This window comes from Strix aluco, chromosome 6 (assembly GCF_031877795.1).
Source record: "Strix aluco isolate bStrAlu1 chromosome 6, bStrAlu1.hap1, whole genome shotgun sequence".
NCBI classification, from domain to species: Eukaryota; Metazoa; Chordata; class Aves; order Strigiformes; family Strigidae; genus Strix; species Strix aluco.
The window spans coordinates 6,776,161-7,064,518 of record NC_133936.1 but is presented as its reverse complement, the minus strand read 5'-3'; the positions used below and the strand labels follow the sequence as shown (position 1 = coordinate 7,064,518).

General features: G+C 39.1%; 2 protein-coding genes across 2 annotated transcripts; both read right to left on the bottom strand.

Annotated features, from left to right (window-relative positions):
- Window positions 1-17,128: 17,128 nt before the first annotated feature.
- On the bottom strand, window positions 17,129-18,347 carry LOC141924913 (basic helix-loop-helix transcription factor scleraxis-like). The gene is made up of 2 exons (XM_074828227.1): window positions 17,931-18,347; window positions 17,129-17,290 (listed from the first exon to the last, which is right to left on the bottom strand). The coding sequence occupies exons 1-2, from the start codon at window positions 18,345-18,347 to the stop codon at window positions 17,240-17,242; spliced, it is 468 nt and encodes a 155-aa protein (XP_074684328.1). The 3' UTR covers window positions 17,129-17,239.
- Window positions 18,348-99,395: 81,048 nt separating this feature from the next.
- Window positions 99,396-287,596, bottom strand: LOC141925065 (von Willebrand factor D and EGF domain-containing protein-like). The gene is made up of 29 exons (XM_074828546.1): window positions 287,197-287,596; window positions 247,072-247,256; window positions 236,446-236,674; window positions 233,643-233,875; window positions 225,619-225,708; window positions 224,216-224,351; window positions 220,176-220,393; window positions 217,303-217,376; window positions 210,115-210,385; window positions 206,950-207,128; window positions 202,620-203,563; window positions 185,575-185,711; window positions 184,321-184,482; window positions 179,735-179,839; window positions 176,956-177,070; window positions 172,371-172,621; window positions 170,999-171,218; window positions 164,584-164,721; window positions 161,969-162,121; window positions 160,378-160,542; window positions 144,745-145,635; window positions 136,531-136,626; window positions 135,672-135,767; window positions 132,649-132,744; window positions 130,988-131,083; window positions 116,203-116,298; window positions 114,980-115,075; window positions 107,895-107,992; window positions 99,396-99,629 (listed from the first exon to the last, which is right to left on the bottom strand). Exons 1-29 carry the CDS (start codon window positions 287,291-287,293, stop codon window positions 99,615-99,617), a joined length of 5,682 nt encoding a protein of 1,893 aa, XP_074684647.1. The 5' UTR covers window positions 287,294-287,596; the 3' UTR covers window positions 99,396-99,614.
- Between the last annotated feature and the right edge of the window lie 762 nt (window positions 287,597-288,358).

The following is a 288,358-nucleotide window of genomic DNA, read 5'->3' as shown; positions in this document are numbered from 1 at the left end:
ACACCTCAAGGGAAAAATAGAAGGTAGAAATGTAAGTATTAAATGTTCTAAGACTTGATACAGCTAGTCTTTTAAGCTATAAAATATGATGCAATAAGTACCAAGGGCTTTTTCCTTGAACCTTTCCTATACTTTAGTGTTGCATATTTTAGAGTTATTTTAGTGGCACAGAGTTTGACTGCAGTAAATAATTTCAGAGTTATCATTGTCATCATTTAGCAGTTCCTGAAATGTAAATGCCATGCTTACTGTAGTACTAAAAAAGGACTTTTCATTGTATATTTTCTATTTGCATTCATTTTTAATATCTGGGACAAAGTGCGGGAAACTCTTTCAGGGTAAATGTGGGTCCAGTGCAGAGAAATCTCACAATATCATTAACATTTTTCTAGTTAAATCTTTAAAAAAGCTTATAGTGAGACAAAGTCTTCACTGGGACCTTGTGCTATATCAATATGAACTTCAATCACAGCCTCTCTGTTTGCCAAGCTTCACTGGTATTGATAGACTGGAATGCGTGACCAGAGCTTAAATATTCTAAAAACAGGCTTTTGCTGTAGTTTTAAAGATATATTGTTTGACAGATTAAGAGTCAACCACTTGAAATGCCAATATTTACGTATGAATTCTCTTCATACTTTAAGATGCATTTTGGATTACCTGAAAACATAAGTACTGCTGAAGTGTGCAGGTGTCATCCAAAACAATTCAATTAAAAAAACTGCATAGTTCAAAGTACTGCGTAAGTATACAGGAACTTATCTTTTAAAACAGAGAGAGGTGTATTGTGAACATTAATGAATAGAAGTTGTTTCATGTGCCTAAATATTGGGCTAGTAGTATGTGTGTTTTCTGTGTTTGTTTTTCTTTTTTTTTTTTTTTTTAAATACATGTATTTTATAGCACATCTGAAGATTTGTTCCTGCTGTTCTGTCAAGCATCATTCCAGTTCACTCTGTGACTTCCCCCTCCCTCTCTTTCCAAACGTGCAAAACCCATTCAGACTCTATTTTTATGGTGCTTAGTTTCAATAGAAACAGATAATTGTGGTAATAATTTAATGAAAATCTGATTATCCCTTTTAAATACAATATAAAAATGCACTGTTATGCCTGCTATTTAGAATAGCCAGGCTAATTTTGGAACGCTCTTGCACTTTGTGTAGTTGGTGTATTTTTGAAGCGGTGCAGCATGCTACTTTGTTGTGTACTCATGCTTTTGTTTTGCTGTTCCTCTTACATAAAAATCAACAAGCTTTAACAGGAGTAACCATCTATGCAAATGGAACAAAAGAGCACATGGACTCCCTTCCTTAAACATTCATACATCTTTTGGGTAATGCAGAAATTGTTTTGAGCAAAAACTGTACGTGGTGTGTGTTATGCTGAAGAGGTTTGCCATATTTTCTCTTTCCCTAGTAATTTATATAAATTCAGGTTGCATAAAAGAAGAGGTAAACACTGGGCAAATATCTGCATTGAATTCCAACCTGGATTATGAATAATGATTTTGAAGTCTTAGAACTCATCTTACGATATATGCATTTCAAAAGGGCTCGTTCCTAGCTTGCTTTATTTAGCATCCTTGCAAATAGTTTTTTATTATTGATTTTTGTTGTTGTCTTTTCCTACAAGATTTACTAGATGTACTGGAGGTGTCCTTTATACAATTTCATTTTCTTTTATTGGTTCCCTTAGGACATCATTATCCTTTGAATAAGCACAGAAAACTGTGTTCTCCTTCTCCTGTTTGGATTTCTTCCATACTCTTTATTTCTATTTGAACAACAAAATTGGTCAGGGAATTCAGAATTAAGACTCCATTTCACATTCTCTTCCTTGCCCCGAACTGTGTTGCAACTAATATTGTCCTCAGGGTATTTAATAAAATGAGACAGGAATGCATCCTGACAAATCAGTAGGGCCACGTGTAAGGGGCTAGAATGAACAAGATCACGGATTATGTGACAATGTTCTCAAACTCAAAAGAGCTGATATGAAAAAATTTGCAGTCAGAATTACTCTATGAGGAGGAAGTATATGTCAGAATTAGAATATGATATCCACAAAGTAGGAGAAAACTCTTTTGAAGTTTATTCTTTTTGTGGATCTCTTCTCCTTTTCTGCCTCGTCTATCTTTCTATATAGTCTGACTTCTACTTTCCATTTATTAAGAAACCCCCTTTAAAATGAAGTTATAATCCTGTGGTGCAAACAATTTCACTTCAGTCATGGCAAAGAGAACAAAAGTAAGTCTTTTCTCAGCTTGTTTATCCCAAAGGGATGTATGGTTTCTGCTATGGTTTCAGGAAAAAGAGATACTTAAATGGCATGCTTTCTACTGACCCTAAGATTTTAAGGAATTAAAAAAAAAAAAAAAAAGAATGAGAGCACAAAAATCTTTAAATTAAAAAGGAGCAAGAAGAATTTTTCATCCTCATTTTATTTGTTCTCTAAAGCTTTGACTGCTGGAAAGTGGGGGAAAAACCGTCCAAATTTCAACTGGAGTAGGAATGAAAGAGAAGTGTCGGGCCTTTCAAAAACACCTCAAAAGCAAGCTGAAAGGCATCCTCTTAGTGCAGGATGTAAGCGATAAGTTCTGCCTTAATTGCAAGGGTACAAAAACTCAGAAAACTTCAGAGCTGCTTGAAGCTGATGCATCACATAAAAGCAGAGTCAGACTGTGCTGTGCAAAGGGTCTTTGGTTTTCATTTTATTGGTTTTTAATGTAAACCAGATTTACTTAGATTTAATTGTATGCTGCTAGTCCTGGTTTAATCCATGAACTCTTCACTCTACTAGTAGCACCACAGAAAGATTTAAGTGAGAAGCACTTTTACTAAAACTATTACTGTTCCTCTGCTTTGGTATCATGTCAAACCCTTAATGTTTATTGCTTTATTATGCATTTGTGTTTGAATGAGCTGCTTAGTGAGGCTCCATCTGCTCAGCTCTGGTAGAGTCCAGGAGGATGCGAAGGATTCAGTTACAGTGTTTGAAGAGTAGTAGATTACTCCAGTGCCATGGCCAATGCTCCCTTCCCTCACTTCATAGCTCTGCAGATTAACTGGCATTAGTGCAAGCATTCACAGCTGCACATGGAATATTACAGAAAACTTGATGGCTCTGTGTTTGCCTTGCATATGCTCATTTGCCTACAAATAGGTGTAGAGTCTTGTTCTGGTTTTCTTTTTTTTCCTTTTCTATTTTTCTCTCCTGAGAAAGTGTGTAAGTGTGGCAAAAGCTATTTTGGTCAGTGTGCAGGACCGTTATTTTTGTTTCAATTTGTTTGCATTAAATAAAATCCTTAAAGTGTGTTCTAAAGACACATATTATAGAGGTCAGACTACTGAATTTGTAATTCCCAAGTTATTCCATCCAACCTTTTAAAACAAACACAGTGTATTTTCTCTTTTCAAGCCTGAATTTGTTAGATTGATCAGACAAATCATGCTATCAGACTTTCTTTATTAATGGAGACTATTGGACATATTCAATTTGAGACCATCAAACTTTACTTTTACTTTGGATTCAGTAACATCTGTTCCTCAACCTCGTTGCAGTTGTCTGTCTCACCTCTACTGAAACCTTGAGAGTAGTCATCTCGGTGAGTATTGAGAGACTAACTTGTGTGTCTCAATCTGGAAGCCTAAACTGTTTTATATGATTTAGAGACAGGAACTAATAGACAAACTGAATGTCATTTTTAGAATTTTTAGTTACAGGTGAAGTAGCTTTAATGTATACCTGACCACAGTTTATTCCATCCCTGTTGCTTGTTTCCCTGTTCTCTTACATATTGCTGAAGAATATTTCTGTTCAAAATTTTGCTGCAGATTCTCATTCTGTGTGGTTTTTGATAGTTTTCACCTTTTTCTCTTGGATCTTGAGATCACATCCTGAAAAAGAAGCAGCTTTCTTTACTGAATGGTCTTTTTTTGTTTTTATTCCCTGTAGCCTCTGCATATTTATAACACCATTCTGGGGTGTCTTAGCTCAGTGTGAAACTCTTTTTTACTATCTTTTAATCTTTACTTGAAACACAAGTGCCAAGTATATTTAAAAACCTTCTAAACCTAGAAGATGTTTTTGGCCCAGTAATAGCTAGTATTTTCAAAAGGTTAAGCTGCATGGAAAATGTGACAAGATGTATGTATAAAATTAGTGATGGATCCAGACTGTATAAATTCAGGTTTTTCTTGTACATTTTAAATATACCGCATCTTGCAATTTTGAATCAGTCTTCTATGTTGGCATCTACGACTGGCATAGATGACAGGCAGCTGTCGAGTCCAGATCTTGTTTGTGATTCTGCAACCTTTACAGAAATGTCATGGCTGGGTATGGTGTTTAGTTGTATTAACACTGATGTTAAATTTCAAAGAACCCTTCTTCCACTGAAAGGAGGCATGAAAAATATCTCAAAATAAAGTTGGTTTTACCACTTTGGATCAGATCCAGCCATAACTGGTGCTGTGATATCTGCCTGAGTGTTCAGCCAGTCTGAAACATTTACTCAGTGTTGTGACCTGCATTACACAAACCCTGCAATATCGGGGTGTCCTGGTTGCTACCAACCCAACGATCCTCTACGTGCTCCTTTTCTTCTGTCAGTTTAATTCAGTTCTTCCTTGGTGAGGAGGAACACAGTCCTCTTCCCTCCCTCTGTGCTCCTGAAGGAGAGGGCCATCACGCTGCCCACGAGTGGGGAATCGCTGCCCTTGCACGGTCTGTAGGCTTGGTCTGAAGGCACTGCAGGTAGGCAAGTGCTGGCTTTAAGGGAGGAAGAGGAATTCCAGCAAGTTACCTGATTTCATCCTTTGGCTGACTTGGCTTTGTCTGATAACATAAGGAGAGACAGCAAAGCGTAGTTTTGCACCACGCTGGGACACAATCCAATTGTGGATGGGTTCTGCGTACTGCTGCAGGGAGCTAGTGAATTGTTGTGCTATTGCTAGTTATATTATTTTGCTTGAGGATGTGCTCAGATTCTGTCTCAACAATAATTAAATTTGATTTGTAGGGGATGACTGAATGTGTGGAAAGACAGATAAAATAATCAAGGACACAATTATTCACAAAATCAATAGAAATTCTAATAATCTTATAAAGTACCACTTCATTTCTTTCATAAAACTGCTGGGTTGTTCATATTTTTCTCATGTACGGGTCAATTCAATTTTAGGTAATTAAATACACTTTTTCACTCTTATTGGCCTTCGAAGGCTACTGATACATCACCAATTTATATAAACTACACTTGCACAGTCTATTTTTAACTTTCCATACTTGAACAAAGTGTTTGGCTATTGACCTTTGCAGGGTCACACCTGTGTATATTACTGAGTAATAGCCAATTTGTTGTTCTAATCTGTTACGTGCTCTGCATGTTTGATCAGACCTACAGGCCAAATAATTTAAGCTAATTTTATTTAAAGATATAGAATTATCCTTGCTGGAAGATTAGGGAGGTTTGTGAGAAATTTTTTCTATGACTCACAAGTGCTTGACAATCTATAAAGTATCACTATTCTAATCTTTTGGGGCTTTTTTAACACTAAACTTTATTTCAGAATGGTAACACCTCCATATATATGAAAATCTGAACCAGAGAAGCTCTCAAGTTAAAAATATTAAACCTCTATAGTTTCACTGTAGCAGAACAGATTAAAATTTATCTTTATGCATGTGCTAATGACACCTAATTATCAGATACCTGCTGATATTATCTTTATTCACTGAAAGTGAATGTCTAAATGGATTATATAATATATAAATATTTTCAGGTCATCTATTCATCTGTGAATTAATTTCTTTCCACAGGTCTACTTGCCAGATGGAAACAGGCACAAAAATAAAAGCATATAATGTGATTTCTGCATTTTAATTATATATCCAATTATAAAATGCAGACTTATACAAAGACAAACATATACAAACATATGTAGATTTTTTAACGAGTTATTAAGGACCAACTTATTTAATGAAATGTTGGGGTATGAAGATGAGCAGACCGCATAGTCCAACTAAGGCAATAGACTGTAGTACTGCTGTTACTGTCAGTCACAAGTTTAAAATACTCCTGATCATAAGCCTTTCTGTCAGCAACCTTGAATTAAATTCCACAGAGCTCCTAATTAACACAGAAATGTACAGTAACCTCATGAAGTTGGAGGTTTGTTACTGTACAAGGGACTTGCTAAATCTTGCATTAATTTCCTTTAGAGATGAACACCTAAAGTAATAGCTGCAAGTTAGTGTCTATATTATTATTATTCACAGTATATTGCATGCATTAAAATTACTTATTTTGCCAGTGTAAAAACCATAACAAACAAAACAAGCCCCAACAGAACTGGATGCTTTTTTTTTTTTTCTAGATTACTAACAAGTATCCAAGAGCCATCTGCAGAGGGCTCAGGTACCTCAGAATATTGAATGCTTCAATTTCCTCTCTGTTACTACATCACAGTGCTGAAGGCCACTTCAGTGCCTATTTGTCATGCTTGTAAGCACCTGAAATCTGATTTTTCTTACTCACCATGCAGCATACGCAAACACCAGTATAGAGAGATCCATAATGGGATTCTAAAGTTTAGTGAACATGACACTTAATCACTGCCTTGAAATTTGTTCTAGCTATACTTTCATATACAATCAGAACAAGGACTACTGGTTTAATTTTCCAAGGTGACACAGAGTTATTAGAAATTGAAACCCATCCTTAAATGTTGAGGCAAACTGAGCTGGAGGCTTCATTTCTGCCTAAAATGGGAACACAATGGAGTACCAATCCTGAAAGAAATTAGGACTTGGACATTATCTGATGTAATATTCCAATTCTGCATAGCATATTGACTTGTCCAGCATTCACAAGAAAGCTCAAGCCATGTACCATATGTCATCAAGTAGCCTCACAGAAGGGTTTTTTGTTATTTTTTCCCCGATCAACACTGAGCTCTCCCTTTTTCTTCCAGGCCTGTATGTCGCTCAGCTGCTTTGCTGACATTTGGTTGTGGAACAGCAGTTGTGCGTTCAGGGACCCTCTCAGTGGAGATGGCAGAATATGGTGTTTTGGGCTAAATTACTGAAACATGTATTTCAATTCTATGTCTTTGGACTGTAAAAAGGAACAAACATACTGAGCAGAGCATCTTGTTTCCCAACTTCTCCTCTCTGTGACCTGTCTGCATGGCTTGTCCTGTTCAGCAGGGCCAGAGTATACTTCTGTCAGTACCTTTATGGGAGTAAGCTGGTAGCAACCACATAGAGGTCACACTCGTTCATCACTTCTTAGTTGATGTTCATCCCCATAAAATACATTAGTTTGATCATTTTCTCAATTTGGAATACACAAAGATGGTCTCTTGTGTTCCCGCTCATTTCAATGCAGGTCAGTTTTAGTGCAGTTTGGGTAACCGTTGGTCTAGAAGTACATAGGCAGAAGTGTGTTAGGGTGTATGCAAATGTTAAACATTTGTATGCATTGCCATTTTTAATCAGCATCTGAATACTAGCAATTTTTTTCCATAAAACCTTAATTTCATTTTCAAAGACCCAAGTCTTGCTGAAATTCAAATGAATTTGGGTATTAACTGTACAGCAATTCCTGACTGTCTGGTTTTAGAACCTACTTCTCCAACTGCATGTCTTTTCCTGTGGCAGAGTAAGTGGCTAGCAGAGCTGGCAAAAGTAACCGGATCTTTAACCATCACAACAGTCTACTGTGTCCTTCGAAACTGCTATTGATCTAGTTTAAGCTATTGTATCAGTCCAGGAACAGCCATACCTCCAAGATTTAATCTGTTTCTGCTGGTACAGACATTAACTTTCAGCAGATGGAGGTTGTGGGCAACATATTCCAAATCACTGGTGCAGGAATTGCCCAACCTTGTCTTTTAACAGCCTTCATTTCCTGCATTACTTAGACTCTTAATCTTTCTTTTTTCGTGTTTTTTTTGTTTGTTTGTTTGGGGTTTTTTTTATTTTTTAAATTTTTTTTTATTTTTGGCAACTGTTAAACTACTTATGAAAGAGAACCAGATCTGGAGGGTAATGGAGTGAAATTATTAGCCTTTTAGAATCAGATGATAATTAAACCAACATGAGAAGATCACTAACTATAAATAATGCCAGTGAAAATAAGTTTGCTAATTCTTATTTACATTATGGCTACTTTTGGAGCCCTTTATACTCCTTGAGGCCATAAGATCTTTAAAGTCCATAATGGAAATGAGAATGGGCCTTTTAAATAGATTTAATTAAACAGTTTAACCAGCTTAATTAAAACATTTCAAGAGTGGTGGTGTTTTCCTAACAGTAGTGATTTGTTCAGTCATTTTTCTCATGTATTTCCCCTCCTGGGGAAAGCTGGCCCATATGAGTATGAGTGAACACACCAAGATGGCAGTGAGAAATTGTTTCTGCACAGAAGAGGATCTGCTCATTTGTAATCTGTTAGTGACAGTTGAAATGTGCCAATCAATGGATTGTCTCATGTAATGAAGTACACTGCAATGTTCCAGCATTTGCTGGAATGTAAAGGCACACCATAACATGCAGTTTATTTCTGCTTCATCTCATTACAGATGCTAAAATAAGCAACAACATGTTTTATGTAGCAGAAAAGTAGTCTTTGATTTTATCCCGACTCTAGCTGGATTCAGATATATTTTGTGCAGTGCAGGAATATTGTGGATTGCTTCTCTTTGGGTCTGTCTTGCTGGTCACTGCTGGTGCTTCAGTGGTCCTGACCTACACTTGGCTAGTCCAGGGTTGGTGCTTAGCACCTCGTCCGTACAGATACTGAGCGTTCCAGAGACTGCCTCTTACATCAGCCAGAAACTCTCGCTTATGCTGTTATCTTTCACAGCACCTGTTATTAAAGCCTGTCTTTTCCACTCAGATTTTCTTTGAGCAGTGTGGCAAATAAAAATAATCAGTTGCAGTGGTAACAAAACAGCACAGAGTAGGACCTTACTACACTGCAGCCTGACTGCTGTTTACCATGTATATATGTTGAATCATTTTGTTATACCTCTTATCATGATGCTAAAATTTCTACTGTACATTTCTGATATGCTAATTACTGCATATCCATGTATTTAGCATATACTCAGGCTCCAATCTCTATCAGCACCACATATTCTTTAAAAGTTACCCTTGAAAATTTCGGGCTCTCATAACTTGTTTTTATACTACTGCCGGTGTCTTCGGTAGACCTTTATTAGTTAGTAAGATACAGATATACCGTGTCACTGTTACCTAGTCTGGCATTCATAATCTCAAGTCTCTCTCCATCATTTCATTTGCACAGACACGGTGGTTAAGACTAAGTATTTCTCTACATATAGCATTCTTTTAAGTTACAAGTTTTAACAGATTTTCCACTCAGCCAGACATTTCAGAAAGAACTTGGGGAAGTTCTAATAATTGTAGAAAATATGCATCCTGTGTGAGGTTTACTTTCCTCGCAAAGGCTTGTCATGTTTGTGATATGCGACACCTCAAAAATAATTTTCTGCTTGTCATTCTCCATCATTTGTGTGGTGGATTATTCTTATCCATGTGCAGTACTACATAAATTTCTATATTCAAATGCATCTTTATAAGAACACTTCTATTTTTCTTTCTGAGTTCATCTCTAATTCTAATCCTACCCTCCAAAGCTATCACCTGTAAATTTAAATATTAACCCATCATCCGAAAAAAATCATTAAAACCTTTTTACTAATTCAGGCCCAGAATAGACCTGAGAGTCCTTCTGATAGAAATAGACCCCTGCCTCTGACTGTTTCTATTTTTGGAAATCCCCTTTGTAAGCATGTTCAGTTCGTCCTTTCTGCAGGAATCTTTTTCGCTCTCCTGTTGATATGCATATCTGGATGCCCCTCATTTTCATCCTGAGTAATAGAACCTGGCACTGCCCAGATGTATAGATTTTTTCCTGTGAAGTCATTGCATTTTTCAAGTTTTTCTTATTAGTCTGTTTTACAATCTTCCTTTCCAGAGAACCATAAGCTCATCATTTCATAGAATCATAGGAAAAAATAGCTTGAAAAGGACCTCTTGAGTTATTCAATACATCTTCCATTTTCAAAGCAAGGCTGACTTCAAAGTTAGACCAGACTGCTCAGGGCTTTGCCTGCAAGTTCTGAAACTCTCCAAGGAGGAGGCTTCCACAGCCTCCCTGGACAACCTGTTCCAGTGCTTAACCATGCTTGCAGTGAGGAGCATTTTTCCTTAAGTCAAAAAAAAAAAAAAAAAATTACCTTATTGCAACTTGTGATTATTGCTGTTTGTCCTTTCATCATGTGCCTCTTGGAAAAGCCTGGCTCCGCCTTTCCCTTTAGCTGTTGCAAGACTGCTGTTAGATTTCCACCTAGCTTGCTTTCTCATCTCCATTTTAACCACCCCTTTCCCCATAGTCTGTCCTAGGTGTCATGTATCCCAGCCCTCTTATTATCCTAGCAGCTCTCTGCAGTGATTATTGTTGCTAAAGTCACATCTTACCTTTGATTCTAATCTAAAGGATTAATTTGATTGAAAATATAAAGTGAGATGATTCTCCCACCCCTTATTTTTTACTGTTTGGTAAAGATGTTATCCTCCTCTCATTTTGCATTTTTTCTCCTGATATAGGGTTGGTATTTTAGATAAAAATGAGCTCTGAGAGTTTCTGTTTTCTCTATTTATTTGTTTGGAGACTTCATTACATTTTGTTGCTTTTCATACCAAAGATGTTATTCCTCCAGGAAAACTTAGCTTCATGACACCCTTTCAGGATAGAGCACAGCTGTCTGATCTTATCTGGGCCTGACAGATGCCTACCCTTTCTGCCAAGCTCAATTCTCTTCTTGAAAGAATTACTTTTTTCTGTAATCTTTGCATTTTAAAATGATCTGCATACATATGCTTGGAAAGTAGGGTTTATTTTAATAATGTGAATAAAAGACAATCAGATGCTAGAGAGAGATGCCATAACAAGTACAATTACTTTTATCACTTACTTATTTCATCACCCATTTCAGTGTAATTGTCTTATTTATATTGGCTTTTCCTTTGGAAGAACCCATAGCAATTTCCAAATGTTTAATTAAAACCTCATGCTACTGTGATGTGAACGTAGTAAATGAATGAGAGAAGATAAGGCCTTTCTAAAGCAACTGGTATCTTAAGTGTTTTGTTGCATGAACATTTTATCTAGCACCAAAGCATGGGACACTTTCTTTGGTGCATCATAGTTCACTTGTATCGGGATGTCAAATCCTTGCAAGAGCTAGATTTCTTTTGGGTTTTTTGGGGGGTGGGTTGTTTGTTTGTTTTGTTGTTGTTGTTTTAACATAAATTATTTACCTCATCTGGCTTCACAGAGGGTCCAGAAAAGGTTCCAGTGACCCAATGACACAGCTGAGGGCTCAGAAAACAGAAACTGGAGGAAGGGCTGCCTGAAATTGGCCATCTGCTGGGAAAATGCATGCATACATCCATCCTGATTTTCAATTAGGCATAATTTAGGTACCTAACTGTAGCACGCCAATTCATGAGGACCCTTCCTAGTTGGCTAAATGATGATAAATATCTAAATATTCATTAAACCAATAACAAAACCCCCTTTAGTTGCCCGGCTCATGCCCAGTCGCACCATAGTTCTTGCAGATCTGAGATACCTACCTCTCACCAGAGGCTGCTTGGCACCAAATATGGCACCAAATAGACACCAAATATGCCTTGTACACACTCCTGGCAGGAGAATGAGGGAGGGTTACAATGATTAGAGCATTTAAGTGTTGACCTGGACTTGAACCGGGATTTCTCTTGGCACCACGGAGAATATCCTCCTCGGTGGGCTACTGGTTACTCTTCTCTCTCAATGCCCTCTCTTTCTCCTTCCTCTCCTGAGGGAGCCTCTATTCATTACTGCACAGCTTCAAAAGTAGGATGGATCTTCAAGGTTTCTGAAACTCTGTATTGTAATAGCTAAAGGATTTCATTTGAAAGAAGACACTGGGCTGCATGGCTATGTATTTATAGCCAAATTTTGAAAAAGTTGTTGAAGAAATATGTTCAGAGCAGCCAGTTCAGTTCTTCTCACTATTAAGTAATGTTTTTTGGTTTGTTTTTTGTTGTTTTTTTTTTTTTCTTAGCTTTCATAAAACTGTACGGTATTTTTTTATCCCAGTAATACTTTTCTCTTCCTCTCCCATAATCCCCACGTTGATTCTTCAGAAACACTTTTCTTCAACCTTCAAAGGATTCCTGGTATAATATATCCCCCAGATCTTTTGCCTTGGCAGCATGCTGTCTATTTTAGCTAATTTTATACAAACTCTTTCTCTTAGCCTTGTATTATCCGCTAGCTCTTCCTATCAATCATTACTACTCTCTTTTGAAAAGTGGTATTTAGGCAGCCGTTTCAGGTTTTCTATTTTTTTGTGAGATTCTCTCAACATAGTGTCTAGTGTCTCACAGCGCAACAGGCCAAAACAGAGAAAACAGCTTTTTTGGTGGGAGGAAGTTGAACATCTAGTTTGGAAGAATCTAGTAACCAATGGCATCAGAGATTTTTGTGTCTCATATTTTCAGTGGACTCTAATTTATGGGTAACCTTTTATGGCTTCTGTGAAATGGCTCATACAGTCTCATATGGAGTATATATAAGGGGGGAGTGTGTGACAATATAAGATTAAGTATGATGATTAAAGATTTATTATTTACTATTTGCCTTTCAGAAAGGGCCACAGAAGTTTGTGGCAGCCTTAGTGAAAAACATTTTGATGACAGAAGGTTTTTTTCAAAGGGTAAATTTGGCAGATTTTTAATGTAGTCACTTGACTGAGCAGATTTTCCTCTTGCAGTGATGTCCTATTTGCTGCCTTAGGTACCATGAATCCTTCTGGTCATAAACACGTAACACCCAAAGAAAATTGCTTATGAGGAAACATGGCACTGACTGCTCATACTATGGGCTCTTTCACTTATCTGCTGCCTTGTTTAGCCTGATGCTGGAAACTGCTGAACTTCCATTGGTGAATCAACCACTTCTCTTCTCCCATTCTCCTTCCTCCATCCTTTGCTCCCCCCAACTCCCCCTGTGTTTGGCACTTACGATGTTGTGCAGGCCCTGAGCAGAGGAACCCCCTTGTTCATTTTTCCAAGCTTTCTATCCATTTTCCTTCTCTGCTGCCAATGCACACCAAGCAGCCTGGGATAGATGCGTAGCTTGCCAACCAAGCCCTACAATTTCATGAATGTACCTAGGATGCATCTTTAGTGCCGTATTAGAAATCTGAAGCTCGATGTGTTGAGCTTTGGTAGTGGGAGTAGATGCGGGGGGGATAAGTGGCTTCTGCATTGGCTGGATAGCTCAACCTTAAGTATGATAAGTAGATACTTAGTATGACTTTCTCAGTGCTAAAGAGAGGGAAACCTTACAGGATCAGAATGGTGCCTCCAAAACATAACTGGTCCATGGTTAATAGTTTAAAAGCTCCTGGTCTTATGCAGCGATTCTGGCAGCCCTGTAGTATGTATGTACATATGTACGTACACATAGGCTGCTGAAATCTTGTATAGATAGCTTTGAAAAAGGTAAAGAAAAAGATTAAATATTTCTATCTTAACTGACATGGCTATAGAAAAGATCTACCACCTTAGCGTTCACAGTTTATTGTTTAAATTAGTAACAAAAATACTGTTGATTTTAGCAAATACAAGCACACTTATCAAACAAATACAGATTTTTGTAAAGAAGCAGATTTTCCAAGAAGGTATTAGAAAGGAAATTTCCATTTTGTAGAGCAGAACTGAAAATACTAGCTAACATATGAAAGTACTCTGACTTACAGTATGATTCATAAATAGCCAAGAACTATGTTCAAATACTTCTTTAAAATTAACCAGTAAAATCAAACAACATAATTTATTCATTTTGCTTGATGCTGTTTTTATATTGTGATGTAGCAGGCTAAGTACAATGATTTATACAAAGTACTATGCTTGGAACACTTTAACAATCATTTAATAGGATCTAAGATCAAATGGTGTATATCTCACCATTTTTGCTTTATTCATGCATCACGTAAATTGAATAGCCAAGTGTTTACAGAAAACAAAGATGGGATTGGCATTAGGCATGCCTCTGTTCATACATACAGAACAGAATTCACTTACAAATATGCCAAAAAACCAATGTCTTCAGCAGAACAAGAGGGTGCTTGACATCTCTGGAAAAACTCACATCATTCCAATGCCTGACCATCGAGTAAGGTACTTGCTCTTAGAGACCCTCAAAATTTTGGTTTATAAATATGCATTTGTGCATGCCATGAACAATGCCTCTCCATGAAATGATTAAAAAAATATAACTGATAAGACACACAAACTCATACAGTAAAACTTCAATAAAATACCTAATGATGACTGAGCTCTTTATACGTGAAATCTGAGCACTCAATTTATCTGCGTCTCTAGAAAATAAATTCTTTTTCCCTAGGTGTATAGAAAACCCATTACACAGTAACAGCTCAATCCTGTATCTTTTTTTGCTCCTGGGGATAGAGAAGTTTTACATGATAAATAAACTTCAGCAGAGGTAAGGATCTGTCCTCACTTGTCCCCATTTAAATACACCGTGTTACATATATATATATATATATATATAAAAATGCAGGCTTGGGGTCTGTTCCTCAGAGAAATCATTGTCGTAATTGTTTTGGATAGATATTATCTGTCCATACCATGAATATTTGGGCCACAGTGCTCTGGGGCCCAATTTCTGCCATGATCAGTCAGTGTTACTGAAATTCCAGTATTATTTAGTAATTGAAACCCTGAGCATTATACCAAAATCTTCAAGCCCAGCTGAATTCAACAGTTTATCCTGAGTAAAGAGAGATGAATCTAATGCTACACTGAGCCACATTAAACTGGAGAGATGGCCAAGTTGTACCAGCCTGCTCCTGCTTTTGTCATTGAGAAGCATTCACTATAAACATTACACAAACCAGGGAGATAAAACCCCATTTAAAGTGAGAACACCTTTAGGATTGTGCAAATTATTCATGAGAGTTTCAAGTCATGAGCTTCCAGCTAATATTATAGTGCAAAAGTGGACCTCACTTTCTTATACTCATTTCCTTTAATAACTAAGTATAGAGATACCCTATTAAATCTAAATATGCTGCATCTGTCAAGAACTATGCTTAAAACTTTTAAAACTGCAATAAAATCACAACATTTTGAAGACCTGAAATAATTAATTTTACTGTATTTCTTATGAGTTGCAAAATTCAGAGCATACTCAAGCAAATTTTTCTAAAATTGTTTGAAACTGCATTATTTTTTGCCATTTTATGGTATTGTACTGAATGATACAGATAAATGAGTAGATCAGTATTAATTGTCTATAAAGTAGGTCAGATGCTTTGGTTTAATGTGTTCATAAGAATGTAGAGTTTAACTGTAAGATCAGCTTTAATTATAAAGTAAATAACTTTTTAAAAGACAAACTTTTTCAAATTAATTTAAAAAAAAGCTAGGAAGACATGTCTGCATGTATATATCTATACCCACACACATGTGCCGACACAGTACAAAAATTAAAAAGCATTTTGTTAAAGCTGTAAAGAGTTCCAGCTTCATGAATCAATGCCAAAGCAAAAGAAAGATCCTAATCTGGCAGCAATTTAAAGTTCCCTATTAAAAAAAAAATTAATGATAGAAACCTTCTGAAAAGAAAAAACTCTTCTCAATACAGGAAAATACAGCCTGTAGCTTTTAATAAGTGAATAGACTGACATGATGTGGAATCACTAGAACTTTGCTTTAGTATTTTTCTTGATTATCATTTAACAGAGAAGTTTATTGCAGATTCTGTAGGTACAACAGATTCTTCCTCATGGTGATAAAGGAAAGGTGGTCAGGGAGGGGAGAAAGAAAATTAAAAATGTGAAGTTGCATGAGATGTTGTTCATGCTAAGTTCTTCATAATAAATGCCAGAATTTGCTTCACACTTATTTAGGGGAAGAAGAGGAATATTCTATACAGAAAGTGAGCAATGCAGTGCTGCTTCTTCAGTCCTCACATTTGGCTAAAGCATCAAGGCTGGCCAGGAGAACTGAACAGATGGCATCAGGGCAGGAAAAAAGAGACAAGGAGTCTTTGCAGCACTTCTAGAGTGGTACAGTTACCAAGCTTTCAAAGAATACAGAGTGCCTCCTAAAGTAACAAGATTAATCAAGGCCTAATTAAATATAAGTAACTATAAAACACATTGTAAAATTCAATTATCTATATATTTTTTTTAAATCCACCACTACTGGGGTTTAAGATTTTAGCCTGCTGCTTCACTAATGTCCAAAACTGAAAATATAACATGCATATTTGCTTTTTAGACTTACTTCTAAAAAAAAATAACATACAGGTTAATAAATGGAGGGGAGATAAATGACATCAGTGATGTACAGGCACAATTTAGGAATGACCTGGGTGATGGGTAAATGTAGAGAGCCCTTGGGAAACCCTCCCTACCCCGTGCTTGCCAGACAGCTTTAGGAATATCCCATGCTATTTAAAGGACTGGCACGACTCGCGCCGTTAATAAGAAAAGAGCATCGCTTACGCAGCACTTCTCCACTTTCCTCTCCTGTCCTGGCTATGTCCCGTGTCCATGTGCCGTTCTGCCTGTGCGCACAGCGAACGGTGCTGCTTTCACTGGAAGTTTTCCGACTTTCTGTGAACACCTTAAAATAATCTTCCAGCATCGTTCAAACCTCTCGAGCATGTCAGCTGTCGGTATCAGCCCCCCACCCCAAGAATTAGGGTGCAGCTGGAGGGGTGGGCGGCAGCACTGCGTGCAGCCCAGGCTGGGCTGAAGGCGTACAGCACGATGTGTTCATGACAGCTTCCCCTGACAGGAGACACTGTGCGTTTGGAAGTTCAAGTTTCATCATGTGACACAGGTTTAGGAGACATCAGGATCAGGGCTTGGCTGCTGAGGTTTAACGTTTCTCGCACTAAAATAGCTGCCGCACCAGGTGCAACTGTCTCAGCAGCATTCAGTTTCAGTTGCAAAAGACCCTGAATAAACCTGTCACAATGTGAAACAAAACGCCTTGGCTTAAAAAGTAACTCTTTTAGGACTGTGTTATTTAAATGTAAACATAGAGCGTGAGTGCAGCGAGGTTACCCAGAGCAGTTGTACAACCAGGGCAAGATTGGAGCGAGATTCTCAGCCGGTTCAGTGTCCGCTTAAGGCCGGACCAGAGCGCGGCTTCTCTCCTTCTTGGTGCTGTACGAGGGACAAAAACCACAGGTTAGCATTACCGAAAATCGTACCCAAGGACACCCTCCAAAGCAAATGAGAGTTTAGAAAGCCGACAGCAGTTTATTGCGGCGCTGGGTGTGTGTGGGATTCCTCCTCCTAACACGCACACTGAGGAAAAAAGCACGCTCCTTATATACATTAAAAAACTGAATCTTTATATAATTCCTGAGAAATACCTGCTTATTTCCAGGGAATCTAACGCATATGTTAAAACACCTGCTTATTTCCAGGGAATCTAAGACATATGTTAAATACCTGCTTATTTCCAGGGAATCCAACGCGTATGTTGAATACCTGCCTCTTTCCAGGACACCTAACGCGCACCCTGTGAGGCTGCCTCCGTGCATGCAGACTTGTCTTGGGGAAGGGTCGCTCTTCGGCACGTAGACTGGCTTATCTTGTCAGTAGGGACTGAGGGGCCCGCTCTGTACAACTCACTAACCTGTTGAAGTTTTTGGTACCCTCAGAGGTACCAAGGCCGCCCTGAGCCCTCGGCTGGACCGATCCCAAGCCCGCGGTGGAGCCCGACTCCCCCCCTCCCGCTCCGCCCGCCCTGGTGCCGGTGCCCGCAGGCAGGGAGGGATGTCGGGGCGCCGGCCCTTACCCGCTGCCGCTGGTCGCTGAGGCAGAAGGTGCAGATGGGCCTCGGCGCGGCGGCGGCGGGCGGCGGGCAGGGCGGCGGGCAGGCGGACGGGCAGGGCTGGGCGGCGGGCGCGGCCTCGGGCTGCCGCCGCTGCAGCAGCAGCACGTTGGCCAGGTGCGAGATGTAGCTGGCGGCCAGGCGCAGCGTCTCCACCTTGGAGAGCCGGCGGTCGGCCGGCCGGGTGGGGATGAGCCGGCGGAGGGCGCCGAAGGCCGTGTTGACGCTGTGGGTCCTGTCCCGTTCGCGGGCGTTGGCCGCCGCCCGCCGCCCCCCGCCTCCGCCGCCGCTTCCCCGCGCCCGCCGCCGCCGCCCGCCGCCCGCGCCCGCCGCCCGCGGCTGCCCCGCCGCCGCCGCCGCTCCCCCCCCGCCGGCCTTCATGGCGCCTGCCGCCGCCCCGCTGCCCCATGACTTTTATGCCCCCTGCTCGCCGCGGCCGCCGCGGCCCCGTGTCCCCGGCGGCGAGCGGGCCGTGCTTGGCGCGGCTGCTGCTTTTAGCCGGGGGCCGCCGCCGCCACCTGTCACCGCCGCCGCCGTGAGGGGCCCCGGGCTCGACCCGGCACCGGCTCCCGCGGACACCCCCCACCCCCCCCCACACACACGCACATCGCCTCCCCGCTGCCGGGGGCCCACGGGGCGGCGGGGCACGGCCGCCGGGCCGGTTCGTGCGGACCCCGGGGCTGAGGGGGAGCCTCGGGGGGCGGGAGGCCCCCACGGGCACGGATTTCCCACGGCTGTCCGTGCGAACAACTCCTGCACAAACTCCTGCAATTTTTACCAGTTCTGCTCTCTCATGCGCTGTTCCAGCTGTGGGTACATATATACATATATATGTGTGTATATCTATGTATATACATATATATGTGTGTGTGGAGATATCTGTTAGCTGGCTAATAGCAGAAGCACGGGGGTGGATTTCAGCACATTCCCCAGCAAGCACTAGACACTCATACAAATCCAATTTCTTATTCCGTTCAGAACGCGTGCCTACCTCAACCATTTACTTATTAAAAGGTCATCATAAGCACTAGTTGATTACACCTCTTTTCTCCATAAAAATTTGACAGCTTGTCTGTGCTCAGAAACTCATGAAAGGTCACGCTGCAGGTTTTCTCAAATGAATCATCTCTACCTGATCAAGCAGCCTTGACTGACTGTTTTTTTTACATCCCCAGAAGCTTATTTGTGGTGGTGGTGGTGTCTAAATATTAATCCTTCTTCCCAAATCAGGGCTGGATTAGCAGAGTCGTATCTCTCTAATCACGGGTGCACACTTAGGATAGACAGCTGCCTTGACATATTTGGCTGGGAGTCCTGCCCTCTCAAAATACAGCCCGTACCAACAGGCAGGGCCACATCCATGCGCTATGTTCATCTGCTGGAATGGCGAAGTGCTGATTTACGTTCATTGCACTTTCCCTTTGGGCAGAGGTTGTAGGCAAAAATGGACAAGCAGCTCAGTTTGTCAACCAGTTGCAACTGTACCATACCTCAGCATATGAATGAGCAAAACATCTTTAATGTGATTTTTATTTATGTTACTTGGGAGAGAGAGGGGAAAGGTTTATGATTTCGCATCGGACAATGTTTCTAAGATTTTTGTGGCTTCTGTAACGAAACGTTGATGCAATCACCTTAGCGGCAGGTTGAAGCTCTCTGATAGCAAAGGCTGCAGAGATACGAGGCTGGCCGGGCGGGTGTGTGCCATGCCACTGATCCAAAGAAGTTCCTTTGGGGTGCAGAGCAGGATGTGGCCCTTCATCATCAGGTGCTGGGGAAAGCCGTGTTCGAAATCATGCAAGTGATAGTTTTCCCTAGAGTATGTGAATATAACTGTATCCTACTTCCATAGTGTTAAAAACTCTTTCTTCTGTCTGCTTAACCTTTTGAAAAGCAAATGATCTAAAAAGTTCTGGAGTTGACTTTCAATACTTAGAAGTGCTGCTTTTAGTTTCCTGGGAAATGAAGCTCCCAGGTAAACTTGCACTGTCTTCCATGCGGGTTTCTCCCATTTAGTCACATACAATATTTCTAGAGTGAAATTCTAGCTCAGTTGAATTCAATGACAAAACTCCCATCGACTTTAATAGAGGCAGGATTTCACCCTTGATACGTTCTGCTAGCTGAGCAGTGTAGATAATTGATTGTTTGTCAGACTCAGTCATTTGCTTACCAGTGTTTTCCTGTCCTTAGCATTTCAGTTTCTCTATTTTATTACTGGAAGTAAAACAAAACAAAACCAAGCAGCCTCAACAAAAAGAACTGTGAGACAAAACTACTACTAGTATTATCAGAATCAGAATTTATGGTTTATTGATAAACTAGAAAAATGAGAAAAGGAATAAGCGATACTCAGGAAGAAAATGATGCTGTGTCTGCAGAGAAAAACAAAACAATTTTCACTGACATTACAGCAATAGCTAATTCAGGGGTTAAGGACAAAGAGGTGGCCGAATGATTCTTGTTCTGTTTCCAAGGCAGTTTGAAAAAGTAGAGCAAGAAATGTTTTTTGGTTTGGTGTTTTGTTTTTTTTTTTTTTTTTTTTTTTTTTTTTTCCAGATAAGGAGACCTGTAAAAAGGCCAAAATGCTGCTGACTTTAATTACTAGGTTATTGATTGGGATAACATTTATGCAAGTGCTAAGGGGAGCATATTCCTCAAGAAAGGTGCAGTAATACAGTATTGCTGTTATTTTACAATTTGCTGAATTGCTAATAACAAGCAAGAATGGGGCTGCATGAATGTAAAACAGAAGAGTGGGCAGTATTTTATGTGTAGTGAGAAGATTTTGCCTGAAATTTGCCTTCGTGCTACATGGAGAAAGATATCTGATCTCCATTGTAAGGAAGCATTCAGCAACATTCAAAAGACTGGAAATATGAAGTATCTGACCGATACAGTTGCAGCCTAGTGGCTGATATTTCTTTAATTTGCCTTTATCTTTTGAAGAACAGTGTTAATGGGAAGTACATAAAAGAAAGGATTTGGAAGAAGACAATTTGGAAAAGCTATACCTATGAAGAGAACAAGTTAATTAGAGTATAACAAAGGAAACAAATCTAAATTACTGGCTCAGAATGTCTGTGGTCACAGCCAAGAAGCCTTCCACATGTATTTCCACTAAATAGAAAGTTGTGGTGGGTTGACCCTGGCTGGATGCTGAATGCCCACCAAAGCTGCTCTATCACACCCCATCACACCCGTCAACTAGACAGGGGAGAGAAAAAAATATAACAAAAGGCTCATGGGTTGAGATAAGGACAGGGAGATCACTCAGCAATTACCATCATGGGCAAAACAGAATCAACTTGAGGAAAATTAATTTCATTTATTACCAATCAAATCAAAGTAGGATAATGAGAAATAAAACCAAATCTTAAATCACCTTCCTCCCCAACCCCTCCCTTCTTCCCAGGCTCAGCTTCACTCCCCATTTCTCTTCCCCCTCCCCACCAGCAGCGCAGGGGGACGGGGAATGGGGGTTGTGGTCAGTTCATCACCCGCTGTCTCTGCCGCTCCTTCCTCCTCAGGGGCAGGACTCCTCACACTCTTCCCCCGCTCCAGCGCGGGCTTCCCACGGGGTCACAGCCTCCTTTGGGCACATCCCCCTGCTCCGGCGTGGGGTCCTCCCCGGGCTGCAGGTGGGTCTCTGCTCCCCCGTGGGCCTCCCTGGGTGCGGGGCACAGCTGCAGGGGAATCTCTGCTCCGGGCCTGGAGCACCTCCTGCCCCTCCTGCTTCACTGCCCCTGGGCTCTGCACAGTTGTTGCTCTCACAGATTCTCACTCCTCTCTCCAGCTGCAGTTGCTGTTGTGCAGCAGCTTTTCCCCTTCTTAAACCCGTTATCCCAGAGGCGCTACCACCGTCGCTGATGGGCTCGGCCTTGGCCAGCGGCGGGTCCCTCTTGGAGCCGGCTGGCCTTGGCTCCACCGCACATGGGGGAGCTTCTAGCAGCTTCTCACAGAAGCCATCCCTGTAGTCCCCCACTACCAAAACCTTGCCACGTAAACCCAATACAAAAGTATAACCAAAAATTGTTTTACTTTAAAAAAAAAAGACTTTTAGAGACAAAAATGCCTTTAAAAAAACGTACTTGAACATTTATGGCATCATTCTTTCCCTGCAGGTCATGCTGACTTCAGTTAGATTCTCTTGTTTATTCAGGAGAAGAAATACAGCATAATCCTATAAGGAAAACATTTTTTTTTTGCATAACAGTGTTCATATTTTTCTGCCTCACACCATGGCACTCGTCGCATCACATGCTGTGTTTTGAAGCACTATGCTCTTTCTTGTTGTCTTCTCCATCAAAGTCATTAAACGTACATATATATATTTATTTCCTTTGACAATATTGCTCGCACGTATGAGAAGGTATGTATGTGTTGTAGGCAAAACAATACAGATCTGTAGTACGGATTTCTGTGCCACTGACTGTGCACTAAAACCTACTGGTTTGTGTTTTGGCTTTGGCAAATACTGCCACGGTAAGCATTCAAAACACGGGTCAGCCATCTGTGGGCGGGGATACTTCAAGTGGCTACTGGGCTCCCGTCCTCATAGGGGAGGAACATTGACCAACCCTGAATTTTGGTGTTGTTTTGGGTGCATGTGTGAGCTGTTCTCCCTTGTGAAGAGGCACCAGGCCATGCAAGCTGTGCAAGCGTGTCTGGAGTAATCCACAACGCTCCTGTTTGCGTGTACGTATGTTAATAACCAGGATACTTCTTACCTGATAAAGCAGGTCCATGATATATCTCAGTCACGTTTGTCAGATTCAGGGGAGAGTCCAGAGGGGTCTAATACAGAGAAACAAATAAACACGTTGATGGCTGGAAATGTCCACATGGCTGGAAATAATACATTTGATAAAATGTTATTCATTATGTGTCTGGCTGTGACTTTGTCTGGCTGTGACAACTACTTCTGTCCTTCACAACAAACCTGGATGATGGAGTTGTCATTTTTATTGCTGTTCTTAATAAATGTGACTGCCATAAAATACACATTGATCGAAGAATCTTTTAAATGGCATTTTACCCTATACAGGTTCTGTAAGAGAATGATTTTAAGCAGAGAAGATTGAGGAGTAGTCAAAATATGGAATGGTATGAGAGAATTTTTTGGAGAAGGAGCACTTGCATAGAGCGTGTTAAATGAAGAAAGGTTAAACATGGGGTGGATTTAAGGCTTCATGTGTTTAAGCCATGTCGGGTGAGATGGTGAACCTTCCAGATTTTAATAAATATCCTCCACACATTTTGAACTAGCAGTCTGCTACCGCAGTGTGATTTCCCAGGTAGGGGTGGAGCAGGACCAGCTCTGCCCTGGACTGCTGGTAGTTGATTAATGTGGGATCTAACAAGTCCCTTCTTGATATTCTACCCAGCCAGATTTAGCGTGACACTTATCTCTTCACTTGCAATCTCTTCACTTACAATCTCCGTTCTTCATCTGAATTGATCTGTGCCATGATTCTCTGGTGTGTTAATGAGTTTTCTGTATGGTGAAGTGCTAGAGGCCTTGTTAAACTCCAGAGACATCCCGCCTACCGCACATTATTTATACACCCACTCTGTTATTCTTGACAAAAAGAAGCTGAGTTGTTTATCTTGAGTTTTTGTCAAAAAAATTGTCTTACAGTAATTTTCTCTGCTCTGGCTACCCACGGAGGCAAATTCAAATATATTATTCACCTGTTATTTCAAAACCATTTAAACTTGCCAAATCTAAGCGGTGTTTTACACAATTCTGCTGATACTCTCAAAGTTGTTGTTAACTGCCTCAGACGTAATTTTTGACCGTGGTTGCATTCAGCAGAATGATGACAAAGCATATTCCTTTCTCTGTTGAATTGAAATAATGTAAGGACAGTATACCTGCCCTCAAAACCAAAATATTTTGTAAGCAGTATTTGTGCAGGTTTTTTTTGTTCATTAAAGCTGAATTCAGGTGGAGGTCTCCCTGCCTGCTTCCTTATTTCAGTGCATATTAAGTCCATCCTAACTGAGCTTGATTGGTGGTTGGGAAGATGTTGTCTACAACATTCAGTTGTGGTGTGTGGTTTGGGGGCTGAGATCCTTTGCCAATTCAATTGGAAATACACATGTTGGTGAGAATCCAGACCTTTGATGAAAGCTGTGGTTGCTCGTATCTCTTTCCGTAGCCAGCTGGCTGGCTAGGAGGGGCTCTTCCACTGTCCTGTACTTTGCCATGTGAATCCACGCCTCAAACATACGCTGCTGAAATGTGCTCTGTTTGGGTTTATAGAGAAAAGGGACTTGAAGCACCATCCACCAAACTGTTGTGGACTCTTCAAACTTTTCTTATGACAAAGTACCAACAGCTCGTGCTCTTTCTGTCCACTTCCAGATGCTCTCAGCATGACGGTCAGTCTGTGTAATGTCTTACTACCCCACATTCCATGTTTTTGCCTTTTCAGAGGCTGATGGTTTACTAGGTCTTTTTTCAGAATGTCTTATGATCCAGTCTTACCAGCTTGGATCACGGGTGAAGAATCTTGTTTTTCTAGCTTCCCTGGAGTTTTCTAGGTCACTGAGAAGTATAAAAGTAGAATATTTATTATTAAAAAAGCATAGAATTGTCATACAGACCAGTATTTGTTTGTTTGTTTTTAATAAAGGTGGAATGCTACTGTTGAAATGCAACTGAATTTTAGTCATAAAAGATACTCGGCTGCTGTAATAATAAACATGAACACGAGATGTAGAATCGTCCACTTGTGTGGAACAACTATTGCAAACACTTCAAAATCCTTATTGCTGTTTGATTTGTTCCATCTTCCAGTTCCCATGATTGCTAGATTTTCCAAAGAAAGCTTTTTTTCCCATACTTTTAGTTTTACAATATCCTTTTATGAAGAGCACTATATTGCACAAGATTTTGTAGATACTTTAAAGGATGTACTTTCAACAGTTTCTTTCAAGTGCTCAGAGCTGACAAATACAGAGATATCCAAAAACCTGTGTAAGAAATATAATTGACTGTATAATTACTGGAGCTTCTTCAATATAACCGCAACTGAAGTTGTTTGTATGGTTTCTTTCCCTCCTCTTAGCTTCTTGAGTGTCCTCCTATGAACATACTAAAATTCTGACATTCTTTAGATACTTCACTTTATTCTCCTTAGCACTTCAATTGAACACTTACGCTTCTGTTAACGAAGACATCTGTGATCATGATTCCATAGTTCAAATTAGATTAGAGGACAGATTCATTTTCAGTCACTCCGGTTCAAGTCAGAACTGACTTCATTGTCACCAGTCGAGTTAATCTGTCTCTGCACCAGTGTAGCTGATGGCGTGATCAGAATGCTAATCAACTGCTGAACTGTAGGCAAAACTTTAAGGTTACTTCATAATTGCTTAGTGTTACAATAGCAGAATACAAGTGTTGGTCCTCGCTGGTTAGCAATCCCTTTGGTTCCAAACTGACAAGGAAGCCAGTTTTAAGCTGCTGTTGGAAATATTACACTGATATTACAGGGGGGTGTGAAGGTAAATTCCTTTATATTCTCAGTTTTGTTAAGAGAAGTTGAAGTAGAATATATATGTGTGTGTGTATAAAACTTATATAAAACTATTTCAGTTTCAAATATGTGTTGTAAAGAAGACAGCCAACTTTCCAATGCCGTGTAGAGAAATAGGTGTACTGGAACCACCTTTCCCAGAGCAGCCTGGCAGATGTGTGAGCTGCTAATGCATAGTTGCGTGCCCAGGCATGGCCACAGCTGACCAGCAGTGTCACACAGTGCCAGCGTTGCCTGGTACCCATCTCCTCTGCTCCAGCACAAGAAAAGTCAGTGGATATGCTGGATCTGTTTTGTGAAATGGCTTCTGTTTATCGGGTGCTCTCTGGATAACACAGAGGCACCCTTACGCAAAAATGTTGTATAAGATTCAGAACTAAAATTTTGAGACCTGCTTAAATCCAGTTCAGCATTTGCAAAAAGCCTGAAAGATTTAAAAGAGATTTAAACAGGTATTAGCAGGCTACACCAGTGAAGAGATGGATGCATAGGCTGTTTGTAACATCTGGCAAGACACTGTATTCATCTGATCTTCAGCTGGAGAGGACCTCTGTGGGGTTATTTCAGTTTGAGCAAATTAAATCAGCCCTTAGATATCTCTGAGGTGTTTTAGGATCTCCTTTGATCCCAGTAGCAGAGTATGGGAAAGGCAGTTTAGGATAAAATCATCTCATCCCTGACCTTTTACTCACATTTGAGGCAGTAGGGCTAGATAGTACTTTTATCTTTCTTTAGATAAGGATGTGAAAAGTCTTCTGAAAAGTTCCTTTAGTCAATTACTAATTAAACCTAAAAGGGAAGGCAGATAATACCACAAATTGGAAAAAATAAAACAAAACCCAAACAGTGATCTACTTAAAATAGAATTTTCTCTAAAAAACATGTCCTTTAATTGAAAAGAGTGTTTTGGAAGCCTAAATCCACAGCTGTTAGTTGATATGTCCGTTCAGTGGTTCTTCAGAGCTGGAATAATACAGTTTAATAAATAATAGGTGAATTACGGCAAAGAGTCCGAAAGCTTAAAAGGGTATTCTGTAGTGCCAAACAAACGTGGAATGATGCCAGTATTATGCTTTTGGTATGAATTTTTAGCTCTATCAATGTAGATAGGATCATGTAAAATAAGTTTGTCTAAGCTATTTAGATTAGAGGGCTGTGCAGACTATAACAACCTCATGTATACTGCACGTATAAGAAAGAATTCTATTTTTTGTGGTTTTATACCTACAGGATTTTTTCTTGATTCTGTTATATGGTAAGTATTTTACATATCTTACGGATTGCACACCAAAGATCAAGCTCAGACACAGAAAACCCTCTACAAAGATTGACCTTTCTTCAGGTGCCTATGGGGATATCACTTGGAAAAGATAAGTCACTCTCATTAAGATTCCTGCTGACAGTTGGCAAACCAGGTGGTCCTGCATAACACAAGTGCAGGGTCTCATATCCTGAGTCTTTAAAGATTGTGCAGGTATAAAGAGTGGCTTACCGGTGCTCTGAATTAAACCAGACTGTTGTTTTAGTTGAAACAAGTGCTGTGTACCTTGTGTTTTCTGAATATGCCCTGCTTTCCCCCTGAAATATGCCCAATTTACTGCCTGTCTTACAGCACATTTTGGAGCCTTGTAGATCTCTTCTTTCATGCTTCTCTTTCTTTTAAAATAACTAGAGCTTCCAAGCTGCCTTGTGGGGTTCCAATAGGCTGGAACAGCCCACTGCCAGCCCACTGTCTAAACCAGTGCTCTGCCCTCACAGTGGATGCTGCTGGATCTTTCTTAGAGATATACAACCTCTCCATAATAAACTGCCGATTAGCATCATAGCTTTTTCTTTCTCACTTTAGACGGTTGCTAACCGCTCTCTGTCCAAGACTTCTGCTTCACTTTGGGCCAGCACACACTGTCACGGTGTTCCAAACACTGCTCTAGAGCTACCGGCTTGTGTGCAACCTCAGCTTTCATGGAAAAAGTGAAAATGCAGATAATATTGTAATGAAGAAAACTTGAAATGCTGAATTGAGCATACATGATGGAGAGCTGTCTGAATTGACAAGCACTGAAAGCATACCTCCGTTACGTGTAAAGTAAGCTCTTCATCTTTATTAAAAAGCTATCTAGTCTAGTGATTAAAGTTTTGCTAAAGTCCTTGATGATTGGAGATTTTAAAAATTTTTAGTCCTTTTGAAATGAATGATAATTAAATTCATTTTATCACTTTTGCCAATTCTATCTAAACCTCCACTGAGTCATTTCTGTTACATTGATGAGAGAGAAAACAGTAGGCCAACATCTGTGTGTATATGGGTACAGTACATGTTATTTCATAGTGTGTCTACTGTCAGTTTTCTTTTTTCCAGTTGTACTTGCCTGTTCTTTCTGACATTTTGCTCTCTGTAGTAACCCACTGCCAAATCATATAAAACAACATTTCCTTTTATTTTAATAATATCACCAGAACCTTGTAAAGAGGAATTCTGTTCTTGTTTCTGGCATTAAGTGTGTGTCATTAAAGAAACTGCGGTTTGACATATCCAGTAACTGTACTGAAAATGATTTCTTACAGGAAATAATGCCTTGCTGTTGAAATCATTAAAATGAAATTCTTGACTTGTCTTGGGATCTTTGAAGGTATGGAGAGTCAGACTTGCATAGTTCTTTGCCTGTTAGGCACATCTGCATGCTGACCTGCCTTCTAGGCAGACCTGAATAAGTTGCCTGCCTGAAAGGTGCTGTACAAAGGCTCATAACTCACTTTCCAGGCAGACAAGAACAGGTACCTGTCTAGGAGACATCCCCTTGTTGATGACCTGCCTCCAAGGCAGATCTGTCTAGTTATCTTTTCCATCTTTAAAGCAGCTCCATACAGAGTTGTGTCCTTAGCAGACTGAACTGCTGCCTGCCTGGGAGGTACTTGGGTTGATAAGTTTCCTTCTAGACAATCCTAAGCAATTATTTACCCAAAACATCATCTTTCTGAAAGGGACATTTAGAATGTGAATTTGTAAATGATGGTTTTAGTTCTGACTGATCACTGTGTCTGATATTCACTGTTAACCTCACATGTATAACAAATATAACAAACATCCCTCTCCCACATTTAGAAAAATAAAGAAGCCTGTCAAAAAATTCTGCTAATATAGCACAGAGCTTGCCCATGCTTATGCTCACTCCTGTGGCAGTAATCTAGCTGCCAAACTTGCTGAAGGGAAGGAAGGGAGTGGAGAGACTTTTTTTTAATTCAGAATTGCTATTCTGTGTTGAAGGACTAAAGGGAAGATGGACACTGTATGTTTCAGTGTTCAGCCTTAAAAACTGTGTATGATCATTATGAGTCAGGGAACCACTTCTCAGTCACTTATATGATATTGTAAGTGCCACATGCTCATTTTTAATCAAAGAAATGCTTTATTTTACTTGAACAAATACCCCACTTACTAGTTAATAGTAAAATACAGTTTAGTTCCTTTTCCTTTCCTAGAGAAATTCAGATTGCAGGTCAGATATTAGACTTGAGAAAAAAGTGGCGTATATGTCCTCAAGGCCATACACCTGCAGCAGTAAAGCCACCTGATAAGGGATAGATCAGATATTAAGTATTTTTATCTTTGGGGCAACTTTGTTGTGTAATTATATTGATGTAATTCTGCAGTAGCTTGGTTGCAGTCAGTGTATAGTCACTCTGGCAGACATGGAACAAGCCCAGAATTAGGCTCTTATTTTAGCTCTGCTTGTGTTTTGTAGATGAAGCAAGAGTCTTCCTTCAGTCTTGCATACAGTATGACAAATCCCATGTGTTTGGAAAACATTATATTAAGGCAGGAAGTGCAGCAGTTAACAGTAGGTTTTGCAGTACCTATCGGTCCTACTCTGTTTCTTCCTGTAGTCTGAACTAGTTCAGTAGTGGACCAATATCTCCTGTCACGGATAATTTCTCCCTCTTTCAGTCACCCTAAATCTTTTAGCTGGGGCACTATGTATGAAGAGCACTTAAGAGTGGTGCACTTTGTCTGAGCAAAGGCATGCCCACCTCTGCCAGAATGCAGGAGCACTTTGTCATAGGACAGACATCCGTCCAGCATGAGCTGTTCCCAACTTGTGTCTGGTCCTGTATGCATTTGCACTTCCATCACACTCCTTCGTGCATGGACGGTGTGATATCTGCTGGAGAATTCTGCATGTGGGGTAGGGACTAAGCAGGATTTTCCACAGCTCCTTACAGGCACTCTGGTGCCTCTGGATGATAAAAAAAAATTATTAAAGAAGACAATCTTGTACTTGGAATGGAAAGTGGTGAAATTTGTATTAGTTCTTTAGTTCAGATCTAAGCTAGTTTCATAGTCTGGAAAGGCATTTTCTCTCTCTTCTGTTCAAATTAATTTCATCCATTGGGTATAAAGAATAGAAGTTAGGAGCCTGAAGTTATGCTGTGCTATCCAGAAATACAGGTATGATCCCCTTTATTTTTTTCCTCATCTTTCTTCCCCTCAACCTCTTTCACCCCATCCTTATTCCAGCATATTTCAACTAATGATTATGGTTGAAGAAATTGAAATCTGCTCATGGGTATTTCTCAAGCAGACTAAGTTTGTCAGCTAAATTATTCATTGTGAATTAGCTCCTTGGAGGCAAGGACTATACTTAGTGTGATGATGACCGGACCGGACCTCTGGGTACTGCTGCAACAGTCAGACGTAACGTTGACAACATTCACAGTTTTAAATGGGCACAAATGACAAGTGGATTTCTCCAGCACACATTAACTGTGTGGAGCTAAAAAGCGCGACCTGCTCAGGAGAGGAGAGTTGGCTGCTGAGAGGGGGCAAATGCCCAGTTACAAATCAACAGTTGCAAGTGGTAAAATGTGGTGAAACTGTGTGTAACATTTTGGGAGATTTATTAAAAGAGTACCGTCGTGGGAAATAGCTGTGTCCAACCACTTCCCAAGCATGTTATTAATCAGGGTTAATTTGTTTTTCGTAAACCAGACTGAGATTCTTGCAAGTCACCAGATGGCTTGGTGCTATGTGTCACTAACTGGGGCAGATTCTGATCTGCAGAACTAAAACCATGCTTATTTGAATCCATGTTTTACTTTCTGCAAGACCTGGAAACGTTTCTAATAAAATGATGTGCTGTTACATATGTATCAGTTGATAATATATGGAAAGTTATTAGTCCAAATATGCTTAAATCATTTTTTGAGAAGTGATTGGAACAGTGCATTTTAAAAACCAAAGTATATCGAAGAAAATGTACTAACCTCATGTTTTCATCAAAGGCTTTGCGAAGGTTCTGTTTTTATTGGTGTAGTGTCCTTTTCTAATCTCAGCATTGTGGAGCTTACCAAATATGTTGCAGAAAAATCCTGTGATGCTCATCCATGTGTATTTTGAGAAACAGCAGGCACTAAAGAGAAGACTTTAATGGGTCTGGATGGAAGAAAATAGTTACTGAAATCCAGTGACTGTGTTAGAGAACCGAATCTGCAGTAGACGTAGGCAAAACCCCTCCAAACCTCTGAACTCTCCAACCTTTAGTGAATTCGATAAACAGTAACAGAGATCTGAGTTCACCATAATTTTTAGTTTGAGTTTCGTGACGCTGAAGTCCCTGCCAAGCTTTTGCTAATCCTGTCTAGGTTCTTCATCTCTACCCCACATAACAAAATATATCCTCACACAGTGTGCCGTGGTCTCCTATATACAGTAAGAATGATGAGTGCAATTACCAGCTGGGAGCGAGGTGGAAAAACCTCAGCTTTTCCTCATTTCATAACCGTTCACTGGATCGAATCAGACACTTAGGGCATTTTAGAAACTCATGCCAGTTTCTTATGCACAGTGTTTTTTACACCTTGTTCAAGGTTACTTTGTGGGGTGTGAACACCCATTCTGGTGCACTGGGTATAGAGTAAATTGCCTGGAAGTGCTATTTTAGACATGAATGGAGAATATTTACTTCCATCCTTTACTCAGGCCAGACTTTTTCACAGGCATTATGGCTTTAGAGTGAGCTATGACCTGTTTTTCATTTTCTCCTGGCTGTTTCTCTCAAAGGATGGGTCTATCTCTGTTCTCCTTTCCAAATGAAACCCCACTGCTCATCCTGTTTTTAAATCAAATCAGCATTCCACCCCATCTCCTTTTTACCACCTGAGATATAATAATTTAAATGCTTTGGGAAGGAAAACCAGCCACAAAATTTAGTGACAGAGAGAAATGCGTTAGAGTAAGCATTAGTTCTACAAAATGCAGAACTCCTGAAGTCTGTTTTCCTATGATTTTGTGCCTGTTTTGGAACTCAGTTATGACTGAGCTCTGATTCATGCCGCAGCTTTTTTCTTGATGGGGTTGCAAAGTACATCATCACTGTCTAAGTGTTTGTATTGATAAACTGTGTTAGTGAACACAGGGCTTTCTACCTGCTACCTCTCTGTCAGGCTTGGTTAAACTAGCCGAAAGATTAAAAAGTTACGGAGTGGACTGCTGGACTCATGCACGCGAGCAGGATGCTTGCATACATTTGCTTCCCTGAAAATTCCTGCAAAAAGCCTGACACATCTCATCCTCACTGAACCGTACAATTTAAGTAGGCCTTGTCTCTCCCTGGCATCACTTTAAAACTAGAGGTAAGCTCACTGTACCTTCTCTCCATTGGTCTGGCTGACATCAGTCATCAGTCTGTCTTTTATCCACATAGCCTTTGTCTGTCCTGGGGCCTTGAAACTGCTCCCAGCTGGTTTCTGCATCTTCAGCAGGTAGTTGGTTTTGGACTTGAGGCAGCCTGCTCTTTGCTGCATCTTTTCTTTAAGAGTGAATGCATCGAGGTACGACGCATGGGTCCATTCTTCTGTCTCTGTGCCTGTTAGCTTTTGTTGGATTTAAGCCCACAGCTCACAAAAACCCCACAGCACAATAGCAGGCAAACAAACCAAGACATATTTTTCTGCAAAATAATTAAAGCCTTCCCCACTTTTAACACAGCACGTAAGGAACCTATTTTCCACTTACATGCACTGAGTGCATCTCTCACAATTACAACATCTCCAAATTACGGGTTCCCTCCTCTTGGTGCACGTCCAGGAGTGCACCTTGCCCAAAGGCAAGATGGTTGCTTTTGCTCACTCTGAGTTTACTTGTAGATTGGAGAGCACGAGAAAAAATGTGCTACCGGCATGGCCAGCAGCTAAATGTCAAAATTTGGCTCTAAGACAATACTACTTAAACTATTTCTCTAAGTAAGCGCTCCTTACACAAGGAGGGATTGAAGGATCAGACTCATAGCGTTGTAAAATCACTCTCTTAGGAATTTTCAGAACTGCCTAGAACATTTTGAATCTAATTCTCCAAACCCTCAGGCAGCTTCGAATATCTCAGCTCTAATATATTGAAATAACAGACACTGATAAAAAAAAAAAAAAAAAGAGAGAGGGCAATACTCTTATATCTAGACAATTCCCGGCAGGGTTGACAGAATAACTGCGGGCTGTGCTGCAGACTTTTGTCAGCACTTTGGTGTTGATCAGGGTTGGACAGAGGGGTGACTCAGTGGGCACCCTTGTGCCCACAGAAGCCCAGCATCTACGCATCTGCCACAAAAAAAGTGCTTTACTGTTTTAATGCATTTTTTTGGTGGCAGGTGTTACTGCTACATCAGCAGACAGATCTGTTTTCCCTGTCAAAACTGTCTCAGTGCTGGGACTGGTTTCTTTAGTGGGCTGCTGAGGTGCAAATCTCCCAGAATAGAGGCAGCCTTGGAGGCGATGTAACTCAGAATTTCCCCCTGATCTCTGCGTTAGATGTATTTTTAAAGGTCTTTTATCTTGCTTGGTCAGACATATTTCCTTAGGAAAATTCTTATCATTTCCAAAGATACAGCGACTTGCTTTTTTAACACGTGGCTGTGTGCACAGAAATGTGATGTTTGTCGGCGGTGGAGTTCCTGGGGCAGCAGGGCGAGGTGGTGGAGGCTGGAGTGGATTTCATCCCCGAGCACCAGCCTGGCTGCACGGCCTCCCAGCTTACAGTCCACGAGATGGCAGTGCGTTCCTGCTCTTAAAAACAGCTTTAACTTTATTTTAACCTTGTTCTAAGTTAAGTATTTCATCAGAAGAATTTCTTCTGAACAAAGATTGTATTTTCCCTCAAAAAAAACGAACAGGGAAGATTGTTTTTATTGTCTTTTTAAAAATATAGGAGCTGTAAAAAAGCTGGAGTAAACTTCAGGGTTTAAAGTGGCAACTTTAAGGGATCTTTTTCTTATTGCGTCACCCAGTTCACCACCTCAGGTTTCCCCCCAGCTGAAAATCTTGCAGTTGTGCAAAGGGACTGCTGCAGAAATTTCATGCAAGCATCAGAAGCTGTTCACCTGATTATATGCCAAATTCTCATTTTTGGAATTATGATGAGTTGTTTCTTTTTTTGAAGAAATGTTTTTCACCTAACATATTTTCCCGTTTCTTTCTTTCTTTCTTTTTTTTTTTTTTTAATGCTGAAATCTCCAAGGGGTACAGTCAAACCACTGATTGAGAACAAGGAGGTGGGGTGGCGGCAGGATACAAGAGTGAATTTTTGTCTTGTGCTATCAGCTGAAGAACACCTTGGAATGTTTGCAATTAGATTATTTCATAAATATTGTATTACAAGACTATAAACACTAAAAAACCACTTTGTAAATAATTGTTTGTAAGAATAGTGATTTTCATTCCTTCAGCTGAGTCTCTCAGGATAATACAGGAATAAATTTAGCATAAGTAGGATAAACTACCTATGCCATCAGTTTTCTGCAGTAGTTAATATTACATTTAAACTGATAATGATGGAAATGATTTTTGAATAGCTTGCTATTTGAGGTATTTGTAATTTTTAAAATTACATTTTAATGTAATCTCTGCTGCCTTTTATGAGCTTATGTTATGCATGTTGTTATAACAAGAAAAATGAAAGAGGAGAAGAAACTCCTTGAAAACAGTTCCTATAAGGTCAACAGGTAGGTAAAATCTTAATTTACATTACAGACATTGCTTGGGACTCAGAAGGGAATAAATACATAAAGACAGCCTGTGCCAGGCCTTACAGTACACCATAGTACTGTCGAGAGCTGTGAAAGCTGCAACTCCTGCCCTTTTAGTCATTGGTGGTGTAGTTCTGTACACAACCGAGTAGGAAATGCTTCTTTATTTCCAAAATGAATTCCAGTCAGAGGTAGGCTAAAAGCACCATTCATTTAGATTAAAGATCCTGAAACTATCATGTTTGCAACCATTTGTCACAGTTTAAGTAGCAGTGCATAAATGTCGTGCTGTTGGTATACAATTTAATCTCTGCTGACAACAGCTCCATTTCTAAAGTTTCCTCAGCATCTTTTTTTAATGGTTTACATTTCTTATAAACAACCTCTGCTGCTTATGCAGAAGTGGGACGACTCTGCAGGTGACCAGGGCTGAAAATCCTCCACATGGAGAAAAACTGGTAAAGCATCAAGGGCAGTGTATGTGGGAGCACCGGTCAAATGGTGTTTACATCTGATGGCATGTGCATCTAGCTAAATGTGTGGGTTTCCATTCTGCAGGAACATTTGATGGTTTTTATTGTTTCAGATCAGAACAGATTGGGTAGGTTTTGTTTTGGCGACTCTTCTGGTGTCCACCTCGTCCTTGCTCCATTTCCTGTTATTTCCACTGTCCAGACCAGGGGAAAAATAGTTCATATGACAAGAGCTTGTTTTTTTCTCCATATTTGGAATTATTCTGTTAAAAAATATGAGCAATGATTACAATTTTATCAAACACAAATACTTAACTTCTAGTGGATGTCACACTTACTGTACTGTTGGCAGAATGTTTATAGCTGTAGGCTTTTACTTGCATTAAAGCATTGGCCCAGAGAGAAGAGGTTATAAATCCTAGTGTCTCTTTCCAGTGATAATGTCCTTTATAGACCTCCTTGCTTTGTCTTCTGATTCTATCTGTGCTTGAAACTATGCCCAGCCTCGAGCAGGTGGAGGAAAAAATGGTGAATTATGTGCTGTTAAGAAACTTTGCTGAGCTGTTTCATTGCAACTAGCAGGAGTTTTATGGAAATTTATCTCAAACAGAGAAAATAAAGGTGTTGCTACATGGAAGACTACACTGATAGTCAGAAACATAAGTTGCAGAAGCCTCATTGCTTCATACTACCAAACAGAAATGAAAAAAGATGTTTACAGTCTAAGTGCATTTTTCCTAATGCAAAGTGAGAAGAGGGTACATCTGAGTTCAGGATATCCTGAAGGAACCAGAGGTCTGTTTTAGAGGGGTACTTTTGATACAGCTGAACGTGACTCCTGAAGACCAGGGTTAATGTGCTTCTTACAAAGTTGCTGATGAGAATGCATATCATATCAGTACTTCAGAAAAACTCTCCAGTCAGTGCTGCCAGGCTTTTGTAGTTCTCATCCACAGCTTTTAAAATGCTTGCAGTTGTTCTTGGTAGAAAAAGAGCAGATATGTTTGAGTAACCGTTATACCCACAGAAGAAAAGTTTCAAGCGTATGGAAACAGAATCGGTCCCAGCTGACACATTAAAGTTGTGTCAGTGCTAAAAAACATTATAGCCTCCTGAGTCTGCGGGAGAAGTGCCATCTCTTGAGCAAAGATCAGTTTATCTGGAAGATGCTGTGAATAAGTAGTGGCATCAGATTCACGTAAAGGAACAGAACTGACAAATTACAGGTTGAGACTGGTGTTTGGTGGTAGGAACTAGGAACCAGGCAGCAAGAAAGAGCAAAGAGATCAGGGGTTATTATATGCAAATACCTTATCCAAAATGCTCTGAACTTTAATTTCCAGGAGCAAATATTATATGAAAATCTTGATAATGGAAAGCCGGTGCTAAATCTGAATTGAGCTTGCAGCCTTCTAAAATACACTTCAGGGAAGATAGCTGTCCGTCTTGTCGGATTATAAGAAGTCTGCACTTCACACTGGTGCTCTGCACCCTTTCTGGCTCATCTGACTATTCAGTTTACTTTGCAGCACTGGTTTTCACAGTATTGTGATGCTTTTACTGCACTGTCTCTGCCACATGACTAGAAATGTTGGACCATCTCAACACCTGTTGCATAAATGGTGTTTCTCTGTTTCACCTTCTCCATTTTCATCATGGATCTTCTTTCCCTGGCACCAAAGTAAGTCCTCTTTGACCTTTGCCTTTGTGCAGCTGACAGCCATGCTGGCCCATTTCCCCACCCTAGCCTTCTGGGCAAGCTCTCACCACCTCCTCCTTGGCTCCACCAGTGCTGGGACCAGTCCTCTTCCACCTCACACAATGTCCAAACATGTCTTGTTTGCCTTTCTGATCCCCTTTGCCAGTCAACCGTCCTTCCCCATGCCTGAGCAGGGCTAACACTCTCCTTCACAGGTTATTTCATGTGGAGGAGAAGTCATTGAGAGAAGAGACAGATCCTGGTGGCAGGAATGTATAATGGACCATTTTTTGTCCAAAGGGAACTTCTGGACCAAATACGTTGAGAACCCCTGTTCTCTACTTTCTCATACAATGCTGACACAGTAACCCTATCTTAGCTCTATCTTCCTCCCCTGATCTTCTTTAACCACTGCCAGGTTGTAGTCACAGTGATTTTACCTGGTATTTCAACTGGCAGGCTTTTTTCCCAGTTATTTTTTCCTCCTGTTAATGAAATCAAGATCCTAGAATCCTCTCTTTGTAAAGAGTTTGGGAGCAAGTGAGAAGAGCTGGAATTTTGAACACACAGTAAACACATTGTGAATTTCAAGCAAATCTTATTTTCCCTTCAAAAACTTACCCTTTTTTAAATTTGAAACTTTTATTTCTTCAAGGTCACTTAAGATTTAATTTACCAATATGATATATGCAAAGAGTTAATTTAATAATCTAATATGACATTTTTTAAAATTGCCTAACAAATATATTGTAAGTATGATCACATCTCTCTGAAATGAAAATCAAGACCACTCAATGTCCTTTTGTCAAACTGATTGTATCTAATTAAAAAAGAAAGAAATCCCAATGATGCAGCTTTTCTTCCCATTAACATGCACTGCACAGGTTACTAACTAATTTAATACAGAATGTTGTCTTGCATTGCTCCATCCCTGATGAAACTGCTCTGTTTAGATGAAGTTAAGGGAAATTCTGAGTTAGAAAAAGAAACAGCAATCCCCACCCTAATACAAAATGATGTATAATTTGACCATTTATTTCCTTTCCTTGATATGTGTATCCAACTATGGAAGCAGATGTACCAGCCCTTGGCCTCATACCACTGTTAGCTTGACACTCTGATTTCTTGGTAAATAGATAAACATGCCTATAAGATTAAGTGACAAATTCACATCAGCACCCAAAGCTCTTTGATCAATACCACTAATCCATTAAAGATTACAACAAAGAATTATGTTTCTGTCCTTTCATTCTGGTATTAAATGTGAACTGAGAAATAACGGACTAAAATCTTTCTAAAATTAAATGAAAAAAGAAAATTACCCTTTGCACATTTTAAAGATAAAGAACCCTCATTAGTGCATGTGCTAGCCTGGACAGACTGCCTTTGAAAGCAATTTAAGTATAACAAAGTAATTTTCAAATTAAAAATGGGAGCGGCAGGTGTATAAAATGAAAATGTAACAGGGGCAGCCACACAGCCAGATCCAAAATCCCATCTATCTCCTGAATCTGACAACAGTTAATTTGGCCAAATGGCAACTGCACCTGAAGGAGAGGGGGCAACAGCTGAATTAAAGCCAAGGCAAATGCCTGTTGAGAACTTAGCATAGGATTCAAAGTCCATTGAAGTCGGTGGGAATTTTTCTATTGACTTCAATTGCCCAAATCTGGTCTTCATTGCTTTGAATAAATGAGCGTTTATGATTCAGCGTATCCTCTTTCCCAGTGGAAAGAGCCCCTGTGAGAAGCTTCATCAGAGCGACTGAATTACAAGCTGACAGGACTTTGCTGTAATTTATTTAAAGATATTTACATGCATGAGAGTATACTTGGAGAGTCAGGTTCTGTGGTGATGAAATTGGAAAGGATGCTTACTAACATAATGCTAAGGTGACCCGAGTAAGTGTCCCCTACTATCTGTGACCTGTTAAATAGTTTTGAAAACACACCTGAGTATTGAAAGAGGTTAGCTTATTGCTTTTGATTCACTTGCCTCTGATTTCCTTTTATGTTCTCGTTTCTATTTTCCCACTCTCCTCTGCCATAGTCTTTTGCTTGTTATAATTGAAAACTGGTAACAGAAATGTAACTTTCTATAAACATTCTCCATGTAATAACATTTAAAAATGTAGTACTCGATGAGCCTTTGAGCTGACTACTGGGGTTGTTAGATCAAGGTCATAATGAGTTGATACGTTTGCTTACTACAATATATAGGAGCCTAACGGCAGCTGCAATCATTTACTTTCACTCCCTGGCTATTTGAGAGTTATTTGGTTGGTTACATGAGGTGTCAACAATAATGCAGACGGGGATGAAACCTGGGGAAATTAACATAAATAGTGTCAATGTGCTGTCTTCTGATGTAGTGCCAGTTTCTTTAGAATTTCGTTTTATGGCTATCAATATTTTTTTCTGATCGTCACTACTGCAACATGATTCCAACACTGAAAATTAATTTCATCTAAATGTACTGCCCTGTTCAATCGGTGATGGAGGGTTCATCCAGTCACTCCCTCCTCCCCACTTTCCCCCACCTACTATGCTATCTGCTGTTTACAGCTTGTTCTCTGGACTTTCACACCCCCATCTTTGAGAAAGATGGAAAAATGCCATGGTATTTCATTTAGTCTGTGCTAACTCCACTCTCTTGGGTTGTGAGAAAGTGAAAATTACTTTGTAAGAGAAGACTTGGCTAACATAGGAGAAAATATCACTAAATGCTGAATCTGAAAATCAAAGTGTAGACAAGGTGTTCAAAACTATTAAAGTCATTTCTTTGATGATCTTTAGGCATGTTGCTTAATGACCAGTAGCTCTTCAACACTGCTGTGTGTCTTGGGTTTTACTTGCTTTCTTTTTTCACCTCTGTTGAACATTTACAATTCAGTTGCAGGTTTCTGTGGTAGAGAGAATGGCACTTTTATAGGGTTCCTATGGGAAGTTACAGTAGGGCGAACACCACAGGGGAAGGATAAGATTGATGTCGTCTCTTAAAAGATACATTTTAATCTAGTTTCTAAGAGGAATTGTGTATCCTGAAGGGAGAGAGAGAAGAAGGGAGCTCAGGATGGGTAATAAAGTTCATAGCTTCCAGCCATGGGGGCAGGAGGGATGGAAATAGCCCTGGTCTGAATGCAGGAGCTGTACAGTTACCAGGATTTTCTTGTGTCCCAGGCATGCATTCAAGGTCTTCTCTCTCTGCCCAGCACTTCCATTCCTCTATCTCTGAACTATTTTGCATGATTATAGTGTCTGTCTGGCTCTTTGGAGTGAGTTCCATCATGTGAAGTGAAATATGTGAGAGGGAGATAGGGGAACAGCGAAGAAGAAAAACCAGGCAAGAAATGTAAAATAAGGGGCTAAAAAAAGGGCACTCCAGAAATACTTGAACAGAGTGGTGGTATTTATATCTGCGAGTTGCAGCTGCAGAGTCCTAATAGTAGCAGCAGGGCTGACTTGCTAAGAAAGAGTAGGAGGAGCTCAGGAGACACTGATCTGGTAGAAGATTAGGCTGTTGTGACCTGGTGGAGAGAGGAATAGGTAGCTGCCACAGGCTGCTAGAGGTTGATTGAGAACCCAGGGCTGGGGCAGCTGTAACGAGGTACCCGGCAGAGCGGTGGACATCAAGGTTAAATCACATCTACCTGGAGGCTGAAGGTGATGCCAAGCAGTAACGGTATATGCCTTGGTCTCTGCTACTTTTAGTCCATTTGTCTGAGTGCTGTATGCCTTTTGACAAAATAAATCATACTTTGTTTTGAAGAATTTGTTTTCTGCATCACAGACTTTTAGTAATGCCTCTTGTCCTCCACAAGAAAAACTCTGTTGGAGTCAAGTCTGGCAGGCTGCAGCAGCAATTATAAGCCAGGGGGATATGATTTAGAGACCCATATCAGAGGGGTCCTGGGATCCTATGTCAAACAGAAACAGCTTCAGGCAGGTGGCTAAGAGAGATGTGGTCAAGGGACTGTCTGAGAATCTGAGAAGGGGCAGGTTCCTGCTACTACAAACAGAAATTTCCTCCCTCCTGTTGATACCTAGCAGAACAGGGAGGATTCATCTGTCTTATCGTTAGTCTGTATTATGCACAAACTGCTAAAACAGGCAGCCCCAGAAAGATGACTTTGGCACCTAAAATGGGATGTAGGGAGAACTGGAAGTCTGTCTTCCAGAAATTCAATACTCAGATATCTATCTGTAACCCTGCAAGATGTCTAAATCCATCTGGATTCTGTGCTTTGAATGGCAGCTGCTGTGTATTCTTCAGCTGGACATACTCTGCAGACTTTGTGCATGGTAGGAGATGCTCAGACAAACATTACCCACCAAGGGAACATCATGCCTTTCTACAGATTTTTCATCCTGAAAGATGGATTCTGTATTTTTTACTCTTCATTTCTAGAAGGAGTGGCAACAGTTCTGATTAGTGCTGAGAGAGAATGATACTTAGACCACTGTTTGCTGATAGAATAGAGATAACCAAGAAAATGGAGATGGTAGATACCTATATCATATGTTGTTGCCTTTCATATGTTTTTTGCCTATGTGAGCAGGTGACTTTAACATTATGAGGTTGAGCATTTTTCTTGCCTGCATTGACTCATTACAAGGGCAGTCATTATGTTCCCTCCAGACAGATTTGCTTCTATATCAATTTAGCACACCTTTAATTACAACCAGGAACCCTTTAAATTTCATCTGTGGTGTAGGGGATTTTCTACATTCTAGTCTGAATTCCACCCAGTAACATTAAATTAGTCTAATTTCCATACAACTGACCTTGTCCAAACCTATATTGATATTAAAAAAAACCAAAAAACCAAAAAAAACCCCCTCAGGTACAAAGTCAATCAAGTCAAGCACTTAGAAGTTCCAGGATCAAAGTCACCTGTGAAACTTTAAATCACCCCTTTCCTAGTTCCAGATGACCCTTGCTTTGTTCAGCATACAGAGTTCCTACTGAATAAGTAGTGGGTCAGTATTTGTTCTAGTCATTGTTCTTCAGTTATTCACTAAGTGCTACTGAAAGCTTGCATCAACAAATTAAAAAAATTAGTCTCCTAGTTCTTTTGTGTGGCGCTTTCAGTGTTGTATTTTACTGATTTGTAATTGTTTGTGAATTAATTAGCATGACACCCCTGCAAGGTGAGGCAGTGTTGGCCCCTGCGTGAATATGAACTAGGGCAGAGTTAAAAGTGAGTGCTAATATTGTAAATCTAGTTTGAAATTACTAGTATCTAGTTTTGCAAAGTAATGCATCTTCTGTAGCATGTTACGTGTTCAAATTGCATTTTCTGTTGATCTCAGTTACAGATGTGAGTGTTCAGCTTGTCTGCAAATCAAACCCCAGGTGTCTACACTTGAATTTATGACCTTATCTTCTGAATGGGGTGGAACTCTTGTATTTAAAAATTAATACAATCATGTACAGAGAAGTTGTATCAGAAGCTGTATGTCTAAGGGACCTAAACTAAACTTCTAAGTGCAGTTCTCACTTCACCATTTTTATTTTTGGAGAACTTGATTTTTACATCCCTAACAATTTCTTTTGACATAGTTTCTTGTAATGGCATTCTTAAAGGTATTTATTGCTCTCTGTGTGTGTGTGTGTACAGTATATACAAAAAGTATATATTAAAAATTTTGTGTATACATACATATACAACACATCTATATACAATTCCTCTCCTCTGCATCCCAGCTCAGTTTAGTTTTGACCTTTTTCCCCTTGGACAGGGTGGAAACACTAACTGTGGAGAAGAGGTAAACTGACTGCTTTCCATCCAACTGCGCGATGCTCGTTGACACGAGTATTGGTCTTCTCAAAGGAATAGCTGCATGGAAGAACACACCGAGTTCTTACTGCATTGGGACAGCTCAGGGTTTGCTCAAGAGTGGTCAAGACACTCTGTGAATCAGACACATGCAAAGTCCACTCAAACTGAAGGAGCTGTGAGGACATAAGGCACAGAGCTGAGAAATTAGCTATGAAATTCTAGTGGGTTTCTAACTGAGCAAATATTTTGAGATACTGAAAATGTGGCTGGATTTGAATAGTTTAATATGATGAAAACAGGATTTTCCTTCTGTGCAACTTGTCCCTCTGCTAAAAATTCAAGTCTGCTTCTGAGCATGAAAGTACTAGATAAGACTGTCCCAAATGTTAACAGGCACAAAGCATATTTTCACCAGACCTTGTTCCAAAACAATGGCTCAGCTGCTTTATTCAAGACAAAAAAAAAAATCAACAAACATCCAAAATTAAATCTCCCATTTGGAAAATTTCAGTTGTTACACTGAGAGAGATTAATTTGCAAGGAAAAACTGGACCTTGAATAGAAAATTCTAAATATGCTTAACTACAGGCATTGGTAATTACGAAGTCAACATAAAGACCATCCTCTGGGTCAGACACAAATTTTTTAAGTCGTATTCAAATATTCCAGCAACATGCAAAAGTTGCAAGTGTGCAGATTTTCTCCTACTTTTTTCAGCAAATAAAAGACTTCCAGTTATCTGTCCTGTAAGCTTCTTGAATTTAGCTTGGACTAAAGCTTCTCAGCACAGCAGTGAATTGTGCCAGAAGACAGCCTGGAGTTCTTACTGGTGTGCTGGACTTCCCACACCGTGCTCATAATTCTGCTGGCCTCAGACTGCTTAGGCCACTATTTTCAACCTTAGCTTCTCCAAATGTTTACTAAACATGGATGTGTTGAAGCGTGACCTTTTCCTTGCCTTTTTTCTCTGATCTCACACAACTGTTCCCCAGTCACCCAAAATCTGTTTCCTTTATATGTAGTACTTAAGGGGATTTGCTTTCACGGCATACCAACATCTCTAGAGAAAAATATAAATTAACATTATTTAATTAATTAATTTGGTTTACATTCCCCTCCTGTGTCACTCTTTATGGGTTTCTTCCCTTTTAATTGGGTATGTGGTATAAAGGGCTAATTTTGTAAAGTCTTGCATTTCCCAGTTCTCTTTTATTTCAGGGAGTGTATAACTCTTTGCAGGACCTTCACTCATGTCTGGATTCAGCCATTAGATTACTGAATGTTCTTCAAAAGATAACTGTGAAAATCTCATTACTTCAAACTCTTTTGAATGAAGCAATAGGAAATATACCACATGAAGCAATCGTGCGTTATTATTTAAATGGCCTAAGATAAATCCTCTTTTTCTTTAATAGCATCTTTGACCTCCCTTCTTCCTGTAGTCAAGCCACAAAGAAATCACATTTTGTAGCATACATTTGTACATGGTGCTGTCATTTGGTTATTTCTTTTCCAAGTGAAAACCACTTTCCTCTTCTTTTTTCCCCCTACCTTCTAAAAGAAAATTGAGCTTCTAGGAATTTAATGTGCAAACTTCACTGTTACATCCTGCAAAATGGAGATTACTTAATGGAACCGGAAAAGAAAGATTTTTTTTTTTATTATTATTATGATCAAACTTAAGCAATTTTAGATAGTCATTTATGGTCTAGTGAATGCAGGGAACTGAATCCAGAGTGAATGCCAGAAGCGACAATTACAGTTCCTTTTTTCCTAATTGAATTCTTTGATGATAGATTCAAATTCAGAAGCCCAAGTACTCAGTCTCCAAAATTCAGATACTTGGAACAATCAAATGATGAGCTTATATAAATATTACAAGTATATTTACGATGTTCATGCGAACTGAATAGTGTGACATGCTATACAGTTGAATTCCTTCCTTTAGAAAAATAAGGAAACAGTAGAGCTGAGATTTTTAATTTTATTCTCTTTTTTTCACCCTCAAATTGGTGAATGGTAAACATTTTCCTCTTAGAGGAAAGAATGGCAAATTTCTATAATTTTGGTGGATTTTTGAAAAATTATGTGTGAACGAAAAATTTCCCACTATGTAGGAAAATTTTTATGCAAGCTTACCCATACTGGATGTTTCCACCTTCACTAGGTACAAAATAATTAGTTCATAGAAAAATTCAGTGGGAAAATTTTTTTAAAACTAGATGATTGGTGCTTGGCAACAAACAGAAAATACAACTTCAGTAAGTCATGGAAAGCTACTGTATGCGTTGCAGAGATTAAAGGGAATACTGGTATGTGTATAGCATAACTGAATGGTGTTTTTCAGCTGATTTGTAATGGAAGACTGCAGTGTGTAAACACCGAAGTCTGATATAAATGCGGCCTGTGTTACCAGTATAAAGAACACTTCGACTCGATGATGCCAACCAACCTGCCTGCTGTACTAGATACAGGAACACAGGGTATCTGAAACAAAGCTGAGGAAACAGCCTAGAGAGACTGCATTTGCTTGCTAGTTTTAATTAGCCATTCTCCTCTCTCTGTTCTCATGCAGGATTTTCATCCTTCAAATACATTTTAAAAATTCATAATGTTTACTGCTTGTTCACATTGCAGGCCATTTGATTTTTTTATCATACATTTTTATAGTCTTGCTGGAAAAAAATGATATTCTGTCTTAGATCCCTTATTGCCTTGGTCTTTCTTAGTCCAAGTTGCTTGGTCATTTGTTATACATGTCATAGGAGGTCACATATCCTTTGTAGCATTTTTCTTCTCTACTTCCTTTAGAATTTCTTTATGCCTGAAAGAGTTTGCTGTTTTATTTCTTCTTAAAGAATATCAGCCTTATTTCTCTACTAAATCACTAGGCTACTCAATTCAGTGAATAACTTGTTTTCCCTGTGTTATGCCATCTCTATTTCTATGCATTTGTTGTATAAAAATGTGGCAGTTCAGATTTGTCAATATGAAAAAATAAGGATTCTTCTGCTAAAATTCCTATAAAAAGAGAAATTGTACATATCTTGACAATTCCCTTTCACATTTAAAAACCCATCTGTATATTCTTAATGAAATCATGCTAGAATTTGTGCTTTTAGCATATATTTCCTGGAGCCAAAGGGGTTAATGTACACGTAGAATTTTCTCTAATCTGTTTTTTTTGAGGTTCCACATTAGTTGTTGTTGCTCATCAACTTATACCTGACTTGTTTCATGTCCCTAAAGGTATACTGATAGTTAATTAATGACAGTTAAAATTTCCTATCCACTTTGCTTGAATTTCTGGGCAGATCGTGTTACACCTTCGTGCATTGTGTGTGTGTGCCCGCATGTGCATGATGCGTGTCTTCATAGTTTCGTGAAAGATGATCTTTGTGTTCCTGAGCATTTCTTTCTATTACATTATTTTGAGGCATGGCAAATCTTTTGTTCCTTCAGTTCTTAAGAACCACTGTTGTAGCACAGTGATAATACAGACTGAGGCTGAGGCTGAGCCTGCTCTGTGCTGGATGCTGTATAAGCTTATACCATGAGTCAGTCATTTTAGATTGCAAATTCTTTGAGATTAAAAAGTCAGATGTAGAAGAGGCTGTATTTAATGGAATATTATCATCTTCTTTTTATGAATGAGAGGGACTGAAGCATTCAGACAAGTGACTGACTTGCCCAAGGTCAGAAAGGAAAGCGGAGCTGCTGCCTCATCTCCCTAGCTGCTGTTTCAGTGACCTAAATGCACACTCATCCTTCATGTGAGTTCTCAAGTGTGGCTCTTTGGTGCTTCAGGCACTTTTTCTAAATAAGAATTTTGTGGAATCTCCCCCCCCCCCCCCCCGTTTGTTTTGGAGAAGCAAATAGATAGTAAAATTAAAGAAGATGCAATGAAAATGATTCTCCATAAAATGAGAGTGTGGCAGAAGCAGATGGAAATATAAAAACATTCTGGCTTTGATTTCATTATGATCTATAACCTCTTCTTTTAAGAGTTTTAGAAGAGTATGAAACTGAAGCACAGAATAAAGGATATCAAATTCTGCAGTTAGAAAGGACTGAAGTTTTAGCTAATTTCAGAAGAAATACTTTATAGGGGTAGACTTAGTTTAGCAGAAGAAGAATATCTGAGTATATATTTTCAAAAGGGACTTCCACTTCCCAAATTTTCTTTTTTCCTAATCACATGATACTCATGAGTTGGGCAAAGCAGGCCCTTTTCTGGTCTAACATTTCCATGTTGATGGACAGTGTGAATAGAAATTTGACAGTCAGTGCCCTTGGTCTTCCAGCCTGTCTTCTTTTCTATCTCTCTTCCCCCACACATTTTCCTTTTTTTAATCATTATTTTGCATATTATAAAAGAGCGGTCTGGTAGAATTTTAAGGTTTCAGATTACAGTCTGCTATTACAGGTTATTTGGCTGAGGAATGCAACGAACGTGTTTACATGAGTAGTAATGCTTTTTCAGTACAAATGTAAGGAATTATCCTTACAACTGAGCTATTAGTAAATTAATCATCAAATAGTCTATTAACTAATTAATTATATTTATTTTTCCAGATTATTTTTATTAATTTCCAGTACACAAGATCATATTGGGAAACATCAGTCCCTACTTGTGGAAAGCCAGAGTAAGATCCAGCTGGCATAATTACACTACAGATGATATATTCCTGTAGTTGTAACATGTGAAGCATGGACACTTCCTAACAAAGTTTCTTAATTGTTCCTGAAGGTTTATTAAATCTGGCAATTTTATATGTTTGTGGGGTGGTGTCTGAAAAGGAGGTGCTAGCATTGTTATGACATAAAAATTGCAGAAGAGCAAATAGTGTATGTAGAGGGGATAATGGTGATTCCTTGGGTTTCGCTGGTGGCTGGGACTGACAAGAACAACGGTAGCCTTGCTGATGGCCTCCTGTTGAGTTGTTCCTGTTACAGCTCTGAGTGCTGAGAAAAGGAGGTCTGCACTGATTTCCAGATGACTTGTTGAGTCTTGAGCCAGTAAAGCACACCATTGCTTGCATTAGGTCTCCTAATCATGAGCAAAACTACAGCAACCTGTGAACTACTCCATGTGATGAGGCCCTTTGCTCACAACCGATGCAGCAGGGGTCCATGGGTTACTCTGTGGTATTGGGGTGAGTGTGATTATCCTATGGGTGCCCTTTTTTAGCCTTTCCATGCTCTAGCTTCATTTAGGATTCCTTGTTACTAAGAAATCTGTGTGCAAACTGTTTCTTTTAATGTTTGATTATTTTTTTCCCCTGTCCCAATTAGTTTGTAAATTGAAGTCTCTTGTTACTGCTAATGTGCTTACTTAATATTTTTAATTTCTCTTATCATTTCTCCATATTTTGCGGGAATCAGGCAGTTTACAGTAATTCATATTAGCAACATGATCTACTTATTCACCTGAAAAATTCAGCCTTAAAATAATTTACCTCTCTAAAAGTTATTTAAGTGCTTGATTCTGATGCAGTTACATTCAATAAACAGCTATTTATGCGAATTCAGTTAGCCTTACAGTGCAGACATTCAATTAATAGCAAGATTGATATGTGGAAAATTCACTTGTATAACCTTTAGATTTCAAAATTCTTTACAGAGCATTGTAACATATTTCCTTTCTATAGATGGGAAAGAGAGGATTGCAGGACTGAGGTGACTTACTGTTTAAATCAACCTGCTAGCCACTGGCAGAACTGGGAGTGGGCATATACCGAGCCTTGCCAAGCCCCATCTGCTGCTCTGGTAGTGACAGCAAGCTAACTTCAGCTGAAATCTTAGCTCAAATAATCACTTCTGTAATGCTAGGAGTACTCCAGATGATGATGTGTAAGGAATATAATACATACATAATGTAGTGTTATATGTATAATGAGTATTTAAGAGATCAAATTACTCATGCATATGTTATGAAATGATATATATCACATGGGTTATAATTAAAGATATTTTTTGAAAATAGGATATGAGGATATTTATGCTTTAATAATTTATTAACTTTTTTTTTTGAGGGTCTAGACACATGTTTTGTAGGAAAAATACTCGTAAGAGTTTTTTATCTCAAAACTCTTGGCAGAGTCAGGGGACTTCACTATCTTGTGGAGCTAGTTTAGGTGTCAGAGAAACAGTGTCAAACTGCAATTTCCACTAAATTATAGCGAAACCATAAGTGCAGTAGAAATGAAATTAGAACTGGGTGAGAAAATATGGTTTCATCATAAATCAAGTGATATTTCAGGTGAAACAAAAAATAAATGTACAGGCAGAATATTGCAATTGAGTCATGTTCCAAAAATATTAAAAAGCTTCAAAGTGAATAATTGTTTCCTCTTGTGAGTTCCTTTCCAGTATTAAGAGAACATGTGTAATATTGATGTATCGCACCAGTCATCTGGAATGCTCCTTACTGCTGGAGTAAACAGAGTCACTTTAATATTTTTGATGGTTTCTCTACATTGTAAGAAGCATCATGGGAGCTTATTAAGTTCATTAGAATACTGAAGAAATGTTAACAGCAGTTCTAAGTGCTTCTTTCCTCCAAAACAAGTTTTGTTATTTTGAGAGGAAAAATATAGGCAGAGAGCACTGGAAAGAGACTCATGCTAGATGAAATGAGGAGAAAAAAAAAGTAGCCACTGTTGCTGTTTACAGTTGTGGAATCTTTTCAGAAGCTCCTGAGTTTAGGGAGTCTGTGTGTTTTCACTCTCAAAGCTTCATTTTTTTCACATCATATGAAGAAATATCTAGCAAGAGATAAAACACTAAAATAAAGTTCCGGTAACAAGATGCAGCTTTCAAATATCTCAGCAGAGAAAACGTTGGGATGTCTGGGGCATCTGTTGATCTGACAAGTTGTATTATATACAAACAAAATATATACCTTAAAGAACTGTGTATATCTCCTCCACAAAGAATACTGTCTGAAGTTGATGCTTCTTGTCTTCAGACAATGGTAATGTAAGAGTCATACTGGTGCAGAGCACCATTTTATTTTATTCAGCAGTTGGGATCTGAGATGAAAGCCTGATCATGTGGATGCACAAGAAAGCCTTCAGATAAGAGAAAGGACCTCCTGGAATCAGCCTGAATGTGAGAAGCCAGGGTAAGGTTTGAGTCAAAGATGATGCACATGTGATGAGCATGTGAGGATACTGTATCTGTATTGGAAGTAAGGATCCTCTGGGACTGAATCAAAAACTTCTTAGCCTTTTGCTGACTGCTTGGCATGTAGAGGATGCCAGAGAGAGGGCACCTAGATAGACCTATCTAAGCTGAGAAGCAGTTCTGTGAAACATTAGCCTGAAGGTGATTATGGAGTTTGTGTTTTTGATGGCATTATCCAAATAGTGAGCTAGGCGCAAAAATGGTGACAGTGGATGCACCTCTTTGGAACCACCTAGGAAGCTGGAAGAGGGATAGAAAGGCTCATTTAAAAAGTGAAGAAGGAGAAGGAATGACATTCGGGAGGTGACAGTGTCACAGGGGAATCAACGAAGGATCAGTGTAATACACTGAATATAGAGTAATAGCAATAGTAGAATACTCTGGCAGGAGCAGTAAAGGAAGAGACCACAGTCAGCGTGAGACAGAGGTTGATGAGTTCATGAAGAAGCTTATGCATCATGGTTACCTGCAAGAGCAGAGGGTAGGTTTTGACCCTCTGATATTTTCTTTAGTTCATCCTCAATTTCTGAGCTGGTGTTGTGGCTCTTAAAGAAGCTGCGGAACCCAGAAGTGGCCTGAGGCTCAGAGCCCTCCCAACCACACATTTTGTCTTTGATCATCCAGGATTTTCACTCCTTGTGAGGGGTTTCCAAGTAGCTAATTGCATTGGCTTTTTTTTTTTTTTTTTTTTTTTAAATTTCTTTTGGTTCTTTGATTTGGGGTTTTTTTTGGCATTGTGCCTCTTGCGACGAGATATGAAGCAGACTAGAAGATCTTTCCTGTTGTGCCTAACTAGAAAGGAAATTTTTCTCATCTAGTCATCCCTTATGTAAGTGCTTTGAATCCTTGTTGGAATGATGTATTCCCAAATGGTGTTAGTACTAATGTGGATACTGAATTCTGAACAGATTTTTATGACATATATATCAGAGTTTTGAAGATCACTATGGAAAGTGTTTCTACCAACTGCAATTTGATGAAAAGCATACAATGCTCAAAATAGCTGTTGATTTCAGATGCTGTTGCACTTACAGGTATTAGAAAAAATCGAACAGGTAGAGCAAAATGTTTTCTTTTTTTCATGTGTATATGCTAGTTCCACTGTGACATTTAAATAGCAGTGATTGTCCCTCAAAAGAAATAGTTTTCAGAATTAAAAAAACATAATCCTTTGGAAACCTCTAATATAACAATTGACTTTGGCTGACTGTAGAAGAATTTTTGGAGCAGTTATGACAGTAGGTTTACAAGTCTCTGTGATGCAGAATTAAAACTCTATTGATAGTCAGAGGCTTTTATTTTTTTGTCTGCAAAATGGCAGAGAACAAATTGAAAGATGCCTTCACAGTAAGACATTTTGTTCTTTGATTTCAGCTTTGATTCTCTTCAAACATGCAGCATTAGCACCTTCATTTAGATGTTCTCAGTATGAACAGAAAATAGATTAATTCGGAGGGGTCCCATAAAAGAAAATAGTGCCAGGTAGGAGAGGGATGGTTTCATTATTTATTCTCAGTTTGGCTTCCTGAACACTGAAATATTAGTGTTCTTGAAAGACAAGTTTTTCTAGTGGAAATTAGTGTAAAAATGACACAGCACAGTAATTACTAATGGAACATAGTTTTGGGATGCATTAGTGGAATAAGTTTGTTTGTAAAAGGCAGTAAGTTTTCTGTGTGGATTTGTTCTTTATTGTCTCCATGACTCAGTTTTCTTATCTGTAAAATGGGGATCCCATACATTAGCTGTTTTTTGGGATTCTTGCATACTGTGCTATAAAAATGCAAATTTTTATACTTTTTTCAGTTATGGGTTTAAAATTCCTTAAAGCAGACATAAAGATAACCATTTTAATTTCCCTTTCACTTTTAATTCAAAGCAAAATAGTCATTCAAAAGATGGTGGTATATGAGGTCAGTTAAGTTCCCTTTATAGTCTACATAATTCATTTCTAGAATAGCTGAGTCAACCATTTATAATAGTCCTTAAAGTTCTTAGTAATAAACCAGCAAACCAGTCTTTAGAAAGGTCAAGAAGACCAAAACATGATCTTTCTCTGAGTAGCAGCTGCTCTTGATAAATCTCTTTTCATTTGTAATATATTGTTTGCACTTGGTGTGCCTCTACAATTCCAAGGCTTCTCATGTGCTCAGAATAAGCTGGGTTTTTTCTTACGTTTAGACTACCAAGTGCCAATGTTCTATTCAAGTAATAAAGGAATTGGGACAATTTGGTTTGATCATGCAAATCACATGAATATCTGCAAAACAAGTAAACTGTCACCACTAGATCTGTCTGTAATGATAAAGAAGTGCTAGACTATCACTTACCTCTGGTTACTGTATGTGGGATACTGGGCTTGACAGCCCAGCAGCCCAGCATAGCACCTGTAATGTTCCACTAGCAAAGCTGACCTACACTGTCAGTTGCCATGTGCAGATTTAAGAAAACATAGCAGAATTCATATGGTGCCATAGTACTATACTGCACAGAATAGTGCCATGGAGCTCTTGTTTATGTCATACATTTTTATTTGATTTTATATTTACCTAACACACTGACAGTACATAACAAATAACAGCAAAGTAATACCTGTGGAGATATTATTTTTTATTAGTATAAATAAATACGTTCAATCAGGCATAATAGTTTCATTTATTTGAGAAACTAAGATTTATTACTTTATTTTTTTGTCATTTAAGTAAATAAATAATATTCTGTGTGGCTCGTAATCTTCTATGAAACACTTCTTTATTTTATTTCGTTCTAGCAATTCATAAATGCATTAAATAAAATTCCATATTTAAATAACATGAAAATGGTGACACAAATTAAAGTCACACCAGCGTGAAAAAAGTACAGCCTGCCAAGATAAATTTGAATGTCCTAATTTTGATTATTTATGTTGCAATCTAAATGCTGAACATATTTTTGTAATGAGCATGTTTGTCAATTTCCAATGGGATTTAAATTTTTTAAAATACAAAGTTACTGGGAAAAGAAAATATACTATAGTTTTCTTACTCCTCTGCTGACACAAACAGCTACACAAACTCGAAAACTGCATTATTTGATCAGAACACATTTAAGCAATGAAACACAATGGGTGGTGTTGTTATGGTAAGATAATCACCCCCCGAGGTGGACTGAGACACAGTATGGCTGATTACCTCTAATCCTGTTGGGATGTAATTATTTCATGGTAACAATATTCTTGGAACTTTCTTATTGCTGTTATCAAATTTCTTTTAGCTTTATAGCTAAACACATTAAACAATGACTTTGTCAACTCTGAGGTCCGTTGAGATTAACCTGTCTTTTCATGATGTTTAATTGGCAGTTGAAATATTTTTTCAAGTCTGGTTTCAATTTCCTTGTAAGATTCCTGCAGAATTGCAAGTAGAACAGTAGAACATTCTGATCCATCTGAATGAAGCTGTGAAACACAAAGAGTTTTGTAAAATGTGTTAAAATTAGACAAGCAGTCTGGCTGGCTAGCAGGCCTTCCAAGAAAATTAAGAATAGGTCTGGGCTGAACTCACATCAGGTCTACAGGACTCCTATTTTCAGTACAGGATAAGATATATGGATGAGTCTCAACTATGGAAGCTTACCAGGAAGGGCAGCCTGGAGGCCCTAGGAAGGCCTTGTTGATAGGTTCAAGAGAAAATGCAGCTCCACGCAGGCTAGTTTATCCTGCTCTTAGGTGGATTTTGCAGTCTGTACTGAGCTTCTTGCTACCGGAGTAGCCAGCAAGGGTTTACAAGACAGCTAGATGAAAGCTAGATTGCGTGCCTTGGCTGCAAGGTAGACATGCCATCCAGCTCCTGTTTGTATAAACAGTTGCTAGGTGTTCAAACATATAGAGTTGCCTGATCAAAGTCTGAGGTGTTCAAGCTTTTCCACTTTCCTTCAGATCTATACCCCAGGTCAGCATGCTGACATACAGAGAGAAAGTGCAGGAGGATGGGACACATTGCAGTCTGAATGCTGACCATCCACTTCTGAGTGTTTATTTTTTCTGGCTCGTGAAGGCAGTTCTGATCTCTTCAGCCAAACTGGTCACCTGAAGGAAAGCCGCTCAAATAGCAGGTACTTACAGACTAGTTCCCTAACTTTTAACAGGGAGAAGTGACACAGAGTAGAAATTCAGAGTAAAACTTCCATTTCTCTTGCTGTCTTCAGTCTTCATCTATCATCATATCAAGATATTAATTCAAGGAATATTTGATGTTATATCTGATTCATGTTGTCAGAGAGTATACTTAGACCACAGGGCAGACATTTCACAGTTGTGCTCTCTTGCTTGAAGACTTGTAAGAGCATGCCATGACTCTCCTCCAGCAGGTGTGCCTGGCTGTCCTGCCCAGGGAGATCAAGACACAGGGAGAGGAGATCTCTAACCCCGGTGCTGGACTGAAAAAGTGGGTTAAGGAGCTGGAAGCATTCCCAGTCTTACGTCTCAGCCTAAGATGCTACAGTTCTGAAGTCTTTCTTGGTAGTTTGTAAAACTGAAAAATGGATCTAGGAGTTAAAATGGATTGCGCTGAATTTTGCATTTTGGTGTAAGAGAGGGAGAAGAGAAAGAAATTTGTCAGTGGATAAAGGCGTGTTGTTAAGTCATCACATTTTGAAACTATTGAGCCCTTCCTGGAGATGAAGAATTATTCTGCTGAATCCTCTGAGCCCTATTAACTTGAGCAAGGATAAAGAGTTGAAAAGTCCCTTTGGGGCAGAAGAGATTATAGAATGGAACAGAAAGATCCCGAAGCAAAAAACCCTAGAAACAGTTATGAGGGAAAGGCTTAGAGTAAGATTCATGCCTTTTTGTTACATAAATTTATGAAAGAAAGACTCCAGGAAACTGAAAAAAGTTGGACCAGTTTATATACTGTGTCCAAAGCAGAGTAGGATCTTTTTACAACATGATAGCAAAAATTCAGATCGTTTATTTTTATTTATAATTGGTCTATATGACAGTGTTGGCTTTTAAGGATGACATTATAAAGAAAGGAGGAAAGGATGAGCAAGATGTAATGTTTTCTGGACCTCTGCCCATTCTACGAATCACATTCTCCTCCAGGCTTTCTCAGCAGAACATCTTTGTTTTCTACTGAATGGTGTACTCAAAGATGAGTTGCATTCATTTATTTTCTAAAGTAGGGCTTGTTTGCACTCTATTTGGAATAGATTTCTGTCTTATTATACTAATGCACGTTCAGTCCTAATGTAATAATCTGATCTGGATTACTAAATGCTAACAGAGATGTTATCTATCAGGGATGGGTTTATCTCAGTGAAGGCGATGATTTCCACAGGGAATAAGCAAGATTTCAGAGTATGTATGTGAATAATAAATTAAAGATACAGGTAGCACATTTTAGTAATGAGGAGGTAAAATGATAATTGAGTGGCTCAAAACTGCTGTGATTTAAAGTAGATTTTGATAGAGATTTGCAAGCTACATGACCATTATGCAAGTTAACAGTGTTGAACTAAGAGGACAGAGTACTTTTAAAATTATTTTTGCAAGAGAGGAGGTGTCAGTTTAAATGACTTCAACCCAAGTTCCATCTGGTACAGTTACATTCTGCCTGCCTGAATTCCCTTTGGAGTTTAACTGTAAATTTTTTTTTTTTTTTTTTTTTTTTAATTCTTACAGGCAACTTTTACATAAAATCATTGAATTTCTGATCTGAGTCATTGCAGATGGTTCTTAGAGAATATTCTAGCCTTGATAAAAGCAATTTTCATGACAAAATCAATTATGAGTTATTCAAAGGAACATGCACCAAGTCCAAAATCACAACTCTTGATGGTAACAATAGGACTTTTGCAGATTAAAATGTTGACCTTTTGTTTTGTGTCAGTAAGATAGCAGGTCTCCTATGACCAAATTTAGGAGTTCACCTTTGATTTGTGAAAGTTTTTTTTGGTATATGAGACCTTGATCTAATATGTGAGTTTGCTGAGCTACTGAAGGAAGAGACTGATCAGCTTTAAATGCTGCAACAGCAAACATTTGAGTAATAAATATATAGTAGTTAATAGGAATATTCCTATTAGGAGTTTAAGTTACAGTAAGTACATTTTTGCAACAACGATAATAAAAGAGAACGAATGATCAGTTATTGTGGACATAATGTGATGTGGTGTGTCTGCTGCCTGCCTTGAAGTGAGAGAATTTGTTTGCCTGAAATGTAAGTTTGTACTTCTAATGGAGGAGATGGCTTGTGATCCTGACAAATAGGTGACCGTGTTTCCAAGCACCAAAGTGATTGAGGAGTTCTTGGATCCACAGATGTCATCCATATAAAAAGCAGGTCCTATGGAAGTGGGGGAAGGAATGAAATCAAGGAGAAAAATAAATCAGGAAGGGAAAAAAGGAAATGTGACTACTAAAAATGTATTCGTTTCAGAAGCAGAAGAATCTGAAGGCTGCATTCATAGCTGAAAATGTCAAATTGCTCCAGGGTTTAGAAAGGAGGATGAGCATTCTGCAGGCTGCAGAAAGTAAGCACATAAATGATGTGCAAGGAACCAGGTGAAGGACAAACAAACAACAAGGCAGCAGAACATACTCTCGGTAGGGATTTGGCCTATTGGAAATTGCACTTCACCAAACACAATTACAGGGATTTGGGAAACCCCTATCTGTCCTGATAATTTTCTCAAAATTCCTTTCTGTCCCTTCAGTAAGAAAGGCAGAAGAAACCACTGTGGGTCAATGTTGCTTAACAGGGCCTGCTACCTTTTTTGGTAGTGCTTTATAGCAGATTTTGTACCAGTTTTCCTAGTTAAATTTGCACGTGTGTTTTGATGTGACACATCAAGCAAACAAGCTTGCTTATGAGGACAAATTGCAATAACACATAAACATTTTTCAGATGTGCTGCAACCCTAGTTTCAGTGTGGGAAAGTTTTAGTGATAGGGCAGCTTCTTGTCCTCCTTTGTAGTAAGTAGGGAACATCTTGACTCTTGGAAGAACTCAGAGAAATCCAGCCCTCCTACTGTCTTTCTTGATCATGAACAGCAGGGACATAGGTCTCAGGAGAATATTCACAAGCTCTCTGAATTTTTAAAAGTTGAATGAAGGTTGCAGTTCTTTCAAGTTAAGAGGAAAAAAATTATGAATCGCCAAAATCAAAATCTCTTTTCTTCAGAAGTTATGAATGCACACATTAAATGCACAAGATAGAGTTACTCTTTCCTTGGGTTTCTAGCACCAGAGGCTGGGATTTTGCTGGAGACTCTGATGATTGCTTTGTAGGTCAATACCTCAGTTGGCCTAAGTGAAAAGCAAAGGCTTTTATTTTCTGTTATTTATGATGGAGATACCCAACTGAAACCTTGGTCTAAGTAGTCCAAAACTCTTTTCATTTTAATTCAAAAAATGCAATTTTCTTTACAAAATGGTCAAACTCTAATGTCTGAATGATTTAATATAGATTGTTAATAAGTGTTTTCTTAGGACTAAATAATCCCTGAGCTATTCAGAGTATTATTCTTAATGCAGGAAGACAGAGTGCCTGCTTTGGAGAGTTTATTACCTTTGAGCAAGAGTGTCACTATGGTTTAAATTGTATCAGGGGCTGGAGGAATCCCTATTCAAACCCTGCTTTTACAGCCTTCCTATTAAACTTATGTCTTAGAGTTTCTTCTTAAAAATAAAAATAATTGTCTGTTCTACAAGTGAGTTAAGCAGATGCATATTTATGAAGTACACTGGTGGGACAGGTGCCCTGAAGACCAGAGTGTGGGTTTTTGTGGCAGAAGTAATGGAGATGCCTGGCAAGGATGTTGCGTGATACCTGCAGGAAAGTGATGGCTTGGTGGCTCCTGGGCAGCCTGGTGCATGAGCGGAGCAAGGAGGTGAGCTGGCAGGAGCTGCTGGACTTGACATTACTTGGCTGCCCTCGGATGTAGCAGCAGAGTGAGCCTCCTTGTAGGCTAGCCAGCAGTGGAGTAATAGGTCCCTTGGAGAATTCTTGTCATCTCCTGTCTGTAATACATTACCATTTATTTTTTTCTCACCTTTGGCATCCTGGTCTGTATGGCTGGCATGTTGTGGTTCTCATCCTATGAAAATTTTAGTGCTCTCAGAGAGCAGACTACTCTTATTTTGAAAGTATGAGCTGGAGATAAAGAGTGAGTTAGAACAGCACAATTTTACCCGTGCCTTGCATACTTTTTCACCAAGTTATTGTAATTTTATTAGCTAACCTTCAATTATCTGATGAATACAACTTCTGTGTGTGCAGTACCTCACATTCAGAAAGAACCTGATCTTTCCAAGCTGGGCCTTTGAATCTATATCTTGATGAGCAGACCTCAAATCTTTAACCATCTTGTTGATGTCTAAATAGGCTACTACTAATGATGGATGAAAAGCATATGGACTATGTGCCCCACAGAAAGAGGGGTATCCTGCTGGCCTTAACATCAGCTGCTGTAGAGCCTCCAAGGTGGAGGGCAATATACATGCTCATATCAAAGTGTTCTGCTGCATAGATAGATAGTCAAGGCAAGGATAATTAAGAGTTAGGTAACTGAAATATAAGTCCCAAATGCCCCTTCTTAATTTTACAGTAGTTTTACAGAGGACCCCTACTGAACTACAAGCTGTTTAGTTGGGTTGGTGATTGGCTTTAGTTAATTAATAAATTAGACACGGACTCATTATTTACCTCTTCTTACTCTTAATCTCTTTCTCTCTCTTCAAAGTAAGAATCTCCCAAACCAAAGTGAGAGTGTGATCTTTAACACGTGCTCCTTTTCCAATCTCTAATGCCCTTTAATTCTTTTCAAGGTAATTTTTACTCTTGTAGCTCATCTGACTCATCACCGTCTTTTCCCCTTTATATCTTTGTCTGTGCTATTATCATATTTCATTTTCTATTCTTTCATTCCTTTTTTTTTTTTTCCCCTTGAGCTTCTGACATCTTTTCCCCAATTCCTTCCTTAGCTGTTTCTCATAAGACAGGCAGTCAGGACCCTTAGTAGCTGTATTACGCCAGGCTTGCGCTGTGCCCTGCTGCGGCATCACAGGCTGTAGTGCAGATCAATAGACCATGCAGAGGATGCTCTGTAGTCTCCCCCACACCCTGTCCTTGGACTGAGTTGATATTTAAGAAACTAATCTCACAGCACAAAACAAATTATTGTTTTCATTAGCCCAGGAAGATCTCAGCAGTGAGACGTACTTTATATCAGATATGAACAGAGTACCGGATCCTTAGGTGGAGTAAAACAAAATGCTGCTCTGACTGGAAGGGAGATGCACTGATTCACCGCAGCAGAAGATGTGGACCTCTATGGTCTATATTCAGTTTTGGCTGTTAACTTTCCAGGCACCTAGCAATGCCAGTGTTTTATTGCTTAAAGAGAGAACACTAGCAACAAATATATAAAAAAAAAAAAAACAAAAAAACCAAAACAAAAAAACCCCAAATGGTACCACCACACTGAAAATTAAGTGTATAAAGCCAGTATAAGGAAAAGGAGTAGCAGAGCAAAAGTGATGCAAAAAGATTGTCAGTGATATACCAGTGAAAAGGGGGACTGAGTCAAGAAATGCACATCTGTACCCCAAACAGTAATTGTAAAAGCATTTTTGATCCCTAACATTAGTTACATCAAATTGCTACATTCCTGTAGCCCATATGAGAGACAAAAAATATTTTATTTCTGTTCCATTTTGGGTTGGGTAGAAATGTAAACTGGAAAGCTAGACCTGCTTTACTTTCTTTAGAGATTGAACTGAGTGCTTTTTTCTGTCAGGCACTGTCCAGTTCTGTCTAAATGGAGGAAAGAAATAAAATCTCTTTTCATTTATGCGTAATGTTCTTAGCTGAATTCCTTGTATTTTTTCCCTGTGGAACTGTAATGTTTCTTCTTCTGCTACTGCTATTTGCTAATGATTTCTTCATGAGGAAAATGTGATGGAGCAGTTGGTTAGGCTGTCTTTGTAGATTAACTATCTGCAGGTAGACTTCTGGATTGTACTGACTGCATCTCACTTTTTTTCTTTTTATTAATTTGAATGACTTTCTCCTAGAGATGGAACAGTTGCGAAGATATTGAGGGTACTGAAATCCTCAATAATTAGGAAACACCCGTTTTGAACTGGTTTTTATGGGTGTGTCAGTATGGGTTCTGGCAAGGGAGCAACAGGCACCATTTATACCCGTGTATTTTGGTATGCTGGTTTATCCTGGTGGAGAAGCTGGAGAGGGTAGAGCATACTAAGGGTCTTCAGCCCCTGGAGTTGCCATTTACTTATTTTAGAGTACTATTGTGATCAAAACAGTACAAACTGTCTGTCGGAAAGTCAGGATTCATGGATGTTTTTGAATTTTCTCAAGTAAAGGGACTTGTGCCCCGAATATCTGGGATGATTCTAAAAATGTCTTCTTTGAACAAATGCTCTGAGAACACAGGCCATTGCGGGTATGGTGTCTGACAATATGTATTTTGTTGCCTTTTACAATAATGATAACTGAAAATGTCACTGCCATTACATAGTACATTTTGTGCTGTTTGTTTAATGCCCTTAAGCACCCTGTCCTGCTAAACAAAACTGCAAATTACCGGACCTGGGTAATCTTCCCTCAGTGGTTTGATATTTGTGTTTTTAATTGTCAAACCAATTACCAGGGTTTTCTGCTAGAGATGCTAATATTGTTTTTTGCTTAGCCAGGGGATAAAATGCTAACCATCTTCTAGGAAATTGTATTTTGAAATATGGGAATCTAAAAATACATGTTTAAAACTCAGGGGAAAATATAAAAATATATTTTTTTTATTTGGGAACTATTGTGTACTTTAATCAGAATTAATATTGTCATTAATTTCTGGAAATCTCAGCTTGCAGAGATTGCAAATTGGTAGTAGAATATTGTGAAGAAACTTGTAAAAGCTTTGATAAATGGAACAGCCTGTGTTGAAAATCATTCTTGAGTATAATTTTATAAATAGGGTCAATGTAGGTTTGCATAGTGTCAGTGATGTGATCTCTTTTGTGCTCTTTTAGCACACTTTCCCTCATGCTTAAACTCTGATTCTCAAGGCCATGTGCTGTTTTAAAGAGTCAGTGTAAATGTGAGCATTTATACTGATTGCAAAAAGTGCATCTGATCACAAATCTAACCTCTTCAAATGACTGGAAGTATGGGGCGTGGAAGGACAGTAGTTTGGGGAATGTGAGCCAATTCTTTAAATCAGAGCTACCTGGTGGTTTTGTTTTTTTTTTTTTTTTTTTTACCCCCCATGAGGTTTAAATGACTTCAGAGGTGAGAAACCTCTGGGAAATTTTACTGTGTTGTCTCGTGTCTGAAAAGGAAAACTACATTCTTCCTGCATTAATGTGCTAATATTCTGTTAAAGTATACAGAAACATTTTCTTTATCAGGCAGTGTTTCCTACTGGTATATACAGAGGGGAAGTAATGGGCTGGGCTCCCTTGGAATAAACTCTTTAGTGTGAATTAATTGCCTCATGTATTCTGACCAGAGAATAAAAAATGATGATCATAGTGAGAAGCAGCATTATAATGGAGCCTAGCCATGATTTGGACAGTTAGGGTTTTTAGGTGGTGAGCCACAACACTCCCTGGTACAGACACATGCACTGAGATTGTACTCACATTGTTCACTTTCAACTTTTAAATAGCATGACCTCGTCATAAAATAAATCCTTTTTAATGATTGCTACTTGCACATCCTTTGGGAACAGTTTGTGGCTGTGACTATGTAAGTACCCATCTCAGATGGAATAGATTTCTTATCTCAGAAATGTAGCATATATATATACATATATATTCACTGGGGAATATATTCACCTGCACCAAACTGTTTTGCAAAACTAGATTTTGTCCTACTTGCTCAGCACACACATTTTTTGTTTGAGTGCTTTTTCAGACACACAGAGAAGTTCCATGTAGCTTTAATAGAGAGTCTGTTTTGTACGTACTTGCATGTATATACGCAGAGGAGTGTATCTATATGCATTGTGTATATATATAGGTTTGTGTGTATTTGTAAACTCAGTATTGTTTATAAATAATTAATAGATGCTGACTAGATACTTTACTCAAGTATTTTAAATTGACAGCGTGATTGTAGGTTTATTGATAAATCACTGTGTTTTCCTATTGATAGCTCTCTCCTGAGCTGCTTAATTTGCAATGTCCTTTATTAGCTCTTTGCCAGCCAAAGTCTCTGCAGAGGCACCAAATGAACATGGTATGGGCGACCCCCAGGCCATTCTCCCAGCGCCACTTGGTTAGGGACCTGCTGTGGGTATCCAACATCCCCACCCTGGCAGGCTGCTCCACTGCGAGCAGTGCAATCAGTTAAAGCAGGGGACATTTGATTCTAAGATTCTTCTCTTTGTACCCTGGCTTTTCTGAGAAAGGGAGGAATGATTGTCTCCGAGTAGGAGATAAATTGTGTTGGTTTGGTGGTTTATCTTCTTTACAACACACAAGTGTAGATTTTATTTTTTTCTTATCTTTACATCTCTTCTTCAAAAACTGGATTTTTCTCAAGCCACAGCTATCATAGTTACAATTATATGAAAATTTTCATCCCTCATTTGTTTGCTTCTTTTTTTAGTAAGTGTAATTTCTTCAAAATATTTTTTTTTTTAATTGGAAAAATCGAAAGACAGGGTTCTGTTTCAGTTTTATTTGGATCAGTTTCATATTAACTCACCACATGGGAGAGGGAGAAGATCAAGTAGTTCGTAGAAAGGTTCTGGGACGAAGTGTGGAGGAACTGTGCACATGCTGGCATGGAGGCCCATGCAAGTAAAAATAGACATCAGAACAGATGAAAATTTAACACTAAGTGATCCCAAATATTGAGATGACAGAGCTTTGCCCACCTTTGCAGTGTTAAAGGTAGGATGTCATGATTTTTCATGCCCTTGTGGTGAAATGTAATTAGAGAATGATACAATGTAGATGGAGAATGTATGGTTGAACATTATTTTTAGTCTCATAGGAGTGTAGATGTTTAAGAACAGCTTGCAAACTGATTAGTTTTAAATCCCTTAGTGTGAAAAGTTTCTGTATTAAAAAAGAAACCCTCCAGGTGGAAAAGATATTGCTGAAGAAATCCACCAGGAATGGAGTGCTGCTTCTGCACAGGAATACTTTTGTGGTCAGACCTGTTTTGAATACTGTCCTGCAAAAGTATTCTGAAGTGTTGGAAACTATGTAACAAAACTTTTCATATTTTTTATTTGAATTTTAAAATTTATTTATTTTTTTTTTAATAGTGTGTCCTACTAAGTGAACCTTCTGAAGTTCAGTGCATACATTACCTGAACTGAACAACAAGCTTAAGCCTGTCAGTGGCAACAAGAGGAAGATTGCTTGCTTTCCCCAGCACTCCAGCTGTACTATATTTCTGGAAAGGCAGTGGTCCAAATTAATCCATGATGGAAGTCTGCTGTCATTGGTGAAGCTGCAGCAGGAATGAGTTTAGCTCAGTGTGTCAGAAAGCATCACACTCTAAATCCCGTGTGCCTTTGACATAAAAAACGGTATCATGTTCTCTGCCTGCAGGACCCCAGCCCCTGCTGTGCTGCAGTTATCCTCAAGTTTCTTGCTCAGTCAGTAGCAAGTGTTTGGCAAAACCAGTTTACTGTCCAGTCCTGCGTTGTCACCTCTGCTTTCAAGTACCAAGAGTCCAGTACTAGGCCTCTGGGGACAACCCTGCTGGCTTTCCCAGCAGTTTTTTTGTTTAGGACATGCATGACTGAAAGAAATGTCACTGTGGCTGTTACTGTGCTTGCCACTTTCTCTTCTGCTGTATAGGAGATACTAATTTGCATGCAGTAGTGGCATGGGTAAAATTGTTTTTCTCGCCTTCATCCCCACATACATATTTTGACCTTTTCTTACTTTCAAAACACTAAGCAAGTATTTAACTAGAAGCTTTTTTTCATTATTTCTGACATGAAAGGATTTGTTCAGTTGGGGTCCCTAAAACTGGCACTCTGGAATCTGAGAGGACCAACAGTCAAAAGCCTTCATCTTTACTCTTTTCTCCTTGCTTCTTCTTTTTCTTCTTTTTTTTTTTTTTAAACCTTCTTCTTTTTCTGTTCTCTCTGAATCCAAATAACATGTTTTTTCCAACTAATGTTTTGCTTCTGGTTGTGTTACACAATGTGTCAGGTCATCCTAGTCCATGAGAAAACAATAAATTATTTAACTATAGGTTACTAGGGAAAGTTTTTTTAGTAGAACCTTTCCTGTGGCGATAACTGCCCGAGTGAAGACTATTTTAAGTGATGAACTCTGTCCTTACATTTACCTTTGCAGATGACCTAGAATTTTATGTATTATCGTTTAAGAATAGGACTCTGGTAAAACAGAAAACCTTCCAGAGACTCAAATATTTCTTAAAATTATATTTTTTTCTTAATTTCTATGACTGTGTTCCTCTTTATGAGCAATCTTCCTCAAGATTCTTCACCTTTCCCACATCACAGCACCTTCTAGTAAACTTTATCCCTCTGGATGTTCACTGACCAATGGCAATATCTGTTACATGATTCTTGCTCTCATGTTTTCACTTGCATGGATCAACAGGACATGGTAAGAAATCCTTGCTCCTCCATTCAAAGCTCTTTTTCACATATTAGAAACAGTTTTAAAGTCTGTCCAACATTTTTCTCTCTATTGTTTATGAAAAATCATGTCAAATTTTCATGAAGTGTGAATGTACAGCTGTACCTGTAAGCTCTAGTGAGGATTAAGATGCAATAGTGAGAGGTGGAATGTACTTGTGCTGTATATAATCTTTTCCCCCAGAAATTCCCACAGTTTTGGCTTTTTTGGTGTGTCTACTACTCATCTTAATCCTAATGGTGCATGTGATAATAATAGCATGATCTTTATGACTTTTCTCCATTTTCATTATTATCAGGTGTCATGAACTTGAAATTTATTCAACCACTTACATAAATGTAGCAAAAAAGGATTTTACCTACTTTTTATTCCATTTTCCTTGTTCCTCAGCTGGAGGAAAGCCAACTCATGTTGCTAGGGTCCCTCAGCTTTATGTATATCAAAGGAGGTAGTTTAAATCTCATTATATATTTTGTTTCTTTACCTAATAATAAAATGCCAAAAAGACCTCAGCAAAAATATATGATTCTGAAACACCATATGACTTGAAATGTTGTACAGGAGCCAGGACAGACACCTGACCTGCAGCTTCATCATATACCATTAAGATTAAAGAAGCTCATGCCTTAATACACTTACATAAAATATAAACTTGTTTAAAGGCCACCATAAAACCTAAGTGTGTGTTCAACTTCATCTCTGGGAGAAATGTTTCAATGACAAACTTGCATACAGTTTTTGAATAACTACTCAAAAATAGAGCAGAAATACATTGTTTCGACTGCACAGGGAGGCTGGGGCTTCCAGCAGAGAGCCACTGGTCTCGCAATGGCAGACCTGGGCTCTGCGTAACCCAGGCCCCAAGCTAAACCCCAATGGATGGAATTGTAAATCAGCCCAGGGACAAGTTCAGCACATGTTAATTAGACAAAAAGCCAATTTATTGATGCGATGAACTTTATCTTGCCTGGGTTACCTGTCTCTAGATAATCCTCTTTGCTGAATAGTCATCTCTAGAGCAATTTAACCACAACCCTGTTCCCATTACTCACTGTCTTGAGGATCTTGGTGCACAGAGAGGGAAAGGATGGCTTGGATGTGTTGCTGCCTCATGTCCTCCAGCCATGCCAAAGACAGAGAACAAATATGGAGCATGTTTGTTCAAGGGATGCAGAAATAAAGTAAGAACAAAGAGAAAAACTACATTTCTACCTGTCTGTAAGTCACTTTGAATTATGTAAAATGTTCCTGATAATTAAACCATACCTGTATTTACAAATTTCATCAGAGACATAAGGTAAATATATCCACAGGCATAAATAGCTGAAAAACTAGCTTTTCTCCCACATAATGTACTTCCAATTATACTTTTGACAAAATACTTGGAGACAGTAATTCATATATAATGTCCTGCAGTATTTAACTATCAGATATGTCCTGACTAGGAATTCAGAAGGCATTAAAAATCGTTAGAGAAATAGCTGGGTGAATGTAAGTGATCTTTTTTTGCCATGAATGTCATCTTGAATTTGCAAAAGAATTCACTTTGACAATACTTCCCCTTCTTAGAGTTTTATATCCTGCAAACATTTGAGCAACTGAGTTTTAGTATTATGAACAACAACAGAAAATAAGCCTGAGTGTTTAAATCAGCATAGATACATTTTAGATAAGATATGACAGCTTGCATGGAAACAAGGTTTACAGACTCCATTGCCAGCACTCTACCACAGACATTAAAATGAGCAAGATATGGATCTTGCCACATACATTGCAATTTGGGCTTAAAAGAAAATAAGTATTCAGGAATAAATTCAAACTTGTGGTTGATGGATCTCATACAAGATCTGAGCTTTGCAGGACATCTTGGGTACATGCAAGTGTAATTCTTAGAGCACGTCCCAAATACACCTGATTCCCTGCAACAATATTGTAGTGTTTCAGAGCAGGTTTTGGGGATGCTGCTTCTCAATAACGGGGAGCTTCAGTTAATAGGTGAAAAGTTCATGGAACTTTGTGTCACAGCATGATGCAAGCTTGCAGTCACTTCGGCTGTTCTAGTGCTTGGCAACCAAATTTTTGTTCCTGTTTACAAAGATCTGAATGGCTCTAGGTCTGATTTGACTTATTCTTGCTAAGGGGCCTCATTGTCCTGGTTTTGTCTGGGAGAGAGTTAATTTTCTTCCTAGTAGCTGGTATAGTGTCGTGTTTTGGATTTAGGATGAGAAAAATCATAGAATCATAGAACAGTTTGGGTTGGAAGGGACCTTAAAGTTCATCTAGTCCCAACTCCGTGCCATGTGCAGGGACACCTTCCACTAGCCCAGGTTGCTCAAAGCCCCGTCCAACCTGGCCTTGAACCCTTCCAGGGAGGGGTCAGCCACAGCTTCTCTGGGCAACCTGTGCCAGTGTCTCACCACCCTCACAGGGAAGAATTTCTTCCTTACATCTAATCTAAATCTACCTTCTTTCAGTTTAAAACCACTACCCCTTGTCCTATGCTTATACCCCCTGATGCAGAGTCCCTCCCCAGCTTTCCTGTAGCCCCCTTTAAGTACTGTGAGGCTGCTATAAGGTCTCCCCGGAGCCTTCTCTTCTCCAGCCCCAACTCTCTCAGCCTGTCCTCACAGGGGAGGTGCTCCAGCCCCCTGAGCATCTTCGTGGCCTCCTCTGGACCCACTTGATCAGGTCCATATCCTTCTGATGTTGGGGACCCCAGAGCTGGACACAGCACTGCAGGGCGTGTCTCATGAGAGTGGAGTAGAGGGGGAGAATCCCCTCCCTCGCCCTGCTGGCCACACTTCTCTTGATGCAGCCCAGGACACAGTTGGCTTTCTGGGCTGTGAGTGTACATTGCTGGCTTATAGCCAGTTTTTCATCCACTAATACCCCCAAGTCCTTCTCCTTGGGGCTGCTCTCAATCCACTCATCTCCCAGCCTGTATTTGTGCTTGGGATTGCCCCGACCCATGGGCAGGACCTTGCCCTTGGCCTTGTTGAACTCCATGAGGTTTGCACGGTCCCACCTCTCCAGCCTGTCCAGGTCCCTCTGGATGGCACATCCCTTCCCTCCAGCGTGTCGACTGCACCACACAGCTCGGTGTCATCAGCAAACTGTCTGAGGGTGCACTCGATCCCACTGTCCATGTCGCCAACAAAGATGTTAAACAGCACCATTCCCAACACTGACCCCTGAGGAATGCCACCTGTCACTGCTCTTCACTTGAACATTGAGTTGTTGACCGCAACTCTTTGAGTGTGACCATCCTGCCAATTCTGTATCCTCCAAGTGGTCCATCCATCAAATCCGTGTCTGTCCAATTTAGAGACAAGGATGTCATGCAGGACAGTGTCACATGCTTTGTATAAGTCCAGGTAGATGATATCAGTTGCTCTTCCATTACCCATCACTGCTGTAACCCCGTCATAGAAGGCCACCAGATTTGCCAGGCAGGATTTGCTCTTAGTGAAGCCATGTTGGCTGTCACCAATCACCTTGTTATTTCCATGTGCCCCAGCACAGTTTCCAGGAGGATCTGCTCCATGATCTTGCCAGGCACAGAGGTGAGACTGATTGGGCTGTAGTTCCCCAGGTCTTCCTCTTTTCACTTTTTAAAAATGGGGGTTATGTTTCCCCTTTTGCAATCAATGGGAACTTCACTGGACTGCCACGACTTCTCAAATACGATGGATAGTGGCTGAGCCACTTCATGTGCCAGTTCCCTCAGGACCTGCAGATCCCTCTCATCATGTCCCATGGACTTGTGCACCTTCAGGTTCCTTAGATGGTCTCGACCCTGATCTTCCCCTACAGTGGGTGGTTCTTCATTCTCCCAGTCCCTGCCTTGGACTTCTGTGACTTGGGCAGTGTGGCTGGAGCACTTGTTGGTGAAGACTGAGGCAAACATGTCATTGAGTACCTCAGTCTTCTCCATATTCCAGGTAACCAGGTCTCTTGTTTCCTTCCAGAGAGGGCCCACATTTTGCCTAGTCTTCTTTTTCTCACAGATATACCTATAGAAGCTTTTCTTGTTGCCCTTGAGGTCCCTGGCCAGATTTAATCCTATCAGGGCTTTGCTTCTCCTAACCTGATGGTTTGTTGATAACACACTGATGTGGTGTTGTTGCTGAGCAGTGCTCAAACTATGTCAAGGACTTTTCAGCTTCTCATGCTGCCCTGCCAGTGAGGAGGCTGAGGGTGCACAAGGTGTTGGGAGGAGGCACAGCCGGGATAGCTGACCCCAACTGGCCACAGGGGTATCCCAGACCATGTGGCATCATGCTCAGTGTATAAACTGGGGGGAAAGCAGGCCAGGGGCTGCTACTTAGGAACAGACTGGGTGGTGGGTGGTGCACAGTTCGTTTTCATTTACATCACTTGTTTTTCTTGAGTTTTAAGTCTCTCTTTGTTATTTTCCTTTTCCTTACTACTACTACTACTTATTATTATTATTAATTATTTTATTTCAATTATTAAACTGTTCTTATCTCAACCCATTAGTTTTCTTACTTTTACCCTTCTGATTCTTTCCCCCATCTCACTGGTAGGGGGAGTGAGTGAGTAGTTGTGGGGTGCTTAGTTGCTGTCTGGGGTTAAACCACGACACTCACCTAATTCTCTGGTTATGCTTTGTAATAATTTACCACCTGTCTTTGTGGGCTAAACTGCTGTTTCTGTTTGTAGAAGGCAATTTTCAGAATAAATAAGTAGTTTCCAGTAGTTTCCATTTTATCGTAATGATATCTTGACTTCAGGAGATAATTATTGCACTGCCTGCTATATGTGAAAATAGCATGAATTCCAATAGATATATCTCATATCTTCCCTGTCTGGAGTTCAGATACTTTAAATTCCCTTATTTGAACCAAACGAAAAATGTGCAGGCCAGAGAAAGTGCATAGGGAAACCAGAAAAAAACCCTAAAATTCTGCTCGAGTGATGCAATAAAAATATAGGACCGTTTGCTTCTCCAAAATGTGAGTCACCAGAACCTGTGTTCTTGTTTTGTAGTTCCACAGATCTCCTCTCCACATTGTCAGTGGTCTCAGATATATGTGCTTCTGTCTTTCCAGTTAAGAGCTTAACCTTCTACATTTGCAGAGTATGAGATTTCTAAGGAAGGCAATACTGTCCCAGAAAGCTTTTATTAATATGTAGTTGTGGTAACAGATCTCTGAGAAAACAGCATGTGTTGCATCTTCTTCTATGTTGCACAATATTGTGATGTAGAAAAAGGATAATGTCAGTAAGAAAGAGGTTTTTATCTAGATAGAAAAAGGTCATTTTCTTGCAAGGTAGTATTAGAAAGCTACATGCCTACAACTGTCAGCTCACTCATTAGTATTCAATGGAATTGTAGTAATAAAAATGGAATGTAAAGATGGACTTTGAAAGAAAAATTGAAATTGTTTGGAAAAAACCTCTGACTGCAGCGAGATAATCCCCTAAAAAACCTCTACTGTAAATTTAGAACAATAAAAATTTGGATAAAAATAGATGGAAAATTAAACTAATGTGAGATTTCTTAAAGTGATTTGGCTTAAAGTAGAAATTAGTGGAAGAAATTATGCAAGATGTGACCCAGAGCCAGCAGAGATGCAATTTTTTCCCCGGTGGAGTTCAACATTTTGCTCCTGATCTGGTCTACTCTGCCCAAATGAATCAATGACTGTCCTGAGTGAATTGTTCTTCCTGATTATCGAAAAAGGATGTTCTGTCTGGACATAACTGCTCGAGTCTGGTAGGTTTTTTGCCTTCCTTGCAGAAGCTTAGAAGTTTGATCTTAGGTTAAACATGATTTGAATTTATTGCAATGGATGGATACACTACAAGTAGATTAAATAGGTCAATACTTACACTGAACCTGAGTACAGGCCATGGAGGTCTCATGCTGGTTTTAAAACAGAGAATGATATAAATTTCACAGGTTATGACACCCCTTTTTATCACCTGCTCTACAGCTCTTGTCTTAAGGGCCAGCAACCTGAAGTGAGCATGTGATGAATAGCTGGTGAAGGATAGGCAGAGGAAGAACTGAAATTCATCTTCCCTGCCATAATGCAGACAGATGGTTTCATACAGGGTCCATCTAATTGCCTGATCATAATGATCCCTTCTGGAGAGAGTGTACAATCTATATTTGAAGTGTTCCTACAGCTCTGTTAAAGATGTGTCTGTGCCTGATGTTTCTGTGTCTCTGTAGCATTCAAACTGCAAAGTGTGTTTCCAGAGGACTTATTCAGACAATACCAGTAAGTCTAAGTGCAGCTGAGAACCTCAAACAGCAGCAACAAACTGTATGGGTGGGAGAAGAAGTATGAAGGTTACAATAACAATGTGGTAAGCTATTCAGGATGATTTGGCACCGATGGCTCGTTGTGTTATATGCACCACAGCCAATAAGTCATATGAACATAACCAATTATACCCTAAGTAATTTAGGCCTGACAAAGGACAGTGGTTGTTCATGCGGTTTAAAGTTTCTAATGAGCTTTTTGTACATCACTATTCTTGGAAAACTCCCAAAACAGTCTTGTCAAAGTGAAAATGGTATTTTATCTTTGAAATTAGGGTTAGAGACTTTCATTGCCCTGAATATTCAGCACTTTTCACATCCCAGTTCTGCTCATTGATCATGCATGTAAAACATTAGTGGCATCCTGAGTACTGAATTAAATTCAGTCTTTGCCATTTGCAATTCTACTCACTTTGGAGGTCACCGAATGTGGTAAGGCTGGCTTTTAATTTTAAGAGCCGTGTAAACACCTCCCTAGACTCCTGCTACCTATCAGCCCAGAGAACAGTGTTGTACGTCTGCTAGGAATGAAGTCCAGTCCACAGCAAATTAGCTGGCTTTGAAAAAAACCTCCATGAATCCTTTGAACCTGATGCACCAGTTTGATTAGCAATAGGAAACTGCAATATAAACTATCCACATGGCTGCCACAATGGCCAAAGAAAGAAGAATAGCAGGGCTTTCAGTGTCCTGATTGTTTACTTTCCTATCTTTCTTGCTTCCAGATTTACCTCACCAGTGTTTTGCTTCCCTTTCAACCCCAGTTCTTCTTGCCTTTATTGTGGTGAGGTAAACCAGCACAAGAAGCATTTCCTGGAGATGTCGATCTTTTAGACATAGAACATTGTACTAAATTCAATTACAATTGTTATAAACATCAATTGCTATTAATGTGTAGTTATATACACATCTGAAGTATTGGGTGACATATAGCATTGCAAGATAATAAAAGACTTGATTAAAAGCTAAGACATTGAAATCTGTGAGGTTAAATATAGGTACACATATCCTATGCTGTGCATACCTTTGCCTAAAGACATATGTCTTCCTTGTTATTTTTGGTTGTTTCTTTGCATCTTTATGGGAGAAAGTGACAAAGACAACCAAACCTTCACAAAGTTTCTTAGAGATTAAGTAAAGGTAATAAATTGCCTATACTTTCATGTTTATGTGATACTGTGCTTCCTTTGAACTGTCTCAATCTGTTCTGGTGCCAACCACAAAAATCCTCTTTTCTGAGGAAAACCTTCCATTGAAGCTGAATGGGATGCCTTAAAATTAATTTGAGATCTTTCCTGGGAAAAAAACTGTAGGCCCAGCATTCAAAAAAATTATTTAGATGACTCAGCTATGTAAGTACTGGAGTTTCAAATCATGTCAATATTCATCCTGTTCACAACAGAGTAAAGCATAATTACAGGTAAAAGGTCTGAAAAACAAAAGTTCATAGGCATATGGCAATATGCATAGACAATACACCCTATAGCGTACCAAATGTGTGTTTAATTGACAGCACATGGTAATATGCGTAGAGTGACATATTTCTTAGAGGGTTTTAGCTTCCTCAGAATATTTTAGAATATCTTTATTTTACTACCATTATATTTTACAGAAATATTATTTTTCCTTCTTCATAGACAAAATAAAAAATTAAGCTCCTTGTTGCTTGAACCCCAAATCCCACAGCAGGTTAAAGATACGCTTCATTTTAATCATGCTTAAATCTTACTGAGGTCAAAGAGGGATTCTCAAGTGCTTAAAACTAAGCACGAATTAAGTGCTTTGCTGGAGTGAGTCAGAATGAACAGCACTTTGCTGGATCAAGGTGTTATGCATTCACGGTGGGATTAGTTGTCTGATTACAAGTAGCTTTTTGTGTTTTAAGTGTTTATTAAGTTAGAATCCAGGGAAAATGTTGCAGAAGCTCTCCAAAAAGCTTTGAACAGTCTTCTCTAAAGATATATTTTTTTCTTGTTTTAATTTTTAAAGCATCTTAATGATTATGCATTCTTTCCATGTACATTCTTATTGTTGCTCTTTGCCCTTTGTGTGTGTTTATTGTTGCTTTTCTCCCTTTATGCATACTAGAAAGTTAAATAGTAAACCAGGATAAACAAGCAGGTATTATGTGATAATTGAACTCTTAATGTCAGTGTTATGATGCAAGTAATACAACTCAAGGTCTCTTATCCTTCAGTAGCTAGACAGTAATTGCCTGATGATAATCATGATAACTACACTCCCTGGAGTTACTTTACTGCTGTTGAGAAATATCTTCTGGATCTCTTACATGAGCATGATGAAAACCCCCACATTCAATTATTCTACTGAAAGTTGAATGATTATGATGCATGTTCTCTGACATGGTGATTTACACAAACGGAAGTTTTATTCTGCAAGGAAAGATATTTTAAAGTAGAAATAATTAAATCCAATGTGGAAACTTCATTCATTCCTGAATGCAGGGTCTTCTTGTTTGCAGAGCAAGCATTTTATTACCTGTAAATTACCTACATTACATTCCTCAGCAAGTGGGGATGTAGCAATAGTTGATTATATTAAGAGGTTGTTTTTTAAAAATATGGTTGCAAGGAGTAATCAGTTCAGGTTTGGCATGAGGTGTGAATGAAGATTATGTCCTGTTAATTGTTTTGGCAAGTTTGTCATTCTTGTATGAATGATGATGCCTTGTCACCCAGTACAGCTATGGCCAGTCTACAGCTCACTCACACAGCTCAAGGAGGACTTCATTTGGTCATGACTGTTTTGCTAACAACACAATCATTTAGATCACCTAAACCAGGGACAGTAATTGGTGGGTTTTGAATATTAGTTTACTATGAAAAATAATCTTTTCACAATGGGTATCACAGTGGAATGTGGATAATAAGTTTTGGTTTCTTATGCAAATTATCAGAAACATTTAAATCCTGGAAATGGGAAGAAATATGATGGTATTTTTTTATTGCTTCCTTGGGAGATGAGGAGTACTGAAATACAGACCATGGAAGGTCTAGGTAATGCTGTGTTTTCCAGGAGACTGAGACTCTTTTGTGGCTTTTGCACGGCTATAACTGTAATATATGGGGTGAACTTTTGGGATGATGTGCTGGATGCAGTGATGGCAGTGGTAGAATAGCTGATGACTTCAGGGGGGCAGGATTTCACTTGTCCTCCTTTGATAACAACATAAAAACTGCTGGACTGAAGTGGACCACTGTCTCCAACAATTTCCAGTAACAGATGCTTAGTAAAAGAAATAGGACTGTAAGGTAAAGATACTCTTGGCCTATTCATTCAGCCCAGATGAATGGTTACATTTCCGCCATGCCTGACAGCCCTGATTAATATGCCTGATACCTTTCAAAATCAATTTATTCTTTTGGTTTCCACAAAATTCTTTGGCCATGAGCTCCACGATTAAAATGCATTAGGTAAAAAAGTACCATATGTGTCACTGTATTGCCAGTATTGTCTGTTCTAAAGAAATTGTCTCTGTTCTAAAGAAATTGTCTTATTCGCCTATAATCAAATTATGTGTGTGTGTAAGGAAGGCTGTCCCACAACCTCTTCTCCCCTAATAGCCATTCTCCCCACCTCTGATCCTCATCATACTTCCTCTGCTATTTTTCAAGATGCAGGTTAGAGGAAGACTTGTTTTCCAAACTATCTTTGAAAAGGGTGTGAATGACATAGGCTATGTGCCTCAAACTGTACTATTCCCCTTGCTTTTAAAACTTGTTTCCTGCTTATGTTTTTGAGTTCCTCGTAGTCCTTGTATTTTGAAAAATAATGTATAATTGTTCTTCTCTGTGCTATTTGTGTTTTTATAGTTGCTGTCTTTCCCAACCTGATGTCTATTTAGTCCCTTCTCATATAGGAGCAGCTCCAAACCCCTGCCCAGTTCAGCCATGTGTCAAATAGGAATAATAGGTTATTTGCCTTACATGCTGTTATGAAACTAAGTGACTTGATACTTTAAAAAAGCTCTTTGAAATCCTTGGATAGACCTATTTTCTATTTATTAACCTTTTTCTTTCTGTCTTAGATTAATTCAGAAACACAAAGGTGTACAACCAGTTCTTTGCTCAGGATATCAGAATTGCCTGATTTGAATTTTTGGTAGGGTTTGAATCTTATTTTCATCTGAACTGCCTCATCCAACACTTAACAATAACCTCAGTAACAATGTTACTGAGCCATTTTATTTAATTAGATAATCCATTACTCAAGAATGCACAAATCCAGCAGAACCAGGGGAATTTTTTTACCAACTGGCAGCAGCTTTCTGCAGGTCTTGGGGCATGCATGAAGTGTTGCGAGCCAGTATTCCCCATTGTGTTACCAACTGATTGTGTGAGTTTATGAGCAATTAAACAAGGTGAACTAAAGTCTTCATGCCCTTACAATGATATACTGGTACATTTGGAAAAGTTTCACCAATTTCAGTGAAGTTTCTCTGAGTAGCATCAGTTATTTTTTCTTGTGCTTTTTGTAAGCTTAAAGTAATCAGAAGGGTGTGTATTTGTATATATCACAGGATAAAAAATGTTTACATTCTAAAGCATAGTTAAAAAAATAGCTAAAAAGAATATGTTTTTCAATGATTGCAAAAGTTATTCAGCTCTTTGGGAAGCCCTCGTCTTCCTAATGTTCCATGATGACGGTTCCAAAGGACAACTGGTCAGATGTAAATATCCTATGAAGAGTTCACTTCTTTTGAAGTCTAAGGCAGCTTCAAAGATTTGAGCCCACATCTTTCTTGTGGCAAATGGAAAATGTATTTTTAAGGCATGGTAATGAAGATATCCTACTGCTGGATTTGAAAAATAACTCCAGCAAATCATCCCTGTTTTCTCCCTCCCTCTGTTTCTTTTTTAAAGCCATTCATATAGAACTATGCAAATGATTTTAAATAGACCTCAGGCTAATGCCACTGTTTTAAACGTGTAACAACACTGTGAAAGATGTGAGCACATTGTTTAATTTATTTGCAACAGAAGATCAGTGTTTCTCATATTTGCTTCTTTAAAAAAAAAAAAAAAAAAAAAAAGAAAGATTTAATCCATGAGAGAGCGGCAGACCTAAAATTCTGCTCAAGGATCCATGTCCCCCTCCTGTGTGGGGAGCACTGGGAGGACAAGGAACACAGTAATAATATTTTTCTACCGTAACCACCTCCATTTTCTTCTTCAGACGCTTTGTTTCCTGCACTAATATTCTAGTTCTCTCGACATAATGAATGAGCTTAGGGACTTGCAGGAGTTTCAGTACCATTTGTTTTTTATCCTAAAGGAAAATACAAGCCCCTCTGTCAGATAGGACTCTGCATAAAAATAAGTGTTTTCTGTAATACAGAAGTTGAAGGTGACCTATGGTAATAACTGATACAAACTTTTTCTAAGTTGAATGTATTCCTCCCTAGGTTTTATTTGTTCTAGCTAGCGTTTCCTCTCATGATTTAGGTACTGCATAGTATTTAAAGCATATGGCATTTAAACGGTAATAGATAATTGAGTATATTAATGGACTTTCTTTTATCTGCCAAGTACTGTTTACTCATTTACTTGGTAAGAGAATTAAATTGAACTTGGATAAAAATTGATTTCCACATTTGACTTTTAAAATTTGAGAATGAAGGCAAGTATTTTTCCAAATCAAATGCTCATATGTTTGGTTAGGTCAAAAAATATGTTTATGTTTCCATCCTATTAAAGAAAAGCACAGTAAAGGAACTATTAAAGAAATAATTTAGAATGAGAACAGAATAGAGAAATTTTATTTAAAAGGTAAGAAACTTGCCTGTTTCTCCTGTTTCTTGCATTTTCCCTTCTATTTCTTAATTTCATGTTGGTTGTCGCCAATTTTTTTTTTCTTTACAATTCTGGTGCTAATTCCTTTGCTTAGCTGTACATCTTTACAATAAAGAACCTTTATTTTTTAATTAATCTGTGCTACTGATCAAGATTTATGCTATTAACCAAACAGTTGTATAACAACCTATCTGTTCCAATACCTAACTAAAATATTTCTTTCTTCTTTCTACAAATTGGTACTTTGCATCTCCACTTTATTGAGAGAATAACTTACTTTATATCTTCAGTAATAAAAGTCAGTCCCTGCAACTGAGAATCTTTGGGGAGGCGATAGCAGTTGGGGCTCAGAGGAGTCACAGAAATTCTCTGAACAAAGATGAGAAAGGATGATATTATTCTCCTTCCTATCTGGAGGTGTCATGGTTGGACTAGGGCCTGCCTGGTTCCTTGAATTTTCCCTCAGTTTCCATAAAAGCAGGACTGAGGTCCATAGACACACAAAGCTCTTAACAAACTAATTAATATTCACAAAAGTGAGCCAGGAATTGGAAAGATGAACTAATGAGAAATGATTAAGTGTTAAATATGCATGGCATGGCTTAACAACTATTAAAGCAAAGGACACAGTAGTTGCCTGCAAATACAGAATGTAAATAGAAGGGGCAGAGGAATTAGTGAGGTTGGTTCTGGAACTAATAAAATAATATGAGTAAAGTTGTTGTCTTTTTAGTTATTAAACTTTCCCTTAAGCTCTAATGATGATACTGGAAAGAAAAATGTGAAGAAAATTTCAGGATAATAAGATAAAATTAAAAAAAAAAAAAATCCAGGCCTTGGCCAAAATATCAGATTTTAATGACACTTTCTGCATCAGAAATAATTAAAAAATGTGAGAAGGGGGACCAAGGGAGTTACAGGGCTGTCAGCCTCAAGCCAGTGCCTGAGGAAATTGTGGAGCAAGTCTCTGTGGATGTGATGCTGTGTCCAGACACGCAAAGGACAAGGAAGTCACGGGAGCTGCCAGCAGTGGTTTGCAAAGGGCAAGTCGCGACGGGAAGAGTCCCTCTGTGAGCTGGGTGACAGACACCGGTGCTGTTTGGCTCAATATTAGCATAGTCATCAAGGCAAGCCCCACCAAATCCCAATAGCCAAACTGAGGCATCAGGGGCTAGGTGAGTGGCGTAGGGCAAGGGTGGATCTCAGAGGGATCTAACAGACTAGAGAGACTGGCCATTGGGAACTTCACAGAGCCTGGCAAAGGCCAGTCTTAGGTCTGGCACCTGGGATGGAGTGACCCCATGCCACAGCTGAGGCTGGAGAGTCACTCCTGGGGTAGCAGCTGAGAAGTGCCTGTGGTGCTGGTGGACCACACGTTGATGTGAGCCAACAGTGTGGCTTTATAGCCACACAGGCTAACTGCAGGCTGGGCTGTGTTAGCAGGACTGCAGCCAGCAGGAGAAGGGACGAGGTTATTCCCTCTTGGGGATGGCACTGGGGAGGCTGCATCCAAACTATGTCCAGTTTCAGGAGATGTACACAAAAAGGAGAGTTTTCTGTGGAGGGCTGCCAAGATGGACAGGAACACCTTCTCACCTGTGAGGAGAGGCTGGGGCGCTGTCTTGGCCTAGCCTGCAGAAGAGAAGGGTGGGATGGGGTGGACCGAATTTAATCTTCCCCAGCTCTTCTCAGAGAGGCACAGAGGAGGACAAGAGGCAAAAATCATATGTTGCAAACAGGGAGATTCAGATTGGATGTACGGAGAAAAATTGGCACTGTGAACATGGTTAAACACCAGAGCAGGGGCCCAGAAAGGCTGTGGAGATTTTCTAAACTCAACTGGACATATCTCTGGGCACCCTGACCTCACTGGGAAACTGGTCCTGCTTTGAGCAGGAGGCTGGACTGGGTGACCTCCAGTCTGAGTTTTTCTGTGATTTTCTGCAATGGCATGAGTATCTGATTACAGCTGCGCCTCTGCTGCAAGAGGGTGTTCAGAGAGGCAGGGTGAGCAGGGAAGGAGTGACTATTCAGATGAATTAATCGTATGTAAGGAGGATTTCTGAGTGGAGTTGAGAAGAAGCTTTTGGTCAAAGATTGCATACATTGCAAACTCCAGTGTATCCAAACAGAGGTTTTGGGAACTCCGTGGAAAGCTTGCAGCTACCAGGATACCCCTACGAGGAACCCAGGGCTCTATCTAGTCATGGGAAACCTGTATGATCACATCCCACCTTATGATCAGGAATCATTTATGAGAGATTTTGTGTTGGTAATTGTTTTCTATATTGTTTAAACCAGATTTAAAATGCAAGTCTATTGCAAGAGTTTTTTGATATTTATTGTTCTAATTTAGTTGACAAATTGATGCTACTATAAAGTCAATGTTCTGTTAAATCTAGTTTGCTTGAAACAATACTTTACAGGTGAAATGCTAGAATAATTGAAGTGTGCTGCCTATTATGCTGTTTAAAGTGATTCACCTGCCTTTGCATGCATTCAGCAAGATTTACTTTAATACCCAGTGTCATACAATAGAACATTTCAGAACAATCTGCATATTTAAAATGCTGTAATTCTGCCTGGCAAGTCAACTAAACAAAGTATGGGCTAACAAAATGACAGCACGTGAGCTTTCAAAGCCTGTTGCCTGAAACACACAGTTCTGGAGCCCAGTTTATTGGTGGGGTGGTGTGGTCATAGCCCGGCTGTGGCCTGGAGATACTGGCAAGGTTCAGAGGTGCAAGGTGAGCCCTGAAATTTGATTCCTGACAGCAAAAAGAAAATATATTTACTTAGAAGTATAATTAGAAGTATACTTCAAATCCTGATTTAGATTTGCTGATATAATAGACTTCATCTCTAGAATATATTTTATTTTAAACTTGCACTATATGCCCCAAGTAGCTTTACTTGTGAAGATGAGAAGGAAACACCAGCATGAGAAACAGAAGATAGTTATAGATTGAATATTGGTGATTTATATTGTCAGTGGTGATTTCTGTGCTTAGAAGATCAAGAGTTCTTTTAAATCTGTATCTTACTGTAACAATATTGGGTCAGAAAACATCAACCACATCTGGGATAAAAAAAACCCTTTTTGCCTTTCTTACAAGAAATAGTATTATTGCAAACTTGAAGTATGGAAAAAGCCCATTATTGCCTCCAAGGTGATATGCCATCTTAATAAGACTCATCTCCAAGACAAGAAAAAATGTATTTTTTCAAATCCCACACGCATTATAAACTACCACTTACGAAACCTTTGTTCTAAAGTGCTGGCAATTTTACCTGGGGAAGACATTTTACTGCATTTAAAAGGTCTCCACAGGATACCAGTAAATCTAAGGTGAACCATAAAGACCTATGGATACAATGAAATGTAAACTTTTTTCCAAGTTTCTGTTGTTTTTATTCTTTTTAAAAAATGTAACTTCCATCCTGCTAATATAATCTTAGTTTATACTTAATATCGCATTTTAAGAGAGAAATGGCTAGTGAAAAGAATAAATTCATGTTTTTTCAGGAAATATTAGAAAATGTAACACTGTGACAATTAAAGTAAATAGATATTTAAAGTAAACTAACAACATAAACAGCAATCTATTTGGGTCATGAGCCAGAAAAGGCCATCTGGCATTCCCAGTGATAGCATGAACAAGAGCTGCCACCTTTTATTGCATATTGATGAGGTCTGGTAACTACTGGATTACTCCACCTGAATGCAAAATTGTAGACGTAGCGGGTAACGCTGAATCACAAGTGGTGGTTAATGCAACAGAAGAATAACATTAGCGGCACATGGCCTTTCCAGTTAGAGACAGTCTACTTTGCTCCAAAGACCTGGAAACTGAAATTCTGCAACCAAAGTGCTTATTTGCAATAAAACAAACAATTAAGGGACCGTTTATGCAAAAATAGATTTGATTCCTGAAGATGTATGGCTGGCTGTCAGGCCTGGCCTGCAAACTATACCTACACAGCAGTGTGGCAATGGTGGGTCTTCATGAGCATCTCCATAGTTCTAATGCAAAGTGAAATCCTACTGAAAACAGGCATGAGGTAGCAGGCTGGGCATGAGTGTGTTTTCACTGCACCTGTAACAAAGGCAGCCTGGAAGGAGTTTGCGAGCTATACCCTAAACCTCCAGCAACCTGGATTTTAAATAGTAGCTTGAGGGAGAGGATTTTTTGTGAGCATGTAGACAATAGAAGATAACATCTGGAAGATGAGGTTTTATGATTGGTTTCTCCTTTAACTCAGTTTACAAATTCATGTTAGATGACACTAATTTTGCCTTTACTAGAATTTTACATGGAATTGGCAAATGCCAAACCTTTTCCTTGTGAAAACAGCCTAACACATGAATTACAATCATACAGTTAACATTGTACCAATCACTCTTAAAAACGTTAGAAATATCCATATAATTTTATTAGGGTTGAGAGCTTTTGTAATAGTAACTGGGAGAGCTAAGTTTAATAACAGAGTTAAAAAAACAGAAAAAAAAGATGATAATAGAAAGGTTTCCTCTTCTTCCTTACCAATCATCTTCCTGGCATGTATTTGAATGCTTCTCAGCCTTTTATACCTAGGAGCAGAGGTTATAATAATGGCTTTAAATGTGTAATCTTATGCAGTAAAACCCCTGCCATTAATTCAAGGTTAAGTATCTGATTTTTAAACCTATGAAGGTCAGAAAAGTAAGGAAATAATATTACCAATGCAATTTAGCTTGGAAGTCTAATGTATTAAACAGTTTACAACTGCACACTGTAGTGGAGCATCTGTCCCAATAGTATGAAAAACATGTTTATAATGACTTAACTGGTTCTCTGACTGATCAATAAGCAGAGAAATCAATATCAAGCTGAGGCAGGACCACGCAGCAGGAAGCCTGCAGTTCCTTGGGGCAAGGCAATTGTTAGTCCTGTTCCCTTGCCACTCGCCTTCCCTGGAGCTTGAGTTTATAAGAGTACACTACAAAGTGGAATATATGGCTGGGTACTGGCTCCGTTATCTAGACAGAGAAGAAAAAGGCCTCTTCGATTGATTAATCAGTTTTTAACTTCAGGCTTTAGGCTGCGACTTTCTGGTGGGATTTCTTGTACCATCATGGGCAAGTCTGAAATAGCAGCTGGAGAATGCTTGCACCATAAAGACCAGTTATTTTTGGAAGGTGACAGCCTATCTTGTCCAATGTTTTTACACAGTCTATAAAAAGAACAGGAAGAAAATTGTCTTCTTTTTACTTCCCTCCATGTTTCTTTGGACCTTTATGAAGTTCAATTAAATTCTTCAGCCTCAGAACCCTCCCTGACAGTTTAGCCATATTGAATTTATTGTTTTTTGAAGCTGATCTTGGTTAGTGGCATGATTCCTGCCTGACATTCTCTTTCTTATGCAGAGCATCTTGTCTATAATTGGCTGTGAAACATTCTGTCGTAATTCCATGCAAAAGAGGTTTTGCAAAAAGTTTTATAGTTACTTTACTTGCAGTGAGTCCTGCTGGAGCAGTATTTAAAAACAGATCTAGGTGGAAATCTCTCAAAGGATTCAATGCAATGATTTTAGTTTGCTTTTAATTAAGCTTTCTTCTTCCTCCCTTGAAGCTCAGTCTCCTCTGAGGCTTGGCACATGCTGTGGAAATATTCACCAAAATTCATATCAGCTCAGTGAAAACCGCAGCAAGGCCCAAATTGCAGCCAATCTTCCTGAAACTCGTGGCTCATCTATGACAGGTGCCACTTGTTTGAAATGAGTCAAAATTCAATATGAATTTAGTGTCAGTCAGACCTGAATTTTACTTCTATTGAGCTAATATCCCTAAAAAGGCATGAGTAATGATGTGCTAAATTGATGTGTATGGATTGGATGTGAGCTTTTGAGGAAGCTCACCAAGGACTCAGCTTATCAGAGGAAGGAAGCTGCAATTAGACAGGAATAATTTCATGCCTCTTGGGTGATCTTTGCAACTGTGGCTTTTCCTTGTTTCCTTGTTTTTCCCTTCTTTTCTCCCCAGCCTGACATCACCAAAATCAACTTGTCCTTATCCATCCCCTTCCCTTCCCTTCCCTTCCCTTCCCTTCCCTTCCCTTCCCTTCCCTTCCCTTCCCTTCCCTTCCCTTCCCTTCCCTTCCCTTCCCTTCCCTTCCCTTCCCTTCCCTTCCCTTCCCTTCCCTTCCCTTCCCTTCCCTTCCCTTCCCTTCCCTTCCCTTCCCTTCCCTTCCCTTCCCTTCCCTTCCCTTCCCTTCCCTTCCCTTCCCTTCCCTTCCCTTCCCTTCCCTTCCCTTCCCTTCCCTTCCCTTCCCTTCCCTTCCCTTCCCTTCCCTTCCCTTCCCTTCCCTTCCCTTCCCTTCCCTTCCCTTCCCTTCCCTTCCCTTCCCTTCCCTTCCCTTCCCTTCCCTTCCCTTCCCTTCCCTTCCCTTCCCTTCCCTTCCCTTCCCTTCCCTTCCCTTCCCTTCCCTTCCCTTCCCTTCCCTTCCCTTCCCTTCCCTTCCCTTCCCTCTGGTTTTATATGTCCACCTCCTTCATCCTTATCACTGCAAATGATAGGGAAGCAATAACAAAGGAGCTCTTCTTTCCTGGGTTCTTCCTGCAGCCATTATATTCATGCCAGAGCTTTGGTTTGGCCATTACCTCATGGCAGCTCACATATTGGTAAGCAATAATTTGGACAATTTAAAAAAATTTATTCCAGGCTATAGATGTTGGTTGTTTTGCTGGAAGGCTATAAAAAATATCAGGGAAGAGAACTGTTGCCAGACTGGCATGGTCCAAGCATGAATTTTCAGTCACAGCACAACTCAAATTCAGATCAAAATCAAGATTCTGTTCCGTATGTGGTCTAAAGGCAAAGGGGCTCACAGGTGTTTCATTCGTGAGGTGTGATGCATCACTGAGACATGGATGACTCAAACACTGTGATGGTGAAGAATGTGTAAGGTTGTAGAAAAATACAAGGAGGCAGACATGTTCATAGCTGTCTTGGTTCACTGCTAATCCTTACGTGTGTGTGATGCTTCTGAAGGTGCTGTTGCAGTGGGTAATGGTGAGACATGCCTAGAGGACTGACAGACCATAAGGGATTTATTCTCCATTAATCCTTTTCATGAGGTGATCCTTTTAAGGAAAAGATTTTCAAAACAAGGAAAGCTCTTTATACATCTTAATAATGGAGGTTATTGAAGTATAGAACATTTTAATGCCTTTGCTGAAGGTCTATGCTAAATTTGTGGCAGATTCAAGATTAAAATGGATGTTTTCTCTCCCCTAGTCCTAAAGTCAGTCTCACACAATCCTAACACAGCCTTTCTGAGCCAGCCCTGTGGAAAGGGAGACTGGCACAGTACCATCCGATGGTATGTACTGTTAACACATTTCTACAATGTGTTCTGCTCCCTCCTATGGTAAACGAGACCTAGCCAGGTATACTGGGAAACGGAAGAAATGAGAATGGGTGCTAATCTTAAAAAAAAATAAAAAAGGCAAAAAACCTAGCAGGAGAACAATTTATATGTCAATAGACTGACCATTTTCTGTCGCTTGGTGCAAGCAAGATGTTGTCAGAAGATTACTACTGCATAAAAATCTCTTTATAGAAGAATGCATCTCACTTAAAAGGGTATTTCCCAAGAGGTAGCTTCCTTCAGCTGAGCCTTGAGCCTGATCTCTCAAAAATACTCATCTACATGGAATATTACTTAGCTTGTTGCATAAGAAAGCTGAAAAGATGTTGTTGCTAAAGTTAGTGGAGGCAGTAAGAAGGAAATTAATATAATAGCTGGAAAGATATGATAGTTTACAGAAAACCCATTTATAACCTTAAGGGACTTGTTCGTAATTGTTACTGCTTTCCCCAGAAGGGTTGGAGAATGTGTCATAACCTAATTTTTTTTTTTAAAGTGCAGTAGCTATAGTGTATTTTCATAGTGTGTTTATCTTTAAAAAAGCCTTAGATTTCATAATAAAATAAAACAGCCTTAGTAAAGTAGAGTTACATTTGTTTTTTTATTTCTCTAAGGTCAGAATATTTATATTAAAATCAGGGAGGCAGGGATAAATAGGCATGCATCTTATAGCTGTGGTGTATATTAATAATGGAGATACCAGCAGATTTCATAATGCTTTTAACACATTTTTGCCTGATTTTTTTGTGATAAGCCTGTACCTGTGTTTAATATCTGTCTGTTCTGTATGTTAAACACATAGTTTCAGAATTGAGTGATATATTTAAGTCCTATATGATAATGGACAGAGAGTTTCAGAAAGGGAAAAATTGAACATTACGCATTTTATTGGAGCTTTGTGAAGTTGCAGACTTCAATTTGCTACAAACCAGTGGAGCTAAACTAATGTTCAGAAAGATGGGAAATTTTAGAGAAATAAACCTACAGCTTCTTTTCTCCTGCCTCTTGCTGTCTTGGAGGTTAAAACTCTATAATACCTTGTGCTAACAATAAGCGTTATTACATGGACTTTGCAGTATTTCAGACTATTACTGCATTATATGGTTTTATTTTAACGTTGAAGCTAGATGTCAACTTCTAGGTGAAGAAGCTCTGAAGCAGTAGTGAATTTTACACCTCAGTGGTAACTTCTTTTTCTGTTAATAGGTTGCATTAGACATAAAACCACACTAAGCTAAAATGAACTCAAGGTTTATTGATAACTCTTTCCTTCAGCTCAGGTAGAAAGCAAGTGTGCTAACCACTTTAATAAGTTAAAAGATGTGTTATCTCATTATCTTTGTAAATGACACTTAAAGTAGAATTAAAAATGGCATAACTGTCTTTCATTTATCTGAAAAAAATAAAATTATGAGAAAAAATGAACAATAATACTTTTCGATAGACCACCACCTGAAATATCAGACATTTAGACCACTCTCCTTAACATTAAATTCTTGTTTTTAAACTTGAAAGCAGTGGTTTGTTACAAAGCAACTTTGCATTTACTAATGATAAAATTTGTAAATAGGTTGTAGAGCCTGGAGTAAATGATTTTGAAATAAGAGGAAGTATTTTAATATGAATATAATCAGTAAATTGAACAATTATTCATTATACTGACATCCATGTCATGTGAGATGAATGCTGAATGTTATTCTACCATGTTAACAGTGACAATAGTATTTACCTTCAATGTAATCTTTTACTTTTAAAATAATAAGGTTGTCCAACTATTAGAAAATAATCAAATTTTAAGTAGCATAGCTCTAGAAATTAAATTCAATAAATCTTCTATCTGTCTATCTACATTTAACTGTTTCTTTCACATAACATAATAGCTGAAGTTCAGTTAATGAAAATGTTGTACTAAACTGGTAAAATGCCACCTCACTTATAAAGCTTTTCTTGCTTATAAAATTGACTTTTTTAAGGGGAAAATCTTCTATCGAGTGTCTCAGCTAATTGGAAACCTGTACTTGTGATACAATGTGATAGAAAGTAGTCAAGACTTTCTCGACTACTGTTTAGCAGAAGGTCTGTAAGGGACATTAAAAGGTAAAAAGCCCTGCTTGTGTGACGCCAACAGCTGCACTTAAAATTCAAAAGATTAGCAGATAATACTTTATTACTCTGTTCTGATTAGCATAACTTTACATTTTATTTATATATTTTTAAGTGAAGTCTGCAAGCATTGAAGTTTGAGTGTTCCTCACCTATTCCTTATTTACTTCTCTGTCTACATATCTGTGGGGAGTTGACCCGGACCTGGTGCCAGGTCCCACCAAAGCTGCTCTATCAGTCTCCTCCTCAGCTGGGCAGGGGAGGGAAAATATAATGAGAGGTTCATGAGTTGAGGTAAGGACAGGGAGATCACAAGTAATTACTGTCATGGGCTAAACAGACTCAACTTGGGGCAATTAGTTTAATTTATTACCAGTCAAATCAGAGTAGGATAATGAGAAATAAAACCAAATCTTAAAAAAACACCTTCCCCTCCCCTCACTTCTTCCCAGGCTCAGCTTCACTCCCCATTTTTCTTCCCCCTCCCCGCCAGCAGCGCAGGGGGACGGGGAATGGGGGTTGTGGTCAGTTCATCACCCGCTGTCTCTGCCGCTCCTTCCTCCTCAGGGGGAGGACTCCTCACACTCTTCCTCCGCTCCACGTGGGCTTCCCACGGGGTCACAGCCTCCTTCGGGCACATCCCCCTGCTCCGGCGTGGGGTCCTCCCTGGGCTGCAGGTGGGTCTCTGCTCCCCCGTGGGCCTCCCTGGGTGCAGGGCACAGCTGCCTCACCATGGGCTGCCCCACGGCTGCAGGGGAATCTCTGCTCCGGGCCTGGAGCACCTCCTGCCCCTCCTGCTTCACTGCCCCTGGGCTCTGCACAGTTGTTGCTCTCACAGATTCTCACTCCTCTCTCCAGCTGCAGTTGCTGTTGTGCAGCAGCTTTTCCCCTTCTTAAACCCGTTATCCCAGAGGCGCTACCACCGTCGCTGATGGGCTTGGCCTTGGCCAGCGGTGGGTCCCTCTTGGAGCCGGCTGGCCTTGGCTCCACCGCACATGGGGGAGCTTCTAGCAGCTTCTCTTTGGTAACCCCTGCTACCAAAACCTTGCCACATAAACCCAATACAATCTCACTTTCATCCCCTAGTATCTCCAGCAGATGTTATTTCCACAATCTTTTCTCATCTTACAGGCAGTTAGTACTATTATTTTTTTTTTTTAGCTATAAGAATTTAATCAGGGAAGGAGCCTGAATGAAGAAGAGGAAATCTGCTCTGTCCTCAGAGGTAGGAAATCCCAGATTTATGGAAGACTGAATACAATCTGACTCAGGCCCCTTCATGCACCACACCAGCTGAAGCAGGGATCCTTTGGAAAAGTGTGGTTTTTTAATTAAAATCCCTATCACTCCATGTATGCAGGTATTGTTAAGTTTAAAGGATAAGCATCAGTCTGGCATTATCTGACACTGAGAGCCTGACACAGAAACTTTTAAAAGATAAATGGCCTGTTTTTAGGAGAAAAACAAACTGTAAGCATCGTCTCAGTAGATATTGTTACAGACTATTGCACTTGAAGTCCTGATCCTTCTGTTGCTGTTGCAGAAGCTGTTACGTTATCTGGCAGCCCCATGGTGTCGATGCCTATGGTGGGGAGGAAGGGCTTGTGGGACCTGCTGCCTGCAGGACTCTTCCCTGGCATCCAGAGCAGCTTTGCAGATGCATATTTGGCCAGTCTGGAAGAGCCTGGGACAAAATAATTCTGGTCAGGTTATTCATGTTATGAAGATGGGTCTGAGAGGTGCTCTTGCATGATGCTATGGACCATCCACATTCTAACCCTTGGCAGACACAGTTTGCCCTTCCAGCTTCTGCAGGTGTGTCCTGGGATCTTGAGGGGTTCCAGCATTTTGGGAAGCTGGAGACAAACCTAAAGACATTTGGCTTCTGCAAGCCCAGATCCCAACAGCTAAGGGCCCATGGGACTTAGTGAGGCACTTCTCCATCTGCTCCCCTAAGAACATCAGACGTTTCTGATTAGACCTCCTGTAGCCACGTTAGCACAAACCAGAGTTTCCATGGAAAATAATGTTCTACAGCCAAATTAAGTTGTGCTGCAATGACTTAATGAATCTGCGTTACTGAATGCTCTCTGTCTCTGTTCCCTCAGTATGCCTTCTGCTGTATGGAAACACCAACAAAATGGGCTGCTTTGCTCAAAACAAGGCTTGACAGTTTTAAAAATGTCAGTGTTGGGTAGGATAGAAAAAAATTCCCAGTGCAGCTCATCAACATCTGGGTTTTGTGTGAATGTTTCTGTCCACAGCACTCACTACCCATGAAAATGAGACTACTCAGTCTCGTCATAAATATCCAATGAGCTATAATGTCATCAGTCTTCCTAAAAATAAAATATTAAACACTGTAAATGGTATTTGACCTCTATTATGGTGTCTGGAGGATTAAAAATGCTCCAATTTCAAGCGACATGCTGTCCCCCATGTCCCAAGCCTGTGCTGTGTGTTTGCCGTTTGAGCCTGTGGCAGGAGATGCCTGGCAGGAGGGCAGCTCGAGTGAGCACTGCCTTTCCTCCAGCACCTGCCATCAATGCTGTGAGCACAGCACTTTTCTGTGTTTTCAGTTATGTTTTAGAAAATATATTGGAAATATGGAAAATGTGCTACTGTGACATCTCCAGACATTATCAACAATATGGTATCAAACTGCATTCCGGCAGCTTCACTTTCAGTTTTTCAGAGATAATGTTTTTGCAACACTATTTTTAAAATCTATACTTACAGTTCCCTTCTGAGCACTGATAACATATGTTTCAAAACAAGGATGAATTTGCCATGGACAACTGCCATATTTTTCTTTAACAGCCAATAAATAATGTTTTGTGTTGCTGAATGTGTGAAGCTGAACCGGTGCCTTAAGTTATTTGAGAATACAGGATTATTACGGACTAATATGTCTATTCTCATTTCTATCAGAATATCCATCATACTTCCATTTTGAAATCAAATATAGGGAGCAAAGAATATCATCTGGCTCTAGGGCTTTGATTTGCAATGGGATCTGCTTAAAGAAAGGAAGGGAAAAAGGAGGAGCAGGTGGATGATAGAGGATTTTGTCTCTGTATGTATGTAGCCTGGTTAGTAATAAGGAAATGAATAAAATTCAACATGAATTTATTAAGAAAAAAGCACGTCAAACCAATTCTTTTCTCTGGAAAGCGGTATGTGTCTTAACTTCATTGCCTTTTGCAACTGTGCCAGAACTTTTTTCTTAAGTTCTGACTGAGGAGTAAGCTGAGGAAACCTGACCCAAGTGCATCTGCTGTGGGGAGAGGAGGGAGCAAATCTGAGGAGTTACTGATGGTTCACAGTATCTGTGTAGACACATTTTGCTAGTGAGGCTCCACTGGGTCTGCCCTGTTTGCTGATGGCCTGTTTTTGCTAGTGAGTGGGATGATAGAATGGAGATCCTGCCTATGAAATGTGCAGGTAATACAGAGCTGCAGTGGGCTGCAAGTAATCTGGAAGGTAGGGTTAGGATTCAAAATGAGGTTAATAAATTGGAGCAGTTGTCTGAGAAAACAGAATGTTGTTCCACCATGGAACAACACACCACACTAGGCAGGAATAATTAGCAGTCTGAGTGCCAAATGGGTAGATGACAATTTTGTAAAAAAGCATATAGAGGATTAGAGTGGATCACAGGCAAAATATGAGTCAATAGTGCCCTGCTACAGAGAAGTCAAAAAGTATTCAGGGATATATGAAGAAAAGTATTGCATTTATCCTAATGTTGCCTGGCACCGAAAGGCTTCAGGTTTTTCCCTGCACTCAGAAAGGGAAACTGGACCTCAGGAAAGGTCTTGACCATTATGGAAGTGCAGAGGAGAGCAGTGAGAATGGTCAGCAATGTCAAAACAAGAGGGGGAGTAGAGAGGGGGAGAAATGGAGCCTAAAGACGAGAAGATATGGTAGGTCTTAGAATGACCAAGAAAAGGCTAGTGTAAGCTGAAGGACTTTTCTGGTATAATGCCTCACTTGGTTATGAAGGGTTGGTAAACTCGAGTTTTAACTGGTATTCTTTTCTTTAGCTCAAAACAACTTTTACCTATTCTCTGCTGATATGAACAGTGTATAAAAAGGAGGAGATAGGATTTGAGGTGTATTTAGTGATAACAAAAATATTACAAAATTAGGAAATGAGTCATTTCACCCATGTAAGGCTTTACATTTTGAAATCTCACATTGGCTGGAAAATGCATTCTGAAGGTGAATTATATAATCAAATAATTTTTTTTTCCTTATATATTTTGATCCAAGTCCATTCAAAGTTTTGGTGCTCTGAGCTGGCATGTTTTCTTCACTAGAAATTGTTTACATGATTAGAAAGATAAAATGCGAATATTTCCATTGTTGGTGGTAATTTTATAAAATAATAATAATAAACTAATTTTTGGAAAATCTGAAGGCCAAGCTTGATCTGATTGTGTCTGTTTGAGTTATACATTATTTTACCTATAAAATACTAATTAAAAAGTGCATTGTGCCCAATAAATGTCCAGTTAGATTTGTGTTCTCCAGTAGTTACTTCCATCAAAGAGAAGTAAACAATCATTTTATAATTTTTAATGGGAGTGTATTATTTAATAATGTTTCAGCTTTTGCCTTCGGTAACTCTTGCTGTAATTTTGTTAATGTAAGGTAATCTTTGCTCAGTTTGTATGGCATATTCAATAATGGCACTATGCTTTTCAATAAAAATACACTGAGTGCTGGCTTCAAATCCCAATGCCTACTAGACATCTTTCTAATTTGCAAATAATTTCAGGTTTTTTTGTTTTGCTATTACGGACTGATAAATCCACAGCCTAGAACTCAGTTACAAGTTCTTTTCTTCTCCAAACTTCCATTCTGTGGCTTTATAAAAAATTATAATCTTTTGAAATCAAAGAAATTCTCTCTTTTGTGAGGGTTTGCTTGCTTGCTAGTTCACTTAAGCTCTCGAGTTGGTAAACTGAGTTTCTGCTATCTGCTCGCTCTCTAGGAAGTCCAAGGAGGAATGCAGATGGTTTTTAGGTAGGTCAACTGATGCACACTGAATGTTTGCTTGACATGATATACCTTGGCTATGGGATATATGGGCAAGAGCATCTGTAACTGAAACTCCAGCATAGATAAGGTGGTGTTGAAAAGCATGTGGAGGGGCTATAGGGAGCTGCAGGAAAGCGAGGAGCTGGAAGTACTTTTGGCCTGGCTTCAGTAGGGCAGGCAAAATGTACACTTCTCCGTACAGCTGTGGAGTCAGAGGGGATTCTGCTTTCCTTCAGGCATCTTCCTTTGTGTGTAGAAGGGCTGTGAGACTATTTGATCTTGAGAAAGTTTGAGCTCAAAATGAGCCAGAAAACTTTCTGAACTCCTGCTTAATTTGTTTTGCTGTTGTTTTAAGTTTTTTCCCCCCACATTTCTGTTCGTAATTTTGTACAAACTTTGCCCAGATAGGAGCTACTTCGGCAATGTACTACGAATCTGTGAGCACACATAACTTGCATAAAATTGAGTGTATTGCAGGTGCCATCTCTTAACTAGGAAATTTAAAGCTACTGACTACAAATCCAAGCATGAAATGATCCAATGTGGAACTCTGTATCTCATGTGGCCTTTTCTCCTTCATCTAAATTTAGCCCTCAAGTATACAGATGCATCTTGCTGTGCCCTTGTACCCAAGGACAGGACTTAGCCTACAGCATCTAGGCAAAACACTATTCAGCGCACTCAGGCAGTAACAGATTGCAGTACTGTAGTTGTCAGTACAGTATTAAAATTGCAGATTAAGATTTCTTTTCATGGACACAAAACACCACACAAACATTAGAAGCAGTTTGTAGTACCAGGCTGCTGGCATGAAACTGTTTTCTTTAAGCACAGGGACAGTTTCTCACACATCTATGGAATATTTATTAGTTCTCAAATAGCTCATTAACTGGGATGACTGGACAAGTGTATTTAAGTTCATACTATAACTAAGGTATTAAAATGGGCTTAAAATAGCTTGAACTTTGCTTTCTAAAGTTTGTTTCAGCTAAACTGTGGACAAACAGTGGCAGCATGGCCTTGGAAATGCTTGCCTTGATTTTGGTTTCTCTGAGTTTTAGCTTGCCCTTGTGGTGCCCTGTAACCTTAAACCAGTCATGTAGTCTTTGAAAGAGTTAAGACTTTTGAGTAGTGTTCAATATTAGTTATTTGATATTTTTTCAGCAGAGCAAGACCAGACTAGAGTCAGTGTCTTTAGAAAGGAAAGATGGCATTATTGTAAGAGGATCGGCCTGGGACTTCAGAGATTTGTATTCAGCTCTTGGCCCTAAGTTTGTGTTGGAATAGGCTTGGTCTGGCTTGGTAGAACCATCTGCTAGGAAAACCACAGCCTCCAGAAAGCTGCGTGAGCACAGCCACTGCTGCTTCTGTTCTCTTCTTGACCTTACTGGAAATTGTTTCTCTTCCTCCTGCCCACTCAGGCCATGGAGGCCTCCCCATCCACCTCTTCCTTGGTCTCTTGGAGGATCTCCATCGACTCACTGATATTGACAATGGAGAGATGGCTGGATCTGGCAGAAATATCATGTCACATCTGTGGAAGTTCCCTTGCCTTGTTGCATCTGATTTCTTCATTTCACAGCTATGTTTCATTTGTTCAGTTCTTGTATATAGATTGTAAGAAACTGTGTGTTCATATAACGCATAGCTCAGGACTTGGACTTTGAAAACTTGGGTTCAGGTACCTGTTCAAATCCCATCACTTTGTGTTGTGTCACAGCTCAGTAGAAAATCAATTTTCTTTATTCCTGTACCTTCTGCTTTGTGAGCAGTTCCAGGAATGTTTGAGGTGGAAGAACAGTTTAACATCCTCTTGAGGCCTTTTTCAGTACTAGGGGTTTTTTTGTGTTGAAACATTGGTTCATACAGGTGCACTTCTCTTCTGCCTAACCTGTAATATTTCCAAAAGTAAAGACATGAACAGTAGATTCACGTACTTCCTGCAAAACCATCTACAGATCAATTATTTCAACTCATTGGGTTTAAGTTTGATTCTCCCAGTTATTTCAAAACACAACAGGTACCATGATTATGAATATTTTATAAGCATTTCCACTGGTGGATTCCCTCAGTTTAAGATCAGCATATATGCAGTCCCTTCGTGATCAATGTTTTAATCTTTTAAAAAGATTTCATATAATCATAGAATACAAGGTTGAAAGGGACCTGAAGGATCATCTGGTCCAACCTTTCTTGGCAAAAACACAGCCTAAGCGAGATGGCCCAGAACCCTGTTCAGCTGAATCTTAAACGGCTGGGGAATCCACATCTTCCCTGGGGAGATTATTCCAATGACAGTTCTCATTGTGAGAAATTTCCCTCTTGTGTCCAGTTGGAATCTCCGAGGAGTAACTTGAACCCATTACCCCTCATCTTTTCCACGTGACTCCTTGTAAAAAGAGAGTCTCTATCTTCTTTGTAGCCAACCTTTAAATACTCTTCACATGTAAACATTTTCCCGTTTAGACTGTAATCCACTTTATGGGTCTATAATAATTTCCTATTATTTTATGTAAATGTTCTTTATCTTTCTTTTTTAATCCAGGCAGTTTCTAGTGTAATAGCTATTAATTTATATCCTAACCACCCCCCTCCCCCAGCTCCTTTCTACTGTTGCTGTAACCATGCTCAGGTTTTCGTCTGGGTTTTTTCTGTCAGACCTTATGACTCAAAAATTCACTCTCAGCTTTTGCTACCTTGAGACTGAGCATGGCTTTCTTTAGTTTATTTTTGATTCATTCCTCCCCTCCTGTTTCGTTTTTTAAGGAAAGGGAAATCAATGTTCTGGACTTACTTTGTAACATCTATATATCCTTATGTCAGTATTAATCTCTGTGCTTTTGCTTTGTTCAGATACCACCCTATTTATTACATTGTTTTATTTTACAATAACCTGAACCTTGCACAATTTCAATAACTGATGGTTTTTCATCTTGATCTTTCTAACTACAGTCTTTAAAACAATGCTGTTTAGCTCATTGCTTATGTCTTCACTTGTATCTTTATTCTCAGATGTTTCCAAGTAGAAGTTGAAAAATAGTTCTTGTTATATATAAAGAACTAGAAAATAAAACCAGGTTTGAATTTCATTTAGTGTGTGAATACTGCTTTGGTCATTTTTATCTCCTGCAGGAAATCTCTGCCACTTGCCTTCATGAACCTACAGTCTTCTTCAGTAATTTGGTCTTGTAAAGTGATGGCAGGTTGTAGCTGTTGAGGGGAAAATGATTGCTTGGTTTATAAGGGCATAAGCTTTTAAAAGTGTTTTAATAGCAGGAGAAGGATTTTGAAATGCTGTCTGTATTAAAGGGCAAATGAATGTATTAGGTTGATAGTGGCTTGTGGTATTAAACAGATAGGCTGCTTCATTTTGTGCCCATTGATATTCTTTTTCAGTACCCCAGACTTAGTTAAAATCTGAAATAAACAGGTTTGATGATCACAAAGGCTTGGATCTTCTTTCCCTGAGACATTCATGTTAGTAACAAACTCTTTGTTGACTATCAGAAGCTTGACACAGAGTATAGGGATGCAGCTTTTGAATAGTGTAATCTAGTTTTGCTACACCCTCATGACAAATCTGTCTTATACCTGACACGGACTCTGACGGCTCTAACAATCTAATAAATCAGTCATGTGTAATGCATGCTGAAAGCTGCTTCAGGGAAAAAAAAAAGAAAAGAAAAAGGGGGGACTTAAGAGCAGACTAGGAGTAGGTTTCTTTCTTCCTGTGGCTCTAAGGCAAACTGATTAAAAGCCTCTGTATTCTCTCAGTAAACTTATCACAAGTTATTTCCATCTTTCTGTTACAGTACAAATGCCAGCAAGTTACATGTCTAGATTGAAATTATTTCCAAACAGGGGGACAAAAAAAGTCTTAACCAAGTGTCAAAGAAATCAGCTGGGAAATTGGATCATCCCACCAGGAACACTATCATGACAGAAGAGTAAAATTTCAAGAGTAAAGTTAGTACAAAAATTTTTGACAAAATTATGATCATTAGGATAAAAGTTCTTTCTGGTTCAGACTGAGAATTTGTCTAGTTAGGGTTTCTCCTCAGAAGCACTTTCCATTTTTTGATCAGTTTTAATAGAGGGGTTTCTCCAAGCCAGGTTAGCTGCAGAGTCTGGGGAGGTGTTGAGTTATCTATCAGATGGGAAAGTAATAACAGCACTGGCTCTGGCACAGAAGAGAGAGAGAAGGACATAATTCTTTGAACTCTGAAGAGCTCAACTAACATGTCTAATTCAGAACTGAGTTGCCTGTGACTCAGGCAGAGGCAGAAAAGAAAGGCACCTCTGGATGATTTGTGTCAGTTTAGGAGCACAGAGGCAGAACACTGGATCAGGATCAGGATCAGGGAGGCAGGCACCGAGAGAAGACAGGCATGGGCTGTGTCGCAGGAGCCTGACTTCACCTCTGCAGGAGGATCTCCTGCATGGCCACTTACCCGCCTCTGTTCACAGTGCAGGGCTTGAAGCTCATATAAATAACCCGCTCAGTGCAACCATGTGTTCCTTCTCCGAGGGAAACTGGCTAATGGCAAGTCTCCTAAATCTCAGCTGATACAAATAGGAAGCAATATAGAAGAGGGACTAATATCTGTCTGCGTTCTGTAAGGCAGAGACCTTCTTCTTTTCCAAACATGCCTTGCAGGTGTCCAGGGATGGGATGGATCCAGGGCTCCTGTTCTCAAACACAGTTAAAACTTGTTCTGAATAATGAACGTTAATTTTGGTTGTGGCAGCTCCTACACAGAGCTCCTGAGTCTGAATCACTTTGCCGAAGTATAAACTGTAATCTTAGAGGTATATATTGTTATGCATACCATGTATATTGTGGTATGTCCTGCTCCTTCTCCAACTGATATTAATGTTAAAAAATTAATTGAGCATAAAGATGTAGTATTAGGCCCACATAACATGTCATGCTCTACAGCTTTTGTAGTTAAATAATTTAAAGTGAAAATGATTTTATGCATAATTCTGTGTGTGATTATTTATGTACATGTAGTATTGCAAAGTCTTTTTCATTTGGGAGATGATACATGAGTTGGCAGACCCTCTCAATGTGTCATCAGCTTGAAAAGAGCCCCAAAATGTACTAAATTCAATCCATCATCTGCTGTTTTTTTCAGTGACTGGTGTGGAACAGGGTTTTCTAGCAGGAAGACTGAGCGTTAAATGCACATAGAGACCAGATCATGCTTCCCTCCCCTATGGGTGGTCTCCCTAGGACAGAATTAGTGGCTTCCGCTGTTGAGCTGCTGCTGTACTTATTTATGGATAAACCAAGGAACGACAACTGCAGGTCCCCAGAAGTGGTACATTTCTGGAGCAAAACCACCTATTCTGCAGGGAGTACATGCACTTCTTTCAACTTACATTGCACTTCTTAACATGAGAGAAAAAGCCCTTTTTAAACGAAAAGAAAATGGTATTTTTCCTTCTAGAATACCAAATAGCATGACTATTTTTCCATTAAAAGCATTTCCTTTGCTTCATAGCAATTTCTAGGAGGTTTTAAGCTAATGTACTATGAAGATACACATATATGTGCATACATACATATGTTCAATGAAGAATATAACCTGCCCCATCTTATTGACAAAGGTTAATAATGGTAGAGAGTATGAAGAAAAATTAACTCCTTCCTTCTTATTGCAGTCTCCTACTTTCTAGTTAGAAGTGTTAGTGTCATTTTTTCTCTTGAAAACAACACAAACACTATCAAAATTCAAAAATAATAGAGCTAGGGTTTAAACATACACTTGAATGAATATTAGAAGCCACAGTTGGGATAAGTCTGTCAATGACTGTGCTCTTAAAAAGGTTTACATTAAGCAAAAAACTGAAACAATCCCTCTTCTGCCTTAAGGTTTCTGTTTGCCGTTCCCATAACAAGAGATCATGATTTATGGTACCCTATTTATTTTGGGTTTGAATAGGATTTTGAAACAAGTCTTCAGCAAACTAAAAGTATTGTAAGTCATAATGACAATTAGAAGTTAGGACTAAGTAACTTACAACTTCAAGTAACTATACCGAGCTGGTACATTTTTTTGGTAGAGTGTAATTAGCAAGACCGAATCCTGCTTTAAGCTCCTTGCAGTATTTTTCGATGCAACAATTAGAAGTGGCTTATAAGACAAGGTTTAGAAAAATAAGACCCTGTATTTGCAAGAAAGCTCCCTGATTGGGTATTTTTCAACAAGGTGTAAAACATTTATGAGATTCTAGAGAATAATTTTTCTCTTACATTATTCTATATCTTGTTTAAAACACAAGCTGGGAATATAGCTATTACCATATCTAGTGAGTTTTTAGCAAAGTATATTGAACAATCAAGGGAAGTAAATCAGTTAAGTGCTGAAGTGACTGGGAGAAAAGGAACAGTGTCAAATTCATCCTTGAGAAAAGAAGTGTTACACTGACATGGTCTGTGAACTTACAATAACTGTAGGTTACCTATGGTTTGATATTAGATACTGGAACCTGAGCATTGTTATTTATTAGCAATTGTTTCTGTTTTATAAGCACACATGAGCTATCCTCAATGATGCCAAATACCTTTCTAGTTGTCTAAAATTAGGTGGAGGTGTATATTGTCTCAAACAGTCACTTCTAGAAATACAGTGAGAAGCTGCAAGGCGTTGAAAGCTGTTTTAGGTTTTCAAATCCAATCTTGGCAAGGGGTTTTTAGTCATTAGCACTGTCTCTTGTAGACATTATGGAGGCAAGGTAATAGAAATCTTTTTTATTGATTGGGGCTGTACTTCAAGAAAGGTGTAATTGCCACCCTAAATTTAATCTTGTAGATACTCATCTGGTGCCAATGTTCTGTTTTAGTATTAATGTCTTCCTGGAACTGTTAAGGCAAATGCTAAAAAGTTAACTTTGTATTAACATTGCTAACTGTGATCTAGATCAGTATGTATTAGTAAAATCTAGCAAGTATTTTTGAAGTCTGGTCCTTTGTCCTAAGTGTGTGTAGGAAACTTGCAAGGAGTGGCAAGTGTAATTTGCTTTTTTTAATCTTTTGCGTTTGGGATACTATTTACATTGGAGCAGTTCATAACAAAAAAAAAAGAAAGGTGAAACTTCAGAAATAAAGGATAGAGAATTATTTATTGGAAAACAGAACAGATACATTTAAAAGCATTTTTCTATATTAGTTAGACATGGGAAAAAATGCCATTAGGAGCTGGGTGAAAGGGAGGAGGAATGTTTCTGTGAGTTATAGTACTGACAGTTTTTCCAAGCTTTTTTAAACACTACATTTGCAGTATTCAAGGGTCTCACAGTTGGTATTTTTTATTCTTACAAATTGACAGTAAGGGTCAGATCAAATCTTACATCTAGTTACTGTTGCAGCCCTGAAGCTTCAATCAAAAAATTCTTACTTGTATCATTGTTCAACTGAGTTGCTTCTGGAAGAGTGAGGGAATGTCAAAACTTCTGTATTCCTCCATCAAGGCGCTGAGATTTCAGTCTATAGTTGCTCCGAATCTTCCCGTGAGGCAAACGAAAGGAGAGCATGAATGCCCAGAGTGTGGTTTGGGATTTACCTTACTGAACCTGAGTTGTCCGAGGTGACAGTTTAAAACTCTTTTTTTCCAAGTGAACTTATAATTGCTGTCCTTATTCCCTTCCTTGCACTACTTCCTCCTCCCCCCAAGTTTCCTGCCACTGCTTCATCCCATACCAGATCAGTACCGCTGCCTCTGATGAAACATGGGGATCATCTTTTGGCCACTGCTAGGTGAGATTTCTGTAAATCTGAATTTTCCCATTAAGATGCAAATGTCTGAGAATACCTAGATTCTCCAGTATTTCACTAACCCCCTATTGTATGATTAGAAAGCTAATTTTCTAAAATGCTTCCAGGGGTTAATGTTGTATGGCTACATGGAGCCTTGTGCGTCCTTAGCATGTTAACCATTAACTTGTCTGGGAGCAATGTATAGCCATTACAGAGGGCAAAGGAATACTCAGGTGTAGATGCAACTAAAAGCCAGCATTTCACCAGATATTTCATTGATACCTCCATAAATAAATGCTGACACATTAACAACTTAGAAAAGTAAAGCATTTGGCTTTAGCAGTTACTCAGTGGAAAGACACTAGAGGCTGGAGTTAGTGTTAGTTAAACATTATTGAGGTCTTTCCCTTGGTAGTCATTGAAATTTCTCAGTAGAAGCAGGATCTTATTTATTGACTTTTCTCTAGATTGTGGGTGAACATACCTGTTTAAAAAAAATGGGAAGAAATGAGGAAGTTTATCTGTGCCTTCAAATTTTAATGAAAGCAGAATAATATGGCACTAAAGATCTCTATATAATGGTCTGTACCATTTTAAAATCGTGTTGTTGTCAGAAGCATTCATTGTGATGGTGTCACTGCAGTCATGGATCATGAATTTGAGCCTTGCCATAGACAAGTTTGAAAATGAATGTACATTTATTGACATATGAGAAGGTGTTTGTTTGGTTTTTTTATTCTTCAGTATGATTATATGAGGGTAGAAGGGAGAAAAGTAACACTTTCTTCACACTATATCTTCCCAAATGAAACACATGCTCAGTGCCAGATTATCAATACCCAAATGATGGTCTTCATTGTCCTGCAGTTATGTTATCTTCATCCTATTGGGAGCTGCAAAAAAAGAAATGAGGATACAGCTGTTTAAGAGACTACAGGAGAAGCAGCCTCATGCATGTGATGTCATGTAAGAAATATTATGTACAACCATTCAAATGATTTATTGCAGTTACTGTATTTTTTTTTCCAATTTTTCTGTAATTATGGCAAAATCACAATCCACATTTTTTTTTTCACAATTTTGACTTAGGCAACCAAAGTTTTTATTAACCAGGGAATGAAGAACATGTTATTGAAAGGGATTAAGCAGTGAAATGATGAATGGAACTGTTTCCAAAGCATGCACATAAAGTGATATCATCTAGCTAAGGCTGATTTCTGCTCCATCGCTTCAACAGGAAAATAGCTATATTGCTGAAATGAGTCGGCTTAGGCTCTATTATTTGCAGTGGCGCTTGACAGTTATGGAGTTGGAATTCAATTTCTTTCATCTAAAGCAGGTGTGCCTTAAAAAAATCACTCTGCCACTTCTGTATAACGCATGGAGATTGTTGGCTTCTTGCCTGAAAACATTTCAGTGCACTTATCCCATTTTCATACAGCAGAAGTTATCCATGAATATCATCTTGGTTTAAATACATAAGTGAATTTTCTTTATCCCAAAACAAGATAATAGATGATATGAAAAGCTTTACTTTATGCTAGCACATAGATTTAAGAACCCATTTTGAAGGGCAGTTTTATAGAAATCTATATTACAAAGCACATAAAGATGTTGATATTAATTTATTATTCAGGGCAAGAAGAAAGAAGCTCCTTAATCTTGATGTATCTGTATTTGATATGACAGGTTAACCTTGATATTAGCATCATGTATCCAAATTTTACTTCCCTGTTTGACTCTAAAATACCTTACCTCAGTTTCTGATAGTGATGTATCCAGGTAGCAGTTATTTATTTGTGAATAGTACATGGCACATTTATTTTATATGAAAAGAGAGCATACTTCTACAAGTGCCTGCTGGGATTTCAACAGGTTTAGTTAGAGTAAGGATTTGAGTTTACATGGAAAAAATGTGTGTAATATCTGGAAGAGCGATACATATTTATTGAAGTCAAATAAAAATGTATGTGCATGTCTGTGTCATATGACATATTTCAATATATATATATATTTATACTAAAATATATATCTGGACTTTAGATGTGTATATATATTTATGTGTAAATATATATACACAGAATCATGGAATCATAAAATCATTTAGGTTGGAAAAGACCTTTAAGATCATCCAGTCCAACTGTTAACCCAGCACTGCCAAGTCCACCACTAAGCCATGTCTCTAAGTGTCACATCTACACATCTTTTAAATACCTCCAGGGATGGTGACTCAACCACTTCCCTGGGCAGCCTGTTCCAGTGCTTGACAACCCTTTCAGTGAAGAAATTTTTCTTAATATCCAATCTAAACCTCCTCTGGTGCAACCTGAGGCCATTTCCTCTTGTCCTATTGCTTGTTACTTGGAAGAAGAGACTGACCCCCACCTCACTACAACCTCCTTTCGGGTAGCTGTAGAGAGCAATAAGGTCTCCCCTGAGCCTCCTTTTCTCCAGACTAAACACCCCCAGTTCCCTCAGCCGCTCCTCATAAGACTTGTGCTCTAGATCCTTCACCAGCTTTGTTGTACTTCTTTGGATGCAGAGATATATATGTATGTTTATATATAAAATAGGATATATTATGAAACTTAAAATGCTGCAAAAACTCTGTCCTGCTTTCTTTTGGTAGAAACATGTGTGAAGAAAGGTGGAGCATATATTTAGTACCAAATAGGGCAGAAACTTCTAACTATTCATGTTACACAGACCTGTCTGCAGTCACCCCAAAACTCCATTCTGAAGGGATGTGTTGACTGAAGTCAAAACATATCAGGGAAGATTTTCAATAGACTGGTTTCTCCTGTGTTCATGAAACTCTAATGAGAGCTAAAGAAAAACATTGTGATTTCCAGATCAGTAATGCTCGTCTGTCCCATTTAGACTTAAAGATAAGATAAAGGAAGCATCTTTTTATTGCAAGGGAACAGCAGAAGTCCAGAATTTTATAAACCTTCTATAAGTTTTCTTCATAAGCTTCTCTGAGACTAAAAGTGTGTTCAAACATTCATACTGTGAACTTCCATAGTTCTTTAAATCCTTTAAGGATCAGTGACAGGCTTTTGTCATCAACAGGATAGAGCATACATGGAGACCCCCAGGTTAGCAGGGACCCAAGCTGGTAGGGCACATCTCTGCGTGGCTTTATCTGGGCACACCTGGAAGCCCAAGCTCTTGGGTGCTTCCAGATCTTGACTAACTACAGTGTATTGGTATGCTTCTGAGTGAACAAGTATATGTCTTGAAGGTATTCAGTGATATGATGAGGAAGTCACAGTCATTTTTCATGCTTAAATAGCATTAACTACTCTTACATTCCTTTGTAATAAGCAAGCAAATAATCTGACTGACATACATGTACAGCTCGATACTGCTTATATTTGACTTTCCCTTTTTTATCTCATATTACTTCCATTTAGTTGTCAAATAATTTACTAATAGACATGCCATTTTTTCCCGAAATTCACTTGTATATTCACAGACACTGAATACAGCTTGTGTAACTTGAGCAGCATGATTTGTGGTTTAATGTCTCTTAATGTATAAATGAACAAAATAATAATGATGTTAAGGTCAGTAGTGGTAGCAAAGGCTTGCCTAATATGAGAAATTGTTTATTAAAAACATCTTGTATTTTCAGGCTGTACTGAAATCAATAGTATGTTTAATCTTTGGAAAGCAGTCACTGGGTTTATTCATAGGGGATGAATGGCCTGTTGCTGTTCAATTTATTGGTAAATTCCATTGTTAAAAATATCTGCTATAAGGTTTGCCTTTTCTTAATTATTATCTTCTGTAACAGGTTACACTTCTCAGTACCTTTATGCCTTAGTATTCAACCAACAGACAACTTTAGCGCATTAAAATTTAAACTTGTTATTGGGAAAATACACCATCATGATAGCTTGTACTGTAATATTATGTACCATTTATATCTAACTAGATAACATTGTTTAGCTTAAATTAATTCTGTTGGCTTAATGCTTTTACTTTAATCCATTTAGAAAGGAAAAAAAAAAAAAACAACACCAAGGAAAGCGTGATAGTATCAGATAGGACAACAGATACAGAATGAATTTCAACTTTGTGAAAAACTCCCTGTTGTACAAATGATACAGTGATTGTCTTACTCTCTTTTGGGACTCATGCCACAGTTTTTAACTGTGGTTTCACTGAAAAAGAGGTCTGTTTAGTCTGTTTTGTTTGGGTCGCCCCTTTCAGTCCTGAATAAATGTGCTCTAATGGTTGTTTTGAATGTAAAAGTCAGCAGGAGCATTTGTCTTCATGTCTGCCACGAAACTTGCTAAATTATCTGGATCTCTCAAAGAGTCAATACAAATTAAAAATACGCAAAAGGTTTCTAAGAGAGTGATTGCTATTCTAGTAAGTTCATTAGCCTTCTGAGGAATGCTGTTGGCAGGCTTTGTTTAGCAGAAGTCCAAAACAAAGTAAACCAAAAATGTCAGAAAATGAATTGCAAATCACTTGGCAATATAAATGTGAGAACTAGGATGTAGATGATGAATAATTTGGGAAAATGTATATTGTTCCTCCAGGAATCTTAACTGCACAAAGGGGAACTATACCAAAGATTACAGCAGAGAAAGGGGAATAACTTGATTAAGCAAATATGGGCTGTCCAGCTTTTCCAAATGCATTGGCAAAATCAGACTCCAGACACTATTTGGTTTGTGGAAAAAAAAAATAGTTCTGCAGTGAGGCCTTTTTTTTCCAGCTCCCTGTATCTGTCTCCTTAGTGTTTTCAGTCTATACTCTGAAAAAAATGCTGCTAAAAATGAATTTTTCACTCTAATTTTGTGAGAGTGAGTTGAAGACCAGAAATGAAGTTTAAAGGAGGAAATCAGTCTCCTAAACTGGATAAGGGGCAATTACCTTCCATCTCCTTCCCTAGGAAAGGAAGGCTGGCACGATTCAGTTAGCTGCAGATGCAGTCACCTAGAGCATCCCTTGTCAGCTGCTGCTGAGAGAAGGGAAGCGGCTGCTCCACTCCAATTTAATCCAGGTTTTTTGACAAATTTTACATGTCACTGCTACTGTATTGTTCCCATTATGTGAAGATTCATAACAGAAACAGAGCAAAGCAAGAGTTTTAGCTCCCATAGCAAAACATAGTGGTAACTAATGGGAAGGAGAGAGGATTGCAGATGACACAGGCAAGGCTAATGTGCTCAGTGCCTTTTCTTCAGTCTTCTCAAAAAGGTTAAATGTGACAAAAGGTTTAGCATGATCAGAATTAACAAGGTAACAGGAATGCAAGGGAAAGTAGGGAAGGAACTGAGTATTTAGATTCAGAAAAGTCAGATTTGAGGCCTGTTTACAAGGTTAAATGATGAGGTAATAAAATGGGATTTGAATTTCTGATATTTTATCTACTGTGCATTAACTCCCCATATGGAAAGTCTTAGTATATAAGAGGGTCTTTACATGAAGTTCCTTTTCCAGGTCAATAGGGCCTCATACTGTTTACCCCAGCATATTTAAAGATGTGGTTTCTAAACTAGCAGTGATTTGCTTTGAGAACTCCCGAAGGGTACAAATAGTCCCAATAAACATAGGACATATCTTTAAGTGAGATAAAAAAACCACAACCAAATGAAAAACAAGGGAATGACAGCCAAAGATTCATACTAAGTTGGTATCTGGAAAGATACTCACACAAATTATTAAACAATCAATTTATAAACCCCTCAAGCTTAATAAGGGAAGCAGCCACTCTATCCACCAAGACCAGATATGTTTTTCACTTTAGGGAGACTTCTGATATGACTCAGACAGTCATGCCAATAAGAATGATTCGATAAAATGTGAGGAGCAAGGCCTGTTTGAGAAAGTATTATCAAGGAAGAATTTTATCAATAGTCTGTAGGCCCTGATTTTTCTACTATTCTCTGCTTTCATTAATGTCTTAGACAACAAGATGTCACATTTTTGAACAATATGTCACACTTGGAGGCCATGCTGGTTTAGAATTAAAAATATTTTTAATAAATGGGTGAAACAGCTTGAAATCCATAAGACAAAATTATGTAAAGACAATAAAGATGGTGCTTACAGAGGAAAAGTCAACTGCACAAATGCCAAGTGGGAAACAAGCGATAAGGTACCAACACTGTTGAAAAGACTGAGCAGATTGCAGTGCTGTCACAGAAAAATGTAAATCTCTTGTTGTAAATGTATTTAATCAGAGGCAGGAGAGCCACACAGAGAGGCGGTTGCTGGAGCTCAGCTACAGCACATTAGGAAAGATATGGCGAAACTAGAGAGTTTAGTCAGGAGCAACAGAGAACAGGGTTTGAACCTTAGGAAAATGGGAGAAAGTCAGGCAGCAGAGACTCTAATTGTCTTCAAGCATGTAAATGCTCTTACTGAAAGAACTGTGATGACTTTACTTTGTGCCCACCAAAGTTACCTCAAGAAGTATCAGTTTTACTTGAACAGATGATTTGGTTTATGTTCAGTGTTAGGAAAACCCAAACTCTGCTCTAATAATGTAATTAAATACTTGAACAGTTACTTAGATGAATTGTAAGATTTCCACGACTGACAGGTTTGGAGAAGAAGTTGATTAAAGCCTGTTCAGATTGTTCACTTATACCTGATCCAGTCTGATAAATCTTGGGAGGCCTATCACCCCAAATTTTATACAGTAATATGGGTATGAATTCTTATGTTTACAATTTACTATAATCCATGCTAGTAAATGAGCTTTGTATTTTAATATCTTTTTTAATACTTTTGATTTTTTTGATGGGTACTCAGTTGCTTTCATATAATATAAGCCATGTAATTTAAACTAGACACCATTAAATCCATCATTTTTATTACTAACTTTGATTCTAGCTTTCAGCAAGGCTCATGGATTGAAGAAAACCTGTTAATTCTCTTTTATTCAGAACATTTCCTTCTTCACATCAAAGCAATGTATGTTCGTATCAGTGCAGCCAATCAGTATTTCTGCAGAATAAGCCATGAAACTGAAGAGTGCTTCAGTCTTAAAAAATGGGAGATGAATCATTGCTAGAAAGACCCCTGTGTTTACATGTATCATTGATGGCTTGGCATTTTAGACATACATAATATGCAAAGTCTTTGTCTACTTTCTTTTTCTTTCAGAACTGATTTACTGTGTAATAGTTTATTCATGTGCAAAAGGAAGCCTGCTTTTTGATTTAATATTTTCTGTTAAGTGCAACAAAGTTCCACTTCATTTGTGAAATGACAAATATCATACTTCACACTTTCACAACTAGAATAATGCTCTAAAGCAATCCTGGTAATCTTGTCTGCTGTATCAAAAAGGGCAACTCTCGCCTACTGAGGGAAAGTCTCCTGGATATGAATACCTGCAGACAATAACTCCAGTTTATCTTGGCATATTCCTGCTTCCATTTGGACTTCTGTTAATTATTTGAGAAAATGTGCACCATATTTTCATAGGCTACAGCCAGCCTGTTTAATAGATTTTTTATACATAGAAAATTACAACACTTACTCATCTTATCTACATCAGCTGCATTTCAGTATTGATGTAGGAGCTGTAATTTATTATGAGAATGTACTTGTTAAGAAAATCCATATAGAACTTTAATTCTGATATTAAAATCTAATTATCATTAACAGAATAAAATGACTATCTGAATAGATTTTCATGCTTTCTCTTAATGCATTATGAAATGAAAATATGTTGATTTTTGCCCCTAGCCTTTCGGTATAGATAAAAGACAGGGCAACCTGCCTTTTTGAAACCTGGAGATTGGACCAGTCAGGACATCTGAGTGTTTGAGTTATGGGAAATGACTATGGCTTAAAAATGTGAACCATAAAAATGGCAAACGTAAAATGTTTTGGGTGGTTTTGACTCTGGAAGGGAGAAGACTCACTGAGAAACAGGGGGTGCAGGATGTGAAATAAAGCAGTATTCAAAATACAAGGGGAAATTCAAGTTGATATATACAGTGTTTAGGCACAGTAGACAAGACGGAAAAAACGGTTTTGTCTTAGGGGTGATGTGGGGGAGAAACTGGACCCAAAGACTCATGGGATGGTCAGGTCAAGCCCCGCTGTTGGATGTACTATAACCTTGCAAACCATTCTGGTAGTTGGACATGCCTTATTGGGGGATTCTTTTGGGGTGAGGATAGTATTTGCCCAACTCAATGCTTCTCAAATTCATACAAAAAAGGTTTGCATGAGCTGGGCTTCAGTTTGCTTTGGTCAATGCCAGGAAGAAAGAAATCATTGTTTCTTTATAAGGCATTGGGAGCACCTACCACAGCAAGAAGATACAGAGCAGGAAAGGTGCCACCTGTTTTGGCTGTTGTTCACCTTAGAAGGGTGCAGAAGATTTAGTCCCATCAGCTCTATCTGAGCATAGGCAGGAACACATGTTTGGCAGTGGAGTAGCAAGAGCTAACAGGTGCTAGGAGAGTACATCTTGGAAAAGAGCCTCTAACAAAGTTACTTGGAAGAGCAAGGTGGATCCCTCTCTGACCAGGAGAATTGTTTTGGTGTTTTGCCACTTTTAGGTAGGTTTATAGTGAAGTTTAATACATACATTGAGGTCAAGCTAAGCAAGACGAAGTGGGCTGTCTGTGGACATTGGTAACAGGAGTGGAGAAGGAATGGACAAGAGTAATTGCTTCTTGCAGACCTCCTGGGTGCAAGGCGCAAGATTTCACATTGCGAACAAGAGGCAAAGTTAGGAAGGCAGGGGGGTAAAAAGTGAGCAGGGGGGCATCTGGTGGGGAGGAGGAGGTTGCCCTTGGAATTCAGAAAAGCTTCCAGGCTTGGGATGGACTGCAACTAGCTATTTTTCTCCAGGGTTTGCTGTACAGATGATTAGTGGCTTTGGACAGGAACACTGTATTAAGGATGACCCTAACTACCAGAACAGACACAGCTTTTGTGGGCTTTATATTTGAAGTATTAAACTGTTCCTTAAGAGAAAATTTTGTATAGAACTTGGATACAGGGTTAGTTTGGCAGCTGAGCAGTCATTAAACTTCCTTTAAACTATTTTATAACCTTATTTACATCTTTCATAAGGTTAACAAGACTTTAATCCATTGTCTTGTAAACAATTTCAGTTACATTTGGTTATTTTTGTCCTTACTGTAAGAATCAGTGGTTTTGGACCTTACCTTCTTTTCACATGCTGAACCAGTATAGCCACTTCTGCAAGCACAGATATTTGGTCTTAAGCATCTGCTTCCAAATAGACATTTTTGCTCACAAAGTGCTACAAATGAAAGATAAAATTGTTTAGAAATACGCTTATTCTGTCTCATAATTAGAAAGGGAATATTTAGATTCTTTTGAAAATGTTGTGACAAAATATAATTCTGTAGGTTCATATGATGGAGGAAAGGACAATAAATTAAAAAAATATTGCAGTATTAAAGATGGTTTGACATAGGCTTTTTCATGCCTATGTGCCTGTTATGTTTACAGTTTAATTTATATTTTCCTTTTCTCCCCAGTGATGGGGAAAGAGAAGACTGTGCCAAAGTAATCGCCTTGGCTCAGTCAGAAATGGATCAGTGCAAGGTCTAATTTTGAAAGCCAGGATACATTCTGGGCATTGATGGCTGAGTCAGATTTGTGCCAAAATTGATTTTCTTTTGTTCCAGTTGAGATAAAATAACAGCTGTTAAAAGATCTATTCTTGACTTGAGATGAAAAGTTATGCTAAATACGTACTCCCAAAGGTGATTCTATCACAATAAATAAAAGGGAGAATTTGGTGAACTGCACACTTTACACCTCTGGAAACCAGGGCATAAGAACATGTAATTTCATGGTCCCACAGAATCAGTAATGAGCTACTTATTCATGTAAAATGGAATCAGAAAATCTTTTTTATCTTATCTAGTGTATCAGTGTACTTATAGAGGCCATCCATTTAAAGATATTATGTTAATAAAAGAATCTGTGGGGGTTTTTTTAAGAGAAATAAGATAATCAATTGAATTAGTCAAATTTCAGCCTGTTTTTCATCCTCATTAGCAGTTTATATTGTTATGACATTGTTTTGGCATAGAGGAAAGAGAACAGCCAATTCATAGGGCACCAATTCAAGAACACACATTGCATAGTATTTTAATTAGATCTCATGAGTTAAACCTTCTATAAATATTGCCAGAATATTGTATCCTAGTTACAGGCAGTCAAACTAAATGCCTTCAAAACTGGTCAGATGTGAATCAACAAGTGGCTTCTTATATTTTCTTGTGTGACAGAGGCACATAAGAAGCTGCAAACCATGCACCATTAAGACAGATCTGGAAATAAAGTAGACACATGTCTACGATCCAATGCCATCTCCTTCATCGTGGAGCAAAGTGTTCCATCAGATTTGAAAGAGTTTTATGTATCCCTATGAAGGTTTTTTTCACAGAAAATCAACAAATTCAGGGTCTGAAGGAACAAATTCCAGAATTTCAGTTTGTTAGACTTAAGTTCTAATTTTGACACAGAGTTAAGATCATGCAAATTCTTTGTGTTACAATCTGAAGTCTCAGAGATAGACCAGGCTGTGAAATTTCTTTAGAAAACACATAGTGGGATCCTAAGACATCTCAATGTGATTCTGAGTTACACTAATTGTTATAGGGACTTTGGAAGGCCAGCAACAAGATGTTTGACAACACCTGGGATTTATATTGGTTTTGTTCTGTCAGGTTATCATGGCAGCTAACACTCAGTGAGGAGGTTGAGATTTTGCCAGAGTAGGGAATATTAAAATCTAAATGTGTGTACTGAACTCCAGGCCTGAGATCTAGGGGACAGAGGAGCAAAGAAGCAGACTTACTGCCACTCTACACATCTTAGAAAGGAGAGGCTGTAAACAGCCTGGCAAACTGCTACTCTTATGAGTACAGTCAGGTAGTGAGAGTTCATGCTGTGTCAAAACTACTGACCCATACCGTGTCCAGAACAAGAACACGTAGGGACCTGGACATGCTGGTGACCTTCAGGTGCTCCTTTGTAAAAAGCCAGCTGTGTCAGGTGGTTATCTGCTGCAGGACTCCAGTGACCTGCAGCTAACGACTTGCCCTCCTAGTATACGAGCTAGTTGATATATTTCTGCTATTTTAAAGTTTTGTTAGTTGTCTGTTGCAAAACACTCCTTAAGACCCAGAATAGGCAGCTGAAAACTTCTGAATTTCTTCTTCTGAGAGGGGGAAACCCAAGTTTCAATCTTGGATGTGGATGGAGCAGAGGAGGAATGAAATCACGCTCAAGCTAAAACAGCCTGTTCATCGTCTGCTGACTGCTACTTCAGCTCCTCCATGAACTTTGAAAGAACTCAGATTTATAACTGGAAAAATCTTAGAGTTTCATTCAGTGGAACAAAAACATTTCCCGATAGGGAGTGCATTGTCAGCGGAAGGGGCTCCTTGTGCCCACATCAGTTTTGTTCCACTGCATAGTAAACTAGAAGAGAGAGAACTGTGTATGATATTACTGTTATTCATTTGATATGAACTTGGCCTGGGAAAAAATGGAAGTTGATTTCCCTTTCAGCTTGGTAGTGGATAAAATAAGAACAGGTAAGGCAAAGAGAGGTTGACTCGTTTGGAGAGCCCTACAGCAGCTGGGGGTGTTCTGGTATGCATGGACAGAAGAACAGGCATTAGATAAAGTAACAGGGTTTTTTCTGCCTGTGGTTTCTTTGATTCTCAGTTGATGCAAACAAAAAAAAAAAAAAGGGAAAAGATTTTCTCCTTTTTTATCCTTTGCTACCTGCCTGTCTCTCCCTCTCCACCCACTGCTTTCTGCTGTAGTGCTCAGAAAAACAAGAGCTCAGTTAGGAGAAAAGTTAAAAACATTTTGGAAGAAAATTGGAATTGAAATCACAGAGGATAATAACATAGCTGAAGTTCAAATGAATATTTCATAAATGTATTTACAAGAGATGCTAAGCCACTAAACACTAAAAATGACACAGGCTGTGTATGCATTATCCTGTACAGATTCAGCAAAGTCATTTAATAAGCTAAGCTTATATTAAAATTATAATCAATAAATGCCCATTACAGAAAGAGATTTATCCCTGGGAGTTAGAAGAACAGAGCTATAATTTGCATGTGAACTACATTCTTTTTTAAGACTTTTTCTTTTTTTTAAGGATTGAAAGGGTTACATAGGAAAGCTAGAAGAAAGACTGAGATGCTGTTCAAGGCAGAGAGAGAGAACAAGGAGGAATGTTGAGGAAATTATAAGGCTATAAGCTTGACACTTATAACATGCAAATAAAGAGAAGATATTCTGAAGGGCAATGAGGAGCCAGTATGGGTTCAATAATATTAGAACAGAAGATAGCAGCATGAATTTTAATGATGAAGATCCTTCACAACTATAACCTTCTTATACTTTATAATTAATTATCAGAATTATACCTTGATCCTGCATTCAGAGCCTTAAACAACAGACTTATATCCCTGGCCAGAAGCCTTCTGACTTTACTGGGTTGCGTTTCAGCTATATCTGTCAGGCTAATCAGATTGCACTGTCCGGTCTTCACTGCTTTGGTCTAATGTTTCTTTTCTAGCTCAAGAAAAAGAGAGATGTGAGTTAACGCTGCAGGAGGCAGGGGGAAGCAACAAGCATGGAGCTTTAGAATGGATGTCTAATATGGAATGGGAAGGAAATCACTGATGAAAACATGGTGAACATAGGATACTATTTATGTGTTTTCAGAGAGGGAATTTTTGGAGTATTTGTGCTGCTGTCGTGAAAGCTTAAATCAGAGTCAGACAGAAAATATGTTCTAATGGAGGGAACCTAGTCTATGAAGGTGCTTGTTTCTATAGTTGAGACGTTGACTATTTCAAATGACATTTTTTAACATGTCCTCTTGAAGGGTAATTTCCCTACATTTGCAATACAGTCTGAAACTTATCCATTATTCCTTAAACTATGATCACCAAAGTCATAGGTATTTATCAAGGATAATGCATGTATTCCACTGTACACCTTATTTGTTAAGACAAACAACCTATTTTGTTGATTCTCTTTCAGAAGTTATTCTGTTCAGTTACAGATGGGTGGGGAACAAAACTATTCTCTTGACTAACCTCTTTATTTACAGTCTGATAAAAGAGGACTATTGTGTTTTATCTGTTACCAATGTCTCCTAAAAGTCTGTACTTTTACTCTTGCAAAGTTCTGCAGCATAGTGGTAACCAGAGCCTGCTCTTACTCCCTGAAGCATTTTCAAAATACTTTAGAGATAAAATTATTCTGATTTAGACAGTGCCAGTCTTCACTGCAACAAAACTGAAAATCTACTCTAGGTTACTGTCCATGGCATTGTCCCCTGAAAGGTTGAAGCATTCTGGACCATCACTTGTGAGAGAGATCTGTGCCCTTCTTTCCTGGTGAAAGTTGGTAGGTAAATCTGAGACATCAGTATTTGCACTTATAAGTATTTAAATTAATTATTAGGGACCTAAAAGTAGACAACATCAAGTTTTGTTTTTTCTGGTTTTATAGAAGACTGAGAACAGAAGATTTAGAAAAGATTCTATTGTGACAGCTGTATCTACTGCTACCTTCAAACATCTTGACCTGTTCACACAGGCTTAGGCTTTTGTGAGTTAGAAACTGCACTGATAAAGGTGATCTATGACTTCTTACTAAAGATAAATCAAAAGTAGTTGTCCAAGATAAATTGTCAGTATTTGTGCATTGTCATTTTGTTGGCTTAATGGCCTACTCTGTCTAGCTATCTCAGTATAGAGGACTGAAACAATTTTTTTCCTTCTGAGAAATGTCCAGAAAATAGTGGAAGTATCTGTAGATCCTTTGGATTGGTCACCTTACTGGATGTGTGTTAGGAAGTTAAGGAGGCAAAAATGGAGTTCAGTGTGTAGATGAAACCCGTATCTCCATTTCCATCTCTGACATCTTGATAAGGGAAGCTGCAAGAATTCACAGGCTGAAAAGAATGAAGCTGGGTTATCTAACCTCCTCCTCCACTTCAAAAAGGCCCAGAGAAACAATCCAGCCCTAATTGCTTCTGGATAGTGGAGAAAGTACAGTGATTGCTGAGAAAAGTTATCATCTGGATTGTTACTTATAAAGTGAGATGGAATTTTTGCATTATGAAATGGAAACAGTTTAGATGAATAATATGAAAAATATAATAATTATAATATTTACTATTATAATGTAGAAATAGCATATCTACATTAATAAGTATAGTAATTGAGAAATAATATAAATTAATAAGTTAACATACATGATAATGAATAATATGTTTTATATAATATGTAAGAAATTTAACCTAGAATATGAAATAATATTTGAATATAATGAATAATATGTTGCTACTACTTTCTTATCTTATAATGTGAATGTGTTGCTCTGTTGTTGAAGTTGAACAGCCAAAGTCTGTAGTTAAAGGGATGCAAATCAAGGCTGTATTCAGCCTTGGTGTTGATACTATAATGAAGCACAGAATTTCGGCATACGCACCCAAGCAGGAAAGGGGGTGCCAAGCACAGCAAAACCTTGGGGGCTTAAATTTGACAAAGCAGCTTTGCACAGGGGAGTAGTGTGATGAACTAAACGCCTCCTTGTCAGAAACGCACTGGTTCTGGCAGAGTGCATGGATTTGGCCCACTATTCATGTGCTGCTGGGAGACGGGAAGCAGGCCGAAGCAATAAGAGGGCAACAAAAAGATGTAACCAGAGGTGGGTTACAGTCTTCTTTGCTGCTGCTAGCAACCTGCTTGTCAGTGCCAGAGCTGAGGTGAAGGTGAGCGCTTCTTTGAGTAAGGGAGGCACTCAGAAGGTTTTTTATATTTAGGCAGATAAAAACATTTTTTTCACTGAGTCTGGATTTGGGCAAACAGACTCCCATTAAAACACAAAACCGGACTTGTTTTCAGGGGTTACACTCCTATGCAAAACTTTATACCTAACATCTGTGAGGATGAAGACTTTCTGGTTCCCCTGCTTCCTCCCTGACTCACTGTGAATGCCCTGGAGCAACATTATAAGACCTCACCATCTGCTCTCTGACAATAGTCTACTCTCTTTCTAGTTAAAAAACCAGAAATTCCAGCCACTTGGTGATTATTTGGGTTTGCTGTGGGACCTAGGAGTTTCAGCCAGCTCCTTTTGGACAAAAAACTGATTTAATTCCCCACTACAGTAAAAATATGGGAAAAAATAGTAAAGACAGAGTGACTAGCAAGTGAACAGGTTTGGAGCAAAATTTCAAAGGAGCTGGTGAAATAGATATATAAAAAGTTGCCTAGGCATGTGTGTCCGCACAGGACAGCAGAAATTGTTAATGATAGTAAGTCTTACTTGCCTTTCACACCAACAAGCATGATTTGTTTATTTATTTAATAAATTGAGTCAAGAATATGTTATCAACTAATAAATAACTTTAAAGATTACTATGTTTGAACTAGAAGACAGCTGGCACAAAGAAACTATTACACAGCCATTGGGATTTAACTGACAAAAGATTTCCATAAGTAATTGTGCTCTGCAAGTGTGAGAGGAAAGAAAGATTGCCCTTTAAAGGGGATAATGCCTTGATATTTTCCTCATGCCCTTTTATTGTAAAGCTAATAACATACACAAACTGAAGTGACCCTGTATGTAACAGGCAATAACGGGTCTCATCCTATTCCAGGTCTTCCAGTCCCTCCATATGCAAATACTTCCAGTTATCTCAGTGGTCAATCTGAACGTGTAGTATTTACAGGATTGGGCTCTTAGGTTAGCAGATACATAGAATTTCTTTGTGTGCTTAATGTCATCTCGGTACGCAGAATGGGCTACTCCATTTCCTTTTGTCTCTGACTCTTTTTTTACCTTGTATTTCAAATTACTGAAATTAAGGACTACTAATTTTGTCCGACAGGTCAAGCTCAGCATCCCCATAAGTAAAAGATGAGTCAGGTCTCTTTCTCACACTGATGTTGAGCCCAGAAATGTCTTTGAAAGCAGTAGTTTTACTGGCAGTGTAAGACAGTTCTGACAAATAAAAGGCAGAATCTAGGTGCTAATCATGTTATGGTTGACTTTTACATGTAATACAATCATAGAATCATAGACTCATTTAGGTTGGAAACGACCTTTAAGATCATCAAGTCCAACCATAAACCTAACACAATATACACATAGTAGAAAAGCTAATGCATAAAAAGCTCTGCTGCAACATGCATGGCTACTAAACCATAATAATTAAAGCAGCACTTACGGGTCTGGCACAGCATTCCTGCCCATCCTCCAGAGCACTCGCAGATGTTTGGACCGATACATTCTCCACCGTTCAGACATTTCTGCAGGCAAACAGCTGAACAGATTGACATGAAACAAGTGAGAAGATGTACACAATATACTTGGATGTTCAAGATCTGTCTGAAAGGTGACCTGCTAGGTTTTATTCCATATGGCTAATTTCTAAAGAAGTGAATGTGTTCTATTCATCAGATAATCAGTATTCAAGATTCTTTGATATTTGCTTCTTAAGAAATTTATCTTTGATGACTGTCTACTGGGAGCTTTGCTATTTCTAATGCTCAGTTCACCATCAGCTAAGAATACTCTCTATATGATATATTCATATGTGTTATATGCATATTATGTGTTCCGTGTTATAAATACATAGATTCTCACAGTAAAGTTTGATATTATTTCTTCAGAGATCCTGAAAGAGTGAATGCATATTTTGGTGTATATATGTGAGAGGCAGATTTCCTTCAGAATTTCTGAATAAATTATTAATATTATAATTTCAAAATGCTTGTTCTGAAATCATATTTACTATCAGGACCCAAAGGGTAAAAAGCCAGTATTTTAATCTGGTTTACATACAGTATGTCATCTTGATTATGAATTTATTCAGTTTATCTGTCAACATCATAGTAATGAATAGCCACGTAAGGAAAAATATTCCTCGAAAATATTTTAGGGTGAGAAGGTTTTTTTAATTACATTTTTATGTAACTCTAGCCAGATCTGTTAGAGTTACAGAGTAAGAACACATCATTTTCCAAATGTATCTGGTGACCTTGAGAGTATATCAGTTTGGAAGGCTTTGTAGCAGGCTTTAAATAGTTCTGTATTTTGAAATATATGGCATTTCTCTGTAAAATATAACAAAATATGTGAGGCTGTTGAAACATAAAATCATTGCTTCGAGTTTAATACTATAAAAATGAATTTCCATAACAAGATGTATAACAGACAGCTGCATGAAGCAGAACCAGGGTTCCCCTACACAGCTTCTTTCCTTTGCAAGCATCAAATGTTTATAGCAGTTTGTATTACCTGTACTTAAAACTGTTGTACCTCAAACTGCTGAAGTAGCAAAAGAGATTCTATTCACTACATTGTTTTTTAATATTAAAAGAAGATTGCAATTGATGTTGACTGGCCCAAGTAATATTGATCTGTTTGATGGGCAGTAGAGGTGCTTACGTTTATTACAGTGCTTTCCCCTCCAACCAGATGGGCAGTCGCAGACATTTGGGCGTACACATTTCCCTCCGTTCATGCACGTGGGATCACAGACACCTGCAGATACATATCAAGGGAAGAACATGGAAGCTGGGAAATGAGGGAAGACTTTACTGGAGATTTATTCGCTGCCTTTCAGAAGGTTCAATTGTTTGTAATTAAAAACCAGAAAAGTAATTTGGATTTGAGAATCTGAAACACAGAGGCTTGATAGCTCCCATAAATCCTTCTGGAAAATGCTGTGCCTTGTGTGGAAGCTCTTTCAGAGAAGCTCCAGTAAGAGCTGCCTCACGAGAAAAATGAGAGAGGCATTAATTACAATGATTCTCAGAAAAACAAGTAAGAAATTTTCTGTGGCAGCTGTGGACAGACCAAATTCTTGTTAGAGCTTTCACTTTCTGATTGGAAAACATGTTCTCAGATGTTAATTTGTATAAGAAAAGACTTGAAGAGGATAGATTGGTTTCACAAAATTTTGGGAACGTTTTTGCATTCAACCAAGCATAAAGACTGAATAGATCTACTCCTCTATTGCCTTTTTGTACCATTATTTGTTAAAGTACTTACCTTTTTCCTTTATTCTTTCATACAAATAAGACGTGAAAGCTAAGTTGTTTCAACCACAGGAAACCAGATAATTTTTTTTGTTACATTTAATTATAAATCTAATTGCTAATTTTAGTGTCTCAGATTAAGCCTGTATTTATCAATATTGCTGTTTTACAACATCTAACTAAAATCTCACTGTTGTGGCAAGTCAAACATCTGCAACCCCAGACTGCTTTGATATAAGTAGATGCCATAGGCAGACACCTAAAGTCCGTATTTCCTGCTTCTCCTTGGCTGTTACGATAAGTGTAGGAAGGACTCATCAGAGGCAGTGTATTTAGAAACATGGCAATGCTGGTACAATGGGAGTGGGAATGGTTTGCCTTTTACATGGAAGAAGGTATTTGAGAACTGGGTGGAAAACAATAAAGCCACATTACATAGCAAGTGGTTAGACTGGAGTATGAGAGTTAAGTCAGGAGGAGTCCGACAATGAAGGTTTGAGAACACATTTGTGTCAAATGGCACCTGCCATGTTTAAAGCTTTATAGGGCACAATGGGATTTCCCAGAGACGCGTTACCAACAGCAGTAATTAGCGTCAGTCCTCCCTACTTGCAGAGCCAGGAGGCAGTTGAACACCCAGCTCTTCCTCAGCAGGTAGCAGGCTACTTGCTTCTGCAGGCACCAAGGGGGCTGACAGCTAAAATGTAGCATTACAGTGCCTTTATTAGCCTTAAGGTTGTGATGTCTTTTGGCACATCAGCAGTAAGAACAGAACTTGAATACTAATGCTGTAGTAATTCTGATTTTCAAGTCATCACTACGTACAGGACTCTGAAACTACCACAACCCCCCCTCAGACCTTTACTGTAGAAGGTGGAATCCTGCAAAGAGCCTCAAAATAGGAATGATTGCTAAAAAATAGCATGCAAAAATATAGCAACTGTTATTTGGTGGGAGAATAGTTTCTGTTCCTCTCTTAGGTATGATCAGGCATTTTTAGATAGGTAGATTTAGATTCCCTAATTATTCCTCTGATATATTGAAATATTGCTTTTGTGGCTTTTTGTGTCCTGGTCTATTCTTTCAGCTTTTAGTGCTATATTGCTGCTCTTGGTTGGCTGCGACATTTGCATTTTGCTCTGTGCCAGGCCTCCCGGATCCCTCAGCATAGTGACCTGCCCTCAGGCAGGACGAACTTACCCACGCTTATAAGGGCTGCTTGGATCCAAGCCCTTAAACTGTCATCCTCTTTTTCTTCTTTCTCCGCCTCTCCCGATCCATGCTATAATCTTGGCCTCTGCTTACTAAGGCTAACGGGGATCTACAGTTCTTGCTGAACTATCAAAAAGTGCTGCAACCACTAGTTAAAAGCTAGATGAGTTCAAAGTGTCATGGCAACCATAACTCTGAAATCATTTAATCTTTTATTTTCCCTCTTCCTTTTTCTCTCCCTTTTGATCTCACGTCTCCAAAAATGGACTTCTGACCTACAATCTTATGTTTTCTTTGACTTCCCATTCCAATTATAAAACAGCTCAGATATTCAGAATTTAGAAAAGATGACCCCAAACCATAAAATTTGATTCTAGATTTCAAATGAACTTATGCTTTGTGATATTCACAGACCACAGTGTCCCCAGTGCTAACCTGCTGTCCCAAAATCAGTTGAAAATCTAGAGATTTGATTTTGAGATCATATGAAACTTGGTCAATGACTTCCCACCACTCCTTAGAAAGTAAAGCCAAGAAAAAGTAACTAGAAGCACCGTAACACTTGTTCAAAAGGGTATTTATCTTTTTTTTTTTTTTGGTCCCTTACATTTTGTGCGCATTTTTAACCTAATACAAACAATTACATTTTAAGATATTCCTGGTTGTTTTGTACTGATAGCAGATTTTTTAAACTGTAGAACAACAGACCCTTCCTTCAATTACAGGGAGTCCGACTAGTGTGCTTTTTAATTAACATTTAGTTTTCAGTTTGTGTATAACTGAACTTGTTTCAGCTCAATTTGCAGTGTAATTCTGCAAAACTTTAAACAACAGGTGAGGTCCAGTCTTGGGCTGAGTAAAACATACCTATACAAACTGACTTTCAGCTTAGGTTCTAATTCTCTCTTTGTTCAGCTGCCTTACAAATGAACAAGTAACTATGAAAATATAGCATAAACTTCCTTTACATTGTTTATTGCTTATGGCATCTCTCACTCTGGTGATAAATCCAGAGGAGTTCAGTTCAAAGTGAACTATGGGAAGTACCAAACCTGTTCTGAACTGGAGGGGTGGTTCTGCCTGCCTGCCCTCCAGGGGAGATACTTTCTCTTCTTGCTAGGGAATTCATGAGCACCTTTATGTCAATGATTGCAGTGTTATCTCTCCCCTTTTCCTGGCTGACATCTCCACCTTGTTCTCCCTTTCTTTAACTTTCTTAAATACAATTCCATCTCAATACCCATCAGGCAGACTTCAACATTTGTTGATGATAACTAGTTTGGATCCTTTCTAGTCCCACTCCTTGGCCTCTGTGGAGGAGCTCCAATTTCAAAATAGCAAACAAAAATGTTACAGCCTCTCACAGGAAAACTAAATAAATTATCAGACACTAGGAGAGCAAATCGAATTATTGTAATCCTCCCAGGCATTGACATGACTTTGAAAAGACTCACGTTTCTTTTTTTCCCCTCCTCTTAAAAAAGGACTGGCATCTTGACCCAAAGACAAACAGTAGTTTGATAAGTTTTCCACCTGCCTTGGGGACTAGCCCTAATGACACAAATATAAACAGGTTTATGTCTTCCCTTTGTTGCAGTTTGCTAGGGTATATCACTGCAGGTAGGGACAGACCTGTACTATCAACACAACCCTGGTGCAAGCTTGCTGACAGTAAGTATCACTAAAGCCTTAATCCCTTTCCCCTTGCTGTCAGTGTCAACATTTCCATGTAATAACCGAAGCACAGAATTTCATATGCAATAGAGTTACTCAAGTCTATAATGCACCACAATTCTGTTTAAACCTAGAAAGGACTTCCATGATTTTATGTTTTCCAAAAATGGAGAGTTAGATAAGGTAAGCCTATGTTGAAGGTGATAATGCAGGTTAAAGAAAAAGCATGATTATGTGTTGTATTTCAGGTGAGGGGTGATTTTGATAAGGTAACAAGCAGCTGCAGGTGTTAAGATAAAACATAGGTGTTGTACAGAACATCATATGAAATGTATGCAATTCTGTGCATTGAAAGGCATTCACAAGTCGCTCAGTTTTCTGTTTTATGCAGCAGTTATTTCTCTTTGATGGCTTTAATGCATTTTGACCTTACAATCACTTAAAGTTTCCTGTGACCTTTTTTATAGCTTATCCCCTCTAGGCTGACTTGACCCAGTGAAGTGCTTCTTCCAACTCTTTTTATCAACCTCCATGGAGCTTCATAGTTCAACTGTTCAGCCCTAACATGTTCAAGGTAGTCAGACATCCTGCTTTGTCAGCCAAAGGGAGAAATTTTCCTGTAAAATAAGTATTTCCAGAGATTACTAAAATCCTGACAAAAAAACAGCCAACACCTTAAATGTTGTGTGTGAAGTCAAGTAAGTCCTCCTGGTGTAAGAAGTACCATCACTGAACACCTACAATTCCAGCGTCTTCCCTTGCCTACCCTTCTTTGATTTACAGTAACAGTTCCTCTAAAACATACACAGTATTAAGCAAAATACCCCTGCTATGCAAAGCCAAAAAGGACCAGGGGCAAAGTTAAGCGCTGGGCATGCTTTGCTGGACTGCACATACTAGAAGCAACTGAGAGTAATCTCTTGTTCTAACAAAGAGTCACAATATTAGCCAGCAGTATCTGCTGATTAGTTTACAGTGATTAAAAGAAGCCAGACATTTCCTTCAGACTCCCACTGCTTCTGTGGATTAGCAGACAAAAACTTTCCAAGTTGGACCTAAGCCACCTTTTGATGAAAGTACCCCATTACATCTTTTCTCGATAGAAGTAGATAATAAAAAGTAGTGAAAAGCTTGTAATTTTGTTGAAATAAGACAGTCTTCATCACCATCCTCATCAAGTCAAAACAGAGGGAATATTAAATCAGGCTTCTAAAATCTTGGCAGAAAGGGATCCTCTGCAATGTTTCAGGAATATGCCTTGCCACAGTTGAACATCCATGTCCTTTCCTGACAATGAGACTGCACAGACTATTTGTTTCTGAATCAAAAATTACCTGTCATCACGTATCCTGAGCCATGCTCCTGATGAGGAGACAGTGAGGCACGCTGCAGTGCTGATTAGAAGATGTAGTTCTCAAGACAACCTTTTTTTTTTTTTTTTTTTTTTTTTAATATATCCTGTAGAAGCTGAGAAAATTGACCTGCTTCTGGATACATTCTGCTTTTGGATGGAAGAGAGAAAATAGCCTCAAGCAGTAACATCTGTGTGGGCCAGCTAAGGTAATGCATCAGGTATAGCTTACTGACAAAGAACACAGAAATGCGGCCAAGAGAACACCTACTGGTAGATACATACTTCAACGTATCCTTTAAGTCACCATCTCTGTGCTGTCATTTATACGTGGTTCACAGGCACTGCTTTTATTCCCTGGCTGGTGTTGGTTTTGGACTGACTTCACTGTGGGTGTAGCGCATATTTCGACTTGCTCTCTCTATTGCTCTTTTGAGGAGCTGGAAGTTTGATCAGTCACAGCTTTGGCTGTTGTATGTGTACATGTTGTTCTAATGTTCGTTTTCTCCTTTCTGCTTAGTGGTTATCTTGATTTGGTGTGACATTCTCAAAAACAAAGAACTGTAGCTGGGGAGATACGACACAGTAAGGACACAGAGCATGGGACAGGTTTAAAAATAAGACCGGCTGATCTTGTCAGGAAAATATAGATCACAGAACTCAAGCTGAGAACAAAAATGAAACCAATAGATGTGAAAGCCATGGGTCTTGTGTTAAAACTAGCACTTCTATTCCTTTTCCAATGTTTATAGGTAATGTACATTGCCTCTTCATAAAACACAAAAACCACAGAGAAGCTCTGTGCCAGGAATGGCAGAATCATGAGACTTCAGCCTCAAAATGTAGAGACGTTGCTGATCTTTTTCATAGGACAAGAATTGGAAGGTCAGGTCAGCAGTTTCACGAAATAGCACAGTTCAACTGATCGACTGGAAAGAAGGTTCCCCATCTCTCTGTGTGCATTATGCATCCCAGCAGCACCCCTCAAATGAAGTGTTATCCAGACTGCAGTAACGAAACAGTTGGTTGGATGCTGCTAGGCTCCAAATAAAGATTTGATCTTGCTGAATGACCTTCAATTCTTTGAAAATAGGAATCACAAAATGGGTGTGTTCTGGCCAAAAAGGGTGTTTCTAACAAAAGACACCATTGTTTGGATTCTACTGTTCTGACACTAGCAGAAACTAGTCAAGGTAAAAAATATCATTCTCCCCTTTAGAGGGTATAACTGATGCTCAACAGATCATTAACGAGATGGATGTACCAATATATCTGCTGCTGTGAAGGTCCCAAATGCACACAGCTCTGAAAAACATGTTATGGATTTGGGACGCTAGCAATTTCTAGTCCCCTTTTTTCTACTTCCAAGGGCAGTAAGGAACTGGTTTTGCCCATACTGAGTTTTAGGAATGTATGTTATCCCAGAGCTTGATTATCTATGAAATTCCTCATCTGTGTTGATTAGGATTTGTAAATAAGGAAATAACTTTCTCTCCAAGCTCTATCAGAGTAACGTTGTATGTGTGAACCACTGAATGTCAGTAATTATAGCCACAGATTAAATTTTAAGAAGAAGGAGTATTTGTCATGTAATAAAATTGTTTGCAATTTTTGCGCAAGGTTCTTCTAAAATTTGGATCCCTATCCATATCAAGCTACCAATCATTTTGAGGTTTGCTCATCCCTATTTCTCGCTTCACGTATCTCTGACAGAGATGCAAAGCACTTCTTCAATAAATTACCTTTCTGAATAGTAAAAATAATCTGGTAGAAACCTCTGAGGGATGCAGTGCGGGAGAACAAATTACTACAAGGCACAGAGGGAGCTGTAAATGTAATTGTGATGGGTGTGGTGACAGTTTGCATTTATAATATATTCACTTTACCACACAGCTCTAGCAATATGAGTTAGTTTGCATGACCTAGCACACATTTCAGAAGAAAAAATGATCTGAAAAATTGTAGACCATATAGATAGCAATGCAATGCCAGTGCTTTGCCTAATTATGCCTGGTCTTCATTCTGATGTGCAGTCTGATATACCTATGGGGCCTTTTAGAGATATTAAAGCAGGAAATAAACCTAATTTAGGTATTAGTTCAGGAAAAATGGAAGAGTAATTAATACTGCATGGCAAAACTACTGAGATCCTAGACTAAACTCCGAGTGTCGGTGCGTAATGTACTGCATTCCTGTTTGCTGTCATGTCACTCTCATCAGATGATAACATTTTCAATCAGTTAAAGAGGATCCTGATCTCCCCATCTGTACCTCCAAAAGATTCCCTGGTAGTATGTGGTAAGCAAGGCTCTTAAACCTTGTGAATCTGTGGAAACTGATGAAGGATTGTCACTCCAATACAGACAGGGGACTCTCCACTGTAGGTCTTCTGATCTTAATTTTGCCTATTCATGTTTCTCCCTCTGGGTCTCCTGATCTTCATTTTGTCTATTGTCAGGTGAAACTCTAGAGATACAGTGGTATGATGTTTGGATAGCTGCAAAATATGTCAGCATCTTTCAAAATGAAAGCCACTATAAACAAAATAAGCATGTGCAGATGCACATTTATGTATTTGGGGAATATTCTCCTAGGAACTGTCAGATTTGGAGATCATTAGCAAAACCTTTTTTCATTTACTGATTGGTTTTAGTCTAAGTGCAACCCTATTAATTTGAAAGATACTATAGCTATACTCTATTATCATCTTTGCAACTGTTAGTAAATAATTAATGTGGGGAATTGTAAAGTATACTCTCAGCACAGCTTATATTCCCATCTTGTTAGGGTCTTGGGTTTGGTAACATTTTCTCTTCATTGAATAATGCTCTGTGTTTTATTAGGTCAGTGAACCATTGCAGCATGTGTATAAATTGTTCTGTTGAGCTGCTTTCTTGTCATGCCTGAATAAGAAGTGAAAGGATTCTCATATACATTGTTTTCCTCTGTTGATTGTTTTTGCAGCTTCTGTGCTTGCAGGATGACCTGCCATTTAGGCACGTTTTCATTGTGTTGAGTGGGATAAGCCGTTGCCTGTGCTTGATGCATTTTGGTTTATTTTCATCTGTTCAAAGAAAAAGGGAGACTCAGGCAGAGTAACTGAAGAGAACCGCAGTGGCATGGGAGATGCAGTCTTAAACCAGGAAGAAAACCAGCCGCAGGCCACTGTGGTCCAGCTGATAACCCAGCCAAAGAGCGAGGGCCTCAGGTGGGAGCCTGGTCAGGAGATTTAGAAGAGATCTGTTTGCATTGGCACCACACTAATCTGTTAGTCATCCTGGTATTATCTGTCTTAGAAAGTAAGCTAAGGCTGGAGAGGACTGTCTTGCCAATGTCTTTTTGTGGATAAATAGACAACTTTAATCTCCAGAATTGTCCGTCCTCTGGGCTTTTCAGGTGGTAGATCTCATGCCCCTTTTTTAAGAAGAGACATTTTAAAAATAGTTTAATTAAAAATAGACCCCCAAAAGTATTGTTTCTTAAATTAAATAGTGGAAAAAAGCACTTATCCTCACACAGAAGCCCACTGCAAAGAGAAATGCAGTAATTCAGGAATCCCTGCTCTTTTAGTTTAAGTATGCATTTACATACAGCAGCAGATCTGACACATTTCTTTAGTGCCTTTAAAATACAAGTAAATAAATACTGGCTCAAAACCTAGATTCTCTAGTAAAATTCATGCTGTAGTCTGTGAATGTGTTGCTTATGGAATGAATAAAAATTTAATAAGGCTTTTGGGCTTATTTAGGATGTATATTCAGTTCTTACCCAGATATATTCTTGTTTTCTTCCTGCAAAATAAATTTAGAGGCAACTGCATGTGCTCAAAGCCCCTATTAAAATAAATGCAGCAGCTACATGTATATGAAGAAAATGTAGTTTTTCAGAAAGGCCAACTAATGGTTTTGTCACAAATCCTTACTAAGAGTGAGCAGAGAGGAGTGCTGCTCTGTGAGCAGATAACAAACCAGGTTGTACCTTGAGTCACTGTCTCCTGTTTGGCTCTCTCCCTTTCTCCAGGAAGTCATAGCTCTCCCTGCTCCCGCCAGGCAAGATGCACAGATCATTTTGTGTTCAGCTGAATGGGAAAGACAGTAGTAGCCCTGACTTTTTTTCTTCATCTTCTGTTGTATTTCCTGCCCAAGGAATGAAGATGACATCTAATATGAACCTATTCTGGTACATGGGCTGGAAAATCAAGTAAGAACTGAAGCAAGTAAGAAGTAATTTCCTTTTCCTGTGTCTTCAGACTGTGCACCAACCAGTCAACAAGCCAGTCTGCCAATCTTTCTACTTCTGTCACAAAACTAATACTTTTAGCAGTAAGTTACAAGTCTCTCTGCTATGAGCAGCTGCTTATTTATTTCCAAACACCCACTGTCTGAGGGTATTGACCATCCAGAAATCTTGGACAAATAGTTGTTGTTGCCTTTGAGCACATCCTTGACATGAACAGCAAGTCTAACCGCAAATGATTACTCCATCCATTTAGATGAGGTACGTGGATTTTTCCCTGCGCAGTTGTGTGGGAGGATATGCTGGACCTCTGGTTTGCAAACTGGTTGATTTTAGATAGCTTGAGTCAATCTGCCTACTCAGTGAAGATATCGCAGAGAATATATCACCTGTTATCAGGATGATTACTCGGTGGAATTCTAATTTGTTGAGCAGTAAAACTTCCTGCTTATGCAACTGGCAAGGCAGAAACTTTAAGAGGCTGGAGGCTGGAATATGGGAAGTCAGTGACTTTCATAATATGACATTGCTTAGCAAAGGACTGCCTTTGAAAAACAGTGTTCACATTTCCAATTAGTTTGCCTCTAGCTCTCATGCAAGTAAAGTCCTCATGGTACTGGGAAGGAAAAAGAGAGCGGAAGGGAAGAGGAGCAAGCAGAGCTGGAAGAGTGAGCATGAGTTATATTGTGCACTGTGTATTGGCTATAAATCCTGCTTGCAGGAATTACTGAAATGGAGAAATAGTTATCTACTAACTTTGAGATCCAATCCGCAAAGTCCTAATGTCAGTGTGATGATTTATGTGATAAAAAGTTGGCAGAATTTGGCCTAACCTGATAAAATAGATGCATGCAGAAACATAGTCTCTATTTTAAACTATATGTAAACCCCAGCTAGCTGGCTGCACAATGAGCATCGAGAAGGTACACGGGCAAAAGAGGCCAAGGTCAGGCTGCAGGTGTGTTGTTATTCTGGGGAAGGGAGGAGGAGGAGGAGGATGGTCAACACCGTTCTCCTGTGACCTTTGCTTGCTGATGAGCTCCAGAGGGAGCTGTGGCTTCCCTTTTTGCTCAGAATCCCTCTTTTTTCTCATCTTCACTCCTACACTTCATAAGAAAACTCAGCTTTTATTACCTTTCCTTTTTTAAGAGTTGTTTGTAAAGCAGTCCTATGAAAATATGTGTAGTAAATAAATGAAATCTAATCTATTTTCTTTGATTATAATTTTTGTGAGGATGTAATAGAAACCAGTGTAAACACTGTTTTAAAGCCTCATGAATAGGAGTGATAACCCAGGATTGTTACAGCTGTGTATTTTTTTCAAAAGGGAATTTAAAGCCACGCGCGAATAGCTTTTCTTTAGCATGAACACTGAGCATGTTTGTTTGATGTAAAGTTGATCCAGAAATATATTTTATTTTGAGGTACTGCCAGCATTTGCCTCTTTCTGCTCAGCAAGACTGATTATACCGAAAACAACACGTAGCAAGTGAGGATACAAGGTTTTACAATTGCTGAGGCATAACCATACATTTCACTGTCAGCTCTGACACCCGCTCTTCCTGGGTGTGGGTGTCTGGTTTGCATAATCACCAGGCAGTTATTTATCACTAAACACACCAGGCAAAGCCTTATATTTCAGCTGGCAGCCAATCAGAGCTGGTTGATTTACACATTTTTCTGAGGTCATGTTTATTTACATACAAAACAAACACAAACTTTCAGGATTAATGCCTTTCTGCGTATACTAAAGAAGGAAAGAAGAGTAAGCCTGAATGACAAAGGCAGGATGCTGCCACTCTGTCCTGCACGTCTTTATCTGTCAGGCAGAGAGTATTAGAAATGCCAAACTGTACAGGGATGGGAGTGAATATCCTAAGGCAGGTTGCTATATATTTAAAATAAACCAACAGCATATTTGGGTTCAATTTAGAACTAACCTGTCTTTGATTGGCTGCCTTGGCTTTTAGTTTTAATTATCTCCTTCAACTGAGAGTCTGAAGCTGCCAAAAGCAAACAGAAGCTTTTGTTTCTCTGTCTATGCAGGTGAGATATTAAGAAGGAAAGATAAATGTCTAAAAGTTGTGGAGCAATGCCAGAATGTCCAAGGGGTAAGTGACCAAAATACTGATTTGACTTATTTTTATCTTTACCTCTAAACACTGTTTCTACCTAAAAACAAAATCATAAAGCTGGTATCATGACAAATATAAAAGTTTTTAGAGTATGTGAATTCTTTATTCTGTTATTTCAACTATGGATATTATGGTGGCTTTTTGTTAAGATAAAAGAAATACTTTTGAGCATTAATTACAGGGGAAACAGACACCCATGACTATTATTATTCATCACAAAGACAAATGTACGTCCCACTTGACTGGCTGTTACTTGCATCTGAGTTGCAAGACCTGTGGGTTCATACATGAGGAAGAACCCTAATGGGCAAATTATCTCCAGGATGGGCATCCAAGTGCTTCTGGCTTCCCTGACTTCATGTAGCTCCATCAAAGGGGTCATCCAGAATGTTATGGTGCCATGAGGCTGGAAACTGTAGCATCCCTACTGTAATCAGGGCTGTGCATGGCAGGAAATTTTCCCCTTGCTCTAATTCCATGTAGGAGCATATTAAAGCTGAAATCTAAGGGCTTACTGATGCAATTCATATTAGTGGGTTTCAGACATAAGTGTGCAAAAACTGTGTACTGCTGTGTATAAACAATGACAAAATTGAAAAGACTGCCAATTTCAAGCATTCACTGCAGGTTCAGAAAGATAATATTTCTGTTCACATTACTGTTCCTGAAGAGAGTGTTTTTCAGTTTTTATGGTTCATTGGAAATTTCCTAAACCCACAAATATTTTCCCAAACTAAAGATCAAGAATGTGAGGCTGCTCTGAATGTAATACATGGGTGGGAAGCTTCTTCAGACTTGTCTTTCTTAGTCTTAAGTTTACTCACTCTATCTTGATAGGTTTTATTAGGCAGGTAATAAATCCGCCCAAAATTTCTAAAATTAGAGAGAGACTCTGTGTAAGTACATAGTAAACCTGATTTGCTGTCAGAGGTTTTTGAAACTGTACTAGAAGTGTAAAGGGACTTAAGGACACTGCAAATTCATATTCAGAAATCAAAGAACAGTTAAAATAATGATAAAGGAATTGTTTTTCTCAGAATTGTTACATTCCTCATTCTGGCTAAGCCAGCTGTACATTTCTTAGCGTAGGGTAACATGGCAGCAACAGGTCAGACACCACCGAGCTATGATTTAGGCCACAGGTTCACCTCTGGCATTTCCTCTGAAAATGTGGTACATTGTCCTGGTGATTTGCAAAAGGAAGCTGTTGCAGTATTAAACTTCCAGTGAACATTACATCTAGAGTTTTGATACTGTCATGTATGTATTTCTTTTCCTTACTTTTCGTGTAAGGATGTTACAACTCTGTGCAAGTTGTAATATCCTGTGCAACTCAGGGCATAGCTGGGTTACATGGGGTCCTTAAAGGCAAACAGAAAAGATGTTTAAATCCAGAGAAAAGCCTCTCCATAAAGTAGAAATCTACTGGCTTTTTTTCTGATTCCTTCTCCCACACCCTTCCCAGGAAAGTTATCAGAAGCACTTAACAGATCGTCTCCCAGATGGGTTTCTGAGCACTCAGGCATGCAGCCCATGGGGCTGGTCTCACCTCTACAGTCAGCAGCCCAAGTGGCCATGGGATTATTGGAATTAATTTGATAAATATATAAATACATATATATACTCCTGGCGACACTGCAAAGGAGACAAAATGAGCTACATGATATATTAACTTTTTTTTGTAATGTCAAATGGATATTGTGGTACTTTTTATACATTTGGGGTTGCATAGTGAAACTTCTTCATGCTAGGAATTTATTTTCCACTTTCGCATTTGTCTATGTGTAAATGAGTTAAGAACACGTGTCTGTGTATATACTCCTAGCCTGTAAGTGTATGCCATGTGCAACAGCTGATCCACTGATCAGGTCAATGCCTGACTGAAAATGATATAAAATCATGCCTAAAAAAAGGTATGAAATGCCTTTTGCATTTGAACACAGATGTATGGAACTGAGAGAAGCCTCCAAGTGATGGGACCACTAGTTTTCTCCCTTTTGTTGATGAGGGAAGGTTTGTGGAAGTCAGCTGAGACTCACTTCTGGGGTGTGCCCTGCAGTCCTTTGCTCCAGAGGCATGGAGAAATCTGGATCCTCTGGCAGAGGAGAGAGAAACTATTTCATATGACAACAATGATAAGACATACAGCTTTAATAGCAACTGCTTGTTATGAAAAGCTTGTGAATAACCTACTACTCTATAGATCATGGTACCTGTCCCATGTGCAGTTGATTTTAAGCAAGAAAAAAGAAACATTACTCAATATTTTTTACCTATTAACAGTCAGTGGCCATTAAGAGTAAGCAAACAGTAATATTTGCCTTCTACTTAATCATGTTTCTCTTAATTCATCACAGACACGAGTCCTTTATTTAAGTTTTTATAACACTAGGCTAAATAAAACATACTATATAGTGGTTATTGAAGTAGAATGGAGACTGAGATTAGACAGAACAAAAATATTTTCATCATATCAAAAAGCTTTTTGCAAAAGATTATACCAAGATGGGCAACAAAGCCTCATAAACTTTTTGAAAGTGGAAAGAAACATGCTGTGAGTTGGTAGCAGTTGGCGAATTTAAGGGAGTGCTTTGTTAGACTGCAGTCATGATCACCTCTTTTTCCTTTGATCTGTCTGGAGATGTGGCAGTACGTTTAAAGCTGGAAACAGCACTTTTCTAATGTTCTCTAACCTCAAAAACAAGATGCCAAACATAAGGTTTTTTCCTCCTTTCTTCCCTCCAGCTTGTTCCTGCCAGAACAGACTGTTCAATTGTGTACTTTGCAGCCAGGCAGAACTGTGCACTGATTCTCCCTGCTGAAGGAGGGGAGAGCTGTAGTATGGGGATTGAGAGGGCTTTTGTTGCTGGAAGGAATTTTTTACTAGCTTTTTTTCTCTGTGTGTGAGAGACATAAAGTGCTCTGGAAACGTACAGATTCTTCCTGCCAAGAATGGTTGTTTTCACAGCTCCCCTTTTGCCAATTTCAAACTGGTTAAGAAATAATAATAAAAAAAAAAAGTTTTCACATACATATCCTAAATTCCCTAGGTGACAGATATTGTTGAGCAATAGAGTCTGTAAAAGTGCCAAAATAACCTATTTCCCCCGAAGAATAAAAGAATTAAATATGAATACTGATGCTAAGGTGAAGAGGGAGTTTTCAGTGACAAGAACAAAAGGAAGGCTGAAGCGTTATTAACCGACTGTCTTAATTAAGCTAGAAGTATTATGTTCTAATATTTTTAAGGATCTCAGTCAGCTGCTCTGCCTTTGGCTTTAAATTTTTCCAAAAAAAATCATTAATGCAAAATAATGAATTCATCTCCAAATACAAGTGTTACTCATTCTGAATGCATGAAATATTTAGAGAGGATTGTAGCAAAATGTTCTATTCCCAACATTGACTTGACTTAATGTTATTCTAATTAACAAGTTGGTTTTAGACATAACATAGTGCTATATGTGCTCTGATAGAAATATAGGAGATCACAGTGTAAATCCAGACTAAGTGTGCTGTTGAACATGCACAAAAAGGTGAAAAACTGTTTATGTTCCCTTTCCAAAGGGAAGACTGTAACTTACTTTTCTGACACCTTCTTCCAGTGTAGCCCTCGGTACAGGAGCACACATTGGTTCGAACGCAGTGACCACCGTTCTTACAAGGGGGGATGCAAACAGCTAGTGAAAGGAAAGCAAAAGTTTTGTGCACTGAAATCACACAGGGGATCAACATTGCCTAAATATAGGCTCCTTATTTAGGTGCCTGTGTTGGGAGACCAGTCTGCAGAGGCTTTTTTCTTTAGTTGGGGTAGAGAAGATGTCTCTCGAAAGGGTGATTTGGGCAGATGCCTAGCTCGAGATCCTGATTATTTCTTGTTTGTGGAAAGAATGTAGGACATTCTAGCACCTAAGGATCTTGTTTAGATACTTGGAGTTCAGTGGTGAGAATATTCCTGAAAATCTCTTAGGTTTCTAACTCTCTAACTAAAGGACTTTTACAAGGTCTTCTGCCCTTGAAATATAGATCAGTGTTTGATATATGCTATCTTGGTTTTGGTGCTATTTTTTCCCCTTCTCAGTAAAACAGAGTGAAGGGCTTTGCTTTTCTTCAGCATCCATCCACTATATCCCCATATCACTTCTATATCCCACAAATGTGGATATTTATTTTCAAGTTTTAGTTTTGTCTAAACTGTAACAATTAAGAATAAAAATTTCAAATCACCTAGATGTTGAAAATCACATTCCATGTTGAATCTCAAGAGAAAGATCATCAAATTACAGTCTGTATCATTTCCACTCTCTCCTTCACCCCCAACATCACAAAACCAAAGAGCTTCCAGCAAGTACCATTTGCAATTAGATTTTTGTGTGTGAATCATTCACTTGTGAAAAAATGCATTGGGATTGCATTCATGTAAGAACTCCAGGGAAACAAAAGAGAGAGAAAGAGAAATGAACTTTTAATATTGAGATAGTTCAGGTTTGGTAATAAAAGTGTATTTATATTCCCAGATTCAGGAGGGTTTATTAGAGCCATGCTCAAAAGAATGAAAAACAAATGGTATAAGCACAGGGGTCTTCCAGCTATTTGAGCCCTAAACATAAGTTCCTCCCTCCTGTCTATTCTGCCTAAGCTAATGTGTAGTTAAAGTATTCATTAATTTGACTTCTGCAGCACAAAGTGAGCAAGAAGCCCAAGATACTGTTAGCCTCACTTTAGAGCTCTCCCCTTTAGGACAGGGATTCAAAATCAGGTCCTGCTTTATGTCAGGCAGAGTAATATTTGATCAGATCTTTGAGCAGCGATCTGAAGAAGCCCTATACAAGTCTCCCATCGACTACATTCTAGGATAGTCAAGCAGGTGATATTGTGAGCCCTATTTGAAGATAAATCATCATCTGGCTCTGAAACACAGTATAGTACACACTATGGAGTACACGGAATAGACAAAATAGAACCATGCTTTAACATTTAATTGAATAGTTGCTAATTAGTGGTATCACTGATTTCAGATAGTTTTAGATTAATTGTTTAGTTATCATTAATGCCATTATAAATAAGTGCTTACTCCTTCACAATACCATTAAGAATAATATAATGTGGATTTGCAACAGACTATAACATCGAAAGAGCACGAGGAAAGTCTCTGGATATACTTCATGTGGGGGCAGGTAATGATTTAGGCTGCTGTTTATATTTTAAGCCTGGATCCTTTATTGAGATGATACATAGAACTTACCTCTCTGGCACTGTGGCCCGTAGAAACCATAAGGACATGTACACATGTTTGGCCGTACACAAATTCCTCCATTCAAGCACACTGGATTGCACACAGCTGTATGTGAATAAAAGATAACTCTATGCATCTCTTATCATTTTGAAATTTTTAGCGCAGGTACTCTTCTGTGGCTACACACGTCATTAGAATAAACATTTCTAGTAATATTGTGATAAATTTCACACAATCCTTGCTGGTCAGTTGTGCTGAGGCATTTGTTCATTGGCAACTCTGTGAGAGCGTTTCAGTGGTGCTTTAGCATAGCTTGGGGGATGAAATAAAATATAATTTAATAATTTATTTCTGATGTCTTCCTTTGATTTGCACAGTTCATTTGCTTCCACTCTAGTGTCCTCACCAAACACGATCCCAAGGTAGTAAAATGTAGTCACACTGCATACAGCCTGGATGACCTGGAGATGAGGTATTAACCATTTGCTGCTTTGTCTGAGTTCAGCAGAGCATCGTGGCAGTTCCATGAGGTTGAATGGGTATGCCCTGCAAAACCTCCGTTTGTTCTGCCTCATTTAAATGCCTGTTCCCACAATGTATTGGCTCATGCATCACCAACAAAACCACTGGCTGAGCTCCCTTTGCCTCTTTATTGATCTGTTATTACAGTAGATGATATAACAGCATTAGGAATTAAAAGCTGTCTTGCATATTTTTATGCGGCAAGTACCTGACCATTGAAAAAAAGTATTAGAATTGCAAATTAGTTTAGTTGGGAAGCCAGTGTGTGAAGAATAAGGAATCTGATAAAGTTTTCATTGTAAAGCAGAGTGACACTTTAAAACAGTCTTTTTGTTTCTGTTCCTTTGTCTTTTATATCTTACAGAATAGCCCATTAAATACATTAAATACATTTAAGCTTAAATAAATTAAGGGTCACTAAAATGTTTCAGATGAACTAAAGGAGAAATAAAATGTCAATTTGAAAAGAGAAAAAAAGTGAAATTGTAGTCTAGATGAGAGGCTCTCTGACTAAGCGCCAATCACTTTTGAAGTCAAAATTGGACTTAATTCATCGCTAATGGTGAATTTGGATTAGTTGCCTCATTGTCCTAGCTAGTTCACAGATGTCCACACTCTGTCAGTGTTTATATTTCCATTGGTAAAGTCCCCTAAGTGCCATTTTTTTTTGTTTCTACATCTATGTTCATCCAGAGACTCCTATCACATCACTTAAAGCAGGAAACTCCAACAGTATCCACAAAATACTCTGTGTAGTGCACACAAAACAGTGCCGGAGAGGTAAGCCTGATAGTCTTTCACCTAAGGTATTGGCAAACAAACAAATCCTGCTGCTGTTATTCTGGGTTGGAAATTACTGCTTCTGCTGCTATTGCTTGTCCTCCTCTTGGAATAATCCTGTTTAAAACCACCCCAAAATAAATTTGAAGAACACAAGAAGAGTAATCTCTGGTAGGAAAAAGAAGAGATAGTGGGAACCAGAATAGCTAGTGGCAATCCCAGGCATTTACCGTGAATCTTAGCTAGGTTAATTTATGTGTCCTCAATAGGTCTGTCATTTCAACACTTACAGGAAGAGCAGTCTCTGGGAGGTGGAGGTTAAAATGACATCTCTTACCTTCCAGGAAAGGTAATGTAGGCTGAAGGTGTCTCAGTCATTTAATATTCACTATGGCAGAGGCAGACTGCCTCTGTAGCCTTGAGGTCTGGCACTGATTAAGGTACTCCTTGTTCTCGCTCCTTTTAATATTGCACTATTTTGCATGCCTTGTCCCAGGTGAGTGCTGTAGTTGCTGTGCCTTTGTAGGAAAAACATGTACTCCAGCTTTTAGTGCTTAGACCCTGAGAGGAAGGTCTGAGCTGTATCTATTCAAAACAAGGTTCAAAACTATGAGTTCTGACTAGAAATAGGTACCTAGTTCAAATCTACACCTTGTCATTTTGTACTGACGGGTGAAGGTGGCTTTTCCCTGAGCACGCACGCTTCTGTGGATGCCTTTTGTAGGTACTCTGCAAGTATGAGATGCAGGCAGGAGGAGCAGTGTGAACTCCAGCAGTGGCAGCAGGTCGTTTAACATTCGGGAGGTGAGTGGTTATGTTCTCCTTGCAAACTGGCTTTTGTTCTGCCTCATACAGTCACAAGCCATCTTCTGGAATGGCAAAACTGAATCCAAGAATTGGACCACAAAAATCTTAGTAGTCAGTCTCAGCTTCTGATAGCTTACCTTTCTAGTTACCTTTTCCTCTTTAGACTATGTAGTATTAAAAATGTGTATGTAGTTGATAACTTAGCAGCAGAAGTCATGTTTGCTTGCTTATGTTCTTGTCCTAACTTAAACTGGCCTCCTATTGTTGCCTCCATAAACTGTATTTTTAAACTCAGATTTGACTGCATATCATTAAAAATCAGCAAAAGCCAAACCTTTTCTGCCCCACAATCATACCTTGAAAGAAATGTGTAGGGTTAAAAGCAATGCCAACTGGAAGTTGCACAGGTCGTGAGCAGTGCAGATGGCTGCATTGCCCTCACCTCTGCCACTGCGGGTGTGGGGCAGGGCTCATTCTTTGAGCTCTCCGTGAACAAGACCAGCAAAGAGTGAGGTTATGTCTGTGACAGCTGAGACTGTAAATCAACATATCTCCAGAGTCCCACTGAGAATTAGTCTCATTTGTAGCAGCTGCCTAGTAAGGTTGTAAGTTCTGAAATGGTGAATAGCTTTCTTTTTGGCTTTGTACATGCTAAGAATAAACTCCAGAACTCCACAAGCTTAAAAAGCCGCAAAAACGTTTTGTTTGTGGGCTTCCTCTATGTGACCCTGAGATTTAGATAAACATCTAAACTCATGAATACTTACATAAACTCAAAGTCTTCCAAGGTTTTGCCCTTTATTAGGTCTCCTGTTCTTATGTTTTAATTCTTTAAGCAATTCCCAGTCTGACTGCTGAATTGCGGGAATCACACAGATTTTAGGCAGCAAAAGACACGAGACCAGTCATTTCTAACCACTTACCGGTTTCGCAAGAAGGGCTGCTCCATCCTTTTCTGCATTTGCACTCATCTGGTGACACACAGACCCCACCATTGTGACAGTGCCTGTTACACACCACTGGAAAATATGCAAAGGATGAAAATCAGTAACACTGGTACAGATCCTAAAGTTGCTCTATTACAGCAAATAACTAATAGTATTAGTCCAAGAGGTAAACTGAGGGATGTATCTGTCCCTTTCCTTGGTTTTCTTTCTCTGTTAAAAGTCTTGCATCTAAAATTCTTTGCTTTTTAAGTATTCCAGCTACTCTGGTTCAGAGATAAAATTATATTCCTGTCAAGGGCAACCTGATATTTAAATAAGCAGCAAGGCCTGTAATAATGAGCTGCATATGTTTTGCCATTCAGCTAATATAAAAGGGTTTGAAAGCTGATTTTTTTCCCAGATGTTCTATATATTGAACCTCTTTTGTAACTTGTATTGCACAATAACCTGACTCCTAATAGGTATGGTTGTCTTTTTGTGTTCTCCAAATTAGTATTACTGCATTCCCTCACACTACCTTGAATTTAATAAATGTTACTATAAATAACATGGAAGTTTTTGCTTTTTTGTTTGTTTTTCTAGAAGCATTTTTATGTATAAAATGTTTATATAGATGTGCATATTTTTACATAATACAACTATGCTACTGGTAAATATACGCTCTGAAGTAGTTTAGCTAATGTATTACTTCAATATATGATACTTTGATTTCCTTGCTGTATTCAATCATCATTTTAAGGGGAAACAGAAAAGTAAAAAGGCTTTTTTTGTCTTCTAATTTTCTGCAAATTCAAACATGCAATGAGGACAAAAGCCTGAATGAGTTCATACATACTTGTTTCACATCGAGGACCAACAAATCCATAAGCACAAGAACAAGTATTCTGAGATAGACAAGTTCCTCCATGCTCACATGGTGGATCACACAGCACTGCAAGAATAAAATGTGAGAAAAAAAACAACCAGTCCAAATATTACATTCTGTGTGGTTATGAGCACAGCACTTGTTACTACTTTTCTCATTCCATTTTATTAATTCAACAAGTAATTTGGCTACTGAGGAAAACACTGCAGGATAAAAGTATCACATTAGTAATACAGCACTAATGAGTAGCTCTATAATGTCTGCAAGGGAATGATTTTAACATAATCATATTTAACTTCTGAGTATGCACATTTTTAAGTATGTATTTTTGAAGTCTAAGGATAGATCAAGTATAAATGTAGTTATTACTAAAGACCTTGTCCACTCCTCTCTACAAATTTGTCTTGTGGATATTCAGTAAGCCTTAACAGGTGTCAGAGGTTACACTAAAGCAGAGATTAAGTGTTTCTTCTGCATAGAAGAGTTGTATGGGAATTTGTCAGCAAAATGACAAACATTTAAGCAATAATTTTAATGTTTAATAAGAAGTAGTGTGAAGTGCGCAGACAAAGCAGCAAGTTACATAATGATTTCTTGACATACTGCTATATGCAATGTCATTCTGTGGAAGAAAGAGGATGAGCAGGTGTCTTCTGTAAAGCTGGAAAGTGCTGCAGCTCCTGAAACAGGCTATTTGCTGAAGACACTTCTTTGTTTTTTAGATGTTGATCATTATGAGCCTAATGGCTTTATTGTACAGGGAGCCTGGAAGGTTTAGTCTCATAAACCTGACATCTGATTCATGAACACTTCTATTTCTAGCCCTCAAATAAGAGGTAGTTTTGTATGCCAAACGCAAGAGGGGAGGGGAGAAGACCACTGAAGGTAGAAGACGATCACTGACACTTGAAGAAGTGCTGTGTGCAGGAGCAGAGTAAGGCATGTGTGTCAGCTGGCTCTTGTGCCTTCGGAAAAAAAAGTCACCTCACAGAATGAAAAATATCTTTCCTTGTGTTTGGGAAGTGAATGCAGAGAAAAATGTTGTACTTTGGCACACTTTACTGGCAGAGTTTTGTCTTTTATAATGGATATGAAGCTAAGCAAGGTTATTCCAAGGAAAATGCAAAATGAAGCTAAAGAGATCTGAAACAAAGCATCTTTCATTTTAAGTATTGTTACAAGGGAAAAAACCCTAATGTACCACATTTTGCTCTTAAAACTGGAAAATGGACTCTGTAATTGGAAAGCTAAATGAAGGACAGATACTAGTGACACCACATAATTTAAACGAAGTTCATGTGTTGAAGGCCTCCTCACCTCTTGTGATTATCACCAAGCTTTCAGATAAAGCCATTGCATGTGAACTTTGGTATCCAAAAAAAAAAATAATGAAAGCCACCACACATTTTCCAATTGCAGTTAAAAAGACAAACTCCAAGAAAGTACCTTTAAATAAACCATTCCAACACAAATAACATTAAAGAAATATATTTGATACTAGATCTGCTGTTCAGGTACTTTAGTATTTACATTTCTGATTACCATACAGTTTTAACTGTGACATTTTCAATGTTGCATTAAAATAACTTTAGGTTTTGACAAGCTTGAGAACAGAAAACTCACTAGATATAGTTTAGATCCATACTATACATGCTGAGAATGTCATTAAGCTAAATTTAGTTTTGATTTGATGCGCTGTAAAGTTTAGACATTTGCAATTCAGCATGTGTTTAGCTGGAATTTGAAGTGTACATCTGTGAGAAAAAAAAAGAATTTAAAAAAATGTACATTGTCTGGACAACTAAATAGATTTGATTTAGACCCATCTAAGCAGTTAATGTTAAACTTTCTTAAAGTTTTTCTAATTCAGCCACTGGTGGCAGCTGTTGGAGCAGGTTAGAGGCTCAGGCAGTTCAGGGTCTCGCATTATTAGGCTGAAGAGCAGGTAGTAGTCCATGGTGAAATGGAAAGTGGAAGAAAAGGAAAGACATTGAACCCATTTTCAAATAAATTTGTTATTCCTTTAAAATTACAGTACTATATTTATAAGCCATCAGTCGCATTTGGGGGCTTGCGCTAGATCTCACTGAGGTCAATGACAGGCGTAGGGCTTTGAAAGGAGGGCGCTGACCCGTCCGCTGCACACACGTCCACCTGAAACATCTCCACTCTTCAGGGCTTGGGTAAGCACAGGAATTGTTTATAAAGGGATTTCTTTGCAATTAGAAATTAACAGTAGGTAAAATTGGTTAATATGCTCTTCATGGAGACAGGGAAACACAAAACCTGGGAAAAATGTAGCACTCTTTTTGAAGTACGTGAAATGTGATTGCCTTTCCTGTAGGATGATGATTGCATAAAGCCTCCAGGTGCCTAAGTGCTGTGCCAAGCACAGTGGTATTCAAACATATTATGCTTTATTTCAGCATGTTTTGTATGTAGCACTTAAAGTGAATGTGTCCATTTGAATAGAATACTTTCCATCTGGCCTTTACACATTGCGAGATGCATCTGAACTGTCAGAAAAGAACATGGTATTCTGGATATTAAAACATTTAGCTCTTATGGTGACATTTAATAGTAAAATGTTTAAAACCATTCTATTACTGATGAATAGCAAAAGATAAAAACTGAACACTGGCTGAAATGTGGGAGCGAGAGTAATATTCACCTAAAAGACATTTCCCTCCGTAATAGGAATATATTGTTTGTGTCAAATTCTTTTCTAAAACTTCTATCTTTCATCTTTGGGAATGAATATTTTTTTCCATAAACATTTGTAAATTGTACAAAGGTATTGCAGTGTTTTTATACTAAGCGGTTTTGGATGATATAAAATAACAGTAAAGAGGAAAACATTGCTGCAAATGGTCAATCTTGCTGTCAAATGTGCGTATGTTTATGTTTATAATTTAAAATCTGGAGGTGAAAATGGAGAAGTCCATTATTGTTTTCTTTGAAAAGGGTTTTTGGGAAATATTTCAAAACTTTTTTTTCCGTTAAAATGAGATCATGCAGTTTTTATAAGTTTCTCTACGATAACTTTGGGGGTACTGAGGATTAACAGATGCTCTGTTGTTTCATCCATTTTCAATAGCCTAATCAGCAAATGGCTTCCAGGACAGAGTTATTGCTTAACATCTCAACAGTGAGTAAACTCCCCGTGCCGTCCAGCACAGGAGGTCCTAGACGTGTGCCACTAAAACAAGGCTCAGAGGTGTGAGAGCATTACCTGCTGTTCCATTTAAAAATCTGAAAACCAGTCAGGTCAGGACAGACTTCACTGGAAGGAGAGTAGTCTACCTTGTTTCATACAATCATTGTACATTTATTTTCTTTCAAAGATGCTTTAATCTAATTTTCTAAATGCACAGATGAAGTTTGAATATGTGCAGCACAAGGGAGGTAAAAAAAAATGGAAAAGAAAGTTACCAAGTTATTGGTTTTCCTTCTGAAAGGTTGTGGACTGAAGCTTTTCTTTTGCATGTAGGATACACAGATAAGGGAAATAAAGCATAGGGTTAAAGCATGTAATAGTGCAATTAAAATAACTTGTGCATATTTAAATAGTCCAGCAGTCCAGAGCCCAGTTATAAAATAAATACTCATCATAGCAAATAGAAAATTAACAAGATTATCTTGACTGACTAAATTGGGAATACAAATGCAGACAATGGTTCTGGTTAGGTTGTACTAATGGATTTTGTTTTGTGAAATGTCAGCTGAGTGCTCATCTGCAGTCAAAAAAGCAAATAAAGTGTTAGGAATTGGTAAGAAATGAGCAGAGCACAAAATGCCAGACTTTATTATGATCTGTATCCATGGTGAGCTGCATCTTAAATACCGTGTTCAGGTCTGAATCCCCAGCTCAGAAAAGATATAGAAAAAGTAGAAAAGATGCAGAAAAAGGTGACAGGAATAACCAAAGTTATATACTTGTTATAGTTATAAAAAGTGAATAGATCAGGTCTTTGGGAAAGACATGACTTGAGGGGATAGGATACAAAACTGCAAAATCAGACGTGGTCTGGAAAGGTTGAACAGGGTTCTGTTGAAAGGCATCACCTGGGCTTTTTGAAGCACATAATCCATAACTTGCTGAGAGACTATTCTGGACAGTATCCCCATATCTGTCCCATATACTGCCAGACATCTGCTGTCAGTAGCTATTGGAGATAGGGGAAGGACTTTTGGTCTGATACGGCAGAGCTTTTAGGACGTAAAAATGTCAGAACAGATGATGTCAGCTACCTGATCTTTTTTGCATGTTTCACCCAGCTGTTCTTCCTGAGGTCATAATACTTTCCCCACTACTCCACCTTTCATGTTATTTTGAAAATTATTTTGTTTGAACAGTGGTTTTGTAATGTCAAGGCAATGCTGCTCTATTTCTTGGGCAGAAAGCATGTCTACTACTGTTCTAGACTTCCCTTTCCCTTAGAAAATACTGTTCAAAGCCTATAAAATATCCCAGAGTTTTACTGACTTAATATTTTTAAGAAAATATTTCTAAAGTAGCATGACTTTATCTTCCATAGGAATTCTGAGGAACTTTTATGACTTCTAAAAAACTAGAAAGATACTAGTCCTTAACTATCACCTGATCCAAAATAGTTTTAAATAATTGTCTGTATTCTACAGAATTGAGTTTTTGACTTTTTAATTGTACAATTTTAGTAACCAGACAATCCCAATCGAATGAACTTGGGGTTAGAGAAATAAAAACAAGGATGACCAGAAATTTGGCTTAAAGTGTAATCTTTCTTCAGTCTTCGGGTCTAGGTCTCTCAGAAACAATCACAACAATGATGCTCAGAGCAGAATTTTTTGTTAACTTCAACCCTGTTATCGAATGGAAAGGACATGTTCCACCTTAGAGCACCCTAAGGAGCTCAAGACATACAACAGCTGCTCTCAGAGCCATATGCACAGACCCTAGTGAATAAACCGAGCCCAGGGAAGATGCAGCATTTATTTTCTTGTCTAGTGGATACAGCATCTTTGAAAGTGCAGGCCTGTGTCCCTATTGTAGGCTGGGGAACAGAGGCAGGACAATGAATAATTGCTCTAAGGTGACTAACACCACTAACAAATATTTCAGAGCATTAGCCTCAAATGTTACAAAGTGCTGCGTTACATGTGCCACTAGACAAAATATCAGAAACATTCTGAAAACAATCTTGTTTGGACTAGTTATGCATTATTAAAGTACTAGGTTTTTATTTGATTTGCATACTGAGCTGAAACATTTAAAGCTCTGTGTTACAACATTTCTGCAGTGCGCTTTGGCAGGTGATAAGTGCTGCCCTGTAGAACTGCTAGGAGTGTACCAGAGTAATCCACTGCCTTTATGGTATATATCCTTGAAAAGGGCACCCAAAGTGAACATTAGGTATTTAGTAACCTCCCTCATCACCAGAGGAACCCTTGGCTAATGCCAGTGAACATCTTCTGCAAGAGAATGTGTGGGAGAATCCAGTGGACTACAGTAGGCCTTATGTCCTCTACTTATTTTTTACTATTATGTAGGTGATGTTGGCTGTCTCCAAAATACTACTCTGAAATGAAGTTTTTCAAGGCCTTGCCTGTTTAGCAGACTAGTCTTAACATTAGGCCACTAATAAATAGTGATACTGCCTTTTGCAGGAAGGTGAAAGAGCTCTACAAGCTGGGAAGCTGGTCAGCTGTAGGAAAGGTCATGGGAGCGATGAGTAGAGCCTTGAGGATCTACTTCATCTCACCCCATCTGCAGAGTAAGTAACTGCTGCCAGAAGTGAAAGAATTAAGAATCTGTATTGCTTATTACGCCAAAGCAAGATAAGCAAAAGCAAGGTCCTGCTTTTTACAGATGACAAAGTTGTCAGTAGTGAAGGGAGTGATCTAAATGGAAATTGCTAAAAGCATCTGAACATATCTCAGTTTAGATGCCTGCATATAAGCCAAAGACACTGACATCTAGCTATGTTCTTCCAAAACAAGGTAGGAGCTTAGACCTGATGATCTCCAGAGGTCTCTTCCAGCCTGGACTCCTGTTAGTCTGTGATTCCCAAAGCAGGAAGACAGAGTAGAGGGAGAAGACTTCCAACTAAATCATAACAGGAAGACTGAGGCGCTTATCCAAAGGGATAAGATTATTACAGACATAAAATGTGGTATAATTTACTTTAGAAGAGAAATTTATTTTCAGGATGCTGCTTATTTTTTACGTACTCGTCCTCCAAGCCTGATTTTGAATCTGCACAACTGGAAAAAAAAAATGTCTATTCTGCCACAAGATAAATATCACTTGGTAAAGTATTTATTATCTTAGGGTATTTTCAGACACTCTTATTAAACAAAGGTCACATCCCCTCAAGCTCCACAGGTATTAAAACTGGGCTGTTTCTTTTATCTCCATGAATTTTGATATCAAATAGGATGGTAACAACTATCAGTAGTATCTGAGTCTGTTGACATTTTTGCTCACTTGCCACAGATGTTGCACTGAAGCCTGAAGATTTTGCGAACGTTGGTCTCATCTAAGCTTTGATCATTTGCTCCATTTTGCTGTCTCCTGTTCTTTGAGGGAAGTTGGTACAATTGTGGAAGCATTACTGTAAGGTGCTGATAGGTGAGGTTATAACAGGTCTTAATCCAAGGAATTATCCTCATCTTTCAACTTCATCTGTCATGATGAATTAGCTGCATCTGACATGGGAAGAGACTTCAGTGGCTGGAGGTACAATGGGTGCTCTTCACACTTCTGGCCATGCTCCAGGGTGCTGCTCGCAGGTGTGCAGAGGGGCTCGGGATGAAGCAGAAGTGAGGAGCAGACAGGCTTATTACCGAGTCAGGTGACATGGTCAGTGACAAGAGACAAATAAAGGATGTTTGTGTATTGTGTCATCAAGCCCCGAGACAGAGAATGATGTTGGTAATAAAGTATTTCATCCTAAGGACTCTCCAGAGAGATTTTCAGTAGTACCAGTAATTGAAGAAAACATGTCGTCTTGTGAGACAGTAAAAGGCAGAGGCAGATTTATGTTTTAAGGACTATACTGATGGGCACACTAAATATACACAGAGCAGCCGTATGCCCATATTCGTAAATATTCATATGTACATGGGCCTGGTCTTTGAGGGGAGGCCATTCTGTGGTCAAACTTGCTTTGGACTTCCCAGTGCTAGGAGCGACTTGGTAATTTTCTAGATCCAGGTATCAAACAGAGGTCAAAGACAGAGTCTTTTGTGCCAAGTAACCTTAAGTCCTTTTAGTAGGGGCATTTCAGAAATGTGCAAACTGGCAAAAATTATAGCACCCAAGATTATAGTAACCTTTTCTTAACACATTTTGTAATATATCTCCAGCACTGAGCTCAGAAGGCTGCAGTATTGCTGGGGGCTTTACACCACCACGAAGCCTTGCTCACAGTAAGGAATTCTTGCAAGGTCCTCTGCAGCACATCACGGCTGAGACCCCCCTATGCCTGTCTGCTCTGTGCGCAGAGCATGAGAAACCATACGTGAAAGAGAATGAAATAGATGATGCAAATGCTTTTGCTTTGTGTAGTGAAAGGCCAATTAAGATATCAACATCAGAGGAATTTCAATAAAAGGTGTAATTAATGATAGCTAAGTCAGGGAATTAATTGCTTCAACAATGTGCATAATACTATTGTTTCACGGAGGTATTCTAAGCTGTCTAATAAATAACTCAATATATTGTGAAAACCCTTCTGGTGCTATACATTTCAGATGACAAGTTCAGTTTTGTATTTAAGATATTAGGTAGATATTTAAAAGTAATTTTTAAGGCAGCAGAACAATTAGTTTTTCCTAGAATATATGTTATATAGAGAATTAGGAGTCAATTTTACTCTTTCGCACAGAATTTTTATATGTTTTCAAATGTAATGACTTTAGTAGAATGAATCTGGCCTTAAGCAAGGGTAAGCAAGATCACAATCTTTCCCTGGTTTCAATAGATTAGATACTATCAAATAAATATGTCATTTTTGTAAGCAGAAAGAGCTTTTTCAAAGTTATAGAATGTTTGTTTATTATTTTAAAATATAATTGGCTTTGAAAAAAAGAATGATCCCAGCTAGAAAAGTCTCCAGATTTATAATAAAAATTATTTTTTACTTTAAAGAGTTATTAGATTTGAAGTTATAAAAGAATTTGAAAGCGGGTTTTCCTCCTTACCTTCACAAGTAATTCCATCACCACTGTAGCCAGTGGGACAAGGCCCACATTTAAATCCTCCATCTTCGGCTGGCTCGCACTGCACACCAGTAAAGCACGGCATATTAGTACAAATGTCTTTCTGATGCATCCCACTTCTGGATTTTGGCAGTTCCACATGATCCATTGCTGTGTTGTGTGCCTTTTTGGCTGCTATGGTCTGTGCTGGAAGCCTCGTTTGGGGAGCAGACCCTGCTGGGACACCAGCATTCTGGGGAGCTGTAGCAAGGGAAGAACCTATGAAATAGAAAGAGGAGGTGATGTGTGTTGCTGAAGGAGATGCTCTCTGATGCTCTGTTGGGAAATCTTGGGATGGTTTAGTCTTCAAGACTGTGACTCGACCGGGCCATTTTCTGGGAGAATAGCTGTACTTGGAACGAGTTTGCTGAACAGAATGTGGCCTTGCAAAAAATAAACTTGCATTTCTGTTGTGATGAGAAGCAACAGTCCGTGTTGCACCTGGTTTGTATTGTTTAAAATGGAGAGGGGTATGGGTTGTTGCACTGACAGTTGTAGCTCTGGGGTCTGGCTCCTCGTGCAGAAGAAAAGTATGTGTATCACTTCTTTTTTCAAGAAAAGATTGTTTCTCAAGTGCTGTGGACTCCATATCAGGTTTTTTTGCTGATGATACCTGAGTTTGTGAAGTCTTCCTTTTAATTGTAAGGGATGAAGTGTTAATGGCTGTGGAGTTTCTTTCCAAAAAGTATGTAGTTTCTTGTCTTGGAATTTGGGATTGGGAAAGAAGGGAATATATATTTCTTGATGTCTTTAAAACATCTTCCTGGTGAGAGCCTCTAGCATCTTCAATATTTCTTCCAGCAAAATCCACATGGCTTTGGGAAGATCTTGAAACTAGGGCAGAAGGAAGATATATATTAGCCAGATTTGCTGGTCTAGAGTTTAAAGGAACTGCAGTGAACATTTAGTTTATGAGTAAACAGCATAGCATCAATTCTAGAAGAAAAAGAGTTAATCTGTCATATATGCTAAGGACACATTCATGCTGGCTGGCATAGAAATGACAAGGTGTTATCTGCTATGGGTAACACCAGTACTGGATGCACAGGGAACTGCAATACAAAAACTTACAGGGTGGCAGTTCATGAACTAGATGAAATATATTTATGCTGGCTTCACATTGAGCCTAAGGTAGTAAGTCTTAGTGAAGGTCAGGCATTATTCTTTGAGCTGCAGCACTGGGCTTACAGGGGTTAATTTGCAGCCAGGCAAGAACAGTTGCCATGCTGCTTTACTAATTTTTGCTTACACTAGTCCATGAGGTTTTGGCACTGTACACCCTTCCGTGGTGCACCCTACATTCTTGATCACCTGAGCTAATATTTTTTCTTATTAACTGTCTTTGTTGCAATAGAGTGCTGGGAAATGTTCTGCTAGACAGTACATAATGCAGACTTTGCATTCAAGCTCTTGTAGTTTAGGAGTAAGATGAGACATCGTAGTTTGGGACAGATAGATATTGGAGCTGGAGACATAAACAATGTTAAGACAGTCCTTGGTAAGATCGTGTCCTAGAGAGACTCTAGTCCCATTATACCAGTGTATATGTAAGGCTTTTGTAGTCCTTATGACAAAGGAAAGTTTTAGGGAAGCATTTAAAGGAGACAAATGGAAAAGCTTTGTTAATGCTGTGTACAGCTCCCTCCAGACGTGAGGGGCAGCATGTAAGAGAGACTGCTGGTTTGTAACTGTCACCCGCTTGTTACAAAGCCAGCCACCTTTTCAGTTGTGTAAAGAGGGATGATAGATGGGGAGAGGGTAGTCTGTGAAGGGCCTTGAAAGTGGGGACGAGTAGTTTGAATCAATACTTTCAGGAAGATTAATGGTCATCTGCTGACTCTAATGAATGGAAGAGGCTATTTTTAACCGGTTCTGGCATACTCACTCCATAGGAAATGGAATATATTGGATCCTGAACAAAAAACCTCACTTGGTTGTAGGGTTAACCCCATGCAGGATGTACCTCTTCTTTTTAAATGTAAATATTAATCATGTTCTTAAAACTCCTATTGATGTTGAAATTAGCCATAGTTAGCAAGGAAAAGTTTACAATGCTTGACAAGAGTCAAAATGAAAGTTAGAGCATTGACTAGATCAAAGTAAATCCTGTCATCCAAGGTTGTGTTTATCTGGCTGATAAACAGTGTCATTCTACTGGTGGCTGATGAGTTTTTATTTCCCTGAAGCATAATGTTTTGGAGTTTTACAATGGTACTGCATCAAGCTATGGATGTCAGTAGGTAAATACATAGTATTGAGTAAAGCAGTAGGTAAATACACGGACTTTACTGTCCAAAGTAAGGATGAATGATAAGGTACACAGAATGGAAGAAAAGAGATGGTGAAGCAGAGAGGATGTCAGCAAAAAGAGCATGAGAGGATAGAAGTCAAAGGATTTTTAAAAATGAATGAAAGATGTAAGAAATATCCCCATAGAAAATTATCAGTAATAGATGATCATTACTGCCTTTAGAAAATTTGATTCAGGGATCAGAAATCAACAGGAATGACAGTGAAGGTCTGAATGACCTCTCTGACAAATTTCCAAAATGAGCCCTGATTATAGCTTTGAGCTCCTTCCACTGTGTCATAATTAAATGGGTTTTCCTCCTGACTAAATTTTAGTAACTAGTAACTATCTGAGAAAGGGAAATCTTTTATTTCTTTATCGGGTGATATCCTGCAAACAAGCTTCAGCCTTCCCTATAAGGGGGAGTATACTGTTTGAGTGTATCTACGATAATGCAATTTTTACATCTCAAGTAATATTACCAGTGAAGAGTAGTGATACATTTTGGTTGGTTGCTCATTATGATATATACTGATCAAGGTCCCTCATCCACTCTGTAGAGGCCGCTAAACTTCATAAGATGTTGTCATCATTCAAATGCGTTGACTAGTGTCCTCTCAGCTTTCATTATTTCAGATTTTTACTAATAGTGATACTGTGCAACTTAGTTAGGATTTGAATATGATAGATTTTTTTCTGGAATACCTGAAAATTTCTTTCTGCAGTTTTCCAGATATCTAAATTAGCTAAAACAAAGAAGTGTACCAAAAGATTGCAGACTCAGTTGTCTGTAGTCAGCAGCTTTCTCAAATCTTGTATTACTTCAATTTATTTTCCTTGCAGTCGATCAATATCTTCAAATGTATAACCCATTATCAATGCAGGACTGTGATTGCGTGAATCTGGTTTCTCTGTGATGCCAGTGTATGATTACATATTGGACTGGATGAAAATAACAAAAAAATGACAAGGCAAAGTGCTCAAGGTTATATGACTATACAAAAATACATTTTCACTACCTGTCAGTATTTCTGCCTATACTAATGGGGAAATGTGCAACAGTGGAACGATTGAGTTTATTTTTCCACAGAGGTAGATAAGAGACCGAGAACCTGCTGCTTTGCTCCAGCTGTGCATGGCAGGTGTTCCATTCGTATCGACGGAGTTACACCACTGTAAGCACAGCGTAATACCATATAGATCAGGCCCCGAGAAGATAGATTCCTCTGTTGTCCCTCTATCTGGGGAAGATTAGAACAAGGGTGACAGAGGGCAAATTTCCAGGACAGAAGTTTAACATCCCTCATACAACTCAACACCAGGACACTTTCCATCTATGTGGTGCAGGAGTTCCCCCACATGAGAACCCCCAGCCTTCGGCTTGCCCGGTGTTTCAGGTATTTTGTGCCGCTCGCACTAAGCTCATAAATCAGAATCGTCATAACCAGTCTCCAGTTCATTCTTGCCAACACCATCATGGCATTGTTAAGGCACAGCAAATTCTGATTTCTTCTCTCACTTGAATTGCATTTTATAGTGAACTTCTAGATATCTGTAGTTGAAGAGGATCATGTTCATTCTGAAGGTAATAAAATGACTATATAAGCTAGTGAAAACAGCAGTTCACAAACAGGGAAGACACTCAACAGTCTCTTAAACCCAGGGTGAGATATCAGCACTGAAACACAGAAAAGAAATCTAATATATTTTCTCTCTCCTGAGTTTCTGGCTATTTTTTTGCATTTACAAGCTTTCAGAAAAAGGCCATATCCAGACTTGAATTAAGAGAAATCACATCCCCTTCCAACCCCAACCATTTCTGTTCCCAGAGAAGCAGCACCCATTTCATACTCTGCCTGGGACAGGGTGGACCAGGTTGGTTGCCACAGTCCTCTATGCCGTTCACCCAAGACTTTGCTGGTCTTAAACTTATGCACCTCCACACCTTCCTTCCCAAGCCATGTGCCTTGGATACAGCCCCATCCTGGCCTACAACTAGCAGCTGACATCTCAAACACTTGCTTAAACTTCTTGTAGAAATGAATATTTGTTACCTTTTCACTGCCATGCTTCTCTTTGCAGCTATTAGCATTAGAAACTTACATTTTGTTTTTTAAATGTTACTTTTTTATGTAATGACATGAGGGAGACACTATGAGCATCGCCATGTAATCTCAAGTGCTGTTCTCTCTTCTCATCTAATAAAATGCCCCAAACCAGTCTACTCTGCAGGTAGAGAGTGAAGAGTGACTCCTCCTTAGAAAGATCACCTGTCAGTTCAGAGGATTATGGGCACCTTTAATTCTGGTCCGGTTACAACTATTTCAGAATTCTGTGAATAGTTTAAGAAATCATCTCATTATTAACACAGTTCAATAAATTTACAATTTGTGTAGTTTTAGAGCTATTAACATTTAGTAGTACATGCTGTCTAGCACATTTCTCATTCAGAAGAATGACGACAGAGAAATGCTCTTCTGACATATTACACTATGTGGGTCATCATTTAAAATTTGAAACATCTACCGGGACATAAATCTTATTTAAAATGTCAAGAGAGAATAGAAAAATTACACTGGTCTAAGAAGTCTTGTTATCAGAGTATTAAAGATCACCCCATTTCTCTCTCTACTTTTCCACATTAATATTTTTTTCTGTATTTACTTGGTGAGAAAGGGGAAATGGAGCAGCTGTCAATAGGAAGCTCTAGGGAAATTCTGTTTTTCCATCAATTCTTATCTGCTGGTTTATTTGATTAAGTTCTGGCATAACTTTCTTCTTTAGTCAGAGTGTGTTTAATTCCTAAATCTTCTGTTTAGCCATCCAAGCATACCCTAATGTCTTCCCTCTCCCAGATATTCAGAAATATAGCTTTGATTCTCCCTTCCTTCCTCTTAAGCATCCAGAATTTCCCCACTTTCAGATGCTGATCACTGATGTCCCTTCTCTTACAATCACAAGCAGTAACTCCCAGAAAAAATTCCTCACCTCCTTTAAGTGAGGTACAGCTTCAACTTCCCAAGATTCACAAAGGGTGTACTTCCAGGATTATTTTTGTAGAAACAAAAGCATTTTAAAGACTCATTGAGATTGGGATATTATTGTAAATTTAGATAGGAGCTTAAGTTTAGAGCTCATGTTTCTTTACTTATTTTTTATGTCAAAAATTGAAAAGTCATCTGTGTTGTAAAAGAGTTTAGGAACACACAACACATTGGAAGTAGGCACAGGCAAAAGTTAATCCCAACTTTGAAAAATGTGGAAATAAAGGATATGAGTAATAACATTTATCTAAGAGGTGCCCGGATCTGGAATTCACAAATCAGGAAATGATGTGGAGCTGCCTGCGAGCCACTAGCTGTGCATAGGCAGACAGGACGAACCAGCCAGGCTATTTGGCTTGTGCTGGGCTAACAGAATGAGAGAGCTTGTGGGCCTAGCGTGCCTGACATCCAGACAGGTCAGCACACGAACAAAGCTGTCGCATGACTCTGTATCCATCTGTACGGGCGCATTCAGTCTTAGTAAAATCTGTGCTCTCAAACCACCACATCTGTGATGGGTAAATTTACTCCCTTGTTGCTTTAATGATGAAATTAAAAGGTGAACATCTAGTTCACTGTCTCTGAGCTATGTTTTAGCCTGATGGAAAATGAGATGGTGTTGCTGATGTTGCTACCTGGTGAGCAATTTTCTTTTCCTTCACCTACCAAAATCATGAGCAACAGGGAATATTCTGTGGAGTCTGCATCACTCAGCCACTTCTGATTATAACTATTGCTCTGCTTCAGACTCTTTTGTTTGTCAAATGTGGCTGCAGCTGCACATAACAATTCTGTAACACCATTCATAATTTGCAACGCAAATTTGTTTTGTGTGTATGAAATACAAAATCATTCTGCTCTAACACAATGCTTTTCGTGCAGGACAAAACCTGTGATCTTCAGCCAGCTCACCCACTAAACTTTGTTTATGAATCTCCTTGTATTCAGAGTAAATTCCCACAAACGGAATGAGGTCTAGACCCCAAGATGGTCCTTTTGCAGTTCTGGGGTGTTGAAATCCTATGTGATTATATGAGAAAATACTACCTCAAGAAGAGAGAGTGTGTTTGCTTATGTCGCATTAAAGGTCTTTTGTATTTGTTTGCATCACTGTATGGTTCATTTGCCTCTAGGTTTTCAGAATAATATAATTGGCATCTCAATTCATTAACTGATGTATTTAAAGAAAATGAGAGTTCTGAGATGCTCAGTCAAGAAGCAGTTTATGAGCATAAAAATTATATTTCCGACTACATGTTAGAGAACATTTCAGTCTTATCTAAGATATGTCAAGAAATACATAAAGATAATCCCTTTCACACTCAACAAATACCAAAACAACACCTTAGAAAGATTTTTCTTAGACATAGCTCTTTCTTTATACAAAACATTTTTCTATTCATAAAACTTTTTCAGTAGAGAACATTATAATTTAGAGACTAAGACAAACAAAAACCATAGGGTTCAGGCATTAATACTGATTTAGTATACATTAATTTAAGACAGTTTTCTCCATAGATTTTAAATGATCAGCTCCTTTTTAGGTGCCCTGAGTAGATAATTGTAGCGTCAGGCTGTAAGCTCGATTTCTAGAATGACACTCAAATCTGAAAGTAGCGAAAGAGTTTTAAATATGAAACTTATCCTAATACATGACACTTTCACGTGATATATGTGAATCTGCGTTCCAAAGAGGTATCCATCAGCTTTTGGTTAGTAAGATTCTTGGGACAAGGCATCATACGCAGGCAAAGTGCAAGAACTGTGCAAGAAGGCAATGAACACAATAAGTATACAGAAGAATAGGCCTTTGAGGAAAATAATGCACTTTGTGTACTTTGTTTGCAGACTCTGTTTGTTGGTTGTTGGTTGGGTTTTTTTTTTGTTTTTGTTTTTTTTTTTACTTTTCTGATGTTTTCTCTAAGTTTTCAATAGAAATTTTAACATCAGGGTCACTAGAGACAGTGTTTTTAAAAATGGTGTAAGAATTACTGATGGCAAAGATATGAGCATGTTCCCCAAACAGGGATTTTTTTTCCCTCTATCAATATTTTTCTTTATCAGTATTTTTTTGGATTGTTTATGGAGATTTATAAACCAGCTATGTTTTTACAAACAATGTTTTCTCAAACACGTCTCCTACCTTCCAGTTTATTTCAAGATTTAATTGAAAAGTTCTCTCCTAGGGGTTGGAAAAACTCAACGCGTTTGATGTGCTCTCACCCCTTGCACAGGAGCCTTGCTCCTCTTGCTCCTTTGTTACTAGATCTCTTTCCGTGCTCTTTACATTCCTCAGGTCTAACCCATTCTCTGCTGCACTTTTCAGAAGTGCTTTTCCTGTGCTTTTCTCTGAATATCCAGCTATCAAAACAGGAAGCGAAGGAGAAGTATGGTTGTGTTTCAAAACACTGTGGATCACTCACTTAACCCTCTCATAACTATTTTATTGTCCTTTCTTTCATTATCCCTTGTTCATCTTTCAGGTCTGAACTTTTACCTCTCCTCTTTGTGTTCTACCTTCTCCAATTACTTGAGTCTGCAACTGTATTATTTCAGCAGTTACAAAGACTGTATTAAGATACAGTTCATAAAACTAAATTATATTTTCTATTCAGGAATTGACAGTATATTTTACTTCTCAGCACTGCGAGAGATGAAAAAATTAATAGAAACTGTATTCTTATCTGATGATGCCTCATGGGCCTTCAGACTCTTTCATGGCTTGAACAGGCTGAGAGTTATATATAAAATAGGCTAAATCAAGACAGATCATCTCTGAAGCATCCCTGTCTAATTCTCTGAAACATCTATGTAGAATGCTTTAGAACTATAATAATAGATTATAAAGTTCATAACATTTCTTCAAAAGAAAATCCATAATATTTCTTCAAAGAAAAAATAGCTTAAATTTGAATATTTTACTGAAATTCTCCCTTTATTCGATTCAAGAATTAAATGGTCTAAAACTATAATTATGTTGTTTGGGGCTGTAAACACATAAAAATGAGTTACTTTACATATGAAAGCTAAGAAACAATCTGAACTATGCCTTGCTGGAGACCAAGTAATGAATCTATTTTAATACCATATAAGCACATATAAATACCCTCAGTGAAATCATGCTTTTATGGAATTCTCCACAATTTCAAGTGATTAGGTTGACAACTGTCTATAGTTTCTTTCTAATGTAGAAAACAAAAAGCAAGGAATTTCAATAATATGTTTTCAGATGGTATGTCACAAAAGTTCTTAGTCAGTTCTGTTAATTTGTATCTAGTTTAACCAAATGGGTTTTTCACTATTGCCAGTAGGTTAGCAATTATAAATGGTGTGTTCTTTTACCTGTGCATAAAGACTATGAACAATGTACATTGAATTCAGGTTGCAGTGTAGAAGAGCGGTCAGCATCCCTAAATCCAAGCTAAGCAGCATTAGTGCAGAATTTGAAGCTTAGCTTCTATCTGAACAGCATATGCCGTTAATGCAACAGTTCCTGAAGTATGGTTATTTAGCTACAGCTCTTTACCAGCGTAGGTGTCTTCGGCTCTTGAAAAAAACTTGCTTCTGCCCTTTGAATTCCATGGTGGAATTTTGGGGACAGTCATATTATGAGATTTGCCTTTATAATGTTTGTAGTTTTCTTTGAAAGAGTATTGGGATGAGCAAGTACAGACATTTGATAGTGGCACTTCAGCTAGCAACAGTATTGTGTTTAATCTTTTCCTCTCTTAGGCTCTGAGGATGTATTATGGAAATTATTGTGTTTAATGGAGCAAGAATTTTGAAGCAAGCTGAGGTCACTTAGAGATTGAACACTGTGACATAAATAGCTATGAAGAAGACAACAAGTCCCTGTTTTTTTTTTTTTTTTTGCATTCAAACAAATATAAAGGGAAGTTATGAACTGCCCAGAGGCATCTGGGGGAGAAGGAAAGAAGGCATTTTAAAGATTACCTTTCCTGTGAGTTATTACATTAGCTTAAGAAGAATTTAAAATTTCATAAATCAATAGCTTGATTCAAATCTGAGATTTTTAAGACAATATTCTGTAAGTACTGTAAGCAATGTGTGTTAACATGGAGAAACTGTTAATGAGAACTGTTATTTTTTAGTGATATAAAAGATTTATCAGCTGTTCCACCATTTATAGACCAGACAACTCTGGTGATTCTCTCCAGTGTGCAGTTCTACCCTATTGTCCTATAGAAATTAAAACAAAACAAAAAAATACAAAAGTCTTTTGCATTTTTATGATAATATATGAGATAAATTCTCTTTGAGAAATCAAAGGTTGGATCAGATGATCTTTCAAGGTCCCTTCCAACCTGGGGTATTCTATGATTCTGTGAAATTCTTAATCTAATAAATTATCAGCATGAGAGATAATTTTCTCCTGCATCTCAGAGGATCAGTTGTTTTGTGTGTAGCTATAGGCTGTTGCTGTGTCCTTTCAGAAATGAACTAGCTCCATACATGTGACATGTAATTTTGGGAGCAAAATTCACATGGTTTGACAATGAACTGATTCTGCAAGTCCAGAGAAATGAATGCCACTACATCTGTAGGTACCTGTTCATCAACAACAGCAAGACGTTAAGAAACTAGTCCTAAATTTATCCTGAGCAATGATGAGTCTGTATATTTCACACCTGTTTTTATCCCCCTGCACTGTACTGTGCTTTGCATTGCTTATGAATCCTTTGTCTTCAACTCCTGCTTTGCAGTTAGTAGAAAAACTCTTGTGTTGCTTTAATGGGGCCAGGATATCAGCCCAGTATGAGTTAGTTACAGTTTTAAAGGGCTTCTAAGTGCCTTTAACAAAACAGCAATCTTATCAAATTTGTGGAAACAGGGATGGCTCTCTTTAAAAGCTGTGTGCTATTATAGCTAGATCATCAAATGAGCTTGGAAATTTTAAGAGGAAATAATCTTGCTCTCTGTTTTGTCAATGTAAAAAGCTACAAGGCCTGTATCCTCCATAGATTATTTGCTGGTGACTGAGGTGTTATTATCACTTAAAACTCATGATGGCACAGTGATTGCTTAAGCAAAACGTGGCACATTCTTGGTAGGAGAGAAATGTAATCTGTACTTGATGTTCTGATTGAATGTAAATATTATTCATGGCATATAGCTGAGTCCTCTTCCCTACTGGTTTTATGGCTTGGGCTTCATTGGTCTTCTATTGCTGAGCTACATCATTTCCTAAATATATCATCTGTATTGGAAGCACTTAACAAATTCTGGATTGACAGAGTATATGGATCAGTGAAGCTGGAAACCGTTTATCTTTTAAATTATCTAAACATATTCTTCCCACTGTGCCCACTTTAGTTGTTATGTTTGGGTCATAGCATATACCGTACAGGCCTCTGTTGATATTTTTCTGAAAATACTTAATATTTTATTAGGTATCCCTAAGGAGGAGAAAGCCATCAGAAAGACTCTCAGATTCCCTTTCTATCTTGACAAGTACGGGAGTGGATTTTCAGTGGCAATTACATACTCAAAGGGCAGGAAAGGGTCACAGTTTATGCCCAAAATGCCAGGCTGGTCCTGGCCTTGTGCGAAGATTACTGGTATACCATTTGCAAAACTGTGTCCTTCATGAGTCCAAATTTATATAGAATGTCTTTGTGTGGCATTTCCAACCCCACTTCAGTTGCCATTTCATCATGTCCCCCTTGAAGGAGACATCATTACATCATAACTAGTCAGCCTGAAAAAATGTACATTTTTGTCCTGAAATACACAAACTAGAAACACTGAAACATAGTTTATGAAAGAGATTGGCACCTTCCACCATAAATTCCAAAGATGAATTGTGGACAGTTTCAATGGCCTGAGTCAGAGTTAGGAGCTGGAAGCCACGGCATTGAGATGCAATGCTTCCTGGTTTTGGAGCCCACAAGAATAGCTGAGAGCTACTACCTCACAGAGGCAAATCAGACTATTATTTACTATTTATCTGGTATTTCTGTTATGCCTTCTTTGGAAGGACCTCAGACAATTTCAGAGCTAATGACTGCACCATCAAAATATTCCTGCCTTCAAGTAAGCCTTGTAACTCATTGCATAAACCATGTCAACACTGCTTAGGTACTCATTGCAAAACACCCTCTGAATGCTGAAAAGTGTGTTTTATCTGCACCTACTGGTACATACAGATTTCGTATTTAAAAGTTCTGTGTGTTTTGTGCCTACCTTAACAGGTTTTAAGATGTGTCTTTCAGGAACAGTGCTCGGCTCACTCCATTAGGGTAATGCTATTCATTTAATGGAATCATTGATGATTTACACTGGTGTAAGTGAGACTGGAATTTAGGCCTTGCTCTTTTTAATGCAAATTCATCAATTCTGTTAGATAAGAGATGAAAGGAGTCTATTATGTTCTTCAGTCATCTCTTGAAGCAAAATCATTTGATTGGTTCCAGGCAGTAAGAGGTCCCTACTCCTGCAGTCAGCTCCAGAGATGAAACCTTGGGTTGGTGACCAAAGCTCTTACTGGAGTTATTTATTTTTCATGGACAGTGATCAATGATGAGTGCTAATAATGACAGCAGTGATTTCAAAGTTAGAAGTTAAGAATGTAAAACTTAAGACTAATACGTTCCCCTGGTGTTAGACTGAGCACTATGTGTTTAAACACACACATTCTTTTAATTCAAAACATTTTATTCTCCTTTTAAATCCACACCTTGATGTTGATCTGACAGTGGTGCAAATGAGAAGGTCACAGAGGTCTCTCTGATGTAAAATCAAAGTGAATTCAGAAGTATGGTGCAGATACTGGAATAGTGTAAAACACAGAGTATGTAAACATAACAAATAGCTGACACATACAAAAGTATATCAAGTGCCAAATGTCTACAATACTGCAAATTAACTGCTATGGCAGGAGAGCTAGCAGTGGTGTTCAGAATGGAAAAACAGAACTCGATTACAGAGATCATAAAATAACCCTCTCCCTTGATCTTCGGCTCCCTAAACCAGAAGAGGCAGAAAGATCTGGCTCTGAACAAACAATCTTTTATTGGTGATGGATGTGGCACTGCTTTGTCCAGTAAAATTGCTGATTTACTAATAGGAAAAAAATAAATCTTTTGTGATGACACCAACCTCTCTAACCTGCTAAAGAAAGTGCAAACAGATGGGTATCTCTGTGACTGTGAGTGATGAAACCAGTCTAGAGAAATACCAGTAGTGTCTGACGAGAACTAATATTGCAGCATGCAGTAACATCACCAGCATCCCCCATTAGGATATATTCATTTTCTTTATGCCAAGAATATGACCAATGATACTGCATGGTTTGATTTAATAGATCAGTCTTTTCTAACAAAAAGGTAACAGATATTTTATACAAATGTGAAATGTGCCCAGGGAAGCCTGAACAAATTTAAATTCCTTAGACTTTCCTCTTTATTTCAATGCCAATAGAATTAAGGGACTTTTGATCCTACTAGTATTTTTTAAAAAAAAATGTAGAATACCTGCTTTATGGATTTTGAAGGGAGTGAAATAGCTTTTTGTTTCTGATATAAGAATGTATTTTTAAAAATAATAATTTCCCTTTATATATGAAATTCCATACCAGCTTTGATACTGTTGAAGTTTTTCCTTAAGACTAATCTGTTGTACTTCAAGAACAATTGCAACCACGTCTGACTGATTTAAACTGGCACAAACGACTGATATAAGCCAGATAAAACATGTAAGTGAGAATAGAATGAGGCCCTGCATTGTTGGCAGAGCAGGTAAATATAGCTCAGAAACTTATTTGTGGAGTTACATGGTTTTCAGTAAGTCAGGTACCTCAAAAGATTAATATCTATCACATATCAATGCTGGGGAAATGGTACTTTGTTAATTATAAATCAAAATTGAAGGACTTTTGGGTGCAGCTCATCAAACACTGATTTAGGAAACAATTTTCTTCTGGCATATTTTTTCTCCTCAGTAGTCTACAAAGGCAGTTGGGTAATTTTTTTCATTTCTGTATGAAAAAATACTTATCCTTTAATCCTTAAATCACAACAAGTGAGTGTAACTTCATGTCAAAAGCAGCCAATAAAAGTACAAAATAGGCATTAACAAGAGTATTTTTAGATTAAAATTACTAGAGTTGGAAAGAAGTGGCACATAATCTCAGTACCTTCACAAGCACTGTAGCAAACTGAAGAGGATTTGTTCTGTTTCATTTGAAGACTGATAGCATAAGTTACAAGGGAGAGAAGCTCTTATTCTAACAGGGAGGATTTCACAATAATCATAATCCATAACTGTACATAAATCTAATTGGAAGTTCATTCTTTTTTGTCTGATATCTTTTAATCATCAATGCTATACAATACGTCTGCTTCAACTAGCAAAGCACATGGGAAAGAAAGTTAAACCGATCATTTTGGTCATAAATTAGGACACATACAGCTGCAGCAATTGCTTTCATTTCTGAATATTAAAACAAATGACTACTCTCATTTAACCCTGAGGCACAAGATTCTCGTCGTTTATATTGTGATATAATTCACATGAGTGAATTTAAGGTTCTGATGGAATAAAAAATAATTCTTCTTCATTCCCTCCCCAAAGTGCTCAAGCTGGTTGTATGGCCACATTTGCAACATGAAGTCATGGACTTTGAGAGGAAAAAGAAAACCAGTCCCCCAGCCTCTGATATACAGCTCGCTTCTGAAAGAATCATGTATTAGTCTCAGATCCTGATACTTGGGATATTTCTTAAATCTTGCCTGGAGTTGTGTATGACGGGTATGAATCACAGTAAACGGCAACTACTGTCTACGCTTCCCATTTTAGAATATACACAAATTTATTTTTTAATGTTTATATAAGCACAATGTAAGCGTGCCTGATTTACTGTACTAGTACCTACAGCTGTAGACTATCTGCTCTACTCAACAGCATTTAAATGACCTTTGGGGTGTACAACGTATATCCCATTATCCTATTAACGACAAGGTGAAGCTTTGGGCAATAACAGAAATGTTAGTTTATATGCACAATGATAATTTTTTTTCTCAATTGCTTTTACAGCCTCACCAAGTTATAGAAGAGTCAATAGCTGACTTAGTGACTCTGACAGACTAAGTAATACTTTGTACATACTCATTGCTACAGAAAGAAAAATGTTGGGTTTATTTTTGTGACCTTTAGTTTCAGAGAACTGGCTAAAATCAATTTATAGTTCAAAGAGACTGGATGATACCTACACTAAGCAGTAAAATTGCTTCCACTTTGATAGTGTGCATTAAAATATAACACCAAGGTAACAGTCATTGATTTGGATACACAATGGGAAGTGGCGGTGGGTTTGTCAAATGTAGGAGGTTGTGGAACAATTTGACAGGTTTCAAGCCAGTCCATCTTGAGTACTTAAGAAAAAATACTTAGAAGAAAACCAAGAAATCTGACCTAGTAACTACTGTTATTAAGGAATAAACATGAGTTCTCTTGGCAAATCACTCTGTGCAGTGAAAAGGGGACAACCATCCAGACTGTCCCTAGAGAACCATACACTGAATTATGAGAATTTCATTGAGAGCGAGCAGGATCGGATGACTGATGAGTGGTTGCTATGGTATTGCCACTTTCTGCCTGAGGTCAGGACCCAGCTTTTCTTTTATCACAGCAGAAGACCTCTTCTAATGATCAGTCCTCAGAGATTAATGGGACCAACTGTGTTTCAGAGCTCCCTAAGGAATATTATTGCTCAGGCTATGAACGATACTATTGAAATGCTTTAATTATCTGTTGCCTTTAGTTGTTGGTATAGTTGTTCTTGCATGACACTTTGTTTCTCATCATCTTCACAGGTCACCTTGGAGAACAGATACCTTGCAGCAAAAGAATTAGGAAAGAAGGAAAGGGGAGTGATACTGGCATGTGTCATGTTCTGATCTTACTGAGGAGGAAGCATGTTTTGAAATCCTATGCCAGTGCTGTGGCAGACATACAGATGAGGTGATTCATACCATCTAGTAAGTCCTGTTGTGAAGAATTCTCCCTAGTGGCAAATGAGGTGATTAATCTATTGAATTTTGACTGATAGAGCCAGGTATTCCTGAAATAAGACCTGCCAGGTGTTCGTCAGGTAAGAGTGAAAGAAAAAAGCCTTCAGTGTTTGATTATAAGGTACATTGTATTGTAATGCCATATTAGTTCATATTTTGTTACAGCCTTTGTATGCAAAACCTTTTTAAAATTCTAAAAATTAGAAAGTACCTGGTCTGGGAACTTTGGTACAGATTCGACCATTTCCAAAAAACCCTGCTGGACACCGGCCACAAACATATCCGATGTAAGGGGGTTTCCGATCAAAACATAACACTCCAGGAAAACATGGCCTGTTGCCACAGGTAGTAATATGAGACAGTGGTGTTGCATGGCCTAAAAAAGAAGGGAATTCAAGCATGTTTATTTTTAATTTCTCAAACTAAATGCATATGTAAAATTAAGCAGTGACTGCCTGAGCCCAGCTAAAGCTTTATAACTGCTTTTATTCTTTTAAAGTCTAATTAATGCAGAATGTTCCCAAACCTTGAGCCAAATATGAGAATGTCCTGTAGGCACAGTGTAGCAGAACAGCTGTTTCTCATTAAAGCAAGATTTATTAGTCCTCTAATTACATGTTTTCAAGTTTATTACTCAAAGTTGTTTGGTATTTATCATGGATAGTATAGAAACTGTAATTTTCAGCATAAGTGAAAGATTAACTGAGTAAGAAACTGTATTATTTGACATCCTTTTGGTCTTTTAGAATTGGAAGGTAATCATCAAACCTTACAGCACATATACCCCACCTTTAAAAATACACTGTTAAGTACATATGTTTCTGATCTAGAAATCATCCTTAATGTGTCAAACCTCATATGACAGGAGACTACTTTAATTATCTTAGAACTACGTGCAAAATTTAACACTCTGGTAGTATATAATATTTTATCACTTATGATGTCACTGAATAGCAAGTGTATATGAACTGCCTGTGAAGTATTTAATAGTGTCAAGACAGAGAACAGATGATGAATAAAATCTTAATGATGGTTGTAGATCTTTTTTAATTGCCTCCAGTGAGTTCTCCATCATGATTCTCAAGTATTTTCAGCATTATTCTTGCACCTTATCTACAGCATTATGATGGATACCTGTAAGAGGCAAGTTCTGGTTAGGTGTTGGCTGGCCTGGTACAGGTATAAAGAAAGAAGGTTAGAAAAAAATCATCTTTTATATATAACCCCACACAACACATATGCCCAGTCTCAATTTTTCTGCTCCCTGCTTTCACTAGAAAATCAACTAAACATGCAACACTCATTAGAACAGGGCCATTGTGCAGTTAGGGAGTGCTGCAGTGCTCCGCCTCTGGGAAAAACAACTGCCACAGTCAAGTTCATACTTTAAGATCTTCTCTTATGCTCAAAACTCAGTCTTAATTCAGTGACTTCTCATCAAATATTGAAATAAAATATCAGTGTCACTTGGCTATAGCAAGCTGGCATAAGCTGTCATTCATATCATACTTTCCATTGATCACTAAGATTTGGAGTGATTTTATTCTACCTCAGAACTTATGCAATTTCTAGTTAAGCCTGACCACTCTAATTGCTATAGCTGTAATGTCTCCCTTCCATGTAAAATTGTTTAGCAGCAATCCACAATCTGATGTATTAAAGGGGTTTTTACTTTTAACTCTATCTGTCTATGATGTATTATAAACAACTTGTTTCTGTTTACTGCTAAGATGGTAAAATGTATGATTGCTGAATATGTACACAGCAGCAAATGAAAAAGATTTAAATCTTTGTATACCTACCATGTCTATCACTTATGTTAAAATTCTTAATTACGGGAGAATCCTTCGCCTCTAAGGGTTGCAGTGGTTGGTTAACCTCAGTCTTGTTCAAATCACCTCTGCCATTGCCTTTTTCGATGCTTAAAGCTTTTTTAATATCAGCAGCAAGCACAGCTGTGAAAAGAAAGCATGGAGACAAGGAAACAAGATGTTACAGCTTAGCTGTGATTGATGATAAAAAGCAACAGTAACAGCAAATCAGATAACCTGACATAAATTTATTCTGGAAGCCAATCATCAAGCAAATAAAGTAAAATCAGGTGAGTCAGCTGCTGACATGCAGCAAAGCTTCAACACAAATATAGAAAAAAATTGCTATGCCTAAACTCACTGAACTTTGCTTATCTGGGAGACATACTTAACATGCACAGGGATCTTATATTGAGTTAAGGGCACAAAGGCAGCCCAGGACCCCATGTATTAGACAGCTTTGTTACTTGGATGAAGATGCTACACTACACACTGGGACCTGTGCCCTGTCTGATTCCTGCCACTCCTTGAAAGCTTCTGTCTGAAACTTCATTGCGCATGTTTGTTGGCTTCAGTTAGTTTGGCTGCAAACTGTATGTGTCATATATAGATATAAAGAGGAAAATTGATTGGTGGAGACTCTAAAAAATATATTGATTTCTGCATATTTTTAAGACAATTTCTTGAATTAATTTTAGTCTATGTGGATAGCGTTGCAAGTTAAAGAACTGTTGCTCTAGGTCTGTTGGATATCCTGTCTTCTTAATAAAGCCTAAGACTATGACTCTTTATATATATTAAACAATGCAATGAGCTATAGCCCACTCTAAGAGCTATAAAGTTACTTCAGTTTTCTCCTCCTTCCTCCCAGAAACCTTTATACCTGCTTAAGCAAGGGAAGTATGAGTAGGTATGTTATGTCTGTGTATCAGAACCAAAAAGAAAGACTTGTATCTTGAGAAGGGCAACGCAGCTGGTGAAAGGTCTGGAGCACATGTCATACGAGGAGCGGCTGGGGGAACTGGCGGTGTTTAATCTGAAGAAGAGGAGGCTGAGGGGAGACCTTATCGCCCTCTACAACTACCTGAAAGGAGGTTGCAGAGAGCTAGGGATGAGCCTCTTTAACCAAGTAATAAGTGATAGGCCAAGAGGGAATGGCCTCAGTTGCGCCAGGGAAGGTTTAGACTAGATATTAGGAAGCATTTCTTTACAGAACGGGTTGTTGGGCATTGGAATAGTCTGCCCAGGGAGGTGGTGGAGTCCCCATCCCTGGAGGTGTTTAAGAGGCGGGTTGACATAGCGCTGAGAGATATGGTGCAGTTGGGAACTGTCAGCATTAGGTTAACAGTTGGACTAGATGATCTTCAAGGTCCTTTCCAACCTAGATAATTCTGTGATTCTGTGATTTTGGGTGGTCAAGAATCCCTCAAGTTTTTTCCTTCTGATAAACGTGTATTTCAGAAATAGAGAAATCTTTCTGTAATTAAAAAAATGCAAAGGAAAAAATTACTTTTATGGTATATGTTTTAAAAGGACATTGTTTCCTATATCTTTCCTTCATTGGTCAAATTAGCTACAAAAATATGCATTAATGAAACAGATGCAAAATCACTTTGAAATAACCAATGTGGCCAAATAATACAGCAAAGAAAACATTCTGTACAGACATTTGGCAATATGATTGAAGGGATATTTGGTAAATCTGGCAAATACAGTCTCACTGGTGCCAGGATCCTGCAGTTACAACGGAGTCTTTTTACACTGGATTTTCTTTTTTCCCTCTTGGGAGTCAGTATGAGGAAAAGTTAATATCTGCACAGTTAATATCTGTATCTTTTGTGTCTTGGATTTCTTTGGAAACAAAAACAAACAAACAAACAAACATGAAGCACTTCAAGTGTTGATTTCTCTCCTTCTGGCCAAGAAAATGTTGGTTTTGGAGAAGACTTATTATATGTATACAACTGAAACAAGGAGAGTGTGAGTAGGTTGCATCCCATGCACTGGGAAGGTCTCAGCAGAGTACAAAGTCTGTTGCCCCAAAAGCAAATACTGATCAGATGTAAAATTGTTCCTGGTCATTTCCTTCACTAATTGGGACCTGTGGCATGACTTTATGCCAAGCATGAGCTTGCAGCTGTGGACTCTGTCCTCTAATGAAAGCACACCTTGGAAACAGAGGTGAAAGGATGTGAAGGATTTACACATGGACCTTCTTCCTCTTAGCCTACACCCTGCTTACACAGCATTTGCCCAAAACAAATGTAATCCTGGACTTGCTCCCTACGTATGTTAGTGGATGGTATATTTAAGAGTGAAATAGTGGAGAACATGGGGAATGTCCTTAGCAAATTATCTAGCTAGCATCTGGAAAATACTTTTTTGTATGCAAGGGTGTTCATTGTAACCAAAATGAAACTAATCTGCAATGAAAAATAACAAACAGAGACCAATCTGCAATTATCCATATTAATATAACATGACAATAGTCTGCTTTGTATATTTAAAGGTCCATACTTCAAGCAAGTGACAAAGTACTCAATAAATAGTAGAATTGAACCCAGTTTTTCCCCCATCAATTAAAATCAATCATGCAAAACACTTACATTTGCAAGTTTTACCATTTCCCTTCATCCCACTGGGGCAAATTCCACATGCATAAGATCCAAAGGTATTCATACAAGGCACTCCAGGAAAACAAATACTGTCTTCACATTCATTCCTGTCTTCCTGACAAGTAAGCCCTGTGGCAAAACAAAAGGGAGGTTAATAATCAGGAAAGATTCCCTGTTTATTCCTCAGCTGAAATGTTGAAGCAGACTAAGGCTTACTTCTCAGCTGTAAACTCATTACAGGGTACGTCATTCATGTTACAGCCAAATTCCCCACTGTCTCACTTAAACCTGCTTTTATCACACTGTTTATTACTGTCATTATTGGCACCAGAAGTGCTGAACTTGAGACTGCTGCTCGTAGAAAACTGTGCATGTTAAATTATTTCCCCTGCATTTCACATCTTTGATGCTGCTTTTGTTGTCTTGTTTATGTGAGATCTTTGTCATATACTGAAGAAACCAATGAATGCCACCATTTTGTCTTTAGGATATGAAGAGTTGTGTACTGACCTATTGTGCTTTTCATTTCTATGTGAACCTCACATAACTAATAGCTTACTATGAACCAGCCTGATAGACTCTGGCTGAAGGTAACCCTTACAAAATGACCAGATTTTTTTTTTTTTTAATTTTCTATTTAAAATTAAAATTTGAAGAAACATTCTGAAAATGTCTCTGAGCCACAGTGCTGGTGGACAGAAGATAAGCTGCTATAGTATCTGAACCCAAAACAATGTGTCTTGACTATTGCTGATTTGGGAAATAGGGTTTTAAAAATCTCTTGAAGCAATTGATATTCAAATTTACAACTCTGTATGATTTAATGAATATCTATAGGGGAAGGTGACCCAAAAGTTAAAATTACTGTCTGAACAGCAAAGGTAAGAGTAATCGCATATAATGTTGTTAAAAACTCCCTCAGGCTTCAGGTATGTGTGCTGCTGCCTCTGTGCACTTGAGAAAACTTGCTTGGCTATTGTTGGTTTACCAGAATATGCAGCCCTGGTAGCAGGTCATAAACTAGCCTGTAGCACTTCTATTAAGGCATGCCCTTTGTCCCTTGTAGGAATACCCAAGGAGATTGGGACACCTTCTGTAGAGTCCAGGAACTCATTTCAAGACATACAACAAGGTACAGAAAGGCTGGTTCCTTATCAGATATCCAGCTTTATCATGAAAGAACATCTAAGGATAAAAGAATATTTTTTTTCTTCAAAAAATAAATTTGTCACAGTGGAATGAATTTCAGGATGGTAAAAACAGAGCATTATTATTCATCTCCTACAACATAATCTCTCATTGTTTCAGCATTTCAGATAGTTTCCACTACTCCTTTCAAGTTAAAATAGCATCTCCATTTAAGAAACTCAAATTGAAGTCTCTACTGATTGAACTGCCTAAAAAAGTTAGTGACATCACCTTATCATGCCTGCTTTGTCTTGTGGAAAAAAAAAAAAGAACAGCAGTGAAAAAGCCACGTCCCTTCTCAAGCTAAGCTGTTCTGGTTTTGCATGACTCTTGCTTCTTTCATTTAAGTTGGACATCACATAGTATTTCAGCGCTTAACTTATTTTTTTTCCTCCCTTGTTACATTTTGGATTACTATTTTTATTGTATAATTAGCACATCTGTAGCATCAGACTGCTTTTCTCTGATACTGATTTCTGATGATGCACTGGGAAATTATTGGACATCACATTATGGAAAATATTGAATTAATTACCTTCTGATTAGATTAGTAATTATTTTCTTTCTCTGAGTATCATATAAAGACTAAACATAATATCATAGAAAATGAAGGTAGGAATCAAGTTCCTAGTTTCAGTAACAACAGCCACTTCTCTATCAGTGCCCTCTCCTTCCACCTACGTACTCTATTTTTGCTGAAAAGGGCTGGCTTTAAAATCTCAAAAAGAAGAGAATTACAAAAAGCAAAGGAACACCATAAGTAACAAGTTAAATTTTAAAATTCAGTCACTTGACTGATTTTTGTAACATAAAGGTGGAACTATGCAAGCACTTCACACAGAGATTTGATTTTAAACAGTATCTGATCAATTTAGGCATAATTATAACCCAGCTGAGTCCAAGGACAAATGTTTGCAAAGTCTGAAACTTGGCTGAAGGCTGCTGAAGAAGCAGCAGAAATAGACAGAAAACTGTCTGCACCGAGAAGTGTCAATTATTCTGTTTGCACGACCTCCAGTGCACTGCAACACAAGGGAGTCTCAATTCTTTTGGCACTGCTACAATACAAATAAAAATAATAGGAATAAAAGATCTTCAGGTTGCAAGGTTGAAACATCTGTTTCTGAGCCAGTTCTATTTCTCCATCCCTGCATGGGAAATTTGATAAGAAGATGAAGTCCTTTTATGTCTTGAGAGGAACTGACCACCTACAGGTGCAGAGGAAAACTTTTTGACTGTGTTCACATTAAATTGACTCTAAAAGAACAGGCAATCTCATTTAGGGACTCTATGGTTATTACAAACCATGAACAAATCTTGGGGTTTTCTTCAGTTTCCTGAAAAGTAAAATGAAATTATAGTTCCATCTTCCTCCCCGCCCCCCAATTTTATATTAATCGCTGGTATCTGGGGAAAGAAAGAATTATTTTGTGATTGAAATACAGTTTTCAGGGATGAGTTCTGTTCTCAGGTGAGTGATGTTCTTGCTTTCAGTGGTCAAAAGAAGAAACAACAGGAATTCTTCTTGTTAACAATGTCAAAGAAAAATGAATGAGCTTTGAACACTCAATGAGATAAACATGTATAAGTCACTGCAGAAATTTAAAGTAGTAAGAATTCTGGAGTCATCCTTCTCTCAGATTTTCCAGTGGCTTCTCTCCTTGCCTTGTTCCTTTTCCTACATTATACCCTTACATTGCCTGAGACACCCTGATGCACCTGAATTGCTACTGTTGCTCCATGTGCTGCCGCTTCTCTTGCAGTGGTGATTGGGAAGCTCTCACAGAGTTAACTTTTTGTTTTCACTACCTGTTTACTATCATTTGTAACGATTTGACGGCGAAGTGGTGCTGTCACCTGAGCAGTATAGCATTGCCTTCTCATTAGATTATTGATGGTTTTCTGGGGAATTGAGACATAAACACAGCATCAAGGATGAGCTTTTATTGTTGTCACAGAACCTGCCCTGCAGTAAAATCATCTACTTCCCAGCTGGTTTTCAGCTCCACTTGCTTATAATTTTTCACCTGCTATTAAAACTTTGAGATGCATTCTTATTTCACTCAATCATATATTTTTTTCTGTTGTTGCTTGTGTGATAGCATTTTGGGCTAGGGAAGAACAGTGAAACCAATGCACTTTTATTTAACTTGGCAAGAATTAAGGGTGCAGGAAAATCTAGTGCTTCTCTGGCTATCGAGGTGTCCTGTGCCCTTGCCTCTAGAGTCAGCTGTATGTTGCTTGCAACTGCATTATTTTGAAGTGTTGGATATTTAATTCTTTACTGTTTATGTAAGAATGAGAACCACATTTCAGAATATGCTTCATGCAAATTTTTAAACTATGCACTGTGATTATGGCAGACTATTTTATGTGGAATAATAGAGCTCAATTTCATTCCTTCTGTGTGCAGTACCACATAAAGTGAGGGGCAGCAGTGTGAAACTGGTGAAAATCAAACAAGAGGTGTGGGAGTGTCAGCTCTGCACAGCTGTGGGAGATTCAATATGTTAAGAGTCAAATCATGTGTTACTGGTAAATGATTAAGAGGCAAGTTGGCATTGGCCTGTCAGCCCTGCACAGCTGTGGGAGATTCAATACTTAAGAGCCAAATAGACATCGGCCGATCATCTCAGCCAGGGAGCTCCGTTTGGGGATCTTGGTGAATACCTCTTCTTAGGGAAGCTCTGCTAAGGTGGAGAGCTCTGCTTGGCGAGCCAGGCAGGAGCTCTGTCCTGTGTTGGCTTGGAGAAGTGCCAGCTCTACTCTGCGCTAGCCCAGAGAAGCAGCAAGGTTTGGAGGAGAAAGAGGCCTTCAAAGAGAGGTACCAGTCTGTGCTAGTGTGGTGGAGAAAGTGGCAGCACTGGGACTGCCTGTGTGGTATGGAACTGTTTGTGGGATAAGAGTGTTGATGACCATCTAGCTGCTGATTTGCTTATCATGAAGTAAGAGCTGAGGTAGCAAGAGCATAAGTATGTACTGTTGTAATAATAAAGGATTTTCCTTCTGCGCTTCAATGGAGAGTCTGTGCCTCAGTTGCCACAAACAGGAACAGATCCACTGAAGTTATTAACTCATGGAATTATATTGCTTTTTATTTATTTTAATTCATCTCCTTACAGGTAATGAATAATTGTTCTCATTGTATATCTCCAGTGTCTACCCAAATACAGCCTAAAAAGTTCCCAAATTTCCCTGTGCTCATAGAAATGTTATTTCTAAGGGGATTCAAGACATTCTGCATATGTTTGTTTGGTTTGGGGATTTTTATATTTTGATCAAACTTTCATTTTTTAACTTTATTCTCCATGCTTAGGCTTGTGTGTTCTTGCATCAGTAGAGTCTCTGGTTGCAGAAACACTTTGGATAGCAGCAGGTTTTTGGCTATTTAGTAACATTACCTGGGATCATTACTGCCTAGGTGTCACAGATCTTTTAGACCATTTTTCTGAACTTCCACTTCTGAATGATTTTTATTTTTCATTTCTGCTGGAATTTTATAGTTAATGGAATCTGGACTTGCAGTCCCATGTGACCTAAACAAAGAAGGCTTCATGAACTGCTGAAAGGCAGGAAGGGTACCTTGCTGCCTGCATGAGCCCATTGGGTAAAATCTGTTCATTGCTCTTTAAAATTGAGTTTCTTCTATATATGCACACTATAAGCAGTAATAATTATGTGCATTTGATGTTACTTTACAAACCTATAGCACTGCACAGCAGCCTACATCATGGGTTTCATGAATTTGTTCATGCTTCCATATGCGGAGTGAATAGGGTTTCTGACAGGTTCAAGGACTGAAATCTGAGCTCAGCCTAAGGTGGTTTTTTCTTACTCTGCTTTTGAAATGGTTCTGATCTGAGAGACATTCTTAACCCAGTTTTTCCTCCCCTTTCACTTGTGGGATACTAATTTGACTCTGACAAGAATGGACAGTAATACAGTGTCTTTACTTCGCAATGACCGCACAGCGACCAGGGTGAGTGGGTGTTATTTTAACTGGCCCTTTGCAAAGCTAAGCGAGAGTCAGGTTTAGAAATCTTGATCAAGTCCTTTATGTTTAGATTTGCCTTGTACCACCTGAAGAACTAAACTGAAAATGAAAAGACAACAACTTCTGTGAAGCTCCAGTAGAAGGTGTGTTTAGGCCAATGTGAAAAAATGTTATGTTGGAAGTGAGTGGTGTAACGAGCAGTTGGAGCATGGGTCCCAGCTTGGAGGAGTTGGTCGACACTCTGCGAGACCTAACAGCGACTCAGCTCAGCCAGACTCCAGAAGCTTAATGCAGCAGAGAGTCTCATGGCTGTCTCTACTGGTTCCAGTCCACAGGGCACAGAGCAGTCGTGTCCATGTGCTGTCACAAGTGCTTTTTCATACATATCAATCATTCACAGATGTCATGAGTGCAGTGAAGCTGAATATAAATTGCATGAGAGGTACATGTGTGTTCTCTCCTCATCTGTGTTATCTATCAGATGCTTCTCTTTCTCCTCACACTTCAGGTTTGCACCATACATCTTACATCCACCTCTTTGGCCTCACTGCATTTCATTCTCCAACTTCTCTTTGTGCTTTTCATTCTGCTTTTCTGGAAAAATCTTTTTTGTTGCAGTGATCACCCTTCTTCCCTTCATCTCTTAAAATCATATTGTGGCCAGCTCTGAACAGTTTAAAAGGTTAGAATTTGTTCCATTAACATATCTGTCAACCAAATGGGTTTGTGGTTTTCTAATGCTAAAATTTAATGAAGCTTCAAGTGGGACTAGAGGACAACTTATTTTTGCATGTTTTCCGTATCTATTTCTCCTTCCTAATCAAATCATTCATTCCCAGTTCATTCTCTGGTTAATTTAGTCAAGTCCTGTGGAGTGCAAAAGTATCCTGGATCTCTGTGCTTTTTCTCTTCCACTCTGTCTTCTCCTAGTTCATCTCATGGATGGACAAATCCGTGGTAAATAAGTGGGTGGAAGCTGAGATCAGAGAGGTTCATAACCTCCTTGAGTGATCATTTCAGGACCACTGGGCTTTGGGTCATTTTCCTTCCTTTAGCACAGATAATTAGCTGGTTTTGTACATTTTCTATCTATCTAAAGCTAAGTCACAGGAGTAGAAGAGGAGGCTTATGTAGTCCATTTGACAGATGCTTGTGGTTATGCTGCACTCCAAAAATCCTGTAGCACAATATATTTCTAGTTAAATCAGAGATGGAAACTGTTACCTCCCAAACCAGGGGGACATTTACAGAAGTAGCTATCCACACTGTCCACGCATGTTCCACTGCCACAGGGGTTTGATTTGCAGTCATTAATATCTTCCTGGCAAAATTCTCCATCGAATCCATTTGGACATAAGCACAGGTATTCACCAAGGCCTGGAGGGAATTTAATATTGGTAACACATGTTCCACCATTGAGGCAGCTGCAGGGTTTCACTCCAACCTGAGAAAGGCAAAAGGGACTTGTGTTAAGATTCTTCTGAATAATCACAACTGAGAGCCATGTTGTTACCCTTTAGGAAGGGATAGTGCAACAGTCATCTACTATTATGAAAACTTATTTCTAACTGATTTCCTTTGTCTAGATAGATGGTCTCATACACAGCATACTTACTTATTTGACTGAAAGCTTGACTTTAAAGGGATTTTTTTTTTTTTCATAATTTAGGTACACATTCTAATTTAGTATAAGAAAAAAAAAATCCTGTTTGCTCTAACAGCAGTTTTTACATAGTATCTGAGGCCAGAACTTGTTCCTTATTGTTCAAAGAATAAAACGAAAAACTGTGGCATTCCTTAGCTGGTCTCTCCCTTCAGGAAAGAGAGGTCCATGGTTGTATTTTATGTATGTACAAGAGCATTTCAACAGAGTCAAACCTCTGCATTATCTCACCTAGTTAAACATAGGTCTAGTTTGAAATGTTTCCATTAAAACTATCTAGGCTCCAGTTTCCCCTTTGCTGTGTGGGTTCAGCAGATTGGCACACTTGATGATAGTGGTTTGACTGAGTTAAAACAGGAATCTTTAGGCATAAAAATCTTTTCTTCACAAAACTGTTCCTATGTCAAGAGTCTGCATCCCACTTTATTAGCTCATCCTATCACAGGATTAATGTTAGGCTATACAATAAAGACAAAGCAATGCACAAGCTCTGCCAAGGAACTTAAAGTGTGGAGTAATGACATAAGAGCAAGACATCCTCTAAAAATATCATTGAGAATGAGTTATAATCTCTCTTTTATAGCTAAAACTTGGTCTTTTATGTTATATGCTTTTCTCTACAATCCAAATGCAGAATGTGAATTTTAAAGCAGATTAATGAACCATTAAAAGGCTCTGCAAGAGTGTTCTTTCAGACAGCAATCAATAGCACTCTCTTGTTCCTGGTGTATATATAGTTTCTGTGTTCTCAGATATTTATTCCATTAATTGATCATTATTGCTGTGCTGGATAATATACACTTATGAGGAAATAGCTGAAGTCTTAGTTTTCGAGACAGTAACAAATTATTAGCTATAATGACAATTGCACCAAAACAATGACATGATAAACAGGTTTGTTTTGTTTTTCCTTTAAAGTGTTCATTTTCTTACCTCAATAGAGTATCTGCTCTGTGCATTGCATTCATCCGACACAGTGAATTCAAAGGTCTGCATTTCTTCTGAATCAACTTTCCAGATAAGAAGACCAGCAGGAGAGAGCCTGGCATCCTGTGGACCAGCCTCTAAGAAGAATAGCACGGCTGACCCTTCTGGATCCACTGCTATTAACTGGTAAACAAAATTCTCACCAATAAATGTCAGCAGCTGGCTGGAGGGGGCCTGGAACACAGGAGGCAGGTTGTCTAAACAGCAAAAATGAAATCATGATTACATAAATTTCGGTTTCTCCCATGTAAATATTCACAGCGTGGTCATTGTAGGAGTGCTCTCAAAGAAGAAGGTACAGAACATACCCTGAGACTAACAGAGGAAACGATTTAGATGTTAGAGGCAGCAAATGGCTCTACCATGAAGTATATTTTTTTTCCTCCTATTTTTTTATGCCTCATAAAGAATTTTTCTCCCATACTGAACTTCGATTACTTTTGATGTGTCAACCGATACATGGGAGATCAGACATGACTCTTATGACCTCCCACTAATCCCCCAATACTTACTAAAACTTTAATTGTATTTCTAATACTTACATATATATTATTTATTTTATATATATCTACCACTCTATCCATTTAAATATAAGTAAACTAAATCTCAATGATGAATGACAAATTAATTGTGTGGGCAACTCAGGGTGGGGAAAAAAGGTGTAACTCTTCCACTGAGTAGACTCTTCTACCTTTACACGAGTAACAATTAAGCCTGAGCAGTCTGACTGAATTGAGTTTGACAGTTCATTGGGAGTAAAGGTCTACTCAGTGCCAGTGAAGGTACATCAGTCATAGGATCATAGAATGGTTTGGGTTGGAAGGGACCTTTTAAAGATTACTTAGTTCCACCCCCCCTGCCATGGGCAGGGACACCTTCCACTAGCCCCGGTTGCTCAAAGCCCCGTCCAACCTGGCCTTGAACCCTTCCAGGGAGGGGGCAGCCACAACCTCTCTGGGCAACCTGTGCCAGTGTCTCACCACCCTCACAGTGAAGAATTTCTTCCTTACATCTAATCTAAATCTACCTTCTTTCAGTTTAAAACCATTACCCCTTGTCCTATCCCTACACCCCTGATCAAGAGTCCCCCCTCCCCTTCCTGTAGCCCCCTTTAAGTACTGGAAGGCCGCTCTAAGGTCTCCCTGGAGCCTTTTCTTCTCCAGGCTGAACACCCCAAACTCTCTCAGCCTGTCCTCACAGGGGAGGTGCTCCAGCCCCCTGAGCATCTTCGTGGCCTCCTCTGGACCCACTTGAGCAGGTCCATGTCCTTCTTCTGTTGGGGGCCCCAGAGCTGGACTCACTGCAGGGGGTGTCTCATGAGAGCGGAGCAGAGGGGGAGAATCCCCTCCCTCGACCTGCTGGTCACACTTCTCTTGATGCAGCCCAGGACATGGTTAGCTTTCTGGCTCACAGTCAGTTTTCCATCCACTAACACCCCCAAGTCCTTCTCCGCAGGGCTGCTCTTCATCTACTCCTCACCCAACCTGGATTTGTGTTTGGGATTGTCCTGACCTATGGGCAGGACCTTGCCCTTGTTGAACTCCAGGAGGTTTGCATGGTCCCACATTTCCAGCCTGTCCAGGTCCCTCTGGATGGCACATCCCTTCCTTCCAGCGTGTCGATCGCACCACACAGCTCGGTGTCATCAGTGAACTTTCTGAGGGTGCACTCAGCTCTCGATGCTGAGATTCTCTGTCCCCAGTGACAGTAGTGCATATCATGTCACTATGGTATTGTTATTTCTAGTGTTGTTGTTTACATTCAGTATTTCCTTAATGAAAGCCTAATTGTACAAAGCTATTTTACAGTATTTACAAATGTTACCTAAAGATACTTTAAATATAAAGAGGCAAGGAAGACAAGATAGAGAAAAGAACTACATTTTATAATTAGAAACCAGGGAAAAGTAAGATTGGATGAGTACCCTGAGGTGACAGCAGCTCTGTGAAGGGTCAGGAATTTTGTCTCCAGGTTCTAAGTCTCCTCAGGCTCAAGTCATCTTTCCTCTTTACCCATCAGTACAAACTGACTTATATCGATATTTAAAGGAATCTTCCCACAATGTAATTTGATCATAGTCGTATTTAACTTAAAGTACATTTCTAACACCAAGGATTAATTTCAAGTTATACTCTAAAACTATAAACTATATACGTATTCTATATACATATATATAAGTACTGCATGTGTCCTTGCATTATGCTTGTGGGAAGTCATCATTAGGAGTTTTTTGTGGTACATATCCTTTTATCAAGCTCTGACTTTCCATAACATGTCTCATATCATGCAATTATTTAAATGTGTTTCTTCACTCATTGCTGCTGTGCTATCAGAGCTTTCTAAACTGCTTGTCCAGCAGATTGTCCTGGCATAACTCTTGAAAGCTTCCATCTATTAATTTACCTTTTATTTCCCAAACACTTAAACCATGGAGCCCATAAAAGTTGTGCCCAAAGTAATCAATGAAATATTGATGCTGGGCATGCATTTACAGATAGACACAAAGGTGTTAACTGGATGGAGTGTAATGAGAAGTTGTAGGCACAAAATAACATAAAATCAGATATTCTGAAAGTAGTCTGTGAATAAGAGTGTTTCTAATTCCACAGAGATCTCCTTGCCATCCAGTGAATATATATATATATACATTCCCAATTATTGCAGAACTTTGAAAAAGGTTTTCACAATTTTGAAAACAAGTCTGACAAACACTTTCTTTTCAATATTTTTGAATTTGGGAATTATTGAAAAGCGAATCATGATCTGTTTCAGATTTCCCGAATCAATTCTAACTTTATAAATTCCAAAACCATGCAGTTTTTCTATTTTAAGCCGTCTTTTGAATTTTAAAATCAACTGTCTCAGTATTAGTAATGCACCTGTCTATGTAACAGTCAGGATCAGCTTATCACTAGAGAAGCTACTGCTGTGGGCAACAAAATGGAAAGACAGAAAGGAGGCAAGGTTTGTGAGTCACAGATAATATCTCTCATTAGACTAAACAATATCCCTTGGGGAAAAAACCACAGCTTTCAGGTGTACAGGATCATCTTCTGGTCTAGCTTACTCATAGGCATTTTAACTACTCACCCAAGTAACATTCAATGGGATTTTTAGTTGGCCAACACTTGGGATGGATCTGCCTACACCTTTTCCTGATGGAGAGTTTAAAATTCCAAAAGCTGGAATTTTAAGACATAAACTAGAGATGTATATTTTTAAATAGATGAGATTCAAAGTGGCTATCCTAGAACTAAAAGGACTCATGAACAACTCTCTCCCTTCCTATTGTGTTCTTACTTCCAAAATTGATTTCAGACAACTTTTGACTTCTGTAATTGTTGAAAACTGTTGGGTCTTTTCTGGTCCTTGTCAAAGGCCTTTCTGTCACCTTTGAGAAGTGTGTGTCTTCTTACTGCTCTCCTCAGCCATATCTCCACTGGAATTATGCACTCCAGCCGCTCTGATAGAGCTCTTGTCATTTCTGCTGCCATACCTTGCACTCTCTAGGAGCCTCTGTCCCTGAGCATCCCCAGCTGTTCCTCAAGGACAAGAGCAATCTTCCTCTCCTTCCAGAAGGGTCCTGCTAAAGGTCACCCTAAAGGAATATAAAACTGCTAACAAACAAAGCAAACTGGCCCTGTCACTCACATACCTTTCTGTAATTTGTTTGTGTTTACAGAACATAAAAGTGCAGAGAAACTCTTTATAGAACCAACATATGAATCTACATAAAAGCAGTAATATACTCTGTATATCGACCAGATGCAAATGTGCTCATGTAAGTGGGGAGATGTGCTGTGAGGATAATGCTGCTAGAAACATGGATTATCTGTAAAGCATGTGGCAAGTAATGGTGGTTGTTTACACTGGGGATGTAGCCATGAAAAAGCTATGATTAAGTCCTCAGCATTCAGGAGGTGCTTCAAAAGTCAGCCCTCTCCATCATCCCTGCCATGACGGGTGGCAGAATGAGCCTTTGGCTTCTGCGGCAATGAAGGTAATGAGTGGCTGATCCCTGTCACTTAGACTCCCTGCCAAGCCAAGGTCTTTTGTGTGGCACTTCATAGGACTTGGCTCAGGGAGAGGAAACAATTCTTCCAGATACCCAAAATATCACTAACGTTTTAAAACCAGTATTTTCCCCCAATTGTTCCCTTAAAGATTTGTACCTGTGAGATGATGACAGAGGTATTCGGGGTCCGTCACATTTAGCTGACAGACTTGGGCACTGCATGGGGCACTGGTATATCAAAATTTCATTTTCAGGTGTTATTTTGTTTTTATTAATTTAAGATTTGTCACATTTCAGCTAGAACAAGATATGTGCCCAGATACATAGTACATGCAGTGGAGTACTGTGCGCTTCTGGTCAGTCTGCATTTCTGGTGCACCCAATTATTTCCACTGCAAACTGTCCACGTGCACTATGCAGGACAGATACATGTTAGACAAATGAACAATGTATTTCATAGACTGGGTCATAAATTCCCAGACAAGTGCTTCTAAATCTTAGAAAAAACTGTCTTACTTTCATTAATAGACCAGGTGAACTTAGAAATGTCAGGTTCACAGAGAAGACAAGGACTGGTAGGGCTTGACTCTCCTTCACCATAGCAAAGTCCATCTATATTACAAGTATTTTCCTGCCAAAAAAGGAAATAAAAATGGGTGGGAGGTAGAGTAAGGTAAAAAGAAATAAGAAAGGCAAGAAATTAGCAGTTAATAATTTCTGGAGATAAGCAGAAACTCACTTGTCTCTTGGAACAATAAAATAGTTTCAATTTAAATACTGATACCTTCTCCCTGACATGGAGAAAATAAGACATGTAAGTTTTCCTGTTTCAGTTTTTGATCCTTGTAACTTTGAATGTTTTAGCTCAGGCAACATGTGATGTTGCTTGCCAGATATGAATGCAACACAATGTGATACTTTTTCATTTCCACACTTCTGTAATGTATATGATCATTATTACCAGCTGTGACTACTGATATGATGATTGTTAGGTAATGCTCAAAAGTGAGCTCCATGAGACTAACAAAAACTGAGATTAGATAAAAGCTCCATTTGAAATTTTAGAATCCTCTTCTGCTAACTTAATTATTTCTGGAGGTGCTTCATAAAAATATGAAAAAACAATGATATAAAAGCAGAATAAAGAAGTGCATTAGATTTAAGGCTTCCATGAGATAGTTGTAAGCAACAGCTGACCTCATGGATGGGGCCTAGGTCAGGCAGAACATCCCAGCAGAAGTTCATGTGGTGCACTATGGGCACAGCAGCCTTTGAGGCTGACCTGGTCCTCTCCTAGTTAGGGTGGCCACCAGGGCCAGGGAGTTCCTGTGGCTTCCACGTGGGCTGGAGACACTTGGGTTGTCTGAGCAGCAAACACAGGGACATAATTAACAGATATAATTAAACATCTATGTCATGGGAAGGTCCTGTGGCAGTTATGCCTTCTGCTTGTAGCCTGTGTTGGGGCACACCTGCAGATAGATTGGACTTTATCTGACATTGCAGATTCCCAGCAAAACATGGGAACACAGGGGATGTCACTGCTACAGTGGGACAACAGGAGGGAGAAGCTACCAGGACCAAAGACAATTTTCTTTTTCCTTTCTTTGGATAGACATTGCTTTTCTGAGACTGTGTGCACTCTTACTCACCTTGTGGTTTCTATCTACTGCTTTATTAGTTTCTCAAACTTATTTTGCAAAGTATAGTAGTCAATGTTTTAAATAATATCATTTTAAGAGTAATGAGTAAGGTAGAGAAACAAAAAGTACTCTTGTAATTCCCCTGACATGATAGAACGTGACAGATCTTCAACATTAAAATCAGGATGTTAATTAGATTTTATTACATTGTTGTTTTCAAGGGTTTGATGTTCTAATGAAAAAGATGCTTTATTCTGATGTGATAGTGTGGTACAGAATGAGGTCCATAAAAGAAGAACACAGAATGTGAAATGGCCTGATATAAAATGTCCCCTAATTGAAACACCTTTTCTGAAAGCAATTTAGTTATTACAAAGTAATGTTATAAGAGGGGTAATTAGAATGTGGTCTGATGAAATTGGAAGTCTAGTTCAAATAGGCCCTTGAAGCATTTTAGGATAGAAATTATTATAATCCCTAGAGAACGCCAGCATATTGAGAAAACATACATATTTCTGAGTTTCAAAATTGTAAGAATAAGGAAAGTATTTGACAAAAAACCCTAACCTAGCTTTAATTGGAATGGTTCTGACACAATTATTTTAATCTGAAGTTTAAGTGGTTCTGTCCTCATTTGGGCCTATAAAGTAATTTCTATTCACTGATTTGTTTGAAAAAAAAATGTGAACTTTCATTTTATTTTGGTAACTGGTATGTTCTTGCAATCAATGAAAGTTTGAAAACTGTATTTTCTTATTTCTGTTAATGAGAACAGTGAGTTAAGATATACCTGATTAATCTTCATTTTATACAAATGCAGACTGGTGGTCTCCTATTCATTCATACTTGGATCAGGGTAGGAAAGCAGGTTGAGCACATTCAAATATCCCACCCAATATCCTCCAAAAGTTTCAGTGAAGCCCCATTGAAAAACAGAAAAGTTGTCTAACACAGCTCTCTAGAAAATAAGAGCAGGGAAGCTCTCTTTTAAGGAATTGGGGATGTTACACTAATAAGTCCACAGGAAAACAGAGGTTTATAGTTCTCTCCAGGCAGTTGTTAGCATGTTGGCAGTTTAAAATGCAACATGAGACTTTTGATTACAGTTTTGAAACTGTCGAAGTGCTATATGTTCGTACTTAGCAGTCTTTAATGTAAGCAAGAATATTTTATGTTCTCTCAAGGGTGGTTTCACATGACAAAAGCTGTATAATATATATCTTAGTATACCTTTTGCTACGGTAGAAAATGGATGTAGAAATTATATACCTTACAGTTACAGTGCCCTCACCAATAGCAGAGACACTTCAAAGGTGAAGTTAAGCTGCCTTTCAGTGGACACTCGTCAGTCTTACACTTCCATTAACAGCTGCAAAGTATAAATATTGTCAACCATGGTCTTTCTGGAAGTGTCTGTCTGAGAAAGGTCCATCATAAAGCATGTTCTATCATGTATTCATACCCCACGTAAATATAAAAAAAAATCATGACAGGAGATTGTGAAAGAGAGAAAAGTGTTAGGCTGTACAGCTGACCTATGAAATAGATTTTCCTTTTCTAAAGCAGTTATTACACACAGTACATCAAAGGGAGGGAGAGGGCTAAGGAAGAGATGAATGATCCATATTAAACCTTTACGATCTTTAAATTACCTTTAATTTACAAAGTCCGGTTGGATGGAATTGGCAGGCCTGGCAGACTGCATCGTACAGGGTCAGCACTCTGGAATTACTGTACTGGAAGCCATCGTTAGTGATCTAAATGATACAAAAATCATCCTTATAAGTAATAATGTTCCATATGGAGACTGTCAGCTCATTTTGGAGCATATACCGTTGCCCCCTTGAACTGGATGCTTGCCAGCAAGATAAATTAAACCACTTGTGAGTGGCTTTACTGCAAGCTAACAAATTGCTTAATGCTCCAAACTGGAAACTATTCATTAATAACAAAAAGATCTTTTGGCTCAGCTGGCATTCAAATTTTCTGATTGCTGTTAGGTTTTTTCTGAGGGTGCTTTTCAATACCTTTATGGAAACTGTACTCAAGTACTACAAGGGGGTCTTTCAAGGAGTTGTGAAATTAAATTAAGATTTTTGGCTGAAGTTCAGGACCACTTTCTTACTAATGGCAAATCAGTAAGTAAACTCCTTGAGATTAAAAAAAAAAAGAGAGAACGCATATTATATAGGTTATTTTAAATTAACCTTAAAAAAAAGTGCTAGGGTGGATAATACCAGAGAGAAACAGTCCTATTTCCATAGCAAGGTACTTTAGAACAGTCACCACCTGTCCCAGCTCACAATTTCCTGTACATGTAGGTAATTTAGAAAGCCTTAATTTAACATTTTTCATATATGAATGCTTACACAATAGGAAAGGGTTAAGGAAGTTTGTATTTTAAGTTTTCTACAATAAAAATTAAGATACCAGACTAGTATGGAAAGGAAGCTTTGTAACACTTCTTGAGAGGTGTGAATGTTAAAGATCACCCCAAAACACTTCTGAAAGCCATGCTGTAAACACTGATGAACACCAGCAGGAAAGTAAAGCCCTTTCTGTCAGGTATTTTTTTACGTTTTGGTTTCTCATAGTCAAACTAAAGCTGCTGTTTAGCAGATCTAACAAGGCCTTTGCTTTGAATCGGTCAGGTACCCCCCTGTCCTCTTGGTATAAAAACAACCCCCAAGCCCTCCTCCATCTCTCCAGTGACTCCAAAGCCGAAACATCCTCAGCTCCTTTACAAGGGACTTTTACAAGGTCAAGAGTATAAAGTTTTTTGATCAATTAATAAACTATTTCAGTCCATAGAAAGAATGTATGTTAAATTGAACAAAGAAGTACTGATAGTAAAAATTGCTTCAATAGTTTTCATAAAAAGCACCAATTATCATAAGTTCACTAAGAATGATTTGAAAGCTCATGGAACATAATACAGTAGATACTCCCACAGTATCACATGTGATGGTTCTCAGCTCAAAATGCACTGTGAGCTAAGAGCATTTGTTTCTGCAGAAGCCAATACAAGAGGTAAACAAGCAGTATTCATGGATATGAGATTGTGGAAGAGAAACAACTTCTTTGGACTAATTTAAATTGGTGCAAAACATCAGTAAAATTCATTGGTCCAGTAAAATTCCTTAGAATTTTAAGGAAATGCTTTAAGGAAAAACATAATTTTTTCCTGGGCATCATATTCAGTTGAGATATTAGACTATTGTGTTATACTGAAGGTAAAAACTCTTTTAAAAGAAATAAAGAATTTATCCTGCAATTTGAGAAGAGAAAAAATAAAACAGGCAACCCCCCTCAAGACCTGCTTTTCTCTGAAAGACAGTGCTTATTGGCAGCAAGCTTTCCATTAAGAATATATTATTCCTAATGCAATTTACATTTCATTTCATTCCTTTACCAGAGCAGCCAATGTTGTCTCAATACCGGTGCACTAATAATGGGTGAAGAAATGGGTAGACAGGGAAAGATATAAAAAGCTATAAAATTACACTAATTGTTCTATCTGAAGTGAGCATTGTGAGTGAAATGCAACTCTTGATTTTTTTTTTAGTCTATATTTTTTCTACTTTCTATTATAAACATCCATTTTGATGTCTGTTTAGAATTGGATTGTTTTATTGCTTTTTTAATTGTTTTTCCATTAGTTACCTTAGTGATGTGGAACAAATACTTCAATGAAACCTAAGCTGAGGAAACCTCTCTTCAAATTCCGTTGGCCCTTAAAAGCCAAACACACGGTTAGAGATGTGCCTTGATTGCTTGGACATACGTATCATCTGGAAAGAAAGAGTTACTACTTCTGGGTAAGCAGTCAGGACAATCAGGAAGTCTGTCACTTCTGCCTGAAGTATTTCATTCATCACAAAACAATCTTGGATATTTGTATCACTCAATCTACATACAATTTGACTTGTACAAATGTTTATAAATGAAAAATGAAAGCTGTAAAAACTTGCTGAATTCAAATTTGGTTTCTGCCTCGGTGGCTTTTTAACAAATATTTTTTCTGCAAATACAGGCAGTGATAATGAATTGAGGATAAGGGAGAGACCTGCTTCCCAAATTAGGTAATTGCCTGCCAGGCTCTTTCACCTCTTCACCCAGGCATCTGTGTGGACAGGCCAAGTCATCTGCTGCCCAAGAAGGAGTTTGTATTTTGATATCTAAACTAATTATACCAAGCGCTCCGGTGTAGACCCATGTACTTTATTATCTACCTTCAGCAGCATGTCATGGAAAGAATGAGCAAAATCTGAAACGTGAATACAAGAACAGGTAAAACGAAAGAGCACTGAGAAGATACTGTTAAGCCCCTGTTCCCCCAACATTGGTAGTGAAAAAAGCTTATGTGAAACTTTGCTGATTCCTCTGTAACTTGATTTGGGGGAGAGATTCTGAAAACGTTGAACAGTAATATTTCCAGAAAGGATTGTTTTGAGTTTTTGTTCTGAAAAATCTTTTACCTACATTTTAAAAAGTATCTATTAGCATAACACAGAAGATCAATGTTGCAGTAAGTCTTATCAGGAATTTTCCGGAGCACGGGTTTTTGAACATCTGTGGAATTAGTTTCAAATCATTTTTTATCTTGAAAAGCTTCATCATTTTGTTCTCTGTGGCACTGTGTAAGGCCAGCTGCCTTTGAAACTGAGCGCTGAGCTCTGCCTTCCCAATTCCATCAGCAAAAAGATCCACAGGAGAACTAGGATTCGCATGCAGACTGAGATGATTTAATTGTGCATTCGCTGCATAGCCATCAACCTGGTTTTTCTGCAGGGTTTGAAGGAGAGGAAAAGGGCAGAAGGCTCACAGGTGCAGAGGTTTTCTTGAACTTAAGTGCAAGGAAAGAGACATTCTATATCTGTTTTGAGGGGAAGAAATGAGAAAAGTGGTACAGACCTCCTGAGGGCTGAAAGGCAGCACTTGAAAGCAAACCATGTTGTAATACACCTGAGCTGCGAGGAAGCTATCCTAGTTACACTGGAGAAACATTTGTGCAGAATGTGCAAAAACGTTAGCTGTCCTTTGGGGCCAGGAAACTCAAGGGTGTCTCCCTCTCAGATCCTTCCATCATGAGGCAGCATTTCATCTCACAGTTGGCAGAGTTCAGTATCTCTTTTGAGAAATTTTGGAGCCCTAAGCAAAGGAGCTGCCCTCCCGGTTCAGCCTCGTGACTGCCCACTCTGACAGCACCTTCTCCAGGAGGAAGGTCCAAGGTCCATTCCAGCAGCCAATGGTCAGGCTCTGCTCCCACAGAGCTCTTACACTAATTTCTTAAAACACAAATCCCACTCTATTTAAAATAAATGACTGGATAGAAAATGTGCACTGCCAAACATATTTCTGTTTCCCCAAAGCCACATGGCAGCATGTGTCCCCAGTCTGGGGTACAGAGAGCTGTGGGATGCAGGACAGGCAGTAACACCACAGTGAAGTGAGTGTTTTACGCATTTCATTTCTACATGCTGCAATTTTCAAAGCACATCTGCAGTCTTCCTACAATGGCAATATATTTTTCTCAGTTATAGAGACTTTAAATGTTCTCAGTCTTATAAAACCAACCAATCTGCAGAAAATAACAATCCAGACTGAGAGTGAGACCAAGGGTAGCAAGCACAGGGTCAATAAGGCACTGGTTTCCTGGAAACATTTAGAAAGTAGGTATCATTTTGTGAATAAAAGGGGCTAAAACTGAAGCAGAGAACCCAGTATGAGTAGATAGTGCACCTGTTTCTTCCTGCAGTCGTTCACGACAAGATCGTGACCATGACTGTGCCATCCCTGCTCACACTGTGCCAGCCCTCACCTGCTGCCCAGGAGCCAGCCAATGCTCTGCTCCTGCACTGCCCAAGCATCGGTCTTGCAAACAGGGAGTCAAAGCTGTCTAATCTATACTTGCTGCCTAATCAGGAGTTTGAGCTGGGGTTTCCAGAAATGAAATACTAATGATGAACAATTGATTAGTACGACTGCATCAATCTCAGGTGATTACTCAGATAAGTGATTGTAATTTGCACTTTTGGATTGTCTACAAAGACACCTATTTTAAACTCATATTGTTTTGGTTGGTGGGGGTTTTTTTTCCCCCTACATGACACTAATGTGAGTATTTCTACATGCATTTTCATTTCTGAAGGGAAGAAAATTTGCTTTGCATTTTAATTTACCGTGACAACTGATTTTTTCTCCTAAATAATTTCTTAGAAATATAAGAAATTCCTACTTTCACTTGCCATCTTGCGAACGGCTCATCACCAGCCACAAAGTGCACAGCCTCTGTCTCTGTAATGTTTAGGAGAGGAATCTGGCAGTCAACAGCCTCAGAGCTGAGAAAATCTGCTTTTGTGGTTTCTTGTTCTCTTGATATCCATTCGCCATTGAGATGCTACAGTAAAACAGAAGGAGAGTGCAGAAACTGAAGGCTCATATAAAGAAATTCCAGTTGTCAACATATGTTTATATTCCTAATTAATAATATAAGGCATTTCCAGATGGCTTATTTAAAAGAAATTATGCTGTTGCTATAGCCACAGTAAAGAGCAAGCCATGCTCATCTATGCATGCAAGTGGTCTATTGATTTAGGAAGTGCTGTGGTCTGTGCTTGGGGTAAGCAGCTGGGATGAGACAGGGTAAGGTGGTGGAGCAGCTTTGCTCCTGGAGCTCAGCAGCCAGCTCGTTGCTCCTTGAAGGCCATGTCAGCTACTTATCTAGATCAGCTGCACAAGACATCACTGCTTGTTAAGAGCCTGCAGAGCCCTGGGCGGGCATGGTAGGCAAATCTCAGCTGTGCCTCATTAGCATGTTAGCACTGAATGGGAATCAGGCTGAACGTCTTTTATGAGGTGGATTTATGAGATGAATCAAACACTTCATATCTCAGTATGCACACTTCATATCTGAGTATGCTGATACACCAAATAATTCAGTCCTAACATTGCCTGTGTATAGTTGTTTATAATAAAATTATAGTGTTAGCAAGAGATGGGTTTAATACTCATTAAAACTTCTGATTTGGTATCGAACTGTGACTAAGAAAATTCAAATAAGAGCCTCTGTAACTATGATGAGGAAGCCTTATATTTAACCACAAAACTTAGCATTCAAATGTGTTTAGGAAAACAACCAAGCGTACCGATTCCAGATGCACAAAATGGGAAATAATATTGTGATTTCAGGCTTCACCAGACTACAGTGCAGCTGAACCAAAGAAGAGTTAAACAAAACCCCACAGAGAAAATTAGCAGGATCACATAGCAGTGTATTTCCAAGGAACCAGTCCTGGAAAGGGCTAAGCTTCTTCAGCTCCCCTCACTCGTAGCAAACATATTGACAACAGGGTTTGAATGTATTTGCACCCCACTGTGGCAGTGAGAGATGATGGCATTCAACACAGTTCAGGGTAAAAGACTTTAATATAAATGTGTCAAATTTTGAGTGTATCATTAATATTTTACAAGCCTATGGGAAGTTGCTTACAATTAATCTGGTGATCTCGCAGTGCAGGTTGGATGACTCTTTGAAGCCGAGGCCAAACACCCGGATCCTGGTGCAGTCCGTGGCACGGACATCGCAGAGACCCCCGTTCTCTAAGCCTGTGATTTCCAAAGCTTGCTCTGAAAGGGTGAGATAGATATAAAGTTTTAAAGAGTAGCACTTACATGCGGTTCTGTTGTGGCTTATGAGAGATTTTGTTGTTGTTCCTGGTTGTTTCAGTTTAATACTTTTCCTTGAGGTCTTCCTTGCCTCCCTGTGAATTTCTCTTGAAAAGAGGAGCAGCAGTTGTCAAAATAGGAAGCATCAAATCTCCAATGAATAATTGCCCCATGCACTCAGGACTGCAAGAAATCTCAGTGAGTGTTATATGGCTCATGGAATCAATTAACTGAACCTGTGGCTTTGTGTTAAAAGGTCGCCCATGGTAATACTTCTGCTGACCCAGGTAACAGGATGGGGGCACAGCTAAGAGGACAGGGTGTCATGCCACAGCATAGAGAAGCATGAGAATGAGAAGTGGAAGCAGGTGAAGATGACCATGCCACCAGGCTCCTCATAATGCAAAACAGCAGTGCAAAAGAGTCTTTTTTTTCAAAAGCTATGGGGCAATGAAAGTAATGATCCTCAAAGGAATGCTTTCTTGTGAGGGTTAAGTCATTAACGGGTGGCACTCAGCTCTGCACAGTGTAAGCACAAATGTCATGCACCAGCTAAGTTTCACTTAAATCCTATTTTGAGGCCTTAAGTGGAGCTTAAGTGATGTACAGCCTGTGCTGCCCTCCTTACAAGGTTGAATTTTACCTGTTACTGTTTTTAAAATGTTTTATGATTCTCAGGTAAAGTTTCATTTGTGTTCTGTTCTACTTTAGGTATTCACCATTTAAAATTGCTCATTGCTTCATATTGGGGTTATTTTTACAGAGTGAAAATGCAAGTTCATTAGATAGCAGAATTCACATCTCTAGAAAAAATATAATTGGGCAGATATTTGCATTGGCACTTGCATAGCACAACACTCAGAAGGTCTCTAATATCCTATGTCGACAGCAGCAGCCAGGAACATGGTTTAGTATTTTTGTTGATAATATTTGTAGTTCTAACGGTTAGGAGAAGCCACTATGGTAACAACACAAAGCAGAAAATTTGCTTCTTGTTTCCTGAGCAATACTTAACAGCAGGGGCATGACCAAGAGCCCTTGGAGGCATGCCATGCACCAGCACAGTGCAGTGCAAGCCGATTTCCCTGTTACATGGTGGGGAGAGGCTGTTTAGCTTTTCCTCTTCCCTGCCCCATCACCACTGCTCTAGCAAAACAATATTGCCCATCAATTTTCTTTGAGCTGTAGCTTATCTAAAATAGAAGCTCTGTGGTACCTAATATTTTATTAGTATATCGGTTCAGCTCTGATTCAAGGGGCCAAATACCCTGAGCTGAGATGACAACCTTCCCCAGTACCTCACTGTTCCTTTAGGACTCTTCCATTTAAGCTGTAACTAGGATGAATGCAGTTTAAACACTGCGATCCCACCAGATTGCAGCCTATAACAACATAGCTGCGTGACTCTCATTTTTCCAGAGAAAGGAAGGAAAGCAACATAAATGCGAAAAATAGTGAAAATACTCTTTCTGTACTTCTGAAATGCTTTTAGCTTTTTCTTTTCTTTTATTGATTTTATTGCAGCAGTATTAGCAGCGCTGTTGGACTCTTGGCAATATTTACAAGAAGAGAAATGGTTTACAACTTGTCAGCATTCATCAGTTAGTTGTAGATTCCTGTAATGTACAAAACTATTAGTCAGATGTAGTGATCGGTTTTGATAAATTGCCTTCTTCTGTGGTTAGCGCATAAAAATTAAAAAAAAAAAAAAAGCTTCATTATGCTTTTCATGAGATTTTAATAGTTAGCCCCACTAGTACTGAGGTAGCTCAGACTACATTAACATTTCCATTGCAGATTTTGAGGCTTTTGTGGGCGAGGTAAGATCTCATAGCCTGGGAAGGGGTGAGGCATGGGAGTGTGCTCCTGCAGCTGTTCCTCTCCCAGGAAGGCAGTCTCACGCTGGTTGCTTGTTGATGAGCCCCGCGTGCTTCCCCAAGGTTTTCCTTACATTTTTATGAGCATCCTGACACTACTGTGACACCATCGTGTCAGGACCAGGGCAAGATTATCCAGCCTCAATGCTTTTTGAAATGACTGATGGAATCAGCACAGCATTTTGTATTTATTTGTCTCAAACCATTCTGTACACACTTTTTTACAACATCTTTAAACTGATCTAAATCTGGAGGAAATATGTTGCCATATAGGCTTTGGATATCTTCTCTCAAGATTTGCCATGTTGTGAGTTAATCAGGATGAAAATGAAATTTCTTTTTCTGGTGAAAGGGGTAAAACGTTCATGGAAGAAAAATGTGCCTTGTGTTTTCTGTAGTCTGATGAAGGTGGAGAAGGAGGGGACTGAGATGGTGTTCAAGTGGGCTTTTTTCTGTTGCCTCAGCTGGCTGTGTCAAGCCATCTTCAGCTGGGAGCACTCTAAAGGGAGGAATACACAGCACGGTTGTGAGAGAGACCATATTTAATTTAATGCTCTATTCCTTTATTTCTGGCCAGCTGAAATGTGATACTGAGGAGGTGGTGGAGTTCCCATGCAGATTTTTACCAAGGCTTTTCATAGGGGATGTTGGGAGGAGAGTAAGAAGAGAGTGAAAGTCTGATGGAAAATTAAAGTAATTATAATGGCTCCTTTTTAAACAAATGGATACTAGAATTCAGACCTTAGATCTCAGTATAGGCAGTACATAATTTTTGAATATGGTCATTATTCTTATCTAACTGTTTTTTAAAATGAGGTATCACATTTAATGGGTGTAGGAACTTTAGACATTTGTTTTTAATCTGGTTTTCTGTCCGTCTTTCCCTCCGTCTTCTAGTTTTATCATATATTAGCCAGTTTCAACCAGACATGGAAGGTGAAATCTCAATGACATTAGCTCTGGAAAAGTCTCATGACAGTCGGTAGCTGGGTACTCACCCATGCAGATCCTGCTCTCGCTGGGGGAAACACAATCAAGGTTCGGCTGTTGTTCGTCGCTCCGCGTGTTAGTGGATGGGTAGTTAATAAGCTTGTGCACAGTATACACTCGCGTGCCAGAGAGGTGGAGACGTGAGAAGGAAATATTGGAGAGCCTGAAAAACCTTAGGAAGAGAGCTGCAAGTAGTTCAGCGGAAGACTGGAGGGGAGAAAGACAGGAGCAAAGGAAAGAGCTGGGAAATATCACAAAGGTGAGAGTAAGGGCAAAAGTGCAGATATCCAGAGAAAGCGGAGGTCGTGGAGGCCTGGGATGGATGTCTGGTGTCTGTGCAGGGGCAAGTTAGAGGTAGGAGAGAAATCTGCGGGAAATCAGGCAGTGCATGGAACAAGCTTGTGAAAAGTGATCTGTTTGAACATTAATAATATATGTTCATGAGTGTGAATGCTAAAATATAACAAAATCCAGGACAGGACTTTCTTTTCTTTGTATAGCCTATAGGTCAAAATGTACTTTGACTCTTACTGGTAGATTAAAAAACTGAAGCTCAGGGTAGCACCTGGGGCTTAGATGGGTGGCAGGGTGCAGTCTTGTTATCGAGGAGGATTTAAGGAACTGTGTGTTGACATCCACTGGCTGGGCACCCTGATGAATTTCTAATGCCTGGTCTGCACGCACACCAAGTAAACACACCTGAAATGCATCTGGTAGAGCACTGATGAATAGCAGGAGATGTTGGGTAAAAAAAGTTAAAAAATCTTGGGTTTTAATGAAACTGTCTTGGAATATAAAGGAGAGAGAACTCTGGAGTTGAAGGTTGCATCTGAAAGGCTCCAGACCCCAGGTGATTAAACAGAAGTAAGGGATCCATCCGTTTTGGTTTGCAGTGCTAGCATTGTGAGACAGGGACCCTCCCAGTTCCTCTGCTTTACCCCCAGTAGGAATTTGCAGGAAAGAATAGTAAGTTCAGAGCTACTGACAGTGCTGACAGCACGGTTTCTTCCAGTAAGCATATACATGGGTCAAACCTGACGTGGAGCACAGGCTACATAATAGACTTAAACCCTCCTTGCATAAATACACAATTGGTTTTATAAATATTAGTTGTAGTGTGTTATGTACATAATAAGTATGCACAGATATAGAAGTAAAATGGAGACAGTTGACACAAAATCAAGAATCTTGCAAAACCACACTTACTGAAGTCTTACTGACAGGTAGATATGGTTCATGCTGGGTTTCCACTTTTGATTAGAAAAACATCCTAGCACAAATAAACATTCTTCTGCAGTGTTTGAAAGCTACACATGAAACTTTGGGCTGGAGCAGCAGACCTGAAATTAAAACTGGCAAGAATTTTGTTCAAATAAAGAGAAGGAAATGGACTGCCCTGCTTTTCTTGATCAGGATGATAAATAAGCAACCTAAGTCATGAAAAGCAAATCAGGAACCAGATCGTAAGCGCTGGGTATGGTCACAGCTTTGTTGAAGTGCAAAAGAAAATTGCCCACATTGTGCAGACGCCCTACCCTTGAAATCATATAGCTGGTTAAGCAAGTTCCTGTGCCAGAGCTTGCTGGCATGGCTGTGGACATCCGGCTACTGCAGCTATAAGGTTTCTGGATCAGAGAAGACTGGTGCTTAGTTATCTCACAGCTTGGACAGAGCACGTTGGAATTTGCCTCCTTTCAAATACCTGCACAGATACTGTATTTCTGTCTTTTCTATGTAGGGTTATTACGACAATCATATACACAGTTATTGAATGCATTATTCTGGAACTCATGCCATCTGTAACCCAAAGCTCATTTGAAAATCCTCCCTAAGAAAAAGTATTAGCATCTATATGCTGTTTGCCAGGCATTTTGTGCATCAGTGGCTTCCTTGGCTTCTAATGAAGACTGTGTTTGTCGCTGCTTACAAAACCAGTTCTCAAAAGACCAGAGTTTGTCATACTACCAAACTACAGACCTATGAGCTTTAGCTGACATGGAGTGAATCTGGTTTTCAGCTTTGAGTGTCTCTGATACCCCGTATGGATTGTAGAACTGAGCACTGGGAGAGTATGAGAAAAGTGTTTTGCAAGTACTCACTGCATGTGAGAAATGGACTGGCTCAATTTCACACTGAAAGCATCCATGTGCTGCAACAATATGGTAGATTATTTTTGCTTTAGAAATCTCATTATGACATTTTATGTTTATCTGATCCTTCTATTTTTGAAAGGCTTGCTAGCAATTTACTTTAGCAATAGAAAGGAAGAGAAGTGCACTGTTAACTGTAGAATATTGCCTCTTTTCTAGATGGCCTTGGTGGGTGGTAAAATGTCAGCTCTGGTTGTGCATTCATGGTGCTTACTGGCATACGAAAGCAGGTCTCAGCTTCAGTCCCTTGAAGGCACTTCAGGGCAGAACCCCTGGCGGGACCTTGTGGCTCCCCGTGAATGACTGCAGTGATGCTACTCAAAGGAATTTGGACACGAGGGTGCTCATGGGTTTCATCACGGTCCTTATGTCCACACTAGTATCCAGTTGGTTGTTTTTAGTAATTTTATTTACAATTACTGAATTACTGGTTGTTACACTTAGGTTTTTATTCACAGTTGTTTGAACATTCTCTACTGGTAGATTGTGGGTTCTTTACACAACATAAAGCATGATATAAAGGTGTTATAGGATTGCTCTGAATTTTTGGCTTTGGTCAGTTTAAATCAGACCTTTTAATGTCTTGCAGGTTTTAATTCTATAGCTCATAAACTGTCATGAATTTGTCATTTATCATGTGTGTATGTGTGTGAGTATTTGGGGAGGAGGTGGTTTGTTCAGGGCTTTTTGTTTTGTTTTGTATTTAACAAGATTTAAGGCTGAAATTTCCTGCAGTGCCTGCAAACAACCTGATGTAAAGACATTATAGGTATGCATCTGGAGTGTCTGGCTTTGGTCAGTTTAAATCAGACATACAATTTTGTAAACTTTTCTGGCATTTAATTCTATATACTTCAGAAAATGGTTTTGTTTAGCTACAGTTTCACTGAGCTGCTTTCACTGCTTTGCATTAAAGCAAATAAACTAATCACCAGAAGACTAATCTCCCTGATCTGATTTGCAGGGAATAGTATGGATCACTGAGCATGCAACCTTCCATGTCCCTTATCATGAGGATTTGATATCCTTTTAAAATTCGGTTTCTATTGACTTTGTAACTATCAAGCTAATAGCCCTCTTCCCACTCAGCCAGGTCTGTGCTTTGAATGGAAAGAACTGGGAGTTAAAACAGTAGATTAAGGCTGGTATTGATGTTTGCCTTTTCAGATGCATGTTCATTACATCTTCACCATCAAAAAGTAAACTAAGATTGCTATATAAAAAAGAAGAAAAGCTTCAAAACTAGCATGAAGCTTGTCAATCCCTGAGAATTACCCACAAATATGTTTTATGTGACTGGGAAAAATCTGTCTCCATCAATATGAAATGGAGTATGTAGGTGTCAGGATGCATCAATGGTAGGTTAGATTCACAATATTTTTCTTCTTTTGATTGGTAACTATGTTTCTTTTATGAATTTTGTATTTCTTACTAAAATTTTTGTGGTTAGAGGTCTACATTTATTCTAAAAACATGAGTGATATTTTAAAAGCAGAGAAGTCCTATATTCAAAAATGTATGTTTTGATGAGTAATCTCAAAGCCTTGATATTTATTCATTATGCCTCTTGTAATTATGACCGCTAATGCCACCATTGTTTTTATCCTGAAAAGACTATATTGGTGTAAATTTTTATGGCCCAGATCTGTAGACACTGTAGAATAATTTTATTCATATAACATGCGATTATTATTAGGATTCATAGCTCACCCAGTTGAGGACCACTTCTCTGTAGATGTCCAAGAGAAAGAAACAGTGTGTTTTGTAAATAAACATTTAAAAGATTTTTTTTCCAGTTTGCATTCAGTATTAAATAATAAATTGGTTTAACTAGGAAAAAGATGAATAACTGAAAACAGTAATATCTTGAATTGCATAATATGTATTTTCATATTTATTCTTTATCTATTTTCCAATATTATCCAGTAAGCTGAGGAAAAAATTTATATTAAATGGAGATAACAGGTCTCAAAAGAAAGGTTTTCATTTTCAAGTTATATAGAACTTATTTTACAAAGTATTGATATCTTAGTGCAACTTCTTTAATGTCAGTTTGAAGGAAATAAGAGTATATTCTTAATACTTTTAAGCTCTGTGTAAAGAATGCAATCCCAGCAGAATGAAAGCAGCCTATTAAAGTGTGGTTTATGTTGCAACAGTATACAGAGACCTGCATGAAGTGCTCTCTGCTTTACAGAAATTATTACTGAAGAAAAATGTACTTAATAGAAACAGTTGAGTTAACTTCTAAACTATTATACAATAACACCGCCTCACTGTCTATCAGTTGTCAAGTGAACAAGTACATACTTGAGGGAACATGGGGGGCATAAGCATAGGAAATTTTCAAAACTGCCTCAGTTGGTTAGATAGGAAAACTCAACATTGTGGAATGGAAAAGACAATAATTAATCTGAGAAAAAAAGGAAAAAGAAAAGAACATTTGTGAAAAGAGACCTTATTTTTTCTTGATAATATAAACTTCATCAAAGTAATAGTAACTATGACATTGTTAATACTATGTCCACCAAAGTCAGTGGAAGTATTATAATGAAAAAGAGAATTAAGCCCAATGACTTACTATTTGAAAAGAAAAAGGCTTTTTAAAGAATAATGTCCTTTTATAATTTCTTTTTTTTTTTTTTTTAAATAGTAATAGCACTCTGTTTTAGCCAGAAAAGTTTAAGAATAGTAAGTATGGTGCTTGCTGTTTTCACAAGCATGTTTGACTCTTTATTTGAAATCCAATTTTGAAAAAATTGATACAATTAATTGTTAAATTGCATCCTCACTATCCTGTAAATTGTTTTGTCATAGTAGCAAAAAGCTTGGTTGTGTTTTTCCTTTGTTTCCTAATTAAAAAAATTTGAAAACCTGATTAATTCCTGTGAAGAGGATCAGACAGAAATTCCATGATTTCAGGTAACTCTATTTCTGAGACCCTTATAAAATGTAATTCTCCCTGGAAGGCCTGGTCACACCAGCACCACAGGCTCATCACAGACAGAGGCAGTAGCCTCACATACAGTGAGTAGTATGTTTCTTTGTAGATTCCTGGTGATTTAAGAAATTAACTGTTTTTTCTTTGAAAAGTCTAGTATGCATTTTTTACTTGGTATGGTCTAATTCATGCATGGAGAGCTTCTATTGACCCAGTACACCCTAACGGCTCTGTCTGCCCTGTCGTGATGTATCATGTTGGCAAAACACATATTGCATGTGCCAAAAAGTATCCATTTACTTGACAGAATAACAGCCCTTAAATAATCATTATGGCACCATCATCTGGAATGTAAAGACCACTGAACTGATAGAACTGGGAGAAACATATTTATTTCAAAGCCAGTATGTTCCCATACAACATCTTCAAAGCAGATGTTTGATGTAAAGAACTGAAATACTCTGTTCCCTTTCATCTGAGGATCTTGAAACTATTTAAATCTTTTCTTTAAATTTCTCCCTCATGTTTTGTCCTTGAAAATGGGAATTAAGCTTAAAAATAAAATACAATTATATAACTGATGAGATACCTATAATACATGTTTCATCCTCAACTTGCATGACTGGCCTGATTAAAGCTCTGAGTTGTCTCTCCCCTATGGAAGAATAATCTTCATTTGGAAGACCCCACCTGAGGAACAGTAATAGTTGACCCCATATTTTTGCTCAGTATAATTTATTTTTTGAAATAATTGGTGCTTTAATTAATATTATTTAATTAGAGCACATGATCAAGTCTCAGCCCAAAGCAGTATGATAAATTCAGAAAGGTCTATATAATCATTCTAAAGGTAACAGAGTGCAATTCATGTAACTGCTGCTGCAGGTGGGTCTGAGGGACCTGTGTGGTTGCGGTTCACTGCTTTGGAAAAGCAGCTGGCATTCACAGAACTTCTTTTAGTAACGCTACTGAAATTGATTGATATGAAAATAGGATATCTGTAAGCGTGTTCAGTAAGCGTTAACTTCTCACCTTCTCACCATCATTTTTGCTCTGAGTTTTTCGTTGGATATTTTTTTCCAGAACTTTCCACACAGAAATTTAAACTTCAAGTGTCATTACTTCATCGAAACTCATTTGTCCTTATTATTCCTCATTACCTTTTATCTAGTAATTGCTCTTTAGAGCTTCATGCAATCTACATATTACATCCCTCTATGTGTGCTTTACTAGTCCTGATTTTTTTTTTTTTTTTTTTAATAAGCAGCATGGTCAATATATACAAATGGTAAGCACCAACCTGATTTGCTATCTACAGTAATTGGATTCTGCATTTAATTACAGGTGGTAATGACATTTTAAGCACCTTATACAGGTGTTGGGGGGGGGATTTATGAAATGTTAAGCAACATTAAGAAAGTCTAAGCTTCTGGAGCATTGCCAAATTTCAGAGGTGCCTTTCAACTCCAAATTGCAGTTTTCATGTGAGGATAATTATAGCTCTGGCCACCTGGACTGCTCCTGTTGGAGTCAGGCAGAGCAGAGGAGTAAGTCGGTCTGCAAGCCACACTTTATATCTTCTCTCTTTCTACATGTTTTCATTTAAAATTATTCCAAATGTATTATGTGTTGCATTCTGATCCCTAAAAATACTGCACGGCCATCTTTTTGTGTACTGGTCAAAACCAGTGGCGGAATACTTCATTATGTATCGGCAGTGTAGCTGAGATTGGGTGACCTTGGAAAAGATATTTGAATTATGTTGATGGCCTCCTTGATCTTGGGGGAGTTTTAATTCACATCTATAATTCTACCATGAGAAAATTAGATGGAGATTTGTTTTGGAGCTAATGGGAAAATATATGGCCAGTAAAAGGAGTTGCCTTCTCCTTCATTACTCATGTAACTTCTCCAGGAAAATAATTTTTTCCTAACAACGGCATTTAAGAGTTAGCATTTCCAAAATCAACATACATTCTCCTGTTCCTTCAGTCTTTCTTTTTAAAAAGAAAGTGAAAGAGGCAGCAGTTTTACATGTCCTGCAGAAACCTAATTCAGTTCTTAATTTCTCCACCTTTTCTTCCCTTCCTACAGAACCTCTGTTTATTAGTACAAAAGCCCAAAGGCTTATCCTGCCTGTGTACAGCGCTGATTCCCTGCATGCTTCCAGCTGGGTCAGGGTGCCTGAGCTGCTGGTTACAGGGCTCAAGCTGTTTCTGTTGGAACACGCAGCTTTATTTCTGAGATTGATCTTAATTCTTCATCTGTAATAGCCTTTTCTGGTGTGAAATCTTGGCTTTAGTGATGTCAACAGGACTTCAGTTCTGGTGTTACATCACATGCATACCTTGTAAACAACCTGTTTTGCCTGGAGGGGTTGTTTAGCCTGGAGAAAAGGAGGCTCAGGGGAGACCTTATTGCTCTCTACAGCTACCCGAAAGGAGGGTGTAGTGAGGTGGGTGTTGGTCTCTTCTCCCCAGTAACGAGCAATAGGACATAAGGAAATGGCCTCAAGTTGCACCAGGGGAGGTTTAGATTGGATATCAGGAAAAATTTCTTCACCAAACGGGTTTTCAAGCATTGGAACACACTGCCCAGGGAAGTGGTTGAGTCACCATCCCTGGAGGTGTTTAAAAGACGTGTAGATGTGATGCTTAGTGACATGGTTTAGTGGTGGACTTGGCAGTGCTGGGTTAACGGTTGGACTTAATGATCTTGAAGGTCTTTTCCAACCTAAACATTTCTATGATTCGATGATTCTTTGATGTCTATGTAGAACATTTCTGCCTATGAAATGTAATACCAAGCAAATATCCTTGAAAATGTTGTGAATGAAACTAAAAAATCATGAACAGCTAAGGGTGAAGCTCACACTAATACTTTTCTTGTATGTCTATAACCAATTAACTAGCTGACCTTTTCTAAGTATTATAATGTTGGAGTGACTGGCATGCCAGAACTAAGACTTTATTTCTCCTTGTAGGGGATCTGACCTCTGACTGGATGTATAGATCTGCTTTATATTGCATTTACAAGATCAGGTATTTTATAGATTCACAGTTTCTGTATTTCTGTATCTAAAGAAAGAATATTTTAGATCACTTATAAATGAATTCATAAATAGTCTGTAATACATGGAGCTCATTGCAGTTCATCACATTGATTCACTCTAGACTGTGACAGTACTTTTCCTTCTGCATAGTTAATGAAAGAGTTAATGGCTGAAACCAACTTCTTCTGCGAAGTCTTCTCTTAGCTTCTCTACAGTTATACCAAAGACAAAGGAAAAGGTTCTGCCAATTAAGAACGCCAGTTGTTACCTTGGTTTTGTTTTAATTTTTCTGGAATATTTTTTTCTCAATTTTGCTCAAAATCAGCTTGAACTTCAAATGTTTCTCCATCCCATTATCTCTGTACCAGTAGTACAGAGTAGTCCTGTTCACTGCCGGGTTCTGGTGTGGATCCACCCAGGGTGGTTGTCTGAGCTGTCACCCTCCCAGCATGTACTGGTGTTTGAGCAGCTCATCCTGAGTACCATCATACAACACATGCAGGACAACCAGATGATCAGGCCCAGTCAGCACGGGTTTATGAAAGGCAGGTCCTGCCTGACAAACCTGATCTCCTTCTATGACAGGGTGGCCTGCTTACTGGATGAGGGAAAGACTGTGGATGTAGTTTACCTTGACTTCAGTAAGGCCTTTGACACTGTTTCCCACAGCATTCTCCTGGTGAAACTGGCTGCTCGAGGCTTGGATGATAGCACGCTTTGCTGGGTAAAAAACTGGCTGGATGGCTGGGCCCAAAGAGTTGTGGTGAACGGAGTTAAATCCAGTTGGCAGCCGGTCACGAGTGGTGTCCCCCAGGGCTTGGTTTTGGGGCCACTCCTGTTTAACATCTTTATTGATGATCTAGACGAGGGGATCGAGTGTACCCTCAGTAAGTTTGCAGGTGACACCAAGTTGGGTGGGAGTGTTGATCTGCTCGAGGGTAGGGAGGCTCTGCAGAGAGATCTGGACAGGCTGGAGCGATGGGCTAAGGCCAACTGTATGAGGTTCAATAAGGCCAAATGCCGGGTTCTGCACTTCAGCCACAACAACCCTCAGCAGCGCTACAGGCTTGGGGAGGAGTGGCTGGAGAGCTGCCAGTCAGAGAGGGACCTGGGGGTGTTGATTGACAGCCAGCTAAACATGAGCCAGCAGTGTGCCCAGGTGGCCAAGAAGGCCAATGGCATCCTGGCTTGTATCAGAAATAGCATGGCCAGCAGGGACAGGGAAGTGATCTTGCCCCCGTACTCGGCACTGGTGAGGCTGCACCTCGATGACTGTGTTCAGTTTTGGGCCCCTCACTACAAAAGGATATTGAATGACTCGAGCGTGTCCAGAGAAGGGCAACAAAGCTGGTGCAGGGTCTGGAGCACATATCGTACGAGGAGTGGCTGAGGGAACTGGGGGTGTTTAGTCTGGAGAAGAGGAGGCTGAGGGGAGACCTCATCGCCCTCTACAACTACCTGAAAGGAGGTTGCAGAGAGCTGGGGATGAGTCTCTTTAACCAAGTAATAAGCAATAGGACAAGAGGTAATGGCCTCAAGTTGTGCCAGGGAAGGTTTAGACTGGATATTAGGAAGCATTTCTTTACAGAACGGGTAGTCAGGTGTTGGAATGGGCTGCCCAGGGAGGTGGTGGAGTCCCCATCCCTGGAGGTGTTTAAGAGTCGGGTTGACATAGCGCTTAGGCATGTGGTATAGTTGAGAACCGTCAATGTTAGGCTAATGGTTGGACTGGATGATCTTCAAGGTCTTTTCCAACCTAGACGATTCTGTGATTCTGTGATTCAGCATTAGCTTGTACAGGACATCTGGGAGAGGAGGAGGAATGGGTACCAGAAGACACATCCTTAATTTCTTCTTTATCAAGAATGCTTTTATGTCTGGTATCAAGAATTAAAACCAAATTGTCCATGTTAAATTACTGGCCCTCCCATAAGGAGATAATACCACTTCAAATGTTTCTCCAAGGGATCTAGAGCTGGAGAAGGTTACTCCAGGGGACTGGATTCAGACCCTTGTGTTTTTGACCACCCTGCAGACCACTGCTTTCCAAAAACACTACAGTCCAGGGTGCAAAGGTCTGAATTTGGGCTGTTGTAAGAAAGACAATCATAAACCTTCTGGAGTAAATGAGAAGCTGTGGACAAATTTTGAGTCTGTTATTTTTAAGGATTATGGGCCTCTGTCTGTACTTAGGTGAAAAGGTGTTTTCTGACATACAGGTCACAGGTACATACTACGTATGCAGAAATAGCATTCAAATCTTGTTGCACAGACATAAGTTCAAATAATCAGAAATTAGTGTAAGATAAAAATAGCTTTAATCACTGGTCTTCACGAAAATCTTGGCAAGTATCCATGGAACATGCTGAGAAGTTAATTTTCAACGTTATGTTCTCCAAACTAAAGGAAGCCCTTCTCTTTAAAGGGACTGTTGCAACGACAATCTTCAAACTGTTACCACTGACATTGGGGGAAATTCATACTGCCTCCCACTCACCCATCACATGGAGAAACTGAGGACTATTCTGGCAACATGCTTTGGGAAGAGGCAAGTGATAACAATTAATGGATTCAAAGGTATATTTTCCAAAGTGTTTTGGCATTTCTGGAACCTGTGTTACAGCAGGTATTTGCAACTCTCCTGATCACTGTTGTTCCCATTTGTAAATACTGTGATGTCTTAGGTAAATTTGGTCAGGAAATGGATCCTCTTTATTTTTAGTGTCTTCATTTGGGGGGAAAAATATCCAAACAAAATCCACACAAACAAACCCTAGGTTTTTATATGAAGGAGGATCCCTTCTTTAACAAAAAAACTCTCCAAAATGTTAATGGATTTTTTTCATTAGTCTGTGGACAAATTGCTTTTAAGTTATATTTGCTTAAGCAGCTGGTTTGGTTTTTTTTTTTCCATTTTAATGAAAAACAGATAGTAAAATATTTTGAATAAATATTTTCTTTAGGATGTGGAACACACAATGAATTGTTAAGGAGTTTTAGAGTCTACAAGGACATTTGGTAAGCAGCAGTTCCTCTTTAAGATCCTAATTTTCATGCATAAAAGAGCTCAGAGGCTTCCATGGGCTGAGGGGTCTATCCCTGTGAACCCTACTGAATGTTCAAGGTTTTACCCTGTACAAGCTGGTAGATAGACTACAAATAGAAGAAAATAAATCTTTTGCAGAGAAGATTTTAGTGATTAAAGTTAATTCCACTAGCCTTAATAACAGTCTGTTGTGACATTTTGATTTTATTTTTCATTTTTCTTCTGTACAAACAAGTAAGTTCCCAGTGTATGTTCATGGTGTGGAATATACCATGAGCAACTGTTGTCTTACACCTCTGGAGATGGACAGCTGTTGATGAGAGGGCAGCATATAATCTCACTGGTATGGTGGGAAAAAGAAAAATGAGTTCAAAATGTTCCCTGGGTCAGGTGCCCCCTTGGGAAGACATACCCTGCACATCAGAGAGTTATGCCACTACCATTTCCTCAAGAGAAAAATAAACACTAGTGGCTCAAAATGGCAATTTCTACTACATTTTTATTTAATGCTTTCTCTTCTGAGCTTGCTTTACTTAGCTAGAAAGCATTCTTCTCCTTGACTAGCTATTATTAATGTGTTCTGTAGGTTTTCTTAAATAAAAAATAATATTTGTACGTAAAGTTTACATCCACAGAAAATATTTTACAGGTACTAGTTAAAAAAAAAATACAAGTCCTTGGGTGCAGCTAAGATAATGTTGTTTGTATGCAGTGTGATAGAGAGAACAAGGGCCATTCACATTTTAAATCAAATGTTGCCCTTGAAATGTTGGGAAAACTGCATGGGAATTTTGGAAAAGGGCCTTCTGCCTTGTGTTAGGAAAACTGCTGAAGCTGTCGATGTTAATTTTGTCACAACACTAACAAACTCACCCCCAGCAAATGGAGCAGCATAAACATGAAGAGAAATTTAAACTATAACAGTGCAGCTCTTTCGCGGGTCCAACGCCAAGCTTGCTCCCCCCAAAGACAAGGCTAAGCATGGAGATGCTTGTGCTAAAAACTCAGTCTCTGCAGAGCAGCTCTTGCTCAGTGGACATCACCCGGGAGCCCCAGAGCAGCAGAGCAGTGGGGTTTCCAGGTGAGTGGTGTTTGGAGGGAGCTGGAGTCTGCTGGAGGGAGTCAGGATACTAGTGACTCTTTGGGAAACTGGAGGCAATAATTTGATGTATTGTGAACTCTAATAAACCAGATTCCTGAAGGAGAAGTGATTTGAAGTAAAGGCCAATGACCACATTTTCCTCAACTGGAGAAAAGTGAAGCAAAGGCAGTGAGAGACGGACGAAGCAGTCAGACTGGGGACTAGTAATGGCTTACACTGTGTTTGCCACAGCTGATGTATGTTTGTTCTCCACTTCTCACCTCCCTGTGCAATCTCAAGCCGTGCTCTGTACTCTGTCCTTGTTTATATTTGATGTCACAGCAAGAAGACAAGGTGCCATTAACTTTCACTTGAAAGGTCACATGGAAGATATTTTCCTCTAATCCGAGGGTTTTCAACCATAGCAAAATAAAATAAAATTTAAAAATCTGGCCTAAGCAACCTCCTTAATCTGACTGGATCACAGGGAAATGAAGTTAAACATTGAATTATATATGGGACAATTACTGCGAAATTGCTCAACTTGCTTTTCAGTCACTGATGTCAGTTGTTCTCTGTGTGAAAGAGAATGAATTCCTCCATATTCAGGAAATGATCCTGCAAATTTTAGCCTGCCATTAACAAAAACTAAATGTCAGGATATATTTTAACTGCTTTAAATAAGTGCACTGAAGACATGTTTATTGTGAAGCACGTGAATAATCCCATCTCATCCCAGCTAGTAAATGCATTGGGTATCAGATGTGCTGCTGAGCTCCTGGGGCTGGAAGGAGATTTGGATATCTCAGCTAAGCCATGGCGACTGACCCTAGATAGGATCTTTACCTGTCCTAAATACAGAATAATGTCTATCAGCCTAAGCATTGTAGAAGAAGCCTTTCCCCACATTTGGGATGTGTTAAGAGAGCATACCTTGTCATTTCAGTTTAGCTGAATACTTCTTAAGCCACAGGAACTCAACTGTATGGCTGAGCCTTAAGTACCTTTTTGTAACTTCAAGCATAAGCTTACATGGTTTGCTGAGACAGGGCTTACATTTTACATTAATGTTAACATTCATGCATGTGCTTAGTTTCAAGCACTGAGGACTCACAATGGACTTTGATTTATCCATTGAGAGGCTGAACTGTAAAGAAGAAACAAATCTAGTGGGATAGTCTAAATGTAACTCATATATATTTGCAGAATCAGGTCTGCAGGTTTGAATATATCCTGTAGCTATTTTATGGCTTTGACAATGTTACCTGTTCATTTTGTCACTTTTAATTATTTTTTTTTTGTTACTAGTATGGTGTTTGAAATTAATTTTCAAATTTTATTCTCTGCTGATCAAGAAAAAAAAAGGAGTATCTATACAGTGTTAACATGAATATTGACCACAAGGTGAGCAGGACCCTCTTTTTTGTCAGAAGCTTGCTTGTCAGCATGCTGGTGATAGATCAGATGTAAGGAAAATCACTTCTGCAAAACCAATTTGCTAAGGGGCTTGTAAAATCCATTTTTAAAAAGTTACTGAGGCGAAAAAGTGAAGGACCAGCCAACCAGATATTTTGATCGGCTCTTCAAGGTCAAAAACTGATTACTAATTCATCAAATACCTTACTGGTAGCACTGTTTGAAGAGCAAACAACTCTGTGCAGATGTTCTGCCTAATAATTCTAATACCATGGAAATATGGGTAGGGTAGAAACAAACAGAATTTTTTACTTACTTTTGGCAATGTTACAGTCATAGGAGCTGTGGTCTTCAAAGCACTGGCAACCCAGTTCAGTACATTGTCCATTGCCGTTACAGAAAGCAGGACACCGGAGAACAGTGAGGATTTCCTCCTGGGTAGCAGATGGCTGATTTCCTACATGAAACTCTCTGTTTCTGTTTTCTAGCACTCTTCTTTCACATTCATTTTCCAAAAGGGCTATCAGTGCCCTCACCCAAGCCACATCATCTTTGAGCTGCAGATCTAAAAGGCATATATCAATTGCCTCATCTATCTGTTTTCCAAGGAGACCTTTGCACACTAATCCAATGGTGGAATTTGCAAGAATTTGGTGGCAAATCTCCTGAGCTTTGGTGGCAGTTAGGCCATTAGGAGTGGGCCATGTCAGTGGAAGCTTTGTCCGAATCCCTTCAAAGTAATCCTCTGGGAAAAAATATGCAAAGCTCTCTGAGTCTCTCTGGTTTGGGCCATGCAATGGATGAAAGGATGAGTACTCATAATAGTCATCTTGCCTTTTTTCTCTCCTTAGGTCTTCTGTTGTTTTGGTAGAGTTAATGGAACTGTTGTTTTTCAGCGAAACATTGTGTGCTAGGTGGTTTAATCGGTCCTCAGGTCTACCTCGCTTTTGGACTGATTTAGGCAGATATCTTTGATCAAAAGACTTGGTCAACAGTTTCTCATCTTTTCTTAAAGTAGACTCTATTTCTGTGTGAGCGACAAACTCTGACGTAACGTCTAGATACGGGATTGCAGAGGTGTAATCCACATGGTCATAATGGCAACCAGAGCACTGAGGGAAAGGAGTCTGAAAGGCATTCAGCATATTTACCACAGGCACGGAGGTAGTGCTCTCCTTCTGACATCTGCAGTAATTTTTCCTTTGTTTCCCCTCAGAAGGTGCCGGAGTCCTGTCAAATAAACTCTTCCCTGGAGGTATTCTGATTTAAAAATAGAAAGAGATTAGAGGGAAGAAACTTTCAACAAATTAGTCTACAATACCAAGTAAACTTTCTTACCCTGAGGCTGGGGAATGTATAAACTCCCAATCTACCAAAGCACTTAAGAAAATGCTTAAGTTTAATCTTTGTTTTCTTTAGCTGTTTTTGCACTGCCCTTCTTGAGTTGTCCTGTACATTTTTTAGCACTACATGGGGACTTTTTAGTAACAGATGCTTAAGTGCTTTGCTGGAGTGTTGCCTAACTGCTTGACTTCTCTTTGCAGAACTTTCTCTAAGGTGCAGGTTACCCTTTGTGTATTACACATGAAATAAGGCCTTGGATTTGTCCCTGGTGTGACTCAGATACAACTTGGAGAATGATAAAAAAGATGTATTTGTTTCAAAAGCTTTATTATGAAAATCATCTTTATCTATTTGCCTGTGCTCTCCTTACCAGGTGTTTCCTCTAAGACTTGGATCATTATGTATTTTAACTGTTTTTTTTCCTTTAAAACTTCTTTATGCATACTTCATTTAATTTTTTCTTTTAATGGAGCCTTCTTTGAGTTTTTCTTTTGACACAAAGCAGTTTTCTATTGATCGTAGGGCTAGGCTATCAAATAAGGTGAAGTGATTTTTTTTCCCCTTTTTATTTTAGTCCAGGTTTAATGATGGATGAACTTCTAGACAATTCAGTTTGAATAAACAGCCATGATTAAAGTTTCTTCAGAAATTTCATAAGCAAAAGGTCTCTTATTGATCTTATTTTTGCAGCACAAGAGAAATCCTGGAGCTTCATAGAAAAAGATATGTTTCCTGTCCCAGTAGTTGGCAGCACTTCATGTCCAGATAAATTTGAAATATCACCACAAATTCAAATTATTTTGGCATTAATTTTGTCTTGCGGGCAGAAGGTAGAGTTTTCAGGAAAGTGAAAGCATGTACAAACATTTTGGAGCCAGACGTTAGATACTGTTGTAGAAAACATAATTGCCTTTATCCAATATTTCCAAAATATATTGAAAATGGCATATATGACATTACCATTTTGATCATTGATACAATATTAAATTTTAAATAAAACATCACCGTGACACAGGCAAAATGAACTAATTTCTCCTTCTGAAACATGAGCCCAGACATTTAAGAAAACACTTTTCCCAATGTTTGGGCTTTAAACTTAAACTAAAGCAGTAGAAGTAGCTCTTTCTTTGAGTGATTACTACATAAACTAGAGGCTAGGGTAAATATCACATATTTAATAAATAAATAAATAAATAAAATCACATAAGCTGGTCCAGAATCAGGACAGAAACTTCAAAAACAAATGAAAATGTCACTAAAATAAAACTCTCTTGCCTTGATGTTTTATTGAAACAAATTCCTTTGTTATTCCTCTGTGAAACCAAATACCTTTCTTTGGTCAGCCTTGGTCAACAGGACAGGGGTGTCTGGTGTGGAAAGGATGAAGCTACTGGAAAATCCATCCTTCCTCACAGGTGTGCAGTTTTCAACAGCACCTCAGTGAACTAGAATGAGCCTTCTGTCCCCTGCATAAGAGGACTAGACTATCATTCCTCTTAGCTGCCCATTATAATCAAGGAAGAACTAAAGACAAGTTTTTAAACTGAGTTGGATGTTGTTATAGAAAGAGAGTCCAAAATTAATAGCATTGCTGCTGGTTTCTCAAAAGATTTGAAAAACAGTAAGAAAAATTTATTTTACCTACTTAAAATAGATGTTTTAAAATTCAGCTCTTCTTTGTCCAGATGTTATTTAAGGGCTGGGCAGCTCTGATGTTGTTTTATTGTTTAAAAGTTGAATTAGAAAGCTGATGTTTAAAACAGATCTGTGCTATTCAGAGCCCTGCAGCTGCTTGAGAGAGGTGGGAGCCAGAGAAAGAACTGAACTGCCAGATGGTGAGCACTCAGACTAGCTTCAGGTGCTGGAGAAAACCTAACATGCCTTCAGTGTTATTTAAAATGAAATTAAAAACAGCAGCAGAAAATCACCCTCTAGGTTTTGTTTTTTACTGAGCCATTTCTCTGTGGGTGAATCAGAGACTGATCCAGTCTCCTCTGGAGGTGGCCCTCGCCTTTCCATTGTCTTTGTTTTTTAACCAGGTTCTGAAGGGTCCTTGAAAATCCGTCCTTGGGAGTACTGCAAGGTGAAACTCATCACCCCTCTTGCCCTTCTCACTTAGCAGGAGTCTCTGCTGTCTTCCCTGAAGTAACTCCATCATATGTGCTAAGCCCTAGAAAACTCCTCACAGTTTTATAAGTAACTCCCTATATATTGTGCTTTGGCTTCTGATCTTTCAATAAACTTGCTTTGAACAGGTCCTCCTAAGGATCTTGTTAGCCCCTTTTTGGGTTGTCAGCAGTTGGTTGGTCCTTACACCAAACTATTCCTCCATGTGCCTTCCCAGAAGCAAGCTCCGACTGATTATCACATTATTAAGATGTTAAAGATGGATGTTGAATTCTAAATAGTATAATTTGTAATGACAGATCAAAACTGATATTAAATAGCCATTGCTTAGGCCCATTAAATATAACTAGAATACAGTAGAGGTGTTTGTTTATTTTCTGAAATGCAATAGGTTGAAAAATTTATTGTTCTTATAGGACTGTGCTAAATTCCCATGGACAGATTAAGTGGTATGTTAAGGTGGTCCATCTTATTTTTCCTTAATTGCAAAGCATATTTCACAAACGAAACTACACAGTCAGCCAAACCCATTTTGGTTTTAGAAACACCTGATAGGCACGTTTAGAGTTCAGCAACAGGAATTAAAATGTGGGATAGGGATAGGGACAGTGACAGGGACAGGGATACGTCAGAGTGCCAGACTCCTGGCTTTGGTTCCAGACCATCTGTCTCAGAAAGTGCAAGTTTTTAGAGCTCACTGTCATCATTAGTAGAGTAGATATTAAGTTTTAGCATGGTACATATATTACCACACTTTGTCAAAATGTAACATTTAATCTATACTCACATATTGTAATTAGTGTTCGGGAATAAAAGAACAAGGGAAATACCAAACCCTTAATTAATCCCTATTGTCAATTATCTACATTTTCTAGTGTGGGTGAGAACCACATTTTTTTTAACAGCTGAGTGGGATCTTAACACAGCTGTTTAACATGGCATCACTTGTGAATATAAAACTTTTCTCTCAGTAACTGCTTATGTGTATTGTGCTGACTAAAAATTAAGCCCCTCTGCTGTTTGGATGGTAATGGGTCTCCAGGCTTCCCTTGCTAGATTAAGCAGATCTCTCTGTCATGTCATTAGGGGAGTATGTAATGAAATAAACCTATCAACACCCCTTGAAACAGTGCTATAGAACATCTCCCAGGCCAGGATTCTCTCTCGCTTTGTACCTCCACTCCTCTATGAAGTCTTCCTCGGGCACATTGCTCAGGTCGTTGTGACCGATCCCGTCAAAGAGGCCACACAAACCTCTGGTGCTGTTGAAGTCGCTGCCCGGCGTCCTCACTGTTAGACCCATTCCCCACTCACTCACATCGGCTCGAACAAATGCTCCCGAAGGGAACAGGATCTGAAGAGGCAGAAAAAACCCCAGTGAATCAAAGCTGTTACGAAGCTTTTTATGCAATCAAAAATGTCCCTTGCTATAAACAAAAATATCAAAGTAGGATGTTGGTGATGGCGGTGGTAATTTAAGATCATTTAGATACACTATAAATATTTATTTGTGCTATTATTTAACTTGCTTTCAGTTTCTATGAGACTAATATCTGATAGCATTACATAAATATAAAACTGCACAAGTACTTTCTTTTTAAATTAATAATTACATCCATTGAAGTTTTCCCACTGGTAATTTACCAGCTAATTTTTGAAGCAACTTCCATGACAATAAGGCCACCCTTGTGTCTTTGCCTGGGAAATAATTTCTTTTAGATAAACTGCCAAGTTTGAAAAACAGCTTTCTTCCCTCTGAAAAATCGTTTCATTTTCCAAGGCCAGATTACCCAGAAAATGATTGTGTTTTAAAGTGGATAAAGCAATTTTCTCATTAAAGAACTTGTGGTAGGCTTACACTGACCTTTAAAAGTAAAAAAAATCATGAGGTTAAGACAAAGAAGTAACTGTGTGGATAATAGATTTTTCAGATTGGTGTCCCAACCAAATAACACCCCACCCACCCACCCCCAACTCTGTTCACCTGAAATGTATTTTTGTTTGTTTTACAGGTAAAAAGAAAATTATTTTGAAACTGATCTGTGCCAGGAGCGGGGGCAGGAAAACTCTATCCTGATAAGTAACCCTAATATTTTTTTTGGATCCAAAATTAAATGTTTTCAGTTAATCTAAAAAGTACATTAAATAGTTGGAAATATCTCTTTACAATAATTTCAAAATAATTGTTTTCCTTTTTTTAAGTGACCCCTGTCTAAGTATAATTTATTCAGCCAAATAATGTTCATTGCTTTTCTTCCTTTTGGTGGGGATTTTTTGGTCCCTTGTAAGTTCCTCCCACCAAATCAATTCATATCTGTGAAGAAGCAACTAGCTTATATTTGTATTTCTACGCTGGAACCCAGAGTTTACATTTTGGTTGCACAAAATCATAATCATGCCCATATTAGCTTCCCAGTCATCATTTCAGGCATGAGAATACTTTTTGAGGAGCTCTCTGTGAGTGATCTCCTTGTCCAGATGAGCGGAGCAGCAAAGTGCCACTGATTGCAATAACAGCCTGGGACACTATGTTTTGAACTCGGGCCCTCTGTGTTTTGATCAGGGCATTTAAAGAATCCTTTTTTCAAAAATATTGGCCTTGGTGAATAATGGAAGTCATCATATAAAACCAGTTCTTTGAATATGCCAGAAGGTCTTGGCTGTACCTTCACCTTGGCTGTATGTTTCACTTCCCAAAGTAAGTTTTAAAAAAAAAAAAATAGAACTCTCTAACATAAGCTCAGATGAGTTAGTTTTTTATTAGTGGTTTATTAGGTAGAACAGGAGAACTGCAGTTGACACAGTGTTGGGTAGGACTTGATTTCCTTCTTCAGATAAACATGTGCCTCCTAATTACACGCTTTACTACAGGGAGGAGCATTTCCTACAAGGTTGCGTATAAAATCCTTGCAGTCAGGACTTCATGAGCTGCTTCAGTCTTCTGTGCTGTCTGGATTAATATTTCCAGGTGTGGATTTACTTCAGGAATTTGGAGGGCTGTAACCTTTTCTTCTCCTGCTGCCCCAGGCAAGGTGTCCCATCTCCCACTGGGGACCTTACAACTCCCCAGATTTTCTGTAACCCACCTGGACTGATTGAGGCTTTGAAGAAGATTTTTGCGACCTCAGTTTGCAGAGGTATATAGTTGGTTGCTGGAAGCTGCTACCTTGCACAGAAAATAGAGTGACTTGATCCCATTCAAAGCATCAGCCTTGAATGGTGCAGGAGCCGTCGGGGAGACGGTGAGGTTGGTGACAGGCAACTCCTGAGCAAATCAGGATGTACCACACACAGCGGTGTGATCAGGGATCATGTTCTTTGCTGCACAGTTCCTACAGATTCCCATTCAGACCGGGGCAAGATTCCTATTTGTGTACAGGGAGTGTCCTGATTTGTTTCACTGAGTCTTCCATGAAGTGTAAATGAGAATAGGGATTCCTTGTTAAGATTGTTCTAGTAATAAAAAAGTAATTATATTGCATTCAGTTGCAAAATGAAATGACAGCTTGTTTCCTGCTTTTTCTCTATTCTATAATTAACAGACTTTCAATTACTACCTTACTAAGATCTATTCCAAGAGAGATCACAAGGAGAGCCAAGCACAGACACTCCCTGAATCATCCTGGCTCTATTGTGGACTTATCTTCACCCAAAACATTTCCTGGCAATGAATCCTGATGATACAACTCCAGGATAAAATTATCTTCTTGGCCATAATCTGTGGCTCTTCTCCTCACCAAAGTCCCTGGTGCAGTCTGCTCTTACTCTTCCAGCGACTTCACTGGATTAGTGTGCGTAAGTGATACTTATGCAAAGTATGTTTGTGGCCATATATTTTTTAGGCAAATACTTTAACTTATACCAAATGTTGCACATTTGCAGCTCATTTTCATGGCTTTTGGGTGCTATCTGGATCTGACTAATAATGCCTTACTGTTTCACTCTAAAACTACATTATTCTGCTACCTATGATCTTTCCTTGAATATTTATGTCGCAAACTCTGCAAAGAAATTTGCTTTATGTAATGCGGTTGGGTAGTGCCTAGCATAAACAAACTGAGAGCGGATTGCTGTACTGCAGAGAGTAAGTAACAGCATTGGCACTCTGCTATGTCTCCGAGAAATTTCCAGAGATATTTGTTTTGTTTTGTTCTACAGTTCGTTAAACTAACACTTTAACCAACTTCTTCCCTGCATCTCATTTTTTCGGTACATTTTGCTGCAGGCTCTCTTATGGCTTCAGACAGATATTTTTGTAGCAACTTCATTAATAATTCAGAAATATTGAACTCACGTTTTTAAAGAATAACAACAAGAATAGCACTTAAATATCCACGTACTGTTATTTTTCTCCCTCCGTAGGACTTAAGAATTTTGACATGTGGTGATGCCTCGGTGCTTTTGATGGCTAGGTGGGGTCTGCTCTCCCGAAAATGGCCATTGCAGGTGTCCAGCACCACGGTGTCACCCCCTTCTCGTGCAGCTACACCGCAATTGCAGGCGGTGGCGGAGCGGTGGCCTCCGCAATCCCACTGCCGAACGTGTACTTCAAACGCCCGTGACACACTCTGGCACAAAAGGAAGGTGCCAATTTTATAGTTATCATAACGCCTAAACAAGCAACAAACCAAAAAGAGGAGTTAGAGACCCAGAGCATTCACCTGTGACTGCTGTTTGCTGGTACTTGTACAACAGCGCTCCTTAATTAGACCAGCGTGGTGGCTGGCCTTGAAGGAGGGAAAAATCAACACACGGGGAAGTGTTTCTCTGGCACCATAAGCAAGGGAACGCCATCACAGTTATTAGCTGAAAGTGCATAAGAATTCATGTGAAAAGTGGGTAGCTGTCTCCCAGCAGCTGCTATGGCAACGGGCATGGATAAAAAGGATAAACATTTGATAAAAAGCAAATGGGAAAAAGTCCCTGCCTCCAGGCCTTAATAAATATGTTTTGGTTCTAACTGGATGCTTTACAGCATGATATTCTTCAAAGCAAAATCAGTGCTCAAATAACCTCTTCTGTGACTAATCACTAACTTTTAACAAGACTGACTGTGGCTAGGTGAATACTGCATGTGAAAAACTGGGATTCTACTGAAAAACCTGTTAAAATGAAGTTGGCTCCCTCCATCTCAAGAACTTCCCTGTAAGCACAACTTTCGCTCTAAATGGTTTGGCATTCAACACAGTGCAGTGTGTTGAACAGTTTGGGACTTCCGTTCTTCTCTGTACAGAAAGTCCTTCCTCTATCTGAGTGAGGCCATGAGCAGAATAACTTTAATAACTTTGCAAGTGTTTCCTCTCTGCATGAGCCAGGTAAATCTCCTCCCACCTGCAGCCCCTTGGGGTTCCACAACAAGGGCCTGTGAGAGGATTCTCCTCTGCTCGTTATTTGTTTTCTCACTCCATAAGCTTGTCTTATTCTGACTCTATTTTATGCTAATGTGATGTATAAAAATAAGGAAAACAGTAGCTGTATACTTTATATATGTTGCTGGTGTTTTTTCCTGACAAGCCAACAGCTGCCATCTTTAAAAACAATGGATTATTCTGCTTCCTTTTAAGGCACTGCATTTAGTTTTAAAAATTATTTTTATGAAATTAAGTAATATGGAAACTAAGCTGTAAGCTTATAATAATAAGCTTTATTCTTTTCTACAGTAAAAAAAAGAAAACGTAAAAAGGAATGTATAAAATACCTCAACTAAATAACGGGATTGTTTTCAAGCACTGTCATCCAAACATCAATATTGTTTCAGTCTGTTAATGTTTCCTATACAGAGGAACAAATGGCTCAAGAACCAAGATTTTTTAGCATGCGTATATCTGCATTTTATTTCTCTTCGGAATAAAAGCCATGGAAAACTATGTAGCTTAAAAAATAGTATGAATTTAAAATCCAGCTGCTTTTCTCTGCTAGAAAACACATCTGACTTTATCTTTCATCTTGAAAACTTAGTGAAGTTGGCCATAAACCGATAAGATTTTGAATGGTTCTGTCTCATCTTATTTTCTAATCAGGTACATAAATCCTAAGTACACTACGCAGATGCTGCTGTAAGATCGATTAGAACTAAGGACAACATAAAAACTCGATAATCTCTTTTAACATCAAGTACTAGCTCCATTTGGATGTCTTCACAGGAGAGACAGAGGAGACAGGATATTTTATGAGAATCACCTTCCACAGTTTCCTTCAACAGGGGGACCCTAGAAGGAAAGGTGTTTAGCGAGGCTGATGGAACATAATGCATCGGAATGGCTGTACCCAGACTAATCAGCTGTATCTGGTAAATAAGACTGTATTAGCATATGCATATAAATATCATTGCAGTTATGGGAGCTATTTACTGCTTAATAAGCATTGACAGTGGACCCAATCCAACTCTCCTGGAAGACACTTAGAGTCCTTCAATTAAGTCATGGCATAGATTGCAGAGCACATTAGAAATCTGCAATGTGTCTAAATTGAAGCTTTCAGCTGCCTTTGAATTACTTGAATGGATAATTGAATGTAGTCAGGTAAACTTTTGTGGTGTTTATACAACTGTAATTGTGATAATGATTCTTTGGACAACATTTGAGAAATTGCTTGTGGCACTAAAAGCATGGAGCAGAGTTACTGGAGCTCTTGCATGAGGGAGCTCTGACTTTTCTTTGTGAACCGAGCACCACAGCTTATGTCGAAATTCCCCTCCACAGTGCACTTCCCCACCCTTCTTCCCTAATAGTCTGAAGCAGTGGAGGTACTGGGGGGAAAGGTGTTCCCTCCCTCCCCATCTATGTGTTTGGGTTGTATTTTAAGGGGTGCGGCAAGTTCTTGTCCCAGTGTGAAGTCATGGCTCAAGTTGTGCTCTTAAATCCAAGAACTATAAACCACTCCTAAGTCTTTGGTTATGACAGTGTGATGCTATAGGAATCATTTCTGTTGGTTTATTGTAAGAGAGGGACAGAGGGAATATAAATATAAACAATTACTACTAGTAGCATTAGATTAACTATCACAATACATTTACTATTCACCAAGCTACACTTCATCTCTTTAATTCAGTTATTATTGTGGCTGCTCCTAAAGATTTTCCACCACAGTTTTGCCACCAAATTATCTGATTTGTTGACGTGTCCCTCCAGGCTCCCTCTTTCCTTCCTGGTAAGAACTATTTTATGCTAGTTGTGACCCTAGGAAGTGCTGGGTGATGCTGGAGGATGTTCTCTGGTTTCAGAGTGCTTATCGCTAAGGACTGCTCATGTTCTTGGGGAGCAAAGCTGCTGGGTTATGCCCAGCAGGCACTGGATGCTTGGGGATGTCCTGACTTCGGCTGGGATAGAGCTAATTTTTTCTTCTTAGTAGCTAGAATAGTGCTGTGTTTTGGATTTGGCATGGGATTTGGTATGAGAAGAATGTTGATAATATACTGGTAATACACTGACAGAGACGTTTAAACTTCTACAGACTATCAAAAAGAACAGCACCTCTGGAAGGACTACTCATGCCCAAGACTTAGTTGTGGGCTGCTATGGCAAATGCCATTAAAGCCAACCAGAAGTGTCAAGCTGTGCAAGCTGAGGGATTTTGTGATTGTGCAGGAAATGGTGCCATTGCCCCTGTGATAATATTGTTGGATGGATTAATGTAAATGTTTGAGAAATCTGAAAATATTTTTCCTTTTTTAAGGTAAAATGCAAAATAACATGAGTGATATATATAGTTCACCAATCAAGAAATATTTCCCTTTTTATATTTTGTCTTAAAGGGATTTTCTGCATATTTAGTTTTAAGCTAGTACTTCATATTTAAGAATCTACAATTTACAGCATGAAAAGCTTTTATATTTATAATGTGCCATAACTAGTAATGAGGGCCATACTTTTGCTTTACCAGGCTTTCACGTTTGTTTAATTTAGAAGGTACTTTGCTATAAAAGGAAGTGCTCTCTCTGGATTTTAGCTAGTATAATTAACGCTATTTCACATCTATGCTCTAATATACACAAATTGATTGTGCTTACACTGTAAAATATGACACATTCTTCTTTGATTTTTCAGTCACTTCCTTTGGTCAAAAGAATGAAAAGATTACAAGATAAATATTTCTACAGGAATATATTAGCAGGAGGCACACCAAAGGGGAGTGTTATCATTAGAAGTGGGAGTTAGGTATTTCAGTTGTCTAATGAATAGCTAACTACCTCAGATGTAATGTGAGCTCAGTATGTCAGATTAAAAACCATTGAAAACATTGCTATAGAAGTTAGAAAATGAAGTATTATTGTAAATTCTCACAAAAACCCCTATACATTGGAAGTGACCATTTCAGTAGGAAAATATTACTACCAAAAAAAAATTAAGTCTTCCACCTTTTGATTTTCATGCCATTTTTCAATTTCCCAGCAAATCAGCTAAAGAAATTAGTGAAATTTTTTTATATTAAGTTAAATTTTAAATTTTTATTGCTTTTCATTTAAACTTTGGAGACCGAGAAAGTTTCAGTTTTCTATTTTCATGTTTGTTTTCATCCTTGCTTTTCCACATTGTGTATTTTTCCTTATTTTGCCATTGTTAATGGGAAAGTCAAAGAAGGTAAGCAACTCTGTGGAAGGCAGGAGTATGTTTATGTGAATGTCTGTTTGCGTAGAAAACACTCCTACCATTTTGCTGTTGGCAATGCTCCCCATCTTCAGACTTCCCCTTGCTTTCCATGTGACAGCCCTTCAGTGAGCCATCCCCAGGACTCGAATGGGTGGAAAGGGTGCCAAAGCGACAACTGATCACCACCCATCCACAGCAGCTCTGCCTACAATATTTTGACCTTAGAGCCTGCTCTCTCCTCATAAACTGGCCTACAGGTTTTGTGGTAGAACAAATGGATTTCCTTGGGTTATATGGTTTGATGGATGATCTGCTGTTGATCTCAGGAGCAGTTTTGATAGTTTAAGCTTTGTTTGCTGCCAACTTTGTAGCCATAGAGAAGTGGGTAAAGGCTGCTATTTCCTTTGGTTCTCTTTGACTAATTTTGGATGTTTCTTCTCTTTGCTGTGTAATGTTCTCACCTGAGCCTGTGCCTACAGATCACTTATAGTCAACAAAGCTCCGGATGACCAGGAGCTGATGCTCCACTCATCCTCTCAGCCTATTGCTTCATAGTCCCTAGAAGAAGTTTCTCAGCTTTTTCTCTTCTCTTGCTTTGCTGTTTACAATCTGCAGATCGGTCTCTTTCTGATACTTTTTTCATTATTGAGGGACATTCATATGGTTTCTTATTTGAGCCCACAAGCTTTTTTTGTACAATACTTCCATTCACAATACCTAAGGCATACCTCATTTCAAACATGATTTCCCACCATGTATCCGTTCATAACCAAATGGGAATGCTTCAACTCCATACCTCTGTGTCAGCCTTTGTCTTTAGCTTATAGGTTTGTACCAGGACAGAAGCAGGAATTGCATTCCCCGCTCCTTAAATACAGAGCTTTAAAATCATTTGCTAATGTGTTAACATTCTTTTGGATAGGCAGACAGAGAAGTTGCTTAACTGATGTGTAATAGGGTGGCATAATCATTACAATAATTGAAAGAGAAATTATTTACAATAATAAATGGGAATATAAGTAGGAGTAATGGGACTGTGAAATGATGGGTAAGAAACTTGGCTGAATATCAAGAAGTGATATATCTTAGTGAAATAACCTAGTTATTGAGATGGCAGAGGCCCCATCAGCCTGGCTCATTTAAAGCTACACTGGACAGAGCAGTAATGAATGTCTGTCCACATGGAAGAATCGTGCAGTTATCGAGGGGCCAAGTTAATCCTGGGATTTTTCTGTTTCAAGGCTGCCTGACTCTGAAGCAAGATGCCACAGAAGGATGGGCTTTTCCAAACTCCCTGTGCTCAAACAGAATCATAAATTGCTTAGAAGCATTTCTGTGTGCTATCAATAACAGGACTGCAGAATGAGTTATTCAAATAAAATTGCTTTATTTTGCTTTAGACCTTTTTTTTCCCATGGAAGAAATGTAAAAATGTGCTAGGTGGCTGAGAGCATTCCCCCATTCCAAGAGGCACTTTTCAGTAATTTATGACTTCCTAAACACAACAACCTGGCAGATCACTGTCCATTCTTAGCTATAAATCAGAAGGGAATATTTTAGAATATAAATGTCTAGACAGTTTTGAAATAATATTCTAATCTAGTTTAATATCCCAGAGTTGAAATAATTGCAGATACCTGAGGCATGGGAATGTCTTTGCACCTCTCATAGCTCTTCCGCAGCTCCTACATATCAAGCAACCAAATTTGCCTGAAACAAGTGCCTGACTACATTATAAATGGTATTCAGGAAAGCAGGAGGAAAACTGGAAAGCCCTAGATGTGCACAGCTAATCTCCTAGCTGAGACCACTCAGTTTAGGTGAAATCTTTATTTGAGGCAGACACATAACCTTTAATGGAGTCACTGCCTTTCTTACTCACATTTCATCGACAGATTTCTTCAGCTTTGACGTCATTTCACATGATACCTCCAGAGCATGCTGGACTGAAATTGGGACATTAGGATATCAAAATTAGAATATCACGCCTGCTGAGCCCCTGTGGATGTTGTGCACCTAAAGTCATTATCTGTGCCATTAGGAGGTTAACGGCAGAATGACAAACCTGGAATGTGATCTGAAATATTAGCAACTTCGGATCAGATGTGCCATATGCAAACTTTAAAAACTTTCCGTTATGTTAAATAGCTGGAGTAAATATATTAATGAATGATTAGGGAAGTTAAACCGAAGAAAAGTTTTGTACAGTACAGACTGTCAGACACAAAGAGACCACCCTTGGCTCAGTAAGTCTTTAAGCAACTTATTGCTGGATATTACAGGAGGACGTCTGGGCAGTACAGGAGGATGTACAACTTTATTTTTGCACTCTTTTCCTGATATTTGCCACTTATCATGTCTGGACTTCTTTTATCTGAGACTGTATGGCCACCTTTATGTGTTTTTGGTTGTGATTATGACTGTCAACTCCATGGTAGATGCAGCTGTGCATAAACCAGGTCTGGAAGTAGAAGAATGCAAGAGCATCCTTGGGCTGAGGGGTTTTCCATCAGGTGTCACTGAACTGCTGGGAAGGACCAGGTTGTCCCTGCATGCCGTGCTGCTACAGGGGTGCGATGGCTTACGTGCATGGAACTGGGGTGTCTCTAACACGATGCCACATGGTGTAGACACCCTCTCAAAGTCATTAATGACGGTTCTATTTGAAGAACATTTTGGAATCTGACCTTTATCTTGTAAAAATTATTCAGACACAAAACCATTGCTGCTTCAAGATTAATCCTTTTCTAGTCCTTTTGTTAAAAGGGGTATAAACAGCTGGAAGGAAACCATGTATGTTATTGAAGCATTACTTTAATCACTATAAGCAAACTAGTACAACGCTCTTTTGATATTCTAATGTAAAACCAAATGCACGCTACATTCAGAAACTGAAAACTGCAGTAATTGAGCAAAATTATTTCAAAGTAGAATACTCACCATCCATCAAATGTGATAATGTGTGGATCAGTGAAAGAGTAACAGTTCCCTGTTGGGAGGTCTTGAACTGTGACCTAGTTAAAATGAAATGTGTAATGAATACAGTCTACACAGCAGTTTTTCTTCATTACTGTTCCTCACAAAACATTAGGGGCAGGATTCATGTGTCAAGTACAAACTAAAATCTGACTTCTAAAACATGATTGTGTATGGGTACAAAATAGGCTTCACTTTCAAACAACGGAGTTTAATCACACGCAATAAGGGAGTTCAAAGTGCTCCTATTCCACCTGATGTAATGCACTGTCTTTCTTTATCTGGTAAAAAGTGAAGCTTTTTTATTAAAATTTTTGCTAAGAAGTATATCATTCACTGAAATTATCAAGAGAGTAGACCGCTTATTAAATTGTACTAATTGTAATGCCTGAAGTATGGTATAAGGTATGCTGTAATTAAGTAGCATTAGCATATTTTAATACTAGTCATTGCCTGTCCCCTAATTTGACCTTAGATTTCCTGATATAGCATCTGAATGGTTGAGTTATATATTTGATGTGCAAGTTATTGATTGGGTACTGGTGATGAGGCCCCAAATCAGGCCGCTGGAGCTCTCCGCTTTCGGCATGTGAACAAAAGAGGGAAGGATCTACTATAGCAACAGAGATCTTCAGCTGCATCAGCCCTTAGTTACTTGGACACAAGCTGGGTCACAGATGAGGTCTGAGTGTCCTGGTGCCCTACAAGGAGCAGATATGTCTGCAAAAGCCAGAGGTAGGACAACTCCCTTTGAAGTTGCAATACCTGAATCTCCAGCAGTGCTGGACCTGCATTGCCACGTCTGCTCAAGGGGATGTTTTTTTCATGGCTGACGACTCTGCTATCCAGTTCTCAGAAATGCAAGACTGGGTTGTGCAGTGATTTGCAATACGAAGAGCTCCCAGCCATACTGGTGGGAGTGACGAAGTGTTATGGTTTTCCCATATCCAGCCTGCCAGGCTGATTTCTCGGCCAGTGCTGTTAATTCTTTGCTTGCTCTTTGCCCATGAGAAGTCCAGAGGTGCAATTCAGTTAGTTCTACCATGATCCGCAGAGCAGGGAAGAAGAATGGCTGCTATATCCTTGTGCAGTCTTTCAGTGACAAAGCAGAACTTAGGTTTTAGGAACAGTGGTGAAATTAAAGAAATGAATGAGGGTGAAGATAGACCCACACTTCCTGACAAAATTCCTCACCTGTGGCAATACATCATCTGTATTTCAAAATGCACCTTAACCATCACACAGACACTGCTTAGACACCCACCAGTGCCTGACATAACAAACTATTAGAGTGATGGTCTTGAGGACTGAAAACTGAACAACTCTTTGAACAGCATTTTGATCTGAGGTCAATTGTATCATTTGTATCTACAGTGTGATATAAAGAAGTCTCAGAATTTTCCCATTTTCTCCACGGCTGCTACCTTCCTAAGTAAAACCTTTGCATGAACAAAACCATGTGGCCCTTTCTGCTCTGCTTTACCAGCAGAGGATGCATGTCCTAGTTGCAGGCGGTATTAGTTTGATGAAAAAATCCACTTTATCAGGTTTCTGAATGTGTCAGGATGTTCTGTCCGCCATTTCCGTTCAATTTTCAGATAAATCAAAAATATTTGAAAAAGTCTGAGGGACTAAAGATTATGTCGATTTTAATGTATGGATTTTTCCTTGATATGTTGCAGGAACTGTGTTACATTAAGGCCTCTAATTAACTGCAAAGCAGCAACAGGGAAATGGGGGGGAGGGAAGGTAATGTCTATTATGTTTCCATAGATCAAGTTTTAACTGAGATAGATGGAATTTATTATTAAAATTGATTAATTCCATTTCACACTTGCTACATTTTCATGTTTTAATGAAAACATTTGTAAGTCCAAGAAAAAATATGGGTATGTGAGTGCACTATACTGAATTAGCTGCAATTTCTGATTTAAGAATCTTAGAAGGTTTAAGAAGCCTATGCTGCAGACGAAAGGATGCAGTCCCATGCTAGGCATTTTACCTTTGAAGACAAAAATTCTTTTGGTCCAGCTCAATGTTATTTACTCATGAGCAAATCCACAAAACTTAGGGCAGTGAAATTATAGATTTCATTGGGGGTTTGTTTTCGGTTACTTAAGTATACCATCTTGGATGTGCCACTGCTCTGAGAAATTTAGCTGAGCCAAATCTGTGCTCTGGTTTATTCTCTTGGGCTGTGGGATTGTGGCTCTCAAACCTCCCAGCTGAGGCCCTGAAACAACTTCACAGAAAATGGGGCAGTTCCTGCTCACCACGCTCCTTTGGCCAAGTTTTCTGCAGGGAAAACATGGCTTGTTTCCCTGATGGCTTCTTATTATTTTTATTTTGGACATTTTGTACAGGGATAAATGAAGAGACAGAGCAGCTGCCTGTGTCATCAGAAGTGTCGTGGTGATTCCTGGCACTGGCTGAGTCCCGGTCCTCCTTTCTCATTACCAAGGCACTTTCTTTCCTCTGCCTTTTCAGAAACTGTTCTCCAAACCTTTGGTTTTCCCTCTCCCTCTTTCTTGAAAAGGTGCTAATTCCCTAACCCAGGTTCTCCCTCTCTCCTCTTCCAGCATACACAAACACACCTGGTTACATCTATAATCCAGCTGTTGGCCTGGATGTGCTGTCTAATAGTCAAACCTAGATTTGTCAAAGCACAAGGCTTTACATGTTAATGTTTTTGGTGTATAAAGAGGCTGTTTTGGTTTACTCTGCTGACAGCAGTCCCCAAATGTTTATATGGTTAAGGTTTATCATAGTTTCATTTTTTTGATACTAAACCTCCCACTGAAATTTGACACTTTTCCCAAATTATTTTAGGACCTGACCTTCACATCCTTGGGTGTGTAAGCCCTCCAAAGCAAATCCCTCCATCCGACTGGCTCAGTTCTGATGTGGCTGATGCGGTTCCCATCCTGAGCAAAGTCTGTCACAGCTGTCACTGTCAGCGTGGCTGCTGCACAGCTGCTTTCTGAGCAGGGCGCCCGCAGCAGATCCACCTGGCATGCTGAAAGGGCGATGTTTGGGGGCCCCGGTAATTGGCTATCTAAAATGAACACGAACACCGAGTCTGACAAGAGTTATCCAAACAGTTGCCCATACCCTGTTTACCATACAACACAAATGTTTTCACATTCCAGGACACACATGCCTTAAATCATATGGGTTTTGCATGAAGACAGTGACTCAATGACTCAACCTGGCACCCCTCTGCACATTTTACTATGCTTTTTTTTTTTTTTTCTTTTTTTTCCCTGGCAGTAGACAGTTTACTAAAATTCAGTGGTGCTTTTCTTTCCACAGGTGCTAATATTTCTGGAATGACAGTCTTATCTTTATGGGTCCATGCCCAGGGAATGAAGATGAGTAGTTCTCATGACAAAGAAAGAGATGAGTCTGTGTTTCTGGAAAGCATTTATCTTTCATGACCTTTATTATAAGGAGGTATCTGCTGGGAGTTATTTCATTTAAAATAAACAGCTTTTTTGATCTGGGAAAGGAGGGTTCTTGAGTCAGTTTTTAGCGAACTTTGGATCCACAACAGGATGGCAAATGCAGTAGATTTGTATTTGTATTTTTGTCTTAACTAGGTTATGGTGCTTTACTTTCCAACTTGTAAAGCGATGGTAGTTTTATTTCTATCTTTCACAGAGGCATTGTGAGGCTAAATTCACTAAATGAAGGTGGAAAATTAATAAGCTATGATGGTACTGGCTATGCAAGTATGTGTGATGGGTAGGGAAGTGATGGGTGGTGACAAAATCAATACGGCAATGGAAACCCAAGACATTCTTGCAGCTCTGCCTCTGCACATTGTATCTTTCCTGAAGGGACCTCTTCTAGCAGCAAGACTCGTAGTGTCTTGGGTCCTGATTTCTCTTGGGTCCTGACCTTTCACGATGAAGTCTCAGGTAAATGACAAACCTGGATTTTTATTTCCATAGATGTGTTTTTATTTACAAACACTGAGTTATCATAGAACGGTTTGGGTTGGAAGAGACCTTAAAGATCATCCAGTTCCAGCCCCCCTGCCATGGGCAGGGACACCTTCCACTAGCCCAGGTTGCCCAAAGCCCCATCCAACCTGGCCCTGAACCCTTCAGGGAGGGGGCAGCCACAGCTTCTCTGGGCAACCTGTGCCAGTGTCTCACCACCCTCACAGGGAAGAATTTCTTCCTTCCTGTTACTATGATAGCATTTAGTTTTGAGCCATCTGATCTGCATTTTACATAGCGTGTATCTGCTCTTCAAGAAGTCACCCAACCCTCCATGAATTCTTTGGTGGCTAAAAAATGAAATTGTGGCCAGTGAGAATCTCACTGATGATTTAGGACAGCCAGCGTTTGTGCCGAGTATTAAGTTTTCTGTCCCAGACCATTAATTATCAGCTGAAAGGAACGAAGTTCTAGAAATGGTGGCAATGCAATTAATCTGATATGAAAATAAGTGATTTTCATATAATTTTTCCCATTTGTAGAATTGCTTAATAATTTATAGGAGATGGCATTCAAGTATTTTAAGATGGTATTTCTAACATGATCAGATAATCAATGTTTTATTCCTTATGGAAAAGACTCATAAAATATAATTTAAATTAACCCTGTAGAGGTCTGTAGGAACTGAACTAAAAACCTACAAATATTAATAGCATGTTATCTCTCATATCAAATCCTGAAAGGCTGCCTCCCATCTTATAGAAAAGTCCTGTCTTATTTTCAAGGTTCTTGATTCAATTAAATTGGAGGTTTCCATGAGGAATAGTTATTGCCGTTACAGCCCCATGAGCTGTGCTCACAACCCAGAACAAAAGTTTAGAATCAAAGAAAATCATCTTGTCAAAATAGTAATGATAAACTTAACAGAAGCTGAACTCCACTGGCGCTGCTGTGCTTTGGCATTCATTATGATATTGTCTGAACTTGGAGAGATATTTCTGTGCTTGTAATTAGCTTTCTTATCACTTATTCCCTACATAATTAGCACAACACTGTTGTCATATGGATTCAGTCAGACAAGGAGCTTGTCAGTTAATTATTTCGGTATAAACGAATCTCAGCTAAAATTGTTTTTATTTTCAATTCATAGCACCGTGGCTGACACTATGTTTTTCAGAAGTCCACAGTGTTCCTTCAGATAAACTAACGGACCCTAAAGACAATAAAGGCACAAAACAACCATGTGGTTATGCAAACACCCATCAGAAGTTACTCAACCTTAAGCATATATAGATATCTCAACTGATCATAAACGGCCTGTGTCATTCAAGGAAATAGCGTCAGGATGAATCAATCAAGGGCTACAGCTGGTTATTAGTTTAAGATGCAGAATTGAGTTGATTAAAACTTATGGAAATTTTCCACTTCAGTGACAACTTCCTTCAAAGATTAGTTAATTGGTCGAGCTGTGCCTCCATGGCACCTCTTGGCACCAACACATCAAGCCCACTGACAGCTTGAAAATAAAGCTGCTTCTGCAAGTCTTGCCTCCCCTCTTTCTTCCAGTCAAATGCACGTTGTGGGACTGGAGAAGACCCTGGCAAGGGGTCAGCCTCAGTCTCAGTCTAATCTATTGAACTCAGGCTCCCCTACTTGAGAGCTCCTGGACCATGCATTCATTGTCAGTGAGATTTTGAAAGGCTTTACTGATGCCTAAGAAAATGTGAGTTTAAAAAAAAAAAAAATGACCTTGAGAGTTTACATGTCTAATTCTCATTTGATCTTCCCAAATGGTAGGTGTCCAAGTTACTTGGAGTCTGTGGGGACGTCCCACCACACACCAGCCTGGGCTCTTAGCTACCTCAATATCTAAGAAAATCTGTTCCCGTGAGCTCAGCGGATGTTTGCCTGATGGACTGGCAGAGACTCTAAGCCAAGAGCAATATGTAGAACAGAGCAGCACTGAGCCATGGAGAAATGCAAAGTACTCCACGTATGAGAGCCAACACAGCTGCTGGAACCATAAGGTGCCGTTCAGTTTAAGAACATTGTGTTATGATACCAGTTGAATTATTTTTTGCTTCTGTCTAAGCACTTGGCTGATGATGGGGAGAGAAAGGAGAGGGAAATATCAGGAACTATCTGGGGTTTGCCAACATTTTTTTAAGCTCACTTTTTGTGGGTAGAGAAACTGTGGCTGTAACCCTTCTCTAAACATTTTTCTCATTGAGTCACTTATGGAAGACAAATAACTGTCTTGTTAGAAAAACATTTGGGTGTTTTATTTAGTGCAAATGCAAAGTAAATATATATATATGTCCCCCTTGGTTAGATGTGATATTCCACCAGATTAACCTGAGGAAAGCATTTACTGATTAAAAGGGCAAGAATTTTCTAAGTGACATTGTCAATGTTTTCAAGTAAAAAAAAAAAACACATTTAGAAAGAGAATAATATATAAATATAAGAATGATTTTTTTTCTTCTGTATTAAGTTAGACAAGACCTGTAAACCAGCAAAAGAAAGAAAAAAGGTTTCAGTACACATTGACTGAATAATAAATCTGCAGGTGAGCTTCTTATTGATAATTAATGAAATTATTCTACCTAAAACCATTATTGCTACAAAAACTTAAAATGGAATTTTATGCTTCTAGAATTTAAAATAAGTTCTTCTACTCATAGTTATTTCATCCATAAATCTCAACGGACTACCATTCAGGTTATTGCTAGTCAGACTTTTTTTTTCTCAAAAACTTGCATGATATTATCATCTATTTTATTTTGCAAACAAATATATGGCCTAGTTTGTTGATTTTTTGGCTTCTGTCATTTGTTGTTATTTACATCTTATAATTTCTATTAGAATCATTGTAACATAAATACAGGAAAAAGTAACCACATTGATTCGATGTCGATATGTATCACTCTTACCCAAATCCTCAGTACTTAGCTGCAAAGTAATTTTACAGGAGTCATCATGCCCAGGACAGGCAATGGGTATAGTGCTCAGAATGGTCAAAACATGCTCTTTGCCATCCTCTGCAACTTGTAGTGATTCTGGTGAAAACTGGAAATAAGAAAATAATTTTTAGATCATTTTGACAGATTAATTAGACAATACTGATATTTATGAAATTTTGAGTGTTTTAATTAATTATGAAAAGACATAATTTCTTGTAAAATAATAATAATAATCTTTGCAATAGTCCTCATAATAATAATAATCTTTGTAATAATGATCTTCAAATATATAAGGTGAAATTGGGCTTAAAATACCTTAACATTCTTGGCAATTAAGAAAATGTTTGCTGTTGTCATATATAGTGTCTAATTGTTTCTCATCTCCTAAACTCAAACCAGATTTTTATTAAGTCTGAAATGATACTATATAATTCATTAATTTTTAATATCCCTGGTTAAAAGGAGCTCCTATTCCAATGGACTAGGAGAAATATCATGGCCTAAAGTATAGCATTACCTCATGGTCATGGACTCTATGTTTGCACTCTGCCCCAGGTGCAAATTGAGTGCAATTTTTGCCCAATTCCTCTTCCCTCCTATGGCAGGAAGAAGGATTTCTTCATACATAGTATATTAGAGCTTCAGTGGCTCATGCTCCAGGGAGAGAGCTCGGGTTGTGCCATATCTGTCTGTCTGTTCTACTGGGGCAAGAGCACCCAGGGCTAGTCAGAAATGGGAATTTCCATTCCCTGGGAAATTCTGACATTTCCAAAAAGAACAACACTGTTCTTCAAATGTCACATAGAATGGGCTGGCAGATTTTTCAAACATGTGGAGGCATGAAGCTTAGATACTCAGAAGATCTCAAAATCTCCTGGACTGCCAGACTGACAGTCTAATCCTTGAGTGGGATTAGACCTGTTTTTTGCACTCAGTGTGAATATATCTCCAGCAATTTGATTTTTGTAGTGCTTGACCATAAGATGATGGATAAGAATTCATTTTTATCTTTACTTTGTTCTGCCTTGGTTACAAAAAGATTCTGCATCCTTGTAGGTGTGTTGTCCCATTATACATAAGCACCAGAGTACTTTGGGGTGTATTTACTAGAAGATGTAGTTTTGCACATTCTTTACAGTGCATTAGTGTCAACACCTGCACTCGGTGCTGATGGGTGCTGCAGGGCATTTTACAAACATACTGAAAGCCATATAATTTATTAAGACATTTTCTCATAGTGAACATAAAAGTAGCACTGATTATGATGATCAGGGCTTATGTTTCTGTGTCTTGTTTTTCAGAGCATGTCAGATAATGTACAAATATTCCCTAGGGGATATGCCAAGTCAGTAAATCTGGGCCATTGGCATTACCTTAATCCCGGCATAGAAACCTTTGCTCTCTTCAGGCAATGACTGCTGCTCAGGAGTGTCCTTCGTAAAAGTGGTGACAGTGCAAAAGACCTGTAATAAATACAACAGCATATGCTATAGCTTTTCTTGAAGAAAATTCATATAATTATGCATCTTCCTGTTGATCAGAGTTGCTAAGCTTTTTTACTACTGTTGAAACACATATTGGGGTTTTAGGCTTTAAAAATGTTTACGCATAAATCTTGAGATTTGGAAGAATTTTTGATGCATTTAATAAGCAAACATGGCTTCTGTCTCAATAATTAATAACACTGAATGCTTACAATGTGTTTTCTTCTGCAGTTTATCAAGCACCTTGGTTAGTGATATTAACTCATTTTAATTAGGGAGAATTACATCGTTCATAGATGTTCCTGTCAGGATTAGCCCTTGGGATCCCAGACTTCAGTCTGTCCACTGGATCAAATATCCCCTCTCTGTACCATGTTTATAAGTGGGTTTTTTTATTTAAATTAGTTTGACAGTCATCCGGTCTCAGAGACTGCTTCAGCAATATAAGAAGCTCCTTTTTTTTTTTTTTCTTATTGCATTATAAAAGATGATGCCTACGGGGTAAAAAAAAAATAATAAAAATTCCCCCAAAACAAAAAATTCCACCAAACACAATGTACCAGGCCATTTATGTTTTATTCCTAGCACAGTCACGCAACCTTTATCTCTGCTGAGCCTGCATACCATCTGCCATCTTAATGTTTCATTGGTTTCAGAAAACTCAAACTGCTAACATCATTTCTAGGATCATAAGATTAAACTACAGAAATTTTCCTTAAAGCAAACGACAATAGGCTCTGAAACTGTAGTTCTGATTTTTTTTTTTTTGGTCTCTTCTCAGAAATGGAATAACAGATTGTAACATACTAAATCAATTCCAAATAGTCAGATGGCGTATTTATAGCAACTGCCTTTTTTAAGCCTCAAGTAACCCATGAGGAGGAATCGGATCAATCTAATTTATTTTCCGTTGTGATAAACTCTTTTTGACGGATTTTCCAGCACCACCCACCGGCCATGCTGCTCTTGCTAGTTCTCACCTGCCGGCTCAGGCACAACACTCATGACCAGTAGCAGCAAAACAGGCTCAAACCCAGAATATTCCCATATTCATATGGTCAGGTGGGTGTACGTGGCATACCACTCTGCAATATTTCTTTTACCACTCTAAAAATCCCTCTTCATTACCATCAAGCCATGATTTTCCTCCAAACTGAAGAATCCTCTTTCCTAACCCATTTGCACACAACGAAGATGCCCCACCGGCAATGGAGAGTCATTTTTATGGCGATGGGGAAAATCAAGTGTTTTCTGTGCTCTTCAGTGGATTATTTCCAGCCCAGCTCAGTCCCAGGTTTATGTGCTTTTTAAGCTGTTTTCACCTCATAAAGTTTCTCATTCTTTTGCTGACAGCTCCAGCCAGTTTGACCCAGTGAAAATGGTGTTATTTGTTCCGTTAACTAGATAGAAGCCTTGAGGTCCTACTGGGCGTACTGGGGGAAAAAAAGACATGGGCCTTACAGAGACGCTTTACAGTTAAAATTCCTCAGATACTTCATAGTTAGCAAGTTTGCCTCCAAAGAAGAACAAGTCGTTGTCTCCTCAAGGTAATAGACCCTGTTATCATTAGATATTTATTATCTCCAAGCATTCCCTAAAGGCTCATGTTCAACCTACAGAGTTTTCAAAGCATTCTTCTGATGGGAAGGCAGAAGGCAAGCGTTGATCTTTCTCCTGCTGCTTCTCCTACAGCTGCCACAGAGGGAGTCTGCAAAATCAGGATCTGACAAGGTGGTGACAATAGAGAAACAGTTCAGATAATATATATTCCCCCCTATTAAATAAAAACTAATACCGATCATCTTGCAGAGCTCACTGAGCAAATCAAATGCACCTGCATTGCAGATACAATATTTACATTTGCTGGGCTGTTTGCACTTTTGACTTCAATGCTTTTTACCAAAAATGTTCACATGGAGACTTCCCTGTAAGCACCCCACGTGGAGCATCCCTGACAAGGAGGGAGCTGTAGTGAGAGGCAGCAGGGCTGTGCATGAGGATGCCCAGCACCAACGGAGGCATCTCCCAGTGATCTTCACCAGAGTGACATCCTGGGAAATGTCAGAACCCAGCCTCATTCCCTGTGAGCACTGTATTTTCTGACATATATATTTTAGAGGGATGTTTTACTGATTAAGCACTGAACACTAACATAAAAATTTACTCCTTAATGATACACTGAGATATTCTTAAACTACCAGTCCATTCCAGTTCTGTCTTCAGCACTTTTGGAGACTAGCACAAACTTTGCAAATTTGAAATGTATGGACAGACGTCACGAGTTTTATTTCTGTCTTTTATATCATTCCTCCCCTTGTAGTGCCTTTACCTTGTTAGGTGTACACTTCATTTCACAATCAACAGATATGTTCATCGGCTACTGAGCTACAGGTTGACAGTTTGTCACATAATTATTATGATAGTCACTCTGAGGAGGGTTTTTTTGCCTTCAGCTAAATACTAGCTCTTTTTCTCCAGTTCAGTAATCAACTTTTTCTTTCTCTTCTTCCCCCCTTCCGCACCATCTCAGGATGCAGCCTTTTTAAAGCAAAGAGATAAAAGCATCACTGACAGCAGTATGCTGATGGCCGTGACAGGTTAGGCAGTATTTTTCCACAAACTCATCGGATCTGTTAAAAAAAACCAAAACAAACCAAACAAATTCTATTTTTTCATCATCCCTTTTAAAGGGACAGAAATGTAAGGATGCCCTCAGACAGGATGGCAGGATTGCTCCTGTGTGTGGGCTGCTTCCTTTCCCCCATAAGTTGGCAGATATTCCCATAGGGCAGAAAACTACTTGTAGGCACAAAATTCTGATTGAAAAAGGCCCTGGTAGCTAAGAAGTTTCTCCTTTTCTGTGTGTTCAAGCAGATTTCCACCCTTACATAGACTCAGTCAGATTCCTTCCCATTTTGCCATGAACCCTGTGAGCAGCATATTTAGCTAAAAGCAAAATATAGTCATTAATTTGGTGAGGGTCAGGTAGCTCTGGGAAACAATTTGTGAGAGTATTTTAATCCTAGGATCTGTCACCATCTCTGGCAAATTTTCCCCTAACAACTTGCATAACAATTTTATTTTTTTTCCCCAGAGCTCTCAGAATCTAAAGCTCCCCCAAATCAATTGTTTATATTCATTTTGAGCATAAAACCACCTCCAGTTTCACCCTTTTCTGTGCCCCTAATTACTTCTGAAAGTAGTGTAGGGAATGTAGGCTGGGGTGTGGAGGGAGATGCTTGCCTGTGCATCCAGCATGGCCATGACTCCAGTTTCATCAGCCTCTCCCAGCCATGCTCAGATAAGGGGTTGTGTTCCTGAAGACAAAAGAGGAAATACCTGTTTTGTGATCAAAATCCATCCCTGCTCATCAGTCAGGTACCTGTGAAGGTTCCTAGGTTTGCCAGATAATTTTGGGAGCTCTCAGAAAGGCCAACCTCAGCCACATGCTCCTCAAAGCACTGGCAAAAATGGTGCCACCACCTGCCTAAACAGTGTCCCAGGAGCAATGGGACTTGTCCCCAGAATAGGGAGAGCTGGCAGATGGGACTACTGGGTTTGGGTCTGCCCAGCAGGACTGTTTGCGTGTTTTACCTAAACAGTCACTAAAGAAAATAAGCAAATGCCAGCGAAGGTGCCTGGCTGCTGTCCCTGCTTCCTCTCCTAGTGCAGCCCATGGCCTGGGGGTGGGACGCTCCCTTGGACAGGTCAGGACAGGTATGCAGCTCACTGATGGGAGGACCAACTACCCATTTCCCATCCCTCCAGCAAGCACTTGAGCTCTGTTATAGTACAAGAGGCCCCACAGTGACAACAGCAATCGTTTAAAATTGAAAAATTTACTTTTGCTGGTAGTGATCTCTCAAAGACTACATACAGCCAGATACATTTCAGTAGGAGTTGAAGGTCTGGATTAAAAAAGTAGGTGGAAGCACTTTTCTGACCTGGACATCCTATCTCCTGAGACGTGTGGGAATACAGGGATGCTGCTCCAGTCAGTAATTTATGTTGTCCATCTGTGGGAACCTCCCTCCGCATAAGGAACCATTTAGGGATACCCACTTCTTCCCATTCACTGGGCAGGGAAGCCTGCATGCTGCTTGTAAGGTGCAGGTGCCTAAGCTGTGGGTGATTAACTCCATTAACTCCAGGACTGGATTTACCCTCCTAGCTACACCACTCATGTCAAAAGGCAGGCTGGGACTGCAAGGGTAAGAGTCACTCAGCCACACTCATGGCTTGCAGGTGAAGGGTTGTGCAGGGAATCGATCATGCCGGGTGAAAGAGTGTCTCACAATGGCTATCAAGGCCTCCGAGCTGTCATTGTCTGCTCTAATAAACGGTAATGTGCTGGGGTTAGAAAAGCCTCGAGGAGTCACTCTGCTGGGAGCTGGGGAGTGTGTGCAGGCGGGAGCTGTGGTTTACAGACTTTATGAAAAGAGCAAAGGATGAGCAGAGCTGAAGGACGGCATTTCTAGGGAAGCCAGAGGAAAAAAAAAAAAATAGTTCTCATTAGCTCGAAGAAATGAGCTGGCTGTAGGTATTTGCAGAAAGGGGCAGGAACAAAGTCTCTGGAAAGACCTCCCAGAAGGGTTAGCAGGAAGGGGAAAGTAGGGAGAATCTGACTTTGAGTTAACTAATAAACTGGACCTTAAAGCTTTTGAACACAAATTGCTCCCTGTGATGGGCTGGTTGGTTGCAGAAGGGAGGGAGCCGGTGCAGCAGCGTGACCTGACACTGCGGGAAGTCCAGCTCTAGTCACTTTGCTACTCTCTATATATAAAGAAGGCAGCTCTTTCCAGTTGCCAAATGGCCAAAGAGTATGTGCAGGCTGACTGTAGGTCACTCATCTACTAAGGAAAAAAATTTTCCCAGAGTAGTAGCAAGGTGTCTTATCAACTGCAGAGTTTTGCTCATCATCTCTCTGACCCTTTCTGCTTTAAAATCTTTGTTCAAGTCTACCTAGAGTTCTGTTTCTGCAGGGATGCTCCTCATTTTCTACCTGAAGTTGGAGAAAAATTGTAAACTCAGGTGTGACCTACAAATAGGCAGGTTTTCCTATTTCTGTCATTGATTTTTGTCAAGTCCAGTGGCTGCGATGGGATTAGTATTTAAGCAGGGGGAAATTTCACTCCTCTTCCCTTGTGAAGGAAAATTAGTTATTTTATACGTTGAGGCACTAATTTACAGCTTTTTGTTTGGGGCATATTCTTCTGCTGTTACACAGTGCCACACAAAGCAGCCACTTCTAGTACACAACTCAGAAAGGCTGATTTTACTTAAACATTTTTATTTTACAATGCACATCATAGTTTATGTACGGTGACAATTGCTCCTCACCGTATGAACTTTTGGATTGCTGTGCTGAGCAAAATCTACACGGTTTTCTTCTAAACACCTTTCTTTCTTAGCATAACTCATTACTCACGGTGTGCCGCTATAATTTATAGATGGCTGTGCCTCGAGGAATGAAATGACCTCTGTCACTATCACATAAATAAGGCTTAGGAATGCCAGGATTTTCATATCAGATGGAGTAGGCTTCTTTCAGTGCTTATATAGCAATAGTGGCATGTTATAGATTTATTTAAGGCTGCAATAGTTTTGCGAACATTATGCTGCCAACATTACTGTCTGAAATAACAAAATTGGAGCCCAAAGATGGGGGAGAAAAACACACATGATGGCTATTAAAAAATAACTGGCTGTTTAGTCAATACAAGTTCAGAAATGTTGGCCGGTAAAACTCAACTCTTCTCTAAGGTTTGACTGTATATTAAAATGTATCAATAGATATTCTATTATGTGACTAACCTATTACCTGGAGACTTTTTGACGGATAAAAAATGGCATAGCTATCAATCACCTAAAAGGTGATTAAAAAAAAAAAAAAAATCTTCTCACTTGGCTGTAGTTTTTTTATCAAGAAATTAACAGAGAAGATGCTGATTTCAGGCTATAAAAGCATTGAGACCAAATTCGGGCTATGTGCAGGTGGATGAAGAGTAAGTTGAAAAAAGGAAGCAGTTTTCAAAACCCTGCAAATTGTGCATCCTGAAGGACAAATTCTTCCCTGAATGCCACCCGTGTACCTTGGCAGTGCACAGCCGTGGGGATGCTGCCACTGAGCTGTGCACAGAGAAAGGGAAAGAGACCTGGAAAGCGCCAATGATTCATTGTCTTCTGTCTAATATGGCTTTTATCAGTGGGGACCTGGCCTCCCTTTGAAGCTGCCTGAGAAAAAAGCCTTCTGCCTGCATCCTTCATGGGCAGGTGGAAGTTACAAACTGCCTCTGTGCAGCAGAATTTGGTCCCTGGGGTTTGACTCTCCCTTTAGTGGCATCACCTTTCCTTTGCGGTAGCCCTACCAACACTTACTAAGTTGCTTCAGATTTACACCACTGGAGGTGAGAAGAGAGTCTGCCCCTTTGTGACTCTTATTAGACACCCCGACTGCAATGGCAAGCATGGTGAAATGCTTTTAAAAATCTTTATTATGTAAAACTGAATTCTCAGTTACAGCTGAGGCTTCATTGCTTGGTTTTCACCAGTGATGATTTATGGATAGTTATAATTAGTCAAATAGGCCGTGAAGACCTTTAAAAAAAATCTAGCAAGGAAGAGGACATTTTAGTCTCACTAAACCCACTGAATTAAACATGTAGTTTCAGCAGAGGACAAAGAAGGGCTTACTGAAAACTTAATATAATAAAAATGGTCTTATAAAGATTTGGTGATGCTACTATTTAACAGAACTACATTTTCTCTGAATCCCTCAGGACTGTTAAAACTAGATTTCAAGTGATTGCACGTGAAATTATTTTGATGAAAATATCTCTTCGTAACACAAACTTGTCTTAAAGTGGGGGAATTGCCTGCCTAATGCTACAATATAAGTGAGGGCAGCATCAGTCAGACTCTCAACTCAGGAAGCGTACTTACAAGGAGAAATGAGAAAAAACTATCTAGATTGTGCTACTGTTATAAATGACTCATACTTTCAAGAACTGGAAAAAGCTTATTCACATTTCTTAAATATCTTAAATATCTCAAAGAAGAGCTGCAAAATGCCAAGACTATTTCCAACCTACTTTTAACACAAGGCCATTATCCCTGTTTATTCTTTCAGTTTGTTGTAGCATCACTAATGGCTCTCTGCCTATAAAAGTTATGAACCTAATTTAACTTTAAAAGTCTTCTTTCTGTACCATGAAAGGCCATGAATTCATACACAAGTCAATTTTTTCTGCATCTTGTATTGGCTTCTGTTTTGTTTTTGTTGTTGAAACTAGATCTGTGTTGCTATGTAAGCCATCAAATATACTTCTTAAAGATTGTTTTGTAATGAACTCTATCTTTCAGTATGTTATTGAACGAAGAATTTGGAATCAGAGAGGCAGAACACTATGAAAAAGACCATAAAATAAACCTCCCCCTATTTTAGAATGTACCGTCCTTCTTTTCTGTGAAAAGATGTTATTGTGTCTCTGGTGCATGGGTATAAAAATTACTGAGCGCATATAGCTGAGCCTGCCTCTACTACAAATTCTCACTGCTGCAAGATACAAAAAATACTAGGCAAAAATTGGCTCAGGCACATGTACCTACTACTCAAACCAACTTCATGGCATTCAAGCTGTAATGTAAAAGCAAACATTCAAGTTGTCTTTAGAAAATAGTAAAATGGATAGCTTCTGTGAACTCACTGCAATTCAAAGAAATGTTACAAATCCTGAATCTGGTAAATGCTATTTAATAATCTGATTACAAAACAGCTTCAGTATTTTTTTCTGCAGTAGTTGTAAGTGTAATGAGTGAGGAGTAACATTAATAAAAATACAACAAAGATTTAAGAAAAAGATTTGGTCCCCCTGAGTGTTTGACCTATTTTGCTGAAGGCAGGCTGGCATTACCGTGTCTCCCAATCTGAGATTTACGCCGTCCATCTCTATGTAGGAAAAAGACTGCAGGGTGGTGTCACGCTGAATCTGCTCTTTCTTGCCAGGGGTGGACAGGCGTGACCAGACCACCGCGTACTGCAGCGGTGGCTTGGAGGAAGGGTGGCTGTAAGTGCACCTCAGGTGGACTCGATCTTGCACAAGCTCAGGAGTTATCACTGGTTGCAAAGCCAGGCTTGTGAGTTTTTCTGGAGGAAGGAAACAAAAGAAGGATGTAGCACAAAATGTTATTTTAATATTATAATGTTTACTCAACAAGATTTCAATATAACTAAACATGGGAGAAATGCTGCATTTTATATTCTTCTGATTTGATTATTAACTACTCAAGCAAGAATATTTATTCCATTCGAAATGCAAAAATCGCTAATTGTGTACTGACTACCCATTGTTGTCATAATGTTTGACCTTTTTTTTTGTGTTTTTTTTTTTTTTCATTTTGCAGTAAGAAAAATGTTATTGAAATGAAGCATGCAGATTAATACAAATTAATTACTCTGGCAAAGGCCATCAGCTTTGCATTCCCTTGAAACACAGCCTTTTGATCCAAGTTTTGCAATAAGTACAGAAGAGATATAAGAAAACATTACGCTACAGAGATAAACTGACTCTCAGAGAGCACCCAGACCATATTGTCACACTGTGAAGATCCTTTCCAGGCTGTTCTGGGACATACCGAGCCTGAATCTGCTCAATATAGTCTACCTCTGTCCAGAATAATGCAATTGCTCTAAAAATACAGCCTGCTTTGTATAGGCTTCAACAAATAATGAATTCTGAAACTTTTCTTCCTGTTAAATTCACCTAGAAAGTAGAAACAAAAAGATGTATAATACTCTAGGGTGATGTTCTTTCATCTTGAGAGTTCCGGACTCAAACGGAACATGAAACTGGTTCAGGTGCTTTGAAAGGATAAATTAAGCAACTTTTTTGGAGGAGTGTAGAAAATATTATGGAAGCCCAAGAGAATAAGGTATGAGACTGTTATAGCAGAATGAGGAACCAATATGTTAACATCTGTCCAGGGCAAATAACAAGAGGTAAGAAAAAGAAACAAGTTACTTAAAATATGAATAAGGGCCTGTTGTTTATCTCCTTTTCTCTTTTGTTTCTAAGGGAAGTTGCCTCAAACTGTGGCTCACATCATGAATTTCTGCAGGAAATTATTCCAGAAGGACAAAGTTAGGTGATCAGCTCATGGGAGGATGTGAGCAGAATTGCAAGCACGTACGCTGCTTTTCCCAGTCGTGTCCTTTCTGCCAAACTATGAAGCTTTAAATTCATTTTGTTTTGCAGCTCAGAAGTGCTGACCGGTGGTCCTGTTCCTGAGCCTCCAGCGGATTGGGCTGGGGGATTGACCCCAGTAAGAAGCCGTGACGATGCCAGCTGGACCCAGCTTTGGGGCTCCTGTGGTGCAATGTTCACAGCTGAATTTAAGACAGTGAGTTAACAATCCCCAGTAAAAAGCTTCAGCTTTGGGTCTTTTTCATCCAATATATGATATTGCAAAAACATCCTAAAGACAAGCAGTTAAAGACTCGGGAGAGCTGGACCTCACTGAAATGCCTAGGGAAAAGGTAAAAGCTTCAACAACAATGGTAAGAAAAAGGCAGAAAGTCGTTGGTTTGGGATAGATGGGAAGGGATAAACTTTCTTTTATGAAAAATGCAGGCAGAGGTACATTACTAAACAAGTATGGATCAACAGAAAGGACAAAACTAATCACCAAAAAGGTATTGGTAAAAAATCCTTCAAACAGGGGTAGTGGAAACCTTATAGTTTTAAAAAAGCCAAGCTTAAACTGGAAAATTACTGTATTCAGTTAAAAAGTAATTTCTGAGAAAGAATCATGGAAATTAAAGAGCAGTTTCATTTATTTTAATGGATTTTTTTTATTTAAATAGTGAATTAATCTCACTTTCTTTAAGCCTTTTTTCCTCCCTCTTCTTCATGTGGGAATGTTAAAATATTGATAAAGATAAGAAAATAGATGTCTCTCTCTTTAAAATTTATTTAAGCTTGAATTTTGCCTGATTGAAAGGTGATAATTCTAGTTTCTCAGTGTGTCATGTCTGTCCAAAAATGCTGAAAGGAAAGCATAAAGGTAATTTTTTCTTTTTGAGAAAGAACTGTCTTTTCTGACTAAATCTATATGCACCTGAACATGCTCTTAAGTTCACAAGGTTTAACTGAGTGAGCAATTGCTTTCTGCTATTCCTTTGTTTCCTAGCTACCGAACAGAGGTTAGATCTCTTGTAGTAGGCTGAAAATTATTTCTGACGAGAGTAATTATATAAATGTCATGAAAAAGGTGTTATCAGTTTGGGGTTTTTTTCTTCCAGAGTTTCAGAATTATCTTTTTGGGCGGGATACTGGATTATTGAAGATAAGAACGGACCTTAGATACAGTATCCTGGATACAGTGCCTCAATAAAACCAAGATGCCTCTGCTCACTAGCTGTGCAACTTCAAGCCAAAGTGGAGCCAAAGACAGTAGGAAAGGTCACATGTGAACTGTAACCAAGCAAAGAACACTTCAGTAATACACACCAGATTACATTTTGCACTGGTAATAATAGCTATTCTTCAGGAACACCTTGGATTGCCACTGATTTATTTTCTACACAGTCTGCATCTTACTGGGAGCAATGCTTGACTTGCAAGGTCACCGAGATGTGCATTGCAATACCAGGACCTTTGAACACACAGCCAGAGAGGTATATGCAATCTTATTGATAAATACTTTACTGATCCTCACCTTCCGCACAGTAGCCCATGCATCCTTGAGTAGGCTGCAGGAGATACACGAAGAATTCACCGCAGTTCCTGACGGCGATGGGTATCCGAAACAAGCAGCAGTCCTTAGTGCCCCCAAAGAAGACCTGCCAGGTAGCACAGGCCGTGAGCCGCTTGCTCTCACCAGGAACAGGCAGGGATTCAGACTTCAGTGACAGCCACACCGGAGCTTGTGTCCCGCATTTATTCATCTGAGGACGCACACAAAAGAAGCCATTTGCAGCAAATGCGGTAAGGCTCCGTGGAGAATCACTAAAACCCAAGAATTTGAGTGTGGTGAACTTGGAGGGTCAGTGAAAAAGCTGGGTAGGCAGGGATGAAAATGTCTTGCTCAGTTTAGAGAGGTGACTTTACACAGATAAAATTCTCAAAGAACACAATAACTGGATTCCAAAGTATTATCCTCTAGTTTTGGGTGGTTTGTAGGAAAAAGATGAAAGCATTTGAACAGACTAGATCCCTTCTCTGGAAAGTACACTTTGGGCCACATCAGCTGGCCATTCCCACCCATGCTGCATCCGTGGCAGAAGAAAGGAAAAGCTGACATAGCACAAGGGGCAAGAAGTATTTACGACCATCCCAAAGCAGGACACTGCTATGCTCGGAGCATCACACACCAGTACCTTCTTCCAAAACAGCTACAGCTTCAGCTGCTGTGGTCCTGACAGCTTCTGCCCTACCCCTCCAGCACATACTGGACACGTCCTTGGGGCCTGAGTCTCTCCCTCAGTGTTGAAGTGAAACACATGCAGGATATACAAAACACATGTGCAGGATATACATGATTTGATCAAATTTTCTGGGATTTTTGACCTTCAGGCTTCTAGCTATTGAGAGATTCCCTGAATAGCCTAAACACAGGAAATCCAAAAGCAGAAGGGGTTGGTCCTAAATGGTTTAAACGATGGCATTTTGAGTCAGGGCTGGGAGAGGCTGTACCAGCTTTACCTTTCCCAACTTACAGATGGATGTTCAGGCATCTCAGATCTGAATTGCCCTCTGTACCTGCCAGGCTCTTTCCACTAACAGCACATGATTATCCAAAGATATTTAAGTACCTCAGTGAGGAGATTAGGTATAATTGGAGCCTAATAAAATATACACATTCAGTTACAATGGCAACTTGTCATTCTGCACAGTTACCTATCATTTGCCAATATGAAAAGCATACAGATATTTGAGCTAAAGTTTGAAAATTATTACCAAATACTGACAATAATTTACTCTCAGATATCAGTCATATTCTGTGGAGCGTGACTGCTGCCATTGCTTTGCATTTCTTCAGCCAGTGATAGTGAAATATCTCTAATAGTCTGACTCGGGGGACATGGTTCCTCCTGGTGTGAACGTTTGGCTATATATCACATTGAAAAAAAAAAAAACCCACACCATTTTTTCCCATTGGCCCAGGTTTTCTGCTTCACTTTTTAAGATCAAAAGTTGTTTGTGACAGCAGGAGAAGCAGTGAAAGTCAAAGGATAAATTTTTAAAGTCACGCACCAGTGCCCTCCTGTAGTTTGAATTTTACCTGGGAGCTATACAAGCCAGAAAGCGGGAATGGGGGTGCAGGGGCTGCACACCCAGAAAAAGAAAGGTGTTTGAAGAAAATAAAGCGTATGGCATGACACAGTCTGATTTCCATTTGGAGCTAGATATTGTCAGGCTTCTGAACACAATGATTCCAGAGAGAGACCATTAAAATTGTCCAAAGTCATTTTTCCCCCCAGAAATGCAGTAGTGGCCAAGCAGAGGGGCTGGCCCTGCCCTCCCATTTGGGTGTCCATGTCCAGAAGATGCTGGAGCTCACCCAGCGCGGCAGGTCCCTGGGGAGGAACAGCGTGCAGGCATTGCACGAGCAAAGAAGAAGAGGGGATCAGCATGAAAATGCTTTTACATGGAATTTTAGATAAATCCCTTCCTTCTTTCCCGTATTTAAAATCCATGTTGTATGTAACTTTTTAAAAGATTTGTTCTGTTTACTTATTTACAGCTTTAATTGACACTGGTGCTTTCTGTTCTGGGAAAAATGCAGATGTCAAGAATTTGTTGTATCCTGGTGAACTTCTGACCTAGAGAGTGAGATCTGATGTGGAGTAACATGTTCCCAAAGCATGTTTATGAGCATACGCTTGTAATGACAGAAGAGTGGAGCAAGCATCATGCAGAGAAGTACTCTACGTAAAGAAGGATAGGCGCAGAGAGCAGCATGGCAACTGCTCAGCAGTCTCTGCTTCATACTCATCTTCTTGATGAGATACTTGCAAGTTGAATTTGCTCTTACTCCAGGTAAATGTTGACTTCAGTGCCTCTGCATGTGTGAGTAAAGATTGCTGGACTGAATCATCATTTTCCAAACTGCATTAAAATGTAGATATTTCATAGAATCATAGAAGTGACCTCAAGGATCATGTGGTCCAACCTTTCTCAGCAAAAGCATGGTCTAGGCAAGATGGCCCAGCACCTTGTCCAGCTGAATCTTAACAGTGTCCAATGTTGGGGAATCCACCACTTCCCTGGGGAGATTATTTCAGTGACTGATTGTTCTCTTTGTGAAAAATTTCCCTCGTGTCCACTTTGTGAGTGTTCATTGCAGGTGTTTTGAACCCCACAAGTCAGAAAGAATTAGGGGGAGCAGGGGCAGAGCAGAAGAGAATGAGCGCTGGAGCTCAGTGGGTGTGTGCAAGCTCACAGAAAGCCTTAAAGGAAAATGGTAAGGAGACACAGCGCAGCCTACCCATCCCTCCTGGGGCACTCCCCTGCTCCCACTGACCTCGCATCTGGTAGCAGCATTCCCTGCCCAAGGAGGAGAAGGAGGGATTCCAGCAATGCTCATGCTGTGGGAAGCACTCCCAGTGCTGCTAACACCTGCTGCAAAGGGCTGTTGCCACCGTTTACTGACATTTGGTCACTGAAAAGTGACCTTCATTGCGTTGAGGTGACTCAATGTCTGGCACATAGCTGTGTCTCGAGGAACATTTGCACCCATGGCCAAACACACTGAAAAAATGCTCTAACGATTTTCTACAGAAGACCTTTTGCTGCTCAGAGTGAGCTGTTGCATCCATTTGCTTTTGCCTTTACTGGTGTAACTGGCCCCAACACATCAGCACTGCTCCATTGGGAGTGCAGCCGCTGGGCTGCCTCTGGCCAGGCATCTATGGTGCCTCAGTTTCCCTGGCTGCTGCCTGACCTTGGGCAAATCACTTACTCTTTGTCTACCTCACTTCCTTATCTCTAAACCAGAGGTAGAGGTGGCTGAGATGGTAATGGTACTTCCCTGCCTTGCAGCAGTGCTGAAAAGATAAATTCATTAATGAGACACCCATCTATCTGCTGTGCTGTGGGCCATGTAGATAAATAGACAGATGCAAGTGGATTCTGGCTGTGAAAGATGACAAAATGCATTCCATACGTGGAAGTGGCTCTGTATCCCCTGTTAACACAGAGAGGAAAAAAATAAAACGCTGAAATAAGAGGACAGTAATTTTCTCCCTCTTTGTATTTATCCTTGTCACAAGACTGTGAGCCATTTCAGTGCTCGAGAAAGTATGGATTAGCATCACTGACGTCAGCCGCCAGCGTTGTGTGCAAGCTTTCTGATAACCCCCTGCTGTCATCTGCAGCACCCCAGATTTGTTCTGGCAAATCTTGCACTGAAACCATTTGAGCAAAACAGTTTATTATGTAATGTGCTCAAATTACAAGCAATAATGAACCCTTTGATTTTGCATCCAGGAAAAGTCAGACTGTGAGAAAGCAAGTTATTGTAACAAACTATGATACTGTATTACAGGCTGGCCAAAGAAGAATTTTGGTATAAATCAAGTATTTCTGTTTTTCTGGCAGCTTTATAACATACATGCATTTATTTTCTGCTTTGAGCTACATGCTGTCCATCTGAGTCAGGCAAGTTGCCCCACACTAGCCAAAAGATTTGCTGCATGAAGCCTCTGTGAATTAGAAAACAGACCTGGGAAGGCAAGGGCAAATGTATATTCATGTATTCAGCCAGCGGTAGAGATAAGAACAGAAAAAAAGAAAGAAAAAAATATTTAGGGAAAAAAAGTCTAGGAGAAGAGACTTCAAAGAGCCAAAATTTTCAAGTCCCAGCTGTGGCATAATTAGCATGAAATTTTGTAGCAGTCATTTGGGAGAGTAACCAGAAAATTGAATACAGAGGTAGTAAATGATTGGCATTTAAGATATAGCATTTACCTGCAATAACTACAGTCATTGCTGCTCTAAGAATAGCATAAAGCTGTGGGAATCTCACAGCATAATTCAGCAGCATTTCCAAAATGAAGAAGAGGAATTATACAGCTGCCTCCACACAAGAGCAAACTCTGCAAGTGTCTCGTAGGCAGGAGCTTGTCTGCTGGGAAGCCAGTGGTGAGGATCTCCAGGTGATCTACATAACGTAGACTGCATGGCAGCACTATTGCTGTGGCGTGCAAAATGTCAACCTCACTCGAAATGGAAGCTACGCAGTGGGAAGAAAATTAAGTTACATTACCAGAGACACTGGAAAACACGTGTGTGCCCACAGTCTGTCCATTTATTTCTGAGTACACTGGTAGGTCTAATGAGAAATAGTCTCATCATCTACAGATCCTGTCTCCCTTATATGTCTTTAAGCAGTGTCCTTGCTGGCGAGCTGCTGTGGATGTCTGATTAACACTCCATAGAAGAGATCACAAGTCTTTGTTCCCGTTGACATGCTTACTTGGACTTGCAACTGGTCAATGTAATGGTAAGTTAATGAAGTAAACTATATTGTTGTAAACCCTAAATTTAGGTCATTCAGTGCATCTGTATCAGGTATCCTGTGACACAACTTGCAAAAAGGAGAACTTATCCAACATAAAAAGGAGTTTTTAGGCTGTTGCCAGGCTTCTTTAGTGCTCAGTATCCTTTCATACTTTATCCCATTATAATTAAGTGGTGTTTTTAATCTTCAAAGCATTTTATAAACCTTACCTAATTAATATTTGCAACACCTCTATGTGGCAGGTAAGCATTCATTAAGTATTTTTGATTCATAATTAGGCACCAGCAAACCTTTTAAATAATTCAGCTCAGAAAACCTAAAGGAAAAAAAAAAATTAAATTTCTTCCCCCTTTGCCAAAACGATGGGACAAACCATTATTTTTTAATCCAATGATGTCTCCTTCCATTTCATTGGCGTTTGGAGAATCAACTAGTTTGATTGATTGAACACTCTAAGGTTCTTTATAATTGCACAAAGAAATCAAGCTTGATTGTTCTTGTCACTTGGGTATTGCACTGAAATTATGCTGTTAAAAATAAGTAGCACCATATGTGAGAAATGCATTGTTTTAGTTAGATGGAGATGGAAGGCTTTTTGGTATACTGTCGGTTGGCAGTTAAAGCATTGTGATTTTGCATCTGTTCTCTACTCAAAACTTTACTTTGTCTTAGCTTTTTGAATTTCTTTGTTGTAAGTTAAAGTAAATAAGATTTTGTATTTCAATCTGGGGCCAAACTCCACAGAAATCAGTTTATATCAGGAATATCTGTAGTAGCAATTAAGCTGGTGCCTGTCTCGTGTTTCTTTAAAGTACGTGCTTCTGAACAATAGAGGCGGTAATTGTAATTTCTACAGAAGGCTTTTTGTATGCCTGAAAAACAAATAAGAAAAACAAAACCTCTTCATACCTACCATTATGATCTTGGAGTATTCACGTATACATGTGAGAAAGAGAATTACGGATGAAAACAGGAAATAACACCTTGAAAGTGTCACTTGCTTTTAATTTCACAATACAATTGCAAATCAAAGTAGGATTGTATTCAGAGAAAAATAAAAATCAAAATAAAATAAAAAATTAATATTATTCAGTTGAGCTATTGCATTTTGATTGTGAGTATAAAATGTTCTACAACAGGTTAAATAGAGAAGAAAATTAAACTGAGCATTGGAAAAAGTAAATCTTCTTCACCAGGGACTACAATATTAAGCATCATAGGCAGGTTAGATTTGACATGCTTTAACATGACCTTGTTTTATACACCAAAGATTAGAATTTAAAGCCTATGTTTGAGCCTAGCATATATAGATAAAAATAAATTTATATTGTTAAAAATGCAACTGTTGAGAAAACACCAGCCCTGACTACATAACATGTCATTCTTATGCCACATTTACAGTACACAAATTTAGAGCATATACAAATTTGGAGATGGTTTTATTCATTTAGAGAATTAAATTTCTGTAGGAGGAGATTGGCAGTAATCTTGGTATACAGTCACAGGCAGGTTATTATTGGGCATTTCCAAACAGTGTTATATCTGTCCCTAACCTGTAGACATCCTTGCTGCAGGATTGTGGATGCTAAAAAATTACAGTGATGGGGCTGGCTTATGGGAGAGAAATCCCTTTAAAGGCCCATACAACCCATGTCTGATGAACCAGGAGTTGCTGGAGATGGGTGATGTGCACAGGCTGAAACTATTGCCCTGCTCCTGCCCTTCCCTCCAGACAACTTCATTCAGCTGCCAGCAAGGACGAGTGCCTGGGTCTGATGGACCTCTGCAGCAGTGCAGGAGGTCACCTGGAGGCTTGGGCCATGCATGCCAATAGGGCTGCAGAAAATAAAGTGAATCCAAGGGAGGGGTTGCCTTAAAACTGGGAGGAAAGCAAGAGTGAAGCAGGGGCTGCTCTGAGAGGTTGAACTGACTTGAGCTGAGGGGATGAGGTGCTGTGCACATATATACCTCTGTGTATCTGTGTAAATATGTGTGCATGCACCTGGTATGTGCCTATCAGTCCAGGTAGGATGTATATTTTTGTATCCATACATATGTAAATGCTGAACCATACATCTGAGCTATCTGTATTGATGGGTATTGTGGGAGAAGTGCTGGCTGATGAGGTACTCTGACATTTCAGAAGATCTGGAGACCAGTGACTCACCTCAGCAGTGGGTGTGCAGTGATTTTTGTGGTCAGTGCAGCAACCTCTGTTTTAATCTCTCTGCTTAAGGAATATGGTACCATGAATCCTCTGTTTCAGAGGACAAGTGATAGTGACAGTTGTTCTAGTAGTGATTCTGGTTTTAATCCCTTTCTTTTTAGCTTATCATTTGCTGTTTGCAATTGACTACTCAAAGCTGGAAATATTAGCATTGCTTTGAGAAGTAATGAAGCCGACTTGTGCATGTGGTATCAAGAGTATTATTGCTGGCTCCAGAACCAATTACTATTTGCATAATCAAATTCTTAATTGCCATTCTTCCTTAAGGTTGCAGAGCATAATCTATGCTTTTTCACCCCCATGTAAACGAGGAGAAGTGCATTTCCAGCTGTATTTCTGTCTTCATTGTGAGACGTGAGGCAGGGTTGCCAGGCCTGCCTGTCGTTAGCATGGCGTTTGGATTTGCGTTATGGTTAGCAGCATGCACTGCTCTTCTGTAATCCACAGATTGATCTTTTATCTGACTGTAGAGCAATCCTCAAAAACATTAGCAGGTTGTGTTCTCTCACATTTCTTTTTAGTATTCATTCCTTTCATGGGGCTTGCCCATATGTATGTGTGTACAGATGTATGTGTATACCCTATATTATTTTAATTCAGAACCCCGAATTTCTGTAAGTGATGTATTTTTTTCCTACATTGACTGTTAAATAGTTCTCTGTATTTTTAATAGATTTTCTGTTGAGCTTTAATTTTTATGTCACTTTTGTTCTTTCTCTGAAGGTCATTTTACTATGGGGTCTGGCCATGTCTGTGCATTGTTTCTTGCTCCTTAGTACAGTGCCTTAATTTTAGTAAAAGCTTCTCTATGCTTTCTTCCTTTAGTGTTTTTGCCTTTCACAGTGAACTTGGCAGCACTTGAAGAACAAACTGCTGTTTGTGATCTGTAGGCAGCAGCCTCAATACCTGGGGTTACAAAATTTGCAAGTTTGTGTTGCTTTTCTACTAGGATTTAGTTTTGGATGGGGAAGCAGCAGTGGCCAAGAGTGCACACCCAGGATTCGGTAATTGCTGTGCCTCCTTCAGGAGCACACGGGGAGAGGTGAGGAAGAAATAGAGGGAGGAAGGTCAGGATCATTCGTTACCCCCCAGAGAAATTCAGCAGGCAAAGCCTAAATTGGAAAGCTGTTTCAATCACAAGCATTTTGCCACTGGAGGAATAAGTTTATGGACAGCAGTTGGATTCAAGGGATGGGGATTTCAGGAATACAATTCATATTTGCACTCTCTTTGACATAAAAGCTTTTGGGTTTTTCTTCTGTCTTTTTTTCCCTTTGTTTTTCACTTGTTTGCTAAATTAGTGGATGAGAAGCAGCTTCTTAAGAGCTGTTGCTTTTCATTATAAAGGTTGCTGTGCCTCTTAGCTGTGACATGGTTGTAGACTAAAGCTCTCATAACTTCTGTATGTGACTTCATTCCGCTCTCTGCTGCACATAATACTTTCTATGGTTATGAAACTATATGCAGGCAGGGCCACATTTTTATTGTGGAGCTTTTTTTGTGGCAAGATTCCAAACCCAGGCTTTGAGAGTGTGTCTGAGGGAGTCTGCTACCCCTGCTCAGGCACCGCAGTCATTTCTGGGAGCTTACCTCCCTCCTGCCCACCCAGCATGTGCCCTTTGTCTTGCCACAATTCCGTCCCAAGCTGTGCAGGAATTCTAAATCTCTGTTGTGGTTTAAATCCCTTCTGAGCTCAATTGGGTGACAAGAATCCTTGACTACTATTACTTTGAATTAAGAAGTTAATCTTATCCATCAATAAGCAGCTAATTGTATCTGGCCAGTATCAACAGGATATCACCAGGCATATAATCTACAATGTGCTGGAGTAATGTACTTTTTCATTCTCCAGCTGTATTGTTGGGCCTTATTTAGTCTCTTTTCTCTTCTATCTGTTCAGGATTTTGTCTTTGACTTGTTTAATTAAAATTAGCTCACTCCAGCCAGACTGGAATGTCCAATAATAACTGCTTATGAAGGAGTGGAAGCTGTGCAGTTATTAATTTAAATTATTTTGTTTCAGAGGTTTTGCTCAAATTAAATGGAAAACCAAATTAAACAATGATTTAATTAAGTGGAAGAGATAGAACGTAGAGGCAGATTTAGCAGGTGAAGATCTAAAAGAAGTGTATTCTTCTAGTTGTGACATCTAACAGATGTAATCCTTCATCAGCATGGTGAAGCAGAGATTTACTGTCATTCAGAGAATAATGAAGAAACCAACGGCAAGAATTATGTTACAAGATAAGAAACTGAACTAATGAATATAACTCTACAAACCTGAATAAAAAACTCCAGAGAAGAGATTAAAAGAAACAAAGCATGTATTGTCAAAAAGAAATCTCATACAGTCGAGCATTACTACATACTTGAAATTGCTGAAATACAGTGAAAAAATAAGTAATTTTATAGAATATATATATGCTTATAGAGCAATAAACTTCATAGTAAAAATAAACTTCATAGTGCATCGGGATATCCAAGGATGACCTGCCATGAAATGAATATTTCAATAATAATCATGCCAATTTGTTCACGTTAATTAGATTTATGGTTTGTGTATGCAGAGAGTTAAAATCCCACAGAAATAACAATTATCTCTTAACATTTCATTTGACGTTTGATTATTAAGATATACTTCTATTGTGACAAGTTCACAGGTCCATTTTGAATGGATATGAAGCGTTGTTTGCTAATTTTGAGAAGGTTCTCCAGCTAGGGTAGCATCACCTAATATTAAACTTCCTGGCACTCTAGGTTGAATATTTCATCTTTAAAGTAATTTATGGTAATTAATTTATTATTTTCTAAATAGTTTTGTTTAACAGTGTGTTTGAAATTGTTCTAACTTCCTGCAGCTGGGCTATTTGAGATGGCAATGACTTTAGTTAGGGTCTGAAGTTGCTCTGGCAGCAATGATTGCAAGTTAAATACTATTGTCATACATATTAAACACACATAAAGCCAGATAATTATTGTTTTGTCTTTTTTAGAGAGTAGTCATATGTGGTGGAGCTTTTTTGCTCTAGAAAGCCATTAGCATACTTATGAAACTAATTAATACAAGAAATAGTAATAGCAGAAAACCCATCAAATTTAGCTTTTCCTTCTGTATCATGGAAGAATATCTTTTAATATTATTTTTTCTGATTTTTCCCCTCTAATTTCATAATAAGGACATATTCCTAATTCACAATAAATTATATGGGGAAAGAGTCAGGTTCCAGAATCCATTCTTAAAGCAATAGAATTGCTTGAAAAAAGTATAACTTATAATGACATAGGTGGATTACTAAGTATCTCTCTTTAGAGTTGGAAACCAGCTTGTTTCGTATGAATAACGTCTAGTCCGTAGGGATCCTGGTCTCTGACTACTGGCCTTGGATATGGCAGTACTACTGTTACTGTATATTGCTTATTGTTTATAGTCATTGGTGGTTCATTATTATTATTGGAAAAGTGTTTTTCCCATTACCATTCACCTATCCCCATTGTAGTCTACTGGCTATGAGAGTACAGAGGTGGCTGGAAAGGAAAACTGCATCAAAGGATTTATTCAAGGTCACCAGGGTTAGTGCTTAAGTTTTACTGACTTCGACACATTTTGTTGGCATTTCTGCGGGCCTGTTGTCAATCATGAAACGGTACCATGCTGGTGGCAAGGAGTGGTCACAAACCAGGTCCTGAACTGCCGTTTGCTGCAGCTCCAGAGAGTCAAACCTGGTGCTGCGATAGGGATTGCGGAGGATGCGGTGTCCCTCTGGTGAGCACTCGGGAGCTGGAAAGGGTGAAAAAGGACAATGATTAAAGAAGTTAATTCAATTGGATACTGTTAATAACCCCTTAAGCGGGGTACATCCTCTTATGTTCAGATTCAGTTTAGTTTTGTGCTAATTTTCAAGGCAAACGCTGGGAAAAGATTAAATTTGGAATTAAATATATAAAATTGGAAGCTTGGTAACATAAAGATTTTAGTTATCTAGATTTTCATCATATCTGAATCGGGACCAGACACCTTAACCCTTTAATGTGATCTCAGTCTAGTTTTAGGGATTAACATTTGAATTGCTCCTCCTCAGAAAACAAGTAATGTTTTGAGGTTCCAAAGCATCGTGATCTTGAAAATATGTTTTTTTTTAAATTTAGTTTACTATATGCATGAGAATTTTCCTCACAATAGAAATTGATGTTCAAGTGTAAAGGGCACTTCACATACTTTTAAATACATATTTAGAATAATGAAAAGAAGAAATGCGAAAAAGAATTGGTGAAAAAACAACAGTACAGGGTTTTTAGAAATAAACTGAAGTTAGGCTTGCAAATATTCAAGCCACAGGTCAGACTTGCCTGAGGCATGTACCCATAAAGCCAAATACACCAGAGCTCCTGTGCATGCATCGCAGAGTTTGAATTAAAACTGCTGTCCCTCAACGTATGTTTGCTTACACGCCTGCCCTGTCTATTTTCATACATCTCTTGATTTTTTTTAAAGAATATTCAGTATTTTCTCATCACCTAATAAAAAGAAGCCTTGCAGTGTTTCTTTTAAAGTGGTTTATTTTCAAAAAGCTGATCATGTAGAAAAAAGGGCCTTTTCTTGGTTATCTTAGCTATTTCTCTCTGAGGCAAAGTCCATTTTCGCTGCGTTGGCACTGCAGAGCGGGTCACGGGAGGAGACCAAGGTGGAGTTGCTCTGCTCTACGCATCGGCAACAGAAGGCTCAGCTAATTTCTTGCTGCAGTAATCTTTAATTGCTAATGATGATGTAAGAGGCAGAGAGCACATCACAGGAATTGCACAACCTGACTTCAGGATTGAGCCTGGCAGTTTAGCAAAATCACCCCTTTGCACTGTAAATAGGTGACACCATTGACCCCTCCCCATAATATGATTTTTCAAATGTCACTTCTCAGATTATAATTCTGCTTTAATATTACGCCAGTGGAACTCTGAAACAGATTTATCATTTTTATTTTATTGACAAGATACTCAAAAGGTCAAAGTCAATCCATTTATGGTACTATTTTTAAAGATTATTTTTATTGTGCCAAAGGCAAAGCAATGGTATACAAGACAAATGGGGACAAAATGTAGTGTAACAGAGCCTTTATTGCAATTTTCAGGGAAATAAACTGTCAAAGTGATAGTGCAATTCCAATGCAAAATTCAGCTGAATTAATATAATTGCCTTTTTAAATAAAATGGAGTGCTCTAAGCTTTTATTTTCTGCAAGTAAGAGCCATTTTAGAGAGGGAACACTTGGAAATATTGTACCTCTAATTAAATCTGGGATCAGATTCCCTCTCTCAGATGTCCTTTCTGGGGATCTGGGCCCAGCAGTGGGGACCACACGGAGACTGTCCTTTTCCAACTCCCAACCCAAGGGAATAAGTGACATTTCAGCAGACCAACTATTTTACACAAATGAAAAGTTTACCCTATATTTAAAAACCATTAAAAAATACAGACTGTCGCTGACTCCTTCAATATCACCCAGTCCTTCAGGTGTGTTAATGGGAACAGGACTTTGGCTCGTGGTGCCTTTTGCTTGCCCTAAGTACCTACTTTTTGAACAAAAGAGTCTAAATTAAAGAGCTCTTTGCACAGTATTGCCACGGGGATTGGGCGAGTTCACCATAATATAATTAATTGCATTCACTTTCTCAATAATAATAATATCAAATACTCCCTTTAAATGTAATTAATAACCTTCTGCTCAATATGTATTAGTTATAATCCAAATTCACACAACATGTTGTGGTCTTACCAATGATTAACTACTCTGTCTAAACAATGCAAATATATTAGACACCAAGACATGGCTAATTATTTTTCATCCTTCGCATAGTTTTGTTTGTAGTAGTTTAGAAAATGTTGTTTCACATATTAACATTAGAGTCATTGAACGCTGCAGATGGGACTTGCAAAGGGCAGGAAGGGACTTGGGGGAGGCATGCAAGGTCGGTAAGGAGAGGGGTGTTCACCCCTTTAATTTAACAGCATTTGGGACAAAAGCCGTGTGTTCAATCCCTAAAGAGCATATATGTGAAAGCCTGGCTCAAGCAGCCACCACCTCTAAAGGTGTATTTTATTCTGTATTAAATGTCAGAGTATGTTTATATACCTGTGACTGGGTTTAGTTACGCTTGCAGGCTGCCATCGAGGAGGCAGCAAGGCAAATTGAGCTGCTGTCAGCTCCCCTGGAGCCAGATTGACGGATTTTGTTCTCACCCTGATGCAGATCAGACCAAACCACACCAGAGTCGATGGCGGTGCGCCGGCACAGAGCAGGAGGGAGCATGAGAAAAAGCTTGCCCAGGCTTTGCAGCAAGCCATGAGCAAAACAATGCCTCAATTACCAAGTTTCCCTTTTAAAATGGTGCTTATTATGGCCTTATGACAGAATAATTGTAAACTTTAACATGTAAATTGCAGGCCATGGTACAAGTTAATTACTAGTACCTTTCCTGCAGAAATAAATAAATAAAGGCATCACTGTAATCAGACTATATTATGAAAATGTTATTTAAAAAAAACCCCTAGAAGACACAGCTGAGCCCTGTTGGTTGTTCACCTGAGGGATGCCCGCCTGTACCTTATGGTGACTGCAGCTACACTCTAATCAGATGAAGCCTTCCTCTTCATTTTTAATTCATGACAAAGTCAGATGCAGATGTCAAGCTTGTGTACAGTGATGAAGGGCTCAATATCACAATTGTCCCCCCCTGTTGTGGGGAACAATAAAAGTCCACGTCCATGTCTTGTACAGAGTCGCTGTTACTCTGTGGTATGCAGGCTAGATTGCCTTTAAAAGGAAATATTTATTTCTTTATGTAGGAGAAACCTATACATTTAATTTAATCGCCCAGCTCTATTCCTATAATTGCATTGAAAGGGCTTATGAAAAAAATGCTGGCTTTTCAGGGAGCTGAGTGCTCATCGTCGTTATGACCATTCAGATTTCCTTCAGAAAGAAATTAAACTGTGCAGTGAGATTTTGTTGCTCTCAGTCTAGAGTGTTGTTGGAATTAAATGTATAGTAGCTGGTGCTTTAGTCTCCTGCAAAGAGCTGCTTCTTGAACCACCATCACCCCCAATATAGGCAAGGAGCTGTTGCTAAGACAAGGATTTGTTCACTTCACTAGACTTAAAGCATTTTTTTTAAACCCAACAATTTTGTGGCAGCAAGTTGCTGCAAAGAGACACTGAGTAGCTCCTTTTTGACACAAAAAGCTAACAAATAACAATACCTGTTGCAGATGCTTAGCGAAAATGGCATTTGAATAACTGGTGGCATGACAAAGCAAATCCTGTGGGGAAAATCTGTCTCTGTTGAAGCCGTAAGAAAAGTTGCCGTTAATGCCTGGAGGTTGAGATTCACTTGACGTTAATGTGCGGGAAGTTGTGTGCAAATGAAATGAGGGGTAGCCTGTGGGCTCGCTCGGAAGAGGAGAGCCTTCTGCAGAAGACAGGAGCATCCAGAAAAATCTGACAGAAAATGTGGATATCTGAACTGATGTCTCATGCTGAAATACTGTTGTGGACCTGGAGTTTGGCTCTCAGCTAAAGAAAACATTGATGTGATGAGGGCAGGAGGAAGATGTGCATGTCAGTAGATCCTGGGGGCAGCAGTCCAGAATCCCATTCTTGGTGGGTTGCTCAATACTGTACTGGGTGGGATAGAGGCTCCACAGGGCTATACCAGGGACCAGCCAAACAAGAGTCTGGAAAGGTGTTTTGGGGACATTACTCTGGGATCTAATGCCCCAGCACAGACCCACACATTTAATACCTTAAACACCTACTGGCTGGAGCTTATTTCGAGCAGGTTGGTAGCTGCATAGTCTGCAAGCAGCCGAGCCACCCATGCACTTCTTGGGTAGAGGCGTTGGTGGAAAAGATGCTGTTGTGGTGACCACCAGGCATTGGCTAAGGGTCCATCCATCCTGGCTGATGCTCATGGCCATGGGAGGAAGCATCAGACATGTCAGGGAGGGATGCCAGGAAAATTGGAGCAGCAGGCTAAAAGCTTGAAAGGAAATAATTTGCTAAACCTTTGTTTTTATTTCTAAAGGCAGGTCAGTGCAGATGTGATAGAGCTCTCTACCTGTTGCTCTTGCTCCCAGTAAATATCAGTGACTTTTGTGGACGAAGGTTTAAGAAGCTGTGAGATTTTGTTTGTTTGCGTTGAATAGCGGCTGCAAATCAAATAATATCAATAGGTGATGGCAGCTAGAAAACCCTGAAAGAAATATAGTCCACAAGCCTGAGGTGCATGTTTGTTTTGGGCAAAGCGGTGCCAGCCATGCAATATATTTAAAGGGCATTCTAAAGCTTTGGGAAATAGCTGGTGGATCGCAAAATAATTTTTGTGTGGAGGGTGAATGAAAACCCAGTGATTGATCCAGGTAATACTAACCAACAGCACCATTTGGTGACATGCTGTAATTGTTCTGTGGCCAGGAAAGATATCTTCCCGGATGCCGATTTCTTTCTCAACATCGTCCCCCATATTGTGGGAGCCTGGCTGGAGCTTTCCCCCAGAACCGCAGTGAGCCCCAGAGCCAGGGAAGTAGGGCTGCCCGCCAGCTTTCACATGGCTTTGCTCAAAGGCAGAGAGGGGAGGTGCTGGGGAGCTTTTGAAGTACAACATTTGAAAATAGGCACATGTAGGTATATGCAAGTATGTGTACATGTATATGAATGTATATATATATTTCAAATTTTGTATGAGAATACTTGTATTTTTGAGATTTGTATGACACACAGTCCCTCCCTGGCAGATTTTCAGATTTCCACTTTATGTTTCTTACAATCCATAGGGGAACAAAACATTTTCCAAAGTGTTTGAATTTCTCTTCACAGGAAAATGATGAAATATTTTTATTTAGAAAAATAAGTTTGAAATTCCTAGGCTATTAAGCCATAACTCCAAATTAGTTGTAGACAAAGGATGTGTTTGCTTTCTTCTCTTTTCTGTTTTACAGACAGAAGGAAACCTTTTATTGGCCAGTCACTTCCATGCCCAGTGGCTACATTTCACTGACGTAGCATAGCTGAAGTGAAAGCTTCTGAAGCTTTTGGTGTATCAGTGCCATCCACTTCCCTATATTATGATATACCATACGTTGAAAGAGAGTTTGAACAGAAAAGGAAGGCAGATGTTGGAAATTCTTTACAAGCTCTTAATGGATGTGTTCAAAATAACAATGTAAGTCTCTGATCTCACAACATTTGAAAATTTCTCTTGGTGGATAGAAGTTCCAGGTGAACAATAATCAATTAACAGGTAAGGCATTTGTACCTAAGGAACATCTGACAGTTTATTACAGATGAAAGTTGCTGCCCTAATTCACCAATACTTGCTAAGATTTTCATGCAATTATTCTGCATGCTGATGACAAAAATTTTATTCCTAAAAATATTCAGAGGCAGAAATTTTTTGTGAATGTGAAAATGATCACCACATAAAAATGCTTGAACCATACATGCTCCTCTGCTGGGTAAAACAATAATTTTATAAAAAACCTTGATAGCTAATAAATAAAGCTATTTTCAGATAATTCACAAGCAGAACAACCTCTTACTGAACTGAAATGATAAGGAAGCACATTGTATAAACATCACATAGTCATAATGGCCAGGTCTTGAACAAGTCATAAAGCATTCACAGGACAAAATTGATAGAGATAAATGAACCATTGTGTAGAATGAATGTAATTATAGAAAATTTGACCCAGGAAGAGGTTGAGCACCCGCTGAAAAGAAAAAGACATTTTTCATACATATTATTTGTACTGAATAACAGACAGAATATTAAGAAGGCAGCGAATCAAGCCAAACAGGAACATAGTTTTCTAGGAGTCTGCTGCTTAATGCTTCCTCTTGGATATTACACTGTTTTGAAAATAAGGCGACATCTTGTAACCCAGGGAACTCAGCATACAATTAAAGACTCTTTCGCGTGTATGCCTTACAGAGTAAGCACTCTTCTTTCAAGGCAGGCTTTAGACTATTCAACTCCACGGATCTGCTATGTTTGAAAACAAAATATAGCCTGCAATACATCCTCCGGCAGTGCCTGATTGTGGTCCAAGCACCAGTGACAGAGGCAGCAATCTGGGAAGAGATCCCTTTCCTTCTTCCCTCAGTCCCATGGATGCTCTATATGACACTCTTGATATTTTGTACTTACGGTATATGTAACTGAAACTCTTACTAGATATTGCTCCCACCAGGCAGGATTAGTGAGTTTATTGTTTAATTCTTAGGGAAATTTTTTTTCTTCACAAAGGCAATAGCACGGGGCCCTGAGAGTAAGTGTAGTTGAAAAAAAATCCTCCTACAATCTCAAGATGTTGTCTGTATGATGCATCTAAGTTTCATTTGCCTGGGAACAAGGTCACTTATCATCCTGGTCTTCTATGAAGTAAAGCAATACACTATTGACAGACCAAGGGCCAACATTCAGTTCCAGAGAAAACGATTATTTATTCATGCTAGTATCTCTTATCTAGGCTTGCACTTCTATTTTTAACTTGTGGTTTAGAAAGGAGGAATTGATTATATGAAACCTTTCTTCTAGTCTGTGTTTCCCCTGAATGCTTTGCAGAATAATGTACTACGTACAGCTTGCACAGGAGGACACAGATAGAGGCAGACACACATTTTGCACAGGGCCAGAAGAGGTGTCAAGAGGGGCAAACAAAGTAGGTGACAACAAGGGGTCCCTGCGAGAATTGTGAGCAAAGTCTGAGGAACTTCTGGGTAGTTTAATGTGGAGTTTGGAGCACCGTCACAGGACATGTGCTGGAAAGTTCCTTTTTCAGTTCTCCATAAAATAGAGAGGATGAAGGAACTGAGTATTTATTTTCAGGGACAAGAACACATGTGTGGCCAACTGACCTGGATGAGCCAAGAAGTTTCCAGCAGAAGTGCTGTCCTTCAAAATGTTTCGGTCTCCAGGACTCGCTATATAGCAGCTCTTATCAATGTGAAACTAATGTGGTGGGCACAAGAGGGATGACACATGATCACATGGATAAAAAGCAATGGGAAGCTGGACAGAGAGGAGAAGCCTGTAGTTCCCCTGCTTTGCGAAATACAGCCTCATGTATTGAATGTACCAGTTAGAAAAAGCAACAAATCCAAATTGTGTCAATTACTTCATTAAATTTTACCAAGTCTCATCCTTGCTAATTCTGGCCCAGCTTCAGAGCCAGAAAGGCTGGGCATCTGAATATAGAAATCACTTACTATTGCTGTGTCAGAAAAGAATTAAAAACCTCATAAATTTCCTCAAGTTATCTCTAAGTTAATGATGATGCCTTTAAGGACTTCTGAGCAATCAATAACAAGAAAATTATAATTATTGTTATTGATTGGTCTATTTTGCTCTCATCCCTCAAAATGAAAAAGTGAAACAAAATGAAAAGGTTCTTTCTTACCTCCTAATCTCAGTTGAACATACACTTGCAAATGTAGCTTTCCTAAATAGCAGTAGCAAAAAGCGAAGTCATGTTTTGATTTTAGAACCCACTGGGCTCTATTCAGATGGAAATTTGATTTCCATGGTTTACCCCTTTGAGAGCTGGAGTTGTTTCCATGCCTCAACTGCGACGCAGGCTAATTACAATTTGCGAGCCACACATTTTTCCAGACTGCTCCCATGGCAAATGCTGAATTTTGGCCACATTTCCCCCTACTTCTTCAATTTGATTCTGTATATGGATGATACAGCTTTGGGGAAAGTGTCACCACTACCTTATTGTCAGTGCATCCAGGATGCAGCAGAGACTGGTGGAAAGATAAGGGGACTCTGACTGATGGCAGCTTAGCGCTGCCAAATGCCAGATTCATGTGTGTGTGTCCTGGGTGTGATTTAGTTCCTAATGTATGCAGGGTGACGAGGCAATTTTTCCTGCTATTGTTTTGCTATTATTCATCACTATTATTCATTCCATTCACTGGGACAATAGTGGTTTCAGCAGCCATACACTCCTCACATGTTTATAATGGGCTTTTCTGTCAGGGTTTTGACATTTAGGAAGAATGGTGTGGTTTGCTCTTGCCTTTGGAGTAAGGCTTTATTCGTTACCGTTCTGCAGCAATGTACATGAACATGCTTCACTTCCTAACTAATGCACAAACCTGGAAGCATCTCACCACCTTCCTACCAAAATTCAGGTCTTCTTTGACCCTGTCCTTCATTCTCTCATAGGCTGCCCACTCTTCAAAACTTGGAGGAACTTGATGCAAAACAGGCTTGAGCACAGAGCAGCTCCTGCTGCGGATGCAAAGCCCCTTCTAATGTATTATAGCACTTTGGATGGATTTTAAAATATTAAAATAAAAGGTCATGAGCTAGAAATAGTTGGCAGCCTGCCTGGCCAGTGTGATAAGATAAAGCTGTGTACTCCCAACCGTGGAAGTGCGACATTAAGTCTAATAGATTTCTAGAAACCAAATTTATCACCAATCCCCAGTGTTTGTTTCTTCAACATTCGTAAGATACAGTTTCTGTACATATAGTCATAATTATCTTCAAAATTAAAATGCATCAGTGCCTTCCTCCTATAGAAACAGAATGGTCACAATTTCAGCCAGCAGTTTCCCGCAGCCATGGTGGTATTTCCAGGGAATCTCAAACCTCTGGTTGTGGAAAACACTACCCATTGTGTGTCTAACACTTGAACAACATCTGTTGATGTCTATTCATGCCATGAAAGAGCAAGGCTTTCAGTTCCTATACATGAAAACCTCCAGATGAATGCATTTACTATTTTTTTTTTTTGAGAAATTTTGTCCCCAGTCACTGTTCTAAGAGGTACTAATTTTCTTTTTGTTTATCTCTGCTTTAGTTGTTCCATGGATCTCTGCTTATTTACCAGGAGTAGTAGAAGCATTCATAAAAATAGCAAGGTTTCAGGAATCTATAAGGATTTCAGATATAAGCTGCTTTTTGATATAAAAGAAAATCCAGTTCAGTTGATATTAGCTGAGTCTTCATTACATTTACAGCTGCTACCTGCACAATCTTTTAGGATGTAATTACCATAATAAGAAAAAACATCTCCATAATTATATGTCTGTAAAGCAAAGTGCCTTTCTCTGGCCATCCAGCTAGAGCTGCAGGTACAGATACACACGCTTACAGAGGACACAGGGGATTAGGAAGGCAGAGGAATAAACATGAGACAATTGTTGCCCCATATGGTGCATATTATAGGCAGATGTGTTTTGATCAGGATCAGCCGTGCAGAAGGTAAACCGACTGATTTTTTCTCATTTACACTGAACTAACTTTGATCCCAGTGTAGGTTCATGTTAAAATTTCTGCTCACATAAAAATGATTCCAAATGTGCCGGGGAGATTTGGTCCTCAGGAAATGAGCTCCATCCCTGGGTCTCTGGTTAGGCTGGGGGTGGGGGGTTCCCATGGAGGGATGGGTTGGGATGGGGATTTCCTCCACCACAGTCAACATGGTGCTGGTGCTTTTTACAGGAAGTGCAGCACTGGTGCTTTCCAGTTCTTTAGAAAGTAAATAAAAGAAAATTAGGTTGCTGGATGGAGTATTCTCAATGGGAACCACTCTCTTTCTTAGACACTGATAACGCAGTATAGTTTCTTCTCACAAGACAAGATGAAACCTAGTACTTTTTATTTCCATGGAGCCATTTCCATGCTGAGCTTTCAATTGTACTCCTCTGTCTCCTTCTTGCCTTGATAACAGTCAGAGTAGACTTTTCTTGTAAAATAGTTACACCTTTTATTGAAAAAGATGGTTTGAAAACCAGCATTACTGAGGGAGGAGGTAACCAGAGCTTAATTCCTTTGCTAGGGAATAATTCAACAGAAAATGCGTGTATCACTATCCATAGGTAAAACAAGGTGATTATAGGAAGTTGTGCACTATTTCAGGTTTTCTTCCATCTTTCTGTTACCAAAAACAAACTCAGTTTTGCATTCTTACTTGGTAATTGGCTAATAACTGTAATTTTCATCTGAAGAAGATAGGCTAGAAACCATTGTTCAGAAAAGCCCTACAACATAACAATTGATCAATTCTTCATTACGCTTGATGCATTCAGTTTACCACAGTCATTTCATTTGCAATTTGAGCTAAAAAAAACAAACAGCAAAAATCTACTCAAGCAATTTCAGATTGGAAAGCCATAACACAAATTAGTACACAAAGAAACAGCAGGCAATCAATTTATCATTTGCTACTTTATTCTTTAGCAATTTGCAGTCATTGTTGAGTTGCTTTTGAAACTTGTAAAATTTGATTATGTGAAACCTGGTGAATGTCAGGCTTTGGTCATTTCTGTGTTGTGTTTTATGAGTTGTTTAGAGAACAGAGAGTTTATATAGGTAGATCCATCTGGCATCTGCTAATATCCTGAACAAGCACACATAGCTAAAACTTAGCATGGATGTCCTGGCAGCTCTACTTCTGTTGTTTTCTACTGTTAACCCAGTTCAGAGAAGGTTTACGACCCACTAAAGCAGGTATATGTCACTTCAAAAGACATACTGTGGACCTACATCTCCAAACCAGTGCATGAGTCAGCTGTAGTCCCATGTGCAAGATCGACTGTTGCATCTCCCACAGTATCCACCATGTGGGTGGAATACTGTAGAAATGTAATGATGGTTTTAACCCCATGGTTCAAATAACACACCTGTCAGCTCATTAATAAAAGGGGGTTTGCCTGTGATAGGCTGAGAAGTGGCAATGCCACATGCTGCTGTGCAGACCTTACACCTGTTCACATTTATTCATAGGTGACCTCAAGAAAGCTTTCTTTTTTTATCCCCCACAATGTTCATCTTTCTGCATTCAGAAATGAGAATACCATTAACCTTTTTTAGCCTCAGTGTTGAATTGAGTTGTATAAATATTGTTTGCAAGCAGTGGACACGCTCAGAGAGGCACTAGATGTGCTCGGAGAACAGTCTGCAGAATAGACCCATCAGAAGAGCAAGGAAAGGCAAACAAACAGGCGAGATGAGAGGGAGTGACTTGGGGACATCTTCTGCTGGGTTTGGGTTCCACTAGCAGATTTAGAGCTGGCTGGTGTTCTCTGACTTGAAACCAGGTCTGTCATGTGCTGGGGCAATGGCCTGGGCACTCGGGTATTTCATGGCAGATCCCCCTCCCACTGAAACTGCTCTCTTCTGTTTTGTTAGCTCTATATTGTTATCTATAAATAAGAACATGCCAACTTTGCCAGCTTCCAAAACTGTTTCCCTTCTTTTTATTTTTCTTTGCACCAACACATATTCAATTATGTTTCTAAAATGCATCATTTAATCAAGAAAATCCACAGGTCTGATACCAAAATGTTCTGCTGCTTCATGATATCCCTGCAGAGCAGAAACCAGGGAGCGGGATATTAAAACCAGTTTCTTTTTCCCAACCTCTGCTTATCAGCTATAATGAGATGGAAAATGTATCTTTTTTTTTTTTTCCTAGGCAAGAGAGTTTCTGACAGAAGCACTTACTGTGGGAGAGGGTTTCACAGATGAGACTTCTGAAGTGGGTGAGATAGATGCAAAGTCCCTAAAGGACAAGGTTTACCTGCTGTTGCTTGCTCCAGTCTCACTGTGGGAATTTAGGCATCCCCCTGCTCAGCCTCCTGGTTGTGGGTGGCTCCTGCCCTCCTGCCTTTCTGGTCCACATGCCGTGCAGCAGGGAAAATTACTCTTTTGGACTATCAAAGCTGAACTACTTTGGATAAGTGCATTCACTTGTTTTAGAGGTGGGCCGGGTACTTTGCACTGCAGTATGAGTAAACGTCCTTACTGGACTCTCATTCTTACCCCATCTTATTTAAGCAACCTTTACACTTTAAAACACATTTGTTGTGAATAAGTTCAGAGACAAATGGTGGTCAAAAATAGCATCATAATACCTCTCAAACAACTTCCCTACCTGTCTGATTCTCAGTTAATTCTGTTTCTTTTGAAAAATTGATGTTGAATTGCTTTTTTGGTTTGTAGGTTAGAGTTTGGGTTGTTTTATTTGGAGTCTTTTGCATTGTCTAGACTAATTCTGCAGCTGATCATGTTTGGCATGTTTTGGTCTCAGCAATCCAAAAATCAGTCTTTCATCGACAGAAGTATGCAGCACAAAGCTTATTGTCTCTCATTCAAAGCCCATTGTGGACAGGTCTGTGTTTCTGTTTGATGAACACCAGAAAACCAAATGTTCAAGCCTGCCAAGGTGAATCTTGCTGGGATTGCAGGACTGAGATGCAGCTATTTTTCCCTTTTTCACTTCAGCCCCCACTGTTTACCCACCTACTTCCAACCTACCCTTTTGGCAGGAGCTGCAACTCTTTTTTACCCCACATATTACATGGTGTGAAAGAAAAGCCAGGGTCCAAATTTACTGTGAAGATCTTTGCCAGCTATTTTTTAGCCTCTCATTCCTTCTCTGTCATGCCACCGTAAAATTGGAGGCTAAGGACAAGTTTTGTTTCATCCTTTCTATTATTTGCTGAAATAAGTGTCTAGTGTAAAGGAAAGCATTAAAATCTAGGTTGTTTCCTTACAGAACATGTAGATTCAGCAGCATGGCTCAATATTAGTAACAACTGAATGGCTAAATCCCTGCAAACTGGGATAAAAGTTTGCTCCTAGGGATCCAGCAAACGCACTTAAACCATTGAATTATCTTAATTCTAAAATAGCCTTCCAGCAGTACCACAGGGCCAGGCTACACTTCGGGTTATTTTGCTGTATCTGGAATTTTGAGGCTATTCCAGAGACAGACAGGCACAATGAAAAGCAGAGTTGGCCAAACATGTGAAGACTTGAGGTATAAAAGGATTAACAGATGCTCATGTTCTACATTTTTTCTGCTGCAATAATATAAGTACAGACAGCACCCAGAGCAAAGCAGAAAGGAAAAGATTGCATGTAGGAGGGACAGAAAACACAGCTATAACACTGTGCTGTAGTAAATTTTGAAAAAGGCAACTGTTGAACAGATGTTACCGGCACATGGAAAATTTAGTAAGTAGATGATTTGCAATTCACCGGTCCAGTGAGGAAAAGAGACTTATTTCAATCTAAAATGAAACCTTTCAGTTTTTCCAGAGAAATAGGATCTTTAAAATCACAAAGAAAGACTGATAATAATTGAAAGTCAGACTAAACTCCTCTTCAACATGAAAGTAAGTATCTTGGAAATAGGAGGCATCAAGTAATTTCATTTGCAAAGACGCTGAAAAGAAATATTTCAACTTTTAGAAAAATATGCCTCTTTTACCCTAGGCCAAATAGTTTTTCACATTAGAAATGAAACTACAGTCGATCTTGCTGATGTAGAGAAAAGTGTCGCCAATGCCATTTTAACCCAAGCTCTGTTCACTCAAAACACACTCCTGAGGGCGCTCGTATCTTTGGGTTTGCTCCAAGAAGCACAATCTCTGTGCTTTTGTTTTCCCTGTCTCAACTGCCTTCATTCACATGAACGGTTCCATATGATTAGCCCTTATTTTTTATTCTTTTTATTCTGACTGTGGGACAGACATATCCAAAACACTGGCCTCCTGCAAGACTCCCACCACTTTACAAGCTGGAAGTTACACAGCTCCTATTGCTCTGGCATCAGGAAATCAATGCATGCACACAGCATAAATATATAGAATAATGAAGTGTGTCTTGGCATGGAACTTATCCCAACCCTGATTACCCAGTGTAAAGAGCACAGAGGCATTCTGGCATGAGCTGTGCTGGAAAGAGGGTCAGCCTACTGCTTTTTATGATAATCCTTCTTATCTCTAAACTATTGGTACAGCAGCTGCATGGGAACATGAGGCAGGCAGATCTCTTCAGTCTCTTGACAGTCCTTCTCTAATAGAGGTATTTCCCTGTCCTCTACCTCAAGCTATGGTATCTAGTTCTGATTTATCTCCCATACTGTAGTGATCAGCCAAATAAAGGAGTGAGTCCCTTAGCTATGCATCCAAACCACTCTGGATCCATGTCACCTGCAATATTTTTACATGTTTCTTCAACAGCAAGACATAGTCTTCATCTTCATCTATCCTGAGAGAGAACTGTCCTTCTACATTTTTGCACCCTTTTAGGCTGCAATTCTTCTTAGCCACAATGCAAATTTGTTCATGTTACCAGCAAGTCTTATCTGCCATTAGGGTGTCCATTACTGATATGGATAATATAGTGTAGGTCTGACTTGAAGTGGCCATCTGAACCAGTTAATTTCTGTATTTCTCTCGAACTTGGTTCTTGATATTTGTTACTTATTCATTATGACTCCTTGACTACAAAGAGTACATCAAAGCTGAATATTTCTCTTTAATCAGGGACCAAAAACATTATCACTCTGATCATAGGATTGCAGCTTTCATATTTTCTTCTCAGACCTATTCTTGGAATGTGTCCCATCATTTAAAACCCTCTTCTAAGGTAGGAAAAATGACCTTTTCTCTTTCAAGGCAAACCTTTTCTTAGGATAGTCCATGGACTTCATGGGTATATGCCAAGAGTGACATAGATTTTCATACAGATTGAATCTTATTTGCAGTAATAATTTGCAGTATTTTTGCATCGCAAAAATACTTTCAAAGACTTCTTACAGCACCGGGCTATTTTGGCTGTGATTTCATAAGAAATGGCAGTCCAGCTCTTTGCAAAAGGTTCTGCAAATAGTCATTTAAGGTAAGTCTCCCTTCCCATGAGAGTAGGATGAAAAGAACTGAGATGTGATCATATGTATGTGGATATGATATATGTGGAGATAGCAGAAGAGTCTGCTTTTCAGTCTTTTTATAAGATAGGTATATATAACAGCTAAAATAAGAGTTCATTTTTTTTTTCTGCCAGATCAAGTAGGAGCTGGAGCTGTTAAAAAAGTGTTAAGATTAAAGAGAATAAACAAACCAATTAATCATTTCTTCCTGCCCAAGTAAAATTAACACTACAGCAGAGTTAGCCCCTCTTATCCTGACAGGGGGAAAAAATCCCGGTACATGAGACAAAACCTTGCTAGAAGGAGAAAGAGAGAAATATATTGGGGAAAACAGACTGCCTGTCCCTGTTGCCCTGAGGTCTAGCCTGAGCCAGGAGCAAGGAACTACGCGACACTTGGGCAATGCAATAGTTGACCTTCTACAGGTCAACTCAAAGGGGGAAGGAAGGACTGGGGAAGGTCATGTAAATCACCCACATTCAACAACGTACACCATGGATTATACACAACCCCATTTTCCACACTTGGGATAACATTTGTGAACTTTAGAGACGTTACCGTTGCTTGGGCTGTGCTCTTAGTGGAGTGTATTGCTTTGATGCAGAACTTATCTTTCCAAGCAGCTCCCAGAAATTCCCTAAAAACTTTGCAAATTCTTTTGCTCAGGGCCTCAAGTGCTGCCCCAAGGGAACATCTACAGGGTCCCTCTGAGGAGAGGGCTCTGAGGAGACCCATGTTGCTCAACAACAAGGGGGGGCTTGTTCACACCCTTGTCTATTTAGGGCTTGGCATGGATTTTACATGCTTGTTTTACTCTCTGTCTACTAACAACTTGCCCCTGAGTATTTGGAATCAGTATAAAGTGAATAGAGTAAGATACCATGTTAATTCCAGTACGCTTTTTGGCAGATAAAAGTGAAAAGTATAAGCTCTTTGTGAGATTATTGCATGTAAATGAGTTAAGGCAATTGCATGGATAAGCTAGAAAAGCAGTAGCTTTACCCATTAAGATTTTATCTAAATAATCCAAATGTTATGAAGGAGGAAAAAAATAAGTAGAAAGTTGGATAGCAAGATCAAACTACCTAAAAATCTGATCTCTGGTCATGCAGTTTTTGAATGCTAAACTTTTTATTACATCTAAGAGATTCTTAGTATGTGGTGGTTCATCGGACCTGTTATTTACTCTCTTGCTCGGGTGGATGTGTATATTTTGGTACTGCACATATTTCTCAGGCAAACAAATATAAGCGGCAAGGGAAAGAATGCTGTTCCTTGATGCAGTTGTTATCTTGACACTTCATACTATAAAATACACTCCAAATTTCCCAATAGAAAGAGACTGAAATTATGAAGAATAAGATTGACTGGAATGGATGACAGTGTTTAAAAAATGTTAGCTAGTATTGATGTTTTGGAGGAAAAAAATACTCCTAGAATGCTGCCCTGAGGAGGTGATTGATAACGGCTGCCATGGGGGCCTGTGCCATGCCAGAAAAGTCACTCCAGCCATGTCAGAGGTGATCATTACTTTTATGTTTCTCGTTTTCTGGGTGCCTGACTGACGACCCTGATATGCAGAAATATGAGGCACTTAAAGCTTAGCTGCTACTGAAATCTCCATGTCGGAGCTGGCTGTGAACTTCCTGATGAAAAATTTTTCTGTTGGAAAATGTTGACTTGCCACAGCTGAGATTTTCACAGAAGTGTGTTTTTCCATTGAAGTTATCGTTGTGTGATTTTTAGTACGGAATTGCTGGAGGGAAAAAAGGGAGAAAAGAAAAGGGAGGAAGCTCTGTGCTTTGGAGTAATCAAAGCACATGAGAAACCACAAAATGAGAGGCTCAGGCTCTGCTCTGGGTCTACCTGAGCAAAACTTTCCAAATTAATGCCATTATATCCTGGGCTGACGGCTATTAGGGGATCGGGGGGGGGGGGGAAGAGGGGAAGGAGAAGAGGATCTTTCTCCCTTTCCCTCTCTTTCTAAATGCTTTTACTAAACTTTTCAAAGGGGCTTTGTTTCATTCCAGTGTGAAAGAGTAAAAAAAAAAAAGTTTCTGTACTTTTCATGGAAAGGGAAAGCAGCCCCATGCCTGGCTCCCCTTTGGGCAGCTCTGGGTTCAGGGATCAGACACCTCAGCAGATGGGAGACTTTCAGCCCCGTTCCCCTGTGTCTGAAACCATTAACTTCTTGGCCTGGAGGTGCTGGTGAAGTCAGGATACATCACACCTCACACTTGCTTTTTATGCACTGGAGCAGTAACACTGTCAGAGAAGGAAATTGGCTAATATGGTGCAATTTGTTCTTAATAATCCATGCCAGCTTTTTCCCATCACCTTATTTTCCCCTTTTCTGAGGCAGGATTTAATATTGCTAAGCCACCCACCTGTGGGGGTTTGCCTATCACCTTCTCAGCTGCAGGGAGCTTTGTGGATACTGATCTCCCCAGACAAGGTGTCCCACTCCTTCACGCTCTCATGGTCAGAGAGTGTCCGGCCTTTGCCTGTACCGAGGTCTGCCTGGTTCTCTTCTTCTGCTGTCTGCAGGTATGGGGAATAACCATCTGTTGCCTTCTCTACTCCCCATGCTAGAAGACTAAGCGTAACCCTTTTCAGTGCTCTCTTCTCTAAGATAAGCCTCTTTCTTTTAACTTTCCTTGCAGGTCACCTTTGCAGGCCCCTTGTTAGCTTTGCTGCTCCCTTTTTGAACTGCCTCTAATTTGTTCAGCTTTATTTAAGTCTGATGATCAAAATTAGACATAGTACTCCAGCTCTGGCCTCTCAAGTCCAAGTGCACAGGTCTAATGAGTTGCTGTGCTTTATTGTGTGCTGCCCTCAATAACATTTTATTCTTGTTAATTTTTCCTAATAACTCCGCAAGTTGCAAGTCATCAGGAACCTGTATTGAAGGTAGTCTGGCTGGTTAGTAGGTTCTCAAATCATCCTTTCTTCACTTTTTGATGTTAAGTACTGAACTTGTGTTTCTTTGCCTTTCTTTGGATCTCAGAGGTTCTTCATAAGTTTTGAAGATAATTTTTAATGATTCAAATAATGATCTGGCTATTACTCAAGGTGGGTTCAGCAGTTACTGACAACCTGGATATACCTATTTTTAGCTGTCTCTCTTCTTTTTGTGCCTTGTGTTCCTATTACTGTCTTGAAATTAACTGTGCTAAATATCTGATTGTAATTAAATTTCTCTGAGAAGACTGAAGCAGCAAAGACTTTGAATGCATCTGTATTCCCTATGTCATTTTACCTGCTCTCCTTCCCTGCTAATGGACCTGCACTACTTTCCTTTGCCTTGATAACATTAATAATATTTGCCCTTCACCCCACAAAGGCTGTGAAAGTAAATTAATGACTGTGCATTAAGCACCCCGTTACTATAATAAAGAAGGAAAAAACCTATCAGGAAATGAATGGCACTTCTAAGATGGTTTTTGTTACTTTGTGGCATACACGTATTAAAACCACATGCTCACAAATAAGAATGACATGAAATACTGGCTCACTGTTCGGTAACAGAGTGCCATCTATCCTGGGCACTGAAGGAGGCACCAATCCTCGAGCAAATCGGTGTGTGGTCATGCCATAGGGACTGGATTACAATTTGCAAGCACAAGGAGCAAATTAAGGCAGCACAAACAGCCTCAGCTCCGGGGTTTCCTGGTTTGTGAGTGCTTCCCATCACACCTTTGTGTGTCAATAGACGGAAGGTGAAATATTTGCTCTGCCCTGGGTGCTGGGTAGTGTACCGTCAGCTTCTTCAAGGCACTGAGTGCTTCCTTGCCTCAGAAGAAGTTAAATCTTTCACTCCTGCCTGGGAATGTAACTAGCACCCTGTTACTGTTCTCTGGTTTTGTAGTTCCTTATCCACAGATGGAGAGAATAATATGCTCTTAGTGATTACATAAATTTATAGGAATTTCTATCACTCACTTCTATAGTGTGTGATGACTGCATGATTGTACCAGGCAGTCTTGCTGTCTTCTGGAAACATTTGGAGATGGTAACTGTGACTTGCACAACTCCTTGTGAATATACGCAATGATGTAAATTGTCAGTGGAAATTATTCTGAAGTGAACTCAGGCCTCAAGCCAAAACAGCATCACAAAGAAAATGAAATAGCACCATGAAGATGACTAGCAAAAGAGATCTTTGCAAGCTTTCTGTTCCCCCAACATACTTGCTTGAGATTATTGGGGACCAAATGACAACATGACATGATGTGATCCACATCAGCCTCTGCACCAAACTGCAGAAGTTTATAATGACTTTTTATGGATCATTTCTTCCTTGGAGAGCACTACAGTGCTGATATCCTAGTTGCCCTATGGCTCATGTGACCAGCTGTTTTGTGACTTGTATCTAGCACCGTTCTACCCAGAGGCAACAATTTAAAGTAGACTGTGTTGTCTTTGTAGCAACCAAGATTTCCTATAATGATGATATTCTTAGCAAAATTAAGAACTTATTTCTGCTGAAGAGGTGCGAACAACCACCAGAGTTGACCCCGGTTTTCTCCCAAATACTCTTTTTTTCTCCTGTTGTCCAATCTGGCTGCTGGGGATTTTATTCACAGGCTGTCATCTGACCTTTCTGCCCACAGCTGTAAAATTAATTAAACATGCCTCTCTCCATGCATGCTCACTAAACAGACTGTCCATTCCAGCACTAGTTAGTACAGCATTTGCATCAACACTAACAGGGAATATCTAAATACGGGGCATGAAAATTTTGCACTCTATGTGCTGTACAAATCAGCTCGTTGCACATCCTCTCCTTGTCCTATATGTGTAGCCTTTTGCCTCCTGTGTCCTTTCGACTCAATTTTAGTTTGCCCTCTACTTTCACCTCCATTACTGTGTTATACATGGACAGTTGGCTATGTGACTTAATCATATCAGCCTCCTCCCGCTGTTTTACTCAGTCATCTCCAACCTTTCTCCACTGAGCTGACAAAGATACTTTCTCCTGCACCACGGAAAACATGATCTAAAACAATATGATAGTGCTAGAGTTCTGCATGCATAATTTCAATAATGTCCCATGTAACCAGTCACCTGGCTGGGTTTTTTTAATGGAATTGCCCTTGCTATCAGTCTGTTTTCATTCAGTTCTCACAAAAGGATTGCTCACAGCAGGAGTCATGCCAGACATTTCGGTATCTCTGTCAGGAAGTCAGTAAAGATAATAAGAGGGGGTACATGCAGACAAACCTCTGGAAATACAATATTTAAGAGCAGCGATGCCGCTGAGAGCTTTCAATAATTTTTCAGAATATCAAGAAAAAAAGCAACCATACCCAAAGCATTTTGTTCATTAATACTTTTGTATTGCTCCCCACTGTGTTTACTTGTATCCACTACGTAACTAAGGTTTCCAAATTTATTTTTCATTTTAGGGTCTTCTGCTCTCAGAACTTTCTTCTCAGTAAGAATAACAGAAAGTTCAAGCAAGGCAAGCAAAGTCACTCATCTCATCATGAGAGGTTGGGGATGAGCCCACTGCCACAGCTCCAGGGAGATAGTACAGAAGGGTGCTGAGAAACGTGCTCTCCTGGTCCCACCACCCCCCTCAGGTACAAGGGTGAGCACTGGTACGTCTGTCAGGGAAAGTGCTTTCTGGTCTCAGTCCCCTCACATCCAAATAAGAAAGGCATCACTGCCGCATGCACATAAGTGTACACTGGGATCATCTGTTGGTTTTTGCCTACATGTTTCTTTCCTGAAAAGAACATTTTTTTGCAAAGTCAGTTGGCAATATCTACATCATTATGAAGCTTTTCTGGCACTGCATCTGCTGATTGATGGCTGTGAAAATGCAGCATATTTCATTTTCTTTTTCTAGACATGAAGCCAGCTGCTAATGGTTTTCACAGGGTGAAGCTGGCAGCTGCAGGATCAGGTCTCAAGGCTCTAAAATGTACATTTGTAGGAGAGCCACCTGGGCTTTTGGCTGTTTCATTACTGATCATTATTGCTCATAAGAAGTGATCTAAGCAAAATGGGTGCTGAGCAAGCCTGTAAATTCTGGGGTTTGACTTGGGAAACCACAGTCATTAACATCAGATGGAAGTGATCTCAATGATCTTGAAATCTTCCTGTATGCAATTAAAACTTCTGTCGCCTGTTTCCAAAACCGCATTAAGAAGCCCCATGGTCTAACAGTTGACATTTATTTAATTTTATTCATCTGCCTCTTCAAGTCAAATACAGAAACTAATACATAAGTATTACCCTACTTATGTTAATTGTGAATGTTTGCTAAGACTGAAATAAAGCACGAACACCAGTGCATCGTTAGGCTGAGCGAGAGTGAGACTGTGGGTCTCTGCAGACACCAGATAGCAATAAGTAATCTTCTCCTACAGGTCTTGGATAAAATCGGTATCGAAGTACTTGTTCCTATCACTCTAGAAAAAGACCATCTGATTCCAACATGTCTATATTTTGCCTGACTTTCCTGTATTTCACGCACAGCAAGGGGCAGGGGACTGTGGCGGCCGCTGAGGCCATCTGGGCAATGGGATTGCTGTCCTGCTGCTTCAAGCCCCATGCAGCGTCGTCTGTTTTATAAAAGCCTTCTGTGACTATGAAGAATGAGATAGGATTGGTCTCTCCTAGATGTGTAGATGTCATGTTGCTCTGGGAGGTGGCGGCAGGAAAAGCACATGGGCTATGGCAGTGCTGCATGTTACTCAGTGGGCTGACTTTTAACAAACCAGGCTGGATGCCTTATCTTTCCCAGAGAAAGATAGACTCACCAGGATGCCTGGGGAAAAAAAAAAAAAAAAAGGCAGAGCTGTGAAGAGATTCACCATCAGTTTTGTAAGCTGCTGTCAGGCGGGAAGAATGCATTTGCATTTACATTTTTTGGAGTGTTTCACAATGACTTAAATGGGAAAGAGCAAGGCAGAAATGATCAGTTGTGTGGGAATTCCTGAGAGCAGCAATAGAATTTCATAATCACACAAAATCATGCAAGCACCAATTTTGCATTGTTGGCCACTCTATCCTCACAGAAAATTGACCTTGACACACACTTGAACAATTTTAAATGAAGAAATTGGTTCAATAAGCAGAAATACTGTAAATCAGAACCTTCCTTCCAGGTAGGAAAGTCCTGTTTGCTTGATTTCTCATCTATATGATCAACAAAAAGCATTCATAACTGCTAAGCAGCTGAAAAGTGGGCCTAGAGTGTACATTGCTTTCTCTTGTGAGGCTCTGCAGGTCGAATTCTCTCTCATCAGCATGTGCCACAGAGGCTTTAGATAAGGAACTCATGAAGAATAGCTGAACAGTGAAAGCTATTATCTCAAAAGACTAATATTTACTGGATTCCTGCTTTTTACCTTTCTAGCTGAGTCACAGAATTTCCTTTGTTGCTGCACATTCGTTTTCCTTCTTTCTCTAACAAATACCATTGAACTGAATATGCACACGTCTTATATATTGTTATCTAGAATTACCTCCAAAACCCCTTTTAAGTCCTGTTCACATACAAATGGGACTTGAATACTTCCAGGGCAGAGCAGTACATTAGCAAGCCTGAGAATTAACAATAGAATTGGGTCAATAAAAGAAGGATATACTATCTGATCACAAGGTGACTGTTTCCACTGTAATGTGAAAAGCTACTTTCAGTGCTGAAAATACAGTAGAGCAACAGTTAAATTAATGCCACTGTATAGACCTCATTTAGATCCCTGCGTACATGTTCAGATTTGTGCAAGCAAAGGGAATGGCTATTAGGATAATCAAGGGAATGAAGCGCTTGCTTTGGAAGTAGAGATTAAAATTAATTTGCTTAGCCTAGCAAAAGGGAGACTGAGGATGCATTTCATGTTGCTGGTACCTACAGAGTGGGGAAGGGAACGCTGTAAGCTAAGGGAGAACGCTGTTATGAGAACATCTGCTTTAGGAGCAACATCTATGAACATATTTGGGATGGAAAATAGGGAATTTCTACCTACACAATGGTAAAGATCTAGGTACTTGAGCAAAATATCTGTTTCTAAGGTGGATTTGATGGCTGCCTCTATAGCAAGTGACTTGGACTGAGCAAGAACAATAACGTGGTTCATACAGGAGGGGCTTTTATAATGTATCTGAAGGAGCTCTGCACGGTGCCATTTGTGGGATCCTCTTTCCAGTATATCTTCTCAGAATCTGTGTGTGTCCAAAACAAGTCCTCCTCTGTGTGACCTGCAAAAGGCCAAAGATACCTCCAACCATGCTGGCTGTCCTGACAGCTCTAGCAGACCATCCCCTTTCTGTTGTGGATGTAACATCTGAAAAGCCTTCTGGGATCTGAAAATTAGTATGACACTTAGCATTGCCCCCACAGGTTACTTGGGTATATTTGATGAAGGGAAAATATCTGCATATTACTGCAGCTACTGAAGCAGCAAAGCTGGAAGGTTCTGATTCAGGGGATCAAGAGAGCTCTGAAAGTTTTGAAGCGTTATTCTTGCCCTCACCCACTGCAGATTTGATTTAATGCATACAGGCCACGTTATTTTTATAATATTTCAGTTTTTGATTAAAAAAATTTTGAAAACTATTATCTATTTTCTTATTTTATCATCAATTATTGAATGAATGTTGGGGGGGGTTATACATTCACCATCTTATCATAAATTTCCTGGAATATAAAAATGTCTGATTTGTAGACTGTTACTATGAATAAATTAAGCTGAATTTATGAGATTTACAGTCTGTTTTTCCTCTGTTCTTTGCAGGGCTTTGTGAATGTGCAATGAGAGCTCTTATTTCTTATTATGGAATTTTATTGCCACTGTGTAACTGGGTTAATATAAGAAGTATAAATAAGGATATGCATTTGCCTGTGAGATGTTTTAATATGGAGAAGAGCATCTGAAGTTCAAAAAATATGAACTGAAGTACAGACTGTATATCTTACTCTGTAAACAGTAAGAGAAACCATTTCAAGTGCTGAAGAAAGAGTGGAGTATGTAGGAATTGTCCCATAGGAAAGGTAAAAAAGTAATTGGATTTTTTTAAGCCTTCTTGCTCTACTCTGCAACTACTTTTTAGCAAATATCCTAAAATGCTGCAGTTGCTTCCTCTCACCTGCTGGACTTCTGCACAAACTTTCACAAAGTGAAAGAAAGGGTGTAGAAAGCAAAAGAAGCCAGAAAGGTCTAACAGCCAGGATGTTTTGCCTTCTAATATTTCCTCTTCTTTTTGGTCTACATGAACTTGGCTGATGTTACTTCATGTAGACTGAGACCCAGACAATTACCACATCCTGCTTTTAAAAGAAAAGAAATTTAGACACATGAAATATTCTTTTTTTTTTTTTAAGTGAAGAATACAAGTTAAACCCTGTGACTCTCTCTCCTGTGCATGAGCAAAAACAAATCCTCATTTGTCCCTGTGCCATCTTTTCATCCTTTCCATACTTCAGTGTTATTGTAATAGTGTTAAGTCCCCAACGATACAGGTGATGTCCATGCACACAAATGAAGGGAAGGCAGAAGGCTGCTGCCAGCAGGTGAGGATGGAGCCAGCACAGCTGTGCCTAAGGAGATAACAGCTGGAAGGGACTGAGGTGGCCAACAAAAGGGAGAACAGCTGGAAAAGCAAAAGAGGTTTTAAAGGAGGTACACACAAACTGGCTTAACAGAGAAACAGGTGTTGGGTCTGGAGAGGCACAATTGCCTCGCAGGCTGCAGGAACCCTTGTTGGGGAGTGACCCTGGGGAAGGAGCACTAATGGGAGATGGAAAGGAGAAGGGGGAGTTTGTGTTTCCTACAGACTGGTGGAAATACATTTCTAGCAGCTCTGCAGCTGGGGGGTAAGGGTTTTGGCACAGCAGACTTTTTTGGTTTTCCTTCAAAGCACAAAGGACTGCTGGAAACCAGCACGAGGCTGCTGCTGCTCCCACAGGGTAACTGTTGCTCTCAGTCCTCCTGGGCAGATTTCCTTCTGCTGCCAACAACAGGATTTGGTGTGGTTTTCTGTAGGAATGGGATGGGGACAAGTTCACAGGCAGGCTGACTGCAAAGCTCAATATCTTGGAGTAGGGGTTCATTGCTCTTTGCATGGTGCTATAGATGAGAACCTTCTATTCTCTTTTTTAGAATTAACAGGCCCATTTTCCTTTGGCCCTAAATGTGAGGGTGCAACAGGTATGCTAAACACAATGGGCATTCTATTCAAAAAGCTAAAAATCACACTAGTCTAGACCAAAACCTGTGATTTCCCATTGCTCATCACTGCTGTAGCCATCTTTGCTGCTCTGTGGTGTCAGACAGAGAGCTACTGGGTTATTGCTGTATTACGTTTCACTGTGAAATCCAGTCAGATTAATGACTTTGGGGTCACTTGAGATTTACGTAATTTATATCAATGACTTGCTGTTTAAAGTGTTTTACAAAATCAGGAAATAAATTGTAGGTTTTATAAAAATATCATAATTAAAAATTGACTTGTACTAACTGTTGGCTTCAGGAACGTGCATGAAGTTCAAGTATGATGGATCGTTTTGCTCAATGAAAACTATAAAAAACCAGGAGAGACTTATGATGATAAAAAGCATTTTTTTTAGGTACTTACCCTATCAATCTTTATACTGAGCCAAATGCTGCTTGCATTTCTTCTGTGCATATTTTATTGACTTCATTTGACCAATTGAGGAAGGAGAGCAATATTTGTATTATAGTGAAGAAATATTATCACATTCAAAATCAAAACATGTTCTTGAACCAAGTATAAAACTTCAGAAGCCAGAAATCAAACACTTTAGTTATGTCTTTAATATGACTTAATCACTCCAGAATTTAGCAAGCTGTGATAAATCTTCCTGCTATAAAAACAGAAGGGAAATTTTCATGCCTTTCCTCACATTAGCAATCAAAATATTTGGACGGTGAATGTTATTTTTTCAATAGTTTGATTTGGGAGAAGCAATAAAAAAATATGCAACAGGAATCTGTGACATGTAAGGCTGGTGTCTATATTTTTTTAATGAAAATAGGTTTGAGGGCAGCTGTTATGACGCAAAAATGAGAAAACTCTGCTCTCCATATGACTGGTCTATTCCCAGTGAAAATCAACAGAGTTGGACAGGACCAATGGCCTTGAATTTAATACAGCATTACAGGGTTCATAAAATGAGATCCCTTTGTCAGAAATTAGACACTCTTCCATTTTATTTGGTATCAAACCAAAACTCAGTTGTTTGAGCAGGATACTGAGATGTGCAAAAGGACTGCTGAAAATGTAAAGTTCTATCTTGTTGCTACAATTATAGATGAAGCAATAAATGCTTTCCTATCCCTTCCCCCCGGAAGAAGGGTGCTTGGGGGACACAAAATATTCAAGCTCCAACCACTGCACAGGAAAAGACTGATCAGGATCCTGAGACTGGAAACACCAGATGTTGGGATGAGGTGGGCTCCGGGCATGGTGGGACAAAAGCAGAGTCCTGGGACAATGATGGATGGCACAATGGCACCAAAACATCTTGTTAAAGCTTATCCTACAATTATTAACTCAAGAGGAGTGAATCGGGTGGACAAACGTCTCTTATTTATATGAGACATACTCTACAATTGCAGAAGCAGGGTAGTGCTAGCTGGAGGCTTGTTCTTTTTAATCCAGACCTTTCCTATAATGCATCAGTGTATGCACAGCAAGGAGCACTCTCTCATGATGAAATTGCATATTCAACAAGCTATGAGTCGCAATCATATACTATAATGGTCATGCCAAGAGGGAGAGAGCCATCTTTCTGATGCACCTTCATGAAATGCATGCAGCATGGGCAGCAAACAGAAGGAGCTGCGTTCCCACAGCATTCTCCTGGAGAAACTTGGTGCTCATGGCTTGGATGGGTCTACTCTTCACTGGGTAAAAAATTGGCTGGATGGCCAGGGCCAAAGAGTGCTGGTGAATGGAATTAAATCCAGTTGGCAGCCAGTCACAGGTGGTGTTCCCCAGGGCTCAGTATTGGGGCCAGTTCTGTTTAACATCTTTATCAAGGATCTGGATGAGGGGATTGAGTGCACCCTCAGTAAGTTTGCAGGTGACACCAAGTTGAGCAGGAGTGTTGATCTGCTGCAGGGTAGGAAGGCTCTGCAGAGAGATCTGGACAGGCTGGAGTGATGGGCTAAGGCCAATTGTACAAGGTTCAACAAGTCTCAGTGCTGGGTCCTGCACTTGGGTCACAACAGCCCCATGCAACGCTACAGGCTTGGGGAAGAGTGACTGGAAAGGTGTCCGGCAGAAAAGGACCTGGGGGTGTTGATTGACAGCCAGCTGAATATGAGCCAGCAGTGTGCCCAGCTGGCCAAGAAGGCCAATGGCATCCTGGCTTGCATCAGATATAGCGTGGCCAGCAGGGACAGGGAAGTGATCTTACCCCTGTACTTGGCACTGGTGAGGCCGCACCTCAAATACTGTGTTCAGGTTTGAGCCCCTCACTACAAGAAAGACACCGAGGTCCTGGAGTGTGTCTAAAGCGGGGCAGCAAGGATGGTGAAGGGTCTGGAGCACAAGTCTTATGAGGAGCGGCTGAGGGAACTGGGGGTGTTTAGCCTGGAGAAAAGGAGGCTCAGGGGAGACCTTATCGCTCTCTACAACTACCTGAAAGGAGGTTGTAGTGAGGTGGGGGGGTCAGTCTCTTCTCCCAAGTAACAAGCAATAGGACAAGAGGAAATGGCTTCAAGTTGCACCAGGGGAGGTTTAGATTGGATATCAGGAAAAATTTCTTCACTGAAAGGGTTGTCAAGCATTGGAAGCAGCTGCCCAGGGAAGTGGTGGAGTCACCATCTCCAGAGGAATGTAAAGATGTGTAGATGTGGCACTTAAGGACATGGTTTAGTGGTGGACTTGGCAGTGCTGGGTTAATGGTTGGACTTGATGATCTTGAAGGTCTTTTCCAACCTAAATGATTCCATGATTCTATGAAATGTGTTTGAAAGAAGTTTGGATCTGTATGCCAGATATCTGTGATAACAAAAATGAAATTCCACTTAATGGCTACTTTTTCCCTAGTTTTGCAGCTCAATTCTGGTTTGCTTCACTCTCTTACCTCACTGAGAGCCCTAACAGAAGCCAACACAGGATGGAGTTTCTGTGAATAATGAAACTGAGACTGTAAGGCGAAAAGAAGATATACATAAAGCTTCTTGATGGTAATCACATAGTATAAGTGATATGTTAAACTCAAGAGACCAATTTTACGCAGTGCCTGTCCTACAAATGCTATTCTGCTATTTGGTGCTGTCTGTTATTGTCAGCTCACATGTTCCTTCACAGCTTTACTTGGGTTTCAAATGAACAATGACACACTGATAAGTTTTCTGGGCCTTTATTTCCCAGTTCCCTGAACTATGGGCTAGTAGCAAAATCACACTGATAAAATCTTCCAGATGCCTTATCTGAGTTTCAGAAATAAATAACTTGTTGGGTTCACTCTTGAACTCTCTCACAGAATAGATCACTAGGGGTCACCAGAAAGAAGCAAAACTTTGTATTTAATCTGGAATGCTTATAAATTTATACAGTGTTTTTCAGCTAATCTTTTAGAGGGGATAATTTAGCTTTCAAAAACCAAGACAAATTATTTTTCTACAGACGACAGGTATTTCCTACTAATGAAAATGTCATTATAGAAGGCCCATGTTAAAAAGAGAAAAAAAGGCTTGTGTGCAATTTCTAGCTCACGTAATTGCATGCTGATACTGAAAAGACACTGTGATTTGAAACTTTACTCCAAGCTAAAATAAGATGCCTGCTCTTATGGTTTAGTAACCTTTGTTAGAATACTGGCTAATATAGCAGTATGAATTTTCATTTTTCAGGTGGGCTTAAACAAAACAGTAATGAATTGATTTTGCTAAAAATTCACTGCAATATCCTTAAGTTTATAATTGTAGAAGGTTACAGTTTTTCAGAATTTGTCCAGCTCTATGTTTGCAAATCTTAGAAAATATATTGCATATCCAAGGATACCTGAAAGGGCAGCCTGCTCAGGGAGCAAGAAAAATATCTTAGTCTACTTTGGGAGAAAAGAACAAAGATAGCATGGGTGGAGTTCAGTGGGGATTTGAGGAAGAATTTGGCTCAGCACTATTTTATTGCTCTTCTATTAGTTTGTAGTGCTGAGCAAAGGCAAAGTTTCCCTGTGAATATTCAGCCAATGGTCAGTCTGGTTTTAACGAAAACTGAGAACAAGTCAAGAAACACCTCATTTACCAAAGTACATATATTTCTGTATTTTTCCAGTGTCTTGATGCCTGTCACAGGAGAGGTCAGTGTCTTGCAGGAACATTTGGATGTAGTGAGAGCAGAGTTCTGCCTGTGCCCAGCAAAGCTGCATAGTTCATACTCCTGCCAGTACACATTCATGCATATTCTTTCGTGATTTGTCTTGTCCTCTTTCAGTCTAGCTTAAACTGACATTGTTTCCCCTTCCTTTCTTGAATGTATATATTTTATAGCTAATGAAAAAGCTCAGGAAATATAACTGTCCCTTGTATTGATTTTGCTTTTATATAGTGCCTTTTCCCCAAATGGATGCCAGAATGCACTCTTAAAAATCAAACTATATAGAACAATAATTTCTACCAGAATGGAAAAACATGGCAGCAGCTTAACAGCGCACTTTAGTGCTAGACAACACTTTAGGAAATGAAGGTGGCTTTAAGGAGAAGGAATAATCTTGTGGCCTTGAAGAAGTTATTAGATATTGGTATGGAGCAAGACCCAGAGCAGCCTTTCTCACCCCCTGCCACCTGCACTGGATGGGGTGGGGAACGCCTCACCAGCCCCTTGCTCAAACCCTCTGATATTAGAGGATGCATGTTCTCAGGTATATCTTAAGGCTGAAATATTATTTAAGCTATGAGGGCTCTTAAGACATCAGATTTCAGTTCATGTAACAAATAGTGCAACAGCCCCCAGCCCTTCATGCAGACTTCACTCAGATATATCCCTGTTTGTCTGTCTGCTGTGTACCTGCTGCCCCCAGCTTCAAGACCCTCACCAGAGCCTTCCAAATTAAGGATTTCTTTGCTTTCAGTAAAATTATGATTTTTGTAAAGCAAAAATTAAGTTCACTTAATCTTGTTTTCTTTATGCAAAATATCCAATTCCCTTCTGCCCTCTTTTTAACATAAAACAATAGGGGATACAGGATACTCCATAGCTTTCTTTTAGCAGAAAAGGGTCTTTGATTAAAAAAAACGGTTGAAAAACAGTGTGTTAGAACATGGCTTCATAAGCACAAATGAACATAAATCATTCCTTTCTGCGTTGTTGGGACTTGCAAACAAGTATCATTACTAATATTGAAATTTACTGCCCGTTTTATTTAGCTTGTTCATTCTTTTAAAAAATATATCCTTGGGTTACAGCTGGGCAGGAATTTTAAATGCTGATTATTTTATATGCTGTTAATGAAAGTTTTCATAGAAATGTGCAAGTTTTGAAAAGACTTCTACTTTTTTGGGGGTACAGGTTTCATCTTAGGAAGGCTCATGCACTTGGGTGTATGGTTTTGACCAAAAAAACATGTATTGATCAACTGATTGATCAGTCTGTCTATCTGTCTAAGTCTGTACTGGAACTGCTTTTTTTTGTTTTGTTTGTTATAAATAGCAAACATACATTACGCCATAGAATGAATGAACCTGCTGTTCATTGCACTTATTTATACCTTTACAGTAGATGAACACATGGGAGACTGACACTGAAGCTCTTATTCCCAGATGTATTTAATTACTAATAGAAAGGGAAACAATTCAAATAAGAGATCTAAAGATATTCTCTGCAGCATAATCGATAGACCGGTTCTGAGGGCACTTGTCTGTGACAGAAGAGATTGATCCGGCTCCACTATCCTAAAACACAACATCTTTTCTGTCAGAAGTGATTAACAAAATATCAGGCTATCAGTTAGCACTTCATTTTTTTCCCAGTTCTGTCTCAGTGGGAAAGTAAATTTTTAATTGTTTTCAATTGTTAAAGCAATCAGACAGAGAAAAGACCTTCCTGTGTGGATCAACAGCAGTTACTCAACCTGAAGTAGGTTATCTTTGGAAAGTCGTATAGTCTATAAACTGTTGTGCAGATAAGTGCAGGGTTCGGCTGTAACAGCCGTGAGCCCCTGACGGAATTCAGAGGCAAAAATCCCACTTAATGGGTGGATTTGTATGGTGTATCTTTTGAAACCATCATAACTTTTCTTGCAGCATTTCTGCATCACTAATTTTAGTGATAATGAAGCAGTGGTGGACAAAATGGTGTTTCCTATGCTTATGTACACATGGGGCCACAGGTGCTACCCTTCCCAGGATTGCAACATTTTAGTTTGTTGTTCAGTTTAGGCCCTTGAAAGCAACATCAGTATTAATATATTTTAGGGCTGTGAAAGGCATGCATTATCCCTGTGTGCTGACCAGCTACAAGGTTTTAAATCTCAGAACCTCACCAAAGGGTCTTTCAGAAAGCCTGTGCTTCACTACCAGGGGAGGATTTCTCAGCAAACCTGATTAAAAGAAGCCAGAATAAAGTTGTCTGCTTCAAGGGTCTTAAAAAAGTAATGTCCAATACCATCACAAAAAACAGATTTTGGGAGACAACTTGTTTTCCAGCTCATCATTGCATATACAAGTACTTTTTAGTGTCTCTGCCACCACCCTGAGTGGTAAAGCTCCTTCCAGCACAGTTTTTTGACCTTGTGAGTACTTCTGTGCCAGGGCCCTTGGGAGCTGCATGGGGTTGGCCAGGCACTGCTCACCAGGTCCCCTTGCGTTCTGTTGGCACTTAATGAGGCTGTCTGGTATTCTCAGAAGGCAATCTCCAAGCTCAGACTTAAGACAGAAGATGAAGTTGTTTTGAAACAGCAGATGAATAATATTGTCAGGAGTGTATTAAATAAGAGAAAGTGTCTACATACCCATGCAAAGAGAATAGGTAATAGCAAACAGAACAAGAAATCACAGAATCATAGGATCATAGAATGGTTTGGGTTGGAAGGAACCTTAAAGCTCATCTAGTTCCAACCCCCTGCCATGGGCAGGGACACCTTCCACTAGCCCAGGTTGCTCAAAGCCCCGTCCAACCTGGCCTTGAGCCCTTCCAGGGAGGGGGCAGCCACAGCTTCTCTGGGCAACCTGTGCCAGTGTCTCACCACCCTCACAGGGAAGAATTTCTTATATCTACCTTCTATATCTATCTTCTATATTCTATATCTATATTATCTTCTATATCTATCTTCTACATTCTATATCTATCTTCTTATATTCTAAATCTACCCTCTTTCAGGATAAAACCATTACCCTCATCCTATCCCTACACTCCCTGATCAAGAGTCCCTCCCCATCTTTCCTGTACCCCCCTTAAGTACTGGAAGGCTGCTATAAGGTCTCCCTGGAGCCTTCTCTTCTCCAGGCTGAACATCCCCAACTCTCTCAGCCTGCCCTCACAGGGGAGGTGCTCCAGCCCCCTGAGCATCTTCGTGGCCTCCTCTGGACCTGCTAGAGTCCTTCATCCTTCTTATGTTGGGGGTCCCAGAGCTGGACACAGCACTGCAGGCAGAGTCTCATGAGAGCAGAGTAGAGGGGGAGAATCACCTCCCTCGACCTGTTGGTCACACTTCTCTTGATGCAGCCCAGGATATGGCTGGATAACAGACATTATGAAGCAACAGGAATAACTGTGGGTGATTTTCATGACTAAGATATCAGTTACTGGAAAACATGAAAAAGGAAGAAGTGAAGAAATGGGAATGGGTAGTAGATTTATGATTTATGTCCAAGCTATTTGTATTGCAAGACAGCAATCATGTCAAGAGGAGCAAATAGTTGTGAAATTCCTCTGGGAGAGGTATAGCTTGTGCTGGGATCATAGTCTGCAACTCACATCCAGCTATCCTGAAGTACATCAGTATCCTTAAGCCTAATGCCCTCACACAAGCACACACTAGGGACAGGAATTAAGTCGATCTTCAGCCCTCCTCATCCAAGCCCGAGTGCTACTACATGGCTGTAGTCTTTGTCTATGATATCTTAAGGATATATCAAACCTTCACTCCTATGAGGTGTATTGCTGTGATCAGGATCACACTGGTGCTGTGCTGGGAGGTACACACTGAGCGGGCAGAAGCAAGTCCTGCCTGCTGCCATTGTGGCAGATGCTGACCCACTGGGCAGGGCAGGTTATGTCCCTGCACAGGTAGCCCCATGCAGGGAGTGGAGGATGAACAAAATTCATCTTTGCTCCAGACTGGGAATGCTTCAAGCTACTCCAGCTTTCCCAGTGTAACTGTTTAGTTATGAGGGATTTCTTTTACAGGATCAATTGAAATAACTAGTCCAGGCAAAGGACTCAAAATTATTTGAATCTGAAGGATTCCTATATTCAACAATTACAAGTGAGACTTTTAAAGGATATTATAGGAGAAAAGAAGCCCAAATACCTCAGGAATGCTATGGGGCATGGGTGGCACTTACAAGACTCTGTTGGAGAAAAAAACAGCTTCTGGGGTGGCTATGGCCTAACTAAGGGATAGCTTTCTTTTACCTTTATTTTTATTCTGTTTTATACACATTCAGAAAATGAAATGTCCACATATTTAGCACTTGAAGAATGAGTTGCAAATACATTGGTGTAGGAAAGAGCCTCGTCTTCATTTTCCTTGTATTTCTTGCAAAAGAGAAACAAGGAATTATTCAGGTTTCACCCTCTTTACGTTTTTGTTGCCAGTTCTAATCTTAACAACTAATAAAAAAACAGAGCAAATGGTTCTGTGAATGTTTATATTTTTTTTTTCTCTAGCCTATTTAAGAAGAGAACAGAGCTGATGATAAGGTAGCCTGAATGAATCAAAGTATCTATGCTGTGTTCCTGAGGGAGGCTGAGTCACAGTCAACTAACTTTATAGTATACCCATAGTTGATTATAAAGTAAATAATTGGAGGAAAGGGACAAAGAAGACTATTAAAAATAATCTCTGAAAGATGTTTGCGAATCTGCCTGTTCTGGTAGCTGGACCAGATCAACAAATAACATATCTGACTAATTCAGTGAGGTCTAATAATGTTAATTCTAAAGAAATTTTTCATTATTAAATTATGAACTACAAAATGTTAGCTTAGCTATTAAATAAACTAGTGACTGAGTTTGACCTCCCTTTGCTCTTCATATAGGTCTGTAGAAGATCAGTGAGATAAAATTCCATTAAAAGTTTGCATGACAGACAAACATCAGCAAAATACAATTTTAAACGGAGATGAGAATCAAGCAGGAACTGACATAAGACAGGCTCCTTTCTGTAAAGGAATGGTCTAGTTCAGATCCCAAGTCATTCTCCACATTTACCATTAAACTCATTATAGACCTATTAATTCAGGAAATTCTGAGAACCCACTTTTCTCTGTATCTTCTTCTAGATTTCTTCCATAGACTTTTACCTTCTGAGATAAATTTAACATAACTTAATCAGCCATTTAAAAAATGAAGAGAAAGTAAGACTGCGAGTCTGGGATGGGAAATGTTATGCCTTTCCTTATTAGCATAAGGAGGATGAAAAGTTGGGGTATCCACCAGTTCATGGAAAGTGCAGGAGCTACTGAGCTGATGAGGAGTTAGCAAGATATTACATGAGAGACCATTTACTGAAACTGTCAACACACAAAACTGTCAAGGGACAGTTGAGTTGTAAAATGCTCCAGCTACCACAGGAGATGCATTACATTATTGTGGTATACAGATAAATTGCTATCCAGCTTGTGGAAGCTGCTTTGTGAACAAAATAGGGGAATAAGATAAACTCATTCTCAATTGATGAATTAATATAAAACCAGCAAAAGGAGCAGAGCAGACTACTACAATCCCTCAACTATATTAGGCGATCAATTTTTTTCCTTTCAATATGTAGAATATTCCCTTGCGGCTCCCTGTGGATGCCATGCAGTGTGAACACAGCAATCAAAGTAATAGACGTCAGAATAATCAAAATAATATGTGTCAGAAAGAAGCAAATGAGTACATACATTCATTAAGTAAATCTCCTAAGAGCTTAACACACAAAACTCTTTCCAGAAAAGCTGTACAAACAATTGCACGCACTAACACATGGTTTTAGTGGTGTTACAAAGTAAGATGAAAAATATTCTTCAAATTAATCCACTTTTTTTCAGATTTCACCATAAATAATCTCTATTTAGGGCAAAACACATAGTGCAGCTGCCACAATGAAATTAATAAAGGTCATAACTGAAGGTAAAAGACACTATTTCAAAGAAAACTCAAAAATCATTAAACAAGCAATATATACTGCCAATCAACTGTTAAAGACAATATCCATTTTTGTAGTGGATTGGGCATCAGCAATGTCCCACACTAAATCTCCATCTGTGAGGTGACAAGAAAGACACTTCATCCAGGAAGAAAGCAGCCAAAAATCAGAACAAACCTACAAAAGTCCAAAGAAACAAATTTGCAGACAAAATCAGACAAACCAGTAGTCTGGCTGCCTTGAGAACTTTCCCCAACAAACTAATCAAAGTGGTAAAGCACAAACCCAGTGAAAAAAAAAACCCCAACCCAAAATGGTATTTCTCATAATATTCTCAGACTTTTGAAGCAGCAAGACCAGGTCACCAAAAAAGTGGAGGAAATATATTGGAATGAAACAGCTATTTTCAAAGCCAGAATTGTTTTATCAGGCTACAGAAGTGGTCTAGGAAGAAGTAGGAACAAACAGAAAAGAATTATGTCTCTAATGAAGTTAGTGCAGGAATGACTTTTCCTTCTTTTCTTCAACTGTATTTGTATAATAATGTAGATATAACATTTTGGAAGTGAATAGATCCTTTACTGATTGAAGTCAAAGGGGATTTGGTGGAAATTTCAAGTATAGGCCATCTGAAATATGTTAAGTAGTCTAAAGCCCAACAACAATACTTTGTGTCCCCTTCAGTTTCTGTGTGTAGCCATTTGACCTCAGAGTTTACAAGGAAGATGGAGAAAGGTTCAGCATTTTTATTACACTCCTATTTACTATATTTGCTTTCACTTCATTTATAGTTGTGCTGCAGTTAATGGGGCTGGGTTGTGACTCACAAGGCCTCAGTACAGATCTCAGCTCCACCAAAAGGATTTTCTGCATGACCTTGAGCCACTTCACGTCTCCATCCCATCTGTAAAATAGAATGATGATGCTTCCTCTCTGCAGCAATTTATCTTGTCAATTTAGGAACAAATACTGATCTGTCTTGACTACTTGCAGCTCCTATCGATTGCTAAGGAAGTTAGATGTATACAATACTTCTTCGGATTTGTCATTTGGAGACAAAATAACTTTGAGGAACTGGACCATTAAAACAAGCATTTTGGCCATGAATGTCGTATACTGTTATGAACAGCATCTAATAAAATGATCCTCAATTTTAGTACAGCACAGAGTAATAAATAGCTGTTAAAGAGTTTAAACAGTGTACGCATTTGTCAGGTCAATGGGAAATAGGCAAATCCTTGAGATGTAGTAGAAAGGCAGCCTTCTCACACCAAACATATTTTGTAAGCCTGTGTAACTTCGATATTTTGCAGGGAAATAATTTGTAGCTCACACATTTGCCTTTTAATCTTCTAATGAAAATTAATGATTGTTTTCAGATTCCTAAAATCCAGCAGTGACATACTGATACTACTCAGGAGATTCACAAACACATTCACTATAAGGTGAAAAGGTTCCCTTACCCCCAGACTGCAACAGCCACCTAATTTTGCCTTTCTTACGAAAGAACTATTCCTGCAGTAAGCATAACCCTGTTGTCTTTCAGATAAAAAGCAGCGGAACAAAAAAGTTATCAGCAAACAGAAATCATTGTACAACCCTTTCTACTAGCTTCACTTTGACAACACATATTCAGATAAAATCAAATTTCACTCTTAGTTCAAACAATATGAACTGGCTTAATCCCAGACCATGAGGCCAATGGGGTTACTTGATGTTGACAGTTACTTGATGCTGACAAAAACTTAAATAAGTGGGAAATAAAATATTAACCGGTAAACAGCTTTTGATAATTAAAAATAATATCGGGAGAGAAACATGCTGTAAATGTTGTTCCTCTCCATTTGGGAGTTGTTACTGCTTATTTGCCGTGGCCAGGGAGTCTTGGTTTTGCTTCCATAGGAAAGCATTCAGCAGGGTATTTTTTGTTTGCACAGTGCTATAAATGTCTGTTGTGCTTTCCACAGCACAGAACAATTCCAGTGTAATTTCAAAAATCACCAAAACCACTCATGGCCCAAGAGCTTGATCCCTGCAAGCTATTTCCAGGCCAGATACCCTGGGGCTTCCCTGGGGGTGTCTGCACCCCTCCTGTGCTCCGGGACCCAGAGGGTGGCAAGAGCTATGGGGCTCTGGGGGGTTGCTGGGGTCCCGGGTGATGTGTTTGAAACCTGACCAAGGGATGGAACGGTTTGTCATCTGCGGTAGATACATGAAGCAGGTGGGAAAGGTCCTGAATAGTTTGAATTATCCCTTTTGAAATACTCATGGGGAAATGTTCTCTCATCTCCAGAAGATTTTTGCTTAAAGCATGGAAAGTCCATGGCACTCAGGTTTTACAGCAGAAGCTCACAGTGAGATCATGGGTTGCTTGTGGGCAGCACACAAGGCAGATTACATACTCTGATTTTCATTTCATTCTTCTAGTGAAAGCTAGATCAGGGTTGATAAAAATGGAAGACATACTGAGTAATTTTTGCTAGACTATTCTCATTTACTTTCTTAAATCAAATTAGACCATTTGGCTCATTTGAGAATAAACCATCTTTTCCTGCTGGCTGTAGGCACCTAGCCTTCCCCTGACACCATCCTTCCTCTTTTCTTTCTTCACCTCAGGATATGCTCGAACTTTTTCTTATGTGTTTCAGAGTTGAGGAAAATCCACTTGCAAACAATTAATTGTATCTGATTTTACTATATAAGTAACACCTTGCAGTGAAGCTCCAGTGGATTTCATGAGCTTTGAGGGAGGCTGGTGCCTTTGCAGGCAGCTCATATCCAAATTATAAACTTTTTCAATTATACATTATGAAAAGGCTCCAGAGGGGATGGGGAGCAATTCCATCTCGATGGTGATGTTACAAGCAACCACCTATTTTAAGATAAATACTTTTGTCTAAAATACCTCTGTAAAAAAATCTATTGTCTTTTTCTTTTGATTGACTTATTTACAGAATTTCATCTGAGCAGTCTGACAAGCTCTGTGTTGTGTCAGCCCTCCCACCATCTATGATTCACTGAGTTGCTTTTGTCCCTGATGCTTTACTTAATCTTCTACCAGAAAGCAGCTACAGACGTTATTGGTAACCCTTTCATGTTTCTCAGTCACAGGAAATGATGTAAAAACCCCAAATAATGAGAATATACTCAGTCACTGGGAGCTTCGTTCCCTAAAATAAGACTGCAGAAGTTGATAAAGTTATTCCTTGGTCCTTAAAGGACTTTTTCATCTTCTCCTTAACAAGGCATCTGCAAAAAGCTGTTTGGTCAGACGTTCCTTATTCACAGTTAAATTCTTATGGGATTAGTAGGTTTGTTAGAGTACAAAAGTAAACAGCATATGGCTCTGTTAATATCCTTATAATGCCACAGCACAATCTGTCAGAATGTAAACTTTTTTCAGCAGTTTCATTTACTTCAAGTTCACATTATGAAAAAACCCACAAAAAAATCCTTATGAATCCTTCCGTATCACCTAAGAGACAGCAAGCTATTTCCTAATTCTTGTTTTGTGTTCCCAGTTTAATAAGTATGTCTATACATATTACCTTCAGTAACAAAAATACAGTGGCAAATACAGTTACTTAGTTACTAGGAGTTAAAAAGTCATTTCCCCTTGATGAAAAGCTTGTTCTATTAGATAAGTAGCTGCTACACTCCATAAAACTGGCAACCCTTCAAAAGTTTTCAGAAATTAAAGGCATTGTTTGAAGATAAAGGAGATAAAGTCATTTGCCTTGTGTTTAGTCCTGCAAACCTTTCTGGGTGATCCTTTGATATTCAAATGAAGAGTGCTTTAAATTGTTTTATCTTCACCGAGCTAATGAGTGCTGGCTGACAATCAGTTTTAAGACTAGTTGAAACTCTACTGGAATTAAATTTTGTAAAATATTGCAAAGTATTTCCATTAAGGGGGAAGTGCCCCCACAGTTTGCCAAAGCTGTATCCATAATCACTCACAGCACTACACTCTGGTCCTACCACTTTTCTCAATATTTTTATTAACTCTGTTTTTACTAGTTGAATAATGTCTAATGTGATTTTCAGTGCATTCCTGCAGTAGATTAATAAAGCTGTATAAACAAGCTACATATGTAAAAACTATGTCCTCTTCGAACTCTATGCTAGAGTGAAACAAGCCTTACATTTAATGTGTACAGTAGTAGAAAAATTACTTATGAACTTTTTATTGCCAGAGACTGTATAGCTGTGTATTATTATATGTGTAAGTAACTAACCTATAATGTTGCTCTGATATATGGTGTATATACTTCTTTCCTTAGAGGAATAGATTCTTATTTTAAAGCTTTTTCTTCTTTTATGGTTCATTTTGTATATTCCATTTATGGGAAAACATTATGAATATTCTTTAAATCACTTTTTTTCTAGTAGGGAATAAGAATCTTCACAGGATTGTAATTTGTTTATTTAAAAAAAAAAGAAAAAAAGGAAAGTGAAAGTGCTCTAATGGACAATAAACATTGTGTGCTGTAAGCAAGCTTTGTTATCACTGTGACCTTCTTCATTACCTTATAAGTTGTTTATTTTAACTTTACTTCCATTCTATTTTGGAGACTCTTTCTAATAATAGCCCTGTATCACTCTAACCCACATTCAAAAGTAAATGTAAGCAAGATTAACTCAGTTTAAAATACACATGAACTCTATCCCCCAAATGACTATCAAATAATTAAAAAGTACAAAATCCTTACCTAATGGAGCTGACTCAGTGCTAATGGCCAACAAGGGAATCCAACAGAGGTAGGCAACAAGTTGGAGATGCTGATGGAAAGGAAAGGGCTGCTGCATATTGTCCAAGATAGATTTTATCCATGCATCTGCAGTTGCTTAGAAGTTAACTTTTGAAGTACTAAACTTTGCAGGAAAAGCCATCAGCCTGCCTGCCTGTTTCAATTTTTTTTTTTTTTCTTTCATTCTTTTCAATCCACTCTATTGGAGAGGGCTTAATGTGTCATTAATCCCAGAATTTCCAAGAGGGAAGCCCTCCAGCTATACACAAACCACACTCACCCACCCACACAAACAGATCAGCGGAGGAGTGCATGTGTCCCTGCAGCTGCTCTGGCTGCAGCTGCTCTGATTTACACACCCCGTAACACACCCGCACACACGCGGAGGGTGAGAACAGTGTGTACCCTCCGTGTCGGTGGCAGGAGGTGATCCTCAAGAAATTAGGGTTGTAAACCAAACATGCCTGCTCCTGAGGAGTTTAAAGCAGACAACACTAACTTCAGATTATGGCAGTCATATCTGACATGGTGTTTATATGAGAGGGATTTAAAAAATGGTAAAATAGAAGCTCGCAAATAGTTTCTCGCTTCAGATTTCTGGAGGTTACATTTATGCAAAACTGTTACAGAAGCAGCCTGTGCAGCTCAAGCAGCAGTCCTGAAGGCTTGTATCTTGGGTCACTGTATCACTGGCTGGTATTTTAGAGAATAGTCCTTTGCTACTGAAATAAAGTGAGGCAGCGTTTGCTCTGCCAACCCGTCGTGAAAAATGAGATGTACGTTTCAGAAGGTCGGCTCACCAGCAATAATAACAGAAATAGGAAACAGAAGCAAACGGCAGTGAAAGAATTCAAGCGCTCGTGTTGCTCAATCACATTTTTGTAAAGTTTTGTCTCACTGGAAAGAGCCCTGTTGCTACCCTGTTGCACGAAGCCCTGAGTCCTTCATGCTACTTCTAGTCGGTGTGAGCAATGTTGATTGTATGACAATGCATACTGCCAGCTTAATGTTCAATATGAAAAATGTGCTATCAAATCGCATGCTGTACTCTTTTATGGCATTTTATTTAGAAAATATTGTATGCCCACCCACTGATCATTGTTTTCCATACCTGACAGCACTT

What these genes read in the sequence shown, in the direction of transcription:
- LOC141924913 (XM_074828227.1), bottom strand. Translation starts at nt 18,347, where the DNA reads ATGAAGGCCGGCGGGGGGGGAGCGGCGGCGGCGGCGGGGCAGCCGCGG. An exon ending in TCAGCGACCAGCGGCAGCGG is followed by an intron (nt 17,291 to 17,930) that starts GTAAGGGCCGGC and finishes TCCCTCGTACAG; the next exon opens with CACCAAGAAGGAGAGAAGCC.
- LOC141925065 (XM_074828546.1), bottom strand. Translation starts at nt 287,293, where the DNA reads ATGCAGCAGCCCTTTCCTTTCCATCAGCATCTCCAACTTGTTGCCTAC. An exon ending in TGCCAACAAAATGTGTCGAA is followed by an intron (nt 236,675 to 247,071) that starts GTCAGTAAAACT and finishes GTGCGTCCTCAG; the next exon opens with ATGAATAAATGCGGGACACA. An exon ending in AAATGGTAAAACTTGCAAAT is followed by an intron (nt 162,122 to 164,583) that starts GTAAGTGTTTTG and finishes TTCTTTTCACAG; the next exon opens with CTGTGCTTGCTGCTGATATT.